Genomic DNA, 243,962 nt, shown 5'->3' with positions numbered 1-243,962 from the left:
TTCCACCTGCACTCAGCCATTTGGTCCCACCTAAATGCATAGCCATTGTCACTGGAATGTACTCCATACATACGAATCGCCTGTAATGATCCCTGCTAACCTGTTGGGCGATGGATCCACACAACTCCCAGCAGGTAACAATACAAAATCAGTCAGACATGTTAGTCAGAAATGAATTAAATTTTTTGCATATTTCCCATAGTATCTAAATTATTTCTACATCATTTCTCTGGCCTGGCTAATGCAGTATTTTCTGGTTCCCATCATTCAGCACAATGACGCCGCATCTTTCCAGTTGTTCAAAGGGTAGTTTCTTTACTTTCATCTGTGGATTACTTGGTATTTTTTCGCTTTACCCCTGCCTATTGATCCTTTTCCATTCGATGTCAAGAAACTGCCTCCAACTGGCCCTGGATGACGGGACTCGTTGGTTACTCATCACATTTCTAAGTTTTTGTTTTCATGTTTTCAATTAAGCTGTCTCTTGTGCTCATCATACGATGAACATGGCAACATCATAGGTGGTTTCCTTCACATCCCTCCCCAAACCCTTTACCATAATTCTGATGAAGAACCTGAAAGCACATAGGTTGCTATGGCTGCCTCCTATAACATTGATAAATACAGCCTGATTGTTTCCCAGTTTGCCACCTTTTTTAATAGACAGATATAACCATTTAGCGGGTTAGCACACTTTCTTCTTTCATCTGTAGTTGTGCAGTAGGCAGGTTCAGTGATGCAATCACTAAGTTCAAGATGACATCTCTGGCTGACATACATTATTGAAAATCTGTCCCATAAGGTACCTCCTGGCATTGTCCAAGCTTCCTCCAGCAGCCTTCGCATGGCAAACAACCTCAATACTGCAAGAACTTTTGCTAGCAATGGTCCTAGCCACTGCCATGTCACACGGTGCCCATGAAGCCTCTTCAGCTGCCTCTCGGCTGTATGCAGCCTCAGAGAAAAAGGCCCTTTCACCCGCTGGAGTGAGGTGCAAGGACTTTTGGCTCAGACCTCTCTGGATGTGCGAGGGCCCCCCGGCCCCTACAGACTGCCCCCCGAAGCAAAGACCCCTTCCCCAGGGGATGAAGGCAGATTTCACAGAATCACAGAATGGCAGAGGTTGGAAGGGACCTTTGGAGATCATCTAGTCCACCCCCCCTGCCAAAGTGGGTTCACCTAGAGCAGGTTGCACAGGAACGCATCCAGGAGGGTTTTGAATATCTCCAGAGATAGAGACTCCACCACCTCTCTGGGCAGCCTGTTCCAGTGCTCTGCCACCCTCAAAGTAAAGAAGTTTTTCCTCACGTCGAGGTGGAATTTTCTGTGTTCCAACTTGTGTCTGTTGCCCCTTGTCCTGTCACGGGGCACCACTGAGAAGAGTCTGGCCCATCCTGTTGACACCCACCCTTTAGATATTTATAAGCATCAATGAGGTCCCCTCTCAGTGTTCTGTTGTCTAGGCTAAACAGACCCAGGTCTCTCAGCCTTTGCTCATAAGAGAGTGCCCCATTCCCTTGAACATCTTCGTAGGCCTCTGCTGGACTCTCTCCAGCAGTTCCCTGTCCTTGAAGCGGGGAGCCCGGAGCTGGACACAGCGCTCCAGATGCAGCCTTACCATGGCAGAGTAGAGAGGGAGGATGACCTCCCTCCACCTGCTGGCCACGCTCTTTTTAATGCACCTCAGGAGACCATCGGCCTCCTTCCATCCCTCCGCCGCCCTTCCTGGAGCGGGGGGGGCTCAGCTGGAGCCCTCAGCCGCCCTCAGCCTCTCCCCGGCCGCCGTTGCCCCAGGCCGTTGCCTGGCGACGCCGGCGCGTTGCCGCCGCGGCCGGGCCGGAGCATGGCGGAGCCCTTCGGCCCGCCGCTGCCCGCCTCCGTCCCGAACCCCCCGCCGGCCACTTTCTTCGGGGCCGTGGCGCCGGGCAACCCGGTGGTAGAGAGCTTCGAGGCCGAGCTGCGGGACGTCCTGGGCTTCCTGCGGCGGCTGGCAGGCGCGGGAGAGGCCCAGCCGCAGCAGCACGACCTGCACCGCCGCGGGTAGGGGCTGCGCCGCCGCCCCCTCGTCGTCCCCACGTCCTCACCCGCTCCCGGAGCCCCTGCCTCAAACCTCCCTTTCCTTCTCCTCCAGCCCCGTCCCCTCCGCCGCCCCACGGGGGCTTTCCCCGCCGCCTCCCCGCCGGCCTGGGCCTGGCCTTCCCGGCCCGCCGGGCACCGCCGCGGCCCCTCCTCGCCCCATCCCGGCCCCCTCCTCACGCCGCATCCCACCGCCCAGGGGCCCCCTTCCTTCCCGGTCCCCCTGGCCCTGGAGCTAGCCAGGAGGTTGTTCTCCTGGGTCAGCTTCTCCAGCAGCGTGCCAGAAGACTGGCCATCCCTTTTCCTATATATTTTTTTTAATTTTATTTTTTTTTTTTTAAATTAAAAATCCTCCAAAATCTGAACACCTCCTTTCTCAACACTTCCTAGAAGTTAATGCTTTAGAGGGGGGAAAAAGCACAAGGTGTTGTGGAAGTTGTCAGCACCACTGTTGGCTGTATCAAGAGCTTCCTGAGCTTCCCGGTAGGAAAATCCCTTCACGGGGCTGGAGCAACAGGCAGCCCACCAGCCTGTGCTCCTGCCTGCGCGGGCGAGGACGTGTGGGCATGTATGTGCCTCTAAACGATGGCGCTCGCAGTAGGGCTACATAAGGATAACGCCACACAGCTCTTTTTGTGCGTACGTCTATGTCTACATTGGTATATTTTTATACACATAAATGCGGGCAGAGCATATGGCAAGTGTAATCATGCATATTTGTTTGCTCGCATGCGTGCATATCTGTGGGTATGCATAAATCTAGATTTTGTACTGCAGTTAAGATAAAGCAACTAGAATCAGTGTATGATTCATAGTGCATGCATATGTCTTTTATAGACTGTGCATTTCTCATGTAGCTCTCCCTGCTGCATTTAGGTACATTATGAGATAGGAGTTCGACTGCTTCTTTTGAGGTAAATGGTTGTATTTCTATCACTATTATCTGAGCAGAGTTCTATTCTAAATTTGCAGGTCTTTAACATGAAAAATGAAAGTTTCCCAGGTTATAAAAATTTCATGCAAAACAAACATGGGAGTTAGGTTGCAGGGTGGTTAGTGCATCGCTTAGGTTACATACTTTACTTGGTACTTTCCTAGATGTAGTCCACAAATGACCCTTCTCGAAAGGAGCTGTATATGTTTTCAGGAGCTACTCAGATTCTACAGCCTGGCATTTGTCTGTACTGGAGAGCTTTCCTTTTCTAAGCTGTCTGGATTTCTAATTTGTTTATGTGGCACGTTCATCGTCAGGTCTAGGCCTAGATCTATCATACAAGTATCAGCCTCCAGGCTTTTGCCTCTAGTGTTTTGAATCTCAGTATGTTGGCTTTTTATATCGCTTCAGCAGCTAATTTCAGTGCTTTGCTACTTTTAAGGCTTTCTTGTAGCTTCCAGCATTTTTTAGCTTTAGCTGATCTCTATTATTACTTTAAAAGTTATCCACTGTAGGCCCCATAGAAGAAGGACATCTCAGCTGCTTCAGACACCACCAAATCTACACATTCATTGTATCTTTTGGTTGGGAGTTGGGCATGCTGGATCCAATCTGTTTGCAATGTCATGCCAAGTTACCAGTTTCTGAGAACAGTGGCTCCAAGGCTTTCTTTACTTACTCTGGAATATTTTGACCTGAGTAGGCTCTGTCATATTCAAACTGGTATTTTGTGGATGTGACCCATGTCTACACATAACAGAGTTGGCATGAGAACATTTTCTCATCCAAAGAATTCTGCAGCATTCATCATGGAGGTGAGAACTAAGGCTACCTGGGCTACACTGGTACTGATGAGCCATACCAAAATTCCAGGGCATTGAGAACATTGTGTAACATGAAGCTCCCAGTGGTTCCACATCCTCCGGCATTTTTCATTTGTAGAGGGGCAGTATAGAGGTAGAAGTCTGGAATTCTGATGGTCAGCATAGGTTCAGGCAGCTAGTGAAGTCATAGGCATTTATTTGTGATTGTGAAATTTCAGGGTTGTTTCTCCCTCACCTCTCATTGTTTGATAACTCAAAATTGGAGCGCGTGCTGCTTGTAGAACCAGCCTTAGTCTAGTTGTTCCTAAGAATTTCTGAAGGTAATGGCTATTACAGATGCTTTCCTACATGCTCTAAAGACTCCTTGCTGTGTCATTTGTCAAGCTGCTTTTCCTGGCATGGGTTGAGATCAAAGTGTTCTTGTTATTTGAGGAGCAAGAAAACCAGCTCCCACATGGCAAGTATGTTCAGTTTAGAAAAATAAAATTGTCAGCTTAATTCCTCCAATGCTGTCAGCCTTTGGTGTTGATAAGTCAACAGGAAGGCCATAATTTAGGCACTTAAAATGTTACAATGCAAGAAACAAAAATTACCGAGGACCTGCCTTTACTGGAATCGTGAGTCTTTTCAACCAGAAGTAGCAATCAAAAGTACTTTTCCCTCAAGTAAACGAGAAGTTGTTTTACCCCATTTCTCTTGGCAAAGGGGCCATCAAAGGATTACCTTTAACTATTGCTTTTATCTCACGTTGTGTGGCTTAGAGACCCTTATTTAATAAGATATTTTTTCATCAGTATCAGAGAATCCTTTACTACCTGTAGTAAAGGCTTTTGGCCCAGAAGTGTAGCCATGGGGGCCTTGCCTTGTGCACAGCCTTATGTGTTGACCTTAGGGAAATTTCTTTTACTATTCATAGAGTGGTTGGAAATAAAGAAATTTCACCTCTGAGCTCCAACAACCCAGTATTTTTTTAAGAATTCACTTGCTTAACTTGTTATTCTGGTGTCCTACAGCCTGTTTAAAGGAAAGACTGATGAGCTGTTTGGGAAGTGTCTCACTCTCCTCCTTTGTCTGTGTCAAAGAAACATTCCTGTGTCATGAACTCACTTGTAGTTAGTAGTGGCGTTGTAGCAGATATGGTTTACCTTAATCTTCCCATTGAAGTTGAATGTCTAGTCAGATTTGTCACTACTTTACTAAATTAGTTTACTACATATTTGTCACTTGTTTATTACATCTAAGAATCTCGTGTGTTAATATGAGCATTCAAAACAAAAATGAAGATGACCTTCACTGAGGACTTTCCAGCTGATCAGAAGTTTATTAGTCTTACCTTCCCAAGCTTTATTCACAGTCAATCTTACTATCAGTTCCTTCACAGCCTTATAACCTGATGGTTACCTTTTTTCCCCCTTCTTTCTCCTTACCCCCCGGGTAGTATCCATCAGACCTCTTGAACTCTGGAAGTCTTTTCCTAAGCTTCTTTCCTTGATAGTCCAAGGGAACTAGGTTGAGATGCTGGACAGATTCCTTCACTTTGGAACCTCTTTGCAGATTTATCCCTACTAATTGCAGTGGGATACTTCTTTCAATATAAGAACTCAGTAGCCACCCAGACTGTTAATTGCTTATGGATGGACAGGAGGGACTCATTCCCCAGTTGGAAGGTGCTCTTCATTAGACTGGGCTATGGTTTCCTTTAAAAACATAAGGCCTTAAAACATTTTATTCAGATTGTTGCTTTTGGCCTAGTTTGTGCTGTTACTGCGTTTTTCCTCTAGGATACACCTCTAGAATGTCCTACTTGTTTCTTTGCTGTTTACTTTCATGAACTGAGAATTGTGCCGAGATGATACTTTAGAAAAAAAAGGATTATGATGTTGTAATTCTTTGGTGTAAAGATCATTTTGACAGGTTTCTCATACAGCCATCTGTTTCACCTTGAAAATGTGAAGGTGGCTCGCGGCTTTCTGTGTGGAAAAAAAATGATGTTACTTATTGTGCTTTTTTTATTGGGAATCTTCTTATAAGCTGAAATGAAGAGCTGTCTGGGAGACTATGAGAATGGATTCCAAGTTCCTGAATGTCAGAAAACAGCTTAAGAAAGTGTCTTGCATTCTAGTCTACCATCACTGTCTTAAGAGATTGAAAAGGTCCAGCTACCTCACACCAGCAAGCATAAGGTTTACATGTGAGAATTCATCTAGAAGGTTAAGACATTAATTCCTCTCTCTTCAGTTGTTTTCCTTCCTCAAAAATTGCTACCTATGAATAATTTAGCTGTTGTGGTTTCACAAGGCACTCTTTGCTGAGGTTTCTGTACAAGTGATTTGTTAAGAGAATAAATGTGAGAGATGCCTGGCACTGTGAACACTGTCAATGCTATTAATAATTCGGTAACAGAATTCTTTTCTGAAAAATCCCTGTGCTTATTATCAGTCTGTCTGATCAATTTTTGTTTTCCAGTTTGAATATAGCTTTCTTAAAGAAGTCTAGGGTGGGAAAGCTGTACACATGAAGGCACTAGCCCATCAAACAGCAATCAGTAGGGACCCTAACACTGGCGTTGATGTAGTCAGTTCCTTTGTAGAAGAGGCAAACTGCTTAGAGCCAGTTACCGTTTATGGGAGGCTTGCTAGTTCAGCCAAATAAATAATTTGTTACACAAAGTCATCCTTGATGACAATTATGGCTAGAATAACAGGTAGAGGCAACAGAAGAGCATTACAACTATTGCCGTAAAATTCTTTTTGTTCTAACAAACATCTTATTCTCTCTGAATTCTACCCTTTATGACTTAAAATTGCTGAACATTTCATGTCAAATGCTATTCATCTTAGAGGCTTTCAAATGACTTTCTTCTTTTGTGATTCATGGTATAGCTCTATACACCATGAGCTCTATAGCTCTATATACCATAGCTTTGTCTACTCTATAGCTCTATGGTTTATTCCATGTCTAACAGTTCCTAAGTTTGCTGCTACCTGACACGCATTGTTAATTTTGCATCTTTTTTCCTGCTCTTAGCATTTGTAGTTTCCAGTCTAATAATTGCTATGAGCTGTAAACCATTGAGTTTCTTTAAAATATCAAATTGTTTTCTTCAAACAGAACCTTTCAAATGCTAGCTGAAAGGTGGGAGAGATTTTCCACTTAAGACCATGTTTGAACAGTTGAAGGGGATTAAACTAAGACATTTTAATAAGAATTTACAGAGGAGAAAATTCATCCCATTTTAAGTGTGTGATAAAAACTGGTGACAGAAATGAAACCCAGAAATGTCCTTGGCTGCCTGTTAAATACAGTTTTAATGATAACTTTTTTTTGAAATACGTGTAAGTTCAAATGGATTTGGAAGAAAGGAGTTTTCACAATTTGAAGTTTTCCTGATTTATTTACTTGTTATGACAGGTCTACTGCCAGTTTAATCTGAAACCTTTTCTCCTCTATCTTTTTTAGAGCAAATACTTTGTTTAATATTTGGATCAAATATAAGCCTCGACTGCCAGAGTGGTATTACAATGAAAAACTTCTGAAAGTTGGTGATTCCCTTGCTCAGATCAAAGTAAGTCATATGAAAACAGAAAAGGCTCAGTCACAGTCTTTGTTTCATTTATGTTTCTACACTACTTTAATTTTTAATCATGTTTTAGTGAAAGCTGTTTAGAAAGTAGGAAAAACTTTTACAAAATAATGTCAATGCAAGTAGGTGGTTTATATCTTATTGTAAGATTGCCCTGATTTCTTGATATATTTTTTACTATCTGTATTTTCTATGCACTCTTTGACTTTTTTAACACTCCAAAATCTTTCTTTAATATTGGTTTGATGTTTCAGCACGGTAGAGTACAATACCTGACTGTGCCTGTAAATGCTGCTTAAGTACAAATTGACAATGATAAGTGGTTTGTTCCACTGAAATTTCAACTCAGTGCTCACTTAACCAAACGTGAATGTAAAGAATTATCGGGAGAGGAACAGAGAACAAAAACCAGAGTGCAATTCCACATTATACAGCTATATGTATTGATGATGCTCCTGCATCTTTAATTCTGTGTGCACTTCTAATCTCCTCAAAAAAGGTAAATTGCAACCAAAAAGGATTCAGGAGCTAGATCATTGAAGACTTTGAGAGTATTTGGAGGATTTTTCACTACATTATAGCTATTTTTGTACTCTTACCTAGCCGTGTGTTTACTAGCCACTGTTGGATGGGATGCCAGGCTAGTAACTATTGGTCTGACTCAATAAGACTGGTTTCATGTTATATTATATTTGTCCTTTGTGTCTTCTGGGAAAAAAGCCCTCAAAGGTATGCCACTTATTACCTCAGTGATGTTTGTGTCAGAAGATCGTATTGTAAAATCTGGGGCTTCCAAGGATAATTACTAAAGAACACTCAGAAACAGCTCAAAGATGTACAGTTCAAAGCTAGTTGCAAGTCAGTCCTTTTAGGATTGAAGAAGGGTGTGTGGTCCTGAGTGGCATAGTTATCAAGCAGAAATACTGAATAATTACAGAATTCTGGGTTAATTTATTTTAAAGGTTCAGTACTTGAAAAGTTGCTTGAGAAAATACAAAGTTTGTATAGAACTAGCATTATTTATAGTAAGGGACAGCTCCTAAATAGATGCTATCTGCTTAGTGTGATTTTGTGTTTGTAATGATTCACGTTGGATTTTTCTACTTTTTTCCAGGAACGTATTAGAAGATATTTATTTGGTCAATAATGCTTTTCTAGCTTAAAACTCTGTCTATTTAGTCTGTCTGTGTTATGAGGCACTCAAGTATACATTTTAACTACGTCCTTCAGTCTTTCAGGCCTATTTCAGATACTTTTTGATATTAGTCTTCTAAAAAGTTGGTTGCAATAGAAAAATTATATTTATAGCACAAAAGTTAGTGAAAGTCTATAATTATTAGTAGTATTCTTCCATGCTTTCAGAAAGGTTTCTGTTGCTTCTCCTTAATTTTTGAACATAAAGAGAATAAAAAAGTAGGTTAAACCAAGTTTGTATTTTTTTTCAGAATGGGAGTATTAAACTTTAATTCCCCTCACCCTGGAAACAAAAACGGATAACTGACACTGTGTTTAAATTGAAAATCATTTTTAAGAACAGTCTATTGACTTTTGCATTAGGAAAGCAATTAAATGCCAATTGTCACCCGTATTCACCCTTTTTCATTCTGTGCAGCATATGACACTATTAGATTCCCTCTTTTCACCTAGAAGAGGGCATAATTAGAAATGTATCAAGACAGTTTGAGGGGTGATCTTTTGGAGGAACACATACAGTGAAACTGTTCTTCCACTATTACGACCTTCGCTTATGGAATCCAGCAAGGATAAATGTTATTTATGCTATTTATGGAAAGCATATATAAGTGACTACTAGGTGAGCTTTTCCGCAGACCTGGGCAAAGGTATGAGTATCATGCAGATGTTACAAAGTCTTATATATCCCTCACTGCATCTGCCCTAAGGACTTAGGCAAAAGTGGCCTGCCTCCTGAACAACAAACAGCAAGCTGAAGCTCATCTTCAGCAGCACTCAACTCTCACTGGTAGGCTGAAGAAGACATATATAGAAGAGTCGGTAACTGTGGAGCCATTATAATTGAGGGCATAGGTTCATGGTATAAGTTTAGGAATACTCACAGGAGTTCTTAAAGAAGCCCGAAGAGCTGCATTTATTAATAGACCCTTCAGTGCCTAGGCAATTCCATTAATGTTTTCTTCATGTTCATGTGTTCCTCAAGTTTTCATAGCTTCTGGGCCCTGGGAATTACCTGGAATATTACATTGAGCTTTTAGTTCTTGATAACTGCTGCGCTCACATCATGCTTAGTAAGGTTATTTCAAAGGCATCAAACCCTGCTCTCTCTGCTTTATGTTGGCTTCCCATGACACAACTCAAATGTAGTAATTTGGTCCTTATCTTCAAGGTGCTTAATGACCTGACCCCAGATTGCCTAAAAATAATCTAGAATTCTGAGTAAAGACTTCTGCTTGCAACTTCAGTCCTCTAGTGTAATGTGGTTTTCTACAGTAAAGGTGAAGTTATCAGTGTCATTGAAAAAGTTGTTTTGCTGGTCAGGCTAAAACTTTGAAATGAGCTGTCTTTGGAACTTCCATTTTTAAGTGCAGTTCTTTGACTTTACAAACTTAGTTTTCATTCTATCAATTTTTTTCCCTAGAGATGAAAAGAAAGATAAAGCATGAGATGGATTTTAGTTACAAATTTTAATGCATTACTGGAAAGATGAATGTGGTGTCACGCGAAACTCTGTGATAAGTGGGGTAGAGTCTATTCCATAAGTACTCCTCTTGACTCCCAGTAGAAAACTACTATTTTCAATTTTAATCTGTCTTTATATCATATAATACTTAATGATGCGTAGTCTTTAAAAATGAATTATTGAATATAAGTAGTCAATAGGTAAGCACCAACTTAACTTTGTCTTCCTGCTATTTTTTTAATGCCTTCTCACTTTAGATTCCTTCCTATTATACATCAGCTATGTATCTTTTCGGACACACCTAAATTCATTATGTCATATCTCTGGAAATTAGTTAGCCCATTAGTCATTGTACAAATCAGTACTGACTCATTTTTTTTTCCCCTCCCTCGCTGCCTGTATCCATCTGTTGTCTCTCATCTTATACATACATTTTAAACTGTTTGGGAGAGAAATTACCTTTTTGCTATATATTAGTAACTAAATTAATAGGATTCTGATCCATGACTTCAGATTCTGAGAGTTACCACAGCCTGAATCTATGTATTAGATTACACAAGTGGCTGGCTGCCCATAGCTGTCCATGGAAAGTAAAAGTTTCTGTGTATGGCTGCTGCTTTCACACAGCAAAGAGGACAACAGGGTTATCTGAGTTAGACTCCTCAGATGATTAAAAATTCAGGGTAAGTGTTACCGTGGTGGTAGGAATTTATATTGAAAAAAGTGTGTGCAAGGAAATACTTCTAAATTTCCTGTGATTAAAGGATCATTTTTTATGAATACAAATAAGTTATTTTTTCCCCTAGAATTTATCATGACTGATGTATGTGTGCGTGTGCTAGAATTAGTGAAGTTCGTAGATAAACTTCTAAATAATCTTTGCTGCAGGAAGTGGTGGAGGTGATTCAGTAAGTAACACTTCCACATCTGAGTCAGAGCTGAACCATAGTCTCAGCATGATGTTACAGTGGTTTGACATGCTGCTGGGGAGCTGTATTTTGAATGAGACGTAAAGCTCAACATCCTGCTTGTTATCAGTTCTTTAAGACCTAGTGGCACTTTCTGGCCTATTAATGCTGACTTCTTGGCCATAGGTAAATTCTGGTTGTCACTTGTTTCATTCTTTTTTAGTGCATCTAATTCTGAAGTGTTTGATTTCTGATACTAAGTCACTCTTCCCCTCTGCTTTAATAAAAAATAAAGAGCTTTGACATCAGGGAAACGGGAAAGAGAAGTGATCGTGTCTGTATATTCTTTATAAAGTTCTACATTATGAAGTATTTTTCTCAGAAGTGTAGTATCATTATCATTACTGTTGCAAAGCTGCAGGACATTCCAGGAACCCTTTGAGTTTATTGTATTAGCCCAGGATCATACTTTACAATTGTTCTGTAATATGCCATATTTATGATTAAAATAAACAGAAACTCCCAAACCACGAGCTCATCTTTTAAGTATTTCATATGCCGACTGTTCACATTAGAAATTACATTGCTGAATGTTTGTATAAACTTTAGTGTTGTACTTCCAGCTGCTATTTCACATTGATACTTTTTTACATAAAGATAATAAAAACCACACATATTTTATAGAAATAGAAATGTAATATAAAAACTACAAAAATAACATATTATTCATTCTTCAGGAATATAAGTTAGCACTTCTACAGTGCTATGGAAGGTACCTTCAGCAGTTCATTTCTGTAAACCCTGATGACATCATAGATGACGTGCATCGATTTAAATCCACCTTTTTCCCAAATGGTTTGAGAGATAAAAATGCAGTACTTACGGTAGGTTTTGGATTGTTTTTTGTTTGTTTGTTTGTTTGTTTGTTTTGTCAAATACATTTACAGATTCGAAATAAGTAGCCTATTTTATCCTCCACAAATGTACTTCATTTTGTTATATTAATTATATATTAATATTAACTAGTCTTTAATAGTTTGTCTCTATAGATTACATTGAGATTTAACAGGCAGTCATATAGATGAGATGAACATTCAGAATTGGTGTCCATTTTAAGAGGATATAAGTGCTTATGCTTTTGTGGCATAAGCCAACCACTATCAACTTAATGTTAAAAAGGCAATTTTCTCTGCGCAGGTTATTCTGTAACTGTCTACAGCAGTTTTTGCTCTGAAGTAGTTGCTATTCACCACAGAATCAGGATATGGGCAAAATTTGATAACCATCCCGCAATTGTAGAAATTTCTGTGCAGCATGATCTTAAGGAGTGGACAGAGTGCAAGCAAATTAAAAAACTGTACTGTAATATGTACCATAAATGGGCAAAAATACTACACTGAAAAAAAGCTTGTGACATAGTAAAAAAAGTAGCATTGCATTACTATCAATAGCTTATTTGCTCACTATGAAAAAAAGGGCAAAATGGTGAATATTTTTTTAAGTTGTCTGAGCTCCGGGAAGCTGAGCAACTGCAAGAATATGTTGGGATCCTTTTGGGTTAATTGCTTATCGAGGAACTTGCAATTTGTCATTTGTTATCCATTGAAGAAAGTGTTTCAATAGGTATAGGGGGAATGCTAAAAACACGTTAGATTTTATCTTAAGCAGTGCTTTGCTGAGAAGCTCTATTTTCAGCACATGGTGGATATTTCAAAATAAACTAATGCAAGTTATTCTGTGATCAAGAACAACAAAAGGAATTTGTAGGCATCTCCTGTGTATTGAGCTAATCAAATTCATATTTCTCTTGTCAGTTAGTTTGTAAATAGGTGTTTAGTGAGGAGAAAAAATCAGTTTGCTTAAAAGCTAGAAGCAGATGTCATGATAGAAGAGATACTCAGTTTATATTATTTTTTTGTTTTTCAAACATAGTTCAGCTTGATAGAGAATATGATCAAAGACTCTGTTGATCTATTTTATTTTGTTTTTTTTTTTAAAAATGCATTGTAAATAAATTTGAAGTTCCAGACATGGTTTCTCCTGCTTTCTATGTGTCTGCCTAGACCTTGAACCAATCATAGTGCCAGATGTTATCAAGAGCCTATACTGAAAAGCCTTGGCCTTTAGACACTGAGATATCCCTAAATTTACAGATGTGGAATCTAGTTTGACAATGATCTCTACAATTGGAGATGGATGATGATAATGTGACAAATGATTACATCTAAAGGCTTTAGATGTAAATTTTTTTGGCAGGTTTCTGCGGTTAGCTTTTGGTTTTTTAATATAACACTAAGGAAAACACAGAAATGGAGTTCCAGGGCTTGAAACTTCCAGTTTCAGTGAATTAACTGCAAAAAATAATATAGTTTCAAATGTTAGCAGGTTAGTAGGCTTCTGAGAGGTTGATAGTTACTGACTGGCGGTGTCCCACTTAGCTCATTTTCTCACGTGTTGGTTTGTTCAGATTATACTGTACTCCAGACAAGGCTGAGACCACATTATGTTAGGCATTACAAGGAAGAGAAGGAACGATGCGTCTGTAGAAGGGAAAAGTAATGGATAAGAGTGAGAAACAAGGCATCTGTGATACAGATGGAAAAGCAAAGTGCAGAGAAGTTAAGATTTGCCTTAATTTACAGGGGACATCTACAGAGAAGTGAAGAATTAAAGCCAGATTGTTTGAATATCAATTTAATGCCTCATTCATCCTTTCTCCCTTTCAGCAGCCCTAGTGCACTAGGTGCATTTTCATCCTGTGACGTGATGGAAACTGACTCAGGCTAATGGTACAGCAACCTTAAAGCTCTAAGACTTTTTCCATATTCTAATACTCATTTCAATGCCAGGCTGATTTTTTTTTTTTTTTCTGGTATGCTTGGTCTTTTCATACTCACCATTTTGTTGTACTTTGCTGATGTGAAACTGACATATACATCTATTTTAACTATATATATTAATTTTATCTATGCTTCCATGTGTTTTAGTTCCACGCGTTGCAAGAGAGAAATGTTTGCATTTATCAGATGGTTTGCAACAGTGACAGAAATCTCCAGAATCAAGAGTCCCTGCAGACTTGTTTCGATGTCTTGTCCTCATTACGACTCGCTATGCAAGTGGCTCTGCCTCAGGAGAGTTTGTGTTGGCTTATCTACAATGGTACCTCAGGCTTTCCGTTTACATTTTTTTGCTAAGCAAACCCGTGGAGGAAAACTTTATAGATATTCTTTAAGGTCAACCTAATGGTTATGAATAAATCTGCAGTCAGTCTTCAATCACAGTAGGGTTTTTTGTTTATTTATTTGTCTGTTTGGGTTTTTTTTCTGAAATAAGGATTTTAAAATTGAAATTTCTACATCGTGTGCCTTTTTCAGGTGGAGTGTTGTAAAAGTAATATCATTTTCATCATAGCTGTAGGTAGAGCGTACTAATAAAATGAAATCTAACAGCATAAGGGCATTTTTTTTGGTGAACCCTGATTAAAAAAACCCTCAAGATTCAAGATTTTTTTTATCAATAAAATGTTTGTGTTAATGAGTTTGGTTTGTTTGGGTTTTTTTGAAAAGGGGATTGCAGATCTAAGAGTAGAAAAGATAGTCTGACGTTACGTCTTTGTGCTTTTTAAATGATCTTTAAGGCTAGAGTTAATAATAAAACTGTTCTAAAAATACCATATGACATTTAAGAATTTGAATCGCGGTATATGATTTTAGTGTGCTACTTATAAATGCTTGAATTAGGAAAAAAATGAGGAAAAAATGGTAATTCTGGGAACTAGATACACAGAGAATGGTGTATCAAGTTTTTTATTTCAAGAAGAGCAACAGTATATTTTTGTTTTGAAAGGCAATGTTATATAGTCAAAAGTCAAAAGACTATTATTAACTGGTTCTACTATGGTCAATTGTTGCAATATAAATTGAGGAGATAATGTGTTTTTAATTTAACACTGGAAAATTTACTTTCTGAGAGCTATAACTGGTCAAAATTCTTATCCTTTTGTTTTGCTGGGACTGACGTTGCCCTCAGACCCGACTTTTGAGGTATGTTTTTGGTTTGTCTCTTTCTATGGGAGAAGAATTAAAATCAAAACATACTCACCAGCCATTCTTAAATTCCATTACATGTGTGCGGGACAGCTCTCTGTACCAAGCCTGGCAAATAATCTAATCGAATTAGAAGCAGGCAATAGCTCAAATTTTCCCCAGTTCCTGAGCATTTTTCTGCAATTTCTGTCAATAGATTTTGTGCCTCATTACACATTTGACTGATAAAAAGAAATCTTCCTAATGCCTGCTCCATTCTTCCTTATTGGGATAATAACACCCTTCTAGCTATGACAGTTGACATTGTGATGCCTCCCGCTGCCACAGGTGCCCCTTTCTGAACATTCACACAGACAGAAGAATAGACTCCCCCTCTCCCCCCCCAAACTGCTACGTCTTTTGTACTTCTGGGGCTGATTTTTGAAAAGCAATTTTGTGATACAGCCTAAATTAAGGAAATTTTTGACAGGATTTTATTTGTAAGTCACTTTGATGCTCTTGAAAACTCTAGTCGCAATCAATTTTCTTCATTTCACTTATCATACTTAATATCACATAATAGTGGTGTTGTCTGCCAGGACAGTGCCATGACAGACTAAAAGAATCAAAGAATCATATAAGGTAAGGTCTGTGAGAAGAGATAATATTTTTTTTAAAAAAGGCTAGCATTTGTGAATAAAACTAAGGTTTTTCTATCTGTCAGTTATTTAATAAAAATTTGATGTAGTACATTTTTAAGATTTCATTCTTTTATTATACTACTTCATTGTGTAGGTATTTTTGAAACTAATATCGCCCAAGTATTTAATGGCTTCATCTTCTCTAATTTAAAAGTAGTTATTGAAAAATTTATTTTTCAGCCTCTGAAAATAACAACCCAGATATTAAGAACAAGTTTCCGTTGGTCAGCACAATGAATTTCATGTAGGATTATAGAATTTAACCTGTTTTTTATTTATTTTCATTTATTTCTGCAGGTACTATTCATATTTACACCATATGCAGACATTTGATGGTGATAGGTCAGTCTGCTAAGGTATGGCAAGATAAATAGAAACATTTTAAAAATTTACGGAAGACTGGAAAATGCACTTGTATTTTGCATAACACTATATCCTGACTTTTCTATTTCATTGTCATTGCTAATAGTAGCACTTTGTCACAGGGGAATAAAATGTCTAGATTGCAAAATGGCCAGCTTCTAATCCCTGATGCCTTCATGACTCTGCTTTTTGTTCAGTTGTGGAATTGAGCCCAACATAATGTCTTGCTGGTCTTTGAGACAGGATATGTTAGACTGTTTCAGAAGGCTCTAGGTGCTTTTTTTTTTGTCAACTATATGGAGTCCCAAGAATTGTCTTTTGTTTTTCAAAATGTGGAAATATACTGACACCTGGTGGATAGGTTTTTAGTTGTAAATACTTGATAAAAATGATCTGGCCTTTCCTCCCTGCCCTTTTCCTTTTAACTGTGAATGTAATTTTTTTTTGTCTTAGCTTTACTTTTTTCTCCTAAATCTTGAAAAAAGTCTATCTAAACCTTAATCCAGTATATTTTCTTATCTGTTCATTATATTAATCTTTCATGGATCAGGAAAGATTTTTTTTCTCTTTGAACATCTTTTATTGAAATCAGAAGTGATTTAGCACCTCCTTTAACGTGTTCAGACTTTTACTCTACAGGAAACAGAGGAACTGATTGTAGGTACTTCAGATTCTTTAAATTCAGATAAAAAGAAAATCTGTATGTTGACATAATATAGGACTAAGGCTGCGTGTATTTTGTGTACCTCAGGGAACAGCTGACCCAAAGAAAATACAAGGGGAAGATACTGTTCAATCAATTTAGTAGGACTCATTCTTAAAATTATACTGCTGCAGTGGCTATATTGGCCGTAAAATTAAGAGCCGATAGTGTAGTTCCATGTCTGTCACCAAAGACGGCAGACTCCATTGCATTCCAGATAAGCTTGCTAATCTAGTTGAAAACTAACTTAGAAAAAAATTATCACTAGAGCTGACACAAAGGAGAGGGATAACTCTCAAGATAAGAGCAGGTGAGAGAGAAGGGCGGCACCTCTGTCACGGTGGCTAGGCTATAGTGAACTGGAGTGGTTAAGGTAGCTTGGAGGCTAAAATGTAATGCTTGACCACAGTTTCAGATGGGAAAAAAACAATATGCAGGAAGAATGCTTTGTATCAATAAAACATGTTAAAAATTAATACAATTTCTGTGATTTTTTTTTCCTCTTTTAATTTATCCTACTGGATAAGGATAAGTCTTTGTGTGTGTTCCTTAGTAATAGGAAGTACATTTATACGAGTTAAAATGCATTCAGTTTAGAACTGGATTTCTTCAATACAGGTCCTGGAATACTTACTGTGGGCCAGTATATGTATGGAATCATCCATTCCACTCTTATCTGTACATTATTTGACGTGGAGAGCAACCCTATATACTGCAGTTTCTCAGTGTTACTTTGATTGCCAAGCCAGCATTCATGGAGAGGTAACCTGATTTATCATACATATCCTTGCAGATGCAATCAAATGGGAAATAAATATTTATTTAAATATTCCTGCTTATTATCAGATCGTATGTATTTAGAGTTCTGCCCATATTCCAAAATTTAACTGCAAAGTGGAGGTGTGTTTCCATATGTAAATGAGTAATTGATTCAAAGTTAAATACAAAAGTGCTTTGTAATATAATCATAGTCATAGACTTCTAGCGTTAAGTAGTGGCCAGCCCCCATGCATATATACAAAGGGTATTTTGCAAAGGTTTTCTTTTCCTTTTCAATTGTTGTTCATGACCTGGTTTCATTGCAGCTCTTTGCAGTTGTCTGAGTTCAAGAATTATATGATTCTAAAATTAAATACCAACATATGGAATATGAAAACGGAGTATATTTTTTTTTTAATATTTTGGACAGATATTTGCTCGCCGTGGTCTGATTAAAATTGATGAACTGAAGCAATTATCAAATATCAGTTCTTCGTTGGAAAATTCAGAGACAAAAAAGATTTTTAGAGAGGCCACTCTAAAGGTATCATTCTGCAATTCATTATAAACAGGTAGAGTAGTTACAACCTCTATGAACAGAACATGTAACACAGTTATTTACTTAATTTTTTCTTTGTGTCAGATGTCAGTGATGATTTTCAAGAGAGCAGTATATGAATCCAGAAGAAAGCCGAAAAGCTACTTTCGACCTAAGTTAAGAGTTAGCCTGAAAGAAGCACAAAATGTAAGTCTAACATTTTGTATAATCCATCTCTTTGTTTACTATTTGCATGTGATGAATGTGTGATATAATTCTGTTTAATACATATGGTGCTATTCACAAGGAGAAAGTTTTACTCTTTCCGTTTCATAGTTAACAATTTATTATTAAAACTCAGAACAAACTTGAGGGAAGATGTAGTACTTATAACTGTAGAAAATACTTATTTTTCTAGCATTTTTTTCCTTTAGCAATTATGTTAGCAATAAAAATAAGAGAACTCTTGTTCATACCAAGTGTGTGGGAGTCCTGAGTTTGTCCTGCTGTGTTAAATTACTGTGAAGATAAAGGGGTACTTTGGAAAAAAGCTGCCGTGTTTTTAAATTCTTTTGTACTTACATTGGAGAACTCTCTTAAGTCTTGAGAGGTTGTTTTTGAATCATATAATCATAGAACGGTTTGGGTTGGAAAGATCTTTAAAGATCATCTAGTTCCAACCCCCCTGTCATGGGCAGGGACACCTCCCACTAGACCAGATTACTCAAAGCCCCATCCAACCTGGCCTTAAACACTTCCAGGGATGGGGCATCCACAACTTCTCTGGGAAACCTGTTCCACTGTCTCACCACCCTCACAGTAAAGAATTTCTTCCTAATATCTCATCTAAATCTACCCTTTTTCAGTTTAAACCTGTTACCCCTCATCCTATCGCTACACTCCCTGATAAAGAGTCCCTCACCATCTTTCCTGTAGGCCCCCTTTAGGTACTGTAAGGCTGCTATAAGATCCCCCTGGAGCCTTCTCTTCTCCAGGCTGAACAACCCCAACTCTCTCAGCCTGTATTCATAGGAGAGGTGCACCAGCCCTCTGATCATCCTCATGGCCCTCCTCTGGTCTTGCTCCAACAGGTCCATGTCATTCTTATGTCGGGGACCCCAGAGCTGGACACAGTACTCCAGGTGGGGTCTCACGAGACCTGAGTAGTGGGGCAGAATCACCTCGCTCAACCTGCTGGCCGCACTTCTTTTGATGCAGCCCAGGATGTGGTTGGCTTTCTGGGCTGCAAGCGCACATTGCTGGCTCATGTTGAGCTTCTCATCTACCAACACCCCCAAGTCCTTCTCAGGGCTGCTCTCAATTCATTCTCTGCCCAGCCTGTATTTGTTCTTGGGATTGCCCTGATCCACATACAGGACCTTGCACTTGACTTTGTTGAACTTCATGAGGTTTTCACAGGCCCACCTCTTAGGCCTCTCAAGGTCCCTCTGGATGGCATTCCTTCCCTCGAGCATGTCAACTGTACCACACAGCTTGGTGTCATCGGCAAGCTTGCTGAGGGTGCATTCAGTCCCACTGTCCATGTTACTGACAAAGGTGTTAAACAGCACCGGTCCAACCCCTAAGGAATGCCACTCATCACTGGTCTCCACTTGGTCATTGAGCTGTTGACCACAACTCTTTTAGTGTGACCATCGAACCAAGTCGTTATCCACCGAGTGGTCCATCCATCAGATCCATGTCTCTCCATTTTAGAGACAAGGATATCATGCGGGACCATGTCAAATGCTTTGCACAAGTCCAGGCAGATGGTGTCAGTTGCTCTTGCCTTATCCACCAACCCTGTAAGCTTGTCGTAGAAGGCCACCAGATTTGCCAGACACAATTTGCCTTTAGTGAAGCCATATTGGCTGTCACAGATCACCTCCTTATTTTCCATGTGCCTTAGCATAGTTTCCAGGAGGATCTGCTCCACAATCTTGCCAGGCACAGCAGTGAGACTGACTGGCCTGTAGTTCCCCAGGTCTTCCTTTTTCCCGTTTTAACAATGGGAAACTGATCTAACTTGGGACAGTGACAAATAAATAGAACTGAAACACGAATGGAAGATGACATTTTAAAGTACTGTATCTCTGATTTACTTTATGTCTGGTAGTGGTTTGGTAACTAAACAGAATATTGAAATAAAAATTTAAATTATTTTCTTACATCTATATAAGAAAAATCTATTTGATTTCTTAGCTGTCAATAGTGCAAGTATATTTTTGTGTGTTCTGCCTTGTATTTTTACGTTATGCTCTTTGAAATGTGCAAGTGAGAGAATATTACAGTGTTTTGCTTTCACTGCAGTGCTGAGCATCCTAATCTTTCTGTGATTTTCTGCAAAGTGTGTAGAACTTAGCTCGTTATGGTCAAGTCTGTATCATTATAAGGAGAGATCTGGGTGGCTTTAAACTACATGGCCTTAATGCTCTCACTCATAATTTCTATTGTATTATTTTCTAAGTAAAATACCACGCAGCAGCGTGTGTGGTTGCTATGAAATTATGGCACTTCTTAAGTACTGTACCCACTTAGCATGAGGCTTTGCTATGCCTTTGAAGCATAAAATTCATAACAACAATATATTTTACAGTATATTATTTTCTGTTTTAAATGTGTACTTACTTTCTGAAGGTGAACTGTTTTGAAAGAAATCTTGCTTTATTGTAATGCATTTTAGACACTACAAAGCTTACATTACCTTTTCCTACTTAGCTGCCGTGGCCTCGCACTGCTACTGAACGGCTGCTGACAGAAATGTTCGACAGTGCCGCAGCTCAGTTCCTTGCCATCCTGGAAGCTCTGTCTGATAGTAGCAGGCATGTGTTGCGCCCTGCTCCACCTGTTCCTGATGAAATTGAAATTCGTGATGTCATTTCAGAGCTTTTTTTTGCAGGCCTGGAAATCCTCTCAGGTAACAGCATAAAGAAGCAAAAGGAGTGTTGGTGAGGAGCCCAGACCTCAATTTTACCATTTTTTTCTTTGCTATGAAAGACCTTGCCTGAAGACATATATTTCATTTAACAATAGCACCTGTAACAGCAGGCAATCTTTTTTATCTTCATAAAATTTAAGATAAAACTGTGGGCCTATATCTCAGTTGTCTATTATATCAGTAAAAATCTACAGTAATTTACACATATCTTTTCTGAATAGAATGAAGTTCACTTTCTTCGTAGCAACCCATAAGGTGCTGGGCCTTGCATTTGTGGCTAAACCAGTGTTGATAACACACCAGTGTTTTGGCTTGCACAGCATCAAGGCTGCCTCTCCAACACTCCTCCCCACAAAGGCCAGTAGACTGGGCGTGGGCAAGAGGTAGGGAGGGGACATAGCTGGGACAGCTGACCCAAACTCGCCCAACGGCTGTTTTGTACTGTATGATGTCATGCTCAGCAATGAAAGCTGGTGTAAAGGGGGAGGATAGAGGGACATCTGCGGTTGTGATGCTTGTCTTCCCAAGCAACTGCTGCACATCCTGAGGCTCTACTTTCCAGGAAGTGGCTGGGCATCTCACTGCCGATGGGAAGTAGTGAATACATTCCTTTTTTCCCTTTGTTTGCACACACAGCTTTTGCTTTTCTTATTAAACTGTCTTTATCTTAAGCCATGAGCTTTGCCATCTTATATTCTCCCCATGTCCTGTTGAGGAGTGAGTGAGCAGCTGGGTGGGCCTCCGGAGGCCTAGCAAGGGCAACCCATCATGGTGTTTCATACCTTATTTTAAAAAAAAAAAATCATTCAAAGTTAGATTTAAGAACTTGAGAAAAACACTGGACTTGATGATTCCCTCCAAACCTTTTTTGCTAGGTTCTGGACAGAATATAGTCAAAGGTATAGAGATATTTTGTTAATAAAAGACTTATAGAGACTAAATACAATTCAGAATTATATTTTCTTGCTATGTTTACTGGATAATTAGAATACAATAAGTCAAATACAATATAAACTGATTTGATGATTTGTCTGTATTAAAGGTGGAATGAGCAGTACTGGTATTCAAGGAAGCTATTGCACTGATCATTTTGGTATAATTAATCCATCATCAACCCTTCTGCAATTGATACTAACAGGTAAACTAGCTTTGAATTTTCAAAGGATTCTGTACCCAGTGATGGAAATGCTTGGTGAGCAGAACTCAATTTTCACGTTCATAGCAGTTCTATGCATAAAGGAATTGCAAAATGCTGTTCTCTTTGAGTGAGATATGCTTGTTTATATATATAATGTTAAGGCATTCAAAAGGGATTATTATGTACAGTTATCATTAGGATTTTCTTAACATAAGTATTATTTAAATATCATATAGTAATATATGGACATTGTAATCACATACTGTTCAGCATAGCAGTTCATCTAGATATGTTAATGCCCCTAAACAATCGTTCAAAGGCCAAGTTCTGCAATGATGCCCTGGTACATTCTCATAGAAGAAAAGAGGGATGCAGTAACAGAAGGACTTCCGTAATCTTGTTAAAATCCTTGGATCAATCATTGTACTGCTTTGGAAAATAACAGGTGTCTATTATGAAGTTAATATTGCTAACATATTTTAGCCAAGTGATCCAGGTGATGTGACAATGACTGTGACATATTCTTAGGACTGCGAAACACTGCTGAATATACTAGCTAACACACTTGTGTGGAGTTCCAAGGACCAGGAAATCCCTTTTCTGCCTTAGTGTGGTTTGGATAAACTTGAAGTGTGAGATAATAGACTCCCTATGTATACATGCACATTTTCTGATACAGTAATGAGAAACGCTCACCTATCTTGCCTTTTTTTTTTTTTTTTTTTTCAAAATTTCTGGAAAGAAGAGTCATTATGGGGTGATACCCATATTTAAGCTCTTTCTGCAACAGAAAGGACTAGGTCCTTGATATCCTCTACCCAGGTACGGTAGGTAATATCAATAATAGTACAGCATCTTTGGAATGTAACAGGACACTGCAGATACATCATGAAAGTTGTATATAGCATAGACATTACAGCAAAGTAATAAAGCTATTGTATCATTTAGAGCTATTAAAAAATCCTTGAAGATTATCCTGACTGTTCAAAAACACTTGTGGAACTTTATCTTTGTATTTATCAATACCCAAATTATTGCTTAAATTAAACTTCTGAATATGTATATAAAACAGATAAAACATTTTTGTCATCATTGCAGGAGAAAAGGGGGTGTCTGGAGATGCTGCTGTGAAATTTATAAAATTAGCTTTCAGCTATGAAGAGTGGGACGTGTTTGATTCTGCTATTGAATTTGTTGTTAATTTTCTTCAGGTAATCTGGATGCTATTTAGACATTCTTTATGTAGTCTTTTCCTATGAGCGTAAGGAAGACTATCCAAAGCACATATTTTAAAGTCAAATTTCTATTGGTTGTTTCTGTCAATTAGGCTCAAGATGACCCAACATGGAAGAAAGCTGAAATGGAACTCAAACTTCTTACACTGATGCAACCTTTACTATTTCCCAGAAAATTTAAACATGGTTTTTCTATTAGTGAAAATACTACCAAAGAAGCTAGGCTGCCTCATGGTTCTGAAAACAAGCAAACAATTGGAAGTGAGTGTTGTTCAGTTATAGCTGTGTTGGCATTGAAATACTTTTGCACCAAGAAATTTTGTTTATTATTTAAAAACTATTTAATATGGTGCATGCAGTATTCTATGACAGAAACTAGCAACTGAGTAATTGCAACGTACTGAATTTTGTCCAGTTTTCATTTGCCAAAATATGACTCTCTACTATTTCCCTTGAGTGTGAAATACCATGCATGTTTAACATACATCATGTTACATGTTTTCAGACAGGTTTTCAGGAAAAAAGTGAAACAAACATGTTTGACTTTCTTTTGTCCTTACACTTCATTTATGTAAAATTTCTTGGCATCGAAGCAGGAAAAACTTGCAAGAAAAGCAACTGTAATTTAATTGTATAACATTCCAAAAAATGCAAATGTCTTGAAAACTTTCAATTTCCAAAAATAGCAATGCTCACTTTTCACAGAAAGTGAATAAATTTGGGAATATCTGTCACTCTATTTCTTAGAGTATATTATCTGCTGAGATAAATTGGCAAGTTGATTCACTCAGATGTTTTCAAACATAGGTTTGTAAGCAAAAATAACATCTTGCCTTTCCTTTTCTTCCTTTTTTATAAACACTGAATGTAGAGACTTCCTTAAGGCATGGAGAGCCTTCTCACGATCTTATGATTTTGGCAACAACGGTGTATTCCTGTGTCTCCACATCTAAGCAGGTATAATAAAACTAGAGACATTTCTTCTGAATGAATCACATAATCTGTAATGAATGTGTATAATTTCAGACCAAAGGAATCAGTTGCATGATTAACAAACTACATAAAATGCAATAGCAAAAATGAAAAAATATACCCATAAGATGTGATCAATTTGTGATTTAACAAAAACTATTTGTTTATTTTTTTTTTAATTTTATTGGTGCCATGTACTCAGACTACCTTAAAAATGTTTAATAGCTAGTAAATACAGTTGGAATATCATAAAGCTGATTGCATGTTTCAGCTAAATTAGCAGTCATCAAATTTCTTATATTAGATTTAGGTGGGCATATATGCTCAGCTGTAGAAAACATTTCTGCAGTAGTTATAGAAATAGGAACAGTGACCCTAAGAAATGATAATGCCTTTTTAGCAGGGGTATGCCTGCAATTTAAGGTAAATTCTCACTGCAAACAAGCAAACATCAGCAACAACAAAACAAAGAGTGTGGGACTTCTTGCGCTGAAGTCTGTACTACAGAATAATCCCATTATATATCTGATGGCTTATTCCCAGAGTAACCACTTTTAGCTCACTTGCTCAAACTGAGATTTCCCTTAATGTGCTACTGTGAGGGAAAAAAAATTACAGTGCAATATCTCCACTAGCATTTACACTAAAGTAGTTTGTGATCCAAAAGACTAATGAAAAATATTCCATAGAAAAAACATGTTCTGCTAACATGGTGTATGTCTTAACTGCAAAATTACTTTTAGATATAATTTGCATATTGCCCCAGTTTGAGTATAACTGGGACACACACATTTTTCACCTTTAGTGTAATATTTTCAGTCAAGATACCCTGCCTGTGAGGTAGTTAAACCTTTAGATAGCATGAGTTGTCGTTTTTTTACATGACCCTTGTATTATGGAGGCGGGATACCTGGATTTAAACTGCTCTGGTTCTTCTGCAGTTTCCCCCAAATCTCCTTGCTACCTAATCTGTCTGGGGAAGAAAGACAAATTCTCCCCTGATAAACAGTGAATTCACTGATGGTGAAATTACGTGATATAGCTGAGCCAATCTAACAGCTTGCTGCCACCAGACGAGTGGCACAAGTCATCTTGATTTTCTCCTTTTTCAGTCTTTTTCTCCCCCCACTTCTCAGTATCTCTGAAATCTTATGCTCATACACATATGAGTGTACAGATAGTGGAAGTATAGCAGGCTTGAGTTTCATTGCACCTAAGATGCAATGAAATGAGTCCAACTCTGATATAAATGGCGATAAAGATGTGTACTGATCCTTAATCACCATTCAGAATGTGTTTAACACAGTGTAGGTGGACTCTCTTGCCTTTTAGAATGTTTTAATTAGGAGGTTAACTGAATAGAGTTTTGAACTGGTTAATTATTCTCTTCACAAGATGCAGATGTGTTTTAACATTTCCTTCAGCTGTTAGATATTCCACTCCAACCTTTTTTCTAGTTAAGTTACTCTTCACTGCTCCCTCATCTGAGATGCACCAACAACTCATGGAAGTACTCTGTCAATGCAAAATCAAACCTACTAATTTAGATCTTCTTCTGCAAATATTTATATACTGTAATTAAAAAACATTGCAATAAAACAAATAAAAACTGTTAAATTACATTACTTAGTTTCCCCAGAATCTATTGACTATTGTAACATTTCACAGATAGTTAATTTGCCTTTTTCTCCCATGTAATTTTCGTCTCACTGCTTTCCTTGTCCGTGTTACTTTCAAGAGCTTGACAATAAAAAAGAAACAATAAAAAACCCACCCTCTAAACCCACTTGTGTTGTTGCGAGAAGAAAGGCTTGAGCGGTCTACCAGAAATTACTTTTTAAAAAATATTTCTTAAGCTTTCAAAATGTTGTCATCCCTTATAAGAAAGTAAAATATGATAATGATTTATTTACTTACTTTGAAAAATTTTGAGACTGTGTATGTACTGAGTGCTTTGAGAGGGTTTATATACATACCTTTTTCTACAATTATGTTGTTTTTTCGTTCCAGAATATCCAACCTGACAAGGAAATACTTGTTGATGTAACAATGTTTTTGTGGCAGAAGTGTAAAATGGGACTTCAGCAAATCCGACTGAGTGGAAGTGACTGCTTCAAATATATCCACAAATACAAAGCTTACCAAGTACTCCTTTATTATAATGCATTTCTCTTAATATAAATATAGTCTGTTATAGTAAAGCCAAGATAAAATACTGGTGTTCAGTCTAAGTACATTTTCCTCTGGTAAAATGCAGATGAATCTTCTTCACTGAAAATGTGAACTGTGTATACACGTTGAACACATTGTACTGCCATGTGCCAGTATCAAAAATATCTCTTAACCTTTTCCCAGTGAAGTAACCATTCTCTGCCAGTGGGCCATGGGGGAAAGAAGCTAAAATAGTGAAAGCATTCGGGCATGATGTAAGAAGACACATTTGATGTGTTGTCATGGAAAATATCAATGTATTTCAAGAAAGTTCCCTAGATCAGTTGAAGAAAGTGGCAAAAACCTTATGGCTTAAGAGAAGGGAGATGGGGGTCAATAGTATTTGGCCCACTGGATAGAGCCACAGCCTTACCTTGAACTTTTCCTGAGACTGAGAGGTTTTTGGTGAAATGCAGTCTTCTGAAGGATAATTTACACTAGTTTCTCTGGGCTGCCAGTTGATGCTGACCAAACAGTTGCTGGAGGAGCTCATTTTGTGGCCCTGATCCCTGTAGTAAAATTGTTCAGAGATTCAACCAGAAGGTAGTATACCGTTACTTTCCTCTGTGTGTACAACAGGAGCATTCAGGTCTCTTTTGTACTGTTTAAGTGGTAAGATACAGGGATAAATGAGAGGCAAATGATCAAATCTGCTGGAAGGCTTACCACACTATGACAGGACATGAAAGTTGTGCCCATAGAACATTCATAAACCTTTATAAAATAATAAAAAATAATAATCTTCTAAAATAAAAAAGGTCTGCTGTCTGAAGAAATAGAGGCTTTGGAGCAGCATAAATTCAGCATCTTAGTCTGGTGGCATTTAAAAAGAATAAGCCAAATCCAAGAAAGGAGTTGTGCCCATGTTTATGAAACTTTTTAAATAATTTTGAGTGCAAAACCCTATCTACCTCTGTAATACATAAATATATTCCAAAAATTTGTTTTAACTCTGTCTTGATTCTTTTTCTTTCCCCTCCCCCCATTTTTAGTGGGTTCGTGTACTCTGGATAATAAATGAAGTAATTCAGAAGAGCATCATAGCAGACATTAATGTTGTAATACTTGCAGAGATAACCTTATCTCTAACCACAGTATTGGAAAACGTAGCTGATTCTACAAGTAAGTCGAAGAAAAAAGCAGGTAAACCTTTCAACAAGAATTGCTTTCTTTCAGGAATGACTTTCAAGATTAGAACTTTTCTGAAATGAAAACTTTGAAAAATGTAAATATTCAAAAATTACTGTAAAGAGATTGTTAAGAGTAGAATGATAATTTTTTGTACACACGACTTCATCCATAATCAGAGCTAATGAAACCTGGTTTTTAAAGGTTTTATGCCTTATTTCCTTCCATTTCCAGTTCTACCAAAGTGACCCCATTTTGAATCACATCTCTTATGACTCACCCTCCCCACAGGTCTTCTACATGTCTCAGCCCCTTCAGAGTAGCCTCAGATCACTCATATGTTCTCTGAATATTGACTAGGCAGAAGGCGCTATGTGCTGCAGCGTATTTGGAGCATTTAAGTGCTGGTTGACCAGTGTCAGGCCAAACAGAAGAGGGAAATATTGAGATCATACTGAAGCTTTAGCTTTATTGGGTCATTAATTTGGATCTTCTGTCTACACAGGTCTTCATTTTTGTATAGGAATTCAGTTGTCTTTGAAACTGAATTTAACTTGGCTGACATTATTGGGATCCAATGCAATTGCAATCGCATTAAACATATTTCCTTCCAAAACCTGAATAATGCTGTAAAGTATGAATATTTAGACATTTAAAAGTTTTCTGTGGTTGTGGATGTACGACGTTGGAATATGAATCATAGTTCTCATAAATGTTTTAGATTTTAAGGGCCACTTTAGAGCATATCTAGGAGTAGAAGAGAATGACAATACCTTTTGCTCTTTTGAAAGTAAGAAAATCTTGGAACACTACTATTCATTATAAAGGTACAGTAGGTATTGTTTTCTGTGATGTTATGAATATCATACCATTCTGTTGGAGATTGGATGAATCCTCATTGTAGCATCACTGCTATTCTTTTTCATTCAGTTTAAATATGTGGTTTTGGAGGAAAAAAAGCTGAATAGATAGGAGCCATTGGTCAAAACAGTCTGATAAACAGTGAATCAAGCACGTGTTTATGATGAGAAGAGTCTTTTTAGTGAACGAGTGTTGAGTGAATATAGATTTTCTTATTTACAAGAAAGACATAGTGAACAAGCAGAAACAAAGAGGCAAAAGTGTCACAAGGAGTATGTGACTAGAAGGTTGTCCCCCTGAAAGGAGGAAAAATGAATTTATTTTGGTGAAGAAATAAAATTTTGACAGGCTAGAGGACTGCAAACAAGATCAAAGAAACCGCTTCCTCTTGTTTTGGCTGCTGCTTCTTATCTTGGAAAGTAAAACATAAGTCTGGATGCATTTTTTGTAAATGAAAATAAGGTAGACAATAAAAAAAAACATTAGCAGGGTGGTAATACCCCTTCAAGGAATATTAAATTGAAATAGCATATGTCATAAAAATATGACCTCACCTATTTAAAAATGCTTCTATAAGTTAAATTAGTGTTCAAACTACTGTGAATAGATAACAATAGATTTGAATTGATTTAAAAATGGAAAATTGATATGAATGCTCCAACAATGTGAGGAACTACAAAATGAGCCCAAGTTTCATTGGCTTAGGTATAATGTTGCTATGAAATATAGGGTACATTTTAAAGTATTACATTATTGGATAACCATACACTGAGTTAGTATAATTGTATATATGTAGCTATTGTGTTTAAACCCCAAAAAGCTTTTCAAGAAACAATATAATTACCTCTCATACTCAAGTACAGAAGAACTGAATCATTGCCAGACTCTTAAGTTAGTAGTAGAGCTAATCAAATGGTACTAAATTTTTCTGAGTATATTTCATTTTCATGTTCTGATTTTCTTCCTACGAAAAAGGAAAAAGAAGTGCCTCTCTCCGGCAAGATGAAACCTGTGATATTCCTGAAATACTGATGGTAATGTCTCATTCATTTTCATTAATACAGGGTTTTTGAATAGCATAAGAACATTTACTTCTGCTTAAAGCTTTTCATACAATTTTTTATTTATTCATACAATATTTATACAATTTTGTATTTGTAAACACAATTGTAGTTTTATAAAGCTGAAATGTTTCACACAATCGTGCTAGTGCAGAGGAAAAAAGCAAAGCTATTTTTCCAAATGAAATCAAATCTGAAAATTTTCATGTAGTCTTTTATAGTAATCTGTGAATGGAAGGAGTTTTATTTGAAACTTTTTTACAGCATGATCATACTGATTTCCACTGTATTCTATGCCAATGTATAATACCAGCTTTAAATGGTTTAATAGCACATTTTTTAAAGATCATACAAACTTTAAGCCTTGCTTCATTTCGGAAAATATTTTGGGTTGTGCTTTTGTTTGTTTGTTTTTATAAGGGTGATGTGGAATAGATCCTGAGTGTCCTTGCTTTGTTCAGTGTGTTCAGTGCTCAGCACTTTGCAGAAGTGGCCAATCAAATAGTTCAAAATTACTTACTAGAACATACTAAGAAGAAAAGACGTACATTAGTCGGAGCATACAGGAATTTTGTCAATGATATGTCTTAATGCTTACACACATGGAGATTTAATTCCGTGACAGTCTACTTAAAGGTGTTGTTTTCTAAAAAAATTAGTGTTTTCTTAACAGCATCTAATGGAAAATTGAAGAACTGCTTGTGAAAAACACTGTGTCAACTTATTTCTCTAAGTTCAGTTTCATTCTGCTATAAGCTAGCTTTTTGAGTAAGTAAATTAGTTTTTGAGAGCTGAAGGAAAATCAGTCCTTGAAAATTAAAATTACTTGAAATTTAAAACATTGATATTAGTATATGAAAGCATGGGGAGCAGTGACTATGTAAAGATTATTTGACGGAGTTTAAACTGCGACAGCTAAAAATAATAGCACTTTACTTTTGACAGCCCATATTATAGCTTTTAACGTTGCTATCTAATAAAATGCATTTGTATGTGTTTTCAGAAAAGTCCTGAAGAACAATTACAAGTTGCTTATGAAAATCTTGAAAAAGCAATTAATGGAGTAAACACATCTCGCTTAATGACCCTTCTACCAGATGGAAAGTCGATATTTGACAACTGCTGTACAAAGGTAAAGTCTACAAAAAGCTACACTGCAACAAAATCTATAAATAATGTATTGGATTTTGATGACACATGACTCATATTTTCTTCATACTTAGAAATCTTGGCTTTATCAAATGTACCTTATCTTCCTGCTCCATGTAAGAAGATAACAGAAAAAATAAATCTTTGTGTAGTAGAAATAGCATTTTTCTCTTTCAGTAATAAACTATAAACTCTTTTAAGTTTTCTTTGTAATTTCCTTTTGGAAATAGTTATAATTTTTAGCTTTTCCCTATAAAATAAAAGCAGAAATTCTTTTCATATTTATTGCTTGCAACTGTCTATTATGAAAATTAATTTTTGCTGTTGAGGAGAGTTTGGACTTTCTAAATATTATCATTCTACACCAATATGATCTTTGTTTTGTGCACTGATAACACAATAAAACAGTTTTTCTGCAGTTTCATATTTATTATTAATCCAGTTTCCTGTTGATTCTAGTTTTGTCTAGTTTTCTTTGTCCGCCATCCATGCTTTCTCCATATAGTCATTTTCCTTCCTTCCATGCTTTCTTGAATGACTGTATATTACACAAACAAGACAAATTTCAGTGTTTGTAAATCTACTGAATAATATTACTGAAAAAATACTGAAATAATAATATCAATGTCAAGATAAATGCAGTAAGTTGAGTAATAAAAGTTTGCGTTTGCTTAATTGCCACTTCCTGTTTATTAGGTGGACTCAAATGATCAGAATTTGAATTTTGTTTTGGGATGTGGTAACGATAAGGCAGGAATGGGTAATGGTTTTGTAATGGATTTGCACTTGGAGCTCATTCAGGCCCAACATCGAGTAGCTGTGAAACTTCTTAAAATGACACAAGGTAGGTTTCAGTAAAGCTAACTGATCTTCTTAGCTTGATTAGAGTTCTCTATTAATATAACACTAAGAAACAAAGGAGTATCTACTTTCTGACAGTTTGCTGTGGTATCTCAGTTATAATATTAACTGTTACAGTGTCAGTAATGGAGAATCGGGGGATGCTCTGTAGAAATTTTTTTTCTGTAATGCAAATTTTCTCTCTAGAGAATAACTTGAATATTTTATTCAATGCTCTTTGTAATCTGAATTTCTGCTTCTGTGAAGCTGTCCTTATGTCTTCCTAGTCAGCAGATATCCCACTCTTGCCAAATGCTTTCTGAAAAAACTCTACTTGGTCTCCCATTCCTGGTGTTGTTTTTTTTTGAATTAAAAGCTAGTATTAGTTTGACACTGCAGAGCTCCCCTGTGCACTGCTCCCTGTGATCAAGATCCCTCTTTTCCTGTGATGTTAGTATAACTAACTACTGAAGATGTTAGAGCATGAGGGTGGAATATTTTTAGTGGCGTGATCAGTCCAAGAAATTCTCCTTGAACCAAAGAAAAGAACGTGAGATGGAGCAGAGCTTTACTACAAAACTATGTATTAGCCCCTCTCGCTGAATTTTTCTCAATAGCACTGTCAGAATGAATAACTAGGGATTTCCTTCCCCCATAGGTGCTCAAAAGGATGACAGAAGTCTTCAGTCTAGCAAGTCTCATGTGAAGAATATTAAAGATTTCAGTTATTTAACAGGTAAGGCTTATTAATTAAGATTTTAGGACTATAATAAATTATTGCTGCTGTTTTGTAAATGTCTTATATCATCTATTTTACAGAGGCATTTATAATGAGAAAAATAAAAAAGAATAAGCTATCTAGAGCAATCTTTTTGATGCAAAAGGCTGCACAGAATTTCCCTAAAGAGTTAACCACTTCTTCCCAAAGGCAGCTACTGGAGGTAATAAAAAAAGTCTTATGGTAGAAATTCTTTATCGTTATCACGGTTTTTTGTGTTTTGTATAATTAAGACTTGGATTACTCCTTCTTACAAAAAGAAGAAAAATAGAAGGAACTTGAGGGTCATTGGGTGTTTTTAACTCATGTTGTCAAATTTTCCCTGAGAAGTTTCATTAAGATGAAAGAATAAAGTGACTTAAAACAAGAAAAGAGCACATCCCCAAATTTTGTGCACACATACAGATTGCAGGAAACCTGGAAGAAGAGATGATCTTTCTTTCTACACTTAATCAGCTATTGAAATGATGAACCTATGCCTTGCCAAAATGTCATGCAAGTTTCCTTCTTCCCATTACAACCTTCAGCATCCTTCTTTTTCCAACATTTATGAGTTGTCCTAGATGACTTTGGCTGGTTGAAATAAAGTCCATGATGACATGGACTTTATTTTATTCTTATTAAATGAACAGTTTAAAAGTTGGAGATTTTGGAATTTATTGAGGCTAAAAGTAGATTCTTCGTGGGTTCATTTCAAATCAATGGGAGTCTTTCCATTGAGATTTCTACCAGCATCTGTCCAGGAAAATTGCCTTCTCATCAGTGGGGAATAAAATTTCTTTGTAGCCTGTACAGCAGATAACAGAATCTGCAATTCTCACTATATAATATATGAAAAAATATTTTAAACAAGAAGTTACTAGGAAGTGTTTTTCTTTTAAGTGCTACAAATGTGGAAGCCCGGTAATTAACACACGTATCTTTTATGTCAGAAGAATGCAAAAATTGGATCAGAAAAGACATACACTAAAAATCTCTCTCATATATTTGAAAAATATAAGGCATTTAAGAAAATAAGGTGTAGTGATATGGTATGAAAGTTGTAACTGTAGTCACCAATGAAGACACATACACCAATGAAGACCTTCACTATATTTTACGGTTGTGCATTTTTCACAGAGAAAGATGTAGGTAAAAGAATACAATATGTTTTCAGTCTGTTGCCAGAAAATGTCAGAATTAACTCTGCCTGGACAAACTTAGCATGATCTTCTTTGATATTTGTACTACGATGAAATATTTAATTATATACTTTAATTTTCCTCCTTGAGGTGGGTGGTGCTCACTTCATGAACAGCAAATCCATACCTTTCATGCTTCTGAGTAGAGGATTTTGCCTTTTTTATTGTAGAACATCATAATAAGAAATATGTGCTCAGAGAAGAACGAGTCTGGGATTCTTTTAATTAAAAATTGTATCATAGTACAGATTAATACAAAGAACTATAATTTTTAAGGAAGCAGTCAAGTTTCTAATTACTGATTGCAAAAGTTGAATGGTTGTGTAAGGGAAGGAGTCACTCCATATCTTTTTCTTTATCTTATATTCTTCCTTAAACATTTCTCACTAGGGTCGATGCAACCCTAATCTAACCGGGGGGGGGAATGGGGCAAGGTGAGGGTGTGTGCAAATGATGGGCTATGTGATGTGATGTGATTAAGGCTCTATTAAGTCTTAGCTCCCCATTTCTCTATAAATCTATGACTAGCTTTTGGTAATTTTTTGACATGAGATACAAGGCTTATTCAGTCTGTGATCCCGCCCAGTGTGGTTGTTCTTATAGCCTTATAAATGTATGAGGACAGAAACAAGGAACTATTAAGGCGCAAGATTACAGGACTGCCACTGAATAACCAATAACTTGCAATTTTCTTTTTCAGTTTATTTTTCAGACTCGGTTCAGCCTAAATACTTGGTCCAGTGTATGGTACTAATTTTTTTCAAATAAAACCCCTAGTTGTAGGAATATATCGTCTCTCTCTTCTTCCAAAAGAATGTAATTTGTTCAACGCATACCCAGCCTCTTTATCTCTGTGAACTGGCCTTTTTTGGCTTTTATTTGCACTGGACAGCTCACAAGTAAAGATATAAAAATACTAAGTTCTGAATATTAAATTTCCAAGTTAATTTTCTCTTATGTTGACAATGCAAACAAGGTGAAGAAACCTACCAATTTGCCATTCAGTCCAGTAAGAAAAAAATATGTACCCTGATCTCCAACCAAATGGCCACATAATCACTGTGTTCAGGAGGCCCCCACATTTTTGCAAGACACTAATAGACTGTCTGTCAGCTCTCAGCTCTCTCCAGCTAACCAAGGGAAATGTCTTAGCCCTGTGTTTTCCAGGCATGCATTCTCCTCCCTTTTCTTTATTGCTGGACTTTATGTCTTTCCTCTATTTCTGGAATACAGAAAATCAGTGTAACCACTTCTACAGCTCCTTCAGAAATTCCACAGATTAGGTCTCCAGCTCTCTCCTAAATAAGAGTTGATATCTTTTTTGTTTCTTGTTGGAGCTAATCACTGGTTGCCACTAATTGCTAATCAACATTATTTGATTAGTCTCTTTTTTCCTATAGGTTCTTCCAAAATTGGATATGCATCAGCCCTGCCTCTTTCGTATGCAACCCTGCATTCCCTTTATTGTACATTGTGAAATTAATCTGCGTATGTAAGGCTTACACAAAGTACCATTCATCCTCATTTAGGATGTAAGATGATGTGAAAATCTACTAGAAGTTTTCTACATAGCAGTGAATTTTTTGTAAGGTCATTTTGAAAACCATTTTGAAGTGTTAAATCAGTCTGATTATTATGTTCTAATATTTTTTCCCTTTTGTTTTAATTTAAATCATAGGAAGCGCTAACTTTAATCGAGCAAGTTGAAGCTGAACAAAGTGCATTGTATCAGAGTCTCAAAGAAGCTACGAGCAGCAAGAAAAAAAGCAGGACTCCTCCTCCTCCTCTGTTACTTTCTAGATCACATTGCTCCATGACATTTAAGCCAGCCCCATTCTCTTCAGATACTCAGGTAATGGTTTTCATGATTACTGGCGTAAGAAATAATTAAACAATACACAAGAGAACAAAAGTTGTTTCAACAGTGCTATACCATCACAGTTCTCTCTGTTGTTCTTGAGGAGATTATGTTATTCTGACTTAACTAAGTCTGCTTTTTTTCCTCCTTGTGAATCAGTTGTGACTCATTGTTTTAATCTTCACATTTGCATGAAACTTTCTTCGTCTCATGCATCATGATCCTTGGTGTTTCTGTTGTGTAACACTTATTTATTCTACTTGCCAAAAACTCATTCTCTCACTTAGAGGCTAATGTACTCCTAGTTACCCTCAAAAGAGATGCAAGGCTGTTGCGTCATGTGATGCAAGAAAGTACCACACTGAAGCCTCTGCTGAAGTGCCACGGTTCAGGTGGAAAAAATCTACCTTCAGTTGAACATGTAGAATCACAGAACTACTTGGATCATACGGGATTTTGGGAAAGGTCTCTAGACCAACCTTCTGCTCAAAGTAGGGTCGGCTGTGAGATTAGACCAGGTTGCTCATGGCTTTATCCAGTCAGTTCTGAAAACCTCCGAGGATGGAGACTAAACAGCTTCTCTGGGCAACCTGTTCCTACAGGGCAACCTGTTCTCAAGGAAAACTTTTTTCCTTATGTACAATTGGAATCTCTCTTGTTTCAGTTTAGGTCTGTTGTTTTTTATCTTCCTGCCATGCACTACTGTGAAAAGCCTGGCTACGTTTTCTTCGTCACTTGCTTGCAGGCACTCAAGGGTGCGTAGTAGATCCCCTGAAGCAACCTCTTCTTCTGGAAGAATAAGCCCATCTCTCTCAGCTTCTTCTCGAAGGGCTAGAGCTGCAGCTCATCTTGATGATCCTCTGCTGCGATCACTCTAGTTGTTCAACATTTCTTCTTAGAATGATGGGTGGCAGGAGGGAAACTGGCCTTGGTATCTAGATGTAGTCTAATGAGTACTAAGCAGAGGGGGATAATCACATTCCTCAGTCTCCTGTTTTTCTGTTAAGAAAATTCAAGATGCTTTTAGGTTGCTTTGCTGCCATGGCACATTGCTGGCTCATGTTCAGCTTCCTGTCTAACATGACCCCCAGATCCTTTCCAGCCAGTCAGTCCCCAGCCTGTATCCTTGCAAGGGATTCTTCCTTCCCAGGTGCAAGACATTGCATTTGTCCTTCTTAAATTTCATGAGGTTCCTGTTGGCCCATTCCTCTGGGCTCTTTAGGTCCCTTTGAATAACAATCCTGCCCTCAAGGATATCAACTGTTTCCCTCAAATTGGCATCATCTGCAAACCTTGTGAGTGTGTGCTCACTTTTTCCCTTAGGTCATTGCTATAGATACTAAACAGGACAGGTCCCAGGATAGTCCCCTGCAGTGCTCCCCTTGTTACTACCCTCCATGTAGAGTACCACCATTAACAGTTACTCACTGAGTCTGACCTTCCAGCCATTGTTTTACCCATTTATCTGTTCACACCCCCATACTGTATCATCCTAACTTGGATATAGGAATACTGGGAGACAGTGTTGGAAAAAGTGCCTTGCTAAGGTTGGGGTAAATGGCATCTGCTCCTCTCCCCTCATCTGTAAGTCAAGTAATTTTGTCACAGAGGCCAATCATGATGGTCAGACTTGATTTGCCCTTCGTAAATCCATGCTGTCCTTTCCAAATCACTTTATTCTCCTTCATATGTCCAGAAAGGGTTCAAACAGGCTGAAGTATGAAAAATTCACTGGTTGCAGTTTTCTCGAGAGAGAAACTTTCATAGTGATTTTGCAAGCTGCTTCAAAATAATGATGTGTATAAAACCAGTAGAAACTCAGGTCTTATTAATAATGCTAAGAATGTTTCTGCAAACAGTTGTTTCATAACTTGCAGCTTTATTGCAGTTTGATTAGTGAATTTCAAATAAATTAATTAGGGAAAAATTCTTCATTTTTATCCCTAATGAACATAAAATTAAAAAAAATAATTATGTAAAGTCTAGTAGTTCATCCGTTTTAGTAAATGTTAGTAAAATTTAGTAAATGTTTTGTTCGATACAGGAGGGTGAATGTAACATATTGGGCCACTAGATGGTGCAAGAAGATTTTTCTTATTGTGATTTGAGCCCAGCTATTCTAGAAGAATTTTTTTTTCTAAAGATGCTGTCCTGGTTTTAGCTGGGATAGAGTTAATTTTCTTCCTAGTAGCTGTTGTGTTTTGGATTTAGTATGAGAATAATATTGATAACACATATTGCTTTAGTTGTTGCTAGGTAATGCTTAGATTAAGTCAAGGACTTTTTCAGCTTCCCATAGAAGCTGAGAGGGAGCATAGACAGGACAAGCTGCCAAAGGAATATTCCATGCTGTAGACGTCATGCTCAGTATATAAATGGGGTTAGGCAGGGGCAGGAATCCACGATTGCTACTTGGGACAGGCTGGGCAATTGATCATCGGGTGGTGAGCAATTGCATTGTGTCACTTATTTTGTATATTCTTTTACCATTATAATTATTATTATTTTTCTCTTCCATTATTGCTCTATTAAACTGTCTTTATCTCAACCCATGAGGGTTTTTTCTTTTTTTCTCCCTCTTCTCCCTACCCTACTGGGAGGATGGAGGTGAGTGAGTGAACAGCTGCGTGGTCCTAGCTGCCAGCTGTGGTTAAACCACAACAGATACACATAGCTGTTGAACAGTCATGAAAGGTATTTTTTATTAACTGGAAATGGATACTTAGGATTTCATTAGACATGCATAGTTCTTGTACTAGAAGTCAAATTATCTCTAAAATGTCCAGATTTTAAAGTTGGTCATTTCCTGAAAAGAATCTCCTTTATTTCAATATCTCCTTCTAAAAAACAGTCAGGATGCATTGCAAGAAAAATCATGTGTATTACACGAAAAATGAACAATTTAGCTGTTCGGAATTTTTATATGTTGAAAAACGACCTCTTCTGCCAAACCTCAGGCCTGTTTAAATGTCTACTGAAAATAAATAGAGTTTTTAGAAGAAGCAGCTTGATGCAAGAGAACTTCATCAGACATATAACTTACTGAAATCCATCTTCCCAGTTCTGCAGAGATTAAATCAAAATTAGTTTCCATGTTTGATCTCACTGGACATGACTAAGCGCTGATCCAGGAATGCGTGCTCACATTCTTCCTTGGTTAAAGATATTGAAAAGTGTAGATGATATGCCCAATTAGATTATCAGCAGCTCGATGGCATTAAAAAAGCATTGATTTCAGTCGGAACTAAGAGCATAGCTTCTTTAGAAAATATTACTGCATTACATCATATCTGCATTTCTGTTGCCTGCTTTTAAGGATTTGTCCTTAAGAGTATGTTGTATCAGAAGCTGATGTCAACTTCAGAAGAATATGATTACAAGGATGAAATAAGGGATCTAGACTTTAAATCTACAGGAAGTATAGGGTGGCTCAAGGTAGGAGATAGGCTAATAGAGAGTCATCTGCTTCTTTTGCCATTGTAGTATATCTAGTTCTCCAGCTAAATCAATTAATTAATCTTTCTAGTGCAGCTGGAGTATACATTTTTCTACCAAAGTTTTTTTTTTCCCCAGAGACTGTTTTTACAAAATTAGCAATATAGTAATACTATTAGGAAATACTATTATGTATCAACTCATTCTGTTTTCATTTTCTTCAAAGGTTTCGTGGTACAGTATTTTGGGCTCTGTAGCGGGAGGAAGGAATATGAAAGTAAGGTTAAATAACAATAAACTTCCAAATGCAGGAGAAGAGGTAAGACAGAAGTAAAACTCCTTTAGGTCATTCTCTCTTCCTTAAAAAAACCCTAATTTTTTAAATGTATACATCTGCCATCTTTTTTTAATCAAGTAACTGGCCAAGCCTTTGACAAACCTTTTGATCTTTATTTTAAGCAATTGAAATTTTGATAGGCTGAAGGCATGCCGAAACCCAAAAAAAGTTCTAAGAACCTTTTTTGAATAATGAATTAAATGATTCAAAAGCTTCGTGTTAGACAAGTCTCTGTCCCTTCTGGTATAACTGTTTTTTGAGAGACATCTAAGAAATATAAAAGGGAAAAAAAGTATATGATGTATTTATAGAGTGTGCCCCAGACACTGCTTTTTCCAGGTGAATTTAGTGTTTCATTGGAGACTTTCACCCCACTGCTAGCTGTTCTTTCTGTGAACTTGCTGCAGTCTGTCTAAGCCACTGACTGTCTTAGCTCTGGCAGGCATTAGAGATGCACAGACCATATGTCTCAGCAATGGAGCTTCCGATTGCTTTATGATATGCTTTTGCAAAAGGCTGATCTGCAAAGTCACTATATGCCTGCTCCATGGAAGAAGTTTAGAATTCTTTGTGGTGGAATGATCTACCAACTTACCAACATGAGAAAAGTTTGCTCTAAAGGGATACTACAGACTGCCTTTCGCTAATTTCTGGTCTGCTGGTTCAGGATTCATCCCCAACATTTGAAGAGATTTCTGTTGTTCAGAGGTCTCCTTATGAAGGCTGGACAGAATTTGAATAAGAGCACTGTGTTGATGCTACATTACTCATTTCTCGTTTCTCATTTCTCGTGTTGCGCTTCAGTCACTGTGTCAGTTGTTTGTTGTTTTAAGACCTTAAAACTTTCCTTTGTGTGTAAGTTGTCCTGGTTATGGAGAGAAAGGTGGAAAAGCCTGTTAGGAATGAACCATGATGTTAAAGTGCAGGTGGACAATTACTTGAAGGAAAAATGAACAGAAGATTTTGAAAATATATTGTTTATATACACAAACTCCAAAGTTGTGTTAATGGTGCTGAGAGGATCTGAGACATCCTCTGCCCATATCTAACACATGCACGTGACATCTACGGAGGAAATCATATGCTCTTTCTCTGGAAGCATAGCTCAGGGGTAGAAAGTTTCCATCTCAATGACTGCAAAAGCATTCATACTCATGGTGTGAATGTGCAAATGAACAAAAATGACCTAGAGAAACTCCAGGTCCTGGTACTTAGCTGTTCTCTTAGGTTATGTTCTCTGTATACTCAACTGTATTCCAGAGAAAACTGATGCTTTTTTCCCTTGTTGTTTCATTGTTTTCTCATTGTCTTCAAGAACCTAATATTATGTGGAAACATGACATGTCTGTTAATCTACATTGTACTTTGATTGTATCCAAGACCACTATTTATTTAACAATAAAAGTTTAGAGTTTGAGATTTGGTTTTGATATGTACAGTAGATGTAATGAGAAAATATTTCTATTGATAGATACCAGCTGATGGGAAAAGCCTCTTGGAAATACAGGGCTTAGATCCCAATGAGAAATACGTATTTGCAGTCGCAGCATATTCTTCTGATGGAAAACTTATTGGTGATGCCATTGGGGAAACGACTAAGCCAATCCTTGCATATCCACCTCTTTCTGCTACTACTGTTCGAGCCTATCTAACTGAGGTAGGGTTAGGGTCTTTGATAATAAACACATACTTTAATTTGGTTGTAATTACTTGTTTTCACTGGTAGCTCTAAAACTTTTTCTGGTAAAAACTCAAGACTTCCTTGCCAAAAGCTTGATAAGCTCAAATCATAATTTTAACACAACAAATGGTATATTTGAGTAACTCAGTTCTTAATTCAAAATTATTGGAAATTCCAGTTTAAGGGGAAAGATGTCTCTCAGCTAGTTTTCTTATCCCAGTTCCTGTTTTTCAGTCTGCATTCAACTTCTTTATTCTTTTTTATATTTTTTTTTATTTTTATTTTTGTGATTGAGACCAAGTGCTAGAAATCATCTTATTAGTCATTACAGTACGGGATGAAGAATGTGATTGAACTTATGAGGTATCAAATCCAACCATTTTCATATTGAAATTATTTTTGTAGTGTCTTGTGGAAGACCACAAAAGCTCTGTCAGACCTTTATCATAATTTTCTGTATTCTTAATAAAGAAAATTTAAAACAGGTTGTGACATGGAGAAGAGTGAAATTGTCTAGCCCTGTAGATCAGATCATGGGGAACTGTTAGAAGATTTCCTAAAATCTTCTAGAGTAAGAGGTATCCACGTTAATTTATGCCTACTTGTGTGGCTCCATTTACATCCCATTATCCAGAACGGCAGGGCATTCTGCACTATTAGCAAAAGTAAAATGAACCTAGGTGAAATGATATGCCTTCAAAAACTGCAGCACAATACATATAAAGTATTCCACAAAGGGCTGTTAGATCCTTGGTTAACAGTCAAGAAACACTTTTGCCTTCTCTGATGCTAATTCTGAAGGCAAACTAATATTAGTAGAATAAGATTGCTACTACATGTGTTCAATTCAAATATGTTAGAATATTCTTACAGAAATTGTAAATGTACATGCTGGAGGGGCAGTTTTAAAACGTTTCTTTATACTATAATCATATTTGTCTTGGTTATTTGTTGAACATGGAAACTTGCTAAATTTTTTTGTTGTTGGGTTTTTTGTAGGTAGCCTATCAGACTGGCAACTACACATTAGCCAGAGAAGCATTTTCACCAATGTGGGATTATTTTGTTTCAAATTCTTCTCCACTGCCTGCCAATGCAGCTGTTATTTCTGCAAGTAGCAATTTGACTATATCTGAAAACAGGTAACTGGCGAAAACAAAATTAAAATCATAGTTAATTATAGATGGGCACATTTTATTTTAAAGAGTACCAGGCTGTGAAATTTGTTCAGACTTGCGATATGAAAAACATTCTGAAAAACAAAAAGGCGTGAAAGGTGTTATAAAAATATAGTGTTTTATAATTAGCAGAGGATTTTTGTTATTTATGGAACTACTAGCATTTACACACTTAATTCTTTATAGTGATTGTTTTCTTAAGATAATTGGGAAACATTTATCAAGTAGCGATTAATTACGTGTGATGTATTTTCATATGCAAAATATGTAATATGCACTGTGTTCGTGACTTTCCAATTAAGGGAGCAGTAGAGTTCAGAAATTCTGAAAATTTTGTGAAGAACACCAGCCAAAAGGGGTAAATCCTTGCTAATTTTGTTTTGGGGCAGATATACATCTGCCAACAATCTTTGAATATACTAAAATGCTTTAGAAGAGATATTTTAAAGTAATTCATTTATAAATAAATTTCAAGTGTTCAGTCATAATATTATAGGTTTTTCATTATGACAAAGCCCAGCTAGAAATTTTATGGTTACATTTGCTGAAATTCAATAGATCCAAGTGCAAAAACAAATCAAAACTTAATTATTTCCCAGATAAAAGAAAGATACTTGTATGAAATAATAGACATGAAATACTATAATAAAAATTAATACTTTTAGATGTTAGTCAGCTGCTTATAATTTGATAATGAATTAACATCCAATACAACTGAGCACAAATCACCATCTTCACCTGTGTGGAATTCTTTTTAGACTGATACTTTCATTAGGAAAGTTTAGCCAAACGTGGAGAAAGTATGAAAATGTTTTGCAGCATCTCTGTTGCAGTTTGACAGACTGGCTTAGTCTTGAAACCATAATGACAAGGAGCAACCTTATTGCGTGTGTGTTAATAGTTCTTGAATGTTTCAAGAAATAAAGATCTTTGTTTCAAGAAATACATACTAGGGGGATTTCCTAACACTTTTCATCATAATACTTCCATTTCCACTTTACAGACAGAATAACCAGTAATCAGCTATTCTGAGACGTATAATGTACCCAGAGTTTTCTCTGTATTGTTTTGTCTTACTTGCATCAAAGCCCACGGTTTTCTCATGGTAGCGCTGTTCGGATGGAAGCAGGTAGTGTAGGCTTGTGTGTGCTTTGAATCCTGTTGCAGGAGAAAGTAATGTGTGTAAACCTACTTCTTGTTATTTGGGGCTCAGCCAGACCACTGGCGTGTGTCCTGTTTGCCCTTCAAGTGCCACCATGTATCTGATACTAAGCATACAAATTGACCCGGGGGCTTGATGTTACATGCCATAAGAGCATTTGGGATTTACAGGCAGCCTGTGGACTGCGTGATGCAGGCAGATAATCACTAGACATCCTATTTCATAACTTTGTGGATGTTTTAAGTCTATCCCTGGCCTGGGCAACAAAGCAAGAATACAAGTCTGGTCATTATGCTGCTTTTTTTTTTTTTTAAACACACGCAGCTCTAAAGATAACTTGAATGAAGCTGCTTTCAAATAAATCAAATGAAGACTGCAAATTTTAAACAGACACGGAAAGCAGATTTTACTTTTCTGACAGCTATATCCAAGCCTGATTTTTTTCTTTGCAGTTAATATGGAACATTCTCAAAGCTGCAGTATCAGACCTGAAATTAGCCAGTTTCAGCCTTGCTGATCGGTAGCTAGGAAATTAGTTGGATGAGCTTAAAAGTAGAGAGGCAGTAGAGGGAGCTGGAAGGAAAGGAAACCTCTTGTTTCCAGCCAGAAGCCCTGTTGATATCCTGGTAATGTCAAGTATGCGAATGTGTCGACTTGATCTTCCTTCTTGAGTTTCAGTCTCTTTTAGGAAACACAGTCAAGGAGAAGGGGGAGTTTACTTCTTATACTTCAAAATCGTAGGATTTTTCCTGTAACAAAAATATTTAAAAAAATATAACAAGGACAAATGCCCCCCCTATCCCCAGGGAAGGAAAAAAAAACAACAAAAAAGCAGGTGGAAGAAAAGAGATTCTTTTGAGACTTGTAATAAAAGACATCAGTGATGAAAAGGAGTCTGTTACTAATACTTAGTGATGGACTTCACAACTGCGTGCATCATTGTCAGAATACAGAAAAATAATGTGTAAAAGGAGACAGTTAAAATAAATAAGCTGTAGCTTCCAAAGTTTTCAAAGAAAGTTCAAAGGAAGTTTCACTGGATTACATGAAACAACTAAGGAAAAACTGTCTTAGGACAGTAGAAGGTGGACAACAATTTGAAAAGGAGTCTTAGCCCTTTTATTTTTTTATGTTAGAAATTTTAAGCATTTTTTTCAGTTTTATGTATAAATCTTATTTCTAGGGGTAGCTACAGTAATCCCTTTTGCCCATAATTTTAAAATGAAAGGCTGCATTTTAATATAATGTGGTTTCAGGCATGATATATCAGAATCATCATTAACATGCTTTTGCCATTGTTTTGCTTTTTTATCTTGTAGGTTACGTTTTGAAGCTGTATCTCAGACTTCTCCTATTACCTTGCACCTCTTTCTGAGGAATATATTTGCTGTCTGTGACATTAATATCATGGAAGGAGCACTCTTCTGTGATTCCATCTGTTCCAATGAGATACTTTATAAGGAACAAGTATGTGTGGCTTAAAATAATTTACTGGATTTGATTTTACTTTTTGAACAGCTTTATTTCATCATTGCAAGTTATGTTGCAATGTACTAATCCTATTTACAGAGTACTCCCTTTTCTGTGAGTTATCTGGTCTTTCTTTCTGAAGTGTTTTAGTAGCTGTTGGTTACTTTGTGTCCTGGTGGAAGATGGCTTCTCAATCAGTTATTGCCTCCAAAGTCTACTGATTCCAATTGAGGGGGGATTTTCCTTGACTTCAGTGGTGGTAGATTATAATTTAAGCAAGAAATATAATAATTGTTATTTTCGTCCTACTAAGAAGCACCTTAGATTTTTAATTTTAAACATTTCTGCTTTTTAATACATATATTTTCATTAATATTGAACTTCTAACAGGGTTTCATGGTTTTAATATACTAAGCTTCTTTCCTCTTATTTCAGACTTTCTTATAGTCTAATGGCGTGTTAATGACAGAAACCCCTTTATTTTTTACTTGGATAGTAAAGCTTTGCCTCCTGTGTTATTGCATTCCTATTCCACTCTCTCGTTGCTGAAGTCCCCATGAAAATGTGAGCAGTCGATTCTCAGTGACTTTACTGGATCTCCTCACACATGCAAGGACTGCAGCAGATAACTGGAAGGGAACGGAAGAAATTGTTATCCTTCCCTTACCTACTCTGAGAGGTTAGCATGTGAAATTTCCACTCCACGCAGGTTGCGGTTGTTAACCGGGCTTTGTAAATTATATAGGTAAATTCCGAGGGCACAATCAGGTCAAGAACAATTGTCTCCTTTAGAATCATGAATAACGTTGCATTTTTTTATATACTTCTAACAGGTGTCAATGTAAATTAATTTTTAAACTTTTATCTTGCTTGCTGCTTACACTGCTTTTTAAACTGCAATACTATCTGCCTTCTTTCACTCTCAAATGATTTAAAGCAACAGAATTCATATTTGAATCAAAATGTGTTTCTTTTACAGGTTGCTAGATTATCAGAATGTGAAAGAATGACTGTGGCAATTGAACTTAGCAATTGTTTGAATGATGCAAGTTATACCCTGCAGTCTGTTGTACAATGTTATGGTCTCCTTGCTCCAATTATTTACCACAAGATTTCTTCAGTGCCAGTAGTTCAGGTGAGAAGATTTTAAGACAAAGCAGCTGGCATCCAGGTCCTGAAGTTATAGTGATTCAAATTAAACTTATAATGGAGCGTACAGTGTGAGAGCTAAATATATAGGCTTTTTGTTCTTAGTAGCTGCTGAAAGAAAAGCCTTTTATGGTTTTATGTATTCCCAATGCATATATGTTCAGTGTAAGCTGCATAGATTCTACCTCAGATATGCTAAAGTAACTGCAGAATGTTGGTTGTTTCTTCAGGATTTGTTGGTATTTTTAAACTATAGTAGGATCTATAATATAACCTCTACTTGAATGCTATTTGCAGATGGCAACTTTGAGGACAGAAAAGCAGCATTTGCCTGTGGCTTTTTTTTTCGAATGTTTGATTCATATCCAGTTTTCTTAAAAAAAGAAGGCTAGTCAATGTCTTTGATAATGGAGTCTTTAGTTTTCAGGCATGTGCTCCTTTCCAGAAGCAAGCACCTTCTTTTTGAAAACAGAGTACCTGAATCCTTTCCTGCCATTTCTGAAGCAGCAGACATGTTTTTTAGATTCAGCAAGGGTAGAGTAGAAACATGCAATTTTTTTCCCCGTAATTAAGTAGTTTTGTCAGGGAGCAGCAGCAAGAGCGTGTTTGCTCTGTGAGGAAGGGAGAGGCGACTGCAGGGCAGGCAAGGCACCGACTAGCAGCATCTGAACATGGCAGACAAAGCAGGGTGTTTATAAGAGGATCCACTGAAAGTCCAGAGAAAGTGAAGTTTTTGGGCTGGTCCATGGTCCATCCAGGAGAAAAAGTCAGGAGCTGCAGGAGTTGGAGCCAGAGACTGGAGACAAGTCTACAACACAGGTCCAAGATCCATCCAGGAGACAGAACTGAAGAGCTGGACACCAGTACCACAGCTCAAGCAGGGACTGGAGGCTTGTGTCTGAGCTTAACTGGGACTCCTGGGCCCCCGGACAGAAGGTGTGGGAGGAGGCCCCAAGTGAGGCTGCTCATGGAGTGACTGTTGGGGCACTCAGGGCTCTGACAAGTTTTTAGGAGTGTTTAGAAAAAAAATTAAAATCTGTTTACGTACAGGGATAGCCTCTTGCTTAAGTTGTAGTTGGCTGTGATGACCTACCAAAGGCATAGCTAGCCACTGGAAATGGCTTCTGTTTCAGATTTCCTAATGAAAGGGAAAAATAATTTAGTCACGTGTTCTTTTCATGTCTATTAGACAAAAATGGGGAAAGAAGCCTTTTTTTTTAGACCATACTGAAAACATTTTTCTTTCATTTAAAATTCTAGCCATCTCAATATAGTTTTAAGTAGTCCTCTACTAGGAGTATGTCATCTTACCAAATTAAGCATCCTTTGATTTCATCTTAATTGAATCAGCAAAAATCATCATTTATCTGTAATTTAATATCTGTGATTTTATGTGAACATGTCATTTATTCCAAAGGGCTGTGTTTGAAATCTTGAAACTGTTAATTTCAATGGAAATTTTATTGTTGGCTTTTGTAGAGCTAGCTTCTTATCCCATCCGTTAGATTTTAAAGAAGTTCACCATCAAATGCAATAGATTGTATAGAGGTACGAGCTTGTAAGTTGTGTTGCAGACTTCAGACTTTGTTTTAACCCTTGTATTAACAGATTCTCATTAAATGCTTGTCTGTCCTTCAAGAAATTCCAAGTGCTACTTTGCAGAGGAGGCAGGCAGGATGTTACGAGAGTATTCAGCATATGATAGCTTGTACTTCATTTTATACAGCAAAGGTATGGTGTGGATTATTGTGCTTACAGCTTAGTTTAAGATATAGCTCTTGTCATTTACAGAAAGAAAAAAAAAAGATTTAGTAAGCTGGCCTTCAGAGTGATATCTTAGAAAACAAACACTCTTAAAGGACAAAGGTATAGAAATATTTACTAGTATCTTTGTATCAGGGCATTTTATATAATAATGAAATTTTGACTTTTTAATAAAACTGTGAATTTTCCTTTGTTCAGAAAACAGGCTGTAATTTTTAGTCCATGACATGAAATCTGTATTTTATATCATTGCATGTATTTTTACATTTAAGGTGGTATTATTTTCAATAAGGCATATATGTAATATATAAATTTAAAAATTTACTTGCTGCGTATAGGCCATATTTATAGTTTTAATCAGAATAACATACATAGCTTATCTGCTAATTAGATACAAGAGACTTTATACAATTTGGTCCCACGTGCTGTCAGGAACATAAACACCTTGACTTTCAATGATAATACCTATCTGTAGATCAATTTATGATTTAGATACTCAATCTATTTAGTGAGATGAGAAATGTGGTACAGGTAGGATTTTTTTCTTCAGTTGTGGAGTCATGCTAGAGTTAAAGTACCTGCCATGGTAGCTGTATGACGCTGAAAAAGTCAGCTTTCCTCTAGCTTTGAGTACACCTCAGCGAAGAGCTCATATCAAAGCTGAGCTGCGGCTGATGCTTTGAGGGGTTCCCCCATGTTGGTGATCCCTCACCCCAGTCTTTATGGGAGCTGCATTTCTATGCTTATCTCACAAGACCAGATCAATGTCAAAAACCCTTAAAAGTGCTCTGCAAGAAGACACAGTTTCCATTCTTTTAAGATTTATAAAGATGAATATTTTAAGCCCTACTGTCGCCATTTTCTTGGTATTAACCAATTACTTCATGGGTGTGAGGGTAGTGTCAGGGCACAGTGAGGGCTGGCAAGCCAGGAGCCGAGGCCAATGCCATGGCTGGCAGGGAAGCACCTGGCTGTCAGATTCAACCAGGAGTCCAGATCATCGGGTGAATTTGTGGTGATGGGGCAGATCCGAGATGAAGCTGGGAAGTCAAGCTGCAGGTCAGGATCAGGTCTGATGAGGGTAGGTAAGATCAGACACAGCACAAAAGGCTGGTCCATCATGGTGGGAGCAGTCTGAGGCCAAGCTGAGGAGTCAGTCCGCAGGTCAGGTGTCCAGACCAGTGGATCCATGGCCAGGTCCAGGCATGACTTGGAGTGCACTGGAGACCATCATTCCTGACAGATAGGAGCCGGCTATCAGACAGATAGGCTCAGGCCTGAGCTGAAAGAGAGCTCCTGGCCCCATGGGGGGAGAGCCCAGGCGGAGGCGATCAAGGCCAACAAAGCCTATTAGGAACCTTGAAACCTTGATATAGTGTCTGCTTGTTGTTGGATTCCCCAGCTAAATAACTGTCTGCTTGTACTGATAATTTTTTTTTTCTCCTTAGATTTAGTATTTCAACAGAATAGTCAGGCCATGTACTGTATTTGTCCTAAAGTAATCTATACACTTATTTTCTATCCTGAAGACAAACATCCTAATGTGAAGTTACCTTGCATGTAGTAGAAGTACGTTGGGCTTTAGAGCTCTATTTAAAGAAGATAAAGCCATCTAAAAGCATTCCCCACACTGTTCAGTTACAAATTTCATAATTTTCAAAATAAATTTCACCAGTCCTTTTACTAATACAGTTGAGATTTACAAATGGGCACTTGATACCAGAGAGGTAAATGAGGATCATTTAGTTACCCTTTATATTCTTTGATAGCAGTACTGCCTGAGAACAGGGAGAATGTCAATCACAGAAATAGATACTTCTGGTTAAATCTTTCTATTCTCTGAGGGATAGGTTAAGCCAAAGTAGAATACACAGATAACATATCTGCAATTCCAATTACTTTAGAGGTCTATAGTCTTGGGTTTTTTAATAAAGGAAACTTCAGTATCGAGTAATTAATTTCTATTTATAATATTCATGTATTTTGACAATTATAAGTAGACAATAATGAAACGTTATATGTTATGGAAAACAAAAATATATAACATGATTCTTTAATAGGTACTACGTTCATGGCAAGAATATGAACTAGCTGTAATTATTGTTAACTATGGGAAAAAATTGTTGGATTCCTCGCCAGCAATCTCACCCTGCCAGTCAGGAGCTGTGAAAACTGAAGAAACACAGACTAACAAAGAGGTTAAAGTAATTGCTCTGATTTTCACTTTTTATTTTCTCTAAATCCTGTGTTTATTATTTTTGAAGACCTCATCTATTAACTTTTTGGTTTAGAAGTGATTGTATGAAATGTTTCCTCATAGAATAAGAGATCCCAAAGTACAGCTGAGAGGCTTCTGTTTAATTGTAGCCATCTTTGTTAAGACCAGTTGCAGACTGCAGTGGGTACAGGGTCTCATCTTGTTGAACTTGAGAGGGGTTAGCAACATTACAGTTCAGAGCCATGGGGATCCTGCAGATACTTATACAAGCATCTCTAACTGATCTTCATGTATAGTTTGCAGGAATGCTTTATTAGACAGAAAAAGTAATTAAAGAATTACGTAAGTAAAGAAGAGCAAAAATATCCTAAATAATGTAGAAACTTAGCCGCTCATTTAGTGCAGCAGCTGCTTGAAACTGAGTCATAATAAGAGAGTAACTTAAGAACTGTGTAGACTGAAAAGTATTTCTCAACGGAGGAAGAACTTTCAACCTTAAAGACCTGAATACTTAAATTACAAAGAGATGCATCAGGTTGTGAGGATATCCTACAAGTTAGAATCAGAGTAAAGTGTTGATTCTCTGTACTTTCCTGTTTTTTCTTTAAATAATTTTAGAAGAGATTTTACTAGAGATGAGATTTGAGAAAGAAGTCAGAAAGTAGGAATAATGAGAGGAAGAAAGGAAGCAATGTGAGCATGAAACTGAGATATATTGGAGAGCGTGACAAAGAGTCAATCACCTCACAGGGAAGGATTTCTGGAAGAAAATTTGTAGGACACTGATAGGATCCAGGACAAATGATTTTCTTCATTGTTTATTGCTGAGTTTGTGTTAGCTGCTCCCAAGTTCAAAGCAAAAAAAGGAAAGTAATCTAAGACTGTAGGAACAATATAATATGTTGACCCAAGTAGGGCTGACTGAAAATTGTATTTTCAGAAATGAAAAAAGAAGAACTTTCTTTACAGAGGAAGATTTTGATCTCTGTAGGCAGTAAATAATCTACAAAATATTAATTTTTCTGGAAAACAACACATTTTGTCAAACCATCTGTTCAAATTTGTTATAGTAGCATGTGGGACTTCCCTAAAAATGTATTTGGTGGCAGAGCAACTCTACTTACTCCCTTGGAGATCAGTCAAGAATGAATCATGGCCAGGTTATTCCAGCCATACTAAAAAGTTTATGAACATCAATTTTCACTTGAAAAGAAAAATGAGACAATATTGCTGAAATTATCAGATATAGCATTAGAAGACTTGTGATCTAACCCAGACTCCACTATTGACCTGCTGGGTTTACTTCGGTAAAAGCTAAATTTTCATGACTAAGTATTGGATGTTTCAGACCACTTCTGCAAAGACATCCCATTTAGCTGCAATGGAAAAAGCAACAGAAAATCTAAGTGCTCTTGAATCAAATCTCCTCAAACTGACAAAACCAGGTGGGTGTACTATTAAAACATTTCTTACCTTTTTCTATGCATTTTTCTGTGGTTTATTTGTGAAAATTATTTTCCTAAGAAGCAGATTCATATATATTCCATGATAAATCAACCAAAATCATAATTCCAGTGACGTTATTTATCCATGGAAGTGATGTGTATAATGACTTTTATTGATCTTTTTCATCATTTCCACCAAAACACTCATTCCTTCTTAGAAAGGAATGGTCGGTTCTGTTCTGTTCTATTCTGCAAATATATGTGTTCCCTCAATTTATGTAAATTGGGTTCTGTATTATTTAGGCTTGCTTATTTTCCTAAATCAGAAAATGCAGTGGCAAAGACCATTGTCCATTTATAGCATGTGTTACTATCCTACCATTGCTAGTAGTAATGACCACTGCAGGAAATTTTAGTGGAGAAAAGGCTTCCTGAAGAAAGTTAACAGAAATTGTCCTCTTTCTGAAGGAATCGTGTGTATACTAGCATTACTTGTAACTCAGGAATGAATATATCAACTTTAAAATATCTTAGAGTATGGATTAAGCACAAAATTTTCAGGCTAATAGTTCTGCCAAAGTTAGGTGAATATGTAGGACTTATAAAAGAAATTTGATTAGAACTTAAGACACAGAGCCACTACTGATTTTTCTTCCATTGTATTTTCATGGCATCTTGTACTCCTTGGAGCCTGGATTGAATCAGAAAATCATTTAGGTTAAAGACATTTCTGGAAGTCATTTATTCCAACCCCCTGCTCAAAACAGGTACAATTAGATCAGGTTGGTCTGGCACTTGTCCAGTCAAGTTATGAATCTCTCTGAAGAAAGACAGGCAACCTGTTCACATAGTTGACCACGCTTATGGTTAAAAAAAGGTTTTCTTTATGTCTATTTGGAATTTTCTTATTTGCAACTTGTGTCTATTGCCTCTTGTGCCATCAATGAGGATGGTCTGTCTCCATACTCCGTATTCTGCCTATAGGTAGGTGTAGACTCCTCTTAGCCTTCTGAAGATTGAATAAACTCAATTCTCTCAGACTCTTCCTGCTTTGTTGTGCACTTTAGCTCCTTATCATCTTGGTGGCCCTTCTCTGGACTTACTGCAGTATGTCAGAGTCTTGTACTACAGTGTCCAAAACCAAATACAGTAATCTAGATGTGGTCTTACAAGTGCTGAAGAGGGAGGAATAATCACTTCCCTTGACCTGCTGGCTATGCTGTTCCTAATACGGCCCAGTATGCAACTGGTCTTTGCTGCAAGGGCATGCTGCTGACTCATGTTCTAGTTATCATCCATCATCTCTAGAATCATAGAATAGTTTGGGGTGGAAGGGACCTTTAAGGGTCATCTAGTCCAACCCACAATGCATTTGTCTAAGAAGAGAAAGAATTTCTGTAATAAATAGAATAAAAAGAGTGACACAAAAATTCCATTCATCTGTGCACTGATTTTCTGCTGCCAACATCGATGCCTGCATTCCTGCAGAAGAACTTACAGAGTGAATGAATTCTGTAAGTTAATGGAAAATTACATTGATTACTTAATAAAATGATGTTCCATTTTTACATAATGGAAGTGAAATTAATGGGTTGATAAGTTAGAGAAGAACGCATTTTCAGTAACTGGCAAATACTTGATGGCTGAAGTCTGCTCTGTTGCCGAAATAGCATATTCGTCAATAAGTTTCAGGATACAAATTGAAGAGGATTCTGTTGCTGAAGCCACGCAAAACAAATAACAAAGCTTAGAGCTGCCATTATAGATATACAAATATGTATAAGTGATTTAGGACAATGTGCACACCTGTAGGGCATGCAGTTAAAAATATTTTGGAAAAAACCCTGTCATAGGAAATCCTTAAAAGTAGATCAAGGCTTAGCATTCCATTGATGATAGTCTATGAGAAAAATATAAAAGAAATGAATCTGCCTTTTTCATAAGAAACTGAGAAAAACCAAATATTTCATACACAGTACAATTTAAATTCTGAAATGTGAAATGTTTTCCCATTTAAAAAAATTTGGGAGGTATTCTTCCTTGTGAAAATGCGCATTTGAAGGAATATATTTTTGAACTTGTCCAACAGGAGAGAGTAGTAATAAAGGGTGTGACTTCTCCTAAAATGCAACTAAAAAAGATCTGCTTGTCTTGCTGGCTGTCCTATTCAGTTGCACATGATTTGCATTCAACAGACTTCAACTGACTGCTACCAGTGGAGGGTGTAGCTATTGATCCACTATCACAACTGGTTGTTCCAGAGTGCCTTTTTAACCTCGCTTTTCTCAGGGACTGGCTGCATTGATCTTTCTCAACCCCACAACTTGCCTAAGCACAAAATTTGTAGGTCATGTTTTTTTATTAAGGCAAAATAGCAGCTAGCACATGTAACCTTGTTCTGGTGCTCATCAGCTAGTAACACAGTTATATTTAACTCTCAGAAGCTTGAATCCAAGTTATTGTTCTCCTATATATTGTATATACTATTTATAGCTATATATTGTATATACTATTTATAGCTATATATTGTATATATCATTTACACTATATCTAATATATTATTTATAAAATAGAAATACATTCATATACATATCTTTATATAAACGTTTATGCGAAGAAAAAAAGTTCCTTTACCTACTTATGCTATCCATATGGCGAGCATGTATGTAAGCACTAGTCAGTAGTAGCATCGTGTGTTCAGTTCATTCTGTATAGCCTTAAATACGGTTTTGGACATGTCCTTACTGCACTTCCTCCTTCACAGATGATTTGTATGGAGCTTTGTTAGACCTCTGATGAACTCCAGACATCCTGTTCGTTGTCTAGTAGCTGGAAGTTCATCAATCACATCCATAAGCTCTTCATTATTTAAGTGGCAGAACTACTTATGTTAGAAGAAAAGAGCAAGCTTTTGATTTTCTCTCTGATGACAGTGAGAGATTTAAAAGCAAACTCTGTGCTAAAGAAGGATTTTTCTAGTCTTCAGTTATGATTCCAGGTAGAGTTTCTGTTGTAGACTATCTCTGCTTGTCATAATGGATTTGATTTTGTTATTGGTGTAGCTCGTGGATCAGAGCTTACAGGACAGGAAGATCCTTTGTTCCTCTACCCTGTAATTTCATGTTGGACATCAAACAATGCGTATCGAGAAGGTAGGATAATTGGTGGCTATTTTAATTGTAAAGGCATCTTTACTTCAGAAAGTTGCCAGTAAAGCTATCTACTTCTTGCTTGGAATAAGCTCTTGGAAACTTCCTCTTCATTTTGTGAATATACAAATATATAAAATCAAGTAAAACATAGCTTGAAAAAAGTTCTTAATATAGTCACATTTAGAAGTGTATGAAATACTTGCAACAAATCATTTTATATGATGATGCTAATTATATAAAATATTAATATTTTAAAGAATTTGAGTAATGTTTATTTTCTAATGACCTTAAAAATGAGCTCATTTTTTAAAGTTGTGTCAAGATTTCAAAGATTATATTTGTGTGGGATGTTCTTTTTAAATTGAGATACCCCATCTCCACAATAAATAATGTTAGTGAAAGAGGAATCCCCAAAAGTCTGAGTACATTTGTGTTTTTCAAATAGGATTTATGATTCTGGTATGTGGCCTTTGTCACAGCCTGATTTTTTTTTGTTTTAATATTGGTGTTCAAAATAACAATGTAGCGTAGCCGTTAAAATTAGTATAGCTTTCAGATAGGATAAATACTTATTTATTTCTCAGTGGTAAAAAATTATTAAGACAGCCAAACAGTAAAAGCAGTTTGCAAACAATTAAAAAGCTGCCTAAAACCTAGACAACACAGTTCACTGCTGCAATGAGAACTATGTGATGCTTCCATACTAATGTGACTGTCACCAAGAAGAGCAACCTAAGTGAATAGGATGCAGTTACTCTGTTTATACTTGCTTTATTGTTTTTGCAGGATTTTCAGGCATGTGTACAATTAGGCATGTTGAATATTGCTATGAAATATTTTTGTACTATGTACTGTGTGATACAAAAATAGTTCCAAACCTGTTTTTGTAGTCCCTAGAATGTTTGTCATTCTAGGAGTGTAAATAGAGTGAACTTTGTGATTCTGGATGCCCGGTCACAAGAGGAAGTATTAAGGAACTGCTATTGTGTATTGTGACATATTTGATTTCAGTATCAGTATGCTTTTTCTTCATCAGCATTGCAACATGGCATAAATACATGCTTTGAGACATACATAGCTGTAATTATAGCTGAATTCGGAAATGTTTTACAGCATAAATACAAAACCTGTGTTAATTATTTGTTACTTTATTGCAGTGATGAAATTCAGAAAGAAATCGCGTTTTCTTGAGTTCTTTGTTCAAGTTTTGCACAAAATCCTGAATGAAGAGAAGTTTCAATGCGTTCTGGAATGGGCAGGCAATGTGCAAGTTTACTTGAAAAGGTAGATGTCTATTATTGTAGTAGTGAAAAACTACTACTTAGGTTCACCAGCAGAACCTGTAAATTGTACCTGGTAGAAGACTCATCTGGAACCATTTCCATGGCTCACAGTCTGCAGAAATTCCATGAACACAGAGGATTATATTCCAGATTATACACAAAATATTGTGACCTCGTTACACATGGAGACTTCTCCCTTGGCTGTGTCTGTTCAAAACTCCTGTCTACAATCATCGGTTTCCAGGATTTTCCTTTTCACAGACACCAGTTGGTAATATGGCTGTTAAATGTATTATTATGAGGCAGCGGGATAACATGGAAAAGCGTGTTGGGTTAGATCAAAAGCAAACTGATCAGGGGCTACTGTAGTGTCTAAAAAAAATTCTATACTGAAAAGGTAAGTGGAACCAAATTGTAGACACTTACCTAACAGGATCTCAAAGAAATTCAACTACAGCTTTGTTAAAAACACACACCAGCTTTTCTAAAATTTGAAAGGGAAATAATCAATGGAAAGGAAATATGTTATAGGGAACAGGTATTGCTGTTACAAAAGACCAAAAGAATTAGACATGAAGAAGTTCTATACAGAATTTCATAGTAGAATTTGGGTGATGAAGCAAAATGTTTTGTTTTACTAGGAGTTAGGAAGGTAAGATAGTTGTTACCTATAAATTCAGATTTCTATAATAAACCTTGAAGGTGAGAACTTCTAATTTTTTGAAGGGGAAGAAGGAAAGAAAAACTTGCTGAAAACTCCCAATGAAATAGGAATTGGATGTGCTCTACCTATTCCCAAAGATAACCCTTTAACTATGAAAGGAGTTTAACATGATGATGATCGTGATGATTTTAACGTTATTTGTTTGTCAGGAGGAATGACCACCTTCTCTGTAATAATGGAATTTCAACACAAGAAACAAGTTCTCCGACTCTGTCAGAAGGCATGGACAGAAACACTACAGGAGTGGTGAGGTTTCAGAAAGTGAGGTTTTTTTTAAGGCGACATGTATGTCTTTACTGGGCAGCAATACCATAAGCACAAAAATAAATTTTTAAAAGCTGTCTCATAAAAACCTGAGCTAGAGACATGCATAATTACTAAAATTGGGGATATAAACTCTAGTCCTCAGCTCACCTCTGCACTCCTAAAATCAGGAAGAAAAGTTTGCTTGGGATTTATCTGAAAGACCAACAATTGTGAGGAATTTGAGATGAGTCAGAGTAATGCATTCCAAAATCAATGAAAACTTGCCTTTCATCAGCTCCCTTTAGAAAAAGCAATATGTTAATAGGATATTAATAATATGCTAATTATTATCAATAATATGTTAATAACTAATATGGTAATGAATTATTATTAATATGTTAATAGGATATTATTAATAGGATATTAACATATTGGGTTGGGTACCAACATATTAAGAAAAGGAGATTGATTTCGGCATTTTTGCACAATATGTTGTACTTATACTTTTTTGTGAGTAACTCCTTGTGCAGATATTCTAATTGCACAATAAAGGCTTTCTGTTCAGAACTTTTTAAAAATAATTTTTTGCTTTATTGGAAGGTAAGAATAATCTTAATAGGTTTGTATTGTTTTGGAGGAAGAGTTTTCTCCCTCATAACCCTCTAGTAATGCCTTAATATTGCTAGCATTTGAGACAGATTAGGGAAAGGGTTTTCTCTCTCAGTTTTTACATTGCAAAGTTCTACTATTTATAATAATAGCAAAAGAACTATAGAGAAGAATACAGAGAAGAATAGAAAAATATTTTTTTTTTGAGATTAAAAACATTGGTATATGAAAGAAAGTATCTGGGGACCTGGCTAGCTTCTTAGTGTCAGGCATTTGACATATACCTTCCAGAGAAATTGTAAAGCTTTCTGAAATATTAAATATTTCTTTTGCTGTTTTATTTTGACAAACAGTTCCAGAATTTATTTTCTGTTTTGTTCTGTTCCTGCGTAAGCCAAACCACTGTATACCTCAAGTAATTGATAACGTAGATATAAATAAGTATTTGAAGTATATTTAAGATTTTCACAGAAGATTTTTTTAAAGAGTGTGGAGACCTCACCTTTAAAGAAACCAGAGGCATCAACTTTGAAGAAACCAAGAACAGAAGCCTTGAGTCCTATTCGAAGAAGACAGACTCTTAGACAGTATTTAATGAAACATCCAGACATAACGAAATGTCCAGAAGCACAAAGGTAAATGAAAATGTTATCAGCTTCATATAGAGAACCAAAATATTTTGACTGAAATTTAGTTTATAAGTGTGTATTTTAAAACTGTTTTTTGTCAAAGGAATGAATTTGTGCACAGTTCACTCACTTTTCTGTTTTAGTTTGGTATAGAATTGGCTTCCACTCAAGAGGACAAAATCTATCTCATTTCTGTTTCAGAGAATAACTGTTGAGGATTTTGAGGTCTTTGTATTAATAATCAAAGACTGCATTTCAGTTATGTTAGCTTGAGCGTGTTGATTCATCATAGTGGAAGAGCTATGTTAATCTGCATGCTATAATGCTTTTCAAACTGTGTTGGGGAGCTTTCCTGTTAGAAATAAAGAATATTTTTTCTTGATGTTCAGGTAGTTTCAGAGTGATTTTTCTCATCCTTTTACTAGTCTTTTTGGATTATCTGTTCTCTAGCTTTTAGAAAACTGAACCTTGACAGAAACAAATGATAATTCATTCACCTCTTCTTTTGGCAGATAATTGTATGTATTTGGTTAACTTGCTAATAACAGTACCTTCTGACCTAAAAGAATTTGTAGCATTCATTACCTGGTGCTTTGGTCACTTATGCTTCCAGCAATTAGCAAGTAGAAAACTAGAAATATCTGAATATAAGCAATGACAAAACTGATTCTGGAAATGTTTTAAATAAAGAACCTAAAAAAAAATCTTCCATACGCTGTCTTCTAAATATTTACCTAAACTGTCCATTCTTCCTTCTTGACAGAAAAAAACCCACCTTACTTAACATGATTTTCATGGCTTTCAGTGGAAGAGGGGATGTTTAACTTACCCTGGGCTTTCTCCTCTTTTAGCTAGTCTTTCGTATTTTACATAATAACATTGCTGTATAATATAACAACATTGCATATGGTATACTGTTCTGCCCACATTTTAAAGGTGGAAAACAGGTAGAAAAATAATTTAGATTAATAAGGAGACCAGTTTACAGTTTATAAAAAATGAAAATATGAGATTTGATTTGACTACAGCATTGTGTGTATCTGTGCAGAGAGAAAATGCCAGGTAATAAAGAATTGTTTGATCTGCCAGAGAAACATAAAAAACATCTAAGGCTGAAAATTAAAGCCAGGCATCCATATTTGAAATAAAATGTTTTCTTCACATTGAGGATGATTAGCTACCAAAACACAGCAATAAAACGAATGATGCAAATTTACAGAATAATAGCAGATGCTCCATCTTCGGAACAGACTGCGTGAAACACACTGGTTTTGCTATAATAATCTGTTTGGATGATTCAGGTACAAATTATTTCAAACACAGAAGTAAACTTTTTGTAAATACGAAGACAAACATCTTATGGGAGTTGGTAAAATCTAGGGTATAGTGTCTGTTAAGTGCACTTTAAGAGGGATAGCACAATTGCTTTTCTTGGCTGCAGCAAAAATCCTTTTCTTAGAAATATGTCATATTCTTCTGAGTTAATAAAAGTGTGTGGATATGCAATGGGAGACTTCTGTGTATATTTATCATGATAATATTTTCTAGAGCTTCAAGAAAACACAGTTTCATTTTTTGCGACTTCATATATTTTGGCTTAGGAAATGCAAGGAAGAGTTGCAAAAAGTAGCTCGCCACACCTTAGTAGTACTTCTGCAACCAATCGTGAGTGATTACTTAAACCGAAAGAAGTTTCATCAAATATGTCTTGAAGAGATGCCGTGGAGGTCTCAGATGAATATCTATCTGGCAGTTGCACACTACAACTTATTTAGAAAGAAACTGGAAGAGCAATATAATATTGGAATTTGTGGTTCATGGCATCTGGACAGGTATATCTTACTGCATTATCAATGATTGCTATAAGTTGTTGTGTTATTGCCATTAATGCAAACAGACTGAATTACAGTATCATCAGTCAGTTTGCCATATGAACAGTTCAGCTTCCAAATGCAAATTAATTTACTTTGTAAAAAGTTTTGTTTTCCATATTATGGCAGGTGACATCTCACTTGACTGATCAGATGAAAGTTTTGAAATGTATTATACTGTGCTATTTTTTGGTTCCTCGTAACTTTTGGCAATCATTCATTATTTCTGATTCCTAAAGATGCTGGAAAGTAATCAAACCTCACTTTTGTGAAACTGAATTTTGTGTGTGTATATCAAAATTCTTTTTAATATTATATTTGTGTTTTGGGTTTTTTTTGTGCTTTGTTCTTTTTCTTCCATTCTGCAGGTACAATATTTTGGATCCTGAAATATTCTCATTAAATAATTCTGGCACTGTAGTGGTGAGAGAAGCTGCAGAGAATAACATGAAAACACCAACTTCTTTTCTCCTTAAAAAGTCAGCAATGACCAAAAAACAAACCTGTAAGAACCTTTTAATAGATGCACAATTGGAATCAGTTTCAACTTACCTTTTTCTTTCTCTGAATTTCTATCCTGACTTCCATCATTAGTTCTCCACATCAACTTTGAAAAAACACTTATGCCAATTTGAAGACAAGATGTTTCTGGATTTTGAAAATGCCCTCTGTATTTTCTCTCTGGCATATCTATTATAAATGAAGTCATAGTCAATAATGGGGCATTTTTAATAACTCTGAGAGTTGTTTATTGTATTGATAAATATGTTACTTTTTATCAAGAGATTATTCTTTATCCTATACCTTAGTAACAAGTTTATAAAGTCTAATAAATTAGCTTTTGTTTTGCAGAAGCCACGCTACCTAGACCTATTAAGTTGATAATATTCCAGATTATTCCAAATGCAATGATAATTTTTATCAGTTTCTTTGGCTGTTAATTGGTCTGTCCTTTCCTTTAGATATCCTAGCTATAACCCTGTCTTAAAATTATAGACTGACATTTATTATTATCTTCCAAATTTTAAGTAGAATAATTTAGGTTTCTTTCTCCACTGCTTGCTCCCCAGTGTTTTCCTGTGGCAGAAGCTACCTCGGGATCAATTTTTTATCTTCTACTATTTTTACTTCAGTTCTCTGTCTTTCATGTTTGACTGTTATTGTCGTAGCTGTTTCCATTAACATCCTTTAAGGTTTCAACAGAAGCTGAAAGGCTCCTGTGTGTAGGTAGTTGTGAAATATAGAACTTTGATTACCAAAGATGTTGGTGATAACATACAAGTCAATGCAAAGTAGTCTGCCTAGCCACCGTAAGTTCAAGAAGAAATCAGAAGCCTGGTGTTTTCAACAGCACTTCAGGGAACACATTCTTGCCACAGCTGTAGAGAGCAAAATTCTCCTAACATTCCATGTAGGACTTCCTTAGGTAAGAATCAACCAGCCTCTTTGCCTTTTCCATGGAGGTATAACAAAAACTAGCAGTTGAGTTCACTGATTCTCTTTGCAACAGCTTACTTTTAGTTATACTCTTTGTCTTGATGCTTACAAGTCACTGAGAACCGAATCACTGAAAGTTGCTGAAAACTAATGAAAATCCTGTTTATTACCTCCTAGCCTTTGCAGCAGTTCTGAATGAAAGAATTTCATGAAGCGTGTAGTTTGACATAGAGTTTAGCTTGAACTTAGCTTCTGCCTGAAACCTATAGCTCAAATATCACTGTATTCCACTACCGTGAACCTTTGTGTTTCCCCTTGGAGGATATTTGGTATTGAATAAAATAATGAAGCATTTCTACACAAACCACAGAATTTGTCACAAATCTTCCCTTCTTCCTAACTTCTCCTTTTAAGAGGCCTCAGTTTCAGAAAGGTTGTTGGGAGCTTGCCACATGGTGATTTTGTCCTAAAACTTCTATGAGGGTTGTGTTCTGTCTTTGAGGCTGAAAACTACTGGGTATACATTAATATTTTGCTCAAACTATTTTTTATCCCTGCTTCTCCCAACACTTAAGTAAAAGTATCGTATATTTTAAATATCATAACCTTATAAATATGATAACCTTAACATCGGCATTTCCTAACATTTCAGTATTTAGTTGCCACAGGAAAATCCTAGCTGGCTGATAATATTTTCTTTTTTACTTTTTTGAGAACTCTAACTCATTTTTAACCAATGAACTTTTGTTTTCAGGTACAGATAAATCTTCTGAGTCCAGCATTAACCTGAGTGGAACAGATACTCCTCGAACTCAAACGACAAAGGATACAGAAATACCTGTCTCTCATTCCCCCAAAGAATGCAAGCAGTTTCTGTCACATACCATTTTATTGGAGCATTTTACAAAAATCTTTTTGCATTTAAGAAGAGCAGTGGTAAGATAAACTTTCTTACCAAACATTTTATTTATTACTAAACACTTCATTACAATACTTACTACTTTCTACGTTTAAAAAAATGCACACTTCAGAAACGTCAAAAAAAGTTCAGTGGGAAAAAGCAGTGATTTCTCATCTTCTGCAAAATGTCCAAGTACAGTGTATGAAATATGGCACACATATCACCTATTGTAATGTATGTTTCTGTCAAACATATAATAATTTATATAAATGTTTCATTTTTCATTTAGTCTTTGTAACTTTCCTTCTCATGTTTCTTAAATCTTTCTGGAAATAGTTGCAGACTTACCTTTGCCTTCACAGGTCTTTGTGAATGCCTTGGTAGTATAAACAGAAGGACCAGTGATTGAAAGGAAATGTAGAGTGACTACTCTTCCCATAAACCCCCCTAAACCCAAGTAAAAACCCATGTATATGTGGTGTGAATTAATTCTTTATTTCTTATTCTCACACCAAAAGCAACAATTAAATTAATTTATAAATTAGTGCTTCTATGAAAATTTCCAAATTAAGGTTCTATAATGCTTTATATGAATTGAAATATTGAACGATCTGTTATTAAGAATGATCCATAGACTGTAATTTTGAAAGATTACTTATACCTAAGCTTTGCAATAAAAGAATGAAACTTTAGATTCCTGTATTTCCTAAGTATAAGTCTATTTTGAATGATATACATAGGTTCTTGCTCACCGTGGTGGCCACTGGACGTTGCTTCAAAATGCTTGTCGAGAACTTTGGAACTATACTCAAGAATTACAATTGATTGCTAACCATTCACATTCCGATATGGATGCATTTCCCATTACCAGGGGTTTTCTTAGGAACACCATCTGGTTGCCATTTTATTTGGCATCAGACATGATCATTGATATGATAACTGAACTACAAGCAAGCAGGTCTCTTAAGGTAAAAATCAATTTTACTAAGACAGTATACTCTTCATTATCACATCTTGAGTAGAGATAGTTTTCTTTCTCTTTCATTGTATTCTGATGGCTCCAAGTTATACTCTGTAACAAGTTTTTAGAAGATTGCAGTATTTTCTATTCTTTATAATTTCATTTGTCCTAAAAACAAGTTTGAAAATAACAGGTAGAATAATGTTTCTTCTCTGTAGATTTTGGATCCTGAAGGAGACTTCTCCATTCCCAGTTGTATAGGAGGTATTACTGATGAGAATGGTGGTTCTAATCTCCATCCACAGTCTCCCCTGGATGACGTGAATGTGGTTGACTTGAAATGGATATGTAATCTGATTCTTAAAACAATAGAATTGCTATATCAAATGAAGAAGTGGGAAGCACTGGTACACATAGCTGTGCAATTTAACATATTTACACAGTAAGTCACACCAACTCCAATAAAAACTGAAAAGCAATATTGTATAGTTAAATATACAGTTATTTTGCTTAATTACTGTAGTTTTCTTTTTTTTTCAGTGAGAGATACACAGAACAAGTGAGTCCACTGCTGGTGTATGCTCAGAGGCAGCTGCTGGAAAGGATACAGCAATTCAGTGGCCGTGACAGCCATGAATCTCATTTCATAAAACATCTATCTGATAATGCACATAAGGTGAACCACAGATTTCTTTTTTGGGTTCTGACTCTTAATGTGAACTAAATACAGAGAAATACTTTCAATGATTAGATTAATATAGTTTTCCATAATGTACACAAATAGTAAATTATAATAAATTAATGAACAAAATTGATTGAAGTGCATGAAAAGGTTTATATAACATGATTCGAGCAACAGCAGAGGTCTGGACTTGATGACCCAGAGAACATTTCTTCCATGCATCATGCACCCATTCCATATTATGAGCCTAAATCTAATTGCATGTTAGTTCTTGGTGCCGCTCTTTTAACCTGAAACCATTTATTTGGATATTGCACAATTTTTGTGATTAATTAAAATTAAATACAAAGAAATTGCTTTGTTTCTGCATTGAAACACTGCTCCTAAAGCCAAAACTAATCAAATTGGGTTAACTCAAGCACTGGTAATACCAATAAAAAACTTGAAAACCTTGATCACTAACAAAAAACCCCTGAGCTGCTCAGCAAACTCCTCTCATTAAAAGCCATGGCTCTGCTTATTTAGTAAACTGAAATTTCCGCTTGGAAATTTTTCATGAAATTAGCTATTAAAAATTAGGATTTTTCTTTTTTTAACCTAAGGTTTATTTCTAAGAAGTTTTACTAAAGTCAGTCGCATGGTTGGTATTTTTAATATGTTTCTATGACTAATATAAACACAGGACTTGAAGGAGAGGTGTGGAATTCCAAAGTGAGATTTGGAATTACGAATGGGTATATTCTGAACATGAACATGGGGTTCAGGAGCCACTGCCTTGCCTAGAGACAGAGCGCTGCTGCCCAGGGCTTGCAGGAACCCAGCAGGCACTCCTGGCTCGCCAAGGGCAACTGAGGTGCTCACTCTTGTCTCTCTGTAAGGCTGTTTCCTTCTGACTTCTTTCTGGCCCTCCCGTTCAGAACATAGTCCTCTGTCTTAAAAAAAAAAAAGGTAGCGTGGCAAACCACCACATAGCGCTGTAATCTGAGCAATGTGGAAAAGTAATCACAGTTTTGAAAGACAACTTACAGAATAAAGACTAAAGTTAGATAACAGTAATAAGAATTGTTCAAAAAAGACAGCATCAGGTTTGAAATCTGGAGGGTATGGCTACGTTTCGCAATGCAGTGCCGTTCAGAGAGACCAGAAGTAGCTCTGAATTGGTTCTTCCACTTCTGAAGTGATGTAGCTGCATTAGCAAAATAAAATATCTGTGCTGGAATAGCCCTTTACAGAAGTCTGGAAATTTGCTCCTCTGACAGGGTTAGACTGCTTCTCTTACTTGCTTAGAGCTATTTTGTATATCCCTGTGCAGCATTACATTGTGTTTTACAGGCAGTGTGCCCTTTAGGCATGCTTACACTGACAGGTTCCTCGAAAGCATGCATTTACCCAGAGAAAGGTGGAACATTTGCTGAACACCAACAAGTTGCTCATGATTATAGCAAATACCATAATAGCTTAATTCATTAAAATCTAACACTTACATGTTATATCCAATATTTAGGTGTTGTCCCTTTTTCACCTCTTACTGACATGGATACTAGTTATGAGTCATTGGTGTCTTTGTAAGTTAGTCCTATTTTATTTTGTCATGTGACTGTGTATTTAGATATTTGACTTTAAGTACAAAATATTGATTTTTCCTGAATCTTATTCAATTATCATGAAAGAAAATTCGCTTTTTAGATGAGTTGCAGAAACTACATAGGGCAGAAATTACAGCTGCCTGTCGCCCATTCTGCTCATGAACAGATTTTTCCTGGGTGCTTTTTCTATCCTGAGATGAAAAAGGATTATACAGGTGAGAGCACATTTCAATATCATGAGTTCTCTTTTCTCCCAAACAATTTCCTTTTTTTCATACTGTATATTTTTTTTCCTCCTTATCATAGGTCTTTCACTGCCCCTATAATCTGTTTCTTTTAATATAAACTCAGCATTGCCTTCAAACTATTATTCTTGATAATTGGGATGGATAGTAATGTTGTCAAGACCTTTCCAAATATATTCAGACTGTATCTGAAAGCAGAGAAAAGCAATTGTCATCCAGATGCCAGATGACCTACAGTATGTTGAGTGAGCTTGGTGGTCTTGGTCCAGTTTTCCATCAGTATGGTTGGATATCCAGCAATATACCCAGAAGTTAATGTGAACGTGCACTGTTATTGATAGAATCAATAGAAAAAACTGAAGTGAACTACAAGGTGACAAAACACCTCTTTTACCTACAGTTGTTGTGCTTTCCAGTCAGGATTAAACTGTTATAGTCATTAATGCAAATTTGTAAAGCATAGTTCCTCGTATCACAGAGATGTCAAGGCATTGCACACAAGGCTTTGTGTTGAATTCAGATGAGAAAAGTCATTAAACAATAAATAATGCTGTATGTAAGAGTAGATAATATTATGCATTCAGTGGAGAGAGCATGACGACTCACAGGTTTGGTACATAGAAACTATGGGAATTATAGTAAATGGGATCAGCAGTTGTAGCAAAAGATGTTTCCAGACTTCAGACACCAGAATTCAGAGCAGAGAACTGAGATGATACATGCCCAGGGCAGATGTAATTCAGGGAATATAGATGTCATATGACAACAGAAATTTAGCACTGAAACAGATATAAATGCTCAGAAGTGTTCCTGGTGGTTAATAATTTTAATTCATAATCCAACAGGAAACAAAGCTGAAAATTACTTGAATTTATTTCAGTTTTGAAGTTGTGGAATTGTTTAAATTTATGTTTTGAGGGGTGGTTTACTAAAAATAATCTATTTATGTAATGCAAAATTGTTCTTCATAATTTCATTCCTTTTAGATTGCAGTCAAGCAAAAGCTCTAGTTTATGTACCTCTCGATGTGAATGATACACTGAAATGTTTTAGAGAAACTCTACAAAAATCTAAATATCACAGCAGATCATTGAGACACAGCAGAAAACTACTTTCATTATTTCTTGCGCACACACAAGGTGAGTTATTTATTTAACTGTTTCTCGCTTACTAAAGTGTATATGCAGTTAAAATAGTAAACACCAAAAGGAACAGATTTTTTTACAAATCAAGTTTTAGTTGTTATTGACAATTAGAAAAAGCACGGAATATAAAGTTATGACGTTCTGTAAGCACAAGCTCTAAGCCTGATTTTCTGTGATTTGTGTCTCATGGTTGGATGATAGATATTTTTTTTTATCTGGTTGTGTCACTTGCCTGTCTGCAGCCAAACCTCTGTCAGAGGACTGACTGGAAGATCTTCCCAAGTTTTTTTTCTCTAACAGGGCATATATTTTCATTTGGTTGCACTGACAAATGTGTTACGTCCAACGAGTTTAATTAGGAGACACACAGACAGAATCATAGCGTAGGAAACCAGATAAAAATGGGGCACACAGGAATCATATATTTGTTTGAATAATATGGTGCAGAAATATTTGTGGTGGTGGAAACAGTACAATATTTATCGGAACTGACCGTATAAATCGCTTTTCTGATCTAGAAAATGCTGGAAGAGCAATCAGCAGTCATATCTCTTCGAACAGAAGGCTGGAATTTAGTGTGGGACCTGAAATGATATTTCTACCAACACCACATGACATTTCTCAAGAAAAATTCAATTTCTCCAGTATGGTTGAGAGTAAACCAATACCACAGTCACAGCTTTCAGTCATTATCTCTTCCTATGAACAAACAATTGGTAATTTTAAAAATAAATTTCTGTGTACAGGTAACATGTAATATCATTCTGCCTATTTGTGTTCATATATATTTAATCCTGTGTTATTTTTCTCTGCCAATTATAACTGTCTGAAAGGTGGTTTCGAGAGATATACAACCTTCTTTCTGTTGATTCAGAAAATCCGCATTAGATCCTAAACAAGCCATTAGTTCGTTCATAACCTCTACAGTTATCTCATCTTATGAAAAAGCATTACTTCAGTGGTCTTATGTTGATTAATCCCAAATTAAAAATCTGCTGTAATGTTCAGCAGATTCATTTTAATTCTGTGATAGTTTTTTTTTCTAGGAAACAGACCTTTAGGAGTCTGTGCATTTGAATATGAGACGTAGTTGCTTGGCTTCCATATTACATTCTAGTATGACTTTACTCATACAGTTACAGCTTATTTGTTTTTGCTGTATGACGTAATAGGTGAAGTGTAGCAGGTCAACAGATGCCATAAGTGATTTTATTTGAAGTAAGGATCTAGAAATGACAGGGACAGTACTACTGTGCTGTATGCAGGCAATGTTGTTTAGCAGGGCCCTGGTAACCAGCTTCCCAGTTTATCTCCTGAAGACGAAGAAATTTGATAAGTCTGAGAAAATAAAAATAAAAAAGCTTAGATAAACACGTCCTTAAATACATCCTACTCTTGCTTTTAAAGTTAGTAGAAATAAGAAATTGTACATTTGAAGGTAAAATATACAAGCCTAATAAATATATTTGTGCATTGAATTACATGTGAATGCCTGTCTACTTCTCATGCAAAATTCGTTCAAGATTCAGTAACTGATTTAATGATGTGACAATATTTTTTTCTAATTGATTGAAAAACAAATAACAGGAATCCTTGAAATAAACAACCAGAGAGACCTCAAGGTTCAGGCTCTACATGAACTTGGAAATCTTCACTTTTATGCTGGAAACAAAAGGTACATAGTTATTGGATTCAAAAAGAGCATGGTTTCATTTTTTTAATTGGCATTCATATACCCTTCAACTGTCTTGTAAGTTCTTGTACTGTCCTCAAGTCCATATAACTTCTTTCATCTAACTCACTATTAGCTATATTTTGAGAGGCTTTTTTCTAGAAATTGTTTATTTTTCTTAGCTAACAAATTGCAATTAAGTAAATTAATTAAGCATCTCTATGTGGTTTTAGGAATTAATATCTATTGCTTGACAATTCAATTTTGTTATAAGTCCCAATAAGTCTGTTGACCAGGTATGGTATCTTTTTGTGTTGTAGAAAGTGTATTTCAACTTTTGACCTAACCAAAATTAGTTATAACTCAGGCAATAAAGGTAAAATGAAGTAAGTCTTATCTTCCACTTTGGAAAATGTCAGCAATATGATGGGTATGTTTTTTATGTGTTACAGAGTTGCTTTTAAATATTGGTGTCAAGCCCTTGATGAAACACTCAACATCGCTGATGCTCTTAACAACTGGCAAGAGTTAGGTTTTCCAAAAAATGCTACAGACTGCTTTGCAGTTGGAAGATCGACTGATATTAGTCAGAAGTTTCTTTCTCAGGCTGGAGTTTGGGGATGTTTACATGCAGCAGTCTTAGTGGCTAAGATAGCTCAGTAAGTATTTTATGTATTTCTTTCATATTTTAAACAAATTGCTCATCCAGGAGAGTAGGCAACTTGAAATTAATTGAAAAACACTAATGAGTTGCTATAAAAAAAGACTCATCAAAAGCAAAGGAATTTTTCCTTTCAGGAAGAAAGTTGCTCTTTTGGAGAATGTTGTTTGTTCCCTTTTCTTGAGTGCTCATCTTTGATCGTAATTGCTGCTGTATATTATATGGAGAGATCACTGAAATAAAACAAAATGATAAAAAGTCATAAGCACAAGGATTTTACAGTCATATTGATTTTCAATTGAAATATCACAGCTCCCAAGTCATTGCACATATTAAATATTAATGTATCTTGAGGGCAGATTTACTGCCTAAAGCACTCATTTTCTGGTGAATTACAACTAAATGAAATTTGAATTACTGTATTAAAGTCTACCATCAATAAATATTTCCATCCAGTACTCCTTGACTGCTGGTAAAACACTATGGATGTAATTCTGAGCTGTTCCTCAACATGTTGTACAATACAAAAATGTACAAAATATAAAATTTAGGAATATTTAAGCCGGCTCTAAATGACCTTAGAAGCATTATACCCATGAAAGGGCAGAGCTTTATCGGAGTAAACTGTCTTACTTAAGAAGCAGGGCGTATTAATAGCACTGTAAAATATCTGTAAGCCAAGGTAGCTTTGAAAGTATTAGGATGGATATTTCAGGATGAAGTGTCATTTTCACGGTAGGAATCAGCACCCAAGAAGAAAAGGAGCGAGTTTAAGTTGTTTCTAAACCACAGCTCTTTTAATTCTGATCTATGGTATGGCCTCAGGTCCAATGAGGCAAGACACAATCCCTAGCTGCTTTTAGAGGTGCTTGTGGCACCTATTTGCCATGCTGCATACTATCGCTTTACTGCTAATATGTCCATTCCAAATCCTGGCAGGGTTCTGGAGGGAGCCATCGTCTCTCAGCTTCTCCCTAAGGCAGACCTGACTTGGGGTTTTAAATATCTTTCCCTTGAGTTGGTCTTTCTAGAGCAAGTTAGGCTCAGGCTGTAAAATGCGGATTAGAGGACTCTAATTTTGTATTAAAGATTTCTAATATTGTAGATCAGAGGAGTACCCGCTACCAGGATGGTTCAAAGCTCTTATGAGGTACTGTGTGGGATTCATTTAATCTAGGCACCTATCATGTGAAAGTCCTCATGTGCTAGTTATCTTCGGCTTCCTTTATGGAAACACTTTAAGTTGTGAGTTGCTTGACCTGCTTTACCTTTCTAGTTTTGTATGAGATGAATTTTGCACTTAGATTGCCTGTTTCTCTAACTTTAAAGAGAATCTAGACAACCCCCTTTGTCTAGGTATGTCTTTGGTCAAATGCTTCTTTCTTTGCATGGCGTGGCTGAGCACCTACCTACAGAACAGGCAGCTGTTTTCCAATATGGAAAATATCTAGATTGTGTTATTATAATTATTATACTAAATAAATAAATAAAAGAGTTTGAATAATTATATCGATGGGCACATTCATATTTCTTATTATTTGTTGCACTATAGGTATATAACAACATCAAAGATGAGATTAAGAACTAAATACTGCTATTTTTCTGCTATACTTTTTAAGGTAAGAATACAATTTCAATTAGAATTCATGAAGTTGACAAATTGCTTCTAAAATTTAAATCTCAATAACCCTCTATTAAAATATTTCTCTTTTCATGTTGATTGTAAAGGAAAACTGGAGATCAGAGGTAACTGAAAATTTATGCACATTAGATTAGATGTTTTTATTCTCTGTTTTTTAACATTATTCCTATAGTATAGCCTAAAAATTATCACTTCAATAAAAGGCTAGTGTCTCGGAGAAATAATGAAATTTTCAACCAGGAGAACAGACTCTTTAGAAAAAGAAACTTTTGAATCTTTTTTAGCATTGAAAGATATTGGTTTGTAATACTAAAATCTCAGCTCTATAACAAGTTTGCCCTAAAAATAGAGGACACTCAAAATGATTCAGTTTCATTTACAAAGAAAATAAGACCATTAAAACCAAGTTTTCAAACTTTTAGCAACCAACTATAAAGGAAAAAAGGGTTCCAATTTACTTTTTAAAGGAAGTTTTAAGATACCAGTAACAAAAGCGATATAGGAAAAGGAACTGCAAGTATTCTACTAGTCATACTCCACTGGGATAAATCCTTACTTATCCCAGTGCAGCACCAGGAAGTTAGTTGGCTTCTTCCGCAACAAACCAGTGCTTTCTAACATCTTGTGCCATGGTTGTGACCTATGTGACCTGTGCTAGGCCATGTTTAAAACCTCCTTAAGTTCAGCAAAGGGAGAACAAGTGGAAGAAACAAAGGTAAAGGAGAATTTTGACTAGCTTCTAGCACTGTTACTGCTGGTGTTACAAAGCTGAACAATTTTGATTCCTCCTTTTGACAGAAATAGTAGTAAGCAGTTGTTCCAGTTGTATAATGGTAGAAATAATTGCGACTTGACTGAAGCGGGTCTGATATTAATTGGGATAGGAGCAGCTTGCAGGGTGAGTGTCTTGAAAAATATAATCAATTACTGTCACTGTACCTTGCGAAGTTCAAGCCCATAATTTGTTCCTTGATTTGGAAAGCTTTTATAGCCTTATTTAAATTCCGTCTCTGGTATAGGCTTTAGGCTTGTTAATATCTTGGATCTGAGTATGTAAATGCATATTTCTGTAGCAATCATTGCTAATTACAAGAAGATAAACACAATTGGGAAGGAATATCCAACATCAGAGACAATGTTAGCACTCCTCCCTTTTTAAAGGAGTAACATTTAAGTTGCTTCCTTAAAGTTCACATCAGTTTTAAGTTATATGATTTAAGCTGCACTAGCTGACCTAGTGAAAGGCAGAACTAGGGTGGAACTAGCGTTTAACTGTCCTTAAAGTCAGCAACTCTCCCAGAAACAATGGCTGAGATGATGGCGGGGCAAGGACTTAAGGCTATGTAAAATCAAACTAGCTTTCTTAGCTTGTGGGGAAAATAAAAAGATTTTTCTTCTGATGGAAAACATTTTCCATGAAATATTTTCAGAGTGGTACAGAAATGTTTGAACACATCCCCAGAATCATCTCAACAAATTTTCCCTAAGCATTTTCCTTGATTATGGAGATCTTTCTGTCTGCTAATCAGAGGCTTATCCTAAGAATTATCTAAGAAATCTTTGTAAGAACTCCTAGTGATTTTTTTTTTTTTTCCCAGTGCTTCCAGAGATTTATTTGGGATGCTTAGACTTGGAATCTGAGAGAAATGCCATTGGCTCTTTAGGAAGATTTTTCATTCAAGTACTGGAGAGTACTTGCTAAGGAATCTTTCATGATTATTTTTCTACACCTAGATTAGTTTTTCTCTTTTACTTATTCTATGAAATACTGTCCTTAGACTATTTACGGCCTGTTTTTCAAGTTCACGCATAAAACATTTTTTCTAAAAAGATTTTTCATGGTTTTGTCTGGAAGCAACTGGATACTTCTGTTCCATTTATGAAGTAATTTATGAGTGTCAAGGGTTGTATTTTTGTAGTGTTTCACTAGCGTCTATACATCTTTTCACAAGTATTTCATTATTGTTACTTTCAGACCCTGTTTAGAGCTTCTCTTCCACATCCGACATCTGACTGTGACTTTGCACAATATGAAACAAATATGCTTATTCCTGGTATTGACTTGTTCTCTGATCGCTACAGAGCTGATATCTCCACTGTGGTTGCAAGTCTGAATTTCCTTATGTTTGAACTACATTGTGCAAAACAAAATTTAATAGTAAGTATTATTTTTATACTCTGGAAATTAATTTTAAGTTATCAAGTCTTATTTTTTGTGTGTGGGTGTACTTATGAGGTAGCTCAGAAGCTCTAGTGAAAAATACCTCTATGGTTAGGTTCTGTGGCACTAAGATGGAGGCAAGGTATAGCTTGCTGCCTACAATTTTTAGAATATACAGGATACTTGTTTATTCAGGAAGATGACAACACATGGTCCACTCAGCTTAGGCATTGTAGAGGAAATTTCCTAATATAGAGAGTTTGAAATAGACCGTACTGAGAATTACCTTAAATGCAGTATGTCCAGAATACTTTCAATAATTTTACTTTTACATTCAGTAAATAAAAGTCTCTTCTGCCTTTCTCTTTCTCATATTCTCTTATTCCTCTGTATGGAATGGTTTTACAGCTTCCCTCTTATGTTGATCGTGTGCTTATTTCCTCCATTTTAATCCAACTTCTTTCAAAGGTGCAGCACAGGACATTGGAATAAATCGATTGAATTACTTACTAGTACTGAAAGAGGTGTAATTCTGCCTCCGTTCCTATTTGGTCCTGTATGCTATAACAGATTTTCGTGTGAGGTTATTATTGTATACCTCTATAAATCAACTCTCAGCATGACAGAAAATTCCCCAGCAGAAAAAAAAGATATTTTTCTCCTGCTTTAAGGAGTTGAATCCACTTATGGAAAGGACCTGCAAGTGGAAGAGGCAGTGCAAGGGAGGGGAAAAGATTGCATGACTGGTGGCAGGGGAGGAAGAAAAGGTTTAGGGGGTGGAGACGGAAGAGGAGGCAGCAAGATGTTACCCCTTTCCTATCAGAAAGTGATTTGTTGGATTGATTTCTTCTGAAACTTCAGAACTAAGTGTCTGTCTTACCTCCTCTCGTTGCTTCTTCCCATCCTGCTTTACTGGAGTTCACTTTGTTATTGAGCTTTGTCTACCTGCCCTCACTATGGGAGATCAAGTGAGATCAAGGAGCAGACAGTTACCTGGAAGCAGGGACACTTAATTTGACGGCTTGCTTCACATGCCCGTGCACATTTTTGATTCTTTCTGCACTTGTACTAGCAGAATATAGATCCAGGTCATAGATCATGGTCAAAGCAATTGCAGTTTCAGCAGGATAAGGGCTTCATTTCCACTGAATGCTTAATGTGTGGGAATGTTTTGGATAGTGGGCACTAAGTTGATTTGACACTTAAATCAAAACACATCAAGATTCAAGTTTTATTAAAAATAAAACTTCAAAGACTAATTTTGTTGAACTACTCCAGATATCCATTGCCAACTGTATGGGTACAATTAAAACATTTCCCTCAGGCATTTGTAATCCAAATTCAAAAGTATTAAGCTACTTTATGAAAAACGAAGAGTGCATTTGACAAGAAAGTAACAATACTGTTAGCATTTTCCAAGCTCGGGGACATTTTAAAGTGAAGGAAAATGTAAAAGCTGAACAGTAATTAAATTTTTGAAGTTCTTTCATTTTGAGTAAACAAATATATCTGTTAGGAAAGAATCTGCTTTTTCTGAAATATTTTATAATAATAAAAACAGCGTTTGTGTACTTTACTAGAACTCAGTTTTAAAATGTTTTTTGTGAGTTGCCCCTACAAAAACTTTCAATTTGAAATAAATATAAATAAATTTGTCAATAAGCCCCATCACCATCCAGTTTATTTTACGATTGGTATCATTTCACTTAGACAATTGCAGACATTGTATTTATTTTATTAAAGCTCACAGAATTCCATTGTATTTATTTTATTAAAGCTCACTGAATTCTCTTATTCTGTTACTTAAACTGAAAAAAATGATGGCATCAAAATGCAGAACAATTTTAGAAATCCCTTATATCAACATCTTTCCAGTACGTTTACTCACTAATGGTACAATAAAAAACCCCACCTTGAACACAGTGAATGATTTGGGGAAACTTCACTTTCTACATTGTGAATCACATATAAGATAGTATTATCTTATATGTGATTATCTTATCATTAGCTTGAGCCAGCTGAGGAACTTTCTAACACACTGATCCTTCACAGAGCATAAGAGAAGTAGTGGGGGTATGTGGCAGTGAAAGGAGTACTCCTATATTATCTATATATTTGTAATATATAATTGGAATGTACATTTCTATAATTATATACCCTTTATGACATTTATAACTAGATGACCTAATATTTTCCTACAGATTTTACCATTGTTCACATTATACCAGTATATTGTTTCTGAGATTTGTAAGGACCCAGCTAAATGTATTGAAGGAAGAATCTTCAAGGTAATCAAAGAAACTTTCTTTTTATCACAGCACATTGTATTTCAAATAAACTCATAATTTCTTTGTTAAATGTAGTCAATTTAATATTTCTTCATATATCACTACTATGAAAAGTAATGCTTTAAAGTTCAGCTGTTGCTTAGTGTTTCTTAGCACAACAGATTGTAGAATAGGACTACTTTCTAAATGCAATTATTATTTATATTCTCAATTTTAGTAAAATGTAGAGTTATTTATACAGTTTTACTGTTAGTGTCCTAGAGACACTGTTAATTACTTCCATCGTTTCTTTCTCTTCTTCATTTAACAAGCATTCTCCTTAAAGATATGCTCATAAGATTTTCCCTCTTAGATCCAAACTTTTTACTTGATTTTTTTCATCTTGTTCCACCGTTCTTTTAAATGTTTTCTGAAGTGCAAAACAGAAATGATTTTTGTTCACAATGTTCACTTCTGGATTTGTTATCAGTATCATAGTGGAACAGAGTTTTGTCATTTCACTAATGTTCCCTTGTTGGTTTGGTTTTGTTTTGTTTTTTAATCCCTTGGTTGGTTTTTTTTATTTGTTTTTGTTTTGGTTTGGTTTGGTTTGTTTTTTTGGGGTTTTGTGGTTTTTTTGTTTTGTTTTTTAAGGAATCTAACTTGTAGTAAGAGTTGAAGTATTATTGGTTTTAGATGTTTTCAGGAAATGCTGATATGGGTTAGGTAGAGTAGGTGAATACTATGAAACTAAGATGAGTAAAATCTATGAAACAGATTTTGATAAGCGGTTGATCTTGGACTGACACTCAAAGCTCTAGCCAGATGAATTAAGTTCTTTTCATTTGTCAGGAGCAAGTTTTTGAAGAATATGTTTGTGGGTTTGGGTTTTTTTATTCATTTTTGCTTTTAAATGTGAAAGACCTGTCTTTGAGATTTCACTTATTTAGTAAAATTGTAAAAGATTTCTTTCCATTGAAGAACATTCTCCACCAATGTACTATTCCAGTAGCCAAATCTACTTGAAAATTACCCTTGTATAAATTTTATTTTGAGCAAAAAGAATAACTGAAAATTATTTAAATCAAAGTCTCTGTTATTTTTTAACAGATTAAAGTACTTACAGATATAGGATTTTTTATGGAGGCCTTCCATGAACTGTCTTTGCTTAATTGTGGAGAGAGAATTCCATGGAAAATACCTGCAGGATACAGAAAAACTGAACAAAAGAAGGTAAACACCAGTAAAGTATAACATCAAAATATAACACTCAGTGCTCTTCATCAAACTGCACATACTCCATGTCTGCACCTGGGCAGGGTGGGGGAAGCCTGGAACATGCTGGGCTGAGAAAATCTCTTTGATTTTCTCCATATCTAAAGCCAAGTAAGGATCTTACCTTGATCACTAATGTGCTACAAGGTTATGAAGCTGTTAACAATTGATCTGGGCTTCTTTGTCCTACCTGTGAGCACACCTGTGCAGGAAGATACAATCCAGAGCTACTGGGCAAGCCTCCCCCATAACAATTATGTAGCCTTTCTTTGTTTTCCAAGCACATAAAAAATAATCTAATGAGTTATTCCTGGACAGATGTAATCAAGGTTTCCCTTATCTAAGCAGTGCTTTTGAGTAGGTGTCACCCCATGACAAAGTATGTGTGCCAGCACTAGGGAGCTGGACTGAATGTGTGATAGAAGACTAGTGGGACAAGTAGGGATACCCCTTTTGTCAGCAGCCTGGATTTAACTTGTTCGTACAGCTACATTCTATGCATGCAACAGGTTGATATTTCTAATCTGGTGATAATTACAGGCTGGTGCTGAAAGGTGAATTCCTAACCCACCTCCATAACTTCACATTTGGTTCCCTTACCCTGTGTTGTAGACAGTGAAGCTGGCACTGCAGAGCAAATTGAGTTTAATGAGCTGATTTCAAGGGAAGTTTCCCACCTCCCCAAACCCTGAGAGGGAGTTTCCAGCCGACCCACGGCCTGACTGTCCTTACCCTGCAGCCTCACAATGGCTATAACCAGCACAGAGCAGCAGTATCATTTTTGGCAATAGCCAAATAATCAATGCCTGAGCTATATAATAAGGGAATAATCGCAATTACATTTATGATAGGATGTCAAATGTTTACATTTAAAAAAATAGAAATATGGACAAGCACTGCTCCTAGAACAACCTGGAGTGGTACTACCTCTTAAATGAAACATGAACTTAATAAAAAGTAAAAAGTTTATCAAAAAAGGTGACCTTTTCAATTTGCCAATGACACTTTCATTTTCATATTCATATTCACATGCATGGGAAGATAAGAAACTGAAATCTAGTGATTTTCCTCAGAGCACAAGCTACATTACATTCGCGCTAGGTTCAGCCATAAAGAGTTATCAGCATCCTCACTGGAGTTGGTTCTGCAAAGCTCCCCTGTTCATGGCTACAGTTCATGGCTACATTTACTCCTTAATGATGCTAGCCAGTTTAGAATGCATCTTTAAGTCCTTTCCTTAATTTGTATATTTTCTGAAGAGCTCACAGAGTTAGGATGTGCTCTGGTTGATTTGTCACTTGTCTTTTTCTAACTGGGTTCACTGGTGAGTGTTTGGGTGAATGGTAGAGGAGGTTCGGCATTAGGTCTCTGGTTAGGGCGTGATGCATGTAGAAGCTAAGTGCTTGCTAGAGTTTTGCACAGCGCTCAGAATAAGAAGGACCCATGTTCCAGGGAATGACAGAGATGATAGAGGGCTACATCTGGAGTAGAGACTTAATAAAAGAGTTAATAAAAAACACATAAAACCCAAGTGACAGTGTGTGTAGAGGGCTCAGTTATGATGAAGGCTGGGAATGATCTTTACGTCTGCCTTTTCCTTCCCCTCAGTAGACTGATTTGTCTCCTGGTGAAAAGGTAAAGGGTTTTTGAGCAAGGACTAGAATTAGGGTTGGGGTTCAGAAAACTGAAGCACATATAAGTAAGCAAAGAAATAGTTGTTTTCAGAGCCCTCAGGGAGGCTCAGGTCTCAAGTTCATCTTGACCTGTAGCTCTTGTTTTCATTCCATTCACAGATCTATGCTCTGGTGAAGAGTGGAGAAGGCATGTGCCAAGTCTGGAGTTAGACTGAGGTTCAGAAATGTAAAGAACATAAAGGCAATTGATGGTTGGTGTCTGGAGCTCCTAGAATTTGAAAAAGGATTTTTGTTGGCTTATCCCAACAAAGGAGAAAAACTCCCCGTGCTTCAAGATGAAGAATCCTGGGGAATGGCATAGGAGGTGTAGGGATAGTTCTGGGTCTCAGGTTATGGTTCAGAAATGTAAAGCCCATAGAAGCCAAGAAATTGTTGGTATTTTCAGAGCCCTCAAAGTGTAGTTGGAAATACACTACACTTATCCACTGCTCTGCTAACTCACTTATTTTATACTCATATTGTAACACATGACTTATTTTTGGTTTTGTCCATTTTACAGGCTTTACAGAAATTTGACTCCTCAGAATCTCTCCTGTCCGTTACAAATTTACAGGTAAAAAAGATCTGAAAGAGCTAAAAGTTTTATGCTAGACATAAATATTTATTTCTCTGGCATCAGTTAGAGGTATTTGGTTCAGAAAATACACTTGTTGTTAGTAAAAAACAGTAAATAGAAAACATATTCTCCTCTCTCCTCCTCCTTACCATTTCCTAAATTTTAAATTTTATGGCTGACCTCTCAACGGAGAGGCAAGTACCATCATCACCATTTTTCAGATGGGAGACGTAATATGTACAAGTCTGCGACTGGTCTATGCAAAGTGTGCTAGTAGAATTATTCAGGTTTTGTCATGATATGTAGGATCTGATGTTTATCCTGCTAAAATACTGAGAACATCAGTCATCTAGCTTATATAATTTCTATCAATCAGAGCTCTCTTCATAGATTTGTCCTAATTCAGATTGGGATTGAAGTCCATTTCTGGGGTAAAAAACCAGTGAATCTGTAAACCAGTTAATGAACAGTCATTTATCATTTTAATTAAAATCACATGTTCACCAATGACTTCGTTGTTTTTCAGTTTTAATCGTTTTCTTTCACTTGCCTTCTCACAGATACATTGAGCCAGTAGGGGTAAATGTTAGCAGAATGTGGAAAAGAAGCTGTACCATAAAAACAAACTGATAAAGTAGAAAAAAAAAATTCCCTCCCCTTTTGTCTCTTTTGTTTACAGTAAACTTGTGTGTCTTCTACAACAGTCGATATTAGAAGACAGAAATGAGATGCCTATCTTGACAGCTTTTGATCTCACTAGTTTCAGATTTATTTTGAAGTTGTGCTTTATCTTGAGCTTTTGATTTGAACACTTCACTGTCTATATGGGACTCTCATTGGTCTCCTTATGATTTTGCAAAGCTGCGTAGACTTTCAACTTCTAAATTTATTAATCTAAAGTGAGAATATTAAACTCAAGATAAATCAAGGAGGCTATAATGAATACCAAAAAGATTCTATGAAATACGCCAGAATGGTCTGAAACAAGAATTTTTTTCCGTGCTTAATCTTTCTAGTTAGGTGAATTGTAACAACAGACTTTCCTTTGAGTTGAGATTTCTGAACTACAGATTTACCTACATATTTTCTGTGACCACCTTAGCTCAAAGAGTGCTAAAACTAAAACTGACACAGAGTAATAGCTATAAGTGCATAGATGCACCCTCTACTGTAAAACTGATCACTGAGGCTGTAGCAAGAGCTACTAAGCAGTGAATTAAATTTGGAAAGGAAAACAGCAACTCATCCATAATGACTAAGAGCATATTACTAATGTTATTTGTGTTAATTGTTATAAGCATCTTTATTAATAGAAGTAGAATATGCCATGAACAAGAAAAATGTAAAATAAGTAATTTCAAGTAGACCCTATTGTTAACTTTCTTGTAGGTACTGGAAGACATATTTAATTGGAGTCTGTCTTTAACAATGGTGCCATTGTGCAACCAACAAATTATGAATAAATTAACGTTAGCCAAAATGCATTTCATCATTTGCCTTTCTGCCACAATAAATAATATACCTGAAAAAGTGGAAAAACACGTCTATTCTGTTGAGAGCAAAAGCTTGAAGGAGCCAAGCAAAATCAGAGCATCAGATGTAAAAGGTAATTGTAAGGGTGGTGGAAAGGTACATTTATTCTGCAACTTGTTTCAAGCATAGTTTTTCCACTTTTAACTGCATATGCATTAACATGAAATATTATAAACAATATTCATATAAATGTTGCTGGAAAAAACAGTCATTATTGAAATAATAAGCATTAAGGTTTTTCAAGGTTTTTTAGCTAATATCTCTAATATTATTAGAGCTGTATTCAATTTTTCATCACTTATTTTGATATTGAAAGTCTCGATTATAAGTAGAGAAAAAAAGGCATATTCTTCAAATTATTAAGAATGCTTTGGTTCTGCATCTGTTATCTGAAATTTCATCTGAAATGTATTTGACAGTTGATGCTGATAAGAATTCAAGACAACAGGAACAAAGAGGCACAATGATGCAGCTCGTTGACTGTAAAGATGAACTAAATATGGCCATGCTGAAGGTAATTTTGATTTTTAGGAAAAAAGGCTTTAGAAACTGCAGATTGTTCCAAAAACATTGCTAATGTTTTCAATGTAACAGAAATTATGGCAGGAGGATGGCATGAATAAGGGGACTAGAAATTTCTGTTCCTAATCTGATTGTAGTCTTACTAGCCATACCTGAAGTCTTGGTGGTTTGGTGGAGTTTTTCAAACAGTCTAGTTTATGATATATAAATGTCCATGGGAAATATTGTCACAATCAGATCTCAGTATGACTGTTTCAGCACCAAGGGTAAAGACTGAATGGGATTTCAAGGATAAAATAATCTTCTTTTAAAAGGGTGACACCTGTAGAACATGTCACAGACTCTTTGACGGGGAAGTATGCTCTATAAATAAATGGAAACCCTTCTTTACCATATGTGAAATGTCTCAGTTTCTTCAGGTTCCTCTTTCTGATACTTCATTTTGGAGAAAACATACCACAGTTCATTAGCTTTGTTTGAAGGGGTTTGGTTTTGGTTTTAATTTTTGTTTTGTTTTGTTTAATTGTGAACGTCATGCTTGGGGGTTTCACATCACAAAAGACCAAAATTGAGGGCTGACATATTCTTCTTTCAGAGGGGTCTTCCACTTCGGAAGTATCTACTTTTGGTCATTGTTACAAACAAAGTAATGTACAACATACATCTGGAGAAATGGAGGATGATTTTGTTTGGCAATTGCTGTATGCCATACACTAGAAACTTGAAAGTTTTAGCATAGTTTGAAAATAACTTGAAAACAGCATCTTGAAAATAACTAAAATAGAAATGTTAAATTAATTTGAGTGGGCTTGTTTAAGAGACGTAATCTATTTGTTACTCTTTTCTTTAACCATTCTGTTCTTTTGTTTTTGTTTTTAAGTAAAGCTTTGAATTCATTGAGGAAACTGGTCAAAAAAAGATATTGGATGACATAAACCTTTGAATTATTTTTGAATTCTGCTGAAAGCTCTGTGATTGAGATTTTATTTAAAAATAACTTTCTTTTAGATTTAGTTTTCACAGCTTCTTACAGCTTTGTTTGTCAGAAAGACTGTAAATTACAGGTGAACTTTCAGGATACATACTGCACTCAAGGATCTGTCAAAGTATAGATAGAAAAGAATGTAATACTCTTTGCAACATCTTTAATGTTGTATTTTAATATTGTATTGTTTGCAATTACTAAGAATAGTAAGAAGTATAGTATAAAATTATCAAGTATAGCTATAAAATAAAGAAAAGAATGAAAAATTATTGAGTAATATTGCTAAGCCATAAAATATGTAGTTAAGCATAAATGGCAATAATGTGGGCACAGTTAAGATGTTGCTACTTTCAACACATTGAATCTGTAAACATGAAAAAAGCAAAATTAACCCCCGCTGGTATTTATAGAAAAGGCATATTGCATTCAAGTTGATTTGGTTTAGGGTGCAGTGATAGTAGGCTATAACAGAATAAAATACTTTTAAAGAAACTTTTTATTTCTTTCATTATTTTTTGAAATCATACAAAGCTGTGTTCTTCTCTAGGGGATTTTATTGACAGAAGCTGAAGAAAGTCTTAGCCATCTTGTACAGAACATACAGGACAAATACAATGGGGAGATATCTTGGTGTTCTGCTGAAGATTTAGAGACACTTATTGAGGCCAAACTTCAGCTTGCTGCTATTTCTCAGCAAAGGCATCAAGCAGCTTTCACGTAAGTAATATTATGTACAACCTTAACGTTGCACAGCCTTGACTACAGAAGATTAAAGAAAATATCCAGCAACATTTTCTTTCAATCCTCTATGTCTACATTAATATTCTAAATCTTAGTAACCAGACATAATAACCCCTCTAGTATATCTACAAATGTAAGTTACACTGACATTTCATTTTTTATTATTGCTTTATTTTACTTTTTAAAAGCTCATCAGTTATTGGCCTATGATTTCTCTGTGAGCTGTTTCTGTGGTACAGTGTTATACAAAATCAGAGAAAAAGCTGCAGTGTTCACTGTTTTTGTTAAAGTAAAAGTCTGGATATGTTAGGTCATGTGTTTTTGTTATTTCAAAGTGTACAGCAGAGCACTAATGTTATCTCTGAACTACTGAATTCTAGTTTGTTCTAGAACGCCCTGTGTTCCTGTCCTAAAAGAACAGTTCCTCTTTATGTACTTATTGTTGTCAAATTAAAATGTTAAAATAATATTTTTCAAATTAATTTGATTAAAAAGCATTAAAGCATTGATGTAACCTTTAACATGTAAGAATAGATTTAGCAGTCATTATATTGTTAGTGATAGTGTGTAAAATACTGTTCTATTTACATGATCTGCGAGATATTTTCTCCAAATTATAATTTCCAAATTCTGTGATTTTTTTTGAGGTTCTGACTTCTTTTGTATAACTTCATGAAATTACAGTTGTGCTGTTCTTTTAATACATGGGTCATACAGAAATATATTAACTTTTGGTAGAAGTTAAATTCTGAACATTGTTTTGATCTGTTAGCTAGGAGGATTCTTCTGTTTAGCATACCTGTAATTTTAAATTAATTTGTACATGAAGGATAGTAATTTAACAATGCATAATTTTTCATAGAATCATAGAATCGTTAGTTGGAAGGAACCTTTGACCAGGTTGCTCAAAGCCCCATCCAGCCTGGCCTTGAACACTTCCAGGGATGAGGCATCCACAACTTCCCTGGGCAACCTGTTCCAGTGTCTCACCACCCTCATAGTGAATTATCTCTTCCTAATATCTAATCTACATTTCCCCTCTTTCAGTTTAAAACAGTTACCCCTCATCCTATCACTACACTCCCTGATAAAGAGTCCCTCCCCAGCTTTCCTGTAGGCCCCCTTTAGGTACTGGAAGGCCGCTGTACGGTCTCCCTGGAGCCTTCTCTTCTCCAGGCTAAACAACCCCAACTCTCTCAGCCTGTCTTCATAGGAGAGGTGCTCCAGCCCTCTGATCATCTTTGTATTTTATTTTTTTTTCATTAGTGTCAAGCTTTTTTTATCTAATATTTTATTAGGTTGAAAAATCTCTGAGGGTACAAACTGTTAAATAGAGGTGCAGCATATAGAGGTGTAGCACTGTCGCTTGCCAAACTGTATTGAGATTAAGTAGAATGTAATCAGTATTTATAACTTTTGTTAGGGCTACTCTGACTAAGCACACCAAAATTATTACAGCAAATGTTACATTATAGTAAACACCAAGCAAAAAGCAAAATTAACATTTGTTTATTGTTGGAATACTGGTGATGATTGCTGTAACAGTCTTGCTGATGAAGTGGTAGATGATTCAGCTGGCCAACAGATAAACCAGTCTCAAGGTTTTTTTTTCCTTTTTACCCAATTAACAAAAAATAAATGTTTTCTTCTATGCCAAAGACAAACTGTCTTCCTTCTCCCAGTTGTCTTAGGTGAATAAACAAACCTCCAAATCAGATAGCCTTTAAATACCACAATGCCTTTTTATCTGCTATGGTACACCAATAAAAAAGATAAATTAACAAGGACAGGAACTTCACAGTTCCGTATAGATTACTGAACTGAAAACAGTAAGAGTATTGCAGCGTGGTGTTTTACCTGGGTTTTGTTTATGTTATTTTAAAAGACAGAAGTTTCCCAAAAGTTCAGATATTAGGACTGTAATAATTTAGCAGTAATGTCATTAGTGAAGATGGGAAGTACGAATTTGTAGGCTATTTGTGGGCATTTCTCATCATGAAATATTAATCTGTTTCAGTGCCTTTTGAATTAGATTAATTTACCAGAAATTTGCCACCTAAGGACCAGTACTCAGATTTATGAAATACCCTGTGCATACGCCCGAGGTAGCTTGATACTGGGCTTGGTAAAACCCATATTAGTAGAGTCTTGACCCAAATTTTCTCACCCTGCTAAACCGGTGGTATGCAAGCCATTTGCAGTGCAGGACCCTTCTTTTTGACATGCAGTTATATCCTAGAGTGCAGTTTATCTCTTGGCTTATGACTCATCTCAGATTGAAGAAACTTTTTTAGAGTATCAAGGGTTTCAGTGGATGTCAAGCATTCTATGGATCATCTTTTGGGACTCTCAAATTTTTGATGGGTATTTAATGGGCCTTATATATTGATAGTGGTCAGATAGCAGGAAAAAAACCAACCAACCCCAAACAACAAACAAGGTAAGGGTTTGGGGTTTTTTTTAAGCTATTTTACAATTTTATTGCACTGCCATCCATGGAAACTGCTGATATATCTGCCTCAGATACAAATGAAACATTCCTTCAGACAGCTGAATGCTTCCTGCCTGCCAGCCTAGAAATCAAACTTTGCATGATATTACAGAAATTCATCATTTTTTTTTCCTTTGGCGAAATGACTTAGTGGTGAAATTGTTATAGTCAGCTGTACTTTCCTATTTTGATCATCTTGTCACTTTCTGATTCAGCTGATAAAAGGATGTGTATTTTGTCAAGGGAAATATATAGACACATCACTCTTGTTGACAGCAGAAGAGGGTCACAAAAATTTCATCAAGGGAAGCTTCTACATTACAGCCTCTGTCTTGCAAAAAATTTATGCCTCAGAATAAGACTATGTGTAGGACTAATTTGATCGATCTCAAGGAGAGTCCTTACATGGTGTCCCCCCTAAGCATGTGAGGGTTCTAATTACCCAAATATCTGCTTGTCTGCTTATGTGAATACGTTACTGCTTAAAACAATACATATATGAACCTTTGGGCTTGTGGTCTGCATTTTACTCATGAAATGTGTATGTACGCATGTAGGTAAAAACAGCCTCATTTGCAGAATTGCTAAATGTTGACAACAGCAGTTAACTGGAGGCAGTGGTGCCCAGGAAGTGAGGTTAATATTCCTTAAAAACCTGTATATACTCTTGGGTGCTGCATCTTCCAACATTTGAGAAATGCTAGCCATACATCTCAAACAATGTTTTGAAAAATGTCAGGTTTGCTGTAACTTTAACTTTGATGCCTGGTTTCAGGGGAAAACTCTTCTTAATAAAAAGAAAGAAAAGCAGTTGGGATATTTCATTGCATTATCCTTACTGTCTCTTTTGCTTTTATAAGCAAATTCTGTTTTGTAGTTTCCATTGTTAGAGAGAAGGTTATCATCAAATTCAACATTGATTTATTACAGTTTCATTTTGTTGAATAAAACTGAGGTAAAGGCATGATGAAGGAGATTCATAAGGACTGAATTCTGAGAGCCGAAAAACAAGATATTAACAGTTTTGGTTCTCATTGTTACTTTGGGGTCTATTTGTGCTGAATTGGTGTAATCCATCCAGTTCAGCATCACAAACACAGCAAGCAGGATAGAATCTGAAATGACAGGAAGGCTTTAACTACCCTCTTTTCTCTGGAGGTTATCCATCCTGGGGTTAGATACATGTTGGCAGAATAATGTGAGTAATTTCAGAGTAGTGCTGCTCTTGTTCTGACTTCTTTGTGCATAAATCAAGAACTTTGCCTTTACAACAATTAATCTAGAACTTCTCAAAAACAGTAAATTCACACAGAGCCTTAATCTCTCTTGCATTAAAAGCTCTTTACAGTGTTCTGGCAGTGTAAAAAGGACTTAAGGTGTTAATAAATTATTTTTTTCTTTTGCTTCATAGCAACCAGTCTCTTATGTAAAGAGAGTTTCTCCATGTAAAAAGACAGCATAGATGGGAATTTTTGTTACACATTTTTAGCGATTAACCTGCTGAAAAATCTTTAAAAGGTGAGCTAGGGATACCCTTGCGTACTTTTGCACCATTAGGAAAGTATGTTTCAGTGGGTAGAGAATAAGTAGAATTGCAAAAAAAACCACCAACCCCATAACTGTTTTAGCTAAGAGGTAGGAAAGTAGAGATTTACAGATGTAGGGGAAAATGTACCATTAGAGATGGAAAACTAATACCATGAGACACTGGTTTTGGCAGTTCTCCGAATATTTTGAATAGCGCCTTCTTTGGGCAACAAATCCCGTTGTGAAAAAGATGCTCTCACTATGTTGGTTTTGCAAGTGTCTTCATATCATGAAAATAATAGTATACACAAAGTCTGCTGTTAGAGATAAACATTTCTATAGATGTCATGAAAACTGAACACTGTATCTGAAAGCTTTAAAAAGACAGCATAAAAAGGCAAAAAATCTAGTATTTAATGTTTTAAGAAACCTGACAATATTTTGGGATCCCAACTCACAATTTTTTTCAATGTGGGGTTGAATGCTGCACCGGTCTCAATGGTGTCTGTATCTTTCTCGATGCTGTTTGGAGTGAACTCCAGAAAAGGATTAATGATTGGGACGGGAGGTGGGGGTGGGGGCAGCAGACTCAGTGTCATGTCATTGCTCACGAGGTTTTGCGAGGGTGGCACCTGCCTCAATTTTTAGTTGATGGTGTTTACTAAGATCCTGTGAGTATTTCGTCATGTGGATTTAACGAAAGGATTAACATGTAGTCTGGAAAGGCTTTAAGGAGGAAGGTGTTGTGGCTGAGCTACGGAACTCTCCTAATTTTTTGTCATTTTCAGTATTTTTGCATCTTCTAATTCCTAAAAGCCCATCCCTGATGGGCATTTCCTGTCTAACGGAAAGTTATGGTAGATTTTTGTTTTGTTTGCTCCAACAGAATATGATATGACTTGGTTTATCTATTTTTATCAGGTTATGTCTGTTAATTGGCAAAACTTTTTCTCTTACTGCTGTTTTCTCACTTTCATACTGCAGTGCCAACAAATTCAGAATATTCTCCAAATGCACTTTTTTTGTTCTACTGAAGCAAAAATTGATAACTCCTGATAGACATCTCTGATGCAGTCAGAAATTAAGTATCTATTATAACAAAAGCATAAAACGGAAAATATAATTACTATTTTTAAATAATATTTTTTCTGTACCATAGTGTTGCTTTGGCTTTCTCTGCAATTCAACTTCTCCAAGATGCAAAAATTTTTAGGATTGAAGTGACACATTTTCAAGAAGAAAAGGATGAAAGGGAGTGTTCGGTATGTGTGGATATTTGTTTTAAACTACTGTTTATCAGTATATGAAGTCTTGCATTAAGGGCTGAGTGATTTTCAGAATACTAGAACATAGCAGTCATTTGTATTACGTGGTTACCATTAACCTGGGGAGAAAATGATGTATTACATGCTTTAGTTACCTGCGTGCCTATAGTATATTCAACATGTCTATAATAATAATTTTAATTTGTATCTGGTTAGGAGTTACAGTTTTTATTTGTATACTCTCAAATACCAGCATTGAAAATCCCCTTTTATTTAAAAAAAATGCAAACAAACAGAAAGTGGAAAAAATAGCTATCAGGTGAAAATCTTGTATTATTCAGTTAAGGTATTCTAGGGTTTTTGATTGAAAACCAACATCAGAGTATCCTCTTTCAAAGAGCCAAACAGATGAGTTCACATCATTGCTGTGTTCCAAATTTAACAAGATTTCATCTGACTACTGTTGTCTAACACACAGTGATATTTTGGAAAGCCGATGTGCAAAACCTATTGGTAATTCAACGCACATTCACTCTGGAGTGCACAGTAAGTCAAACTGACTCACATGGACACAGCAATTGAGTAGTGAGGCCAGATTTTGTAATGTACATAACGAGACTGGACTTTCTTGCACGCAGTGCAATTATTCTCTGTCTGTGTTGCATGTCAGGGTCTTCTGTCTTACTGCACTTGCTCCTACATTTTCTTAGGACTCCCTGTAACTGAGTTATGGATATTTTTTTTCCTAATTTTCATCAATGCAAGTCATTCATGATGATTTTTAGTAAAACACAGGTGGTGCCACGTCCATTTATTGCTTGCTGGAACAAATCTTTGGACTATGGATTGTAGAATTTTAGTAATAGAAAGACTGTTTATAATATGTGAAAATGGCACAGGGAGTTGAGCTGAGAATTCTCACAAACTCTTCCAGTACTATATTACGTACCAGAACTTGATATTGATCCTGCTCCACAATTAGACTTCTATGTGCCTTAGAGTTTTGTGCAATGTTCCTGTTAGAACTGTCCAAACTGTTAGAATTATTCTCCATGAGACATAGTATATGGATATATTTATGAACTTTCCCATAAAAACTGGTTTAATTTTCATTTGTTATGATTCTTTTTTTTCTGTATATTAAAAGTTAATAATAAATGGACTTCTGATATTAAAAAAATATGTATCTACCCTTCAAAGAAACTTCTGGTTATAATTATGTTATTATTTGTAATATAGTTGTATTGATTTGATTTATTTTAGACTGATGCTGCCCTGTTGCTTTGTTTATAATAAAGTAGTTGACACAGAATGTAAAATTTTCTTGCTTTTGGAAATTATTAGGACTCTTACGTTAAAGATGTTCAACTGCCTCACAGTACAACAGCACAAGATCATATGAACGTACATCTGTGGCTAAGGTGTCGTACAACGTTAGTGACTGCACTAGTAACACAGATACATGGCGTTTGTGATATTGACGGTATGAGCCTTTTTTGGTTGAGACTTTTGGAGTATAATGGACAAGTGAGCCTATGAAGACACGATTCTTATTAATAAATAAAAAATATTAACATTAATTCTGGGGCTGTATCATCACTGAGCAATTTGTATTAAATTCATCCAATGCAATAAGGATAATATATTTCTGAGTACAATCTTTCCCTAGGGAATGTAAACACAAAGCATTATATTAGTGTTCATTTAGTGATCATTATCTTTTGATAAATCGCTTGATTGAAAAAATTTCAAATGTTCTAGTGTAATTAATTTAATAAGTATGCTTGTATTAAAAAAACCCTGTTGCTACATACTTCCAGTTTTAAAAGTCTCAAAAGTTTTTTTTCACTTTTTATATCTCAAATAAATGAAACGTTCCTATATATCTCCTAAAAATGTTCAAGATTCTTTTTCATTAAAGAATTTAAATGAAATACTACAAAATACATTTATTGCAGCTTGATAATGAATAAAATGGGTTTCATTCCTTAGTTCCATGAAGTTAGTATAAACTCTGACGCTCACTTAAGTATCAAAATCACAGTCTAGGTCTGTAGCCAGACTCTTACTTAATGTCTTCTGGATAATTCCTGTGAAAAATGTTACTATTTTGGAATCATAACTAAGATCAGATTTTTGAATATGTAGAATATGTTTTATGGGTGAGAATGACATCTGATCTACAAAATCTAATTATTTCTACTGGTGGCTTTTATATAAAGAATGTATTTGGATGAACTTAAACCAAGTGCAGTTTAAAAACTAAGTGGTTTTTCTTTCTTTTGAAAGTGAATTTAGCACAAAATCAATGAAATGGTAAATGTGGAATTTATAACGTCAGATTTTCTGTAACTTTTTAGTATGAAAGTGACTTCTTAAGAATGGTAGAAGATACCATAAAGTCTTTTCTATTGTATTTTTACTATTCATATATTCTCTTCTTTTAGAAAACGATGTGGCCGAACGCAGAAGTCTCATAAAAGAAGCAATAATAGAGGCAGAAGCCTTTGGAGATACGGAGGCTCAGGCTGAAATGATGGTGCAAGCTACTATTCTTGACCTGCAAGAAAAACGTCCCATGACAGGCATTAAACTTCTTTTGGAGGTTTGAGCACAAAGGAGAAACTGTTCGCTTTTCTTTAATGCATTTTTCACATAGTCACAACAGCTGATGCCAGCACTAAATAAGCTTGAAATAGTGCCTCTAAAATAGATTTTTTTTCAGTTTGTGTGATTTGTCCTCATAAATAGAGAGCAAAAGTAGTAACTACTTTGGTTTATGTTGTCTGTGTCCAAACAGAATATCATCAGTTTACTCCAAGAGGATACATTTATTTCCCCTCCAGCTTCTTTGACTCTTGTGAAAAGTATGCTTCTGCTGGCAGACATACTAACACTCCAAACAGCAGAGGATACAGAACATTGCTCTTCTACAGTGGAACCATTAAACTTACTAATTTTGGCACATGAGCTTACCGTTAAAGCAGTGAGTATATGTTGGTCACACAGCATTTGCAAATCCTTCCAGCAATCTTAATTATCTATTCTGAAAGCTATTTTAACAATTTATTTAAAAGACCCATTCCTATTAACTGATCACTTAAATTTTCCCTAGATTACATAGAGTGAAGAAGTAATTAATTTTACCAAATTTATGTATGCATACTTATCATGCATACTCATTTATGTAGTCTGGTATTTTCATACCTTTTAAAAATATAGTTTGACTTTTAGAGAGATGCGGAACACTCCCTTTTCCCATTTGAAATGAGGGATATATTCATACTCAGTACCTCAGGGACGATGTACATCCCATAAAATTCCCATCTCTTGAGCATCCAAGTTTAAGAATTTAGCTTTGTATCTTAACTTCCATGAATGTATCTTAATTTCCATGAATGAAAAATTTGACTGGTCCACACATGTTATTTTCTTTTTCTTTTCAGGCCTTTGTTGGATGTCAGATTTCTTTGTATAAATGGCAGTTTCTTTCTAGGGCTTGGATTACTTGGGAAATCTGTTTCTTAAAGACTGATTTGAGGGAGTTTGCTTTTAGAAACCAAAGTCTAACATTAATGAATTTGATCAAGAGTTCATTGATCATTTGATCAATTGTTCTTTTACTACCAAACTCCTCTGCAAACTGAAGTAAAGGACTTCAAGAGTATCAAGCCCTTTTCTAGTGCTCTTTTACAAGACACATTTGAGTTCCAGGGCTTTGCGATATCTAACTTACTTTTTCAAATTGCTATTTAATTTGCTGTCTGCAACTTGATTTTACAAAGCTCACTCTTTTCATAGATTTTTGTTTGTGGAGAACCCATTGAACGGCATATAGAAGACAGTACATTGACTTGCCTGGCCCTACCTACAAAAAATATCTACTTGCCACATATCAACTTGCTAGCGCAAGTCAAAATGAGAATCGGTAAGAAAAATGCAAGTCATTATTATTTTTAATTTTTCATTAATTTTCATAATATTTTATGCAACAGCAGATAAACTGATGCATCAGAAGTGAATACAGTACATCAATTGTTTTCATTATACAAATAAAATATTTTGAAAACCAACAGTAGATACCTGTTTCACTCCATGCAATGTGTATAAGCAAGGTACAATTCTTACAGGACCTATAATCAACAAAGGCTTAAATATTAACGTTATAGGTTGATGAAACTAATGGGAACTTCATCTTTTTTTAAGTGGAAGTTAACAATACTTTTCCGGCTTCTGTACAAAGCATTCATTTTGTGAAAACTTCCTGTATATGTTCCATCTCTCTGGAAGCAGTTATATGGGAACTAACTAATGATAATGTATAATTCTGTATCAGATAAAACTGGTAATTCTCTATCCCAATAAGATAAATAGTGTCTGTTATTGTTGTCACCCTTTAATTTAACAACTTGATAACTTTTCTTTATATAGAAACTTGGAAATACGCTGAATAGTAACAGAAGATGACCTTTAAGATCTGTCTGAGATTTGCTACTGTATAGCAAATGAAGAGAAAGGGATAATGTCTCCGTGTTCCTTCTATTAAACTTAATTTGGTCTATATCTGACTTACAATGGACTAGAAAATCTAGAAATCACTTGCTGCACTTTGGTTCGCTTTGTGGAGCAGCCTCAGGGTGTTCTGGATTCTTTTTCAAGAAGATATGCTACAGGAGCATATTGGTGCACCCCCAACCACTACTTTAGTACTAGAATAGCGGTAGTCCAACGTAAACACTCTGAAACGCATCTGCTGTGGCTGTCAGATCTTCAACACCAGCTGGTTTGCTCTAGAGATCCACTCTTACTGCGCTTTGCTGCTTGTCAGTGCAGGCATGGCCAGACTCACTCATAGTAACGGCTGTGTTTGACCAGTTCCTGTTTCTGAATCTACATTTTTAGAAAGAGCCTATGAATACATACAAATATTGGGGAGTGCAGTATAAGAGACATGCAGTGCATCAAAGAAGGTTTTAGAACTGGTTAGTACAAAAGGAGTTTGGAAATGCTCAGAGAGGTTTAGGTTTTGCCTACAACTGCCAGGTGAAATAAAGTTCTGAAGTGGCTTACTGCTAGTCTTGCCAGATAGTTTGTGAGCGGGTTGATTTGTGTAGCCTGAGCTTCTTTTGAATGGCCTAGGTAAACCTTAATGGCATCATAAAGTAGTGAAACAACACTGTAGTTCTGTATTTATGTCCATTAATCAGTCAGATTTTTGAGAATTGGATTGTAACAGTAAATACATAACAGCATTTGTTCTACAGAAGTTGCTTCTTTTTGCATAAATTGGTTTTCTATTGAATAATTTACTAAGAACTGTTCTGTTTTTTTCTTTCCTTAGGACAGACATTAGCTGAAAAAGTAGCTTGTACGCCTGAAAGAAGAGATCCACTGCCGTGGCTACGTGCTCTCAAACATCTAGAATCAGCATTGAGGCTTTGCAGAGCATCTGCTACAAAAAAATTAGATATGGAAGCTGAACTTCTTTTTCAGATAGGTAAATAAAACCCTGTTTGTACATCATGATTACCTTCCTAGGCAATGTTATGCATGTGGCCTCTCTTAAAACGGAGGCATTTTACTGTAAAAACAAAACAGATTTGGATATTTCTCAACCTGTTTAGCTGCAGATCTCTCTCCTGTGTTTAGGTTTACACCAGCGTAGTTCAGCACGCATTACACAATGAATAATTTCAAAACTGCAGTGGAACTTCTCCCACCTCTATGTTATCAGGGATCAAAGGGTGTAGCCAATGAGATTAAGGACACTGCAGAAAGCTAATTAGCCTCTTTGCATCAGTCTGAATTAAAGAAGATGAGAGGCTCATAAAGTATTTCTAAATGATTTAACAAAGCTAATGAATTACACAGTGTTTGCATGCATTTGGATTTTAGTGGCATCATATTTTGCACCCGGAGGTGTTGGTTTGTTAGGATCCCAGACAGAAAGGCACTCAGACTCTGTAAAGTATCTCTTAAAATGCCATTTATTGAAGTAAACACTACAAAGAAAAAGAGGATAGTGTAAATAATCGTAAGTCCCTTCAGATGCCGAGAACCCCAAGCTGTGTAGTATGGAATGGGCTCCCAGTCAGGGCGTAGCACAACATGCAGATCCTGTCCGTGCAAAGGTTGCCTCATTTCAGTATATTGAGTTGTTAGAGGATTTTCTTGAAAGAAAACAACTCTATTCATCATTTCTACTGTCAAACAAAAAGCATATTCACATAAGAACTTCTTGCTGCACTTTTACAGAAAGGGCAGGTGGTATAATCACTGGTACTGAGGGGATGCTGCCAACAGGCTCTTCTGTTCCAGCCAGCTGGCTATGTTTACCCTGTGGCACAGCACAACACAGCATAACAGCAGCACAGAACAGGCCTGTGCCTATGCATTAACTCCTCCATGTCTTCTAGTTAGGATCACTACGCGTTAGGAGTCATTATGATGCCAAAGTTTGATTATTTTAGCTACTCTATGAAGTATTTTTGCTATACACGCATTGTGTGTTACATTTGAAACAAACTGGCAAAGACTTTGCTTATCAGGAAGAGAACAGATAATGCATTATGTTGTTTAACTTTCACAGAGGTAAACAGGTTGGTCTTAATGGAAAAAAAAAATTAAAATCTTGCAAATCTGCTTTCTGTATTTCTTTCTTAGGTAAGGTAGAACGCCAGATAACTGAAGCAGGCAATAGCAAGTCATCTCGAGCTGCTGAAACCCTGTTGAAAGCTATAGAACTCAGCCAGCAACATGATCAAAAATATGAGTAAGAAACTAGCTATATAACTTTCAAAATTATTTTAATCCCACATTAATACAGTTTTTTGACAGTTTTCTGTGATTTGGTGTGGGACTTCTATTATGACGCATCTTTTATATTTTGGAGAGTTTTCTTCTATCGCAGTATAGAAAAGCTACTGTATACTTATTCTCTTATTTAAAACAAATGCTGAGAACATTTGAAAGCATATTTTAGAGTACACAAAGTTACAGCGTTCTTTTCTATTTTCAAATTTGTACCCTCTCTGTCAACATCAGGAACAGAGCTATCAATTAAACAGGGGTTTTATTCATATTTCAAAAGATGAGCTGTGGCCTGCCCCCTTCCAGATAACAGAAATCCAGCTTGAAAAGGTTAGCAGCCAGAAACAGTCAGAAGAACAGAGGCAGAAGGAGCGTAGGAAATGTGTTTGCAACAGATATCAGGACAGTGACTTTGGCATTAGTTATCAGAATAGAAGATGCCTGAAGAGCTGAGCCAAGCCAGCCAGTAAATTCTGTCAAGCAGCTCTGATACATTGGACTTTAGTTTTTTTTAGTTTCTTGACCACATTAATGAATAATATGCCATGTCTGGTTACAGAGAGTGTAAAGGCAGCAATTTACCTTGCTTGTTTGGGTATTCTGTTACTTAAGTTAATGAACCAGAACTCTGAACACAGGAGCAGTAGCATAGTAATAAACCTCTACAAGCAGTCAGCATGATGGAAGATAGTACAGAAATGGAGTGTGGTGATGTTATGCAAGTTAAATTTGCTACACTCTTATTTAATTTGCTACCGTCTTTCTAAAAGAATGTACAGCAATATCGATGGACCTTGGCTTTCTTATTTTAGAGAACTAAACATCCCAATCATGCTTATACAAGCCCTCTTATATCTATGGGAGTGTTTAATTAAAGTTGTTTCTTGATGTCTCAAATCCTTTTTGTTAGCAAGACTAGAAATGTTAACTAAATTGTCACAAACTAAGCATACAACTTGCCATCTTCCCGCTTAGCTTGCCCTATCTTGAACTGTACATCAGTCTTTGACTTTTGTATTTTGCTTTACACAAATCATACCAAAGATGGAATTTATTGTACTATAGGAACAGCCAACTCTGTGCAATACGAGTCTGTCCAGAATGGTAACTATGTGAGCAGAAGTTTGCTGCTAAGCTTCGGAAACTAATTCATAGGAGGGATCTGGAGAGAGCTACAGAGCCAGAAGGAATCTGCATAAAAAAACTGTTATAAACCTACAGGGAATAGAAATGTTGGAGAAGTTCTCTAGATATAGTGATTTTCAGCAGTTCGAGGGAAGTAATTCTGTACCTCTACTCCGCTCTGGTAAGACCCCACCTGGAGTACTCTGTACAGGAAAGACATGGAGCTGTTGGAGAGTGTCCAGAGGAGGGCTACAAAAATTATGAGAGGGCTGCAACACCTCTGCTATCAGGAGAGGCAGAGAGAGTTGGGGTTGTTCAGCCTGGAGAAGAGAAGGCTCCGGGTAGACCTTATAGCAGCCTTCCAATACTTAAAGGGGGCTTATAAGAAAGATGGGGACAGGATTTTTAGCAGGACCTGTTGCAATAGGACAAGGGGTAATGGCTTTAAACTAGAAGAGCTTAAATTTAGACTAGATATAAGAAAGAAACTTTTTATGATGAGGGTGGTGAAATGCTGGAACAGGTTGCCCAGAAAGAGGTAGTAGATGCCCTGTCACTGGAAACACTGAAGGTCAGGTTGGATGGGGCTCTGAGCAACCTGATCTAGTTGAAGATGTTCCAGCTCATTGCAGGGGGGGTTGGACTAGATGACCTTTAAAGGTCCTTTCCAACCCAAACCATTCTATGATTTTTGCCTGATTTATAATACTACTGTAAAAATAACTGAAAGGTGAAGGAAGTTTAATAAAAGGAGAACAGGAATTGGTGAGCACAGTCAGTCTGAAGATGTAGAGTATTTTGGTACAGAAGTCAGAAGTTAGAACGTTCCTCAGCTGAGGCTGATGAAGAAATGAAAGACTATTTTGGTCACCAGGTATTTTTGCTGATTCTTGGAAGAGTTTGACTGAAGACCCATATACAAATTCAGCAACCCATGTTTCAGGGAAACCAGGACAATGGATATATGCCTGAACTTGAGGAAGGAAGAGGAACCCATACAGATTCTGTACAGAAAGATCACTTCCCTTGCAGACTTCCAGTTTTGTTACTAAATATTTGCCATTTATTTATTGAATATTTGTTGCACATAATGCAATTTATATTTGACATATTCTTAAATCATTGTGTTATTTGTTAAGCATACCATAGCGGGGTTTTAGACTCACTAAGAATTTAAAACAGGATCGCATGGCTTTCTAAAAGAAGGTACACTTTGAGTAGGTGATGTGGGCTGGGTGAATGATTGTTTGGTGGGGCTGTATGGCTAGTCTTATGCGGGAGTCAGATTGTATCATTGTAACGTTTACTTTGACAGTAACATTGATGGATCTGTGTGTTGTTTCTTACAGGTTAATAAGAAGATCATACCTTGAAATAGCACTATTGTATTTGCATTTTGCCACAAATAGTGAGGATGTGTCACAGACAGATAAGATGGTGCCTTCCAAATCAAAAGTATGTTTTCTATCTTTTGGGTAGTGTCCTCTTCAAAGCAGGAAATATATTTCTCTTAGAACATCGCGCACCTTGCCAGACTCTAACTTAACAGTGACTTATAAATCATAGCGATACTGAAAATCCTACTGGAAAAAATCACACAAAGAATTCATATAGTACAGCAATAGAATTTTATCTTGTTTGATTTTATTTCTCATGTTTGTTGCATAAAATGATAACATTTAAATCTTTTTTTTTTTATAAAATAGGAAGAAACAGAACAAATGGTATTTTCGTTTATGATTATGTACTAATTAATTCGTACCTTGCAAAGAAAGCATAATATTGAAACCTGGTTTTTAAGTGGTAATATTTATACTTTAACAGATTTCAATTTTTCAGTAAAAACATGAGTGACAGCATGAGAAATATGAAAGGCTTCAACCGTGTTAAAGTGGCGGGAGCAGCCAATTAGTATGCTCTGGATAATTTTTTTCAATTTCAGCAATTAATCCATGGATTTACAATCAATGCTAATTTTTACAACTTGCAAATAAAACAATAACTCTGTAAGTAGGAGGGCTTTTTTCTATATTTAAAATATAGTTTACCATAAAATATTTAGAATCCTAATTGTGAACTGGTGTGTAATTTTAGATCTCTTCTGGAGAACTCTCTTCTGAGCAGGCCCGAAAATCAGAAGGCTACAAAGTACAAGCCTGGATTGCAGTAAGAGCAGCTACACAGGTTGGTGCAATATTCTGAAGAGGTATTTTTTGTGTTTTTTTAATTTCATAGAACCATAGAATCATTTAGGTTGGAAAAGACCCTTGGGATCATCGAGTCCAACCATCAGTTTCATTTTATGCTACTTACACAAGCAAACAAGACAATCCAAACAAGACAAGAATTAAGGTTTCCTGAAATTTCTGGCATGGGTCTTATTTGAGGAAATTAAAATGGACGCTGTCTGAGTAGTGCATTTAATCTCTCCTGGACAGATCTGACTCCGTTTACTTCAACTTTGATTCAGTGCAAATAAAACAGCACACTGCCTGATATGTGTGCACATGTATTTGACATGTGGGTAGACATCAGTGGCATCCAGGTGAGGATATCTGATTTGAAATCACTTATGTAGTAATTAAGCTGTCAGTAGTAATGTTTTATTTAAGTATAGTATGTACGATATGTCAGAGAGAAATAGAATATTTTCCTGACTTTTAAAAATATAGTAGGTTGAGTAATTAATTTTTTGTCATCATCTTGCTACTCTCAGATTTTAAAATCTATATAAATATTGTAGTGAACTGGTTCTGAATAAAATAAACATTATTTTTAGGTTAGTGAAGCTGCGCTTGCTTCTCAGCTATTAATTGGAATGAAGAGTGTTAAAGAACACAGCATGGAGGATGCAGTGCAACAGAAAATCCCAGAATTTGCTTTCATGGATCTTCTTGCTTCGTACAGAGATTTCTTATCTGGTATTCCTTTATACCTAGTAATAGAACATTAAATAATAATACACTATATATGCCTTGTAATCTAGTAATACATTTAATATCTAATTTTCATTTATGAAAAGTTTTAAGTCAAATTTGGAAAGTAAAAGCAAAATCCTCATCCTGCATAACAGTACAAAATAGTGACTAGATCTAATGGGTCTTTAAGTATCAGCCTGTGCGGGCGTTCAATAGGTTAAGAAAAACTGCATTGTTTGCATACTGTGGCTCAGCAAGATAGAGTGCACGTGCTGACATACTTCTAGAAAAACAGATGGACCTTGGTCACAGGACTTCCCCAGACTTCTAGAGTAGGTCTTGGCCCCCCTATCAGTCATCACTGCTTTTTTTTCACTGATTTTGAACAGAGTTTTTCCTTAGGTATATTAGCTTTTCCTTGGAGAATTTCAGGATTTCTTTTGATTTTGCAAACGCATATTGGTGTTGAATAGTTTGTCTCTCCTGCCCACCCTCTCCCATCCCCCCAAAAAAACCCCCAACGACAAACCAAACCCCAAACCCCCAAACCAAGAAACCCTGACTCTTACGAAGTTATCTGCCTGGGTACTGTATTCTAAAAGGCAAAGTCAGTAAAATAAAAAAAAAGTCACTGTCTTCCCAGTCCAGTGGACTATCATTTCAAGATGCTTCTATTAGCTTAGTAGAACTTTGCCTTTGCTTGGTTTATTTCCAACTTCTGCATTTATTTCACAGCTAATGGAGTTGATGAAATGGAAGTTTTTGATTAAAAAAAATAAATCAGTGAAACTAGGAATTCTGGGATAATGGTTGCCAGATGTTATAGAAGCACTAAGGCAAAATATCTATATTTATTTTTAAACTGGGAACCACTAGTTTAGGGCTAAAATTTTGGTTCGGTGGCTTAATTTCAATCATCCCAAGTGACTGACAAAGATTGAATTGTTCTGCCTGGTAGTTGCTGGCAAAGCTGAGCAACGTCTGCTTACTGTACAGTGTTTAAACATATGTGTTTTGATTGGTTTATGAAAACAAGTGTTGTATGCTAAGACTCTCCATCAGTCTGATTGTTTTGTACGAGCTCCATTGCTTATAATTACAGATAATTTTTTTTCTTTTAGCAAATGCAGCAGGTGTTTCTCCTGATAGTTCTGTTAGGCAATACAAAGAATAGAAAATGTAGAAAAGCAATAGTAGGCCAAAATATATAAAGGTAAATTGAAATGGAAATGATCAGCACAGCATGCTAAATATTTTCTGTAAAACCATTAGTGAAACACATTGTTTAAGTTTCATCTATAAACAATGTGGCCATTTTAACTAAATACTTTTTTTACAATTGACAGTGAAGTATCAGGAATAATGGAGACATTCATATTTTGTAGAAGCACACAAAATTGTTTTCTGGAAGTTCGCTATTAGGAATTACTGTAACATAATGTTTGTTCAATTTGGAATGAGAAACAGAGCATAAGAATTCTGTAGGCTTTTGAGAGAGCCATGTACTAATACAGTGAAAAAATACTGCATATGAGCAGTGATATAGTGATAACTGTACTGATTTTTTTCCTCTTTTTGCATAAGTATAAATTTAGATAGCACACAAAAAGTATATTTTTTTAGTCCATAGTCAAGAATCGGTTTAATTGAAAATGTGCTTAATATCTACAAGGGACTGGATTGAAGCTAGCAACAAACATTTCAGAGTACCTAACTGTTCTGAGTTCAGGTCAATATAAATGCGAAGTTCAATTGCTGTAGTTATGACTGATGACTCCTAGTGTTGTTTCTATCGAACAATGTATAGAAATAATGGGTTTATATTAAAATTCAGACAGAGAGAGAGAGAGAGAGAGAGAGAGAGAGAGGGGCTCACTCTCTACCCCTTTTAGCTCCTTGCAAGGACCAGCCAGATTCCTGGACATGATCTGAGAAATATTTTCTTTAATAGTCCAACTAATATTAAAGCAGAATAGAAAGAATTTTCCTCTTATGAGAAACATAACCAGGTTCAAAAGTTACATTTTCAGTTACAGATTAGTGAATTCCAACACAATGCTGAAATAGCTTTTGAATTGCAACCATTCACGTAATGTGGACTGTTGAACTGTTATTGGATTTGCAGATGGATACAACGTTGTCTCTGAAAGTCCCAAAGCATCTTCTACTGAAAACAAACAAATCACACAAGACAAGCAGAGCCAAAGTGAAGGAAGAGAAAGTCTTGCCACCAAGGCCAACCAGAAGAAAGAGACAATAACATGGGTTCACTTAATTCGCTACCACAGTTATTTAAAAAGACTTTATAACACAAACCTTCTATTTGGTATGAATTTTTTCTTCCTTTTAGAAAAATGCCATTGGTGAGATATTGTTCTTGGGGGCCAACAGTGTCAGATTCAAAGGCCATCGGCAGAGATGCTCTCATTTTGAGTTCCTTTAAATCGTACGAATGAGAAAAAATATTAACCGAAATCAAGATTTATGTCAGTTTACAAATGTTGTAAGTGAAGATATTACCTTTTTTCATAATTATTCATAAGTCTTCATGATACATCCCTCAAAACTTAATTGCTATTACTATATCTGAAGCATTTTTTTAAAAATACATAATCTATATTTATTTTTAGTTCTAGATATATGAGACTTAAGTCACATCAGAAATCGATCTGTTCAGTTGGGGGCCTGTTTGTGAGAGTTGAGCGTAGTGTAAGTGGGAAGGCTGAGCATTATTGAATGTATTTTCACTAAAACCCCAGATGTTATGTACATACTTGGTTTATTTCACTGTAAACAAAAGATGGTAATAGATAGGACAGAGTAAGAATCATTACTTTTTTCAAACAGAGTAAAAATCCATTAATTTCAGGGCACTAATACTATGCATTCATACCTGATGGCCAGCTGCTGGATATCCAAGTGACAACCTGATAGGTGAGAACAGAACTAGATTGTACATATCGGTGCTGCCTGGAGTGAAACTCAGTAACACTGAAAATAATAATTTCAGAGAGGGTTGGTTTTTTGCCTTGCAGCACCAAAGGAAAAGAAAGTGTTCTACCTCACCACAGAACTATAAGGACAATAAGGTATCTACACGTAGGTCTCAAAATGTGCGTGCGTATCTCAGCTGTAGTTACCAATGATGGAGCCTAGGGAGCGACTCAGCTGATCAGCCACTAGCTGTCTAAATTAGGGTCTTAAGAGCTCTTAGAGCTTCTTTTGACCGTAGTGAATAAATATGCATTTATTCTAGTGGGTGTTTAGACACGTGGTAAACACGCTTCTGCTTACACGTCTAAATTTAAGTACCTAAACCTCAAAACTGCATCTCCCATTTTATGCTAATTTATGATGTCCAGACAAAGCTTGTTTCATTATCAGCTCTCCAGTGAAAAACTGCAATACAAATAGCATAACCCAGTAATATTTAAGGACAAGCAGTATAATTGTTGGAAAGGCATTTAGTTGATATTGAATCAATTTACATATTTTACTAAACTTTCAAAATTTAGCATCTGTAGAAACTTTACTTTTTAATGGCAAATGATGATGTCATAAAACATCTCTTTTCACAGCTGCCCCTAACTCAGGACCTGGATCACTTTCTGCAAGAGATGGACACCTTAGTTCCGTTTTTGACACAGGAATTGTTCTACGCATAGCAGAAATGCATTCATTTCTTAAAAAGCATTTGTTTGAATATTCACTGTGTTGTCTTGAGAATTTCCCAGAAGAGCTACATGATGTAGAATTGCGACTTGGTAGGCCAGCTGATTCTTTAAAGGTACTTATTTTCTTACTGATGTTTCAAAATATGTATTATACTTGCATTTTGCTCAGATTCTTGCTAGTTGCAATGGTGATATTTCTGAGAGCGCTATAGAAGAATGAAATTCATTATGCAGAGGATCAGTGCAAAACCAAAATCCTGTGCAAGTAGTGAAGGACATAGTTAACAGATGCAAATATCCTTGTGTTATTTATTCCTGAAAAAATGATCTGTAGCCCATGCCCAGTGTATTTAGATCCTAGAAGATTAAGCAGAATGATATTTAAGAAGATTTCATTATTAGCTAATTAAGTTGGCTGTGTTATTTGGTAGGACTGAGGCTTTTAATCTTGTAGATCTCCATGTTCCATACCAAAAATGTCCTGATGTTTGCTTTGTAATTTGTATGTACAAATCTCTATATTGTTAATTTGGTCTATAATAAAAACATGATTTTCAAAAAATACATAATTTATATTTTATCAAAATTTATTGAAGGCTTTGTGTGCCAATTTTTTTCACTGAGTATCGGCTGGCTAGAAAATCAGTCTTTTCAGATCTCTGGCTTGTGAATAGCCTGTTTACGCTTTGCCTATTTACGTAGGCAGCTCAGACTATATTACTCAGAGAAATCTTGAATTGGAAATCTGGAGTCTACGGTGACCATGGCATATGTATTCAATATTGAATGGTAAAAGTCTTTGAATATTCAATGTAAAAGTAATTGTCTTCAAACTTTCTCTGTCCCACTTTTCACATTAATAATTATCCTAATACTAAAAAATTAAAATGACAGGTTACTCTGTATGGTTTATTTTTTACCTATTACGTGCAGTATTAGATGGAGACAGGGGAGCCTTGAGGAGTGAGAACTTGTTATTGTATAAAAATGAATTAAAATAGTTTTGTGAAAGTAATTCTTCTACAGTTGGTGAACTTTCTGCAGTGTTGGACAGCATATCATTACTCATTTCCCAACAAAGAGCTGACTGTGCCACTGAATAAATTGTAAATATATGGTATGTGACATTTATAACAGCCATCGTATATCAAAAATTATTTTACTCTGTCTGCTCTTCTTTTGACATAATTAGTATTACACTGTCCTAGAATAATAAGCTTCAGAGCTCACTGTCATGTTCGTGACAGGTGCAAGCTGCATAATCATGTGTTAGCTTCACTGTTGGAGACAGCTAACAAGCATAAAGCTCTTATTTTTTTTAATTCTAAGCTTCATTGATTTTTATCACAACATTTTTAGAAGCTTTAACTATTCAGGAGGCTGTATAAATTATTTTTAAAATGTTACTATAATTTGATACTTGGATTTTTAGCAATACAAATAGACAGAATTTTTGAAAGACTGATTTTTATGTACAAGTTTGTTTCGCTTACATGTGTCTTTGTAATTCTATTTTTGACTCGAAGTTTTTTTTCAGTTCTGCTGAACAAAGAATCCAAATTACATTAAGAAGGCTATAATTAAAATTGTGTGCCCTGTTACATTTTGCATGCTTGTTTTTTATTCCATTCCATGATAATATGTAGGACTGGAAACACTTAACTAAGAGAGTTTGTTGTTTTCAGGCTTTTGAGAGAGTTGAATAGATAAATATTTATGTATATAATTCAGCAACCCTCCAGTTTGACAAGAGCAGTTGTAATATCCTTCCTCAAAAAGATTCAATATGATGTAAATAACAAGATGCAGTTCAGTGAAAAAGAAAACACACCACACATTATAGAAAGAAATATATATCGTAAGATGGACTTTTAAGAGCTGTTGTTCAGGGGCACGACATAAATCAGGTTGTTCCCACCTCCACATATATGTTTTCTCATAATTTTGTTCACACTCCATTCTAGTAACATAGTTGGTGATTCATTGCCAAAGATCCTGAATGTAGGGGATCCTTGGAACAGGTGTGTGATCCATGCACATCCCATGGCATACCATGGGCTATGGCCACTGTTATCACTGCCTCAGTGTTTAGAGTCTGTGTGGCATAGGTCATCCCCAGTTAATTGTCCCATGCCATGCTGAAGGCATATCCACGTGCTCGAATGCGTGACTTCAGCATGCATGACTTCATCTTTATCTTCATTTCAACTATATTTTGATGTGAGATGGGAACTGGCTTTATGAAGTAAGATTATATCACTGTGAAAAATCCATCTTCTGCTCACCTAGATTTACCGCTCTGTATCAGTCATGAGCTGTATTTTCTGAAAATAAAGTGGGTAAAATTCCCCATTTTTTTCAGCAATGAACATTAAAAATTAAAAAAAGAACTAGCTCCCTAGGCAGCTGTTTTCAGTGTCCACATTTTGGAATCAATGATGGAGACTCGAACAACTTCTTCAAATAGCTTCAGCATTCCCCCAAAACGTCACTGTTTGGCCCCCTCTGTTCTTTGCAGACCTGTGTAACGCTTCAAAAAGTAGCAATGGTATGGTGCTGTTCAGCCTTTAAATCAAATGTTTCACAACTTTAAAAAAGGCTTTTATTCATGAATGAATGTGGGTTGACAGTATTCCTCCATTGCTTCCCTGGTAAATGATGGCCAAACAGTAATTATTTGATGAATAGCCTGCTAATGATCCATATATATTTTAGTAAATACGACATGTGACAAATTCTCACAAATTAAGTCACTGAATTTTTAGTAGGTATCACCCTTTGTTAGTTGCATGGCTAACGAGAAAACAAATAGATAAACATAAATGAAGCATTAGTCTAGCATTCTGATTACTATTTTAATTATCAATATGTATAGCAGACAAATTACTTTTCCAGCACTAAATTTTGTATGGTCAGCATGTCCACATAATATCTTTTAGCAAAAAACGTAACGCCATAAAGAAGATAAATCAAAGGTAACCATCATTGTTCAGTGTAGGTGTCTCTAAGTCAGCCCAGAAGTCCTTTGCATTACGGTTAGAAATGTCTCATCATGTGAACTTTGAAAAGCCGTAACTTGGTAAAATGACACCTTTTAAAATTACCCATTTATCTAAATAAGCATATATTTGTGCAGGAGTGAGAGTCATTCTGATTCTAGTAGACACTAGATTATAGCAGATTTTGCATGTTACACCAGAAAAAATGCTATTTAAAATTTTCATTTGTGTTTCAGATGTCACTTGAAATTACTGGAACTACATCAAATATGTCACATGTGAGAATAGCTTCTCCGGTTCCTGTCATCACAGAAGCAGACAGTCAGACGGAGAGTAGGGCAGCAAATGCTTCAAATAAGGAAATTAACATTCAGTGGTACATTCCTTCTCTGGCAAAGCCATCAAACGATACAGAGACTAAGGTATAACTACACCAAAGCAATTCCTTAGTTATTGAGTTATTGGAACAAATTAAGTCTAATTTCCAATGAATATTTGTGTTCTGACTGAGCAGCTTTTTATTGAATTATACATATGCTGACTGGCAAGCTGCACAGCAGGGAGCTATATATTTACTCTGCCACAAACCTGCTATGTAGGACAAACAGAATGCTGTGACAGTTTTTTGGTGGCAGGCCAAAGAAAGACTTTGTTAACCATCTAGAGCTTCCAGGCCATGTTGGATTCATGCCTTTTGCAGGTCCTTGATGTCTTGGAATCATAGAATAGTTTGGGTTGGAAGGGACATTTAAAGTTCACCCAGTCCACCTCCCTGCAATAAACAGGGACATCTTCAACTAGATGAAGTTGCTCAGAGCCCCGTCCAACCTGACCTTGAATGTTTCCAGGGATGGGGCATCTACATAGCACCTCTCTGGGCAACCTGTTCCAGTGTTTCACCGCCCTCATTGTACATTTTTTTTCCTTATATCTAATTTAAATCTTCCCTCTTTCAGTTTAAAGCCATTAACTTTAAAGCCATTATTGCAACAGGCCCTGCTAAAAAGTCTGTTCCCATCTTTCTTATAAGCCCCCTTCAAGTATTGAAAGATAAGGTCTCCCTGGAGCCGCCTCTCCTCCAGGCTGAACAATCCCAACTGTCTCAGCCTTTCTTCATAGGAGAGGTGTTCCACCCCTCTGATCATTTTTGTGGCCCTCCTCTGGACCCAATCCAACAGGTCCATGTCTTTCCTGTCCTGAGGGCTCCAGAGCTGGACACGGTACTCCAGAGCGGAGTAGAGGGGCAGAATCACCTCCCTGGACCTGCTGGCAACGTATCTTTTGATGCAGCCCAGGATCCAGTTGGCCTTCTGGGGCTGCAAATGCACATTGTCCAGCTTTTCATCCACCAGTACCCCCAAGTCCTTCTCCGCAGGGCTGCTCTCTATGCCTTCATCCCCCAGCCTGTATTGATACTGAGGGTTGCCCCAACCCAGGTGCACTAGGCCTTGTTGAACCTCATGCAGTTAACATGGGCCCATTTCTTGAGCTTCTTAACTCTGTTAAGTTTGGTTAGAGCTGACCAATACATTCAAAGAATACTGTTTGGTGGGAGGCTGTCAGAAAAGCAAAGATATAAATATACAGGGAAAATGGGATTTGGTAAACCTCATTTCTCTAAGAAAGCAGACTAAACATGAAAGATGAGAGAGATTGGAGGGTTGCAGGAAAGCAAGGGACATGGAATTTGTTTTATTTTAAAACGAGGGAACAGCATGTAGATAAAACTTCCGCTACTGCAATAGAAATCCATGATCCCCAAAATTTTTGGCATAGCAGATTGGTGTCAAAACTTCTACTAGACCCTTTTGAAGTTAATGCAAATAAGGTACTTTTCAATATAGTTTTACAGGTTACTTTAGCATGACCTTACAGATCATTAGAGATCCAGAGACAATTCTTGAAAATGATTAATATATGAATGCCATATTCTTGACATTCTCCATATAATCAAAATATTCAGCTACCACTAGGAAGCATATTTTCAATAATAATAGCAAATTAATTCAGTGAACGATGAGAACATTCTATTTCATTTTCTTGTTCTCTTATATTGATACAGCTTTATTAGATTGGTGAGTTATGTGCGCTTCATAGATTTAAACCTTGTATGATGACAGCCATGCATGAGGCCATTTAGCAAACGTAACTAATTACAAAGAGTCTTTGGAAATTCAGTAAATGCTCTCTATTCAGCCTACCTGAAGTTGGAGCTTTGGAGATGAGCCTAAGTGGGACTGATTGACCAAGATCAGGACAAGACTAGGATTTTGGTGGTGACTGTATAGGGTATAACTAATTTTCAAACTCCTATAAATTATATGCATAATTAAATTGTTTTAACACTTAATAAAAATGGAGTACAGTACAAATACATACGCAGTGACATTCCTCCCTTTTTTGAAAGTCAGTTATCTAAGTCTTCATCAGTACACCGTGTTTGATAGCTACTATAATCTAGTATCACTGAAATAGGTCTGCTGTACCATACTACGTTACAGTTTACCTATTCCATCTCTTTTGCAGGTTTTACTGCTCTATGCTTATAATACAAAGCCCGTCAAGATTAGCAACATCAAGATTTTCAGTTCAATGTCTATTTTTTCAGGCCACTTGTGGATTCCGTTGGCTAGGTAAATAATCACTGCCTTTATCCTGTTATTTCATGCCATATTAGAGATCAGTCAACCATTTAGGATGACAGAAAATAAAGTACAAAATACTGAAGAGCTGTAAGTCTTTAAAAGCATACATTTTCGCTTTTCAGAGATTTTTCACTATAAAAACTGTAAGATGTTGTACACAGCGATAAACCCATCCAAACATATGCCTTTTCAGTACATCAGCATTTCAGTTTTGATTCTTAAAGAACTAACACATGCTAATTATATTACACTGTCATAGCAATGTAAGAAAAAACTAGCAAATCTAAGAAGCAATCCCAGCAGTTATTCCCATTCTGTCACTGGATCAGCTGCTTTCTCCATCCCATAATACAACCCTGAGCGTGCAAGAATTTTTCTCAGTTGTAGCACTTCATTTTACATCCTATGGAATTTTTCATTACTTCTTCCTTGCCATTCATTTAGCCCCAGAATTTTTAGGATTGCTGAGCAGGTTGAGTGGAAGCAAGAACGGGCCAAGAAGAATTGCAGCCCCTGTCACCCAGGTTGTCAGCACACCTTGTGCTGCTTGGATGAGAAAATCTTTTCTTAGAGAGGCATGCTTAAACTACTGCTTACCGTTTTTAAGGCAAAAAGCTAATGCATTTCATAATTCCACTTTCTTTAATGGACAACTTTTTGTAAAATTAGGAGATCAGTCTTGAAATGAAAGAAAACGTAGAACTGAAACAATATGTAATAAAGGCTAGGTCAGTTTAAATATAACCTTGAAATAACAAATAATTGTTCTTTTATAACAGCAATAATGAAAAATCTTGTTTTCTTTCAGAATTATTTCTTTACGGGAGCAATTATCTAATCTGAAGCAGCAAGTTGAAATGTTGATGCAAAGTTCTAAAACCTTGTCTTCAGCTTCAGAACCTACACGTTTTCTTGAAGAAAGTGAAATTTTGAAAAGAATTCCTTCAAAAAAACCCCAAATGAATGTTGCAAAAGTACATCTTGATGAAAAAACAGAAGTAAGTAAGAACAGTTCTGCTGTTAAATATGTCTGACAGTCATTTATTCAAGATGCCTTTTTGGGAAATAAATGACGGGTAACTTGGAAGGCAGACATAAAAGATTAAATTTCCCTCACCCCTTTCAAGAAATGTTGAAATATTTTCACTTTTCATTTAATTTTTAACTTTTTCTTTTCCTTATTATTGCTTGTCATTTTACAAAAATATCAGGCATCTTCAACCTTCCACTTGAAAATAAAAGCTACATCTTCAGGTACATAGATTTGAAAATTGGTGCCTAATTTATAGTAATCTACGTCTGAAAATGCTTGGCATAGTGTTAAATTAGCACGGCCATCAACCCTAAAGTGCTTTTTAGAAATCGGTTGCACATCTTCAATGCAAAATGGGCAGCAATGGTTTGTGAAATAAGAACCTTCTAAAAACATTATTGAGAGAAGACTAAAACTGGCAGTGAATTTATTTTCATTTTCTCTACGCCACCTTCCTCTTTTCTTTTTATTAGCAAGGCTGAATACGGCCCGCAACCAACTAACTCCCCCCACATATGCACACACAAAAGAGGTAATTTCAGAATTTTCCATGTGCTCTGTTTGAGATAATGTCATTGGAATAGAATGTTGGCACAGCATAACTGCTGCTTGATAAATGCCAAGGCAAAATAGACGTTTATTTTCAAAGTGGGAGACATTTATCATGTGACAGGATTCTCTTTATATCTATTATATGAAATGATTAATGATGTAGAGGCTGTCATTTTGTCTGATGGATGCTGTGAAACAGCGACAGTTGTGCACGGTGCCATTATTACGAGGCTGTATTTTGACCAGCTTGGAGAACAAATGATGTTTTGGCCAATCACGGTGTTTTCAGGAGGGTAGAGAGCTGTCCGTTAGCGGGTGTTTCTGATTACCTGAAGGGTTTTGCTCAAACTTTCATTAATATATGTCAGTAATTGGAAAAACAATGTTTAGAATACTAATAAGATTAACACGCCGTGTATAAATATCATCTTGTCAGAGTGTTTGTTTAGAACGTCTTCAGTAAACACGTAGCGAAAGTATGCTGGCTCACCTGATTTAATACCTGAGCCGGGGGCAATTTTGCCTCACTAGAAACTGCAAGGTTTGGGCACTTGTGTTTGTCAAGCAAACACAACTATTTGTGTTGCAGAAAATTTATATGCATCAGCTAAGGGTTTTGCTGTGAATTCAACTAGAATAACCTAAAACTTGATTGTTCTGAAAAATTTGGTAAAGCCAAGCCATCTGTTAGCTTATCAGAGGAGACTGATAGCACAGCATTAGTTTTTTTCTTGTTTTATACCATTAGGAAATGGCTAAAAGGTGTTTATCTGAAGTCAAAGCACTGCTGTCTGTTGTTCCAGCCCTGTCCTTGCCATTAACTGAGGTATGCTATTCTCATTAACAGTAAAAATCTGTTTTCTAAAATGAAACAATTGTTCAGTTAAACCGAAACACGGATTATACCACTAAGTGTCTTCCCATTTTTTTCTCATACATTTGTTGGGCTTTCCGTTTGGGTTTTATTTTTTCATCTTTACAAATAAAATACCAATGTGCACGATTACAAACTGTGAATATCTTCACCGTTCATTACAGTATTACATTCACCTTTTTATACATAGAAAAATGTATTAAAAATTAATCTCACTCACAATGGATTCATCTGGTTTATCCGCCATTCTCCGGTCATTGTTTACACAGACTCCAGTGAATTTCCATGATGCAATTGCCAAATGCAATTTCCTTCCCTCTCTGTATTTTTTACAGTTATTCAGGTTTTCCTCTCTTTTCTTTAACTTTCTCTGCCTTGGCCATGACACGTCCTTAGAGTTAGCATGCCATTTTTTGTTGTATCCATCTTGTTACCCAGTTGTAGTCGGTATCCCAGAGAATACCATGGGAATGGGCCCATAGCGTGCAGCGGTAGCGTTCAGTGTTCTCAGACATTCTAGGACAATCAGGAGAGGACTACTGCTGCCAGGGCTCAAGGAAGCCAAGGAATCTCCAAGGAAGATTTTGGAATCCACCGTAACATATCAACTGCCCTATTAATCCTCAAATATCTTGCCTGTAACTGGTCACAATGGAATGACAATGGATAAGGCATCCACTGTACCCTTCTTTTCCAGTCAGGTAGCTCTTCCTACCAGAAGAGCATCACAAGTTTTATCTGGGAACAGTTCGGCTAGGGGCCTGTTATAGAAGAGAGAAGCTGTAAAGCTGTCCAGTGCTTCCTGCAGGCTGGTACCTAGGAGTACATACTTCCCTTTTATACATATTGCACCATTCTTGACACCCCATATTATCATCCTGAAGTTATCCATCCTGAAGGTCTCTCCCAGATGACTCCCAGACCTTCACATCACTCAATCTGGTTTTATCAATGCATCAAAATACACAGACATTAATTTTGCAAAGCTACACTTTTCACAGTCCCACTGAAATACCTTCCACGGCAGAGATTTGACAGATACCTAGGGAAAGGTACAGCTGAGCTTCCTTAGAATCACACAGACCTCCTGGACCTGTTTCAAATTCTCACGAATCTCTCCTCACTTTGCCTGCTTCTTTCTTTGGGTTTATGGTGAAAGTGAGGGAGCTGATTTAGTGGTGTTTTTCCAGTAAGAATATGATGTTAACTGCTCTGTTTTATTCTGGCTAAATGCCACAGCAAGCCAAAATGTTTCAACAGGTGGAACGATGGGCTTTTCATCACAAAGTTTCAGATAGAGACTTCAAACTAAGATCCTATTAGATATGGCAGATTTGGTTGAGCAAGTGAAGCCTAATCCTTCAAGATGCTGAATATCTTCATTCTTCTCCGAAGCCAACAGAACTTGTAGAGTGTTCAGCACTTCATTACATATGCCTATTTCTAAGTAGTATTTCCAAACTTTTAAATAAGCTGTATGTGTGCATTGTCCAGTGGGATGATGCATACCATAGGGTAGTGCATTCCCTTTGTTTTTAAGCATGCGGGAGAAGGCAGCAGATACATTGCTTATATGTAATTTTACATCATTTTTCCCCACCAGACAATTTTTTGTTGCACATCTTCTTATGAATTAATTGGACAAATTCAGTTCTAATTTGTGGTATTTGTTTTCTCATTTTCCAAGCTGCCACGCTTTAACTCCTACCATGTTTCCAGCTTCTCTTCTTTGATCCTCTTTTTGCTGTTCATGTGTCTTATGGTGCTTTTGATTCAGCACTGAATTATATTTCTAAGTGGGAAAAGTGCATTTTTATTGAATTATTCATGTAAAATTATTTGACTGTTCATGTTTTAAGAATAAAAATCGATCAGCTGGCTTGGTTTTAAAGCTATTTAATGAACAGCTATGTTCTTGAGGGAGATGATAAAGTACAGTGTTTGGGAGTTCCATTCTTAAAAGTAAATTTATGAATAAAATAATTGCATTAAAAGTTAACCTCCCTAGATGGCCTGTTCCAAGCTTTTCCTTTAGTTAGTTTTTCTTAATATCTAAATCAGCTGAATAGTTCTCCACGTCCAATGGACACGCAAACCAGTTTATCATTGCCCTCTATTTCACCTTTTACAGTTAACTCAATTCTTTCAACTTCTCATCTTAGGAAAAGCCTTCCAAATTATTAATCATTCTTGCTGCTTTTGTCTGATATCTTTATTTTACCTACAGACAATCAGAAGAAACTTTGTCAGCCAAGAGTGTTCATGGAAATTTCCTCCCCTTAATCCTGCTCTTACTAGTTTCCTGCAAAAGATGTCATTAACCACAAATTTATATTTAGGCAATGAGTATTTCTAACTTATTCACTGGTTGTCGATCAGAAATCTGGCTTTAATATGGAGCTATTTATATATATGTATTTTTTGGTACCTGTAAGCTTAATAAAGTTATTTATTTGTTTGGTTTTTTCCCCCCTGTTTTTTTTCAGATCCCATTTGATGTTACTTTGCAATCAATAGCAAGTTTGGAAGATATGTTTGATCCTGCCAGTGGATGTATAATAATTGAAGAAAGTCTTTTCAACTGGATCATTTCTCTGTTTCACTAAATTCTGTTTTTGCAATAACTTAATCAGTTGCTGAGTGCTATATATTTAGACTTAAGTTCTGGTGTTAATGAAACAACCTCATTTATCACAGCAGGATTTGGCTCCTAATGTGTTTGATAATCTTGATTTTTCGTTTATTTCTAATTATTTAAAAATTAATCGTTTTTAAAATTAAATACATTTTTAGGAATTAAAAGTATTAGAAGTAGTTTCTTAAGAGGATTAAAAATTTGATTTCTTTTTGATCTATAATTGAGTTTGTTAGGGGTTTTCTAGCTTTTACATAATTTCTTATTGTTTAGAAAAGCTGAACGGGACTGTAGCCTTCCAGCACCCGTTAACAGATTCCGCTTTTTCCCTGAAGTTTTATTTTCATCAGCAAGTTTTTAATTGCTTTCACACTTATCAAGAGTTGGTTTTATTTTTGAGGTTGAGAATGTTTTTTTTGGCCTAAAATCATCACTGAGTTTGTTCTTTTACACTTCTATTTGGAAACTAGCATTTCAGACTTCTCTATCGTTTGTTAAAAAAAAAACACATCAGAGGTTGTTGAGGGTAAAAATGATCATTCAGACGTCTCCATAATTTCAAAGCATTTGTCTGAAAAAAAGCCAATTTAGAAAATAAAGTGGTACTATATAGAACAATTTTGGACATAATTCTAAAATGCTAACAAACCCCCTCTGCTTATGTTATCAATGTTGTAAATATTATCTTAAAGCGCTGAAGAAATCCTAATGAGTCCTAACAACAGCCACCTGAGGAAACATGCGTGCCCAGTGTTAGAGATGGGGAATTTGACAGGAAAAAGTGAGTTAGTTGAACAAGGCCACACTGGAGAGTGCAGTAAGATTCAGGACTGTGAGCTTGCGGCCCTTTGGCTTTGCTCACACCACAAGGCCAGGCACTTCTTCGCTAGTTACAATAATTTGTTTGCGAAAAACAGCAAAAACCCCAGGACGTTTGGGCAGGAGCTTGTCCTGCTTGAGACTTGTCCTGTCACTAGCCATGCTTCTGTGTCATCGTGAAAATTCAGGACTCGGAGTTACTATTCCTGGCTTCGGTTTCTGTGAAAAATAAACAACTGGGTTGAAACGCCAGCCCCTTTTCCTTCAGTCAGGCTCTCACTGTGCTCTAGCCCAGTGATAGAACAATCAAATATTTTGAGCTCTTTGGAAATCGCAGATTTACCTCGGTTTGTGCTTTTCAGAGAAATGTTACCTGGTTTACCAGTGAAGTTTATTTTACAGAGGCAGAGAGAGAGGTAAAAGATTCAGCATAATGAGTATCTTAAATGTGTTCAGTAACAGGAAGAAATGGGTTTTGGCTTTCTGCTATTTTTCTTTATTCCTATAAAAGAAAGAAGACCGGATGTATTTGTGTTATGTGTAGCTTTTTCAAAGTTGTGCTATTTTTTATTTTGTGTAGCCTTTTCTGTAATGCTCTAAGTAGTAGGAAAATCAGAAGGACTCATTTTTCTTTTACATGGAACAAGTAGAAAATTGCAGCTTTTTTTTGGAAAAACTATTCAGTCTTTCCCTATGCTTTGTAAAAAGTATAAAAAACCTTTCTTTTTCTTTTTGGAGTCACCTTGAGGATTATCATAGGACTTTTGTGCAGCTTAATTAATATTTGTAAAACCCTCTGTAGCATCAGGTGAAAATGGAAGTAAAGTTCTATTACAGGTGAGGTGTTTCTTCAGTGCTGCCAGTCTGGACCTTGTTATAATTCCTATACTTAAAAGAGAAATACCAAACAAAATGCTTTGCGTGTGAATTTAAAATACATTACACTTTCTAAGGCATTTTTGTTGCAACAAAAATATTATCCTACTACGTCCTTTAACACAGCACTGTAAAATAATAATGTCGACCTCACCGTATCCATAGCAGCAGATTTTACTCATAAACAGACCGTTAAATATTCAGTGCAGGCTTCAGAAGAAAACACTGGAGAAAACATTTTTCTTTTAGCATATAATTAAACTCTTTAGTTAAAATCTGCTTGTAAAGAAGAAAGCTCATATCTAAACGTCTCCAGTAATTGCACAGAAAAAAAGTATAAGGCTAATTGCAAAGTAAATTGCTTCTTGTTTTACGCATTATCATAGTTTGGGTGGGTTTTTCCTTACCATTGAATGCAGACTAAAGCTTTCAATACGTGAGACTAGAATAAATTTGTGTCAGCACCATGCTCAATTAAGTTTCTGTAGAATACTTGCCTGTGCCACTGTCTCCAAAATTAAAAAGGAAGCGGGGAAGGGCACCTTCTTTGATTTCACAGTCTGAAGTGTAAGGGAGGGCCCTCCAGCTATGTCAAAGTCTGCTCTGTCACCTGCCCCTGCAACACCGCACAAGGGCTACTTACTGCCTTGACAGCTTTGAACCACTGGCACGTTCACCAAGTCTCTTCAAATTTTAACTGAAATATTTCTCCATTCCACATCTGTGAAAGGAACGGGTAGTATTTCCCTATCTGGTAAGTTGTGTGATGGGGCAAAAGGGGAGAGTGTGCAAGCGAGTGTGCACTGTGGGGACAAACTGAAACGACTGTGAACTGAACGACAATTTATATTCCGTGCATCCCCTGGACGAGGGATAAGAAGGATCCTACAGGGAACTAAAGAATAGTAAAAACAGTTTGGGTTTGTTTTGGATTTTTTTTTTTAGTTCCTTTGGTATTGTCTGTTCTGTGAACTGAATAAAGTAAGCATCCTGAGAACAAAAACAATTTCTGGTCCTGTAATTAATAACTGCATCAACAAGATTGTGCTAGGGCTCAAATTGAAATTGAACAGGGAGCTTAACAATGACAGGTCTGAGTGGGTTTTGGAATACTTCATTTTTCAAATACTGTTTCAATATAGTTTTAAGTTATGTTGCTGCCTTGACAGAGAGTTGTATATTCAAGGCATCGACAGGGTTTGTCTCATGCCTACAAATATATAGCAACTTGAAATTATTTCTGGTTAAATTAATTTTATGATGTGGAAATTAGTAATTTCACACAGATTTATTCAATTGTATGTGACTGGTTTTTAAATTCCACTACAGCCCCAACTCATGCTCATATTTTGTTTGGATTAAGTATTTATCCATTTTTTGGATGACATCAATCTAACAAAATAATCGTAGTAATTAGCCTCGCTGTGCCTCAGTTTCTTTATCTGAAGATAACAGTAATCCCCTCATCAGTGAGGGATTTGACGTTTTCTGCATCAACATTTGGAAAATATTTTCAGATCCTTGAATGAAAGAGGCAGGGAATTTAAGTTATTATTCAATTGAGACATGATGTAAAAGGGATAGTCATTTGTTTCCAAATCCATTTTCAGTGAAATACAGGAAGAAAGATTTTTAAAAAGAATAATGATGGAACTGGAATTAATTGTTGGAATTACAGGCTAATATGCTGAACTAATTAAGCCAGCAAAGAGTTCCATTTATGTTTGCCAAAGATTTTCTTTGAGTTAAAGATACTGAGTACATCATCAAATGAGAGAAGTGAAAATATGAAGCATAGGTTAATCTTTAAAATAGAGTGGGTGAAAGGGTCCAGAGGCAAGTGCTGAAGTCAAATATTTACCACTGCAATTTAATTTTCCACTTTGAAACCCCAGAGATAATTAGAATTATTCTCATTTGTCTCTCATGTCAGCATGATTTAGGATTCTACTTAATGTGCAAAGAAAAAAAAAGTACGTGCTGAAGCAAATTACACCAACAATCTCAGTGTCACACAGTGGAAAACCAGAATATGTGACATAAGAAATCATCACAAGGGGATGGATCTGGCTCTATAGTCTGTCCGGGCCGTTCTCAGGACAGCTGTGTGGAAGGCGAAGCTCTGTAAAGCGGCAGTGCACCTTCAGGGCTGGCTTACCTCCTGGGCAGACATCCAGAATTGAAAAGAACATTTCATCGGACCCCAAAAATTAACAACATCCTAGGCAAAGCTCCTTGCTTCCTGGCAGTCTTGTGTTCTCCTCCCCAAGGCCTGGGGGTCGACATAGGAATCTCTAATGTGATTTTTCCAAAAGTGCTCTCATGGCCGCTCTGCGACGCGCGAGCAGAATGAGGTCTGTGCTTCATACTTCGCACCTTACTTCATTCCCCACGGATACTGGCATTGTATAGCTGGAAGATGGCATAGCTATAGGAAAAAAATGAGCATTCTGTTTATGCTATAAAATTACTGGATACATTTCATTATCATACATGTATATAACTATTAGCTCTGTTACGTTCTTATCAGCCCACTACCAAGTGGAATGATACCAACTACTTCAAAACTGCTTTAAAGGACAATTACAACCGTGAAGAAATCCATGTGTTTTTTTCCCCCCAGCTTCCTGACTGGTCTTATGCCCCAGGAATTCTGTGGCTTATCCTTCAGGACTTAGTGTCACTGCTGTTACCTTGAAAACCTCGTTTATGGGCAAAGAGGAAATGCAACTTGTATTTAAAGCCAAACATTTATTTCCAGTGTAACTGAAATCTTAGCCTAATCTAAGAATCATTATTAATCCAGGTCTAATTATTATGGGAAAAGAAAGAATACTTCAACACAGAAAAAGTTTAATAATAGTAATAATACAGTTAAAATTATTATACAGTTATAATTTTAAACTGTTACTATTTTTACCCCCCTTCACCCGTGTCATGCTCACGCTTCTACTGCTCCCCTGGGCCTGAAGGGCAGTGGTGTCACGATGGGGTGTGTGTGAGGAGCTGCTAGAGCAAGTCATCACATCTGGAGCCACGGGCCAGGAAGGATACGATGATGTTCTCTTCTCCCTCTGTTGATGTCATCTTCTTCCTCACTCTAGGATCAATTTGGAGTAATTTTTATATGTTTAACACACTTTTACACCTTGCTCCTTCTTCATGGGTTTGCAGTTCCATGGTACATCTAAATTCAATGTATGTGGTGGTTTACATATGTTAGGTAATTGGGTTTAGTTCTCTTTGTTTACCATGAAAACAGGTTTTGTCCAACAGGAGGCCTGTGAGTCTTTAACTGACAGTAACTTGTTTGTAGCTATGGGGTCTCCAGCACCAGGGAGACCTGGTGACCCATCTCTTCTCATCCCATCCCATGCCCATACTCCTCTGCTGCGTCCTGAGCCTCAGCTTCTCAAGGCCTCCGCTGTCCTGCCCAGGCTGCATTTCTCTACACTACATCATTAGATTAGATAGATAGATAGATAGATAGATAGATAGATAGATAGATAGATAGAATCTCGATATAGATACCTCAGTTGTGATTTTTTCTCAGTGGTAGGCAATTGGTTGGCCTTTTTAATCCATTTTAAAATCTGAATGTGCCTGCAGCAAAAAGCTTGATGAAAGGAGTGCACCCTGCCCTTGGAAGATATAAGTTCCTCATTTCCTGGTGAAGGGAAATCCTTGGTCAGATGCTGTATATTTGGCTGAGATTTCCAGAGATTTCCCAGTTCTCCTTATCTGGAAAGCTCTGTGAAGAGGATTTCCCTTCTACCTGCAAGGCAGTTTCCCTCCAAACCTGATCCATCTATCCCAGATGTCAGGGAACTTTCCCGGGAGACTCTTCTACAGCCTTGCACAATTGCTTGGAGAGCCCTGCCTTGCTCAGGCGGCCCCCATCCTTTTCCGGGGTAGCACCGCTCCGCTGTAAAAACTGAGCTTCTTGCTGCCATCCTTTCCCAAGAGATGATACACCAAGATGTCCTGGTGGTTTCTTATAAACACCAGGAAGAAACACAGTGCAGTCACTGGCATAAAAAAGCGCAAACAAAGGTCCTAGCAGCAGGAAAAACTGATTTAATTGAGGGGGTGTCACAGAACGAAGCAAAAAATGCTGGTTGTGTTTACTTAAGAAAAACAAAAATTTCTAATTGCTGAGCTTTGAGGCTTCAGGGCTTGGAAGGCAGGTACTCACCTACCTGTCTGTAAACACAGTTACACTATACGGTGAGGAGATAAAGAAAAAAAGCCAGCAGATATTGTTACAGGCAAGAAAAAGCTCAGTATTGATCTTCTCTGTATTGAAGATCTGCAGAACAGAATAACGAGTATTGGCCTTAGAAGTGAAACATGGTTGGCTTAAAAGCAAATTAGGACAATGAAGTGGAGTGGGGGTAGGAGACTTGTAGGAATGCTGTAAGTCCCCTGATGCTCAGATAGCTGAAAAGACAGATGATAGATGATATGACTAATGATTGGTTAATGAGGATGAATAGATGCAATAAAGGCATGATCCTCATTGCTGTAGGGAAGTAATAACGGCATTTTGTGCAACAATGACATGAGTTTCTTTCCTGAGTTCACTTATACAGATTAGAGCTAAAACAAACGTGGAAAGTCAAAACTCCCATTGCCAAAGGAAAGTGAACAGGGCATTTCAGATCTACCAATTCTGAGGGCCATATTCAAGGTAAAGGCTCACTTGAAACCAGAGTTCTACAGAAACACTTAGTTTTGCTACAGTTTTCTTGTCTAATATCCTTTTAAAGACAATCTTTTACTATATAATTTTCTACTTAGGTTTAGAAAGCAGAGACAGTGAAAGTACATATTACTTTTGAAGAAAGGTTAGCTTTTGTGTTACCAGATGAAAAACAAAACGAAATAAAATAAAATCCCTCCGACAAAACTTAGCACGACTAGAATAAGAGCTATATTCTAAGTCAGGATACAGACGCAATGATTTTCTGTTATTTGATCAGTTACTGGAAGTAAACATAAAGCATGTCGGGCTACAAACAGGTATGTTGTGAACATAATTAAGAACAGCCTTGAGTTGGCAGGTACAAGAACTTCTCAGCATGTATTTACTACTTTTATTTATGACGATCTGTCACCAAGATGTCCCAGTGAAAAGTAAGGACCGGGCTGTGCTGGATGCTCTTTACTCAGTACTGAAAACGCACCCTTTCCTCCAAGTTTACAAGGCGGCAGATGCCGGAGCGGTATCCCCCGAAGCCGGCCCATGGGGTAGAGCGGGACGTTATGTCTCAACGCGCGGCGGGCTCCAGCTTCCCTTAGCAGCCTCCGTGGGGCGGCTCCGCGCTGGTCAGTGACCCGCCACCATCCCCAACGGATTCCGCCTCCACACAGAGCCCGGACCGGGCCGGCTCCTCCAGCCCCGCCACGGCCCGACACTACGGGACGCCCTCGGGCCGGGCCTCACGCGGCCGCGCGGCCAAGGCCAGGCCTCCGCAAAGGCCCCGGGTGCCGCCTCAGCGCTGGGAACGGACCCAACGCTGGGGGCTGTGCGCGCGGGCGCCCGGCCTCCCCTTGGCCCCTTGCGGGCCACCGTAGCCGCCGGGGGAGGCGGTGGAGGGAGCGCGCGCGGGGGCTGTTGGGACGGGCTGTTAAGTTGGATGCGGCGCGGAAAGTCGGGCCGCGAGAGAGGCGCTCATTGGCCGGGAGTGCGTGCGGACCCCGTAGAGAACTGGGAGCAGTAGGGTCCCAGCCAATCGCGGCGGCCGGCGCCGGGACCGATCCCTGAGGAGGCGCCGGGCCGGGAGGGGAAGGGGCTCGGGCTGGGCCCGCTGCCCGCTCTCACAGGTGGGCAACGGCGGCGGGGGCGGTGAGCGACCCGGCGCCCCGCGGGGAGGGCGAGGAACGCGGTGGCGGCCGGTGGCGGGGCCTCGCCTTGGCGGGAGCGGCGCCGGGGCCGGGCGGTGGCGGCGCCCTGAGGCGCGGAGCGGCTCGTCCCCCGGCCTCTGGGGGCTGAAGGCGCGGAGCGGGGAGAGGAGCCCCGTGCGAGGCGAGGGGAACAGCGAGGGAGCGGGGAGCAGAACCCGCGGCTGATGCCTTGGGCAGCGGCCGGGCGAAGGCGGGTGTGGACCTTGAGTTTCCTGAGTAGTTTTGTCAGTGATATGCACCTCTCCCAGACATCCTCGTCTGTGAGAATTAGTGGCCTGAAGCCACGTAGAAACGTCCCGGAAACTTTTGGCTGCAAGGTAGTTGTGCTTTCAGCTGAAGGAAAGGCTTTACCTTTCGAGCCCTTGTTTGTTGCTAGTTTAGAATTACGCAGCTGAGAATAAACTGTACCAACCTGGCATCGGTTAGCCTGGCCTTCACTCTTAAAACGGTGTCGGTCAAAACAAATACTAGTATGTTATTGTTGGTGGTCTTTTTGGTTTTTTTAACGTTGTGTAAGCTGCGTTGAAAAGTGACTCGTCAGCCCTCGTATTCTACTGTTATAGCTTAAAGGATTTTCGTACGTCTCCCATGGGGTGGTGAGAATGAACGCTGAAGTGAGTCCTTTACGTCCAAACTTCCAGCCTTCCCCTGCAACAGTCGGTTTGATTCTAGCTTGTATATCTCCATCTACTGGTGGGAAGCGAGCCTTTGAAATACTCACGGCTTCTTGTTAGGCAGCTGTAAAGTCTGTGGAGATATAAGCATCGTTTTAGTCTCTTGATACTATAGAGGGGGTGGCTTTTCCTTCGTGAGAAGGAAAGTATACATTTCTGCAAGAATTCAAGTAACAGAAATGTGGAGTGCCTGCTGCTTCCAGTAGTATCTTCATCTGAATGGTACTAATTGTGTTATCAAGAAAACAAATAATATAGATGAAATTATTTTTGACTTGTGAAGTTTTCTGGCTTATATTTTTACTTCTTATATATATGTATTTTAATTTTTTTTTTTTTTTTTGCAAAAAACAGGTGCAGCCATGCAAGACGGCATACGTTTTGCTTCATCAGGAGATGACGTTAAAATATGGGATTCCTCATCTCTGACTGTGTTGGAGCAGTTCAACCCACATACACCCACACATCCAGTCAGCTCACTATGTTGGGCCAGCAATAGTATCCTTTACAGTTTCAGCCATAGTTTTGTGAGCGTTCCGCAAAATTTTGGTGAATTTTTTTTATTGAAGTGTCTGCAAGTCACAGGTCTGATGCAGTTTTGGGGTTTTGCATAAAGATGTTTGTATGTAGTGTGAAGAAAATTTTGTGGTTCTCTGTGTTGAAGTGATTTACAAAATCAACTCATGCTGGTAAATGCTTCTGAAGAAGTTTCTCTTCCTTTAGGAGGCTAACGCTTTTTTAATGATTGTGATATGCTTGGGCTGTCTACCAACTGTAACGCTTACTCATTTGTTTCTTCAATAGTTGATTACAATATTCACTTTCAAGGCAGTGCTTCATTTACTGACAAGGTTGAACAAAGCAATTGCTAGTGTAGTAAAATTCTATACATAGTGTAGAGAGGAAAATTGTAATGACAGATTTTGTTTGTTTGTTTTCCTTGAGCAGTTTCTCATTGATTCTGATAGTCTTTGATAGTGTACACATATCTCTTACTCGGTAGGCACTGGTTTGCTTTGTGCTGTCTGTAGCATTTGCAGAGGAAGCACAAATATTTTGGATGTGTAGAAAAACATTTGTAGGATGGTGGTGATCTATGCATGAAAATGGATCTGGCCCATTTAGACCTTTCACCTCTCTCTTGGAAGCCTATTACAGGATACTGATATGAGGTGCCAGGTATTCGGTGAATATTATGAGACATTTCATGAAAGCAGCGCACTGTCAGGTGAATAGCTTGTATGGCTGTTACAGGAAAAGGCAGCCATGTCTGATCTTGATGTAAAGGAAAGACAGGATGTTGGCACATAACAGTTATGTCCTGCAAGTTCTGAATGTGTCTGTCTCTAAGTCTGCAAATAAGTGGATGTATGAGAAAAAAGTTAAAGCCATCAGAGCACAAATCAATGTGTTAGCTATGGAGCTTGCAGATAAATTGAAGCATAGGTATAATTATATATATAAAAATTGTATACATCTATGTGTTCTTTAGTAGACTGTAGCTATATTCAGTCTGTCTTGCCATCTTCCACCTAGTCTCCTCTTCACCTGCTGAAACTGAAACAATGAAGTATCTTGCTGTATATGCTTTTGAACGTTTGTTAATTTGTTAGGGGTAAAGCATTGATTTTGGTTATGTATAATTCTGTAAGCTAAAATGGTGCCTTAAAATAATGAAAGAAATAGCAAGCACTAATCTGCCTACCAGTTCTTTGGTGTTAAATCCAGCCAATTAACCTGTATTCTTAAATAAGCAAATATAAAATCACAATGGACATCAGCCTGTAGATGTACAGTATGTGGATCTAAATGATGGTGGGGGTGCAGAGGCAGTTTCCCTGCTCTGCAGTTCTATATTGGTGGCTTTTCGTACTACTTTGAGGTACTTGGTGTCATAAAAGGTTCTTTTGGTGTGGGTTTTTTTTTTTTTTTTCTTAGTACAGAGGGAGACAAATTAGCAAACATTCATTGTGCTCTAGAATCTATATGTTGAAGTAGTTTAACACTTGTCACAAACAGGACTGTTCTTTCAATCCATAGCATGCTAACAGCAACAGACATTTCTTTGAACTCTAGTAATAAATAGGCTCTTACTTGGGGGTGGTGGGGAAACAAAATTGTAGACTGGATAAGCTGCCTTAGCGGTAAAGAGATCTTAAATAATGTCTGCCAGATATTTCTCCTCTTCTCTCTGAAAGAAATTGCTCTGCCTTGTATTGGGAAGTAAGGGATGTAGTTAATGCAAGAGCTTCTTAATGAAAGCTTAGAAAATAGACTTATGTTTCTATTTCTAGGTCCCTTCAAGGTACAGTACTTCAGACTATTTAACCAATCTGCCTTCTGTTCAGTAAGGGAAACTTACCGTTGCTTTTATTAATCACTGGTACGATACAGTTATGGTCCATAACTTGTGACTAAGATAGATACCTGGCCACTGCGTCTGCTGCTGGTGATAAAATAGTTGTTTCAAGCTGTAAAAGCAAACCTGTTTCACTCTTTGAAATAGCTGAAGGGGTAAGTATGACTGATGCTTTTCCCTGTTTTTTTTTGTTTGTGTTTTTTTTCCCCCCACTCATGTACAGTTTGTGTCACACTTCTTGGGCATATTGGGATCAATTTAATTTTAGTATTGTTAGAGTTATGCCACGTATGTTAAAACATTTCCTTTTGTGTCGTTAAATACATGTAAAGAGGGAGGGGAATAGTGCTTCTAAAATAGTTCTACCAGTAAGAAAATACAAATGCAGTTATACTAGCGTCCACCGCTGAGAGCTTTCTGCTCGGGGAATGTGCCTGTTGAGCCTCAGTGTGATGGCCCGAGGCAGTCAGTGGTTCAAACTTGATCTAATGCATAGGCAACAGAACACACTCAAGTTTGAACTTCATTTTCCAACTGGCATTTTCATTGCCAGTATTGCATACACCTATGAATTGTACATTGAAAAACATAAGAGTCTATGTAAAGGTTGTTCTGGAGTGTACGTGCGCTAGGTTCTAGAAATACGTGAAATAGGAGAACTACTGCAATGGTTGGGGTTTTTTTTGGTTTTTTTTTTCCCTGTTAAATGAAAGTGTGGCCCTATAAACTCTTCAGAAAGATGGACTTGGTTTTAGAAGAGTCTCTTGACATGGTTACTTGAATGACTTGTTAGCGTTCTAAATCATTCTGATTATTCTCCTTGGATAGCTATTGTAATGCTAATTTGGACTGGAAATTTTCTGAGAAGTTGTTTGTACCGGGCTTGTAGGTTGCTGAAGCAAACACTTTCAAAGATGGAGTGTTTGTCCTGGAGATTTCACTAGATCTGATCTATAACTAATGCAATCATTTCCAGTTTTACCATGTCAATAATTAGAGGGACTTGTTTTTTTCTTAATTCAAATCTGAGGAACTTAAAAGTGAATTTTCAACATGATAGAACTGAATAATAATTTGTCCTCGATGTAAGATTGACATTTTTTTCAAAAGCTGTACTTCAATGATTATTTTAAAAAGAATCACTTTACTGAATTACGAGTTTTGCTGCTATAATATTCTTTGTAATGTTTAGGGAATGTGAAGTACATGACTTAGGCAACTTTTTGATTTTCTTTTAAGGAGTTTTTTTCTAAACTTAGCATTTTCTTTTTAAAACTCAGTACCTGAATAGGAGTCTATGATTGCACTTTAGGGAGCTATAGTTTAAAGGGAAAGTGCATATTGAAGGAAAAGATGCTAAAAAAAATTGAAATGGGGAAAGGTAAACATTTGAGAGTTTATTAATTAATGTAGATTAAACACGTGTCCAAACTGGACTGGATTTTAAATGCCTTTTTATAGGAAATTACTTTAGTGTACTCATAGTTCCATCAGTCAGTGGGACTATTTGTGTTAGTGAAAATGAAAACACGCATCAATATGCTCTTAAGTAGATTTGAATAAGTCCCTTAATTATCTTTAACATACTCTTTTAATTTTCTCCATCAGGCAAAACAGACATGTGTGAGCTTGAATTCTAGTTCCTCATATATTGTGAGTGGAGGCCTTGATAACACAGTTAATATATGGGATCTGAAATCCAGAAAAGTTTACCGTAGCCTTAAGGTAAGTTTGGAAGGAGGAAGAACTGTAGCTTTCGTGACTTCCAGGTTTTGCTGCCAACAGTAAAAAACGTACTTTCTCGAAGTCCTGTATCTGTAGGATCAAGCTCACGGATAGGAGCTAGCACATGTGTGTGTCTTGTTCAAGTTTGTGTTCTTTATGTGCTGTAAATAGCAAATTTAATTTAACAAGCATACTTAACTTGATGTCTTCAGAGTACTATTCTATATTCTATAATAATCTATGTTTAAATTTTCAGAATAGGCTTCTTACTTTGCAAATTTTTATTGATGCTCTCTGAGGGGGGATTTTTTTCCAAGGGCAGCATTTCAGATAATTGCTGATTCTGATCTGTCAAACAAGAAAACGCTTTTGTATTTTTAGAATACTGTAGTAGAACTAATGTTATGCAAAACTGGGTTATGATTGTCTTTTAACTGATCCAGTATAAATTCTCTAAAACCTTGTTATGATGCACAAAACTTAGGATGGGCTGGTATATTTCCATGATGCCTTCAGTAGAGGATTTGCCTTCATCTAGGACCGCTGTTAAAGAGGCTATAAAACCTTGGGTTTGATTTATTGTTTTTTTTCTTGGACTCCTAAAGTTACAGTTTGAACCAAAGCTAATAAGTAGTTAATACAATACTTTAAATATCTGCTTCTCCTTTTTTGGGCTAGAAGTACTTGATTGTCTTCCCCTATATATTCAGAAAAACACAATATCATCATTGCAAATGACTATACTGAAAAGCTATTTGGTAAATATATGTGTTAGTACCAAAATGACAGAAGGGGAAGTTGGCAATAGTACATCAGATTAACAGAAAGTGTGTTAAAATATCACTTGCTTCTGGAAGACTTTACTTTCAAAGTAACATTAATGACACCTGTGGGAGATATCTCTATGGTTGTCCTATTAAAGTATTGTATATACTTACAGCATCATCTTTATTAATTTATTAAAGCAATCTGAAAACAACCAGACAGTTATTAAAATATAACGGCTGATCTTCAGTATGTTCTGCTGCTGTTTTCTGGGATATTCCATAATAACTCTTAAATAATATTCTTAAATGTTACAGATGGTCAGAAAAAAACATCAAGCTGAAGTTTTTCTGCACAAGCACAGAATAGGAAGGAATATGGTTATCCTGAATGTCTTTAACCCTCTCCCTCTAACACCCCTTCCCCACAGGATCATAAAGATGAAGTCACGTGTGTTACATATAATTGGAATGATTGCTACATTGCTTCTGGATCATTGAGTGGTGAAATTATCCTACACAGTGTTACCACCAACTTATCGAGTACTCCCTTTGGTTATAGCAGCCGTCAGGTAGGCTATCTGTTCTAAGTTCCTTTCAGGTATGAAGCTGTAATTCACAGTGACTAGAAATGGAGAGTACCTAACAAGAGCTTTTAAATTTTGTTAATCTGTTTCCTTTTAATTTTTAAGAGTTCGCTTATGGAAAGGAAAAAACAGACCATTGTGTGTATTCTAGTCTTAAATAGTAGGTAACGTTGAAATACAGATTTCTCAAGTATCTTTACTTATATGCAGGTTACAGCACGTTTTACTTTGTAGACTCTGGTGCCTCAAGAACAAACTTCTACACATCTTAGAACTGAACAAAAAACAGTTGGCTTTACAAACCAAAGGAGGATTTGAGTGCACGACTCAATGTGTATTGTTGCAAAGAACAAAGATCATGTAGCCTGAGTTCTGACTTATCCAAAGTAATCAGATTTACAACTGAACAGAGGCATCCGTACAGTACGGGTGAATATAAGCCTGCATTTGCAAATAGTAAATTTATTTAATCTGGAGATTAAAATTGCACAGCTGCTCAAAGAGAAAAGCAATGAGATTTTACATTACCTATGGAGGTGTTTAGATAGGATTTTGGATAACTAATTTGAAGGAAAACTATGCAAAAGACAAACACAAAGCATGTGTGCTACTTAAGGGCCTTGGTAAGGTTTTCCACTGCACTTCCTTTTGGCAGATGCAAAAGATACTGGAGAATTAGTGGGTACCGTTAGGGGAATTGCCTTGTTATAGGGGCATCTGCAGTAGTAAATGAGATGTGTTGTTCCATCAGAAGTTCCAGTGTGTGTTCTTAATGTAATACTCACATTAAGTCTTAGGCACAAGCAAGTGTTTCTGTTCTAGGCATTCTTTTATTTTCTTACTGAGTTATTTTTACTGAGGTAGAAGCTGCCTAGGGGATGCAGAACCGTTACTTTGGTCCTAAACCTGGCCTTTAATGTTGCAGGGAATATTGAAGTTATTATTTAGTCATTTTCTGTTACTGCAGCAGCTTTTTCAGTCCTAGATTGCAGATAGAGTGTGAAGTTAAATTTTTCTCCTGTCTAGCGTGAACAATATGACTTGATGAAGAATCTTACGACGTTATAACATCATGGGAATTGTGGTATACTTTCTTTTGAAATATCTCCATTAAATTCAGACTATCTCTGCTCTTAGGTGCTGCAGTGTCTTTGATCCATCACTGTAGTCTCATACTTATATTGAAGGAAAATTGTACTTCATATTTGGTTTGATCTTAAAAATCCATCTATGTAGTCAGTCCATTTTTTCTGATTTGATTGTTGTGATCTTATAAAAAGAAACGTGGCTGTGAGGCAGGAGCTACAGGGATATCCATGGCCGGATTACACAGACAAGGTGAATATCCAGAGTGCGGACTACGTTGCTAGTTAAATAGAAAATGAAAAAATTCTTATGAGGATGACTTATGTCAGCCTGTTTGGTATATTCAACTCTTTCCACCAAAAAGTGATTAGGAATAGGAATAAGTGATGCAGTGAATAGCTATTTTGGCAGATGAAATCAAGAGGCCTACTGCAAAGCTGAGTGACCTTTAAGATGGATAAAGATATTTGAAGTGTTAAATCAAAGTAATTGCAAGCACAGAGCTACTGTTCACTTTCTAAAGGGTCTATAATATTTTCTAAAGGGGGGCAGTTATTTGATTGTAGCCTTAATTTAAAATGGACTGAGCTATAATTGTGTAATGGGATGTCTACTTGGATGTCCCAGTTTGTCAGCTTATTTTATATCCTAAAATTTATCTATGCTCCTTGTGCACTGTATGCAAAACCAGCTCAATTTTTGGTATTGGGTTTTAATTGCTACTTGTTGAGAATTGCAGGATTAATTGTGCAGTGAAGCAAATATCTGAAGACTTGTGTAATTCTGTTAAATTTAAGAAGCCTTTACTCGATTTATAGTTTAGGGGCCCAGTTTCTAAGAGCATGTTTGAATAGATACACAGTTTATTGTCCTGCTTGATCCTGGCACTAGCTGTCTGGCTTAGTAAGGGTGATCACTCCCTGGTAACCTTTTTTACAACTGGGGAATGTGAGGTCAAACTAACCTAATAAAATTTAGCTTGTCTCTGTTTGATTCGGCATGATGGAATGTAGTTTCCTTACCAGTTAATTTCTGATATTGTATAGACTCTACAAGTAGTAGAATAGCCTAAGGTTGCAGTGCTTTCTGTGACTTTAAACAATTTTCTTTTCATATGAGTTTTGGGCTATATTCTATTAATTGATTTTGATTTAGAAACACCTTTGTGCTTTATTAGAGTTGAGTTCTTGCACAGAGTTGTTTGCAGATCCCATAATTTGTCTTTGCTGTTGGTATTCATTTAGACTACCAGATTCTTATCTACTTGCTGTTGTGAGGATGGATTAAGGTTTGTTTCAAAACATAATGTTTGTTCAAGTCTTCACTGCCTGGTGCTGTTCTCCTAGCAACAGGATTTAGCCTAGTTGTTTGAACAGCTGGCCGATTTGTAAAGAAGTGTGATGAGTTCTGGTCGCTCCATATAGTGAAATAGCTTTAAAAACTGAAGGCTATCAACTGTGTTTACATCTTCTCACTTACAAGGCTCTCTAAGGTATAAAGGAGATTAAGAAACTGTACTATCTTTAAATAAGGTAATCGATGATACTAGACTACTTTTGGTTTAGTTTTGGGCTTTTCACTTGTTTTCCAGGGGTGAAAAACCCTAAGCATAAGAAGTCTTTCTTAGCAATGGACCAGCCACTTTCTGAAGTGAACTGTTCATTGTTTGGCTGTCTTACTGTGAAGCTCAAAGATAAAATGTACTTTTATTTTCTACAATCGCAGCTAAGGCAAAAAGATTTATATGGCTTTTTGTGCTACATTGAGTGTGGAAAATGTTCCAAGGAGGACTTAATTTTCTCTTTGTGTGTTCAGCACCTTGTGCTAAACATGTTTCTGGTAGTTCTGTGTGTGCAGAATTCCCAGAGATCATCAGGAGTTGTACTTATTAAGGTGTAGTGAAACTTGCATTCATATTTGCTGCTTCTTTTTTTTTCCAGTCTTGGCAGGTTAGTTCCAACACATGACTCTTTCCAATAGTTCCTAATAATCTTGGAATTATTTTAGTGTTAGTAAGTAAAATAATTAGAAAATAGATGACCCCTTCCCACTTCTGTTCAGACATTTACTTAAGCATATTTGAGTTTTGCTTAGTGAACAGCTATACTGACTTAAAATAAAGCAATCTTAAATATCCCCTTAGATCCAATTCAGACAAGATACTTAAGCTTGCCTAGCCAGATTTTTCCCAATGAATCATGTCCCACGCTTTTGCCATTTGATTTCTGGGGATGAAATTGTAATCTGTAAATGTTCTTGGGCTTCCTTTCAGAAAAGTACCGACGTTTAACTTGTCTCCCACATTCTTAGCTAATTTTTTTTCTTGTAACTAGTAAACCTCACTGTTAAACCATATGGGTTGTGTGCCCTTCTTAGGCTTGGGATTCATATTGCTGGCAGTACAATACAACTGTATTGGGGCTATTTTCACCTAGTCTGAGTTGGAGGCCCTAGTGTTCAAAATCCAAGTAACAGAACTCTTGTTTCTAAACCATAACTTAAGAAAAGGGACAAGAGATGATAAATGAAGTTCAGCTGCTTCAGGGAAAAAACTTGACTAGGAGTGTACTGAAGTTCTGTGTGACTTTATCATGCCAAGCAAAAATCAACATTTTTTTTTTTTTTTTTTAAAAAACCTGTTTGGTGAAGACTGTGACTACGTGTTAGTTTCTTGTCACTAAGATAGACAAAAACATTAGGAAGTACAAGAAATAAGATAAAGAAACATGTATTAAAGTCAAAAATAGTTGATAGACTCTGATCTAAAATAGTATGTGTGACAGCTCAAAAAAAGTTTACAGAATTAGGATTGGCAGAGTTACAGAGGGATTAGAAGTAGGGAAGAAGTCTGGTAAAGAGAAAAGAATGGAACTGAAAAAATAGACTCTTCTTAAATAACACTTAACATAAAAGGATACACAGTTAAACAATAATGCTAAATTCAGGGTAACATTTTCTCTGTGAACACGCAGTTGATCATGGTGATTTTTGATTTTTTAACGTGCTCTTTGGCATTAAAATTAATCAGAGGGAGAAGGTTGGAAAAGTAACTTGAGAATTACAGCAGAAGGAATATTATAAAGGAGGTAAGTTTTGGTTTTAACTAGTTGGAAGAGACTTGTGCCTAGATTATCCTGGATCTGTCTCCTGTGGTGGGTGGGGAGGAATTCCTTTTGCCTTCTTCAGAACTCCAGTATCAAGCACTTTCATACATATGTTGTAGGACTAAATAGTTTAACTATCTGATCAAGTGTAATAATTCATCTCTTCCTGTACAAGGAGTCCCATTCTCTTGCAGCAGTGGGTCACAAAAAAGATACTTCTCTATGTATACTTGTCAGCTTTCATAGTGTCTGTTTGTGTGTTTTAACTTCACTCCAGTGGTCCCTGGATAGTGTGTTGGTTTTTTTGTTTGTCTTGTTATAAAATTCAGGTAGAGTTGAGTCAATATTTTAAAGACAGAATGCTACTTCATGAAGCCTATTCTTTTTCTAAAATACAGTTGCTAGTTGATTTATGGGTGGGGTGGGAAATGAGCAAAATGCAGCTATGACTTACTGTAAGTGATGTTGTTTGACCACCTGCCTCTTAAAACTTGATGCTTTCCCATATGAGGCTTGGTTGTCTGCTCTTTCTAACTGTGCTAAGCTTAAAGCTATATTTTTTCACCCAGATGTTTCTCAGATAGAGTTGATTGGTTTATGTTTTTTAAAAACTTCAAATTAAGTGACTCACTTCTGGAATGAGTTTCTTTCATGCCTCCAGCTGTCTGGGCAAGAGTTTGAAACTCAGACATGTAGCATATTGTCAGGGATGCCAATATGATGCATTTGACTGTCTCATGTAAAAGTGTACACAAATTTAAGGGCCTCTGTTCCTTGAGTCTGATCTAGCAATTGCATTGTTGCAAGTGCAGCGTGCGGCTAAGCTAATTCAGTGAAAGTGGGTAGTGAATAGGAGCTTCCTCACACCTCCTTCATTGGCAACCTGAAATTAAACTGTTAAGCTGCTCTGAGGAAGCACCAGGACTTCAGTGAGAAATGGGAAACAGGTAACATGGGGAAGGTACATATATGAAAGAAAATGGAGAACTTGCCTTGGTCCTGTGAGATCAGAAGGAAAAAAGAAAAGGAAATGGGAGACTTGATAGGATAGCAAGGGCGGTTTGAGGAGAGCTGGGAGAGACTAATCTTGGTGGGCAGGAGGACAGAGGAGGAAGAAAATGGAGCATGAGCAGATGCCAGGGCAGTAAGGAAAGCATTTGGAAGTGAGTAATTGAGGGAACTGTGAGGGACGGGCACGTTTCTCATGTAGATCGTGTACATAACTGAGGCTGTTGTTCCTGAATCTCTCAATGTTTATTTCGTTAGTGTAAATAAACTGAAAAATGCTGATAAAAATGTCTCCATCGTGTCCAGTAGAGGGCTGTATTAATTATAAACAGTCATCTTCTGTCCTATTTGAATATGCAGTTGAGGGTGCCACTTCTTTGTCGAGCAATTACGTTTCCAGCAAGACATGCAATACAAGTGCTAGAAATTACATTGGAAGCATATAAACCAACACATATCTCCATTAAAATGAAGTTAGAGAGAAATAGGATAAAATCCAATACAGTGCATTGCGGTGTGGTCTATACTAGAATAATGTAATAGCTTTTTGAGAGCATTTTCAGACAAATAAAATGTAATGGCTCTCATCTGTCTGGACTTGAGTAAAGCACTTGATTCAGTGCCTTGTGAGAAAATACTAGAGAGGATAAAGGTTAGAAAGGAATTGAGGATGGGTGAGAAATTTGCTATAGGAAAGAATACAGTAGGTAATATTGAAAGAAAATATTTGTTTGGGTTACCAGTAGCTAATCTTGTTTAATATTTTTCAGTAATGGTTATGATATGAGAATTAGACCTATGATGAGGCTCAGTTGGAATGTATTGCCTGTAAGAGAGAGGATTGTGTCAGTATCCAAAAATGATTGAAATAATAGACATGGGAGCAACAATGACAGTATAGATATCAAGGTATTAGACTTAGGTCACAATTGAGGCTTTTCTTATTAGACTAGGATTTGAAAATTCCCAAGGGAAAGAAGGACTTGGGCTTCTTGATCATAAAATGGCATTGAGCAACCAAAACAGATTGGTTCACAAAAATGAAAATGCAATCTAGGATACGTCAGGATGAGTATTTACAGAGGAAGTATTACTACCTTTGCAAAGGCAGTAGCAAAACGCTTTGAGGATCATACAAGACTTTGGTTGTCTGTATTCAAGAAAGATTCAAACTGGGAGAGCTGCAAGGAGACTGTACTGAAAAACCAGTCTTAGGAGACTGAGTCTCACTTATTGTTTATAGCAAAATAAAGCCTGAAAGGTGGTGAGGTGGCTGTCTATTAAAACAGGGAAAAGCAGCAATGGGGAGTTAAGAAACAATTTAAGTGTAAGGGTGTTATTGTCACAGAATCACAGAATGATAGGGGTCGGAAGGGACCTCTGGAGATCATCTAGTCCAACCCCCCTGCCAGAGCAGGGTCACCTAGAGCAGGTTGCACAGGAATGCGTCCAGGTGGGTTTTGAATGTCTCCAGAGATAGAGACTCCACCACCTCTCTGGGCAGCCTGTTCCAGTGCTCTGCCACCCTCAAAGTAAAGAAGTTCCTCCTCATGTTTAGGTGGAACTTCCTATGCTCGAGTTTGTGTCCATTACCTCCTGTCCTGTCCCTGGGCACCATTGAAAAGAGCCTGGCCCCATCCTCCTGACACCCACCCTTTAAGTATTTATAAGTGTTGATAAGGTCCCCCCTCAGCCGTCATTTTTCCACACTGAAGAGACCCAAACCCTTCAGCCTTTCTTCATAAGAGAGGTGTTCGAGTCCCCTAGTCATCTTGGTAGCCCTTGGCTGCACCCTCTCCAGCAGTTCCCTGTCCTTCTTGAACTGGGGAGCCCAGAACTGGACACAGTACTCCAGGTGTGGCCTCACCAGGGCAGAGTAGAGGGGGAGGATGACCGCCCTCAACCTGTTGGCCACACTCTTCTTGATGCACCCCAGGATGCCATGGGCCTTCTTGGCCACAAGGGCACATTGTTGGCTCATGGTCATGGTAGAAGTTATGTTGGAGGCATATAAACCAACACATATCACAGGAGTGAACTGGTGCAAATGGGTCATATAAAATAAAATTAATCTGGAAATTGAATATTGTAATTTAATATTAGAGCAGTGGGGTTCTGAAACATGCTCTGAAGCAATATGGTGGAAACAAGATACTTACTTGCTTCTGAGAGGCAAGTTAAGTTCCTGTAGTACGTGGTTCTGTGGTAACAAGGCCGCACGTGGTAAACTAGGCATGTTAACCTCTTCTGTGTCTAGGTCCCAGGGTGAAGCCTGTTCTTCTGCAGGACCTACGTACTTGCATGACTCCAGAGTCTTTTTGTCTTATGAAATTGGCTTATGTCCAAGTACTTCCAATCAGTGGAGGGGAATTAAGTTTAACATTCTTGGCAGGAGACCAATCAATGAAACAATGTACCTTTTCACACGCTTTTAACTTCTTTATTTTTAGATGTGGTGTGTTGTATGGGGTTTTTTTGTTGGTGTTTTTTTTAGCGTGTATGATGGCGTGATACTTGCTGAAAAATCAAGAAAGTTTTCTAGAAGTTTTCTTTTTTTTCTTTTTTTTAATTAGCTCATGGTACGCAGATACACGCAGACACACACAAAAAATCTGCCCCCTGACAGCAAAAATGGCATTGTAATGCAAAATGAATGTGGTGGGTGTGGTTTTTTTTTTACTTTTTATTTTTTAGAGTGGCCAGCCTTAGTAGACTACTATAACTTAATGTAACATTTGTATTCCTAATGTGTTTGTGTGTTTGCAAAATAACTAAATGTGATGTTTAATAGTGGTATTATAATTCATTTTTTATGTCTGTTTTACAGCCTATTCGACACTTGAAATATTCATCCTTTAAGAAATCCTTGCTGGGCAGTGTTTCTGACAGTGGTGGTGTAACGCTGTGGGATGTAAATAGCCAGAGCCCATATCATAATTTTGAAAATACTCATAAAGCACCAGCTTCAGAAATCTGCTTTTCTCCAGTCAATAAGCTGCTGCTTGTAACTGTAGGTTTGGATAAAAGAATTATTCTCTATGACACTTCAAGTAAAAAGTGAGTATATTTAAAAACCTTTGATTTTATAGGATCCTTATTTGGCTCTTATAAACTGAAAAACTATGCCTAACTGTGACGTGAAATACTTAATTTAGACCCCACTCAGAATGGTTGAAGTGGCTGGCATATCGCTACTGAAGAATGTGTCCCATAGTCCGTTTTGCCTTTTTATTTAAAAAAAAAAAACAACAAAAAACCCCACCCAAACAATCAAAAAAACCTCCAAGGTATGTGGGTTCTAACTGAGGTGCTATGTATGAGTGACTGCTCCCAAGTGCTCGTGTACGGGCTTTTCTTGTCAATACAGAGCAGTTAACTTCTGTGAGGGGCAGTACAACCCGTGAGGACCTGCAGCCACCTGAGCTCAGCTTGCCTGCTTTTCTAGTTCAAGATACAAGACGTAACTGTGGTGCACAGAGTTGCTGAGATAGTGAGCCTTAAATATGGGAGAGCATCGGTTGAAAAAGCAGCAAATACAGGATGATGTACATAGGTGATGGGGCTGTGTAGTAAGAGGGTAGGATGGCAAGTGGTTTCATGGGTCTGTGGTTCTAGTGTGGGTGTGCTTTCACTCTAGCTGAATAGAAGTCTGGCTCTAGCTTGGAGGGGTTTAGTAGAAGGATGCAAACTAGGACCTCAAGTTCTTCCTAGAGTTATGGGAAGGTTAGAGTCAATGGGCTTGGGAAGCTAGAGGATGTATGTAGTTTGATTGCTGCTGGAAATGGTGATACCAGTAAATAATGTGGTGTCAGAACTGCTGTTATGAAGGCAATTTGATCCTGTCCTGGTGAAATCTTTTGGGGCATATGCAACCTTTAATCTGTTAAGCATGAACACTTAGTATAAACGCAATCCACTGTTCTGTAAGATATTTCACTGAATTTACTTGGCACTGGAGAAGTGGAACTACTGCCCTGTAGCTGAATTATGAAAGCTTTTATACTTTTTTTTTTAGATACACTGTTTCAAAAAGTCTAACTTTTGAACTCTAAAAGCTTCTCTATCCTGTCCTTCCTCCTGTTTGAAGGTTGCTGACAACAATAGTAGCTGATTTTCCTCTCACAACAGTAGACTTCATGCCTGATGGTACTACTTTGGCTATAGGATGTTCCCGGGGAAAAATCTGCCAGTATGACTTAAGACAACTGACATCACCAGTGAAAACAGTTATTGCTCACAAAGGCTGTGTGAAATGCATACGTCTTCAGTTCAGTAGCACTTTTTCCAAGGTAAAAAAAAAAACAAACCACCTCTTCTTTTTATTGCTCAACAGGCAGACTAATGAAAGCAAAGCATAAATTTAAGTTCTAAAAAAAGTTTAAAAAAAGTTAGCATTCAGTTTCTAAGCACTATAGATGCCAATGCAGAAATTGTGAACTGCTCAGTCTTAAGTGCCGTTTTAAGGGGGTTTTAATGTGGAATTGTCCCCATTTGTAGCCTCAGTGTAGAAATGAAAATTTCCTGGTGTGAATCTGCTGCCATTGCAGATCAGTTTGTAGCATTTTAGATTCATTTGTAGGGAGTAGCGGAGAAGTCTGTAATGGCCCTTCTGCTTAGGGTGAAGACGCATAGCTGCCCGTCTTAAGGTATTTTGCATGGCCTTTTGCAGGCACATGTAGATGGTGAAGTTGATTAAATAATAAAGAAGGCTTAAGAGATTCTTCCAAGAATTAATTAGGCTCTGCTCTATCCAGAAACCCCACACATCCATTCAGTGGACACAGAGAGAACCTTTGAAGCGGATTCTTCACCAGTCTGAGACTTTCCTCCTCTTCCAGCATACTTGCTGCTGGTAGTTGACTACTCCTTTACAACTTGGAGTCTCTAATAATGTAATCTCTTATTTTTCCTATGCCTAAGCCTAGGATCAAAATTGGCTCCTGCCAGGTCACTCCAGTGTTACCTTATGTTCTGTTGCTATTCTTTTGCAGGTCCATGCAGTATTCATATAATAACACAGATGTTTCTCATGTTCTTTGAAGTTACATTTTTTTATATTTTTAAAGGCATATCTCCTAGGCAACTTTACATATCTCCTTTGCAACTTGAACTGAACTTTTTTTTTAGTGTTTTGAGGCAGAAAGAATATTGGCTTATATTTTTACTCTTAGCTGAAGGAATTATAACATCTCTTTGTTCTATTTTCATCTTCAGTCTAACCTTACGGCTTCTTCAAATAAACCTGTATCCAAAAGAGTAGAAGTCAAATCTGGTAGTAATCCTGGAGGATTTCAAAATACTGGCATCAAAAACGTTGCCTCTCAAGCATCAGCAACAGTTTCATCTCATTTGACATTGCCAAACGAGAATAAAGGAGGAGACGTTCTTCAGGAGAAAACAGGTAGTGTATTCTTCCTACTCTTATATTTAGCATAACATAGAAGATGAAAGGAATATTTCATGCCTTGAGAATTACAGTATAAAAACTTCACTGAGAGAAGGGCATTTGTTTGGAAGACCTGTGTGTATGTGCATGCACATCTGCACCTTCTTAGCCCTCCCCTACTGCATTAGACATACTGTGAGACTGTGGGAAGTGAATTGGGTCCTACTCCAAGCTTTAGACGTGTGGAGTCTAAAATTCTAGACTTGAAGTAAAAGTATGTATTTAAACTTTAAAGGAGAAAACTCTATGGTGATATTGTGGGGTTCTCTCTTGCGGTCTGTAGACTTCCTATAAATTATCCTTATGTACACAATATATTTTCTGACGTGATGTCTGTATGGAATGCACAGCTCATGGTTTGTAATTCCGTTAATGAACAGGAGTAACAGACCTCATCTAAAAAAACCAACCAAACAAAACACAGGAGAAAAACCCACAACCTAGTCTAAAAATCAAAGTGAGAACTGAACTGTATTTTTGTGTGAGGCATGATTCCAATATCACATGGTAGGAAAGATGTTAAATATAGTTGCAAGTATGATTAGTTGTATAACTGTACTTGCTATTTATGCTTCTGAAATTAACAAGTTCTTTTTAAGAATTCTGAGCATTATTCTAAAATTCTGCCACTGTGTGAAATGTACTCTTAAAATTTTATTTAATTCAAGAGTTCTGAAAAGTTCTGAAAATATAGTCAAATCAATGACACTGTTAGTTTGATTCTTGGAAAAAATCCTCAAGCCGTTTTAATGCAACAGCACTTTTTCCCTCCCTTTTTAAATAAGGAGAAACACATTTAGCAACAGTAATTAGGCAATAAGCCACTGCAGTCCATAGGGATGTGCATTAATGACCTCCCTTGGGTAGGCAGTGAAGTATGAGGTGAAGTAGAATGCTTCCTATGTATGCAAGAAGTATTGCTAATCAACATTACTGAATGGTGTGGAAAATTTTATTTCAGTTAAAATATATGATTTATTATCTTTATTTGAATATGTAATGGCTGTTACCCCTTAAACAGGATCATGCATAATAAATAAATGTTTTAAGAAAATGAAGGCTTGCCAAGTAAAACAAATATTTTTCATTAAACTGAGTGTTCACTTTAGAAGTAAACACCTTTGTATACTTCAGAAGATACGGTCTTTAAACTTATAAATGGGAATGGATGAGAGATCACAAACTTCATATGTTCCGTGAAAACTCTTCTAGACTCTGATTATGGGGTTTAGCTTTGCAGAAATAAGAGGCATTCAGTAAAGTGATCTGATTGATAACATATTTAAAACAAGAAAACACCTGTTCGTACAGTTTATAAATGGACTGGGGCTTTTTGTCACATGTATTTTAAAGTACAAAAGTATAAATGAAGGCAGAATGTGATGAGAAGTTTGGATGTACTTTGAGCTGCCTTCCCATAAACTCCTATTTAACAGCCGTCCTTTGGTTTAGGTACTTGCTACACTTAGATTACTGGGAATGGGTAAAAATATACAAAAGGCATTTTGACCTGTTATGCTTCTTCCATGTAGATCCTCTGTAAATTCTGGCACAGGTTGATACTGCACTTCTAGCTTGACTCAGTACGCCCAGTATTTACTTAATGGACAAGCAAGTGCAGACCTATGTATGTGTCACAACTGACACATCTGAAGGAATGGAAAATGCGATATATTAATACATTTAAAAGTGAAATCTTAAACCTGACTCAAGTTCCAGTTGATGTAAATACTTGGGCGTAATTAGTTGTAGTCATCCACACAGTCACATTTGGATCACTTGAAGTAATCCCACACAGAGAAGTAGTTACAGGTTTTACGAACAGTGATTTGGTTTTTTGTTGTGTTGTGTTTTTTTTTTTTTTAATTAAAGTAGGTACAAAGTAAAGCTTTTGTATCTACAGGTGACTTATTTGTAGGAGACTTATGGATTGCACAGCACTAATGCTCTTTGCCTAGATCTTAACTTATAAAAAAAACCAAACCATAGGCTCTTTCAGAGTAGGAGCTCAGTGAGGGAAGAACAGCAGCATGCTTACAGTCCCGATCTGGTTTTCAAACATACTAAACTGTGAAAGTTATTTAGGTGGTTATCTTAGCGGTTCAGTTCACTTCTCCATGTATTCCTCATCTGAAAACTGTAGTTTTAATAACTACTGGGGTTTTTTTTGGTCTTAAGATACACTTTCATTCTTCAGACAACTGCACCTGTTACCATGCATACGAAAGCTAACTTTTTTCCCCCAGATTGGGTCAGGGATGGGGCTTGAGGGTGGAACAAGTTTCTTTTGTCTGCAGCTGTAACCCCACTCTGATTTCCTAATCTTAGAAATAAGCAGGGAATATCCTAACATCAGGTAAGCTTTAAAATAAATGTTTCATAGAATCTCCCTTAGAATGCTTAATGGCCCCAGTGAAGCAGATTTATCTTCTTGCAGAATAGATTTACATTTTGATTATCTGAACGTGGTTACCTTCTTTGCAGAAGGCGCATTCACTATTTTTCATTTCCTCTGATACACCATAAATTTGCTGCATCCATCATGTAGATATATCTGAAAATTAGTGCATTCTCCAGTTTGTCAACCCTTTTTAAAAAGAGGAAACGAATCCAACGGTATCTTATTTTTGTTAATAGGCATCTTAGCTTTTAGTTATATTCACCTGCACTGACAGCCCAAATAAGGAAGTTAAAGTTGACTTTCTACCTGGAATCTGTAGAAAGTTCTAAAGTGCTTTCTACACCTACCAGGCATCATGTTTACTGTGACATTGTTTGGGGATAATGTGTGTTATTTTTGGAAAATGTCAATTACTAACTGAATGTTATTGTCCCTTTAAAGGCTTTCCCCATAGTTGCAGCTTGGATGTGATTCCATCTAAAGAAACAGATCATGGGAAAAAAACTGATTTAAAGAATTTTGATGATTTGGGTCGAAATAGTTTAGGAGATGTGTTTTCTCCAGTCAGAGATGGTAAGTTGCTAATACTAAAATTTGTAAAGCATCATTCATCTACGTATAGCACGACTTGTTGACATTTGTGCGTTACCGACCACTGTACCTACTTGGTATTTTAATTTGTCTTTGATTACGAACTCAATGCAATGATATGAATATTGATGTAGATTTCATTTAATAAACACTAATTTGTCTATGCTCTGATACTTTGTAGATCTTATTGGAAGTAAACTGAATGAAGATCCTCAAGGAAAAGGAGACGGTAAACATACTTTCAATATATTCTTTGTCAGTGGTAGGCCTTTGGAGGCCTGTGCTAGTTCTTGCATGCTACTTTTGTTGTATGATGAAAGCAGATGCTGAAACAAATGAACTTTTCTGGAAATTGTCTAACGCGTTGAGGTGCTAAGACACAACATGGTAATGGGAACTCCAAAAGTATGGGCCTAAAGTGATTTTGTTTTTCCTTTATGCTATTTATAGTGATATATGGAGGTTTTTCATGCTTTATTACTTTCATAAGGACAGTGACAGTGTAAGTTGGATTTAAGGACTTAGTTTTTTGTGGGGTGCATTTTTGGGTGATTTTCTTGGGATTATTTGTCCTGTGTGGGTGTGCGGGCATTTTACTTGTGGGTTTGATTTGGTGTGTGTATTTCTTTTTTGGCCTATGTGTTTCACCCTTCCCTCTTCCTTTTTAGGTCTGGATTTTCAGTCCTACCTTTTGGGTTTAGATTTTCTCCCACAGCTCACCAATGCTTTACCAATAAAAAGAAACCCAGTGGGCAGTAGCGCGCAAGGGATACGGTCCAGCCCATTACATGCACTTGTGGGATCTCCAGTTAAAGAAGAGGAGGAACATCTAGAGACTGACACTAAGAAAATAAATCTTGGAAAACAAGAATCTAAAGAAGTCTTAAAGCAGGTATACTATACTAATTCTTGCTATGAGTGATCATTTTAGAATCTTGATAGAATACTACTACTTGAAGGAAAAATCCTTAATGTCATCCTAGCTAATCTTATTTTACAGCTCTGTTCACACTATTGACACAAATCTGTAAAATGTTTTTCAGTTTAAGTGTGTTGACCTTCAGTAATGCAAGAAAAATGTATGTTTCTCTTTATATAAGCTCAGGTTATAAAAGTTCACATGAAACAAAACTGGGCTAGCTTGAAGAATATCTTTATTTTTCTAGAAAATCAAGAATGATCATTAGTTGGTTGCACCAGTATGATTGCTTATCATTTATTAGGTTAATTCCACGCTCTCTTCTTTTCCTATTCTCGATCTCCCTCCTCTTCCTCCTTGAGCTATCTTTGATATGCTTCTGCTGAGACCTTGGCTCCTTTTGTATTGCTTTTGAGAAGTCTGAGTTTGCTAGGAATGATGTTTATAACTTTGCCACAAAATGTTTGATGCGAAAATTAAGAGGCCTCTGCCTTTTGCACTCCTTTCTATGCGTGCGCACTTGAGGCAATTTTGACTATTTTAGCAATCAATGTCTTGCTAGAAAATGAAAAACAGATTTGTGAGCAGATTCCTGAAACCAAAAATGCTTGACAGTGCATTCCTGCTGAAAACTTGGTCTTCAAGTGTAATTAAGTAGAGTTCGTCTTTTTTTTTTTTAATTATTATTCTTATTCTTATTGTCAGCTTTCAAAATCGAGCTCATCAAGTGCAGAATCCATAACTTTAAGTCCTCCACCATCATCCACTGCTGTAAAGGCTACTGATACAAATGAGAGACTAGTGAAGAATATTCAGGTGCATCCTGCATATGATTTGCCAGTAAATGGTACTACCTCAATAAGTAAGTTGATCATTTTGGCCCAGTTTTAGGCGTGGTTGACTGCAAACTTATGTGAAACCTGGTAAAATAGCCTTAGCCTTATAAAAAAACATACAATCCTGATTCTTCTGTAAATCTAGTTAGCCCTCCTAGAACGTATTTATTTGCCTCTGAAAAAGCTTATTCTAAATCAAGACTTCTTTAACTAGGTAATATTTGAGAAAAAATATTGACAAGCATCAAGAGAAATAAAAAAACCCCACCCTCTTGTACTCCATTATGCTGATTTTTTAAAAATTAATTCTTATTTATGTATTTAATTTTATTTGTAAAGGTCCAAAGATAACATCCCCTGTCACTGCTGGAGTTGCCAGTTCATTGTCAGAAAAAATAGTAGAAACCATTGGGAGCAGCAGACCAAATGCACCTCTGACATCAATCCAAATAAACTTCATTCAGAATATGATACAAGAAACAATGGATGACTTCAGGTACTGGTATTCATGCAGAAGACTTTTGTTTTCAATGACATGTTTTACTTAATAAGATGTTTTAGCATCTGCTTTAACATACTTCCCAATATTTAACATGTTCCTCCATATAAACACATATATAGCCCTAATCATGGAAATTTAGGTATGAAACTTTATTTATTTTGGATAGCTCCGATGCCTAATTACACTGATGTCTCTGAGGGTTTTTAATGCATGTTGCTAACATGTTTTCAGAATGAGTGCTTGAATACTTCTTGGATGGTAAATTCATCTGCATAATGAGGTCCGTACTGCTTTCATGAAGCCTTATGCTGATTTCTTTCCCTCCCTGCTCATGTCTTGTCCCAGCAGGGGAAAATTCTCTTAAAGTTGACATTTTGGAGAGTTTGATCTAGATGGTTGACTTGTATTGGCTTTAATTGTTGTTAGCTTGGTATGTATAAGGCAAAATACTGTGTGTATTTCTACTGGTGCAGCTTGTCATTAAAATAACGTCTGTTCTGTAAGTGATGGCTGGTGTCAGATTATTTTGTGTTTGTGGATACCTAACTAACATTCTACTTGTCATGAAAGAAGTTGAGAAAGAGAAGCTGAGAAAGAAGTTGAGAGGAGAGTTGTATCTAGGGGTTCGCTTCCCAGACCATGTTTAAGATGAAGTAGGTTGACTGACGTGGTGGAGCGGAAAAGACCAGGAGAAGTATTGCTGTCTTGATGACAAAAAGCAATGCAAAACTAGATTAGCAGTAGGTCCGTGTGCTATGCCTGTTCTGTATCTGCCAACAGAAAAATACATTGAATGTTATTAAATGTCTTTAAATAAGGATATAGTATAGAAAAACTCCCTTGGGATTTTTTGGCAATAATCACGCATCTGATTAAAAAATGTAACTTTCACATGATTTAAATCGCAGTCTATGGATTGCAGATGTTTTTTCTTTAAAGTCTGTGTTTAGGCATCCCATTGTTGGAAGGTATGCTCGTCAGTCTTGTACTTCCAGTATCTGAGGTCAGGAGCCTCAGAGATTGTGTTTCTTTTCTGACCTATACTTCCTGGAGTGACTGGAAGGCTCTACTGGCCCTTTTCCCAGTTGTAAATTGTGGATACATTAAAACCAAATGTAAAAGATTGTTTGTACTCAGGTCAGTAAGAGGGAAGGGAGCCATTGCAAGTTTCTCATTGATAACTGCTTTCACCCTCTGGAATCTGAGGAAAGGATTTTTATCACTCTTGCCTGAAATCCATTTCTCTTCAGGTAATGGGGAGAAAAAACAAGGACCTTAGAAAAGGGTCAGGAGGAATATATAACTCATGTGATTCCAAAAAGCCGCTTGTTTCTTGAACTTCCTGTCTTTGGGAGATAACCTACATCTTTGAGTTTCTAAGCTGCCAGCTGGCATCTATGCTAGATACCATTGAATAATAGGAGGTCTGAAGCACAATAACCTGTGGAAATAAACCGTGAAGAATATATTCCCTTTGGGTTTGCTATGTGTTTTAGGAAAGGAGAATGGAATAAGATCTCTGTGTGTCTACTTAAGACTTTCTCGGGCCGTTGGTATCTGTAGCACAGTATTTGGCCTCAGACGATTGCACTGTGATGTGCTGTTGAGGAAGAGCGTATGAGCTTGCGTGCTTTTTTGTGAGCTGTTCTCCTTGTTCTTCCTTAGCATCTGGAACACTGGTGTAGTGTTCAGAGGGTATTTCCAAGCTTGGTTCTTATAGTGTGGAATAGTTGCCCATGAATTAACAAATTCATGTCAATTCATGGACAATGCTGCCACTACTTCTTATGTAGATTAACCTGGAGCATTCTGTGGGCTTGAGGATCATGTATCATTTATCACTGTTGATGTTTTGGGCCCTCTTACAAAAGAGTGCTGAAAGGGATGTACCGAAAAGATGTATCTTCAGGTATAGATAAATATCTTTCTCTGCAATACTTGTGATTGAGGGATTGAAAATTAACTTTGAATGGTAAAAATGAGAGTAGCGAAAAAAATATGTTGATACCGCCACGTACATTTCTATATTTCTAAACAGAAAAGATCCTAAGTCTTTCATAAACTGAAAAAATGGTAATTATGAAAGTCAATGTCATAACAAAATAAGCAGTAGAGGAGTACATTTCATGGCTTAAAGGTTTTTAGACCCATGTTTCACAGTGTTATGAAGGTGAGGAAGTGTGGGGTTCTGGGTGCTGAGGATTGGAGAGAATTACTGCTTTCTAAATAAAACTAAGCATTGTCCTTTTGAAATTCTTCCCCCAGAGAAGCGTGTCATCGAGATATTGTGAATTTGCAAGTGGAGATGATCAAGCAGTTCCATATGCAGTTGGTATGTACACAGAGCATGGTGGGAAGTATATTCAGTTTTCATTTTGAGTAATACCAAGGCGTGCCAACTTCTCTCAAAACAAAATCAATTTTGCTTACTAAGAGCAGGAAAGGGAGGATTAGAGGTGAAGGAGGGGGAAACTATGAATTGGAATCTGCTAAACTGGTTTATGATTGATAAATAAATGGGTAGGTATCATGAATTCCGTATTTCAGGAGTTATAAAAAGAGAAAAGGGAAACAAATTCAGCTGTCCTTTGGAAAGGACCGAGAAAGAGCTGGGGTAAGGAGGAGATAGATGGAGTTCAAATAGAAAGCTTCACTTATAGGTACTGCATCCATGCTGAACTGTGTTCTGTGTTCTTTAAGTTAATCTTTTTATGAATCTTTGTTCTTTTGATCTGCATTAAAAAGACCTTGTCTTGGTACTGAACACTTTAATGGAACCTGCATTAGTAGAGTCTCATCCTGAAGTAGTGCAATATATCCTTTGATAAAATATTCACTAATGTATTAATGATCAAAATACTGTATGTCAGCATAAAAAAAATTCTTACTGTTCTTATCAAAAGTTTCTAAAACCAGTATTATCTAGGTTCTTTAATTTTCAAAAGGGATATGAGAATTGATAGTCTGAAACTGGAATAATTAACTTTATAGCTGCTGATTGGAGCTTTTTTCTTTTCTCTAGAATGAAATGCACGCTTTACTTGAAAGGTATTCTGTAAATGAAAGCTTAGTAGCTGAAATTGAGAGACTGCGAGAGGAAAACAAAAGACTGAGGACTCACTTCTGAAGGATTTACACTGCTAATTTTATTAGCATGAACTCACTACAGGTGGTGTGTTGTTTATGACAGATCATCCATCATCCCTGAAGTATTGTATGAAGACCTGCTATTATTTTGAAAGGGAATCTTTTCTTCTAAATAAATGGTGTAAGATACTATGTGTAATTTTAAAATTTTTAACAGATAAACACTGTATAAAGAACGTTTGCATACTCATGCTAACCACCTTGAAATACATCCTTCTAACAGAAAAACTAAAAGGATTAGTACATTATCAGAGTTTTAGCAATATGTGAAGTGCCTTTTTATAACAAAATCAAAACAGGACAGATGCCTTTTCTGTAAGAATTTTTTGATATACCTACTTTTCTATCAGCTTTTATTTTACTGCGATCAGACACAATCACTGTAGGTTGCCTTTCAGATACTTTTCTTGGTGAAAAAGAGGAGCGAGAAAGCTCATCTGCGTGACGTGGAGCCTTGTTTATAAGGAGCTGGAAAGTACTGTATTCAGTTAACTTTATTCAGCTGGCAACTCTGCTAGCCTGAGTAAAACTAGAGCTTGAAAATATTGACAACATCAGTGCCATGATCTTTCTTATTATATTCGTAAATCTGAAATTTGTCTGCTATGAACTCTGATGTTGCAAATCCTACTTCAACTGCACAGTGAGATTTTTCTTACAACTTTAGCTATGAAACTAGAATGCTTTTTATTTACATGTATTTGAATATTGTCACAGCTTGTCCAATTTGAATGCAACTTTAGACTTCAAAATGTAAGTATACTCCGCCATTAATAATATAGCATTGGGTAAATGCCATCTTTCAGTCTTTGACTCAAGCATCTGCGCCCCCCCCTTCCTTTTTATTCATAGTGGACAACACTTTGTATTGAGCAGTTGTGTTTTAGTTTTGAACCTTGTCGGTTTAGCATTATTGTAGCCTTTTTCAGAGAGCTCCAAACCAAATCTAACTACTCTCTTAGTTGTACAATTAACATAACACACATTAAAGAAAAATCATTACTTCAGTAGCATAATGGTATCATACTTGTGTGTGAACACTTCTGAAATGAAGCTCAGTATGAAGCCCTGACTCTACTGAAGTTCATGGGAGGCCTGGCTTGGATTTATCTGTGCCAAGAGATTACATTAAATTAAAACCTCAATTTAAATTAATTTAAAAATTAAATTAAATACAAATTTCTCTGAAAGACTTCTACAAGTGTTTCTTGCTATTTAAATTGTTCTGGAGGCTTCTTAATTTTCCCACTAATATTTTGTTGTTTCTTTTCACATGATCATTAGAACTCAAATAAGGTAAGTCTAAGAACATGGTGAGTTAATTAGTTACAACATCTAGTGTTTAAATCCATGATGGCACTCTTCTATTAAATGAGAAAGCCATAATATATAGTGTAACTTATTTTTATATGTTGTAAAACTAAAAAAAAAAAAAAATCCCCTATCTATACCTTTTCACTATCTAACTTTTTTTTAAAAAAGAGACCTTTTTTCGTGTCAGTTAATGATGACAATCTTGTAGCAAAGTGAGTGTGTTCAAGTAGTCTTTAATATTAGGGACAGGACTTTAAATGTCTGCAGTTCTACTGCTTTAATAAGCTTTGAAAAATATTTCTATATGACACATAACTTCATGGTAAAAGGAAGCAAAGTAAGTTAAACTTTTCTTTTTTTCAGTAACTTAACACACAGTGTAGAGAACTCTTTTTTATAAGTTCCTAGGATGTATAAGCTTGACACTGACCACACAGTTTGTGAAGACGATCGTAGTTCAAGATAGCAAAAATATCTTGCAGTTCTTGTACATGCTTTGCAGTGTTAATGAAGTAACCTTGCACACTTGCATCTCTTGATTTGTTCCCCAAGTGCTCTTGCTGGTGTACTCAGATGACAGCAGGGAATTAGACAAGTATCTTGGGTATTTGGCTTGTAGGTACTTTGTTTTCTTGACTCAGAACTGTATAGTGTTTTTTGTAATTCCCAAATGGAGGTGATTATAGCAAGAGTGATTAAAAGGAGACATTTTGGCCTTTTAAAAAAGATTTTTTAGGGCTTTTTTCCATATTGCAGGATTACTGTAGCGCAAGTGGCTACATATGCTGTGGGGAGGAGACTCAGTATGCCTACTGCTATAGGCGTGTGTTTTGCCTTGTACACAAATCTGATTTTAATGTTAAAATAAAGCTTGTTTTAACCTTTTTGAGGAAAAAAAAAAATGCTGTGGTGACCTACTTATTAAAGACAATAATCTATATTGTAATTGTTCTACCTCAGCAGGCAAGCACCTGCTCCAAAGAATTGGTAGAGATCTACCTAAAATTCTTCAGCAATCTCTTTTCTGCCTCTGGCTTGATGTAGACAATCAGATCACTTTCACGGAAATGTTCGCATTACCTCATGCCTTTGGAGTAAAGAACAGATGTACAGTTTCCCCCTTCCAACTTGGAAACTGTTACAGTCATGACAGAGAGATCATGTTCACATCTAAAAATAATGTTCAAGCAGATGTTTTGGGTGGGGGGGAATAATCTTGTCACCTAAGCTCCTGGTGAGTTGGAGATCCTGCATCTTCCTAATACTAAACTTAATGCGTGCGTCTTTTTTTTTTTTTAATTCACAACTTTTATGCATGCATCAGACTTTCTGTGATAGGAAGTTTACTTGCAGTTTCAAGGTACGTAGGGTTTGAAAACTAATTTTTGACTAATTGATTTATTCTCATAAAAATGCAAAATGATAGTACAACCGTACTTCCTGGTATCAGCCCCCCAGTGCCTGATACCCACGCTATGCTGTTCATAAACACCACAACAATGATGAATTTGGAAGTTGCTCACTGCCCCTTTCTGCACAAGGAACAGGACATACGAAAAGGAAGAAAACGCTTCACAGGCTCCACCGCCAAACTGTAGAAGATACCCTGGATACTAAAATTTAAGATGAAAAATGGTTGTGGATTATTTGGATATAAAGGTAACAGATCTGATATTGCTGGATGTTTAAAACTGACAGGTGACATGCTCTATGCTTGCCCACCAGTGTACTTGTGTCTGTGTGATCGTTACTGCTGCATGTCAAGAGCTGCACCTTCTGGTCTGGCTCGGCGCAGCCGTTTTCGCATTAGCTCTTGCAGTGCATCTGGGGGATGGCGACTAACAAATTCTGGAAGAACAAACTATGGAAAGAATCTCACGTTATTCCTTAAGCATCCTGTGCCAGGCACTGGCAAAGATAAGATATGAGGCCAGAGGGACAAGAATAAAAAATTCTGAAGTGTTTTCTGTGAAATTAGCTGTGAATCTGGATGTCTCTCTGTAGACAACAAAGTGCAGGCAGTACCTGTGTTCTCACATTTCATGTTTTCATACTTTGAGCTGGCACAGCTGTAGTACAAGGAAGCATAACAGTGGAATCATCCTTGCTGAAGATCTCAAAAGTCATTGTAAACACATCCATTTTTGTTCATTTTAGCAGTCCAAACAGTGATATATTTGTGGGACTAAGAGCTGTGAGGAACAATCATTCAGGTGCGGACAAGGAGTTGTCCTATCTAGTATCCCGTCTGTAGCAGTTGCCAATAACACTTCCTGATAAATAACAACTTTGTCTGAAGTTATGGGCTCATAGGAGCTGTTTTCCTTTCTTCCTGTGGAAAGTTAGCCTATGGTTAAAACACATACCTAGTATTTTCAAAATAAACTAACAGAAGCTTTTTTTGGGGGGGGAGGGGGTAGTGCATATAATAAACCATGGATTTTCAAAAACATCTTTATGAGATGGGGAGGTGATGAGACCAGAAAAAGTATTCGTGGTGCAGAAGGCACCTCAGATTTGAGAGCAAGCTTAGAAACCTCCACTAAATCTGCAGAAACTTCAAGGTTATTCTCTCTTGACCTGGATTTAGACAGCTGGTGACTAAGGCAAAGGGAAGTGTAGACTGCTGGTACTTATTCCCTAGCCTCATTGGTCCTTAAAACGTTCAGACCTCAACTCAAGTGGAAAGAGTCATTCTTTCATCTGGACAAACTCTATCAGGACTGGAGATGTTTGGTGGAGCAACAACTGCCCCTTTGTTGTTTTTTTTTTTTTTTGGACTCTGCCCATCTTGAAGCAGTTCCGGTCTCCAAATGCTGGTGCAGCATCAACAGTGATGCCCGTGGTGTTTTGGTTGGGGCTCCACCGTGTCAAAATGTCTGGCTTGGGGCTCTAAAATCAGCTGATTAGTGTCCTAAGCCATCCACTCCCCATCATGTACTAGCACTAGCAGGTCTCAGGAACAACTGCCCAGCTTTCTATTACCTGCTGGCTTAGCTGTAGACGTGACTGCCTTTGGAGGGAGTTTGTAACTGTTGTCGTACCTCCGAGGATCACGTGAAATCTGTTCTAGTTATAGAAACTTCTGTTGTTCTTATTAGCAGAATATTGTTCTCCCTTAGTTCTAACAGGTGCGAGTTGCAGCACAAATGGTCGTGCTTTGGGCTCTGCATCTCTCTTGAATTCATCATTTGCCCTCTCATTCTAGCTAAAAATACCAAAGCTCATGTAATTGAAAGTTATTATGGTTCCCGTCCAATTTCTTACACTAGAAAGTTCTGTCTCTATATGGAAATTACTGAGAGGCAGTGCTTTTTCAGCCTATTATTTTGCAAGAACGATAATTCTGATTTATTCTTTTCATCCCTACTTGTCCTCTGAGTAATGGAGAAGGAAAGAAATTACACAGAGAAAAGGGCACATGAGAAAAGAACATCATTTCCTATACAGGTTATTTACATATGAGTGCCTTTACAGGTTCTAAAAACACGTATTAGCTAATGCAGGGCAGAAGTGCTTCAGAATTAATTTTTAAAAATTAGTGCTATAAATAAATACTAGTGCTCAGTTGCGTTACTGCAGCACGCCTTGCCAGAATGGTTGAATACCCAGAGGCGTCCAGCTGGAGATGTTTTTTATAATTACCAAGTTGCAGAGGGTGAGCTGTGTTTTCTGAATAGCAAGTTCTTCGTATTTTCGTAAGGTCTCAGACTGGCCAATCAAAAATCAGGGCAAACAAACACAGTTAATAATTTTTTTGAAAGTTTGGGGCTAAGTAGATAGAATTGTCCCCCTAATTTTATAGCTGTGAAACTCAAGCAGTTCTGGGTTTATGCTGTTCCAGTTCTCATCACAGAACTTCCTTCTCAGTCAAAACACTGATGCAATTTGTTATCCCAGTCTACCTGAATAAAGAAAATGGTGCAAGATCTATCTAACACTTTAATAGTCACAGCTACTTACTATCAGCCACGCAAGTGTTACGTTTCCAACGTTACACAAGCATCTGCAGATTTGTCCTATAGTTATTTTATCACTGAAGTCGTTCCTCCTGACGAGAAGAGTCAGCAAGTCTTAAAAATTAAGGCAAATTTAATTGAAATAGACCCTGCAACCTCAAGCCACCATTCACGAAGTTCTTCCCGTGCCACGCCAGCCCTAAAGGAATCACATGTGGGGCTGGAGCTCACCCTCCCCGTCTTCCCCACAGCGTGGGGAAGGAATATCACTGTTCTGCGTCCAAAATATTTGTCCCCTGAGTCCGATGTCTTATCATCTCCTCCAGCTGTGGGAAAGATGCTCGCTCCCTGCCTCTCGGCAATGGCAGAAGAAATCACACGTCTCCTTCCCCTCGGAGATATCTGGCCCCACTCCGTGGCCCCCCCTCCAGGTCCCCTCCCTCAGCTTCCTTCTGCCAGGCCCCGTGCCCTGCTGCAGCGCTTCCTGGCACGGGGACGAGCTCCACCAGGTGTCGGTCACGCCATTAATGGAGGGTCACTTCGCATGGCGAGCCTTGGGTGGGGCTCAGGAATAGCTGCGTAAATGCCACTGCTTGTTTCCATAGTAACTTTGATGCTCCAGAAAGGAAAAGGCAAAAACAGCCGGGAACACCAGGAGACGATGCAGGGAGCTAACGGCACTTCAGTGACATGTGCTTGAGTTGCCCTGTGCTATTCTGGAGCGACAGAAACCCCAACTGTGACAGACGAGTGCTCTCCAACGGCGATATTACGCTTTCTGTAATTGCCCATCCCATAGCTGATTTTGCTATTTATTTTGTTTAGTTTAGGTTTTTTTAAAGGCCCCTTTCTACACCAGCTACGAGGCGAGCAGCGGGGGCGTCGGTGGGGCTGTTGGGTGTCTCCACCTGCAGTGTAGAGGTCAGTGGTCCCAGTGCTCTGAAAGCTACGCCATGCTTTTCGGAAATACGGGACCTTAAATCTAAAACCCACGTGGGAGTACCACCGCGACTGAACAAGATAACATTGTTCTACCTTTTAAAAAATCTTTATCTTTGTAAAGTTGAAATGTGCTTAAATTTCATGTAGTCAATTGAAAGTACTTTATTGCTGCTGACCTCTCACATGTTTCATGTCGAGGCATGACATGTAGCATCTGCTTTTATTTCACTGTTTAAAGCAGCCTGGCTCGGGTTTCTGCCTTATTTAAGTGGCAGTTGTGTGGCAGACTTCGTGGGAATAGTTATCTCGTACTGAGGGAGGGAACTGGTAGCTTGTCAGTATCTCAATCCCAACAATGACCGTGGCTTTTATACTTGCAGAAATGACAAAAGTCTCTTCACCCCCCAATAATCATCTTTGTAAAAGAGGTCTCACTCAGTACAAGGTGAAGAAACTGAAATATTTCACATCTAGTCCTTAGATTTCACCTCTGATTTCCTCTGCTTTTGACTTTTGCCTGCTTCCATCAGGTTAGTCTCTGCGTAGATAGTACCAGGAGGATTAGGAAGAGTATTGAACAGGACCACAGAGGTTTGTCTTTCTGAGAAATTCAGTGTTGACTACGATGCTGTCAATCGGTTTAGCAGCTTCCTTTCCAGACAGAGAGAATGACCACCGGGGAGAGACCACCTCTCAGATGACTGCTTTGTGCATCTCTTGCTCTCCTTTCCCAGGAATCAACGCTGGGCTGGAGAAACCTGACTGTACTTGTTGATCATAGATAGGGAGGGAGAAGGAGAGACAGACATAATGATGACTGAGCAATTAACCTGGTTCACCTGCTAATCTGCTTTGAAGATGGGAACCTTGAAGCTGATCTGCAATTGAAGAGAAAACCCTAACTACTGGCGCAACAGCTCTTCTCAGTTGAGATGCTTAAAAAAAATATATATTCCTCTAATGTCTCCCTTGCACAGCAGATCAGCTCTTTCATATTTTTCTACAGTGAAGCGGCTTTTCTGGCCTTTGCTCTTCCTAGTAAATTGCTCGGTAGTAACCCATCCTAGGAACTGCAAGGCTGGGCTAAGAGAAGCCAGCTTCAACTGCAGAGGAGAAGATGGAGACATTTCATGCCACTGTTGCTGTGTGTTAAGAGCATCCAGGAATGAAAACAACTCTCCGAGGATTTACAGCCCTTGCCACACACGGAGTCACAGCACTGAGGATTCAATAACAGGAGCCCTCCAGGTCCTTGAAATGCTTCTTTCAATGAGCATCCACTCCATCACACCAAGGCTAAGCGTAAACAAACTTTTCTATCCATACACTTAGCTCAGCCACCTACTGGGTTTTTCTGATAATGCCATGGCAAGCTCCGGAGGAGAAGGCAGTACGGTCAGCTGCTCCCGGGAGCGTTTCAGCATCAGGGATCAGATTAACTTCCCTCAGGGTGCGATACCTTAAGTGATCGAACTTCGGAGGGCTTTAAATAAATAAAAAATAATAATAAAAAAATAAATTAGTACCTGTAGGGTTGCGTGATGAACACAGACGTGGAAGAGGTGGAGGGAAGGATGGAGCTAAACGTGCCAGGGAGGGATGAGCGGGACCTCGGCTCAGGTGGGGAACATGAGCCGGCCAGGCTGCGGCCGGGGGGAGGCGGCAGATCTGGGAGCGGGGACGGGGGTGCCGCCACGCCTCGGCTCCGGGCCGCCTTCCACAGCGCCCTCCGCCGGCATCCCGGCCCCCACGAGGCCGCACGGCCGGAGCCTTTTCCCTCCCCGGCGGCGCCCTCCCGGCGGGGCTGCTGGGAGCCGCTCCCGACGGGGCGCCGGCAGCCGCCGGTGAGCGCGGGGCGGGACGGACAGCGGGACAGGCGCGGGGCGGCGGGGCTGATGGCGGTGGCCCGGGGGCTGGCGATGGGGGGGGCGGCGCGGCCCCCCGGCGTCTCCCCGGCGCCCGGGGAGCGGCGGGGGCGGGCTCGCCGTGCCGCGGTGTGCGGGGCTGGGGCACGCTCGGCTGCCAGACAGAAGCCAGAACGTACTTGGTTTGGCTTCTGCTGCCCCCGGCTCGGTTCTCAGCGGGGCGGGATGATACGTGTCACCGCTGAGTCGGGGCCGGCGGGTCCCCGGCGGGTCCCCGGGGCCGCGCTTCCCGCTCCCGGCTGTACCTTCGTGTTAGACCCGCCCTGATGAGAGCGCGGTGTGACAGACCGGCCTCCCGAGCCAAGGGTGCCCGTACCGCGCCCCAAATCCCGGCGCTTTTCGCATCCCAGGCAGGCAGGAGGGCAGAATGCCAGGCAGGAGTGCGGGCGGGCAGGCAGGAGGGAGGGTAGGCAGGCAGGCAGGAGTGTAGGCAGGAGGGGAGGGAAGCAGGCAGGCAGGAGAGCAGGCTGCCAGGCAGGCAAGGGTGCGGGCAGGAGGGCAGGCAGGCACGCAGGAGGGCGGGCTGCCAGGCAGAAGCACGAGCAGGAGTTTGGGCAGGAGTGCAGGCAGCAGTTTGGGCAGGCAGGCAGAAGTTTGGGCAGGTGGGCGGGCAGGAGTTTGGGCAGGCAGGCAGGAGAGCAGGCAGGCGTGCAGGCAGGCAGGAGGGCGGCCAGGAGTTCGGGTAGGCAGGCACACAGCAGTGTGGGCAGGAGGGCGGGCTGCCAGGCAGAAGCACGAGCAGGAGTTTGGACGGGCGGGCAGGAGTGCGGGCAGGCAGAAGTTTGGGCAGGTGGGCGGGCAGGAGTGCGGGCAGAAGTCTGTGCAGGCAGGCGAGCAGGCAGCAGGCAGGCAGGAGGCCGGCAGTACCTCCCGGCCCCCGCAGAGGGCAGGGCCGCCCCGCGCGTCCGAGCCCCGCTGCCGGCGGCTGCCGCCCCACGGGTGGGTCGGGCGGTTGCGTGTCCTCCCCGCTCCGCTCCGCTCCGCGCCCGGCCGGCGGGCGAGTGAGTCCCGCGCTCCCGGCCGGCTGCGGGACGGGGGTGTGCGGGGGAAGGCGCCGCGGCGGCTCGGGGCCGGGGAGCGGTGGCTGCCGCTGTCGGTAAGTGATTAATTAGCGTGAGCCTCCGCCAGCGCCAGCCGGAATGCTGGGCGGTTAATGCTGAAACGGGCAACTGGTTTTGTGTGGCAGGTCAAGTCCTGCTTGAAGCAGCCCCTTAAGTACATTGTCATTCCAGCACCTTATGTGGAAGAGATGCAAGATAGTTTAGATTTCATTTTGGAGTTACATAAAAGTGATATCATGCATTTCAAAGAGCTCTAGTGATTTTTTGTTGTTGTTGGCAATTGTTCGTGGTAATTAATATATGATACATTCACCAGGACATATGTTATTTTCTAGGGATGGAAGGAAGAAGTGAAAGAAGAAATAGGATGCTACCAGGTGATCTCTTTTGCCTTGGCTCGTTTCCTGCCACCGTGAAAACAGTCAGCTTCCTAAAGCTAAGAGCAAGGGAGCAAGGAAAAAGTAGTTTAAACTATTTTAGCGAGGTTTTCGACGTTGTGGGGTACCCTGCTTCAACTCTTGGCTGCAGTGAGTGGTTATGTAGTGGAGCTCGAGCAGGTCAAACAAAGATTAGTCAGTATCCCTGTTTCAAATTAGGTAGTGCAGGGACTAGAAATAAAATCCTCGTTCGTGAGAAGTACCCCAAGAACATGTCTTCTTTGTTGTAAGCTTTTGGTAATTATCAAATTCCCTCTCATTCGCCAGAGAAGTTGTCTTAAGTCTTGAAATAGTCCCAGGAGAGCTATTCCCTGCATAACGCGAGGTCCAACAGCTGTGGGAGAGCAGCCATCCTTGTTAATGCCGCATCTGCGCGAGATAACCAAGAGAAGGTGCTAGACGGGACTCTGGGTGGCCGGGCTGCATCAGCATCTGTGGGAGTGCACGCTGTAGTGGAACTGGGACTCTGTACAGCTCAGTCCTTTCTTTTAAAGGAGTGAAAACATACAGTTTCATCTTCCCATTCTCTTTGACCTGGGTTTTGAAGGGATTTGAAGACAGCATTTCTCAACTCCAGAAGGAGAAGTCTTGCTCACAGAATCTATGCTTTCTTGATGCCCACTGTTGTGTGGCACATATATATGTACACACACACAATCTTCACGTTTCTGGTCCCATGAATGAGCCCAGTCATGGGACAGTCTTATTTAATGCCTTTCAGAGCATGGATGGAAAATATGGCATAAGGTAGCTCAGTGTCGCCAGGGTTTTAGTAGTTCTTTGTGTACCTTGCAGCAGGCAGCGGGCGTCTTCCAGGTGCTTATGGGGGCTGGGTGGCAACTTGAACGCTCACCTTTGGGACTTAACTGCATAAAGGGGCATTTAAATACCTAACAGTCTCGGAGCTTTAGCATAGATTCATACACTTGTTTTCACTCGTTGGAAATTTGGGTCAGGCTATTCTTTATGGGTTAAAGGAGTTACCGATGTGATAGGAAAAAAAATATCTACAGAAGTGATGATACCCAGAATAAGGCCAGGTGACCTTAAATCTAATTATACGGGGTGAGAAATTGTGATCGGAAGTGTTATATGTGGCCACAATTTAAAGTATCGATCGGATTCTGAGCTATTTCAACTGTCTTGTTTGTATCTTTTAACAATAACAAAATTTCCTATCAGCCTCTGGTCAGTAGGAGAGGAAATGGAAGTGAAGGCAACAGTGAGTTTTTACAGCCTCTGTCTCACTAGTTTCCACTCTTCTAGGCTTCAGTGCTTATTAGAGCACAGCAGAGCATGTCCTCAGAGCTGAATCACCTTTTTCTTGTTTTGTAGCTGTTTCAACTTGACAGTTTTCTTCTGAGACTGTGTTTATGTGTGAAATGGCCGTAGTGCGGGAAGGAAATTTGTGTTCATCTCTGAAGACAGTGGATTCTGTGGTCGCTCACCCCCTCCTCAGGAGTGAGTTTCATGGCTTTGTGGATGCCATAGGGGGGGCGACTGGCTTCTCCTGGGGTAGTCTCTTAGTTTTGATAGCATGCGACTGTGACAGGAGCTGTGGTCCTAGGGTGAAAAAAAAATCTCTGGTATAGGTATTACAAAGGTCTTTGTTCCTGTTTTTTATGGAGAGAGAGACTTCAACTGAGCTTTGTGTTCAGTGAAGAGCTGAGAGGTGGAGGAGAGAGCAACACACCTGAGTAACATATTCAAGAGGATCTTGACCAATGAGCCTTTGGGCTGCTGTCTTATAACAGCACTCTGGGTAGGAGAAGATATTTGGAGATGTTGTGTCCGTGGTAGCATCATAGATGTGACACAAGGAGAAGTTTGATGGTGCGAGGCGCTATGGAAGCGTGGAAGAGGCCAGGAGAAATGTGTGTGGATGTATGTCCTCCATCCGTGTGCGAAGGGTTGGTTCGCTGGTGATGCATATGGTGATGCATGCTTTCTCACATGCTGTGACGGGAGGGGGACCCTGGGCACTGGCAACTGAATGTAGCATTTGAGACTTTATTTGGCTACCTTCCCAGGGTGGCTGGCTTAAGAAAGTGTCCTGGAGACTTGGAGAAGGGGATGGATGCTGAACTTGACTAGCCAGCCTTGCTGGGCCCCCTCTCCAGCCACTGAAGAGACATTGCTTCTGTGGGGGCAAATGGGAGCGTAATTCCTTGGGGGAATGTTTCTCTCCATTGTGGGTATGGCTGGAAGTCCAGGTAGATAACTGAAGAGCTCAAAGTTGGGTCGTACATACACATCCTCCCCTTCACTTATTTGCAGTCCTGTCCTGGCTCGTTTCAGGTTTGCTGCCTGTCCCGAACGGTGCTGTTTAATGGTATGCTTAAAGGAATGAGGACAAGGAAATCAAGTTGCCTGTGAAGTCATGGAGTCATTTTCACGTGACTGAAAGACTTTTTTCTCCCATTTTCTGATTCTTCCCTACGGTCTACGGACTATTTTTATCTTTCATTTGTTTATTAATGGTGATGGCCATTGGCATTTGAAACGGAAACAAGAGAACACCCACATTTCATATGACGTTAAGCAAAAGCAATGATTCAGAGTTCTTATATTTTAATAATGTTGGTTAAAGCAGTGTATGTGCATATTTCTTTATGAGCCATTGTGAATATTTATTTTTAAAGCATTTTTCTTCATCCTAGCTACTTTGCGATGGCTTTTGTTTATTCTTCATCTATCACTGCGCTGGTGTTGAGCTTCTGCTTTTATTTCTAGAAAATCTGGTGCTATTCTGTTTACTTGGAGAAAAACAGTATATTTCTGACTAATAGGCTGAAATAAAGGAATAAAGAGCCAGTGTCACAAATGTTCATAAAAACAAGGTTTGTCAGCTGGAGAAAGGCGTACTGCTGCTTTACTCTGTGTTTCTGAATTGTTAGGGTTAAGTCCTGGCTTAAGCACTGTGGTTTGGATTAATACTCTGTTTCTGAAGTTAGCTGGAATCTAGTCTCAGGAAGGCGTGAGACATGGCGGTGTGACTAATTACTGAATAACCCTCCCAGAAGGACAGTTTTGCTTGGGTCTGTCAGACAAAGATGGGCTTTTAATATTTTTTTCATTTTTTTTTAATGTATCTTCTACTTTAAAACAGTATAATGGGGAATGTTTCACATTCAATGTAAATGACTTTGGGTTTACTCTTAACAGTGGGTATTGTGTTTTGTGACAATTTACTTGGAGTTCAGTGATTTTTTTTTTCTTAGAACAAGATCTTCTCAGTTTATGGTAGTTTCATGGTATGTATTTTCTGATAAAACAGAGTAGAGTGGCATCTTCTTTACCTCCTCTGTGACTTTTCTTAATGTATATTTCTAGTGTGTGCCCCTTATTTGTTTGCTTCCTTTCACTTCGGCCTTTCGTTGCCACGTAATGGGGGGGGCGAGCTTAAAATGGTTTCAAGAGACCATTTCTTAACGTGAAGAGTCTCCAGGGCCATCAGAAATAACTGACAATTAATGCCAGTGCCGTTCTAATGCTCGTTTGGAGTTGAGTCACACGGATGCTTGTAGGATGAATTTGTCGTACAGGGAAAACAGGCGCCGTGTGCTCGGCGCTATACGGCTTTGGGTTTGAAGAACCATAAGGGAGATCTTAAGTGGGTGAAGCCCAGGAGGAGGTAGTAAATAAAACAAGACTGAATGCTAATGGGTGTTTGGTATGAGAGAATTAAGCTGAGTAATCTGAGGAGGTGTTGAAGCAGAGGAAAATAAAAACAAAGTCAAACGTATGCTCGGGACCATATGTGACGGCTGATGGTTATTTAGTTTGACGCGTATTACGAAAGCAAGACGAGATGAACCTGAGGTTTCAATTGAAAATAAAGCACCTAAAATGTGGCTGAGGCAGGGCAGAATAAGGAACCTCTAATTTTCTTAAGCTGCATGAGATAGATAAAGAACTTGTAAATAAATTTTAAACAGGTTAGGACATTAGCCCCTTTTAAGGAGCAGTAGCTTTTAAAAGTGAAAATTATTATGTTCACTTTATTTCTTGTTTGCTTGGCTGAAGACGAATTGCTCTCCGAGATCATAAAGCTGCATTACGTGAAGAGTTGGTTACCTGAAAATTAGGGGAGAGACACATAACCAACTGGTACAAAGCGTAAGAGTTTCGTAGTCTGGGAACGACTGTGATAATGGAAATACTCAGGAAACTGCTTTAACTTCTAGACAGTGTTTTTGGAGAGAAGTGTAGTCTCACTGTGACAACAGTGGAAACCACGAAAGCCACCAAGGCAGAGATAGAAAAACCTGTGATTAATTTTTCTGTCTTAATAGTCATGTGGTGATCCACGCAAAGCACTAGAGAATTTTAATTTCAAAAGGATTGTTACTTTACTTGCATACTTTCTAAGTAATAAAGCTGGAATTATTTGCAACAGAGCTCAACTGAAATAGATGGATCTATACCAGCGGAGGATTTGTTCTTCAGGTTTCCTGTTCTGTATTCATTAGAAAACCGTTAACTTGCATAAAATAACGCGCTGGTTGCTTTGAGAGCTCAATCCCAAACAACGTGCTAATTGGCGCTGAAATAGCGCGGTGCATGCGGTGCCCCCTTGTGATTTGGAGTTACGGATGATCATATTTATTAGTGGATTCAGAAATTAAACCTCTCATGCATGTTTTAACTGTAAGGACTGAGTGAATAATTGTATCATATTCTGAAACATGGAGTTCCGAGAGATTGTTCCGTGTTACAAGATCACTGGGCAAATCAGACTTGCAGGGAAGGTTTCCCTGCAGGCTCCCGTGCTAAAGTCTTTTGAGCACTAGGATAGGGTTAGAAAGATGTAATAGAAGGTACAGTATATATCCTGGTCTAATTTTGCAGTAAACTAGCAAAATAATTAGCAATTTCTAATTGAAAAGCAAGATAGATACTTAGAAAGAGGAGTGCAGCATGTAAACGGATGCCTGAAACTTAAGAACTGAGTTCCATTTCGGATAGTTTTTCTGCATATTCTGCTGCCAAGATGCTATGCTTTTATATTGACTCTGCTTAACTACATTGTTGAATTTTGGAAGAGGAGCTGGAAAGAGTTTGGACTTTTTATAGCTCAGTAAAGGACAGTGAGCACTTCAGCAGTTTGGAATTTAGACTGAGAATTTTAATGGGACGTTCCTGAGAAGCTCATCAGGGACACAAAATTGATTAAGTCCTTCCTCTCTCCCCTCCTGCCCCCCAGTTTAGGTTTCTGAATCAACTTGATTAGATGAACGACTCTGTTCTTAACTTTCCAGATTTGCTCAGGTTTGTCTCCAGAGTAAGGAAGATGATATTGCCCTGGATTTCATTTGGGTCATGTCAGTAATTTCGCAACTGTGAGAAAGGGGAATGTGTTTTGTTTTCAAATTAAACGTTACGTTTTGGTGAGGTCCCACACTCAAGGAGCGATTTCTCCATCAATTTCTACCGTGAGCGAAAGCCTAATGCGTGGTTGTGTGCCAAGATCGATGGTTGCGTTCCGGCTCCTGAAACTCTCCTGCCTTGGGATTCACATCCTCTCTGGGCTGCCTCTAACATGAGAGACATCGAAGGTATAAAACTGGTGGGTAATTAGATGTTTTACTGATGAATATTGATTCAATTATATAATTTAACTATAATATCTGCAAATGGGAGTGAAGTGCAGAGTGAAAGAGGCATTGTAGGCCTGTATCTGTGAAACGTGAATTAATTCAAAATATGTAGAGAACACTGGAGACTTCGGCAGTATTTCTGTGAGTGCTATATGTGCCTCATTTTAATTGCGTGATGCTATTCTGCCAAGCTGCATGAAATTAAATAGAAGGAAACTTACAATGGAACAAACAGGAAATGAAATAATAAGTGGAGTAAGATGCCTCTGGAGAGAACGGCAAGGGATTTGCAGTAATATTTGAGAAGTTATTAGATGTGAGAGTCCCACCTGTGTGCTCCAGAAGCCTTGTTTTTCCTCACCCCCCCTGTAAAGCTGCATCATGGAGAGGAGTGAAGGTGGGAAAGGCCGTATGCATGAGTAGTAGGGGCTGGAAGCACAGGCTTTCAGAGTGGGATACAGAACGAGTCTTGTGTTAGACCTCGTCCTTCCCTATTTCTGTATCCCTCACGGCGGCGAATTTGGATTGTGGGACATAACCACAAGCAACGAAGAAGCAGTAATTTGTGAATATCTGAGTCAACGAAGTCTGGTTTCCTATAGCATTGCTCTCCCTTGAGCTATCCACCCAAGTTGATGTCCATCATCAACCACTCCCCAGTTGCCCTGATACTTCAGGACCTCTTCTTTTCTTCCAGCTCTCCACCATCACTTGTGGTCTCCCACACATCCCTAAAACCAGTGAGCAGTACTCCGGCTCCTCCGCCTTCTGTGCTTTCAGCCCTGGTTGAAACTCTGTCAGGCTCAGAATTTATTGGAGGAGCAGAAGCTGTGAGACTGCATGGTGTGTTTTCAGCCATCTTACATTAGCCCGGGAGGATGGCCAGTTTTGGCTAACTTGGGAATTTGTGGGTAAACTCTTCATACTGTGCAAACATCAGCAGCAATAAAGACTTGTCGGCGTTCCCTCTTCTGTAAGGTGCAGGTGTTGCTATCATCGTTCGGCCTTCTTCAGCTGTTCCCTCTAGTGCTCCTTCACTTCCAGTCTTGCCATCAATGATGGAAGCACTTGCATAGGCTAGTTATCATCACTTTTACTGTTACGCTGCCTAACCCTGGTCAAATGGGAGAAATTTGTCTCTTCATAAATGGAATTTTAGTATAAGCTGGAATTGTCTGCGTTGCTCCTTCTGACATGTATGGGCTTTGCAGTGCCACCGTTTGGTGCAGGCGGTGTGTGCAGTGCTACTGGGGTTTGGAGTGTACAGAGAGAACCAGTCTGATGGGTACCAGGCTGGCGTATACCGTTAGTCAGTTTTCTGAACACAATTGTATGTAAAACCTTATGTTTATATCTTAGTCAATGTGCCTCTTTTTTTTTTTTTTTTTTTTTTTTTTTCCCTAATACAATGGAGTTAGCGTTTCTGCTGACGGCAGCTCCCCCTGGAGCTGATTGAGCTGATATTTCTGTTCTGTAAGCCTCCCGTTTGTGGTTTCCATAAAGCTGAAAGTAGTTCTTGGTGCTGATCGTGTTTTTTTTCTGGCCTAAAATTTCATCCCAATTTCATCCGTACCAGATAACCCTTCTTGAGTTTATCTAGTCTTTTCCGAAATTAAAAGGAAAGCCCTATCTGTAAAGTTTTCTTAATTCTAAATGGTCTCTGATATTTCTGCTAGAGTAAACATCTTTTGCTCTACATGGAGTCTACTTTTTGGAGAGTTTATTATGGGACTCAAGGCATCAAAAACATTTGGTTTATTGAACTGTAAGATGGAAACACTCTTCTTCTATCGGGCCTGCAAGCTCCCTCCTGGTAAGCTGTAGTAAACTCTTAAGCATTGGGATTGAAGTTTTTCATGCCAGCTGCCTTTTTTGTTTGTTGTCTCATCAAAATGTTTGGGGTTCTTTTTGAGCATGAATTTCTGGGGAAAAAAATGTTTTGTTTTGTCACTTGCAACCACAGTGTCATGGGCTTTGCAGGGTAGGTTTGGCAGAAGCCTGCGTTTTTAGAGGAAAATGGTTCTTCTGCTGCTTCTATTTAATTCTTGCCAAGTTTAGAAAAGTCTCTGAAAAAATGTGTGCCAGCAATAAAATGCTGAAAGCTTACCTGTCATCTCTCCGCAATTAAACAGCGGATGTCCCATCCTTGCTGAGCAAGCAAGAATGTTGTATCCCAAGGGATACAAACAGATCCCAAGGGAGCTCAAACAGACCTTCCTAAGCAGTTCCCTGTTGCTGCAGGCTGGGGTTAAATTGCATCCTGAAACAGAAAAGGGGGCTTCTGTTTCCAAAGCACCAAGTGATCGTCAGGTTGTCTAAATGCAGAAGAAATACAAGCCAGGCTGTGTCAGGAGGTGGGAAGAGGGAAGGAACGAGATGGTAGGGATTTGGACATGGGCTGTGGTGACTCAGGGTGGGAAAGGGAGGGAGGTTGCCTTGGAAGACAGGAGCTCACTGGAAGATGCTGTGGCTGCTCAGAGATGTGTCTCTGAACCTCTTTTTAGGTCCTCAACCCTCATCCCTCTCTGGTTCCTATAAGGAGCTGCACAAGCGTGAGAAAGGGGTCCCTGCGAGAGCCTAAATTCTGTCTTTGGGGCAGGGGTTTGGTACCAGGTCTCGCACCTTGATTTCTGCCTGTCTGCGTAGCGCGGGCGCTGCTGCTGCATTTGCACTTTTGAGTTCTCTCACGCAGAGATAAGTGTCTGTTGGCACTGAGATGGAGAGGATGTTTATACTTTTTGTCTTATAAAGTGTTCATGTGTACCTTATTTGAGATCTGATTATATATATATTTTTACTCCATTCTTTCCTTGTTTTGGGAAAACATGTTCTTATTAGTAGACATGCACCTGAGACACAATTTAAATAGGATGAAAGGTATCCAAAACAAGAATTGTCTTGAGGTTTGGTTTGTTTTTTTTTAATATGTCTTCAAAGGGTTTTGATTAACGTTTTATGTGATTGAGTTTGTAGTGTGGGTTTTACCAGTTTCATACAGGAGGCAGCAAATACACATGGTGTGATCTAAAAGTTCAGCTAATCTGAATTCCCACTGAAATGCCGTGTTGGACACCAGCTTCACCGGTCACGCCCGTGAGTCCTGCCAACCTGTTAAACTCCACTGCTTTATCCACGGCTGCATCATTTCTAAGTGTGTTTAGTAAAGCCTTGAGGCTTTGCTGGGGGGCCTTCTGTCAGGAGCCATATGTATACGTAGCAAGTCACAGTCATGGTCCTGGAGGGTTTGCCATCTGAATTGAGAAGGGCACAGCAGGTAAGTGACACACACAAGCCGGGGTAAAAGAAGAGGCAGGACCAGGATGGCACGGTCAGATGTGGCTTGGTTTGGTGTTGAGGTTGGAGGGCAGGGCCACCCCGTCACCGGGCTCAGTCTCTGCTAAGAGGGTCAGGCATGCCTCTACAGGTGCAGCTTCTCCTCGGAAACAATTTAGCTCCATCCCAGCATCAGTCAAATGATTTCCTCTGGTTCCTTTTACTGAAAAGCTGCTCTAGAAACAAACTGTTTAGTAGTCAAACCCCTGTAATTTTGAGTTTAAATTTATTTGTGCCCTTATTAACAAATGTCCATGTATTCCTCTTTGTCCTCTGGTTTGAAGGACTGTTCTTTCTCATCCGGGCACAGACAAATCCCAGTGTTTTTGACATGAAAAGGCACGGCTTTTACCTCCTGAGCATGCTTTACAGTAGAGCTGTTGCTGCCGGTGTGCCTCTGTAGACGCACCTGGAATACCTTTGAGCTCGCTGGTTGGCAGACTGTTAGCAGCACAGTCGCCACGGTGTGAAGGTCAGTGCCAGGTGACCAGTTTAATGCTCAAGAAGTTTCTTGGGTGGAACTTGCTGTCTGTGCCGCGTGCTGTGCTAGCCTAGCTGTGCTGCCAGCTGCACCCAGGATTTTGAGGAGGCTGAAGAATCCATATTCCTTCAGGCTTTTCCCCCTGAATATCCCCCATGCTCGTGTGAGTATCCTAGGGGTTCTCTACATTTGCCCGAGTTCATTTTTCCATGGTGAGCTGACCAGCATCGTTTATGCTCGCCATAATTAAAGCTCTCCACGTGCCTGGATGATGTTGCCAATGGCATCCTGTCGCTGCCTGTGATGCACGGTGTTTGTCATTCCTCTGCTTGCACCGTTTCTTCAATGGCTTTAAGAAGCCCAAATGAAGATCCCAACCTGCAGAAGGGAGGAGGAGGCCGCTGCTTTGCGGGGAGCTGTGGTGGTGCCCAGGCAGAGGAGCTTCTCTGTAAGCAGGGAGGGGAGTCCCCAGCTGAAGGAGAAAGAGACTTCAGTGGGGAGCATGGAGAGTCGTGGCCTCCAAGAGGACTGGGTAGAGTTTGTTGGGATTCAGAAAGCTCCCGAATCATCAAGTCAGAAATCAGAGACGTGCCCTTGGAAGTGTTCGGTGGGCAAGGGGAGCCCAGGGTATAGTCCCTTCTTACTTCTGTTGTCTTCCCCACTCAATTTGAGTATTCTTTCTTTTTTTTTTTTTTTTTTTTCTGATAGAACCTAGCTTTCTTGAGCTTGAAGACCTAAGTCTGCTGCAGATAACTTGTTGTCTTCTTTAGAAGGCTTAGTATAATGTGATCCACCTCAAAACTCTGGACTACCTCAGGGTCCTTCTCCAAAGCAGCTCTGAAAGTATCATCAGTTGCATGTGCCTTTGGCTGCATTTTCCTGGTCTCATGATTGTGCCATGGTGGTAGTTTGGAATCATCCTGCACTGTAGGAATTCTTACAGGCACTGCATCTTGCACTGTTAAACCTTGTTTTGTGTTCATTGTCACGCTTTTCTTCCTTTCTGATGCCCAACTCCATGTCCTTGCAGATCGGCGTGAAGGAACTTCCTCGTTAAGGAGCTTTCTGCCTGGTACTTTTCACTTACTCTTGTTTCTCCTTTAAGTAGTTTATCTGATTTATACATCTTAAACTTTTGCTGACTTTTTCCAGTTTAGCCTATATAGTGCTTTGGCAAATGATTTATTAAAATCCAGATAGATTACATTCACAACATTTTTTGTGGGAATAAAATAGAAAAGAAAGAATTTGGACTAGTGTGACATGATCTGTCTTCTGTAATTAATTTGATTTCCTTTGTTTTCCATTCTTTCCTCAAGACTTGTGTGCTATCTGTAGATGACTGATCTGTCTGTACTACCAAAATGACTTTTTTCCCCTCCGTCTTTCCTCTCAAGTATAGGCACCATATTTGGTTTTCTTCAGTCATGTGGTACTCCCTCATTTGATGGATTTATTTAATATCCATGCTATCAGACTTGCAATTTCATGTACCAGTTCTTTTGGTGTTCTATGATTAAGATTGTTCTGCCACCCAGACTTGACAGCAATAAACTCTTTGGATTTTGCTTCCCTCTCAGTAATTTCTATCTCCGAGAACTCATTCTTACTAGCTGTCGTGTGTCTGGCCCGCTGTTCAGCATCAGTTTGTTTTTCTGAAAATGAGTTGGAGATAGTAATTTGTTTTGGGAGCTGTGCGTACATTTCACGTGAAGTCTACCCTACTCCAGTTAAGAACTTCATGCTTCTTTCATGTACTGAGTGGTGGGGTTTTTGGGTGCAGGGTGTTTGGTTTTTTCTTTGTGTGGATTGCTTTTTTGTTTGTTTGTTTTTAATTAAAATGTGGCTAAAGGACTGTCTCGTACTCTACATTCTCTTTGCCATCTGTCTGGTTCATTTACAGCAACAGTGCCATCAATCTTTGTATCTCATGAACTCTGAGGACACAGGTGCTTGTGAGTTTTAGGACAGCAGAAGGAACTCAGCACTTAACCTTTTTCCACGTGTGAGATCTCTTTTTAGTGTTTCTCCTTCCCTTGGACAAAGTACCCAGTTGGGGCTGGACCCTTCTCTTAGAAGACTTTCTTCCTTTGGGGTAGAGGCTGATTTAATAGCTGTGGCACTGCTTCCTTCCAAGAAATTCAGCTTCACTTCACGAAGGGTCTCTGATTTTTTTAATGTATTCGTGGAAGTAAAAAAAAATGATTGTGGGAGCGAAGAAAGATGATGTGGGCTCTCTCGCAAATAACAAAGAACACAGTGAGAGCAACTGCATGCACCTCTGTAACAAGTACTCTGGACTGCAGGTAGATCTTCTCGTGAATCTGCAGCTAGATACTACTTTTAGCTTTGGGCCTATTGCGACCCACTGAGGAAAAGGCCCAATATTTTTGAAATACTCCAGAGCAGCTCCATTGCCAGTGGAGCATATCACAAAATAAACCCCAGAATTTTAAAGTGTTTCTGTGGAAGAATTTGAATGCATTGATCTATCTTTCCGGGTTTTTTTTTTTTTAGAAGTGTAGCAATTAGAGGCTTTGCAGACTTTCAATGTCAGCTTTTTCTTTCTGAAGAAAGTTCACACACAAAGGATGATCTGATCTGGGACTGGGTGCAGAAGCAGCATGCTTTTTCAAAAATTTTAGCCAGCTCTAATTGCTCCATGCCAAGGACCAAGCTACACAGTGAGTCCTGAATTAATCTAAACTGCACCAAGTCTAATTCTGTGTGGACGATTCATGGATGCTCTGTTACCTTCTGCAAGCAAATTAAAACCGCAAAGTAGCAGGGAAGTGTTTTTAGTTTTCATCTGGTGTTTCTGTGGAAACACAGTAATTAAGAAAGGGTACCTTGCTTAAAAGGGCAGAGAAACAATTGCAAGTGGGATGCTGCAGCTGCCAGCTTTACTCAAAGATCCGTGTCTGCTGCCGTGTGTAAGATGCGTTTGTTCACTGTGAACCATCCACCCGACAAACTGCAGCGCTCCGGAAGCTGAAGCAGTTTGTGACCTGAGGAAGAGGATGAGGGCTTTACTGCACTAGCCTGATCATAAGTCAGCTCTCCAGCCCGGTTTGGTGTTTTCAGCATCACGCGGTGTCTGCCAATTGGCCTTTTTCCTCCCCCGGAGAGGGACAGAGGAAGACACAGAAGTGGAGGTAAGCACTTACTGCTCATGGTGAGAGGAGGTTGGGAAAGTAGGAATAAGGAGATAGTGCTGAGCGGTGGGAGGAAGATGACCACATCTTGCGTCGTGGCACTGGAATACAATCGGGTTCCAGCTATCAGCGTGTGATCAGACTACAAAAGAAGATGTCAGAACTGGCCCTGTGAAGAACCTGCTCGGTTCTGGCAGGGTTTGGTAGCTCCGCTGCTGTGCAATTCAGACTGAACCATGCTGTTCCCAAGTCATCTCAGCAGTACTATGGTTTCTAGACATCACCTGACCTTGTGAGCCCTGGTAGGGCCAGGTTGGGTCCACCAAAAGCTGCTTGGATTTCTAGAGAGTTTGTCAGGTTGGAGTACTAGACCTGAAATGAATCCAGAAGAGGAGGCTGAGGGGAGACCTCATTGCCCTCTACAACTACCTGAAAGGAGGTTATAGAGGTGGGTGTTGGCCTCTTCTCCCAGGTGAATAATGACAGGACCAGAGGAAATGGTCTGAAGTTGCGGCAGGGGAGGTTTAGGTTAGATATCAGGAAGAATTACTTTACTGAAAGAGTGGTCAGGCACTGGAACAGCCTGCCCAGGGAGGTGGTTGAGTCACCATCCCTGGAGGTGTTTAAGAAACGTGTAGATTTGGCACTTCAGGGCATGTTCTAGTGGCAGAGATTGTAGGGGGTTTTTTGTGTGTGTATGGTTGGACTCGACGATCTCAAAGGTCCTTTCCAACCATGAAGATTCCATGATTCTGTGCTATGTTAATGCCACGTTAGCCAGTCTTCCCAGAGCTAGAGTGCTGAAGGATTCAGTGCAGATCCACCTGTGTCTTTGCAGGCATCAGTACAGGTCTGTTAGGGCCAAATCAGGGCAGAAGATGAGTCCCTGTGAACCTGAGCTGACTCCATGTGGATTGTGGTTTTTCTCAGAAAGCCACAGTTTTTTCCATAATACCTCATGATAAAGGTTCAGGTACCTGAATCTCAATTTTATTGGAGAAAATGGACATTATTCCTAAAGTAACTGGCTGGAGAAAGCAGTGTTCCCAGAGCAGACTGCACACACTGTAAAATAAACAAACAAACAAACCCACCCCCAATCAAACAAACAAATTAACAAAACCACCCCAAAAAAAGGCAAGCTGGTTTAGCTGGAGCTGCACCTGCGGTAGGTGGCTGTTTTGTCTGACCAAGACTAGTGTGTGTGTGTGTGTTTATATGATGTTTTTTTTAGAAGATATTCAACATGTTTATGGAAGAAGTCTTCTGATAAGCAGAAGCAAGATAGCAAGAGCTCTTGATAGCAAGAGCTTAGGCTCACGGTTTTAGCTGTCTCTTTTCTTAGTATTGAGGACAGGACAAATGTTTGATTATGTGTCTGTTGTGTACCATGATCCTGTTATACAAATGCTAGGCAGGCTTCAAGCATTCTGTGACTTGCTTACCAGGAGCCAGCAGAACTTAATGGAATTTTTCTGTTTTTTTCACTATAGGTGCAGTCTACTTTCTTTCTACTTCCAGGATGCTCTCAGAAAGCACATTTAACTAGGTCCCTGCTATTGCAGGTCCCCCGTGCCCATTGACAGTCCCCTTGATCTCTGACTCTCTCTGTTTCACACCAGATTGGTGTCTCCTGTTGTTCTGCTCTACAACTGGAGGTTGTTTTAGGATGTTGGGAAGTTTTACATCTGTGGTAAATGTGAGCATGAAGGATAGATGATTCTGTATGCAGAAATAATGCAGTTACTTGTTTTCTATTTGACTATCAAAACGCGGTCTCAGCGTGTAATACACACCGGAGGCATACCCCTTGGAGCATGAGTTGAAGTCCTTGATAAAGTTTTACATTTATTTTCTTCTGCTCTGTCCATATTACCTCTGCGTCACGTGGACTGAATTTTAGCCACTCTGCTTAGCCAAAACTATAAAAGCAATTAGCTGTTCCTCTGGATGGTCAGGCAGGTAGGAGAGAGCATGATGAGAAATTGCCACTGAGGGTGTCGTAACACACACCATCTTCGCGTGTGCATTGACAGCAGCGGATATCCAGGAACAACTCTCCCTGTAAGAGCTCTCAGCTGAAAATGTTTCCTTTACAGGTGCCTGTAACTGTCTCTTGCTGTGAAGACAGAGATGTGAAGCAATTGCACCTCTGCCAATTTTAGAGACTTAAAGTATGGGAGACAGCTACTAGATTTTTATAACTTTTATAGTTGGTTTATTTATTTTTTTTTTTCCCCCTGTTGGTGGGAGGAAATGGTGGATCAGTTTTGTAAACACTCTTAATGCTCAGTTTCTGGAAAGGCACTGCATTTGATAAAAACCTTATCAGAAATCCTGCAGTTTAGCTCTACAGGATTCAATAGAACTATGAGGTTGATTACGTAAATGGTATTTGAACGGCTGGAGAGGATGACCGGCAATGTTTGCTCTCTTTAATGAAAGAAAAATCAACACCAGGATGCAGAACTTAGTGTTTTGCAATTTGGAAGTTTCAGGCTATAGTAACAAATTAGAAGATCAAATTACAGCAGTACTTTGATTTAAAAAACAAAGCAAAAAAAAACCCCCACAAAACATATGGAAAGATGGTACTGTAGGGTATTATAATTTCCTTTGTCTGAAAATATCACCTTGATATATAAATGGTATCATTTATGAATGAGATGCTGCCGAGTTGTATTTATATTAGTGTGAGAATTTAATTTCTCTTCCAGTTTTGTTTACTGGAGGCCATCACAGTTTGTACAAGCAGCTATGTGTGTGTGATAATGACTAATAGGATGGCTGTTATTGGTCTATGTATATTGAATCTCTTAAAGCTATTAGTTTAAATGCTTTAGGTTTATTATTAAAAATGTAGAATTAGATTCTAGCTTAAATAGATAACAAACATAACCTCAAGGAAATAAAATATTTTATAACATATTAGAATCTTATGGATGCTTAAAATAAAACTGTGTTTGCAAACAAATTTTTTTTTAAATCTGATTAGTTCTTAGTTGAAGTCTGTGCTCTGTAATACTAAGATTGCCAGAGACCACAGGGAATACCTCTTTCCGTTGTAATTAAAATTGAACAGGGGCATGTTTATATTACATCTTTGAGAGCATGCAAGAGAGCCCCCTTCAGCAAGGGAAATGCTGTAGGCAAATGTAGTAGATATTGATACAAGAACACGGTTTTTAACGAAGAAAGCTTAGAGACCAAAGTTTGACAACAGCAGAGATGATAACTGAAATGGCAATTTCTTAGGCAAATGCCCTAACCTAAAATCTATATAATTGATCACGACATGAGCACAATAAGATAAAGGTTAAGAATCACAAAATCTCATCAACCAAAAGCTCTGAAGTGATTGGAGGGAAAGGGGTCGTGTGGAGCAGAGTGGATAATTATTCAGACACCTGTGATCTTTCCAGCACAAAGTCTGGTCTGTGCTGCCACCGAGGTCAGCATTGCTTTGCCTCTTGCAGTCTCACTGCTGTAAATGCACTTGAGAAATCGTGGTTATATTGCGAAGGTGACCAGGTTTTAAGTTCAGTAAGCCATGCCCCCAACCCCAAGAGCTAACACAAAACATTTTCTTTCTGGTTCTGTTTTGAGAGACCGGATTCTGCTCTGCTACTCCTTAACATCCCAGCGCTCTGTGTTGCAGTCACAAGGGTTGTTTTCCTCTTCTGCCCCACTCTAATCTGTAATTCCTTGTGGGTGATGCCACGACATTTAACTTCTGCCCAAGATTTGAGACTCTGGGTATACTGTTCAGTCTGGGTTTCTTTCCAAAAACTTTGTGGTGTTGCACCTGGATGCTGTTCAGGTGTCCCTGGAGGGTTCTGAGGGTGGTGAGCCACTGTGAGAAGTGGTGGCCACCGTGAGAAGAGGCTGCCCCGTGCTGGACATGGCCTGCTTCAGTGGATCCATCACAGGACACAGCTGAGCCCATTAACCATGGGTATTGCACCTCTGGAAAAAACTCTTTAAAAAGGGGAAAAACATACCAGACAGAGAGAGGAGGAGGGAAAAAGTGTGACAGATGGCAGAGGGAAACAGAGGTCAGAGGAGAAGGAGGAAGTGCTTCATGGTGCCTGAGCAGATACTCACTGCAGCGTGAGGAGGAGCCCATGCTGGAGGCGAAATTTTTCCTGAAGGACAGCAGCCTTTAGGGAGGGTCCCGGCCAGAGCAGGCGAAAAGAGTGAGAAGGAAGGGGTGGCAGAGAGGAATCACTGTGTACGGACTGTAATGCCCCTGTTCCTCTGTTCCCCCTGTGCTGCTTAGGGGTGGGGGGATCGAGGAGTCTGGAGGAGTGAAGTGGAGTCTGGGAGGGAAGGGAGGAAAGGTATTGCTTTAATGTTTGCCTGTGTTTCTCTTGGCAATACATTGAATTAATTTTCCCCGTGTTGAGTCTGTCTTGCCTGTGAAGGTAATTGGTGAGCGATATCTCTGCCTTTATCTCCGCCCATAAGTTTTCTTATCCTATTTTCGCCCCCCCCCCCCCCCGTCCCGTCCCGAGGAGGAGGAGGAGCGAGGAAGCGGCTGGGTGGGGATTTGGCTGTTTGCCAGGGTTAACCCACCGCAAACATCAAGTTCTGGAGGAAGGGGCAGATAGTGGTCTGCCTTCTCCTGTCAAGAAGCTTTAGCTATGTATTATACCACTTGTTGCACGTTAGGAACAATTATTCTATGAAAAGCAACAGCAGCAGAGAGCTGGATGAATTCTTTAAAAATAACAGCATGAATTTTAGTATGTTTTTGTTTTATCTGGAATTTTGCTTAGTCTGGATTTTCCTTCATCTTCCCCCATTACTGTGGGCAGCTGAGAATTCAGTCCCGCGGCAGGGCAGGGCTGTGGGGAGCTGGAGGCTGGCGCTGCTGGGGCAGGGGCTGATGGCCCTGGGGGGGCTGACATGGGCAGGGACAGTCAGGGCTGGGGGTGCCCTTGGGGTCCGGACAGAGCCTGTCTAATGTTTTCTTGAAGTCTGTGGCAAAAGACTTAGAGCAGTTTAAAACAATAATTCTACTGTAAAGTTGCACGGACTTCGATGAGTTTATGGATGGCATTAACTCTACGAGTATCTGTTTGCATGATTCGGACTTTGATTTTAAGAGGCATTTCTCGCAAGTTCAGTATAAAGCAGGATGAGACGTTGGGGATGTTTGCAACATGAAACAGATGGCTGTTTCTTTGGAGGAAGCTAGTCAGAGAATTGCAACTCTGTCTAATTAAGGAGTTGACAGGTTGAGTCTCTCATCTTTTCTGAGCAGTCCGCAGCAAAATTTAAAACCCTAATCCTGGAAATAGTTAATTATAAGCATCATTTTCGCCCGTGCAGGTTGCTTCACTGAGCTGAATGGGATCTCTCCAGTGATCAGTCACGTGTGCTGAAGTGTTTCCAGGATTTGAATCTTTAATCTGTAAAGATCTAAAGTTTTTCAAGCTCAGGCGTGTCAAAGCTCGGGGAGTCTAATTTTCTGTGATACTGCAGAAGGCCCTAAAGCCACAGTCCTGGGAAATATGTAGACACTTACTTTACCCCAACAAACTTCATCAGCCTAAGCCCACTTTAAAGTACTCATCTGTTGAGGTTCTTTAATTGCTGAAAGTGCAGGTTTTTCCAAATTATTTATATTTTTGGCAGGACTTTCAGAGACACCGGGACAGGTGAGTTACCTAACTACCAGGTATTTGAAAGGAGGATACACATTTCAATTACTAAAAATGCTTTTATCCACCAGGTGTATCTACACCTTGTGAGCTGGGTTAGAGGTTTGAAATGAGACTACAGGTACAGGTAACTTCCAGCATTTTGGGGAGCTTTGACTTTGATAAAGATTTTGAAACATCCCTGAAAATGTTTGTCAAGGCAGCAGAAGTGTTGCTTTGGCTTTGGGCAAGGAAAGGTGGTTTGCTCATAGCAGGAAGCAGTTACGGTATACAAGAACAATGAAAACCCCATGAACTTGTCTTTTCTGTTCTTCTTTGCCTTTGAAAAATGTAGGTGTCTCTGTTAAAATACACCAGGTCTTATCTTCCTCATTTTGAAATCTGCAAATTTAAAGTAGTGGCACTTAAACCTTTGGCTCCTAGTTTCAATTCTAGAAATACTTGTTTGAAGGACTGCGTACTTGTATCTCTTTCTCCTTCAAGTTGCCGAGGACAGAATGACAGTAACACTTAACGGTTTCCATCCACACGAGGACAATTCAACATTTCTCTCTCTGATATTATGGATGATCCTAATGAGTAAAGTGGAGGCTGAGGTTTGCGGAATTATAAAACATAGCTGTTTGATCTTGTATGAGTTTGTTGATCTGATTTGTAGTGGATCAGAAAAGGGCCATTTCTCATTGTTTTGTGCTTTCCTAGGCGACATATTTGGGTATAGTTGAAGTGTGCTATTACTACGAGAAGTATGGAGAAAGCTATAGGTCTTCTGTCTTCTGGCAGTATGTGAAAAATAAAAATGAACCATTAAAATTAGCATGCAGTGGTATATATAATAATCCATGTAAAGGTTTTGCTTTGAATAGGTTAATTTCAAATTGTCTTTAAGAACAGAAAAGCTTTTAATACGTGGCTTTTATTCACCTGTGTTGATATATATATATATTTTTTTTTTAATTAACAGGTTGTTGCTCGATGTTATAATTCCTAGTTCATTGCTGCAACACTGCCAAATGTTCTGCAGTGCTTTCTACAGCTGAACAAAACAAAACTTAAGATATTGCAAACGGACTGGTATCTGTCTCTAGAGCAACTAGGTGAGAATTACTGCAGAGATGTATCTCTTCAAAGTACAGAGCCTTCTTGGTGAAGTGCGGATATATTTGATAGAATATCAAATTTCTTCACCGTAGTTTTGTTTTTATAAATGACTGTGTCTTGCTGCTTAGTTCTTCTAAATGTGAGATGTAGGCAATAGTACAGATGTTTGGATAACTACTTATCTAGCTCATGGAAGAAATGGGTAAAGTGGTATTTTCATTGTTATAATGAAACTATCATTACATTTGCTTGTGAGGTTTGAATTGTGTTCTTAACAGGAGCATGTTCAACAGGCAAAAAAAAAAAATTAAATGGCATAAAACATCATGTGATGTTCGGATAATGAAAAATGTATCACTTAACAGTGTTTGCATTATTCAGAGTTATACACATACAAGTGTCTGCTCTAATCCCTTGCCAGTATGTTGTCTTGGTAACCAGCTACCTGCACACCTGCTCAGCTTCTGCAAGTGAGGGAAAATGGATGGTTATTGGCCACAAATATATTGAAATGGAATATAAAAATCTAGCAAATATTAATATTTAATAAGGCTGTGCCTTCTAACTTCAGTGTTTAGTCTCTAGCAGCAAGTTTTATACCTGAACAAAAAGAAATTTGACATCATTTGCGTTACTTCTTTCTGCAAAGCAGGGAGAACTCAAATTCAAATTTGTACCTAAAGATCCTATAATGTAAGGAAAGAGTATCAGCGGTGTGTATATTAAAATATACTGGTTCATGCTAGTGACAGTCTTTTGGGTGAATGTTTTGGAGTAATTAGTAACTGCTGAGGAATTAATCACTTTTCAAAACAGTTCCTGTTTGTCAGTGAACTAAATTGTCAGTTCCATAAAGGTACTGACCCGAGAATCAGAAACTGGGGCAGAAGATAAAATGCTGGTAGGATTGGCCCTGAAAAAATATTTTCTGCTTTGGCTGAACTTCACTGGCAGATCTTTATCTTAACTTGAAATAATTTTTCCTGGTATAAATACAACCTTCTGCTGAATCCCAAGAATTTAACAGTGGGACGTTAGGTGGTGGTAAAGAAGGCATTACAGGCTTATGTGAGCTTTTTGTTCTTTAAGCTCCAACTTTATGAATAACTGCTAGAAAAATGGGATTTTTGACTGACTAGTTTTTCATAACTAGATCTAGAAAAATCTTAAGAAAGCAAAAAAGGTGAGTAAAATACCTAAGCACGTGAGAATAGGTACCTGACGCAGAGGCACCTGGTACACAATAGCAGCCAGAAATAAGCCAGAAGAAGGACTGTGGTACGTATGGTGCTGGGTACAAACTGATTGTGCCCCTGATTGTGCCCCACTAAGAAATGTCTTCCTAATGGATGGCCAGCGCGAGCTTGCACTTAGTGGCTGCTGTAGTTGTAAACCTTTGCTGATAAATATATGTACACATACGTATGTGTAGTCACAGATGACAAATAAAAAGTTATAATGCTGAAAAGGGCAACTACTTGAAGTTAACCAGATGCTTATTTAGATTACACATTGTCTACTGGCTAAGATAATGCATGACACGCTGGTATTTCCTAAGTTGAGACGTGGGGGTCCGTCTCTTCTCCCAGGTAACCGGCAATAGGACAAGAGGAAACGGCCTCAAGTTGCACCAGGGGAGGTTTAGACTGGATATTAGGAAAAATTTTTACACTGGAAGGGTTATTAAGCATCGGAACAGGCTGCCCAGGGAAGTGGTTGAGCACCACCCCTGAAGGTATTTGAAAGACGGGCAGACATAGTGCTTAGTGCTATGGTTTAGTGATGGGTTTTGTCAGAGTTAAGTTGATGGTTGGACTAGATGATCTGAAAGGTCCCTTCCAACCCAGGCGATTCTATGATTGTATATTCTAGGCACCCATTCATATGCTATTACATACAGTTCTGGAGGTATAGAGGAGTCCTGGGCAAGAATTTGAATCACGGGACCACATTACATTAGAAGGATTTCTCCTCGTTGTACAAAAATGGGATGCGTTCATGCCTTTGTTTACTCCTTCAGTTCTGTTCTAAAATATTAAGCATTAGGAAATGAAAGTTATATGGAATTAGAAGACAAGCATTTTTTAAAAGGCAGTCTGAACCTGTTTGCATGTTAAGGTGCAAGTGGCTCGTTGTAATAACTACCCTGGGGTTCCTTTAAAAATGCCTATTACGTCATTTGGTTTTGTAATGCAGGGTCTTACATAAAATTCTGGTACAAAGAGTTGAACTGTGTGATCTGGTAAGGCGGAATTCAGCTTCCAAAAAAAAAAAGGGCAGGAAATTTATTTTCTAAATTATGTGTAAACGTCTTGCGTTCAAAAGCTGGTTTTAGTCTTATTGTTTCTGTTCATATTTCAGTAGCCTTGACAGCACACTAGGTACTGCCCACGCAGAGGAAGACAGTTTCATTGTCGTAATGTATAGATCCCATTGTTTTTGCCATGTGTCTTGTGCAAGTGAATCATCACAGGACGAGCTTCAAACTTCAGCTATATTTACTCCTGTGCTTGCTCAGAAGTTTTTACAAGATCTGTGCTCTGAGATGAACTGGGTCTTTTTTTAGGATTGCGTGTGTGGGTATGTGTTTAATTTATATACATACACAAATACAAAAAATGCAGTCCTGTAGATTTCACATGGCCAAGGCTAGCTATTAATATAAGTCTCTAAGGGTAAATCTAACGTAATTATATTGGCAGTTCTGAAGGCTGGGGGTGATAATAGTTTTATATGAATTATGATTTTCTTGCCTTTTGTAATTCTCTAATACTGTAGAAATATACTCGTTCAGGTATACTGCTTTTGGCATTAGCTTGATGGGCTTGGACAAGTGAAAGGACAATTTTGATTGTGTTGTACTTTATGGGTTATGTGGGTGACGAGCACAGAGATTTTGTTAACTTTCAGGTTTACACCTCAGGATAACCAGATTGAAGTGGTTTTACTTTCACAGGAAAGCAAACTAAATAAAATGACAACGTTTTGAAACATAAATTCGACCCCCGTAGTTCAGAAGTATGAGAAAGCATCGTGCTCGCTTTTGGATTGGTTATTCCATCTCAGGCATGTAGGGAAGGTGTGTGCAACAGTGAATCTAGTTAAAATTACACCCTTACTCATCCTACTCCCCTCTCCTCAGCTCTGGTGAGACACAGCTGGAGGGCTGGGTCCAGCGCTGGCTTTCCCAGTACAAGACATGGACTTACAGGAGACGATGAAAGGAGGGGCTTGGAGCATCTGACATATGAGGAGAGGCTGAGGGAGCTGGGAGTGTTCAGCCTGGAGAAGGGAAGCTCAGGGGGGTCTTACCCATGTGTGTAAGCACCTGATGATGGAGGGGAGTAAAGAAGATGGAGCCAGGCTCTTCCCAGTGGTGCCCGGTGACAGGGTGAGAGGCAATGGGCACTAACTGAAATACAGGAAATTCTGTTCGAATGCAATCAAAATTTATTCTTTAAGGGAGACTGAACACTGGACCAGGCTTCCCAGGGAGTTTGTGGCATCTCCATCCTTGCAGATATTCAAAACCTGACTGGACGCAGCCCCGAGCAACCTGCTTTGAGCAGGGGGTTTAGACGAGGTGACCTTCAGAGGAGCCTTCCGACGTGAATGATTTTGTTAAATTAGTCAGAAAGATACTGGTAATTGTTTGTATCAGTTCTGTTTACTCTCTCATCCTGTCGAAGCACAAGCAGTTTCTCATGTTAATGAGCTGATGGTGATCACTGTTAATGTAACAAACACCGGCTTCCACAGGCTATGTTTAAAGACAAGCACGTACATTAAATAAATGCCTGTTTCCAAAATGTATTTGGATGTTGTGCTTAAACTCCAAGGTCATTTCATTCCTAAAAGCCGAGTGTATACTGGCTTCATTGCTAGGTAAGGGCTTAGGAAACGCTGAACTGCATCCCCTCACACGGGCGCCCGCAGCGCGCGGGAAGCCCGGCAGTGCTGCTCGTGGCGGCTTTGGGCACAGGTCTCTGTTCAGCTCCCTCGGATTTGAGAAATTCTAGTAATGATCACCAGAGGACATTATAAATTCCCTCCCAACAGCACTCTGCCTATCTGCTGGGTGAAGTAGGCAGGCAGGGTTTCGGAGACAGCCGGCCCCAAGATGGGTCCAAAGGGCTTTTTTCCCATGTTCTGCTGAACTGTTTCTGCCTGTATCTTTAATTAAAATGTGAAAGCTTTTAAAAATATTTGTCAATTATCAGCTGTGGATGTCAAGAGTCAGATCAGAAGGGAAGCAGTGAAATAAAAGGGCAACATTTAAGGGCTGTATTTTCAGAACCAGCCTCTCTGCATATGTTTCATCTCCAGCCTGTAATCATCAGCAGCTGTGAGGGAGAGGGGATACGAACATTATTATTTTAGTGTACAAACCTAGTTCTGCATAAACCCTTACTTGCAGATGTGTTTCTGGGCACCAACAGAAAATCTCATTGTGAAGTGTTAGCACCATTTTATTATGCAGGATTGCTGTTGACAGTGCACGATGGAAAGGAGCAATTTGCTTGTGTAAGGGTAGAATCAAATGCCCTCAAGTTAAAAAAAACAACCAACAAACAAACAACAGAACCCCCCAAACAACAAACCAAAACTCAAGTCATAACAAAAGCCAAAAGTACACGGTCTAGAGTGTTTCTTGTGATAGAAATGAAGTAATTTTGTGCTGAGATGGAAGTTAGGTGTGCAGCTTCAAGAAGAGCACGTATTTTCACTACAGTGTACTTTGAAGTACCAGTGCAAATGCAGAAGTGACTAACAGCTCCGGGTGGGCAGTTTTGGCAAATCAAGATTAATTTGCTTCCCACATCTCATTGCATTGCCAAGTGTGACTTCCTGTGCAGCATTGCTCAGATTTTAGAGCACGTTATGATTATTTGAGCATTTTGCTGGATCCATTTCTGGACTTCCGAGCGTATAACCTCTAGAGGTAACTTCAGATGCACTTTGGTCCAGAAGAGAACTTCTGAAGTGATGCATAAGGAGGACAAGTGTATCGGCATTACTTTTTCTTCCCATTACATCTTTGGTCTGTGGTTATTTCAGAAGCATGATGGAGGTACTAGAGGTTTTGTATATGCTGTGTAGTGACAGCTTTACCTGTAAAGAAGTTGCTAATCATGCTCTAACGTAAAGCCGTCCCAAAACATTTAAGTCTAAACTAGTTTCCTTAAATATATTTTAATCCATGTGATAATGCTTCTGTTAATGAAAGCTCTAAAGATGAAATGTGATGGCTGTACATGGAAGATAGAGATGTGGGAAGGGGAGGAACAGTCTGTGTGTGCAGTAATTTTGGTCAGCGGTTGCAGACAACGAAGCAGCTGTGAAGGTCAGATTCGACAGAAACGCCTCTGTACCTATCTTCCATTGGAGTAATTGATGTAAAGGAAGTGAGACTAGCCTTTAACTTTTGTATGATGTCAGCAGCATATTTAAGCACATATTTATGTTTCCCCCTGTTACCAAGACGTTAGAGAGATAGGTGGCAACCAGCAACTTGAAACCGTTTTCGAGCGGTGGGTGCGCGTCAGCCGGTTCCTGCAGTGGGGCTGGGTGCTGGAGCGACACGTCCCGTTAGCTGTGCGGCCGTCCTCTGCTCCCTTCTGACTCCGTACGCCTCTGGTTTTGGGACCCGCCACCCCAAATCCAGACAAGTATGGGCGAGGCTGGTTTGAATGTTATTAATCTCATACTCTAAGAGATTGTAAGTGTACATGCATAAGGCCAGGACGTCTGATTCTTTATTTCCAGTAACCTAAATTTGACATCGCTGCCTGAAAAGCGTTTATTTTCTTGAAGGAGAAATGCTTCCGAAAAAAGTTTGTTTTTCAAAGATGAGATCATGAGTGAAAATAGCACTGCCGTTGTTTTACCACTGATTATACTGATAAGCTTTCTATCTTTTCTTTGGTCATCGCTGTGGTAAGATTGTTAGGATTAGAAATGAAATGATCAGTACAATGTGTAAAAGGAAAAGGACAGTTACGGGTTTGTGTGAGTCTATGAGCAAATCCCGAGTGAAACGTTGAAGGTGAATAAGTTTTATACTGTTAATTCTAGAAGATCTTTTGTTTTGATTTTAAGACCTAGCTTGATTTTGATATTAGTGATACGTCTTGAAAGATGGCAAAGATGAAGCCTTTATGAGTTGGATCTGCTTATTTTACTGTAGTTGTGTTCTCTGCACTGCTCCCTTCCCCGTGTCCACTTGGAAGGTGGTTGGTATGAATCACTGGTCATATGAAGGAAGCAAAAATGGCATTTTCAAATGAAATTTAAATGTTTCAAAATGTTCATAATTTGTGGAAGCCCTGCACTTTACATTACAAACATATAATCCATTATAAATGTTAGTTATGTTGATGTGATTTAGTATTTTTATGGGATATACAGTCTTTATTTGCAGACCTTGAGAAAGCATGAAACAACCCCCCCCCTATTCAGATTAGCATACAGTTAAAATCTAATTAAGGCAGTACCCATTATACAGGGTTACAATTTACAATTTAAAACAATTGCCTTGTAAATCAACTTAAAACAAACGCATTAAAACAAACAAACAAAACCTTAGCAATTCTTGACCTTTTAAAATCGGAGTAATCAATCCAGGCTTGTTTTCTGCTTTAATGCATCCTGGCACCTCAAGTTTAAATGCCAAATGGTGTTTCTTTTCTCTCATGTGGGTCTGAGGACATTCGTTGCAGAAGTTAAGCAGAATGACAGCCGGCTTTGTCTGATTGGTAGAGCTCTTGACTGTGCTGTTTTTACTTTCCTCCATAATAAGTCGTTAATAGAAATTCACTGGCCTGCAGGGCAGAGTTAATTTGTCACAAATATTGGGTTGATGTAACAGGAACGGAATGCAGCAGAACAATAGCGAGGGATTTTTTGGATGTGGGCTCTTTTTGACTTGGTGATGTCAAACATTTTCCAATAAAGAAGTTCTGTCTTAACGTAGTGAAATTCCCTTGCTTTTAAGAAATCGTGCTGTGTTTGAAAAAGTATGCTTGCTGCTGTGTATTTGAACAAAAAATAAGATTTGGAGATTTGTTTTTCCGCATGTATCTGCGTTGCATAGTCAAATATTTCAATGCTGTTGAAAATATTTTTGCATATGAATCAGTGTTCCGTAAGAGTTGCTATTAATCAGGTATATATTCTGAGGAAATATCTTCGCTTGGGTTTTGTTGTTGTTTCCCAGACTGTTGTTGTTGTCATTTTCTTTTTCAGGATTTAAATTACCAAGGTTTCGCTCTTAAGGTGCTTTTCCCTCAATTTGGGTAGTCTAATACTATCATTTTCCAAATCAGAAAATGTTCATAATAGGAATAATTTTTGAAGAAAAGGTAAAAGATGTAAATACCATAATGCAAAAATTGCAAAGCAAGACTAGGACCTATGGTAGTTCCTGAAGGAAGTTTACGCAGGTCTTACATGCAACAACTAAGTTGTTCCAAACCCACTCTCCTGATTCAGTAGCTAGTCTTGTAGTTCCTACATTGTTTTGTAATTGGTTAAGTGAAGAAACCCTAATTATTTTCTTTGCTGCTAAATTAATGTAATCTGTCAGAACTGTGGTGTTGATATACTGTTATTTAAACTGGTAATCCATATCAGACTTTGCCATTTTTTAAAGACGAAATCTGTATTTCTGTCATGCTGATGAGACAGATGTTTTTTAACCTGTCTGTGCTTAAAAAAAATAATACATTTTGTTGTTGTTGTTTGGAGAGTTGTCATTTTTCATTTCATGCTTCTGTGACTTAAATACTAAGATCTTTGAAAAACTTTTTATACACCTTAGAAAAAAATGTTTTATTTGTGATGTGTGGTGAGAAGGCAAGTTTGGTCTAACATGGCAGACTGTGCGTCTGTGCTCGCTGCTCAGATTGTCTCACATAAGAAGTTATACCTTAAGTGGTTATCAAGGAGATGGCAGCATGTGTTCTGCCGTCTTCATTCCATGCTGCATTGATAGGAAGTAGGAATGCACTTGTAGTTTCTAGGGCTGTGTGTGAGGTAGAAATGTAACGTTATCTAAAATGAGGTGCAAGTTCCTTCGATAAAGGCATAGACTGCCTGTTGTAAAATTAAGCTTGGATTTACTGCTTGTAGTTAGCATTTGACAGACATTCCAGCCTCCCTAGAATGAAGATGAAATGGAAAAGAAGATCTGGTAGGAAAGCCTCGGAACTGTTGTTGAAACAACCGAAGTTGATCCAATGGAGGTGAAAGTTTTTTGTAGGATAGTTATTTGTCTTATAAAAGAAAAGTGAGCTTGGTCTTTCAAATATAAATTTCAACTTTTGTAAAGCAGAAGTACCTATTTTCAGGGGGAAGAATTGTGAAGAAAAACTGGTGCCTTCTTCATAATACTGAAGATTTCCCTGCCAATGGCAGGGGGGTGGACTAGATGACCTTCAAAGGTCCCTTCCAACCCAAACCATTCTAAGATAATATGTAAGCGAGAACATGGTACGTACCAAGCTCTGATTTAAACAGGCATCAAAACGCCCTTATGAATGTTTGCAGTTGGCACTGTCTTACGCCTTTTGGGATCTCAGCCTCAAGTGGGAACAAAAGGACAAATGGACAGTAAATTTTACTTCAGAATGGCATAAGACAAAGCAAATTATGTAGCTTGATACTGGCTTGTATGCATAGAAAACTCCACTACACTATACAGTTCAATTATAAGAGAAAAGAAAATGTTTCATTTCAAGCAGTATCTCCAAGAGCAAGATGTTTATAAAATACTTCTAGCACCAGAGTAGCCTTTACAAGTTTTGATAGCACTTGAAACATTACCCTAACAGTGCTTTTATTTGTTGCTTATTATAATCTGTGTTCTTGATGGTAATTCTGTAAGACAGAACCAGAAGATGACGTGCCTTCCCACTGCTTGATATAAATCTCCTCTGATATAAAATGAGTTGAGCTGTAGCGAACTTAAATGCTAATGCTGAAGACATCAGGCAACCTGCTGTTAAATATCACAAAGTTTTAACTTTGGCTGACTCCTGCATCTTCCTCGTTCCAGTATAAGGTAAATGGCACCTCACCATGACTAATGACAAAAAGCTGCTCCTATTTGCAAACAAGGAAGTTGTATATTTAAAAAGTCACTGATAACAGGCATTGCACCAAGTCAGTGCATGCGGTATAGTGCAGGCTTCAGTCAGATAACGAATAATCCCAGTCCTACTTAAAGAAAGACATAAAAGTTATCAAATGCTTTTGGCCGTATAGATGTGACATTCTGTCCTTAGGAGAAACAGACAGGTTCTTAACTGAGGTTCCTAATACATACCAGAAAGTATTCTATATATAATACTGAATATTATATTACATAATTCTTTTCTACAATACATATTCATCCTTTCATGAATTACTTTTCCTTTGAAAATAATGACCTTTCATTCATGGATAAGGTATCACAGCTTCCTTCCTTTCTCCACTCTATGAACTTTTATGTAATGAACCGAAGTAAATGATAATTAGTCTTTCATTTAAGCCTTTCAGAGGCTTAAATGGTCTAGGTTGTTCTCCCATTTTCACCTAATCAGCAGAAGAAAATTTTGATGTCTTTACTTTTCTGCAAGAAGTCTGATTCTGCTGAATAATTCTGTTTCTTAAACTTTGCATGATTTAGATGATTGGCTAAGTGTGGGAGGATACATGAGACATGCTCCTCAGGTGGGGCAGGTGTAGCTCATCCGTAGTGAGCTGCCTTCAGTCCCTTCCACCTGTGGAAGGAGGGGATGTGATCTGCATCCGTCTCCACAGTAACTGAAAGAAAATGCTGAAATCAGGCACTGCATCTGGTAGGGAAGTTCAGGCCTCCTAATGGAGAAGAAGAGGAAGGGCTAAGAAAACGTTAATTTCTGCTTTGTATCCAATGGAGTATTTTGCAGTTCTTGATTTCAAGCTGTTGTTTTCGTGTTTAACTACACAAAGCAGGTACAGTCTGATACTAGAAAACATTGCCTGTTTGTATGCCCTCAATCCATATTACTTTGTTCTCTTTGTCATTGAGATACTAACTTTGTAGTAATACTAAAGTATTATATCTCAAGCCCTTCATCTCCTCTTTCCCACAGCCTGTTTTTTAGTCAGCTGTTGCTAAATCCCATTGTTTAGACTCTATGGATTCATGGGCAGTTGTGTGTTGGGCAGAGCCCACCGTGTGCTCAAAGGTAATGCTCAATTCTTAACTCTGAGCAGGACGAAGAAGGTCCATCTCTTCCAAGAAGGAGATTCTTTAGATGCATTGAGAATTGTGTGGTGTGTTTCTTGGCTCATTTGAAAGAGCTGGTTATGGTCCTGGGCTAAACTAGTTGCAAGGCTGATTTATATATATTTCTGTTATTTGTCTGATAGGGCACTAATTTTATACTAAAACTATATCCTTCGTTTATACTGGGAGATTGAGAAATTAAAACTTTTTAAAGTATAATGAGACTCTCCCAGTCTGTTCCTTTCCTACTTTTTCTTGGATTTCACGTTAGTGAGTTGTATTGACTGCTAATTTTTTTCTATTATTTTGATTATATTTCAGATTATAGCTCTCTGAAGGTTGTCCTACATCAGGCATAGCTGTAATTTTAGCTAAAGTTTTCTGACATGTTGGTAGCTGGCTCCTAGCAAAAAATTCAACTCGGGAAAAGCAGCTTTACCGCTTGGTTCTGATTTTAATAGCCGCTATTTGGAAGTATTACAGGAAGAGTAAGAGATGGTTTCTCAGTCAAATTCTCAGTAAAGCACCTTGTTTTGTGATTGACAATTTCTTGCAAAGAAGAATGAAAAGCATGTGTGTATTTTTTTTTTGTTCTGTATATCAGTGTATTGCTATAAATTTTTTAAACAAAGATGAGTTTTATTGTTGAAGTTTTAAATGTTTAAGTGTGTTATACATATAGACAGTGTCTTGGGATGTTGGCATCATAGTTTAAACAAATTACAGTAGTTACTGTAGTTTAAGAAATTAATTTGAGCAAATTTGTTTCTTTGGACTTTGTGGACCTGCTTTCAGCACGTGGGATAATTGCAGTTCAGCTTCATGTTTTGTTGGTGTGAGCACTGGAAACACATTTAAGAAACTGCAGTGAGAATGCGATGAAGAGCAACAAAAATACACTGTAAAGAGAAAGATCTGTACAGTTTTCTAAATGCAGATGTATGGGTTTTGCTAATCTGTCTGCACAGATGAATAGACTGGACGGCTGGAAAGGAACTGTTGTCTAGTTTCGTTTCTTCTTTGGTATTACCTGCAACAGAGAAAGTACGGCAAACTTTTTGTTTTGTTAATAAATATTTCTATGTCCTTTCTCTGGCAAGGTGCCGTATTAGTCGTTAATGTGACAATTAAGCTATTTTAAAATAGTTTTACTTGTGACGGAACGGATGGATATACGGTGCGTATGAATATTCAAACTGTGGTATTTTCCTTGTATTTATCACCTTTCTTTGGTCATTGGATCCTTGATCTGAATTTATTTATTTATTTATTTTTGAGATGTTTGTAAAGAACACCTCCAGAGATTGTTAACATTTGTCAGCTCTTGGAATGACAGCTCCAGTCACTAGAGAAGACAAGTAATTTTCCTCTTGAAGAAAAGGGATGCTAATCTCCACCTACAGTAACATGTTTTGAGAAACATAATGCACTAAGAAAATGTACCAATTACTCAGCCGAAAATTGCTTCCCTTCTGCAAGATAGACAATCATAACATTTTTGGACTCTTCCCCCCCCCGCCCCCGGTTTTATAACATAACTACTTCTTTTGCAAAGTAAAACTTCATCTTTCTGAGAACAGATGGGTGTTCTATCAGGTATTGGAGCCACATTTCACAGTGGCGTGGCATTTCAGATTTCAGTCCGGGTTGTGACCCTTGTCCAGGCTCTGTAACTAGAAAACAAATAGGCTCTGCTTTATTAAGAGAATGAATAAGTAATGAGCCAGTATGGCACATATTTGCTGCCAGGTGTTTAATTTACAGAGCTGTGAGGGTAGTTCTTACACTGTTGCCCACGATGGGCAGCTTTTATTGGTGGGAAGCTGTTTTTTAGGTGTAGTTTCTTAACTGGCTTTCAGAAGTCCGTTACTGATTTCTACCTACAAGTAATGTAGGGATGGTAGGTGGAAAGTGTATATTTGTGCATGTTTGCATGTATATCTCAATATAATTATTTGCATATACTAAATATACTAAGCCAAAAGCGTGAGGAAAATGGCAATTATATTAATGAAGCTGCTTAATTGCATATAATGAAATTTTTAATTTACTGCAACCTACTAAAACTATCATTGACCTAATAAAGATTATACCCTTTTGCTTGTATTGTTTCCTATTTAAATCAGCAGGAGTGTATTAAAACAAACTGCTTAATTGTTGAGAAATTAGATTATTTGAGATGTAGAAGGAAAAGAAAAACATAGTAATATAAAAATTGACTCTATTTAATAAGCAGTTAGACAAAACTATCTCTTTTAAGATGTTTTGTGCCACAGGCTTATGACATTAGCAAATGAGTCATATCAAGTTGCTTTACTTGAAAAGATTTCTAACATTTCAGCTGGAAGCCATTTCCAGTCACGTCTTCTAAAAATAAGGAACTGTTGCTTTTATCCCCCCCTCATGGGCCTCTTAAGGGGCAGAAAGATGTGCAGTAAATGGTCTTTAAGGGCAAGGGGGAGTAAAGGAGAGAAAAGGCTTAATTACAGCTCATTCTAAATCACCTGTTCTGTGATTAACACGCCATTAACCTACGCACAACCGCTACTTCCTTCCCAGGGCAATTTTTGTTGTGAGACTAAATGTAAACAGAATAGTTGGAGTTGTGTCTGGCCCCTTTCTGCTGCGTGCTTCCTCCCGGCCCACCGCTGGGCTTTCCCGGTGCCCAGACCCACCTGGGAAACACGTTCCTCCTTCCTCTGCTGCCGTCGCTTCTGTAGCCTTGTCCCTTGATCCCCTTGCGAGACCCCGCTTCGTTCGCAGCGTAGCTGTTGGCTGCTGTTGCCCTCTACGAGGGAACTGACAAAAGGAACTGCGGAGGTGGAAGGAGGTGAGAAAAGTTTCGGCTGAAGTTGGAGTCCTGCGCAGAGTTGCAGGAACAACAGGCTCCTAGTAGGACATAATGGAGGCAATTAGGAAAAAAGTCATGCTAGCATAAAGGCTGGAACATCTGTTTAATGGTTTAGAAGAAGTTTAACGTTCGACTTCACTAATGGCTCTAAAACTTTTTATCATTAATGTTCACTAAAGAATGACTCACTCTCTGATGTCTAACGACTTTTTGCGAAGGACTCTTCCAGCTGGAGCTCTGTAACTGTTGCATTTGAAGTCATAATACTCCTGGAGAATTCCAGCAGGACAAAACCTATTTCGGCACGGTTTGTTAGGCATATTTCTGGAATAGAACTAATCCAGTTCTATTTCTTGGTGCTGGTCCTGGTTATTGTCTGTATTGGTACCGTGTGCTAGTGGGTAACTCCATCATACATTTCAACATCTCTAATGCTAAAGAAAAGTTTGATTTAAATTCTTTTATACTTGGGGAAACACACAGTTGAAGTAAAGACTTCTTGTAAGGGGGATTGCTGTATTAACTGTAAGCCTGGCAATCCAATTAACTGTTTAACAATTTGAATATTTTTTCCAGAAATACTCTTTTTTTTTTTTCCCCCCCTTAGAGATTTTCATCATCCCTCTGTTACTTTTAAGCTAGCTGTATCTTTGGAAAAGTAATAAAAGCTTATTTCCTTTGTAACTTGGTTTGTATACTCATGGCTGTCACATTAATCTGGTGTTAGTATTAGATTTTAATAAAAGGCTACATAGCAAGAAGAAAGAGGCTTGCTGATAGTACAGAATATTCCATATAATTTAGTTTTTATTTTTAATATTTATGTTTTTGGTATATTGTGAGTGATATTGGACTTTGCCAAGTATCTCATATAGAAAACCAAACAAACAACCCCCCAAATACAGCAGTTGCATTGAGGCAATACTAAGGCAGTGACAAAAGAAAAAAGCTGAAAGGTAAAAATTTGCGAAAAGCTCACTGGCTTTGGGATTCAGAAAAAGGAAGAGAGTGTTGACAGTGAAGTGATGTTGCTTACTGGCAATTGCATTTTCCATTTTACGTTCTGATGAAGTTTTGCGTATTTTGGGGAGTTAACATAAAACAGCATTTGAGAATGGATTTTGGGAGCATATGGGTTAGAATCTCCGGGAAGGTTTACAGAAGGCATGCTTGTGTAATTAATTACCACCACAGGCAGGCAGCTCCCTTCTCTCTGTATCCATGTCCGATGGGGTAGAGGCAAGCTGACGGCCTTCCACTTCTTGGGAAGCAAGGTTCAGGGTGCTTCCTATCTATGGGGCTAAGGTTCAGCTGGTCTTATGTTTAAGATGACAGGTGCATCTTGTTGGGTGAGACAACCATAGGAGAGAATTTGGCTCAGATAATACTACTTTAAGCAAACAGGCAATTCACATGTGCCCTGCTTCCGCAGGGGAGTGGGATCTGGCTATTAGTAATTCCTAAAAGTTGTTGCCATTGCCTTATTTGGCATTTGTGCTGTTTTTTTAATATTACAATATTATAGTTTTAAAGAAAACAAGGGGGAACCCTTCCTTCCCAAACAACACTTTAAAATGAGTATCTTCATATGTAAACTTAATTTAGTATCTACCATTGAGGGAGGAGAGGAAGGAAGGGAAGGACAAGAAGAAATTCAGTTCTCTGTTAAATTTCCTGTGTCCATCAATTAACAAATCTTCTAAACCCTGTCAGTACTGGATGTTCAAAGTTAATATTGCTCCTGAAGATCCTTGTTTTATCAGTACTTATTGTACTGGCCACCCCAAATTCCACTGAAGCCAGTTCTTTCTGTGTATCACAGCACCTCTGTGAATTGAGATACAAATAATCAGAGGCAGGTCCTGCTGTGGGGGGGTCTCTGTTTTTACAGCCAAGATTCACACTTGCATTGTCCAGCTGGGCTTCTTGTTTCCAGGGCTGCTATTGTTAAAATCTGGTTTGGTGGGTGGGCAAGAATTACGCTGGTTAGGGATTACTTTGAGTTTGCGGTTGTTAGGATGGGGAATGTGGCTTTTATCTGTTCCGGAAAACTTGATATCAGAGTCAATGAAGTGTTGGGAAAATGGCATAGTGATCTTAAAAAAGTATATATTGTTGGTAACCTCAGGGTATCTTGATGTCTAGTTCATGATTGATGGACTCATGGGGAGAGGAGACGAAAAAACATCACCGTGCTGCCCACCTTAAATTTCTAAATGCCATATAAGATGTGCAAGAAATAAAGATGGAGAACTGAAATCCTTATTAGGTGGTCAAAGTTGTATACTATAACAAATTTGGTGAAATGACTCAGAGGCTTGAATATTTGTATTGCCTTATTAATAAGAGTGACATTGGTTTATCAAGGTTGTAGGCGCTTGTCCGGAGATCCAGACTGCAGCTGAATTTGAGTGTCTAGGGGTTGTGATTAAAAGGGAAAAAGGGGATTTAATGGCGATCTTCCCTTGTAGCCAGCATGATTATTGTGAATGACGGGTAGAAAGAGGAAGAGAAAGATTGCTGTTTTATTGGCTGACCCTGATGAATGTCATCCTTAAGCGTTTAGGGAAATGGGTGAAATATTTATGCTCAAAAAAACACTGAGGGAGGATGAATTCTCAGAAAGATGTAAAAAGGTAAGAGAATGGAAGTGAAAGAGGAGAATCAGTGACCTGCAGACAATTTACCTAACTTAAATTCAAGAAAAGTGCTGGAGCTCACAATCTTCGGTGAATACTTTGGAAAAAAAATAAAATACAGTGTGTATTGGTTGAGAGCAATTCTTATCAAACCGGTCTGATTTAATTTTATGAAAGTGGCAGGCCTTGTGGATGGCAGAGAACCTGTAGATGAGATGCATCTTCCCTTAAACACCTGGACATTTTTTTTTTCGCATGCTGTATTTATAAGCAAGCAAAAGAAATACATGGTAGATGAAGCAGCTGCAAGCTGAATCAACAAGTAGTTAGGAAACTGTGTAGACTAATTGTGTGAAGCATCTGCTATTGAATAGGGAGCTGAATGTATTTCTGGAGGATTTAGTTTGGGTCTGCTCAAAATACTTGCTTATTTTGCAGGTGATCGTGAGGAGGAAGCAGCAAGAACCACTTTGGAGAACAGGATTAGAGTAAACATGCTGGAGCAAGAGTCTGTAAAAAAGTTGGCTGAAATTTAATAAGGACTATTGCTACACTTTGGAATAATTACCTGCACAAATACGAGGTGGAGGAACACCTGCTTAGACAAAACTGAAGAAAAGGTTATAATAGCTGTATTGGATACTACACTAAATGTGAATCAACACTGTTCTGCTGTTTTTTTAAAAAAATAAATTATAAATAGCATTACAGTACATTATGTATAAGAAGATCTTGGCTGAACTGATGTATCAAGTTTGGGGCACTGAATTTCAAGAAAGATGGGATAAACAGCAGAACCGTGAAGGTAAGAAAAGGGGAAAAGGAGCAGCTACGAGGCCTATTGAGACTAGGAGAAGCAGTGAGTTAAATTACAGTGAAAGAGATTCAGGTCAGATGTTAGGAAAGGACTTTTGTGAAAGTGAGTGAGGGAAGAAACCTCATCTAATGCCTGGGGAGGGCTGTGGGGTCTCTGCCCCTGGAAATCTTAGTTGGAGAAGTTACATGGATGTCTGTAGCAGGAGTGATTGATCCTACCGGGGTAGGGGCTGGATTAAATGACCTTTTGAGACCTTCTTAATGTGTTATTTTCTGGAAAGTTTTCTTTAAAGAAAAAAAAAGTCAAAATAAACAACTATGAGTCAACCAAAAATGTTATAGAGCAGTATTCCTCCGTAATATCCAGTTTGGCCTTTTAATATGAGATTGCTTCTGGGATTTCTCACTCATCTGTTTACCAATGACTATCATTATCTTGATTGTTTTTTTTTTCCCAGGGAAAAACAGAACAAAAACCCACCCTATGTCGTGAAGTGTCTTAAGGGAAGAGAAATGTCAAAAATGTCATTCATTTGGGAAATTTAATTGCCGAGTCCTTTTCTTGGTCTTCCCTGCAGTGTGTCATACAGTGTTTTACTTTACTCTTTCAGAAAACAGTGCAAAATAACAAAGCATATAAGGTGTCAGTTTTCCATTATCTCTATTGTTAACTGCATATTCTGTTTATAGGGACTTGCGGTAGCATAGCATGGTCCAAATATTTTTGTTATTCAGGAAGCAGCATTTTAGCTCATTTACATGACAGGGAACATTTTTAAAAAATCTTTTATGTTGAGTTACTCTCAAGGCAGCAAAGCATATCCCTGGTAACTTTGTTGCTGTTATCTAGCTAAATATTACTGATATTATTTATTTATTTGTTTATTTAAACTAGCCTCATACTGTTGAGATGTTTATCCCTACGCTGAAGAAATCTTTTGGGGTATTTGCATCTTGACATTATTCCTTTGTCTGCCTTTTTCAAATGAATGTGCATTAGGGGACAAAAGTTATAAGTTTAAAAAAGGTTAGATGGCACACATCAGTGACATGAGCATTTTTCTGTAAAGTGCACCCTTTTATCTAATTCGTTGCCTGCTTAAGGAAATGAGGCATATGCCATTACTCCGTCTCTGTCTGTGCTCTAATAGCTTATGGATCTTTTGGCCAATTTAAAGCAAGCTCTTAAAATTGTTGGCATCTTAGAGGTTATATCAAAATTGGTGTTGACATGGAGTAGAGACCCATGTTGATGTCCCAAACTGTGAAGAAGGAAGGGAGAGTTCTGCTCTTATCACCTTTCTTTTCAGTATGTATTGTTAGGAGCTAGATGCATCGCTGTTTGGGAGAAAATGGAATAAGATGAGTACTGTCTTGAGGAGTCTAGGAATATATATATATGTATATATAGGAGATATAGTGGCACGGCTCTGGGGATGCTGGGCGGATATGACAGCTGTTAGGAATATGAAGGAATACAGGGAATTGTGAGGGACGTGAGGGGCACCAGGCTAATTGGTTTAGCTGCTCAAAAAACAGTAAGTTTAAGGTCCTTTACTGGTTCTGTTCCTGAAATTGTTCTTTCTGCTGTCTGAAATGCAGTCACAGATGACCAGACAGTGACTGCAAATTAATCCAAGAAGACTACAATAATGTTTATGAGCTTCTGCTAATGCTTTGGTTGTACTGAAGCGACTCATAATACAGTATAGAAAATGTTCTGTCCTGTGTTCCATTTCCCTTCTGAAATAATTCCAGGCCATTATGGCACTTCCGTGATTGCATTTCCCATTTCTTCTAGCCTTTCCTTTAAGAAATGTTAGTAATCACTCACTGTTCCATAACAAGCATTGAAGAACACCTGGGGCAGGGCAGGGGGGGGGGAGTTAAGGCATATGTTTGCAATCACATCACCCATAGAAGACTCCAGCCTTACAAATCCACAGACAAAATTAAAACTAGAAATAAGGCATAACACATTATTATCTATATCCAGCACATGGTATTAGGCAGATTGCACATCTGATCTCACTAGCCAGCAACCCTAGTATTACAGCAATTTGTATTCCTAAGAATATTCGTAGTGAAAATAACTATTCTTACAAAAATTACTTGAAGGAGGGAAGAAGTCTTGGGTGAAAGAGGAGATCTGAGATATGAGATGTCATGTATTTGCACTTCGTTTCCTTTCTATTTGTTAAGTATCAGCTGAGATAGTTTAAAAATAGTAACAAGCGATCTACATTGGAAGGAGTACCTAAGATATTTTATACATCAGTATTTGAAGTGTTTAAACTCATTTATTTCATATATGACTTAATGGAACTTCATCATAATTGGTTCCTCATCTTTCTCCAAGATTGGTATGGTTCTATGGATTTAACAGATGGAGGAACAGATACGGAGATGTCAACTGCTATAGCCAGGATTATGGATTGTTACATGCTCTGCAACTCATCTGAATCTTAAGTGGTTTTTATAGCTGTGTGCAGAAGTGTTTTGGGCAAGAACTGAGCAAATGCTTATCAAGTGGCTTAGTCTGAAAATGAAGAAATCTAACAATGTCAAGGTTTATATTTTTTGTCTTCTAGTTAAAAGATTCTACTTTTTTTAAAAAAAAAGAAAAAGAATAAAAGACAAGAAGCAAGACTGGCATCTCAGAATGCTACTGTAACAAATTCTTTAACAACTTCACTCATCTGGAAAGTGTTGAACCATCTGAATAATACAAAAAGAAAATAATTACCAAATCTTTTGTTTGTGAAAGCTCTGAAGATCTACAGGACTGGAGATCTAATCTCCATTCCACAGGAAGATCTCCATTTTGTCCATCACCACTTAGTGTGATTTACTCACCATATGCTGGCTAACTTTCCAGTGTTCTCAAGGTGAATTTTGTTACCATTGCTCTTCATAGAGCAACCCGTCATAAAAACATCTCTAAAAATGCATAATTCATGCTTGTGACCTCATTGTTTACATAAAATGAAGTCAAGGAGACCCAAGTCCTCTATCTTAAAGATGTCTGCTTTCCAAACAAATCCAAGACCATGAACAAGACCATTAGTGTCCAGATGATGAGCACCCATGAATCCTTGAGTCTTGGATGACATAAACCTGCATTATCACCTTTTCACAATGTAGCTCTCTGAGTTGGTAATGTTAAAAGATACCCCTCGCACTGGTGCAATAACAAATGTTATAATTGATCAGTTGTTCACATATTTAAGGTAATTCACAGTGATTTTTTGTATCATTCAGGACTCTCGTAGAATATGATAGGACTCTTTCCTATATAGGATATATCTTATCCTTTCAAATTTCCCAATCAGTGCTTTGAAACTTCACAGTAAAATTGAAATTAGTGAGACAAATGAAGCCTCCTCTTTTATTCTCCTGCAGATGATGCTGATACTACCATAAGGTTAATTAAATTGTATAGCCACAAAAGCCAAACACTAGATACACATCATTTGTATGCTGGGAGGACGTGACCTCTGTTTACCTTCTTATCAAAATATCCATGAAATTTATTTCCTGTGGCCATCATTCAGGATCGCAGAGAGCAAGACTCCTCAAAGAATATGAGAAGGCAGTAATCCAGTCATATCAAAAGTTTGATTCATTGAACTCTGCCAGCCTGAAAAGAGAGTATGACATAATGAGGTTTTTTTCTATTTGTCTGTGTTCCAGTGTGAACAACCTAGCCTCAGTCAGCTAGTCTCCGTTTTGCTCCTTTTATGTGCTCCTTCACTTCTAGAAGAAATTGTTTCTACAGAGTGCTTTTACTGGGTCTCTGGAGAGACTTTATTCCTGTAGAAGCCTTTCTTTCTCTGTTGAGTATTGAGGAGCCACAGGGAGTTACCTGTCTACGTAAGCACCTGAACTTTGTTGGTGTGAATATCCACCCTCTCTGGAAAGCAGACAAAACTTTTAAGTTTTTTAGTGCTTCTTTTGCCTTTTTAGTTGTTTGGGTTTTTGTTTTGTTTTGTGTGTGTGTGATTGTTGTTAATACCCTCATATTTTCAAGTAGTACCTGCGCAGTAGTGCTATAGTATCGGTTTGATGCAAGCAGTAGAAGTACTGATAATTATTTCCTGTGATACCACACTGAGAAATACTTGTTATCACCTCTAGCCGAATGAGGTTTGTTGCAGACAGATGATGCAAATTGCAGGCTGGAGATAATGCAAAAAAAACAATGGTAGAGGAGAGATTCAGGACATGTTGGCAAAGTTACTGCTCAGACCTGTGATAGATGCTGTGTTGGTTGTTGCAATCACAGTCAAAACCTGGTAATTAAAACTATGAGTGGTCCTTAATGAATTATTGTTAATGCTTTGAAAAACCTGATAATTAAGACCATGAGTGGTTCCTAATGAATTATTGTTAATGCTATGACTATCTGATAACCCAGTATTAAACTAGAAGAACTTTTCAGAGACTTGCTTATCTCTGATTAAAAAAACCCAAAAAGCTCTTACAAGGCAAGGAAACTTAAAGTCAACAACTAAATAAATCATTGGAAATAGCATTCTTGGCTTCATCGATATGCTTTACTCTGGGAATTTATTATGTGAGCAATAACAATTTCATATATAGTCCCTGAGAAACCGTGATTGTTGAGGAGACCTCAGCTTCATTTCCAGCTGTATGAAAAACTAGCAGGCAAAAGAACAGATAACAAGAAGCCCAAAGTAAAATGATATACATCCCATAGGGAACTGGACCCATGATAGTCATGTAAAACTGCAGAATAAATCTGCCCTGTCAGAGGGAAATACAGATGAATCCAAAAGAATTGATACCGTAGGCATGAGCGCAACCCTGTCTTTAGGCATCCAGCCTGGAGCGCAACTGGAATAGATCATGCTGTTTCACTTTGAGTAAACTTATAGCAAGCCTGAAGGCTATTTGTGTTTTGTGAAGATCTAAGTGTTCTTTAGCATTGTCTGTTTTTACTGTATTTCAGACTATTGGCCTGACCTTTAATCCTCAGTTGGCCTGTCATTCAGCATTTGAAATACCTGAATACTTGGTTCAGCTTTATATGGGGTGATCGCTTTGATCCTAGATCAAAGATAGAAGCACAAAACTGTTTTAATTAAAATGTTGTGGTGTATTTCAGAGATAGGTTGGTAGAGTTTTCCAGCTTGCCTGGTTCTGTCAGATTGTAGAAGCAAAGTCTTGAAAGCTAGCGTTCTTTTCCTCTCTTTCCCCAGACTGCTGTTTACAAGAGCTGAAAATTGTTCATGTTTTCAGTGTGTGAAATGCAGCTCCCTTTGAACATATCCTAGGGGATGGAGCTGGGAAAAGGCTATCTTACTTAATGTCTAATTAAAGTCTTGTAGTTTTTTTAAAGCTCTGCCATTTGCTGCAGTGGAAAACTTCCAGGGTTTCTGAATTCTCAAGTTTGCAAGCAAAAGTTGGGCAAGTTTCTGGGAGCCTGACTTCAGGGACCAAGCCTCCATGAAGTTTGGTCCTTCTCAAATTTTTTTCCCTCTGCTTGCCATATAAATTAAATGGTACAAACAGCCTGGTTGTTCTGTGTGCTGTGGGTTCTTTGTGGTTTTTTTTTTGGTTGTTGTTGTTGTTTTTCTCACAGGGGCCTGCTGCTTCTGAAAATTGATAGTATGTTTCTTGGCATACAGCTTTTGTTTGTATGAAAAAAATTCTTGCCAATTGTCTTCATTAAAAAAAAGACTGATGACTTTACAGAAATAAGGTGTCCTGTCTGGAATACCAGCTACCACAGATTAATGTCAGCCTCTGTCTAATACGTGAATGACATTAAGTTGTCAAATCAGTGACTCGTGCAAGTGTGGTACTGAATGAGCGTTGTCAGCACAAGGAAGGCTCAGTATTGCATCTCAGGAACTAGAAGGCTGTTACTCCTATAAAGGTGAGGTGTTTGTAGATGTGGAACTGAAAGAAGATGATTGTGGGTTTGGTTTGGTGTTTATCAGTTTCCAGTGTGCTTTGTTGGGGCAGAATTTCATGGGAAGAATGCCTACAGTGAAAAGAAAACAATGGTCTTCACTGGAAGCCAGAAGGCAAGACTTCAGAATGACCGTTCCATACTTGCCTTATTTCTTACATTCTTTCTCCGAGCATGAGCTATTTTCTGCTGGTTTAGATGGCCTCTTGATCTGACCCAGAAAAGATTGTTGCATGAATGATGTTTGGGAGGTTCATTACCTGTGCTCGGTCTGCTGTCTTGACCAGGACCTGATCTGGAGTGCTGGATCTCAAGAGTATGGGACCCTGATAGATCATAGGGATGTCATTGCTACTGTTTTTCCTGGTCATGCTGTAACCTGTTACGAGATTGGGCTTACAGCCTTTTTCATCTTTCTAGGAGTACAGCCTCTGAGCTGGATGTTGATCTCTGTAACGTTCAAACCTGTGCTACCATTGGGACCCTGTCACTCCAACTTTTGGATATCACCACTTACAAGGTACAGCGTGACTGCAGTCAAGGAGCTTGTTGTTAGCACTGAAATCACCTCACATGTATTGGGTAGGTAACCTGATGGAGTGCTTTGGACTGGGCAGTGCATGCTTCTAGAGATAGGCCAGGTGGGCCCATTATGTGGCTTCATGGCTGTGCGCTTCTTCATTCAGTCCAGCAGCACTGTCGTTAAGTATGGGGCTGGTCATATCACCCTGTCTGTCTTTCCTATTCTGCCACAGTGGCAACCTGCTCAAATGAAATTGGTGCTATCGCTCTGCTTGCTAAGCTCTGAGTCAGTGAGGAATGTTTTCCCAACCTCAGGTAGGGTCACCTTCGTTGCAGACAGGTGGCTGTGCTTCCAGAAGCTGTCTTGGGCCAAACTTGGTAGCTGTGCCTCTTGGAATTCACAATTGCTCCACACCAGGTGTGCAGAAGAGACCAGAGGGTCTCCTCAGCAACTTCTCCCATTGGAGATTGGACAGGACAGAAAGTATTTGAACTCAAAACAAGAACAAGACAAACATCTCCCCTTGGATACTGTTTTCACCAAAGGAGTGGTAAAAGCCAACGGGACTTTTCCTCAGGACATTTGTTCAAAGCTTCCATCTTCAAATGCAGTACATAATACTCAGACTGTAGGAGAGACCCACCACCTGCATGGGCTTCTGCAGATGGGTTTTGCTTCTGAAGTAGGGGGTCTCTTAAGGCACTGAAGTTGTTATTGCTGAGTTTGGTTTGATTGTGTTTTTTTTTACTGGCCTTCAGCTTGTTTTTTGTAGGTAGGGAATCTATAGCTAAGTGGTTATTTATTTGAATCTTGTTGTGTTTGTCCGTTACTGTGCAAAACAGAATGTACGACACTGAGGGCAGAATTTTTCATTAACTGTCTTAAATCCAGTGAACCTCCCCAGATAATCCCTCTCCTTCCTGACTTTGTGGGGAAGACAGATAAGATAAGTGTGCTTTCAGTGATGTCAGTAGAAATATTTCAGAATTTAAATGAAGAACAATTGGAACTCATTCTGACTTAGCTCTATGCTTATTTCTTCTAGATTTTATTTTCTGCTTTGTCTTCTGTAGCTTTTCCCCTGCTCCTCCCTCCTCAACACCTTCATGAGCCTCCTAACTCCCTCTGGGTATTTTCTTGGTAATACATGTTTTTGTTAGTTTTACTTTTGAAATGGGATCACAGGTTTGGTGATATTGACTGAGTATATAATTAAAATTATGTTTTTATGTTTTGCAAAACCTACAGTGGCTAGGCTTTGTGTTTCACATTATGCAGGCAGTCTACAAAGATCACCAGTTAGCTAAAGGAACTGTGAAGTATTCCTCTAAGAGATTAAAAGGTTACTTAAAAATATGTTTGTATGATTAAGAATTTTAAATCAGTGCAGCCCCCTAGTCACAAATGATAATGGAAACAGGAGTCAGGATTGATCAGTGGATTTCCATGCTCCTCTGCACCTCAACTGTTTCTATTTATTTCCAGCCTAACACGTTTGAAGATCACTTTGAAGTTATGGTATCACGATGCATCTTTTTCCACTGAGTAACTTTTGGAGTAGGCTATGGCATGCAAAAATAAAGCTATAAGCAGGAGTTGCCAAACTTTCATAGTTGGCGCCTTTCCCCCCCGTTTGAATGTTTTCATGGCACTCTCTCAAAATTTTAGCTGGTTATTCTTTCTCTGTAAACAAGTGGGTAGATACAACTTTATAATAGTCTTCCCTTTGTACGTAACAACCTATATAAAAATGTGCATCAGACAAAATGTACTTCAATGTTAATTAAATTCAAAGGTTTCTGTCTTTCCCCTAATAGTACTTCTTGTTAATGAGATAGATGAGTCTGCTTGGAGTCACAAATCTGTTTAGGAGCAGTGGGAAGTTTCAGACATAAAAGTAGCTCATTCTCAGTACTCAGCAGGTTACTGTACTTGTTTTTAACAGCAGCATTTCCAGAAAATTCTACTTCATGCAGATATGAAGGAGTAGAAAAAGCAGCATTGTTGGAACATGTGGTGAAAGGGTAATGTACATCCTTATCTCATTGCATAATCAAGCCAGCAATAGTTGTTGTCTTCCTGTAATTTCAGTAATTCATCACAAGAGCAGCCATGTACACCTTGTAGTTCTGTGGTTTTTGTGGGTCTGTTCTTCAACAATATGAACATAATTTAATGTCCTTCTAATGTGAGGATCATCCTTGGGGAAACTTGATAGAAAACACTGTTTCTTGCGAGCTACTTTGACCTGTCAACATCTGCCGGAAGGGTAACATGGTGCGGTGCAAGCAATCGCAGAGATCTCGATTGGAATGTGTTGAGGATGTTTTTTGATGCAAATGCTGGCCCCGTCAATCAAAGAAGGTGGTCTGCTGGATCTGCTGCTTATGAGTAAAGAGGACCTGGTGAAGAGTGTGAAGGTCTGTGGTAGCCCCAGCTACACAACCACGAGGTGATGGAGTTTAAGATCATGAGGGAAGTGAGGGAGGTGAACAGCAAGATTAGAACTCTGCACTTCAGGGTTCAGTAATACCTTGGTGGCTAAAGTGATGAGGTACTGATTAGGCAGACTATGAGGTAGGTGGAAAACTGGCTTGACTGCTAGGCTCAAAGACTTGGGGTCCGTGGCCCAAAGTCCAGGTGATCGCTAGTTACTGGTGACGTAGTAGTTCCATAGGGCTCAGTGCTGGAGCCAGTACTGCTTTTCATCTTCATAATAACCTGTTTGATTCTATGGCATGCAATCTCAGTAACTTTGCCCTATGCTGCTCTTTTGGAGGGGCAAATTGCTGGGCAAATTGCTGGAGCACAGGGGCAGAAATGGGCTCAGAGGAACCTTGCCTTCGGCAAAGGTAAATGCAAATTCCTGCAGTTAGGATGGAACAACCACATGCAATGCTACACACTGAGGACCGCATGGCTAGAAAGCAGCTTTGCAGAACACCAAGATAAAAAGGGAGCTGAATCATAAAAAGCTGAGGGCTGGATTGGCTCCATATAGAGAATTGGAAGACTGAAGGGGAAGTCTGAGGGGCAACTCTAGTTGCTGTCTTCAATTGTCTAAAGGGAGATTATAGAGAAGTTGGAGCAAGGCTCTTCTTGGAGGTGCTTATAAAAAGGAAAAGAGAAAAGAACCAAAAGTTGCAGTGAGGCAAGTTCAATGGCGGGGGGGGAGTGGAGGAGGGGGTAAGATGATGGCCAACATCAGAAAAGGCTGCTAGGTTATGGTACCTCCACTCTGGAGACATTAAAAACTCAGCAAGACCCTCAGCAAGTTGATCTGGCATCAGAGTTGGCTCTTTTTGGAGTGAGGAATTGTACCTTCCTGAAGTCCCTTTCAACCCAAATTATTGTACATTTCTAATATTTTTCAGTTCATCGACCGAGTCTTCTCCATCTAAGAACTAGTTATTTGAGGTTTGGGTTTTTTTGGTCCTTTCTGCTGATTTTGGGAAATTGGTTCACACAGATATACTACATTAGCTCACACCAGAGATGTGATAAGCTCCGTCTGGTGGTGGCCTATAGTAGGTGTTTAGAGTAGATCGAATATACACATGCCTGTATGTGTATTTCCCCAGGACGGTCTCTTAGCCTTCTGTGATTTGCAGCTCAGGGTTGTCGTGTGCTAGAGGAGAACGAGCCTTTATAATACAGTTTCATAGAAGTGCTCTACACAGACACTTTCTTCTTGTGGTTCTTAATACTTTGTCAACACCTATAAATTTAGCATATCCAAAGAAAGGCAAAAACAAGTTGTGACAGCAAAGGCATGGATAATATTTAGGACTGACATTTTTGCAGACACACAATTCCTTTTAAAAACTGAAATCTGTTAAAGAAATTGGGAACATCATATTTGTTAATCAGCATTGTGTTGTCACTCTCCATATTTATTATGAAACACATTTTTATAACCATGAAATAAATGAGTAAATGAATAAATAAAAAACTACTTGGCTGTGGATGAGTAATCAAAGCAATTTAGCCAGCTGATCCATACCAGATGTCAGCAGATTTTTATTTTAAAACATGAGTAAGGCGTTTTGAAATTTATCTTTACTTTTCAGATACTCTTGAGTGAATATTTCTACTTTTACTGCTTCTGCTTCTTTTGCCAAGGATCTGAATCAACGTTATAAAAATTGTAAAAGGAACTCAGAGGATTTCCATTTCTCTTGTGCTAGCATGTTGACGTGTATTGGAAGTGGGTACAGCCAGGGCTAGTGTTGAATCCGAGTTAAAGGACAGCATTGTCAGCCAATTTATTGCTCATTCCTGCCTTGGGATTTTCTGACATTGGATAACAGGCATCCAAAAGTAACGACGAATACCCTCTTCCAGGAGACATTCTGCTTCAGAAGAAGGGTTCACAGGCAGAGTCTGCATTTTGAAGGTATTTGAGATGCTGTATTGTATGCCTGTATGTCCAAAGGCAATCACTAAATAAGCAGTACACAGCAAGTGAGGACCTGCATAGTTTAGTTATACTCTTTTATTCTACGTAATATCTGTACTATGAAAAAATAATTCTGTAGTCCTTGGAATTGTTCGCGTGTGATTATCTTGTTCGTTCATCTGTTACTTGGGCAGGTTTGAAAAGAGAATAAGGTAGAGACTTTACTTTCATTGTTGCCTATGCTAAGATAGACTGAACGAGTTGTGCTTTTAGGTAGATTTTTTGGTAAATCCTGTTAGTTGGTAGATTGGAGATAATAACACAGTCATAGCGTTTTTTCCTGGGGACGCAGTGATGCCTGCTCTATCTCAAAGCTCTTCAGGCATAGACAGTGTTCTGAGGGCAAAAATGACAGGTCTTGTGCCAAAGCGTGCAACTCGGCAAGCATGCTTTATGTGTTTTAACTCTAGTGATCACCAGTGCTCATCTGGAAACTGGGGACCCTGCTGCCTGTGAGGTGCTTACTGCACTGCTAATATTACTGAGGGCTTTGAGGTCTTTGTGCCTGCCTGGGAACGCAGATAACCGCTTCAGTGGAGCGTGAGAACAGATGATAATACACATCCAGTGGCATTTAAATGATGTTGAGTTTATCTCCTTGTTAGGTACACCAAAGAGGTGAATTTAGACGGGTTTTTTTTAATCTTTTTTTTTTTTTCCCCTCCACCATTGTTCTGTGTGCTTGGACATTGCTCTCCCGTGTTAGTTGTTGTCTCTGACAGTCCTGGGAAGATTGATGCCCTATCTTTCTGAAAGGTTGCGCCAGAGGTTTCTCCAGCCTGCTTTGTACTTCCCTCGCGGTGCCGCAGGGGTTTTGGCTGCCAGGCTCATGGCAGAAGGGTGCTTTCAGGCAGATGAAGCCACTCTTGAGGGATAACAGACCGAAAGAGAGGGAGCAGTTACGGAAGAGAGTTAAAGATGATTATTAAATGCTAATAGTTCCTTCTGAATGCTTGTAGAGAGTTGCACCATGGCTGCTTCTTGCACAGAAGACCTCAATATTGAATAAAATTGGGAAGTTGATTTTTCTAATGAAAAAATATCATTTTTTTCTCAGTCTTTACTAAAAACTACGACTTGCAGTAGATCTTTACAACTTGCAGTAGAGCTTTGTGGAAAATGTTTGGAATGCCATGGAAATGAGATTAATAGGTGCTCTGACAAAATTTTAAAATACAGTTGGTGCAAGTGACGGTGGTGAAGACTGGTCTCTTTGAAGTTTAGTCTCAGAGAACTCAAGTTTTCCATTTTGTTTGCATCTCACTATTTAGATTTAAAAGGAGATACGTGCCAAATAGGGCTTGACTCAAACATCCTACCTACTTTCCATCTTACTGAAAACGTCACTTACCAAATTGGTTGCTGAAGACAACATATGAGCTTGATGCGCTCACAAAGATCCATGCTCTTGTTCTGCTCATGCAGAGCCCAAGGCATTGCTTTCGAGGGAGCACATCTTCACTCTGCTTTAGCTGCCAAAACTGGTCACTTAGGCATTAATGACGAATAACGTTTTGAAGGTGTTGTCCTTTGTCTCTTTCCAGGTTTAATAATAAACATTTTTACTTCTTAATTATAAGTATTTTAGAGGATAGTAATGAAATTTTTTTTTTTTTTTCTTCCTAGATTTGTACGTGCTGGCATCTGTAGCTGTACTGGGGAGTTACTCAAGTGCCATGGTCCCCTCAAATTGGATTCCCTCTTGTAAGTGCTTGTGCATGGGCTTCTCACCTTGACATCCTTTTGGACCACAACAGGAATACCGAGTGCTTGAAAATGAAAATTTTGCCTGGGAATTGGAGGTACCAAAGTTGTTATGAACTTTAGTTTGGGGTTAGTGTTTCTTAGCTGGTTACAGTGTTGTATGTGAAGTTTTAGCTTTGCATGAATAATAATTGGCATGACTGTATTCCAAACTGAAACATCCCCATTGAGATAGTCTCCCCAGCTTTGCTCAAAGTGTATTATGTTGCTTAAGTCAATTTTCCTTTAACTGATTACTAATTCTAGCCATGCTGCTTATTATATTTTGTTTTCAAGAGCAGATTTGTGGTAAAAGTACGCCGAGAACTTCTCTGCTTAAAAAGAGGATTTTCTTGCTGAATTTTACTTGCTTTTCTGTTTAGCTGTTCTGGGTCTTGGCATATGTTTTTAAGGAGGCAGAAATCGGCATTGCTGATTCCAAAAAGTTTCAGTGGATATTTTTATCATTCTGCAGTGGACATTTTTATCATTCTGCATGCTTCTGAACAGATACCTGCATTAGTGAATGAGGGGGGGCTGGCTCATGCATGAATTGAAGTTAGTCAAGTAGAGGCTGCAGTTCTTACTTTTATTCAGAAAATGGTATTTTTTACAAAGGGCAAAAATTTTCTTTGGAGGCAGCAGTCAAGGTGTGGATAGGCTTTTTGTGTGTGTGTATTTATATGCTGCTGTTTATAGGCTACATGCAGCTCTCCCCACTGAAATTGCAATGTCTTGTTGTGTTAGACATGAAGCCTTGCAATCCAAATAGCCTCTTCTGAAATCCGTGGTACAGAACTATATTGAGTAATAAAACTTATTTTTTTGTGATACCTTGCAAAACTAATCTTGTAAACATAAATTAGCTAAACATTAAGTTTTCAATAGCTTTTTTAACAAGAGCTTTTTCAGTTGAATGGTTTGTTAAATTTTGTAGCAGTGCTGAAATAAAAATATCCACTGCATTTTCTTAATTGATTATGGAAATTGAGTACAACTTAACGTTCTGCTCGGAAGAAAACAAATCTAGAAGCAACAGCTCACCCCAAGCAGTGGTCTGATGGAAACCAAACATTTTGAAAACAACTTAGTGTTATGGGAAGAGAAATTATGCGCAGCGCAGTTCCTTTTGCCATGTTGACTGGCATCTGCTCTGTGGGGAGCAATTTCCCTGTCCTGCCAAGGAGAAAAAAGTATGGTAACGCGCTGGCAGCTGTTAACGGCAGTGACTCAGCTACCAGAGAGATACGGAGAGAAAACACATCTATTCTATGAGCAGAATTATATAAAGGCTCCGTGCCTTTTAGTTAGAGATCTTATCCTTTCCTGTCTTGAAGTGCTCAGAATCAGAAGACATAGATAGGGATATTCTGCGATTGTTTTGTTGATATCTCATGTTTCTGCATCTACGTGGTTATTGCAAGCACGGCTGAAGAGCCAGCTAGCTGACATTTAAGCAGAGTATATAGTGACCACTGATTTTCCTTTTGTATCGTGGCTGCATGGAAATATGCCTCTGCTGCGTTGTCTGAGGAAAAAATATTTAAATATCAATTCATGCCATTCATGTCTTTGACTGCAAGTTTTTGAAGTCAATTGAACTGATAGTTATCTCTTGCTAACTTTTATCTCTCTGACTTGCATTTGAACACCACATGGCCATAACGAGGAGAAGGTGATAAGGCCATTGCCAGACAGACACCATCTCCGTGCGTTTAACAGAGCTGAGATTTGATTCTGCTGCTGCCCACGTTATTGTGTCATATTTTTTTTTGCCTTTCTCTCTTCCTCATTGTTCCTCTGTGGCCAGCCATGACTCAGGTGCTGCCGGTTGCTGTTAGCGCCCAGGATTTATGAGCCAGCTTTCATAACGGGTAGCACATTCCTGGCGAGAATTAAATGTATGAAGTGTCCTGGATTATCACTCAGTGCTGGTGTGGTCATGAAAAGCATGTGGTCGCATTGTAGGGATTGATTATTTCTCAAGAAGTCCATTCGTTAGCAAGAAAATACTGAGGAAACATTGTAAAAAAAATAAAAATATTATCAGTGGTGATTTTTCAGTTAAACTTCAGAGAAAGCATTACAGTATGACACCCCATCGAAAAAGTACCCACAAGATAAGTCCAGTGTTACAAGGGAAGAAGAGTTTTATTGACTCTGAACACTTTTATAGACTGAATTGTTACTTATTTATGCCTGCCTAATCCTAGGGATCACTTGAGCAATGTCAAAGGGAGCTCAACAGAAAACAGCATTAGTGTCTAGTTCTTCAAGTGATGTTTTTATCAGATGTTTTAGTCTGTGTTAGACTCTTGTTACACTCCATCTTGTAAAAAAACCTGAAAATATTCTTCTGGCTACTTATTGGTGTGTTTGCGTATGTTTTTGATTTTTGTGACACAATAAAATAGACCATTTTCTGAGTGTTTTGTATAATGGCAGTGCAGAATGTTACGACTCTATCTACTTGGCAAAATGTCTTGCTGAGATATAAATAGATTTCTAATGACTGTCAGGCTCTGTGCCTAAGAAATTTCCTTGTAGATATCTCATTACAGACCTAACATCATTAATAAAATAGCTGAAATATTTTGCAAATGCAGGAATATTTTTTACATCAGTAACTGCAAGGAAAATACCTACCATATGCATAATTTGAGGCTGATTTAAAAACTGTAATTTATCATAATTATCTACATATTATAATGGCAAAACACACTTAATTGCTTTTGACTGGACTGGTATTATGATGAGAAGGAAAGTTAACAGCAGATGGCCCTACTGTCAAAACTGTAGTCTCTTAACCCAAAATGAAGTAGCAGACTGAATATAACGTGTTTCTGGCTCCTTTTTCTGATTTTCAGCAGTAAGCATGATCTAGCATTTGGTGGGGTTGTGAATGTTTACGGAGCAGTAGAAATAGTCTTACACGGGGACAAAAACAGCAAAGAAAACTTGACTAGACAGATAGGATTTCTCATCGCATTACGGCAGACCTTCTAAAGGATATTAAGTTGTTTAAAATATTGAACTGGAATGGAAAGCAAATTATTTCCGAATTATTAGAATCTATTATAACACTGTTTTCTGCCCTTTTACCACCATATGTGCACCTTCTACTTCCATAGAGCAATGAAAAAAAGTCTTTATCTTCTATACCTGTGTGGCTGTGAACAAATAAATTAGTTAGCAGTGGAAAAAACTGATAATTTTGCTGTGCTTCGAATAAGTTCAGCTTTGCTGCATCAATTGCAATATGCCTGAAGGATTTGTCATATATTAATCACAATGTGCGTGCACAGATGTGGTGCTGTAAAAATCCCGGCATTTCCACTCACAGAATGCCTCAGAGAATTGAAGAATTTAAGATTACATTTGTAGAAAGTTAAATTACAGAATGGGGGGAGAAAAGGGATTTCTTTTTTTTTTTTTTTTTTTTTTTTTAAATGTCTAGCCAGAGACAATCACAATAAGCAGGTGGTACATTATACTGCTGGATGGTCAATGAAAGTAAATTAGCTGCTTCAGTTGATAGAAAAGAAATGCTGGTCCGATCAGCTTAAAGAAAGGTGACATGTTATTTGTGAAATAATGCGAATACCAAAATGTGGTTTAACCCTAGAGTTTATTTGTATGTATGTATATACATTTTGTGTGTGCTTCGTATTGTAGATTTTATAACATTTAATCTTCTCAACTAAAATAATGGGTGAATTTATTAGAAAGCAGAACTCATTACAGGGGGAGATTTATTATTTGCTTCATGTCAGAATAGATCTTGTTCAGATGTGCCCATCGATGGGACAATGTAATTTGTTGATCGTAGTAACAATACATAAAAGGAAAACAGTGGTATGAAGATATTTTGCACTTAAGCATTTTCCCCGTTTATAAGGGGAATAATAAGAGCAAGATTTTAGGAGATATCCTATTGTTTTTAAGGGCTAACTGAAATAAATTAGTAGATTTGTTATATCTGAATTAAATATTAAGACATAAATGGGCTAGTAAAAAATGCACATTTTGGAGTAGATCTATTTGGACCAATTCTCTATATGTTAATGTTTTAAATTTTTTGCAATACACCATCATTTGGTATTGTTCTTTCTGAAAACTGACAGCCAGTTGCCAGTTACAATCTATCTTGTGCCTATTTCAGGAGAACAGTTAGTTTTTTAATGTTTATGTTTGTCCCTTAGGCTGTATAATCTAGACCCTTGCTTCAGCTAATGTGGATACACAGCATAATAACATCTTTTATAGTGTCATGTCGGTATACAGGGAGGAGTTGCTCAGACTTTCTGTGCTCTTTCAAAACCTAAGAATGTTACAGGGTAAACTTTGACTAATTTACTAATTTCACTAATTCACACATACTAATAAACTGTATGCAATAACTATATAATTTTTGTCTAGCCTGCTGTGTCATAGTAGACACAATGATATGTACTCTTGGTTACTCTTAAAACCAGTTGTGCAAAAGCTTGTCATAGATTTCTCATTCTTTATTTTTCCTTGGAATTGTCCTTGTCTTTGTAAGAGGCTCTCAAGATACGTGTTCTTTGAACTTCCACTGCTGTGATATTTTGTCTTTACCCCATGCTGGTCTTCTGAGCATCCTCTAAGAAGGTTTCTGTGATCCAAAGTGAAGTTCCAAGTTCAAATTAATTAAAATATCTCATTATTTAAATCTGATTCGTGTAGTGTAGAGGTTGTTTGGGAGGCTTTAATGAATAAAGTTAGAATTAAAATGAAAAAACTTAATGATTCACTTATCTACTGCTAATATTTCCATACATTCCCTTACAAGATATTAATGCATTACACGGGGCTATTGGAAATAGCTTGAAGAGCATAATTTCACAAGACTTTCTAAACATTTACCTGCTAAGATACATTTTAAAACGGATGCTTTCTACAATCCTGGCAACATTCTGACTGCTGATGGAGAACCTTACTTCTCATTCCTTCCGTGCAGCTTTGCCACACTCTTTTGCACTCTCAAAAACCTAAGCAAAAAGGCTAAATACATTTGCTAAAATGTATTGATTTTGATGGTTTAAAATTTTGCCTATAATACTATTATTTTTTCTGTGCCTTCATTTTTTTGTATTACTGTTTTTTTAGTCTCTAATGAGCTTCTAATTCACTTTTATTTCTTCATCATTACATTTTGCTCTCCGAGGACAAAGACTATATTCCTTGTATTTTTATGCAGAGGGGTGAATTGGGGAATACGTGGTAGCAATCAAGCTTCCGAAAACCTTTCTGTAAAAAAAACCCCATTTTTTCTTTGTAGTAGGTTGACAATTGAATGCTTGAGGAGTGAAGGCAGAGCAGAAAATCAGGAAAGGAATGAAAGGTTAGATACAAAAATACGTAAACGTTCTGAATGTGACAATGAAACAATGAGTAGAATCATTATAGTAAAATTAAAATAGTAAGTAAGGAAGTTGTTTTACAACTATGGCTTGACATTTTTAGTCCAGTAAAATGTTCTGGCATGGGTTAAGCAGTTTGATCTTACAATGGTGGCTTAGGTCTAGAGCAAAGGAGTAATAATCTCCATCAGTCTGCCTTTATAGGGAAGTCTTTCTTCTTTGTGTAACTAATTAGAATTAAATATCCTTGTGTTTAGCTTCTTAAAGTATGTATAGTCACATTCCTCTGTTTCAGCCCCGAATAGTACTCTGCTCTTTTCCTCTGTAGAACTATTGTTCTTGCTTCAAATATGAAATCACGGTGTAGCTGTGAAAGAACTAACTGGTTGGATTTTACTGCTGCAAAATGATTGAGTTGGGTATTTTATTTTTTTCTATTGCTTACACCTGAAAACAAGCGTAGGGGAGAAATGAAAATAATATTTATTCAAAACAAGTCTTAAGTTCTTAAAGGCTTGGAGGTCAGGACTGTGCTGTTGCACGTGGCAGCAAACCAGCAGATTTTGGCAATACAGATGCAACATAATGCCTCTAACATTTTTCTTTTTCCTGCTGGAACAGGCAGGCTCCAAAGGCCTGCGTTGACAGGTAATGAGATCTAATAAGCAAGGGGAAAAAGGGTGGGTGGGAATGAAAGAATAAGGGAATATCCATATTCATTATTTAATCAAATAAAATTCTCTTGGAGGATTCTGGGAATACTCAATCCTTGCTTCAAAAGCTTCTCTGTGATAGCTGTAAACAAATTACCGTACGAATAACTTCTTAATCAGGGAAGAGTAGAGCTGTTTTCTACTTGATCTCTCCCTTTGGGTGGTCCCAGTCAGAGAGCAGCAGCCTTCCTCCTGATGGCTTGGCTTCAGAAAAGCTATATGGTATTATGCTGACAGCTGTAGACCTCTTTTTGTTAGGGATAACAAACATCCTGTGCTGAGGACAGCATCAAGCCCAGCTTGCAGTATGCCCAATTAGAGAAGCTAAAATCTCATTTGTTTCACCATGGGAGTCTCTGAAAGCACACCGTTTTGGCCTCATTACAGTATTTTTAACTTTACAAAAACAATTTCATTATGGAAATTAAAGAAGCTCATTTAGTCTTCACGTTTATGCTGAACTTAATAAATTCCACAAGTATCAGCTGCCCTAGTGTGCAGGCTTTTTCTTCTTTATCTCAGTAAAAAGTTGTTTTAAAAACTATTCGCAGAGACTGTTTCATAAAGGAATGTGCCATTTTGCTATGGTGGTTATTTAGTATTAAAATGAACAAATTTCTGGACTCCCCTGTAGGTCTTTTTCCTTCGCTAAACATCCGAGCGGTGACCAGCATTTGCTGTGCTGATGCCCATGTAAAAGGGACTGTCAAGTCTGCAGTTTTCCTCCAGGTACTTGAGATATTTTTATAGTTGTGATGTTCTAAAGTCTAATTTCTCTTGCACGAATCTTTCATGGTTCAATACAAATGACAAGAAGTAGAGCGGTGCTTTCCTAGGATTGTGCTAAAAGTAAGGTTCTCAGTTCAAAGTTGTGCAGGAAAATCCTACCAAGGATTTTAAATTAGTTATGGATATATCTTCTGTATGTGCCTTGAGAGACTGTTCATGCTTTTCTAAAATGTGAAGAAGGGAAGAAGACAACTACTTTCCCAAAATGTGTTATAGGAAGAAAAATGAAATAGAGATGCTGGCAATCTTTTATATTGTCTAAAGATGTTTTCTGATGAGAAGGGAGAGAGTACACAGAGACCATTTTGTGAGTCCACAGTCAATAGTATTTGCAAGCAATACTGAAAAATGAATAACCAAAATAGGAAAAAGTGCAAATTTGCCACGTTTTATGTAAATAACTTGGTTTGTCATAAGTAGGAAACCAAGAAAGACCATTGTTAGGTGACAGGCTGGGTTCTTGATTTTTCATACTTCTTAACTACCCTTTTTGGTTTTGAGTCTTTCCAACGGAAAGAAGAGAGCTAAATATATATGGTTATGATTTTCTTATTGATGTTTTACCTTCATTGAAGTAGTAATAGTGTAGGACATGTTCACCAGAAAATCCCAACAAATCCAAGGTCATGGCATCCAGTACTCTCCCTAAGATTGCTTGATTATAGCATTTCACAAATTCGAATATACCTTTCGTAAAATGAGCAGAGGTGGGGCAAGAGTTGTGGTTATAGTACATAACGTTTTCAGGAGCAGAGGAGTAGTGTGCTTTTGAGTAGAATGGGAGTATGAACGTGAAGGGTATGGGTTAGTGGAGAGGAGGATACATATGCATGCATGTATCGTGAGTATGCAAACGCACTCTACGTATTTATGTACCGAGCTAGTCAAGTAAAATTGCCAAACATGCCAGCAGGGAGGGGTGGAGGTAGGCTAATGTGAAAGCTTATTGCATGTGAGAGCTGCGCCATATTGTCTGAGCACATTTTCATCAAAGTAGCCTTCATGAGCCTTCATGAAAATCATGATAAATGTATCTTAATTAAATAGACTTAATTAGGTATCCAACTTGGAAGTAATGCAGGTTTACGTGTGTGACTAGCAGAGAGGCTCCATCAGTTATTCCCATTTTTTTTTTCCAAGTCGGCCTCTCAAACTATTTTGTGTTTTTCTACTTTTTTCAGACTCGGGGTGTGGTAATGAAACATACCCTTTGGAATGGACAGGTATCTGGAAGAGTTCTTAGTATGATTTTACTCAGGTCACTCTGCTGTACTCTGCTACATAAGTCAGTGAAGATCTGTCAGATGATAATGTCTTTTAGTCCCTAGCCATGCAGGCTAGGGATTGGATGCCTTTGAAGTACAGGTGAAAAGGCTGTTTATCCCATTAACTACATGTGAAATGCTTTAGTCTCCCTGAAATGTTTCTTAAAGGTGAAATAAATCAATAAAAGGAGGTTGCCATAACTGTGCAGTTACTATATAGTTCTGAAAACAAACTAAATTGATTGTAAGCATCTGCTTTTATGTATTTTTCTCCCTTGGAATATGTCCCAGTGGCTTGTTCTTTGTTAGAACGATCCCGTTTACTTAATAAGCTATAAATATGTTGAGCTCAAGTCAACAAAGGTGTTTTCAACATACACAGCATTATAAATAAACCAAATCTTTTCTTATGTCTCTTAGGGGCAGCAGTAGGAGAAAAGTAATCAGTATCAGTGGGGCACCTGAGGCTTTTCTGGTCTCAGGTGCCAAATTCTTCTTTTTTGCTGCCGGTGCTGGCACTGTCGCTACCGCTCCATTTTTCCTCGCCTTTGTAGGCAGGAGCTGAAGGAAACAGGATTGAATGAGACAGAAGCAACCTCATTCCACTACTCTTCATCTTTCCTCTACTGTCACTGGAGCTACCCCATCAGCTTCCTCAAATTCCCCATCTTAAGATTTATTTAGACTGGTGAGAGGTGTCTGCATCCAGCATAACTAGCTGAGGCATTTTTCAGAGAAGTATCTGTCTAGCTTGCTTCAAAAGTGGGTGGTGTTTAGCAGCCATAGTAATTTGTTTCTCCTGTAGCTTGCTTTTCCAGTGAAGCTGCCGCATTTTCCATAGTTAGAACATGTGCTGTCTTTTTTGGTTTGTTTGTTTTTTAAACTAAGGTGAAGTGATGCAAAAGGCTGTGAGAATGTTCTGTTTCCCTTAGAATAATTGCATTTCAGTTCTTCAAAATTTTGTTATTTTTTTTCTCCTGAAACACCCCAAATCCTTATGTTATTGAGAGCCGCGGTGGTGATTTCGTCATTTTCCTCTCTATTTTTGGCTCTTCAGCAATGTGATGTGAAGTAGAAGCTGGTGCTTCTACCGACTCTTTAAATAAGTGAGCATAAATAAAAGTATTAAAACAGAGGATTGGTGCAAATGGTTAGCCTGCAGTTGGCGTGCACCAGGTGTGATTCTCTTAAAGTACAGATGCACAGTCTCAGTCTCTCTACGGTTCTTCTTTGGAGATATCCAAAACCCAGCTGAACGTGGCCCTAAGGGACCTGATGCAGCATAAAAGTTGGCCTGGCTTTGAGTGAGGACTCGGTCAACACGACCTCCCCAGGTCCCTTCCAAACCAAATTATGATATGATTCAAAGTCTCAGCAGGGAAGGACTAGCAGATGCTGGCCATCCAGTTCCAATGGCTGGTCTTACTGCAAGCATAATTCTTCACCAAAACTTACTTTAAACAGCTGGGAAAAGCAGGGCCACAAATAAGCAGTGATTTGAAACTAATTCTGTGAACTACTCCTGAGCTGGCACTGCCACCAAAAGCACAGCAGTGTGCTATTCTTTTTTCTCTGCCTCTCTTTTTTCCCCCCCATATCCCTACCTGGTTAATGCACCGAACATTGTGTGGCTTCATTGTGAACAGACCAGGGAACCGATCTACCTGAAAAATGTATTTTTAATGGGATGAGTTTTAGTTGGATTGCTTTGTTTTTTTCCTAACTTCTGAGATAAAACTTATCTGAACTGCAAAAATGCGTGAGGACATGGATGTCTTGGGAACAAACTGGACTGGGAAATTGTAATATTTTGATTTTTTTTACTATATGTGTAATAAAACAAGTAATATAAGGCAATGGTAGTCTTGGAGATCTTCATTTATTCATGCAAATCTAAAAAAGAGAATGGGATTCCTGTTGAGCCTAAATAATGGCAGTCTTCAGTCATTTGGTGTCCTCTGAGACTTACTTTTGTTCACTATGTCGAATGTCATTTTATGTGTTAGAAAACATCAGGAGTCCATCTTGGATAAACTACATAAAAAATGCAGTTTCTCTAGCTTTCTTTCAAAGGCAATTCAAGTGTAAAGCTGAAATAATACAATGTGGTTAAATTATAGATCAAACAGTTGTGCAGATGTATCCTTGAACCGTACTCAGTCCATTTTATGCTATTATAAACTACTGAAACAGTATGTTTACTTCCTTTATAAATCAAGCAGATCTTGTTTTTATTGCAGAGAGTGGGAGGTGAGGTAATAGTGGAGTGGGAGGATAATTTAGAATAGAGGTACCTGCAACATGCAGATACAGTGCTCCAGAGTATTAGGATATGTTATGTTCCTTTTGAAAAGTTGTTTGTAATGATAGTTAATAGCATCCCACAAGAGGAAGCAGACTGTAAGTATGCTGAAATCCAATGAAAGTTGAGATATGAAGTTCAGGATCATTTATATCAGATGAGAATCTTAATAGGAAGGCAATCAGCAATTTTGTCAGGAGCTCAGTCCATAATCCTTCAATTTCTTGAAAGGTAGCGAGTGGTCTGACCTCGCTGTTTTCTAGAAGAACTGTATATTTGGTAGTTATCAGAAACAGAAAGGGCGACAATGTAGAAAAAGAGTTGGAGGAAAGATAGTAATTCTATCTGGTAATGAGGCAATGTGTTCCAGACAGAATTTCTTTTCCAGCTGGCACATAACAAAATGAAGAAAAATGGAAAGTAAATATTTAACCTCCATCTTATTTTTCCTCCTAGTTAGGTCGTCCTATTGTGGTTTAACAGAGTTGCCATTCTTTAACTCAACTCTTGTTTACTAAGTAGACAGAGGCTCCGACAGTGAGTGTTTCTTCTGCATCAGTTATTTCACCCTCAGGGAAAAAACCCACCTACTTGGAACAGATTCCTTAGTATGCACATATGCATCTGATCTGATACAGTAAATAACTACTCTTCACAGAGTCATATAATATCTTTTTCTAGAGCGGAACAATCTGCTGTTTTGGGTTGAGGAGTTACCAGCTGAAGGAAGCTTTGATGATTTGAAAGGACAGATTTTGGCAAGAGAGAGCAAACGAAAATAATAGAGCTCTGTCCTCTGAAAAAGTCTCTTTGCAGGAAGTTTTTCGTAGCAATCTGGTAGGAGCCCTACCTATCAAAACAAATGCTGGCTTTTCAGAAATGGCTTCTAGACTCATCTTGGTTGTTTTTACATATTTGTTGCTTTGACTGGTTTTGGTTTTTCATTGAGGAAAAAAGATTAGCAGTGTTGCGGCAAAGTTCTTTTGGGTTGAGATGTTGACATCAAAATTGGTGTGAGGTTTATCATGAGCATATATGTATACTTACGTGTGTGTGTATATACAATGAACAAAGGAGTAATAAAAACTTGATCTTTAAGGAATTTTGGTGCTGGTTTATCAGGTAGCTTTGAAGAAAATTGGAGAGGAAGACAGACTTGAATGCTGACTGGCCAGCTAGGCTCCCAGTTAAAGAAGTCTGGTGAAAAAGCGATGTTAGATGTAATGAGGAACATGATGGTGTTTCGATGTGGCAAATTTGTTCTTAAAACAAAAACCTTTCCTCAGAGCAAGTGTGCTCATGAACATATGGCTTTGGAAATGAATGGGAAAATGTTTACCTGTTGTATCCTACTTAGTGAAAATAGTTGCAGCCCTTCCCCTTCATCCGGTCCTTTGCTCTGGTAGAGCTCTCCTCACTCACCCCCCTCTCCACCCAAGCAAGTTCAGTGTCACTGTTCTCTACCTGGAGTCATAGGAAATTGTTTCTGATGTGGTTATGCATTTAACAGTTGGGATGCTTCTGCCAGCTTAATCACCCTTTTTCTCGCCATCATGACTCTTTTCATTGGTTATTATGTAACCGGATTAATATAAACCTGCCTTGAAGCAGTTAACATACTCAAAACCAGTAATTATCTAACAGGCTTTCCACAATTATCCTGTGCGTATGCAGAAGACACAGTAACTTTAGAAAGAGCTGTTCCTGGTGAGTCTTCTCCAAGCAGTAAGATTACACCTTAATGTATCAACAAGTTAAAACAATGTTACTATGTTCGCTTTTGATTAGGATACCCCAAAATATGCAAATTTCATGTGAAATGGAGTCTTAGCAGAGCCAGTGGACTATCAGTGAAAGGACATTGACCAAGAAATGGAACCACCTTTTGGTTACAAGAGGTTGAAATCTCTTGTAAATAGAAATAAACAAGTTCAATAGAAACTTTGACACAAATCGATCATTAGTTGCAGCCTACAGATTCTTTTTCAAGTCATTAACTGCATCTCCTGGTGTCTTGCAAAGAAAGAAATGGGGGCTATTGCTTAATGAGTCTTTCTTTAAAATAGATCAGACAGTCCAGCTTCTTACAATTGGCCAATTTAGGAGTCAGAAAATGGTTTAATTTAATTCAACCACTAGGGCTTTGTAAATGAGTATATATGTATATGTGTGCTACATGCAATAGAAAAATTGTCAGGTGTGTTAAATACTTCATTTACTGTAAAATCCCAGCCGTCCTGCCTATATTATTTTACCCATTAATCTGTCACGGACTTTTAACACTACAGACACATATTTCTAAACAGGCCAAACAATTATCTTATTTCCTGTATCAAAATTAACCTATCATAATAATAATTTTTTTTTTTTAACAACCAGGGATGAATTTCTGTTAATCTGTGCATTTTATAGTGCTGTTGTGCATGTACATCCACACAAACATGAATATAGTGTTACTCCCACCTGTTGTCAAATCCAGGGCAGTATTTTGTTCTGAGCTCATGATGGATTTCTGGTTTGTATCTCTTGGTCTACCACGTTTTAAAAATGAGAGATTTGTGCTATGTAAAGATAGAAATACACAGAAGTAGGTGTATTCTATAAATCAGTACTTGATTTTTATATAAAATTTAACGTTGATAGATTTGCCTCATCAATTAAGTAAGCAGCATTAAGGCTTTGTTATAAGAATTGCTATATTTTTCTCCCAAATAAATGCTGATACAGATTTGTAATCCCATGTATTTTCCTGACTTTCTCAGGATTTTTAAAAAATCCTTGAAAAATCTACCATATTTCATTTTCTTACCGTAAAACCACAGATGACATTAACATAATCGAAGGAGAAATTAGGGAAAACATGACTTTCGTTATTACTTAACTCACTGTATATAATTGCAGGAGAGCAGGTCACACTTTGTTTTTGGAGGGGCTATCAGGAGGAGACATGGTCAGGGACATCCATCCTAGCATCCCCATGGTGCTCATGAAGGTAATGCTAATGACTTACTTATTAATGTAAATGTTGGAGTCTTGGGGAAGGAGGAGGGAGCTGGACCAGATGGGGATGCGAATCCTGTTGCGATGCTACCCCCTGCATTTGGATAAGCAGCACGGTGTGGAGCTCTGCCCAGCCCCAGGGGCGATGAAGCTGCTGTAGGACAACAGGGTGACTGAGGTCCTAAGGCTCCACGGGGCAGCGTCCGCACTCTTTTCTGTAAGTTGGGCTGCAAGCGGACAGTAAGCCAGCCCTGGCAGCGCTGGTGCCAGCTTCTGCTGGAAGTTTCTGAGGGCATCTGCATTCAGGCTGTGATTTGCGCAGAAGAGGAGCTACTAATAGCATTTCTTTTGGTATACTGTTACCGTTCTCTTCTCTTTTTTCTTGTTCTCAGTCAAAATGGAAATTGCCTCAGAGAAAGCGAGTTCTTCCACCCTAATGTGACATAAGAATATGTGTAATGGGGGGTGAGAATGAAAGATGTTAGGTTTCCGCTGTATCCTGTCTCCAGGAGAGGCCAATAGCAGATGCTTAGATGGAAAAATTTAACAGAACAAGATTACTGTGCTTTCCATTTCTTGACCCTTCCTTCTTCAGCAACTGGATAGGTGGATAGCTTCGTAAGGGTGTTGCCACAAGAAGAGAAGGAAGAGAGCAGTTGAGGGTTTTATTTATTTATTTATTTAATAGCTAACGTCCTCAAATGCTACCCTGATGCTTGAGTCATCAGTTCTGTGGGGCAGTTTTTCATACTTCAATCCCAATTTGCAATTGTAGTTTGATTAATATATTAATAACGATAAAGGTGAGACCAAGAAACTTTAAATGCATATGTTTCATTAGTTAATTCTCCCACTGAATTGTTAAATATTTTTCTCCCCTAGTTCTTTTAGAACTACCTATTTAAATTTAAATAAGACGTTATTACTGATTGTTCAGTTGTGTAATTTTAACTCACATGTATTTGATGTCTTTTGTATGCTCATGTACAGTTATTAAACATGTGATTAAAAATTATAGAGAATTATCAAACAATGACTGTTAGAGTGGAAGTTCTGCATTTTATCATTATTTTAAATTTAGGCTTGAATTGACAGCAATATGAACCTGGAAATATTTTGACATTTGATTGTTTTTTCCATTGTTGGCTGGTTGAAATGGTGCTTTGCTTTGAATGGCTTTTCTTTGCAAGTCCCTGGCATGGTAACTCTGGAAGGACTGGTCAATCTGAAAATGTTAAGAACTCTGTCAGGCAACTCTGGGTAGAATTCTATTCATTTTGGTGATGACTGGAAGAGTTGATGAATAATTACACCATCAACCTCACTGTCTATTTACATCTGTAGAACATAAATCGGTCAGTGGTTACCTTGAACAAATGGTTACCTTCCAGTCAAAAAGCATCACCATCCCCTTTTTGGTTTTAAAATGTTAACTCACATAGCGATTGGTTTCTCGGTCTGCAAGAAAATAGTGATTTGGCACTGTGAGGAGATGATTCAGGTGTACCTAAGCCCTCACAGGGGATGAAAATGGGGACCAGGCTTCTGATGTGACAGATGGGATGGAAGATGGGGTGATCATAGTATGGACTGGGTGGAGGAGGAAATGGGGGATGGGGATTTGGGTCCCTCCTCAGTACGGTGAGGGAAAAGCAATAGTATGTGTGGCTGTGAGGAAGAAGGTTGCTGAGTGATCTTTGGATAGAAGAAAGAGAGAGAGTGTGTCCTGCAGAGGACAGGAAAGCAGAGAAATCCTTGGGCATGTAAAGTGACATGATCTAGTTTTATTTTAAACAAGGAGCAGGACGTAACATGGGAAATAAAGCTGGTGGAAGATAGCAGACTTCACACTGGAATGCTTCTGGGAAACAATTTATTGGCTTTTGAGACTTTCAGATGGCTGAAGTAAATGAGTTTTGGCCATTTCTTGAAAACATGGATCTGGAAGTCTCTTGCTCTTTGGTATAAAAATAGACGATGATGCTGAGATCCAGCAGTGTCAGTGCCAGTGGGTAGAGAACTACTGCTGAGCTGCTTGTTGTTTGTCATTTTTTTCCTGAAAGGCTTGGCAAGAAGACTGTCTGGAAGATTTTTATCGAACTGGAACCTCAGTTGACTTGTTGCAACTCTTCCCTTAGGATTTGATGACATTGCTCAACTCAAAAATATTTTGTAGCCCTATTTGAAGCCAGGCTGTTTTACCTGTTTCAGCTCTTACAGAAGTCTTTTGACTGACTGATATTTGAGGCCCACAGAGTTTGTGAACACAGGGTCTGTCTGAAAGGAAATGGGTATTTCTACTTTTTGTTGTATGTAGAGCTTTGTAGTTATATTTCATTATGAAGTACAGGTTTTTACGCTTTGCATTTTCTCCCATCTGAAAACTGTCTGAAGCCAGACAGTTACTTTTCATTGATTCCCTACGTCGTTTAAAACCTCAGGTGGTCCTCACAGATTTTTTTGTTGTTGTTTTAATTTTTTTTTTCCTTTAGCCTGTACAAGGTGCAGTAACTTTATGGAAAGTGTAATGTGTGAAATCAGAGTTTACAAGGAAAGGGGCACAGAAATATTTGATACTTTTAGGGTTAAAATTTTGTCAGTGTCATTTTAAAGGATCAGCAAATGTTAAAGAAATGTGTGTGGGCTCTTCCAAATCATTATAAGGTAACCTAAAATTTATCTATAGAATGTCTTTGTACTCTAAAGTTAAAAAGAGTAATTGAAGCTTGCAGAAAGGAATCAGGAAAACACTATAACTCTGGATGCTACTGGTGACTGATCATTTTTAATGATCTATCGCTTGCAAATAGTTGGAAAACTTTCTCTTTTACTTCACTGAAAAGAACAGCTTGCAGCAATGGATATATTTTACAGTTGCATCAAGTGCACAGTTACCAAGTGAGGATGGTAAGCCTGATAGTTTTGCTTCTAGCAAAGCTGTCCTCCGTTGGGTTTTATTAAAGGAATTTTATTTTTTTAATAGCTGAACTGAAAAAAAAAAAATCTCTCATGAAACAGAGCACTCATTCTATTGTTAACCACATTCCTGCAAAACTTCAGGAACTTCTTCAAGAAATCAGTGTAGTTTAAGTTTCTATGCGGTGTTATTTTAGAGTACGAAGTACAGTTCCCTTTGTTCCTAATGCAATATGAATTATCGCATTCCTCTCTCTCTTGCTTTACGGATGCGGTTCTCTCTCTTACCTGGTGGTAGTTGTGACTTACGCATTAACCTGAACAGTTCCATGGGTCAGTCTTTACAGGTTGGTAAACAAATGTCATGGCTCAAGGAAAGATGCATCTGTCAGAAGCGTAGAGCGCTTGTCTTGTGGAAAACCGAAATGTCTTTTTCCTTATTTTATATAAAAGCCTTCTTTCGGTAATATCCTAATGCTTTTAAAATACAGGAAATTATGTACAGTATTATATCAAGCCATAACGCAGAGTGTGGTGGACCATTATTCTTTTTTTTGCCAAGCTTTTTTTGTTAATACAGATTCCTGTGACAGGATATAGGAATAGCATTAGGTTAGGAATATGGTTTCTATCTTAAAAACAAAACAACCTCCTCCTTTACACCCCCAACTAAACAATCCCCTCCAAATGAAGACACCCCCACCCACCTAAAAAATATCTAAAACAGTAAAAAGAAATGCTTATTTAAATATTGTGTCTGGAGCGTTTGTATAGGTGAAGACCAGTGTGTGTTGTGCAACAATCAGTAGTTATTGGAAAATGTAAATATGACAAGTTACTGGATAGACTCAAAGAATAAGAGTAAAAAGGAAGCTGACACAGTTTTTAGAGTAGAATCAAAAGAGATTTTCAATAAAATATGAAAGTTAGTTTTAGTTAAACTGTCTTTTTAAGTATTGAAACATTCTTTATAGTTACTGAAAAGACTGAAATTCCTTTTTCATTTAATTTTGAACAACATGTTGGCTGCATTTCCTTTCTTCTTCCCATGTTTCTACACTGTCTTTTCAGACAGACTCAACAGAAATCTCTGCATACTGAGAAGCTGCACTGTTGAGGGGGTTAGCACCGCTTCTTTCGCATAGAGTAGTTAAAAGTTGCCATTCATTGAGAAATATAGTATAGCAGCAAAATACGTATAGGGATTTAACTATAATTTTGGGAAGCTTGGGAGTCATAACTAACCATTTAGCTGTCCGTTTTATGTGTTATGCTACAAGCATGGCTAAACTTTCATGTTAACATTTTGTACAGATCATATTTTTTCTCTTTAAGGGTTTGTTGAATTGGTTTCAATCTCTTAGCCAGCTGAAGAATTTTAAAAAGTCCATTCTATTTGCTCAGCTACAGAATACATTCATGTTACCTGGGTCTACACTCCTTTCCAGATAGTCTCTAGTTTATCCATCCTTAAGGAAAGTGCGACTCCACTGTTTAATCCATTATCATAAAAGGATGGCACCTCATGTGTTTGAATGTTTGTCTGATTTTTGACATGGGGAAGGAGAGGCTCATTGTTATTGGGATAATAAGCTGTACCAAACTGATGCAATTGATGTTAAATATTGTGCAAAAAGAAAGCGCTGCTTAAATAGTGGGATCCATTAATGTCTATTGTAAAGGGTTGGTGTATTCCCCTGGGCAATACTGTATCATCTGGAAATATTTGAAATGGAGTGTATTATGGTCATAGAGAAGCCCCAAGAAGTTGGGAGGACTTTGAAACAATAATAGCTTGCTAGGTAAAATACCTCACTGAATCAGAATTGAAGTAACAAGTGTATTATCAGATGTTTGAGGGAGATAAATGTAATTTGCTGAATATATATCTTAATTATACATACTGAATATATATACCTTCTGCTTTGTATTGCTATTGCAATGCATATATAAAAGGGAGAGGAACTTTGAAGGGAGGTGTGGATAAGGCCTGTGAAGTTCCTATCCTTAGCCTGATTAATACATCTATTTAATTTTCACATGAGGAAAATGACTGTTTTTTGCATCCTCAAATTCCCATCCTGATACCCTGTTCTGTGGCATACACGTATAATAAATATTTTACTTTGGCCTTTATTTCCTTACTCTGTATGTTAGATAAAAGTTTGTGTTCAGTCCTTACAAAGTTGTAAAATTTGAAATGCTGAATACCTTTTGAGCATTTGTCTCATGACAAAAGCTGCTAAATCCTCCTCTTTTGGCAGTTCAATTTTGTATTGAAATGGAACAACTTGCTGCAGCATTACGCAAGCAGATTAGATACGCTTCAGGTTAGATTCTGGATTTAGCCTGTTTCATTAGGGACTGGGGATAGACTGGTGAAAGAAAAGACTTCAGCTGCTGGGGTAAGAGCATCCATCCGTCTTTCTTCTGTGACAGAGCCCTCAACCTTCATAAGCCAGTTTATCCTGCAGCAGACGGCGTTCTCTTTAAGGGCTTTGGCCTAGGTGAAGAAATTAGTAGGGTTGTGGTGGTTTTACTGTTCCTGGAAGTTATCCCGTGCAACAGCACAGACTGTAAGGGCAGTATGGAAGACAGTTCTGCAGAAAAAGACCTGGTCACTGTGTTGGACAAGCTGAACACAAGTCAGCAGTGCATGTGTGTCATGAAAACCAGCTGCATGTTGGGTTGTAGTAGGAAGAATGTAGACAGGAGGTTGAGGGAAGTAATTTTTTTTTTTCCTCTTCTATTGCTGTTTGTTAGTCCGCAGCTGGAGTACCATGTCCAACTTTGGGCTCCCAGCACAAGAAAGATGTCCATAGAGAGTCCAGTGTGGTGTCACCAAGATGAGTGCTGGAGAAATGGTAAGTGAGGAGGGACTAAAGTGTCTGGATTTGTTCAGTCTGGAGAAGAGAAAGTTTGGGGATAATCTTAGTGCTATCTTTGGATATGTAATAGGAGGTTATAGATAAGACCACTCTTAGGGTTGTGCAGTCAAAGAACAAGAAACAATGGGAACAAGTTACAAGAGAAATCTGATTAGATGTTAGAAGGAAATATTTTTTCACATATGATAATGATTAAGTTCTAGAAAAAGTGCCCAGAAAGGACATATCCATCAGTGGAAATGCTCAGAGCTTAACTGGATATTACTTATCCCTAACGACATGATCTAACTTGGAAGTTAGATTCAGCAACAAGTTTGAAGGAGGTTTTTGTGGTCAGGTGACTTCTGGAGGCTACCTTCCAGCCTAAATTATTCTGCGATTCTATCAATCACCTAGGCCACCAAAACCAGGGATAGTTCTTATGGAATTACCCAGCAAACATTTCCCTATCGCAGACTGTGTGTCACACGTCCTGAATAGATCTCAAGCTCTTTCCTGCCAGTGGCTTCTGTGGCATCAACAGATAAGCTGCGTTTTCTCACTACAGTAAATAATAAGCAAAACATTTCTGGTTGTTATTCAATGTTTTTTCTCCATTATTAAAGGTATAGAATTTTCAGACTTAATATTTATCATATATAGGCACGTTTGTAAATGCAGTAATTTCTATAAAAATAGATATATAGAATGTTTATGCTTTACAATTTGCAGTGGCATAGCAGTGAATTCAACTTCTTCCTCACTATGGGAAGCTGTTCTTTTTGCTCATCAAGTATAGCTCATGCTCTTGCTTTTGGCGTTTCCTTACCTGTTGTCTTCCAAAATATGACAAGAGAAGGATATATGGATATGCATAGAAAGCATTTATTGGTTGATTGCTTGATAGTCACCTTCTAGCTTAGTTCAGACTTTTCCTTTTGTGACAGGGACACTACTTTACCCTGCTTCTCTGGACTGGGTCCCTCGCATGTGCTTTCAGATCAATTGCAGATGGGAATAAAGAATCAATTGCTGTCGTAATTTATACAGGAGTAAATGTTAATCAATTCTTTTAGTATTCCAATGCTAATCAGAGAGACAAGCCCTCACTATAATCCAACGTATTAAAGTAGGTTTGAACTTTCTAGGCTAAATCGATTTAGAATGACTTTTTAAAAGTAAACAAAGTTCTTGAAGTGGTATTTCCCCTTCCTCTGGTCCTGTTCTTTTGGGGGCGGGGAGGGGAATATTCCCAGCTGTCTTGATTAATTTTCCTGATTCTGCCTTTTTTTTTTTTTTCCTCCCCTCCCCTGGGAAAGCTGACAGCAGTGGCTGAGCATCTCTGTGGGTTGACACAAAGTTTGCAGAATTGGTTTAATGGAGGGAAGCAACCTGTGCTTATTGGGAAAGACCCTAATGCATGGCCATGGTAATGCAGAAAAATGCACACAGTACTCTTCACAGTTCTTGGAAAAAGCAAGAATCTGAAATGTGGCATCAGTCATTTGCTGTCTTTATGTCCGTTTGTTGTGGTTTAACCTCAGACAGCAGCTCAAACCATGCAGCTGCTCGCTCACTCCCCGGTTGCGATGGGGGAGAGAATCAGAAGAGTAAAAGTGAGGGAAAACTCGTGGGTTGAGATAAAGACAGATTAATAGGTAGAGCAAAAGCTGTGCACACAAGCAAAGCAAAATAAGGAATTCATTCACTTCCTGTGGCAGGTAGGTGTTCAACCATCCTCAGGAAAGCAGGGCTCCATCACGTGTAACAGTCACTTGGGGAAACAAATGCTGTCACTCTGAACGTCCCCCCCTTCCTTCTTCCCCCAGCGTTACATACTAAGCATGAAATCACATGGAATGTCCCTTTGGTCAGTTGGGGTCAGCTGTCCCAGCTGTGGCCCCTCCCGACTTTTTGTGCGCTCGCTCTACTCGCTGGTGGGGTGGTGTGAGAAGCAGAAGAGGCTTTGATTGCTTAGCAACAACCAGAAAAAACAGCGTGCTATCACGCTATTCACATCCCAAATGCAAAACACAGCACTATACCATCCGCCAGTAAGAAAGATAACTCTATCCCAACTGAAACCATCGTAATGTCCCCCATTTATCTGCCTTATCCACACCTTTGCATAGAATCACGAGGAGTTTGAAACATTGGCTATAAAATGAGAACATTTTTTCCAAGGAGTTTGAAGTCTGCATTCTGCAGGCATTTGCAGTAAAAATTGACCAGTGAGCTCACAAACCTTTATCTCTGCTGGCTTGACCTCCATGGTGGTGCAAATACCAGTAGCCATTTGAACGTGGCTGGGGCGTTGAGGGTACTGATGGCGCGGTGCGAGGGTGACGTGCGGGTGGCTGGCAGAGCTCTGTCGGTGGTACTGGTGGGGCTGCGCTTTCTGTAACAGAGAACTTTACAGAAATTTACAGTTTCTAGAGTCTGAAATTGCCTGTAAAAGTGGGAATGTGCCTGGGAAAAAGGGGGAGGGAGTGTTTTCCTTTCTAAACTTGCCAGAGATGGAGGATGTGGCTGTCAATTGACTTTTAACAGCTGAAAATGCCTAATTAATCAAGCTGTTGCAATATCGACAGCTTCTTCCGTTTGCTTGTGCTATTAGCCCTTCAGTGCTCGGCTTCTCCTCCTCATGTCTCTTACATTTTCGCTCACTGTCTGATTTGTAATCTCTTCTAACTCCTGCATTGCCCGCTCTCTTTCTGCCCTGCATCCCTCTGCCCGTCATCTCTGACATGGTGCCTGTGAGCACTTGCCAGCTGGGGCATGTCAAGCCAGGAGACAACATGTGACTCAGAAAGCTGTTGGGTGGACAAGGTTTTCATTTTATAAATTATTGCTTTAATTTGTACGCCTCTGTTTCTTTCACTTTTTCTTTTTTTTTTTTTTTTGCGCCACAGAAAAAGGCTTGCAAGGTCTTAAAACAAACTCCGTGTTTCTGTTTTATGTCTGCCCAAGAGAAGCGTGGCTCGGGCTGCCGAGTGCTCCCCTAAGACCGGTGGTGAATCAGTGGCAGCACATCAAAGAGGTCTGGGGGAGGCTGTTCTCCACACCTGCTACACAGGGCTCATTACCAACCATAGCATATTTTCTGGGTGCCATCACCAAAGAGCCAAGTGAAGCTCCTGCAGGATGGCTGGTCCCAAACAAGCGGTTGCCCAGCAGGTATTCGGGTAATTCTGAGAGTCTTTGAGGGGTCTCATGGAGAGCAAGAGGTACCCACAGGAGATGTAGGAGGCGCGTTGCTGTGGTGTCCCCTGCTGCCTCTGATAGCTGAGAGTCAGGGATCTGGTAGGTTTGGCAGGGACAGCAGAACAGGAGGATATTCCCTTCCACAAGCATGCAGTTTGAGAGGAAAAAAAAATAATGAGGCAACATGTAATGGAATTAGTTATAACTTTAACATAGTCAGCATGAAAAAAAAAAAAAACCCAAACCAAGCATGAATTAAAATGGAGGTGCTAAAGCTAGTGTTTACTGTAGACTTAAAAAGTCTATGAATTTTCTGTAGAACTTTGTAAAATGATTGTATTCCAAGTAAGCAACAAAATCTAGCAATATAGTTTAAAAAAATGGATCCTAAGCTAAACTATTTAAATGTGTGCATAGGCAGACAAACTGGAAGTTCTGTTCATTCTGTGAACATAAAACCTTTGTTTCAGTACACTACCATCTGTCTTCAATGTACTTATCCGCTTTGGTTTCAGCTAAAGTTGTCAGGGAGCAGCAAGAGCTGGCTGATCCCTAAGGGATGTGGAGCTGAGGGTGTCCCTCACCCATGGGGCACAGTCCCACGGGGCCTGCACCCCGAGCTGGGCGCTGGTGACAGGCTCCATCGACAGTCCCGGGGCAGGGGGGTGATGACCCAGGTCCAGGGTCCATCCAGGAGGCAGGGCTGGAGACCGGCATGGCTGTGGTGTTGCTGGGGCAGGGCCTCATGGCCCCAGGCTGAGCTGAAATGGCGTCCTGGGCCATGGGCAGGGTGGGGGAAGGCTGGGCAGGGACAGTGAGACCTATCCATTGATACTCAACAGAGTCCTGACAAAAACAAGCAACAATACTTAGTGCTGATCTTTTCTAAAGCTTATTATCATCAGTGTTTTAGACAGTTTATACTTGTGTGATATCAGGGTGCTTCAGATGGGCAGGCCGATTTTGCCTTTCCTTTTCGTCCGCTGCGCCCAGCCTTTTCTCTTCAGAAGTCCGTCAGCCGCTGGTCTCAACAGGCCTTTTAAAAAATTGTTTTGCATACTTAGTGTTTCCATATTTTCTCCCAAACATTTGTCACGTTAATTTTCCCCCTCCCAGAACTCTGATTAGTTACATGAAGAGAAGTGACTTTGGTATTAATGATGCCATTATATACTACACTGAGTCCATTAATAAATTAATAATGCCGTGTCTTGTTTGTTTATAAATGAGGCTCACCAAGGGCTGTTTCAAATGAAGAATACCACTGATTGCTTGTAATTTAATCTAGTGAGTTTTTATGCATGTGAGGCAAAGTCAATTAGCCCTAACTGAGAGATTTCCAACTCCCAACTAGATTTCCAGTTTAATGCAAATAGTTTAGTTAAAAATAGCAATCTGGAAAAATGGCAAAAAGAATTTAACAGAGTTCTTTGGTTTTGAAAGCCATTTTTAATAGTTATTTCTGTTTTGAAATGTGACTGTCTTTACGCCTTCTTCTTGTGTGTCTGAAGACAATATTTTATTTTTTGCATGTATTCCTAAATTCAAAATTTATTTGGATTTTGTTGACCTGTCCTAGCACCAAAATCTGGAATTCTCCTGTAATACAAGATAAAATGTCTTTAGGCAGCACAATTTATCAACAAAAGCCTGTAAACTGCAAAGTTGTGCAAGCCTTTATTTTCTTCTTTCTTTGTCAGCTTTTTGCATTGTTGATTGATTTGCTGTAGTGCTGCTGTCAGTAGTTTACCAATAGTCCAGTAGAATCTCATGACTGGCATTTTGCCTTTTTAAAAACCATCTCATTGCTACAGTAAAGAATTTGAACATCTAAATCAGCCATCATAGCTGTTAACCTCCTTTTATTATTATTAATGTGCTCTTGGGAAAGGAGTATTGAACAATAATTAGGAGCAAGTAAAGTCCTGGAATAAACTGGAAAAGGTCAGTGTCTAGGCAAGAGGCCTTTCTTATGTTATCTTTATTTATTTTTATATTCTAATTGTTATTAATACAGTAACGTGCATGAATTCATATTTTCAAATGGAGTTTAAAATGCTGCTGTAGATCACGCTCTTAAAAAAATCAGTAATTATTTGAAAACTGCACCTCAGCAGCATGGTTGATATTCAGTTTAATTTTTAACGACTTTATTTTAATGCTGTTACATGTTTTTTGTTGAGTGGTAGAAAATATTATGAATATTTTTTCACATAATTAAAGAAAAATATGATACTTGTATGAATTCTGTTGTAAAAATGTAGATTAAATGTAATTTTATTTTATGCCTAAGGAACTTTTGGTAAAGAAAATGATGACAGAATTTGAGGCCAACTTCGGGGAAGTCAGTACTTCATAGCAAGCAACTTAAATATGCACAGGAAATACTTTTGGATGAAAAACCATTTAAGCCCTGGATGATGCTGTGGGATATCAAGTGTTTTTACAGTATTTTTTAATCTCGTGCAGGTATGTGTATTGTTATGATCAAGGACTAGGAAAGCTGATACAATGCTGTAGGAATATTAATTTATCGTGTAAGATTTCTCTCTTTTTAGTCCTGACTGATAATAAAATAATGAACTAGCTTTGATATAAAAGCATTGGGTGGTTTATTGCTCTGTTTATCTAATGGGCCTTCTTTAACATGTTCTTCTACTGACAACTTGTAAGCTAGAAGATCAGACAGTATAAGATGCTTTTAGATTTTTCACTACTGAATCCTAAAGGTAGATTTTCCTTCTAGTAGCAATCTGCGTATGAACGCGTGAGATACTAGTAGTAGTATATTTGTAAGATACTTCCGAGGCTGCACATTCCTCATGCATTCAACCCCAGATGTCACTGCTGATCACTGTGTATATGTGAAATAATGAAATATAGACGATGTATCTTGTTTAGGCTTTTCAAGTCTAATTATCCCATAAAGGAATATCTAATTAAGTGGATTTTTGAAAATTATGGGAGGGGAAAAAGGTTCCGGGCAGGAAATTTTATAAGCTGAGAAGGTGGCAGTGAAAAATCATTCATCACCTGAGCACTTTTTGTCAAAATTCTTGGGTTTTTCTCACTGTTTAAAAATTAAAGACCATCCCATAAAACACATTTAACAATGTGAAGTAGAAGGCACAGAACAGTTATTTTAGGGTTCTTTCTTTGTTTGTTTAAAAAGAAATATTACAAAACCCAATAATATGCATTATAAAAACTTAGATTTCTTTTCTGTCCCTGTATGTCTAAGTTGTATGCATGTATTTACATTATCCAGATGACAGCTGGTAGCACTTCTGGTCAGAAAATGGCAGCAAATATTGTTTATTAGCACTGCTTAGGATTGAATAAATGCTTTCTACTAGAATGTGACAATTGGAAAATATCATACAGTTACTAAGCTGAAGATGAAGCCAGTATTCTTCATTAACCATTTAACAGTAAATGTAAACATGAGCATATTAAGTAGTATTTAGAGATAGTGTGTGTTCTCCATCTAATTTATGAATCATAGGTAGATGCTAATGAGATTTTAGAAGGGACATTTCTTTTTATTAAAACATCCGTGCTCTTTAGTATCATTTTGCCAAAAAGCCCAAGAAGTCTCATCTGCCAAAACTTTTACTTCAGCACAGTTTTTCTTTTCCGGCAACTAGCAGCATCACCTTGGGGAATCTGAGATGGCTGTGTAAATTGAAACAGTAAGTCTATAGGAGGTAATTTTTCTTTAGGAGCCTAACTGAGGGAGGTGCAGGTGAAAAAAAAATAAATCTCTTGAACAGGTAACATTTTGGGAGGTCACTTTGTAGTGATCTCAATTTCTCTGTCTCCAGAGACTAGTTTGTAGTAAAAATATTTCTTCCAGAACAGCCTATTTCTGTTGGCTACATTGCTCTTTTTTTGTTTTCTTTCCCATGGGTGAGATGGAGAGAAGAAATGGCAGTTGAGGGAATTAACAGCAGTACTTTTCATAAACTGGAATTCACAGATGGCAGAGAAAAGTGGCTGATAGCCCTGTTTTCGCTAGTATTAACTTACGTGCATCCCACACCCATATTATACTATAGATGTACATGGAACAATTTTTTTGCCACTTACCTAGCCTTCGTATTCGATCCAGGTGCTAACTGTTTTCTATCTTGGTATGCCTATTTGGAATAAACTCTCTAAGCTTTTCTGGATATAAACTATTGCAGGACTGTGTCCACATAAGCAACAGAAGAAAATATTTAGGATTAGTTCGGAATAAAACTTTCTCCAGTTTGTTGGGATTATTCTCAATCCCCTGTGTGTGATTTGTGTTTAAGGATAATACTTATGTGTATTTGAAGTCTTGTATTGTCCAGCAGTGCTTACTCTGTGTTTCTGTGATAACTTTTTCAGGTAGATGTCTTGGCAGAACATTCCCACTCAAATTTTCTACTTTAATACTGGTCATAATTATTTTAAAAGCTAAAGGCCATATTTAGCCTTCATTGATGTCAGTGGAATCAGATCTAAAATGAGTGAATTTCATATAATCTATCTTACATGGAATTTACGGACATAAATACCTGTCATTTAAAAACTTTCTGTTGTAATGAATTTGGGGGAGTTAGGTTGCTTAGAGGTGTTCTGTGGGAAAGATCCATGTTATCCCAAGTAACGCACTGGGATCTTACTTGTATGTTAGTTACTTTAATAGTAAATTGAAGTGGCTTGTAAGAGGTGCAATAGTTTGGCCTTTTAAAAATTACCTCTATTCTGTGCAGAAACTTTATAAGTTTTCACGTCCATTCAGCTGGGAAATGGAAGTCTCTATTTTTCAGTGATATAAAGATACTCTGTAGAATCATAGAATCGCCTAGGTTGGAAGGGACCTTTCAGATCATCTAGTCCAGCCATCAACCTAACTGACAAAAACCATCGCTAAACCATATCTCTAAGCACTGTGTCTTCTAAGTACCTCCAGAGATGGTGCCTCCACCACTTCCCTGGAAGTGCCTTTGCAGGCCCAGAAGATGAGAAGACATGAGAACACGTGGCTGCTGGGACATGAGTGTTTAGAAAAGCTGAGATTAGCAAATTTTTTTGATTGCAGCACTGTTGTACGCTGCCAGTTCTAGACTATGCCGGACCTGTTAGTTTTTTTTTTTGTTTTTTTTTTTTTTGTTTGTTTTTTTTTTTTTTTTTAGTGGTGGTCCTTGTCCCCGGGATATTTGTAGTTCAAAATTGTCTATGAATTTGGATCCATGAGTGGGAAATGCAATGATACCTGCCTAATTCCTTAAGAAGACTGAATCAGTAGCTTTGAGCAGCACAGATGATATTGTATTAGATGCTCAGTGATTAAAAAAGAAACAAAACAGCAAAAAACAAAACTAACCCCAACCAAACAAAAAAACCGCAAACCCCACCCAAAAACAAAACTAAAAGCCAGCCAAGCTCTTTTGACTCCAAAGCGGCCATCTACAGAATCCCATTTCCTCTCTGGCTGTGTGTTTGCTGTTTCATTTTCTACAAGGCTTTCTCCAGGTGGGGAGAGAGAAACTTCATGTCTGGCAGCAGTTTCCATTTCCAGACTTCCCTAGCTCCGGCATAAGCCCAACTGGTATTTCAACTGAGAGGGGGATTTTAGCTGCCTGATAGTTTTGATGTTTGGTTGGTTGGTTTTAATGGTTTGATTCTTGATGGAGATACCAACTGAGGTGGCCCAAGCACAAGAATTTCAAGTCTTGTGAGTAGCTTCTTACTTTGTCAGCCAAGGCAGGTTGTATTTAGCTTGTGAGTGGGACTACATGAAGCACTGCGGTGTTGTTTTCCCCAATTCAGTCTTGTTTGAATTCAGTTAGAAAGGAGGCTCCCCCACAAAGGGAGGAACAAGTCTGTTTATTTAGTAAAAATAAAGGTGTTGAATGTATTGCATATGCATTACATATGCCTCCTGCGTACCAACCACAGGATATTTCAGGTTTTCGAAAGTGTTTGAATTACAAAGATATCTTTCAAGTTTGAAGATATTTAAATGTCTTTTTTAAATGCTTCTGGTTTTTGTACTTTGGCATTCTAATTTGTCCTGTATTCCTCATCATGCATTCCTCCTTCCTTCACCAGAAAAAGATTTAATGGTGCATCTAGTCAAATGTCAAGAGGTGATGCACCACTGAAAATGTGTGAAGGGAGATCTTTTACGGAAGGTCTATTGGAAAAATACCTGGAGTAGCTGCAGGGGGGAAAGAGGCAATTTTGTCTCATTCTCACTATTTTTCTTGACTCACAGAAATCTGGTTTGGAGCTTTGATGATTTCAGAGAAATTCTACCAAAAACCAGAAATGGTACATAAAGCCACAAAAAATGAACGGTTCCACCTTTACTGAAATACACTTCTGACGTGGAAAGAATTTGAAGGCTTACAGGCAGGCCGGTGGTGGCAGCAGGGTCAGCCCAGAGCCCAGGTCATCGGGTAAATTCATGGTTACAGGAGTGGGCCAAGAAAGGACCACCTTTTATGTGTCATCTTGATCTCCACTGAAATGTCAGATCTCCTTCTGAAGAGAGCCCTCCCTTCCCCTCTCCAGCCTGGCTCTGCGCCGCCACTGCCATTGATAAGCAGCTCTGAAAACTGCTTCTCTGTTGCTCAGATGCTCAACTATATATTTAAATACCTGGTTGTAAGCATCTGCGTTTAAAATATGACATTTAAAATTAAATTCATGTGAAAGGTGTGAATGATGTTTGGGACAGGACCACAGTAATCCTTTGCTAGGTGTTAATTCTGGAAGGCAGAAAGAGTGCAAGCCTGTGGCAGGTTATGAGGGCAGAAAACTCACAAAAGATGTTGTTTCTTAGAAATTTGCCAACGACCAAATTTTCTCTGCTCTTAGCAAATTGAACAAAAGCTATCTCTAATAAAAGCAAGAGCCCAGCATTCCACCTAATTGGCTTTTCTGTTTAATTTACAGTACATTAAGAAAAGGCTGGTCTGAAGCTCAGTAGTACCATCATTTTCCTCATGGTTGCTTCGTTTTGAGCACGTCTCAGTACCATACAGGTAAAAAGAAATACTTTCTTTTTGAAGCTCGTGGGATTATCTCCTTTTCCTTTTCTCTCCACCAGTTCCATCAGAGTGAACTTGATATATTTTCCCAAGGAATTAAGTTCACTGAGAACTGTGGAGTTTACTCTGGAAGAACTTCAGAACGTGTTTTCACCTTTTTACTCTCTCTAATGAAAAAAAACCCTTGCTTTTTTGTTCATAGGCCTAAGGATCAAAGGGAAACTTTTGTTAAAATAGGAGGTTGTCCTGATGTTTTTAACAAGATTTTTTTTTTCTTTTCCCCTGCTACTTACTGTGACGTTGGCTGACCGAACCTTACCCATACACCTAGCTAAGAAATGACCATTTTATACTTTCACTGTAATGTGTTTATAGTTTTCAGAGTATTTTGGACTCCTTCAGACTCCAAATAAAACATTTATTTAAATATAGCATTCACCATTATCTTGCATTCCTTGTAGTATTACCAGATAAATCTAACATTCTTTTGTTCTCTGTGCATTTAGACTTTATTATATTGTAAGTTAAAGTTGTATTATCCTTCGTACATGTTAGCACACACTGGGAATTTCTACTGTTTTTGCAGATATGGTTGTTGCCTGGTACCTATCTCAAATTGTTCTATCATAAATAATAGAAATATTGACTTGTTTGTCCTCTTGATTCCTGGCCTTTTGACACTTAGTACCAATATACCACTGAATTTTCTTCATCTTTTCCTGCCAATTAAATTAATTTGTCTTTATGCTGTGGGTGTTGGGGAGCAGCAAGGGCAGGCTGCTCCACCAGCAAAGGTGGGCTGCGAACTGAACATGGTGGGGAGCAGTGACCTCCCCACCAAGGAGCGAGGGTGCTGGGCGGCGAGTCAGGGTCGGGATTAGGTCTGGAGACTGCAGTCAGAGTCAGAGACTCTGCCCAGTGATTGCCCAGCAAGTCCGCAGTGACTGGGGGCATGTCTGAAGCTGGGCCAGCAGGTCTGGGCCAGGGTGAAAACCAGGGTGGTGGGAGAGCTGGCACAACCCCAGCCCAGCTACAGTGAGGCAGAGAGGGGATCCAGCAGTTCAGCCCCAGCCAAAAAGTGCCTCCCAAGGGAAAGGTGGGGCAGGACCTCCCTCTTAGCTCTCTTCACAATGACTCTTGTCAGCAACAGAGTTGGATTTGAACTCAGCCAGCTAAACTGGACTTAGCTAGCTTAAAGCCCACAAGGAGAATGTGGTCCAGGCCCTGACGGTGGCACATGTTTAATTCCTTCTCTTTAGTGTGACTTCCTAGTCACAGGATCACAGGAGGGCTGAGGTTGGAAGGGACCTCTGGAGGTCCAAACCCCCCTGTTCAAACAGGGCCACCTACAGCAGGCTGCCCAGGACCATGTCCAGATAGCTTTTGAGTGTCTCCAGGGATGGAGATACAATACAATTAAAAGCTGAACTGAATCCCAAATCATTGGCACCCAAGAGCTAATTAGCCACTTCCAGCTACCAGACTGCTTGTAAGAGATGCATCTGTATTCAGTGTAGGCCAATAGTCCCCAGCCTCCCCTAACCACAGCTGGAAATGCTGAGCAAGAAAGTAGGCAACACTGTATTTTTTCTCTCTCTTGGCCTTATCCTTTTTTTTTTTTTTAGTTTCCTCTCTCTCTTAGCGTTGGGGTTCAAACAGGTAATATCTGAATGACTTCCACCTCCCATCCTCTGGTAAGGACTCCTAATGTAAGGTTTTATGTGTAATGATGAGCTATGTGTGCATCTCACTTCTTAGCTGAGCTTAGAAACCCAAATGATCAAGAAAATATCAAGTGTCAACGTCATAGTGTGACACTAACCTTGTGTGTTGAATAAGCAGCTTAATTTTTAGGAGACTATTAATAGTTACCACACATTCAGCTGCATGTTTCTGGTGTTTTCAGTTTTTGCTCTTTAGAAACTGAAAAGAAATAACTTGATTACTTGTCTGTTAGAACAGATCCTGTTTGATCTGCATCGTGTTTTTTCTGACCATGTGCAGCCTGTTCTTCATACTGAGCGTTATTTTGGCTTAGTGTCCCTCTTACATTCCATACATCAGTCTTGTAACCCGTACGCTTGCTTTGAGCAGACTGGTGGTAGACACGTGTTAGATTTACCTTCTTAATTGAATAGAATGGGTCCTTACATAACTGTCAAACTCGATGCTTAGTCTACTTCCGTCATTGAATTATCTTTTTCTTGAAAATTTAACAAAATGAATATCCAGTAAGTGAAAAAATTAAATAAACAGAGCCACTGAGTGCGGTTCTAGGCACTGACTTGAGCATGTTTCTTTGTTCTCTTGCTTTCCAGCTTTCATCCAATCTTACATATGGAATTAATTAACTTAAAAATAATAACAACAGGAATTAGAAGGAGAAGGGGGATGTGCATACATTTTGGGGAGGAAGATTTTAAATATACGTAGGTTTTCTTTTTATCTTTTTGCATTTAATCATGAAATCTGTAAATAAATGAAGGCAATGAGTCACCACAAGAAGTCAGAAAGAAACAAAGGGCATGCTAGACGCTAGAAAATCAGGCTGTTTCAGAGATTTCCATGTTAAAAAGCTGTTTTCCTGAACCTTGTGGAGGAGAAACCTTGATAGTTCTTTGCTGTGAGATTGTAGAGGTAACGGGGTATTGGGCTAGGGATTTAGCTGCCATGGAATGGAAGTGCCATTTCTCATCCTGTACTGTCGAATTTAACATTTTTAATCCTAGGCATGACATATGTGCCAGTACTACTTAACAAATGTGCTAGTTAAGTTCAGATCTTCCACAGCTGTGAAAAGGTATTTTAATCTGTATCATTTCAGCAGACTCAGATTTCCGTAAAAACAATGATTATATCTCTTATAAAGCCAAGCTAAGGTGGGTGAGAATTGGTTTTTGTTATTTTTTTGTTTTACCAGCTGTTCATGTCCAGAGGAAGCCTGGTATACTATGTTTTCTTTTTTTTTTTTTCACCTTTTTTTTTTTTTCTTTACCCCCCTTCCCTCTCCAAGACTGATAGGGCATAGTGACATGACAAGACACCAAAAGCCTTAGAATACCTTATACCGCTTCGCTTTTACTAGCCTCTATTTAACTCCAGTGCTTGAATGAATTTGAAAAAGATTGTGCTTTGTTAAAAACTCAAACCCGCTTGCTCCTTCCATTAATGTATGGCTTACAGTCTGAAAACCTTAAAATTGAGATTTGACATTGAGATTTCAAATGCTCTTTAAAAAAAAAAAGCTGAGACAAACTTTAATGATTTTTCCTAAAGAAAATGCTTCGGGCAAAAGTCCAAGTTAAGAAAGCGAGCCAAAAAGCTACAGTTCTTATTTAGGAAACGTTTGCTAGATGAAGAATTGATATTCATTTAAACAAACCCATGATTTCTTTGGAGACAAGTTTGCTTTGGCAAGCTGTTTTTATGTTATGACAGTGAACTTATTAAAAATGAAATGCTTCTCAGATGTCATTCTTACAAATATGTGGCAATGATTTCTGAAGCTATTTTGGTGTTAGCTGTTAGATAACCAAAAACTAGTACTCATCTAGCAGTGGAAGAAATAATGTGCATTGATGGTCATTAACGCTGATATAACTTTAAAATAGAAGAATGTTTGAATGGTCTTATTCCACACTGTTAAATGCAATCCTGATATCTTGTTTGTTTGTTTGTTTAATTATTCTTAGATTAAATTCAAAACAGCCAGATGATCTTAGCAGCTGGTAAATATTTACTGCTCATTTGCCAAATTCCTCAGAGCACAAATTTTTGCTTTTTCTGTGTCCTAGTACTTAATGGATAAGAACTAATTCCTCAAAAATCGCACTGCAGGAAGTAGGGGGGTGGCAGGGAGCCAAGACATTTTAGATACTCCTCTTGCATATGAAAAATGTATGCAGAAATTTTGGGAGCATTCAAGAGCTGGATGCTGCGTGTGTTGAACATAAAACCTGTCTCCCTTGCAAAGGGAGCAAGACTTGAGCGAACAGGTGGCTATTATTAATGTTCTTGATGGGCTATACCTGTGCCCGTCTTTGTTACAGCTCTGTTTAGCACAGCTTCATCCAAAAGGCTCAGTGTTTAAGAAGGAATAGGGATATTGGAAGAGATGTGAAAGTTAGATTTGTGTACTGAAGCAGTAGGCTTCACTGTAGAGTGAAAGCCACCTGACATTTGCTTTAGAAAGTGCAGAGGAAAGACATTTACTTTTCGATCAGTCATTGGGTTTGTGGATGTATCTGTTCTAGGGAAACGTGATGGACTGTTGTTAACCAGTAAAACGTGCTAGCTGCTCAGAAAGCGACAAGGAGTATGTTTTGGACTGTTGTACAGCACAACTCCAGATACACATGTCCCAAGAAGAAAAAGAATGCTTTAAAGGTATGTGGCCTACACTGAACAATTTTAGAAAAGAATGTAATTGGTCATTAAAATCCAGTAAACCATAAAACTCTAAGCGTGTGCCAAAGGATCTACATACCAATCCTTTTTTTTTTTTTTTTTTGTGTCACAGAATAAAATTAATGTGTGTAATTGAAGGGATAAAAAAAATTCTTCAAGTAGCTTGTAGTTTGCTTGGCTCCTGAACAGAAGAAATGTTTCATGAACTTGAAATCTATAAACTTTTAAAAAATAACAACTTCAAAGTAGTCGTTATTACTGCATCTATTTTTTACTGTCCCTTTTATTGTTTATTGCATTTTTCTGTGGGATTTTTCCCCCCAATTACTTTCTGATTTGGGTACCAGCTTCAGAACTTGGTTAGGTGTTTTTCATGAAAAACATCCGCTTATTTATAGTCAAGTTATCAATTATATGAAGAGAACAAACGGAAAAATCAAGATTATAATCTGAAAAGTCTTAACAGTGTTGCTTATTTTACCTATGGTAATATTAGATGCTGCTTTTAACAGTGCTATTTGACAATATAAAAAAATCTAGCCTCCTGAACAAAGGGATTTTGAACTTGACAGTGTTTCTTGAAATTCAAGAGTGTGTATTTAAGCGGGATAGACCATTTGTTGTCTTAGTAGTATCAGTTGGAGCTGTGCATTTAAAGAGAAAGGTAAACAGTTCCCAGACATTACAAGATGATAAATAATGAACAGAAGGACAACTGATCTCTCTTTCCTGTGGTATTTTCCTCAGTAAGGCAAGCACAGGATATTTTGAATTATTCATGAACTCTTACATGGTAGTGACTGAGCCCAGCCCCCTGTCTTGCAAACTTTTTTGGTTTGTGTTACAAGGTGCATCTCCTTTAATAGCAAGATTATTTACTTTTGCCACAGCTCACTTAATTCTGGATGAATCTAGCTGTTTGCAAACTCAGAGGAGCGGTCATAGGGAAATGAAGGGTTACTGCCATGGCTTAATATTTCATAAAAGAGTGAATTGCATTGTGCCTCTGAGAACACGAAATTTCAGATCGTGCCTCTGAAAGTGCTTCTACAAGGAAACTTTCACTGAAGCATTCATTCTAAGTTGTGTTGTTTTGTGGTTTTGGTTTTTTTTTTTTTTTTCCTTTTCCCTTTTGCTGTTTCTTTCATAATCATATGTTAATGCTGGTCCTGCTCTCCTGACTGGCACTTCAGTGCCTCAAGGCATTTGAGTATGGGCTGTAGCGCTAGTAAATTGCCACATGTATGGAAATTGCCCATTTGCAACCAACACTGTATCAGAGAGGCAGCAGGAGGTCCTCACTTCCTTTCATATGTGCTCTAAAGTTAATGCTTTTATTAGCAGGGAACTGTGAAGAGGAATATCGTGTTTTATTCCCAGGCTACTTTGCTGTAAGCTTTGTTGTCAACTTTTGCAGTGCTTTTAGCACAGTTTCAACATTCAGTGATAACCAATTAATTAGCCTCTGTTTAAAAACTAGTTTTGGAGTCAGGATAGCATATTTCGTGGTCTATCCGAGCTAATGTTGCTTGTAAACGTAATGTTTTCATAAATACATATGCAAAGTGTCAGCATGAAAAACCAGGTGTGTTGACTTGCCTGGAGTAAAGCGCCTTTTGCATAAGTTCATATTGTGCATTGAATTTTTAAAGTAGCAGCTAGGCAATACCCATGAGTTTATTTTTACAACTGAGTTTTATTCTTTTGTATGTCTTCCTGAGAAAAAAGTCCTTTGAAAACGGTCATTTAGCAATGTTATACTTTAAAAAATGTCTACCAAAAACCCCCAGACTTCTAACGACCTACATGAATAATTTAAATTGCCTCAAGCTTTTATATAACTTGTGTGATTTTACTGATACAGACAAGGAGTAGCGAATGAGGGGTCAACCTAAAGCACTTAATCTACATAAAAACTATGATTAAGCAGTGAATAATGATTCACAATACAAATTATTTTCTCCTATAAAACTCATGCGTTTACGAGACAGGAAATACATGATTTTATTGTGCTGATAAGTTTCTAGGTAGGAGAAAGAATATGGTGCTAAGGAGAAAAAGTTCAGTTAGTTTATATTGCCCCAACTGTCTCCTTCCAGTGTAGTTTCCAGATAGAGTTTGGATTTTAAAATGATAACAACACAACTGTTATGTGCTTACTATATACACCACTGGTAGATTGATAACAGAGTTCAGCAGTGCCTGGCTAATGGAGGAAAAAGGGACTTGCACTTGTTAGAATGGCAAGTCAGGGAATCACAAAGATCAGAAGGGGAAAAGTCATGATTAGAAATGGTGGAGTGTTACTTACAGCAGATAAAAAGCATAGTAAACCAGAAAGTCTCTAAAGATCCAGCCTGAAAAAAGAAGGAACGGTAATATAGGATGGAAAGGAAATGACAGAAGAAAAGGAAAAAAAAAAAATAGAAGAGTCTGGAAAGTCTCTTGTTGATCCAGGGCAAGGTGGGAACCTAGACTAATAAATTTGTTTCCTACATTTTTAAATCTTCCACATAAACATTAATTAAGCATTATGACTAATTTGTAATTAAATAATAATTAATTGGAGTATCACCACTTTTAAGTCCTTTGCACATGCGTATGTCTCCTAAGCAGAAGTTTTCTGAGTACATATGACAGGGTCCTTCTGCCAAATAATAATAAAGTTAGCTCTATTGCTACAAATATGAGAAATGATTGTTAATGTGGTACCTGGAGATCTCTGGATATTACTAACGTAGAAAGAAAATTGTATCTAAGCAGATTTTGTTTAATATCGTGGAGAGTAAGAGCGTAGAGGTTATGAAAATCCTTGCTTAAATTTTAAAGTGTTAGATGATCTGTAATCTGAAGGAACTCACATGCAACAACCAGTAAGGTATATAAAGACAGAAATATCCTTTTCTTTTCTCTTTGGAATTACTGGAAGAGCAATAAACAGGGATTTAGTGTGCACAGTACCTTTCACATTGTTAATACAGAAAAGGACAAGGAAAACAGCAATTGTGCCTGGATGTTGGAGTACATGTTTGTATGTCAAGGCAGGGTCCCTTGTAATGTTTGAGAAAATACACTGCTTAATTAACGTGTTATCCAACAAAAATATCAAAGCAGGTAAATACAAGGTTTCCTCTGTAAACTCGTACTGCCAACTTTGTGTGGTTCATGTTGATGCCTGTGTCCCTTCCTTTCTGATGCACCAATGCGTGCATAATGTTTGGGTCTTATTACTTTATGTCTTGGGAAAACAGTAGGCATTCATGTGCAATTGATGGCTTTAGAGAGGTGCAGAAGGCCATTTGGGAGCCAATATAATTTCATTTGCATAAGCAGTATCTTTGGGCATAAACTACAGATCTCCTCACTTGATTTATTAACAGCGAACAGGCTAGCCCTGGACCTGTATTATGTGTCTCTGCTAACATGGGTCATGGCAAGTTTCTCACACAGTTCCATGAATGGGAATCTTTCTTATGTGATGCTGTTGCTGTTTCTGAACATCGATGTGATTCCAGAACACTAGCCATCTTCTCACAGGCTTGCAAGCTTTTGAAAACCAAGAGCCTTGAGTGACTGAATCATGCAGTAGGTGTCTTGCTTTGCCTTGTCAATGCTTGTATTATCACTACTGCCAGTGCCAGAGAATTATAATTTGCCTGGATTAAATGTTGTAAAACATCTCTGCTGCCCTCCATCACCATCTTTCTATCAGCTGCAACAACAAAAACAGGAGGCATTTATCCACTGGAGTCATAACATGGGTCCAGCAGAAACAAACAGAAATGAGGAAGCTACCAAGGCAAAAATGTTGACTCTAAACCTGTCTGTGAGCTAAAAACACCTCTGCTGTTACAGGACAAGCAAGTTCTCTCTGAAAGTGTTCTAAGTCAAATCATTGGCTTGAGTTAGTGAGGAGCTGACTGCGAGAGAGATCCCTAGGAATCCTAGCAACAACCCCGTTAACTGAGATATTGGTTTGATGCAATTACGCAGATGGGGGTTGAGTGCAGCTCTGCAATATATCTATTCATAGGTGAGCATGCTAATTCTGGATGTTTATTCTCAGTTAAGTACATGTTCCTCTCTGGGTATAACATCTGTGCATCATTTCCTTATCTGTAAATTAGGGATGTTAATACATGTTCCAAGGTTTGCGGCAAGTTTTTCATGTGGTGCTTTCTTCTCAGTTGCTCAGAATTTTGTCAAGAGACTTGGCTTCAATTTTAGTTCTTGTTCGAGATTAGTATTATTTTTTAATAGAGTTGATGTTATTACTGTTTGGGTAAAGTCTACATGTCCCCTTGTATGTCAGCATTGCTGAATACTGAAAAATCAAAGGTTTTGTTTTGAGAAAGGCTATATTTCTGTTTCCTATACAGAAACAGCTACTCGGGGTCTTTTAGTGTGATAATGAACACAATAAAGTTATAAACTATAATATTGAAAATTTATGCCGGAGGCACACACAAAATAGAAATTATTTGAGAGTGTAGGTCTATCATATGAATGATGACAAACAAAAGCAACCTCTTCTCTTCCCCATTCTCTCCTCCCCCAAAACAGGCGGTTTGATTCCCCAAGCTTCTTACAACTAGCAAGTCAAACGTAAGCTCCTTTTGTAACGCCACAGTATGTTATTTAAGCTACAGAAGCAAGATCTGTGCTTCATTTTAATGACAAACCAAAATAAAACCTAACTTTAGAAGTGCAAGCAGATAAAACCCCATGTTAACGAAACACTAAGGCTAAAATATTACAGTCTGGAAATAACCCACATCCTACAGAACAGAAATTATTTTCAATCTGCTTTTCAGTATATTCCATTTCCATACAGCGCAAGCTTTTTCTCTAGTAGGCCTCCTTAAAAAAAATAAAAAAGAAAGAAAATGTGAGGGGGCAAAAAGAAAAAAGTCAAAACCTGAGAGCTTTAATTTCCATGAGAAGAATGTGAAAGGGTTTTTTTCCCCCCCCTAAATCTCTGTTTTTGCTGAACTTTTAAGGGAAGTAAATGCTTTATATAGAAATGCTAAGAAATAGTTTCTATATTCTAGAAACCTGAAAATGTAAAATGAAGATATAGTAGAGCGTGCTTTGTAGCTGAAACTTACTTAAATTTATTATGTTTATTATAGTAGTTATTAAGAAGCAGCAAAAGAATAGATTCATACTGAGAGGATGAATGTATTGAATTAATTTATGAATCTTAAGAGATTAGTTGATATCATTATACAATTGGTTGCAATTTTTCATTTCCTAGTGGTCTTTAACAACAAAGATTTTCTTCCAACTATTTTTTATTTTTCTATAATAATAGCAGAAAATTACCATTTTTCTATTGTTCTTCCTATTTTTGTTTTCCACTCCAACTTCTTTCTGCTTTTTCAATAAAAACCAGAAAAGAATGACCTACAAAGAAAGAATTGGTACTATTTGCGTATTAACATGGCGGGGGCGGGGGGAAGTATTTTTTGTTAATAGTTGTATCACAAGTAGGGTTTCAATTAGTCAGTCCCCTCTTTTCTCATTGACCAGGAAGATGAAGTGAACTTTTCCTTTATGTTTTTTAAATAAATGGGTATTCAAATCAGGAATGGTGTGCTACTTCTGCTATAGTGTTCCTTTCTACACCTTTCAGTCTCAAAATCGAGATGTGCTTTGTCTTTAAAGGATACTAGGCTTTTGTTTTGTCATCTAGTAATGTTAGTAGAAAGTGAATGGTGAATCTTTTTTGAAGGTTTTATATCCAACTGTAGTGAGGAGGACAATTTTGTCTGTGTAATGTGTCTACTGGTTTTCACTGTCCGTGCGTGGTCGAGGCCAGAGGATGAGGGGCAGGCCTGGTTACAGGTTAAAGGGTGAGCTCTGGGTGGCTGCAGGATGGGTAGTTATTTCCCCTGAGCTCCAGGTTGGCTCTTGTACTCCTTGTCAAACACCATGCAGCACTGACGGTTTTGTCAGCGGCTTTTATGTTCTGGAGGCTTTTCCTCTTTCTTATTGATACTTCTGAAGACAAGACTTTGAGCTATTTTGGGTTAGCATCAAAATGTTTGTTCTGTCAAAAGCCTCTCTAGGACCTTGAATTCTTGTTTTCACTGCCTGCCCAGCACAATGAAGATAAGAGGTGCGTGAGAGTTTTGGTATTAGATGGGCTACT

The 243,962-nt window shown here is 38.2% G+C and overlaps 2 protein-coding genes and 1 long non-coding RNA gene across 3 annotated transcripts; 2 read left to right on the top strand and 1 right to left on the bottom strand.

Annotated features, from left to right (window-relative positions):
* The first annotated feature begins 1,843 nt into the window (after positions 1-1,843).
* On the top strand, positions 1,844-114,421 carry CFAP54 (cilia and flagella associated protein 54). Its single transcript, XM_063322755.1, has 69 exons — positions 1,844-2,040; positions 7,294-7,399; positions 11,719-11,865; positions 13,969-14,140; positions 16,005-16,063; positions 17,392-17,535; positions 17,963-18,076; positions 18,176-18,277; positions 20,789-20,987; positions 22,051-22,146; positions 23,245-23,357; positions 23,474-23,642; positions 24,253-24,338; positions 26,364-26,498; positions 27,557-27,707; positions 29,529-29,587; positions 30,618-30,746; positions 31,460-31,607; positions 32,262-32,339; positions 32,423-32,544; positions 35,241-35,414; positions 39,082-39,174; positions 40,664-40,849; positions 41,873-42,015; positions 44,533-44,680; positions 45,663-45,818; positions 47,441-47,563; positions 49,657-49,800; positions 51,163-51,259; positions 54,322-54,411; positions 55,569-55,695; positions 56,568-56,679; positions 57,760-57,908; positions 59,504-59,734; positions 60,142-60,278; positions 61,965-62,146; positions 62,852-63,079; positions 63,291-63,514; positions 63,613-63,748; positions 65,441-65,555; positions 66,572-66,724; positions 67,249-67,446; positions 68,318-68,405; positions 68,855-69,061; positions 70,616-70,682; positions 72,681-72,863; positions 75,068-75,154; positions 76,244-76,366; positions 78,602-78,655; positions 80,048-80,264; positions 80,611-80,705; positions 82,246-82,415; positions 87,617-87,719; positions 89,067-89,205; positions 90,170-90,327; positions 90,523-90,708; positions 91,524-91,650; positions 93,064-93,219; positions 94,386-94,494; positions 97,007-97,112; positions 97,752-97,841; positions 98,437-98,578; positions 100,701-100,901; positions 102,154-102,362; positions 105,485-105,670; positions 107,775-107,881; positions 108,702-108,891; positions 110,227-110,304; positions 112,839-114,421. Exons 1-69 carry the CDS (start codon positions 1,844-1,846, stop codon positions 112,956-112,958), a joined length of 9,570 nt encoding a protein of 3,189 aa, XP_063178825.1. The 3' UTR covers positions 112,959-114,421.
* A 2,227-nt stretch (positions 114,422-116,648) lies between these two features.
* LOC134510007 (uncharacterized) lies at positions 116,649-120,288 on the bottom strand. The gene is made up of 3 exons (XR_010069461.1): positions 119,869-120,288; positions 117,628-117,782; positions 116,649-117,110 (listed from the first exon to the last, which is right to left on the bottom strand). It is a non-coding gene; the product is annotated as an uncharacterized LOC134510007 (long non-coding RNA).
* An 88-nt stretch (positions 120,289-120,376) lies between these two features.
* NEDD1 (NEDD1 gamma-tubulin ring complex targeting factor) lies at positions 120,377-147,939 on the top strand. Its single transcript, XM_063322756.1, has 15 exons — positions 120,377-120,508; positions 121,618-121,761; positions 123,683-123,777; positions 125,231-125,347; positions 126,543-126,683; positions 134,724-134,953; positions 135,984-136,185; positions 137,111-137,297; positions 140,185-140,316; positions 140,516-140,563; positions 141,003-141,226; positions 141,959-142,115; positions 142,429-142,585; positions 144,857-144,923; positions 145,614-147,939. The coding sequence occupies exons 2-15, from the start codon at positions 121,626-121,628 to the stop codon at positions 145,716-145,718; spliced, it is 1,998 nt and encodes a 665-aa protein (XP_063178826.1). The 5' UTR covers positions 120,377-120,508; positions 121,618-121,625; the 3' UTR covers positions 145,719-147,939.
* The last annotated feature ends 96,023 nt before the right edge of the window (positions 147,940-243,962 follow it).

This window comes from Chroicocephalus ridibundus, chromosome 1 (genome assembly GCF_963924245.1).
Source record: "Chroicocephalus ridibundus chromosome 1, bChrRid1.1, whole genome shotgun sequence".
NCBI classification, from domain to species: domain Eukaryota; kingdom Metazoa; phylum Chordata; class Aves; order Charadriiformes; family Laridae; genus Chroicocephalus; species Chroicocephalus ridibundus.
Note: the sequence above shows the minus strand (reverse complement) of the source record. Positions and strands in the feature narration are given on the sequence as shown.

Bases quoted from the DNA above. Each gene is read 5' to 3' on its own strand.
- CFAP54 (XM_063322755.1), top strand. From the start codon at position 1,844: ATGGCGGAGCCCTTCGGCCCGCCGCTGCCCGCCTCCGTCCCGAACCCC. The intron at 63,080-63,290 runs GTAAAAATCAAT...TCTTCTCTGTAG, and splicing joins AAGCAAGCAGGTCTCTTAAG to ATTTTGGATCCTGAAGGAGA. The intron at 110,305-112,838 runs GTATGCTATTCT...GTTTTTTTTCAG, and splicing joins TGTCCTTGCCATTAACTGAG to ATCCCATTTGATGTTACTTT.
- NEDD1 (XM_063322756.1), top strand. From the start codon at position 121,626: ATGCAAGACGGCATACGTTTTGCTTCATCAGGAGATGACGTTAAAATA. The intron at 140,317-140,515 runs GTAAGTTGCTAA...GATACTTTGTAG, and splicing joins GTTTTCTCCAGTCAGAGATG to ATCTTATTGGAAGTAAACTG. The intron at 142,116-142,428 runs GTAAGTTGATCA...TTATTTGTAAAG, and splicing joins AAATGGTACTACCTCAATAA to GTCCAAAGATAACATCCCCT.